General features: G+C 41.6%; 13 protein-coding genes, 2 long non-coding RNA genes and 1 pseudogene across 36 annotated transcripts; 11 read left to right on the top strand and 5 right to left on the bottom strand.

Annotated features, from left to right (window-relative positions):
• Positions 1-15,077: 15,077 nt before the first annotated feature.
• jag1b (jagged canonical Notch ligand 1b) lies at positions 15,078-42,849 on the top strand. Of its 3 annotated transcripts, XM_051375206.1 has the most exons (26): positions 15,078-15,458; positions 15,737-16,042; positions 22,573-22,624; positions 25,122-25,379; positions 25,874-25,934; positions 28,190-28,320; positions 28,417-28,536; positions 30,193-30,306; positions 30,401-30,514; positions 30,606-30,719; positions 31,179-31,225; positions 31,805-31,978; positions 32,420-32,570; positions 33,527-33,691; positions 33,812-33,925; positions 34,071-34,184; positions 34,322-34,435; positions 34,896-35,012; positions 35,745-35,772; positions 36,333-36,418; positions 37,027-37,140; positions 37,238-37,347; positions 38,924-39,163; positions 39,785-39,916; positions 40,178-40,319; positions 40,940-42,849. In XM_051375206.1, exons 1-26 carry the CDS (start codon positions 15,402-15,404, stop codon positions 41,413-41,415), a joined length of 3,651 nt encoding a protein of 1,216 aa, XP_051231166.1. In that variant the 5' UTR covers positions 15,078-15,401; the 3' UTR covers positions 41,416-42,849. The 3 variants fall into 3 exon arrangements, with proteins under 3 accessions (XP_051231166.1, XP_051231184.1, XP_051231175.1); XM_051375224.1 differs by lacking the exons at positions 15,078-15,458; positions 15,737-16,042 and adding an exon at positions 16,749-16,879; XM_051375215.1 differs by lacking the exons at positions 15,078-15,458; positions 15,737-16,042 and adding an exon at positions 21,845-21,886.
• On the bottom strand, positions 41,637-76,428 carry slx4ip (SLX4 interacting protein). Of its 6 annotated transcripts, XM_051375257.1 has the most exons (9): positions 76,292-76,428; positions 75,728-75,865; positions 75,143-75,184; positions 68,282-68,371; positions 67,865-67,991; positions 55,896-55,973; positions 53,822-53,910; positions 45,334-45,440; positions 41,637-45,238 (listed from the first exon to the last, which is right to left on the bottom strand). In XM_051375257.1, the coding sequence occupies exons 3-9, from the start codon at positions 75,167-75,169 to the stop codon at positions 44,449-44,451; spliced, it is 1,308 nt and encodes a 435-aa protein (XP_051231217.1). In that variant the 5' UTR covers positions 75,170-75,184; positions 75,728-75,865; positions 76,292-76,428; the 3' UTR covers positions 41,637-44,448. The 6 variants fall into 6 exon arrangements, with proteins under 6 accessions (XP_051231217.1, XP_051231224.1, XP_051231208.1 ...); XM_051375264.1 differs by lacking the exon at positions 76,292-76,428 and having other exon boundaries at positions 75,709-75,976; XM_051375248.1 differs by lacking the exon at positions 76,292-76,428 and having other exon boundaries at positions 75,728-75,976.
• Positions 76,382-79,317, top strand: mkks (MKKS centrosomal shuttling protein). Its single transcript, XM_051375236.1, has 4 exons — positions 76,382-77,366; positions 77,622-77,803; positions 78,032-78,142; positions 78,238-79,317. Exons 1-4 carry the CDS (start codon positions 76,382-76,384, stop codon positions 78,664-78,666), a joined length of 1,707 nt encoding a protein of 568 aa, XP_051231196.1. The 3' UTR covers positions 78,667-79,317.
• srd5a2b (steroid-5-alpha-reductase, alpha polypeptide 2b) lies at positions 78,154-83,872 on the bottom strand. Of its 2 annotated transcripts, none has more exons than XM_051375299.1 (5): positions 81,166-83,872; positions 80,193-80,356; positions 79,995-80,096; positions 79,762-79,912; positions 78,154-79,639 (listed from the first exon to the last, which is right to left on the bottom strand). In XM_051375299.1, exons 1-5 carry the CDS (start codon positions 81,654-81,656, stop codon positions 79,573-79,575), a joined length of 975 nt encoding a protein of 324 aa, XP_051231259.1. In that variant the 5' UTR covers positions 81,657-83,872; the 3' UTR covers positions 78,154-79,572. The 2 variants fall into 2 exon arrangements, with proteins under 2 accessions (XP_051231259.1, XP_051231268.1); XM_051375308.1 differs by having other exon boundaries at positions 80,193-80,329.
• Positions 83,873-83,964: 92 nt separating this feature from the next.
• Positions 83,965-92,006, bottom strand: memo1 (mediator of cell motility 1). The gene is made up of 9 exons (XM_051375321.1): positions 91,479-92,006; positions 89,940-90,021; positions 89,769-89,837; positions 89,486-89,598; positions 88,970-89,081; positions 87,904-88,046; positions 87,678-87,754; positions 87,080-87,184; positions 83,965-86,567 (listed from the first exon to the last, which is right to left on the bottom strand). Exons 1-9 carry the CDS (start codon positions 91,537-91,539, stop codon positions 86,436-86,438), a joined length of 894 nt encoding a protein of 297 aa, XP_051231281.1. The 5' UTR covers positions 91,540-92,006; the 3' UTR covers positions 83,965-86,435.
• Positions 92,007-95,106: 3,100 nt separating this feature from the next.
• On the top strand, positions 95,107-100,570 carry LOC127379656 (spastin). Its single transcript, XM_051429551.1, has 16 exons — positions 95,107-95,431; positions 95,533-95,619; positions 95,718-95,801; positions 95,888-96,051; positions 96,302-96,435; positions 96,528-96,621; positions 97,050-97,124; positions 97,260-97,331; positions 97,441-97,516; positions 97,604-97,695; positions 97,825-97,904; positions 97,996-98,038; positions 98,169-98,248; positions 98,336-98,406; positions 98,503-98,543; positions 99,733-100,570. Exons 1-16 carry the CDS (start codon positions 95,326-95,328, stop codon positions 99,856-99,858), a joined length of 1,425 nt encoding a protein of 474 aa, XP_051285511.1. The 5' UTR covers positions 95,107-95,325; the 3' UTR covers positions 99,859-100,570.
• Positions 100,571-114,783: 14,213 nt separating this feature from the next.
• LOC127379662 (opsin-5-like) lies at positions 114,784-120,712 on the top strand. Its single transcript, XM_051429565.1, has 6 exons — positions 114,784-114,999; positions 116,147-116,352; positions 118,487-118,586; positions 119,526-119,630; positions 119,723-119,946; positions 120,119-120,712. The coding sequence occupies exons 1-6, from the start codon at positions 114,861-114,863 to the stop codon at positions 120,587-120,589; spliced, it is 1,245 nt and encodes a 414-aa protein (XP_051285525.1). The 5' UTR covers positions 114,784-114,860; the 3' UTR covers positions 120,590-120,712.
• Positions 120,713-121,629: 917 nt separating this feature from the next.
• vit (vitrin) lies at positions 121,630-142,678 on the top strand. 3 transcript variants are annotated; one of them, XM_051429524.1, is made up of 23 exons: positions 121,630-122,139; positions 127,171-127,261; positions 127,489-127,554; positions 128,151-128,307; positions 128,403-128,536; positions 128,620-128,697; positions 129,991-130,188; positions 130,837-130,881; positions 131,282-131,320; positions 131,418-131,468; positions 132,016-132,078; positions 132,656-132,718; positions 134,865-134,939; positions 135,699-135,764; positions 136,197-136,259; positions 137,511-137,573; positions 137,816-137,863; positions 138,370-138,435; positions 138,750-138,897; positions 138,987-139,090; positions 139,930-140,156; positions 140,272-140,785; positions 141,044-142,678. In XM_051429524.1, exons 2-23 carry the CDS (start codon positions 127,228-127,230, stop codon positions 141,220-141,222), a joined length of 2,481 nt encoding a protein of 826 aa, XP_051285484.1. In that variant the 5' UTR covers positions 121,630-122,139; positions 127,171-127,227; the 3' UTR covers positions 141,223-142,678. The 3 variants fall into 3 exon arrangements, with proteins under 3 accessions (XP_051285484.1, XP_051285492.1, XP_051285499.1); XM_051429532.1 differs by lacking the exon at positions 136,197-136,259; XM_051429539.1 differs by lacking the exons at positions 130,837-130,881; positions 131,282-131,320; positions 131,418-131,468 and having other exon boundaries at positions 121,632-122,139.
• A 467-nt stretch (positions 142,679-143,145) lies between these two features.
• On the bottom strand, positions 143,146-171,058 carry LOC127379634 (striatin). Of its 2 annotated transcripts, XM_051429498.1 has the most exons (17): positions 170,711-171,057; positions 158,512-158,615; positions 155,841-155,914; positions 153,528-153,606; positions 152,549-152,719; positions 151,800-151,935; positions 151,525-151,687; positions 150,467-150,577; positions 149,017-149,160; positions 148,782-148,915; positions 148,143-148,318; positions 147,511-147,558; positions 147,299-147,420; positions 147,047-147,214; positions 146,811-146,951; positions 145,763-145,951; positions 143,146-144,736 (listed from the first exon to the last, which is right to left on the bottom strand). In XM_051429498.1, exons 1-17 carry the CDS (start codon positions 170,921-170,923, stop codon positions 144,567-144,569), a joined length of 2,343 nt encoding a protein of 780 aa, XP_051285458.1. In that variant the 5' UTR covers positions 170,924-171,057; the 3' UTR covers positions 143,146-144,566. The 2 variants fall into 2 exon arrangements, with proteins under 2 accessions (XP_051285458.1, XP_051285468.1); XM_051429508.1 differs by lacking the exon at positions 150,467-150,577 and having other exon boundaries at positions 170,711-171,058.
• A 222-nt stretch (positions 171,059-171,280) lies between these two features.
• On the bottom strand, positions 171,281-190,399 carry heatr5b (HEAT repeat containing 5B). 3 transcript variants are annotated; one of them, XM_051429465.1, is made up of 36 exons: positions 190,291-190,399; positions 189,654-189,818; positions 189,362-189,573; positions 188,594-188,702; positions 188,291-188,440; positions 187,695-187,866; positions 187,454-187,611; positions 187,069-187,363; positions 185,311-185,466; positions 184,746-184,996; positions 184,497-184,608; positions 184,240-184,392; positions 184,048-184,147; positions 183,760-183,869; positions 183,510-183,673; positions 183,191-183,366; positions 182,515-182,620; positions 181,914-182,104; positions 181,498-181,657; positions 181,067-181,256; positions 180,679-180,848; positions 180,431-180,575; positions 180,153-180,332; positions 179,783-180,031; positions 178,818-178,999; positions 178,632-178,700; positions 177,511-177,690; positions 177,170-177,410; positions 176,470-176,706; positions 176,055-176,182; positions 174,968-175,112; positions 174,516-174,788; positions 174,021-174,245; positions 173,749-173,900; positions 173,383-173,596; positions 171,281-172,563 (listed from the first exon to the last, which is right to left on the bottom strand). In XM_051429465.1, the coding sequence occupies exons 2-36, from the start codon at positions 189,777-189,779 to the stop codon at positions 172,256-172,258; spliced, it is 6,189 nt and encodes a 2,062-aa protein (XP_051285425.1). In that variant the 5' UTR covers positions 189,780-189,818; positions 190,291-190,399; the 3' UTR covers positions 171,281-172,255. The 3 variants fall into 3 exon arrangements, with proteins under 3 accessions (XP_051285425.1, XP_051285443.1, XP_051285435.1); XM_051429483.1 differs by having other exon boundaries at positions 187,114-187,363; XM_051429475.1 differs by having other exon boundaries at positions 190,256-190,345.
• Positions 189,853-192,728, top strand: gpatch11 (G patch domain containing 11). Of its 3 annotated transcripts, none has more exons than XM_051429594.1 (8): positions 189,853-189,974; positions 190,974-191,200; positions 191,296-191,337; positions 191,447-191,567; positions 191,682-191,772; positions 191,967-192,098; positions 192,262-192,343; positions 192,424-192,728. In XM_051429594.1, the coding sequence occupies exons 2-8, from the start codon at positions 190,999-191,001 to the stop codon at positions 192,477-192,479; spliced, it is 726 nt and encodes a 241-aa protein (XP_051285554.1). In that variant the 5' UTR covers positions 189,853-189,974; positions 190,974-190,998; the 3' UTR covers positions 192,480-192,728. The 3 variants fall into 3 exon arrangements, with proteins under 3 accessions (XP_051285554.1, XP_051285536.1, XP_051285546.1); XM_051429576.1 differs by lacking the exon at positions 189,853-189,974 and adding an exon at positions 190,548-190,712; XM_051429586.1 differs by lacking the exon at positions 189,853-189,974 and adding an exon at positions 190,557-190,712 and having other exon boundaries at positions 190,979-191,200.
• A 769-nt stretch (positions 192,729-193,497) lies between these two features.
• On the top strand, positions 193,498-202,665 carry eif2ak2 (eukaryotic translation initiation factor 2-alpha kinase 2). 2 transcript variants are annotated; one of them, XM_051429278.1, is made up of 19 exons: positions 193,498-193,777; positions 194,705-194,831; positions 194,953-195,107; positions 195,193-195,316; positions 195,458-195,528; positions 195,613-195,762; positions 195,865-196,000; positions 196,939-197,000; positions 197,090-197,180; positions 197,879-197,910; positions 197,991-198,042; positions 198,159-198,208; positions 198,632-198,751; positions 198,876-199,004; positions 199,103-199,319; positions 199,407-199,547; positions 200,626-200,727; positions 200,986-201,048; positions 201,292-202,665. In XM_051429278.1, exons 1-19 carry the CDS (start codon positions 193,677-193,679, stop codon positions 201,427-201,429), a joined length of 2,061 nt encoding a protein of 686 aa, XP_051285238.1. In that variant the 5' UTR covers positions 193,498-193,676; the 3' UTR covers positions 201,430-202,665. The 2 variants fall into 2 exon arrangements, with proteins under 2 accessions (XP_051285238.1, XP_051285227.1); XM_051429267.1 differs by having other exon boundaries at positions 198,132-198,208.
• A 426-nt stretch (positions 202,666-203,091) lies between these two features.
• LOC127379479 (uncharacterized) lies at positions 203,092-226,401 on the top strand. Its single transcript, XM_051429121.1, has 35 exons — positions 203,092-203,308; positions 212,268-212,406; positions 212,817-212,965; positions 213,043-213,166; positions 213,252-213,319; positions 213,411-213,557; positions 213,702-213,834; positions 214,281-214,348; positions 214,440-214,530; positions 214,642-214,685; positions 214,780-214,858; positions 215,126-215,184; positions 215,317-215,436; positions 215,539-215,691; positions 215,772-215,982; positions 216,180-216,305; positions 216,578-216,676; positions 216,983-217,045; positions 217,220-217,350; positions 219,800-219,904; positions 220,651-220,780; positions 221,359-221,501; positions 221,582-221,681; positions 222,559-222,617; positions 222,712-222,802; positions 223,225-223,256; positions 223,361-223,403; positions 223,506-223,582; positions 223,705-223,824; positions 223,942-224,070; positions 224,149-224,365; positions 224,452-224,595; positions 225,011-225,112; positions 225,241-225,303; positions 225,511-226,401. Exons 1-35 carry the CDS (start codon positions 203,193-203,195, stop codon positions 225,637-225,639), a joined length of 3,804 nt encoding a protein of 1,267 aa, XP_051285081.1. The 5' UTR covers positions 203,092-203,192; the 3' UTR covers positions 225,640-226,401.
• LOC127379545 (eukaryotic translation initiation factor 2-alpha kinase 3-like) lies at positions 204,646-210,526 on the top strand (annotated as a pseudogene).
• Positions 226,402-261,446: 35,045 nt separating the features above from the next.
• Positions 261,447-264,161, top strand: LOC127379522 (uncharacterized). Of its 6 annotated transcripts, none has more exons than XR_007888325.1 (4): positions 261,447-261,768; positions 262,347-262,468; positions 262,955-263,525; positions 263,769-264,161. It is a non-coding gene; the product is annotated as an uncharacterized LOC127379522 (long non-coding RNA). The 6 variants fall into 6 exon arrangements; XR_007888324.1 differs by having other exon boundaries at positions 262,338-262,468; XR_007888330.1 differs by lacking the exon at positions 262,347-262,468 and having other exon boundaries at positions 261,457-261,768; positions 262,955-263,031; positions 263,381-263,525.
• Positions 264,162-265,065: 904 nt separating this feature from the next.
• Positions 265,066-272,548, top strand: LOC127379542 (uncharacterized). The gene is made up of 3 exons (XR_007888332.1): positions 265,066-265,478; positions 269,169-269,348; positions 272,082-272,548. It is a non-coding gene; the product is annotated as an uncharacterized LOC127379542 (long non-coding RNA).
• The last annotated feature ends 12,751 nt before the right edge of the window (positions 272,549-285,299 follow it).

The following is a 285,299-nucleotide window of genomic DNA, read 5'->3' as shown; positions in this document are numbered from 1 at the left end:
GCACATTCTGTGAGTCTGGAAAGTCAGTCCACAAAAATGTGTATGGCCCTTTACTACAGTTACACTAACTGTGTAGCTGTTTTTCAGTTGTTGTTTTTTTAAAATGTAATGTACAAAATTATTGACAGTGAAAGTACTTTTTACTTGTAGGAAACACAGTGATAAGCCAGACTGCTTAGTAAGACGTCAGCAGATCCTTATCATTATTATCATTAGCTCTAACACTCCCCCCTTTCCACCCCGTCACACCACTTATCTTGATAAGCTGTCAACCTGGAATAAGCATTCATTGTGAGGTTGAGATGAAGAAATGTCAATCTTTGCTGTTAGGGTTAACCCTTTTTGCTTCATACTGCTTTTCACATGTGTTATTGTGCTATGATTTCTCAACTCTGCAGCCACTAGCCTCAATAGCCACAAACCAGCTGACTGCTGGTCACCACACCTATAGGAAACACGCCCACAGGACATGGTTTATGCCTCAAAATATTTAAAATATTATCCACATCCATGTGTTGGGTAAACAAATATTTTTCTGGCCAAAGAAATGCATCAATTTATGTTAAACATTCAGAGGCTTTTGCAACCAAATTGCCAAAGAGCGTCACTAGCTTAGTAACTCTGGTGTCACAAACCATGGGAGTGAAAGTCTTACAGCTCTGCGGATCTTTTCTTTTTCTCTTTTGCAAGATTTGGTAAAATGCAAATTTTTCTTCTCACAAATGCGACTTCACTTCAATTTACTTTTCTGTAATATGCAAACTTTTTATCCTCACAACCTGACTGCCATTTCCACAAAATTTAAAATGCTCATAAAACAAGTGGAAACTCATTCAATTTTATAGCCAACAAGGGAGTTAGAAATGTACACGCAGAGTCACAGCACGTTAATGTCAAGTCTGTCTCCTAAAAAATATGTTCACAATCAACTAATTTGCATTGCCATTTAATGGGAAATATAATGCTGTGACTACATGTTTTATTGTCAAAACAGATTCTTAACGGTATAGGAATGTTACACTTCCTGCAGCCAAACAATGAACATAAATCAAAAGGCAAATACATGTCTTCTCATACATATTTGGCATGGGCTTGATGATGTATTGTAAGTCCTGTTTATTTGTTAATTTATAACTACTTTAGACTTAAAAAAAAAAAAAAAACATATATACGTTCCAGCTGTAAGACTAGTATATGAATGGCTTGACACAGTGGAAGGATGTAGGCCAGCTGTGGTTCTGATCGAGCCGTTCACTTGTGTGGGTCCAGACAGATCAGTGTGAGGGAGGGTTTGCTGCTGTGAGGCTACTCCACCTAATCCCAGGCTGCATTACTCAACCAGTCCAGTCAAACAGCACACAGACACGGGGACTTCCCCTTCCCTCCAAAGACGTAGAGGAATACTGTATTGCCTCATGCACCACTGAGGTAATATCATTACTTCAACCAAATGCTGCAAAGTCTAACCTGAATATCATCTTAAGTGTCCAAACCTCATTGTGTGACAGTGTATGCAAAGGTTCAAGGATATTTTAAAGCAATAACATTTCCATAATTCTTGGATTATTTTTGCATCTAAATACATCTCACAGTGCTAGATGTAAAGCAAGGTTTTCTCTGGTTGTAACATTAGCCTGCTGAGAGTTCTCCAACAGGGAGCATTACCTTGACTCCTGCCAAGACTATCGAACAATGCTCTTAGTCATTTTCATGTTTTTCTCTGATAGATACCAATCACACTTTCTTTAGGGGAAATCCATCACATGGGTGTGCAGCAGCTCCATGAGGTATTGTCTCTTGCACGCAACTCTAAAATTACTGCTATCCACTGTTATTGGCACTCTTTCAACACCTTCAGGGTGTTGAAGGGTGTCATTTCTAAAAGGCCAAGAACACTGTGGGTAACAATGTTAATTTCTGTTGGAACATGGCTCATAAAATCCACCACCTCTCATCATATGCAGTTCACAGGGGCATAATTGTATGTAAGTGTGGTTCTCTTACTCTATTTTTAGGATTAAATGATGTGAAGAAGCAGATGAGAAGTTACAGTTTGAACAGAATTTGATATACAGTCCCTTCAATTAAGAAATGTGACACTTTCGGATCAGATGTTTCTGTATGTAATAAAGACACAGGCAGGTTCATTCCTCTTCAGTAGCATGAGGGAGAAGAGTCTGTGTAAAAAGTACAAACTGGATCTGCACTGACATATTTCCCTCGATAGATAAATATGAACTTGAAGCAAAGCGTTGGGTCTATCTCTGAAAACAAACAGGGCCATATATTTCACTTGGAATAACAGAGATCAGCTGTATCAACACTGATCCTCCTACTGCAGCCAGCCACCTCAAGTGAGAAACCATTGAGTCTGAGAACCGTCCTCAGAGTGCATTTGAGCAGACATGAGGCAAAGCCATTGTCATTCAGCTGAGAGGGATATTGAACTAATCTGGATTTGATACCAAGGATATCTGGTTTAATTACCAATTTCAACAACTGTCAACTCAAAAAATGTTCAGACAAAACAAAAACACCAAATCTACAAACAGACACAGCTGAACAGCACTTTATGACTGTTATGATTCGATGGCAGTATTATGTTAGCGAGGTCTGCCTAACTTTTCTCTCACAAATAATCTGACTGCTGTTTGCACTGGCACAGCTGTTTGCGTTGCCTTTGTTCAGCTGTCTGTGTGCTCCCTCCCTTTTCCCAGTTTGATAACATAATACTTTGAGTATGTTTCTAAAGGGTAATAAAATGAGAAGGAGCCGCTATCTGCTCTTTGATTGAGCAACACCAGATTTAAACACATCCCATGAACCTGGAACATTCTACCATCCAATGTTTTCTCTCTCTCATACATCCTGAGGACCTGGAGCGTGCAGCAAAGTTGAAAGGCTCAGGGAATTATTTTCTTTTTATGGCAAAACTCACCCTCAAAGAGATTCAGATTTGTTGAGCTTTTGATGTTGAACATTTGTCATTTAATAACAGTGAATAGGCTGCAACCATGTCAAAGAGCTACAGTCTAAAAATGTTACAATTCTAATCAGTGATGTCTTCAAGAAACACCTTAAAGATTGTGTAAAAAGTATTTGTTTGTATATCAAATAGATTTTGTTGTAACCATAATGCCGCCCAGATATTTTTTATCAACATAATAAGTAAGCATTTATATTGAACATATGTGCAAGTTGTTCCAACACAAAACTGACCGACCAACAGTCAACCTTTGCCTAATCTTAAGATCTTCATTGTTTTTCCAACCGGGCCACAATCTATTCCTAACCTTAAACAAGTAGTTTATTAACCTCAAACCTAACTTAAACGCTAACTGTAGTGGTGACAGATCATAAAACGGTAATATAAATCATTTTTGTGATGATCAAATGCATTTTGGAAGACGTTGTATAAGTGTCTGCATGGCTTTTTACCACAGTTACACTTACAGGGTAGCTGTTTTTTGTGTACTTTTGCCACCTTAAAAAAAAAATTAATGCACAAAAACCATTGGTGGCACCAAAAAAAATTCTGTATTAAACACAATGATCTTTTGAGACTACTTAGAATAGAATATATACTTTAACGTCGCCATAGGGAAAATAGTTTTTAACAAAACTTAGTATAATAATTATGGAACTTTTCACTGTGAGTCAGCAAGAAACTTATCGTTAGTATTAATACGTCTACCCCTTCCCCCTCCAACTCCAACACACCACTTATCTTGATAAGCTGTCAACTTTGAATCAGCATCAAGCATGAGGCTGAAGTATAAAGACATGCTAATCTTTGCTTTTTTTCCCCTTCATACTGCTTCCTGTATTTGTTGTATGATTTCCCAACTCTGTGGCCACTAGCCTCAATAGCCACAACCCAGCTGACTGCAGGTCACCACACCTCTAAGAAACACACCCACAGGACATGGTTTATGCCTCAAAATATTGAAAATATTATCCACAACCGTATGTTGGGTAAACAAATATTTCACTGCCCAAAAGAATGCATCAACTATACTGTTAAATATTCAGAAGGAGTTGCAACAAAATTGCAGAAGAGCATTAGTAGCTTTCCTCTAACTCTGGTACACCATGACTTTCCACTTGTCTATGTGTTACTTTCACAGAATAAGTCATGTCATCTTGTCAATTGTGACCTGTTTTGTAATTAAGTCTGTAGAACTAAAATGTTCATATTAAGCCTGCTAAACATGTTTCATTTGTGTTCCCTACAACATGTGGGACACCGGACTCCAACCAAACGCTTATCAGTGACATACTTTGTGCCACTTCCTTTTATTCTCCCATTAATTCTGTGCGGTATAAGAACACCATACTCCCTAGATTAAAAAACAAAACAAAAAACATTGCCAGTGCATCCAAGTTTCCTCCAAAACATATTTGGCAGAGCAATTTGTTGTATACAAACTTATTTCGCAGGAGATGGGGCTGCTTTTGCAAGTGCTTTACTGACAGTGAGCGGGAGAGATGGAGCTGATACTCAAAAAAGGATTTTTATTTCATAGAAGGTCAAAGAATTGTGACCCAGTAGATCCACCTTTGACCTCACAAAATCATTGTCATTGTCAAGACTGTCTGGTCTTCAGCATGCCATCAGTGAATCTGCTACAACATTTGTTGATTGATGATAGTGGACTCTATATTAGAGTCTGTCTTGTTTGTAGCTTTGGGAGTGAGCTGTTAACATACACATATCTAGACTAAATAAAGAAAAAGTGGCACAAATACTCAAACTTTGGGAGCTGTAACCTTCATACAAGTATGACCACGTGCTTAGTCACAGGCCTGCTGGCTATAGTCTGGGGGGGACTCTGTGTTTTGTTTCAATCATCAAAGCTATTGGGTTTAGGGTCTCCTCTCTCTGCCGATCACTCAGCAACACTCATGGCCACTCGGACCCTGAAATTTTACTCCTGGCTGCTGAGAGGAGCGGGCGGTGGGGCTGAAGAAACGTCTCCCTGGCCTTGCTCTGCGCTGCCGGGGGTCACTCTGCCATTCTTCTGTTACACAAAAGACTTCTTCAAGTGCTTGTGTGACAATGGCCTTTAGATCATTGGAGCGTAATGATTGCTGGTTAACGTGAATGCACTCCGTATTAATTGAGCCAGAATTAATATGAAGTTTTTTGCGTTTTTTATGAGTTGGCAAGGAAACTTGTTAGTAGCGTCCAGTAAGCATGACTAAATGTTCATGCTGTCCTTCATTAATTAATTTTTTTGCATAGCAGACATTATTGTGGTGGACGATAGTTAAGACTGGACAGGACTGGTCCCAGACTGGGACTCATTCAGAGCCTGTTAATGAGCCCAACCTCTCACTTTCAACCCTTAGAGCTAACATAATGTCACTCGCAAGCTCCTCATAATGAATGTGCACAAACCACATGTCCACAATAGCAGTGAAGCATGATTTCACAAGACAAGCCTTTAAGTTAGCACAAAGGATTGTCAGAAGTGCTGACACAAAAGATCTCCCTTTTTTCTCCTTGATTTACATAAAGCATAATGCACCGAGGGAGATGAGACATTCATGCATTTGCACACCACATGAGAACGCGTTCAGGAACCTGATTAGGTCGGAATGAAAAATATTAACAAATAAAAATAATTAAAACAAGGTCTGGAGTCTATGGTTTCCAGACTGTTTTTGTTTAGCCATCATCATAAACAGAGTTAGCTGTGTCTGTCAGTGAATTAAAAAAACACTGGGCCCCTTCTGCTGTGCCGACCTCGATTCACAGATCCTATGAGACTTGCCAGCGGTTCGCTCTCTTTCAGCGCGAGTCGACTCAGCAGTGACAGACGGGCACCCTCGTGTCAAAACACTGTCTGCTGCTGCCAGCCTATAGCCGGCCCCAGACAGCATGCAGCAAGGCACAGTTATGCTGTCATCCTCAACATCACTAGCATATTTATGTATACAGCACTGTGCATGATAACATATGCAATATATTAAAAGAGCAATATATCTCATCATTGTAGGGCAACAAAGCAGCCAAGCCTAGTCGACAGTCATACATTTATTCTGATAAATGGCTTCTGAAGCTCCTCCACACATTATCCTCCCTCTGATCTACAGCCCTCATCTTTTAGCTCCTCTTTCCAAACCTACTTTCACTTAAGAGTTGAATCTGTTCATTTTAAAATTCATCATTCTATTATGTCACGTTTTGTTTGCTTTGTTGACGATTATCTTTGCTCATCAATATATTTTTTTCTGTCCTGTTTGCTGCTGATTGGAACACTTTGCTTTGGTGCTTTGGTCTATTTAGTGTGGAGTAACCACAAGAGGACAAAACCAGGCAGAGATGCCAGTTTGATGCAAACTGACACCTCTTCAAAGGGCTGTGAGTCTGCCAACCATGCAGAAGTATCATCTTTCTGACCTGAGTTCAAAAGGCAAGACTCGCTCTCACTGAAGCTGATTGGATGTTTAGTTTAACAGTGCTATATGAAGAAATAGCAACATATTTCAGATTGTTAGACATGCTGAAGCATCTATACTAGGCTTTAACGCAATATAAATTTATAGGTGCAGGATACCGGTACCTGAATACAGCCAAATAAATACAACTTTTTTCCTGGGTGTCTATTTTATTCCCACCTCAACCACTGGAATGCTCTGAGGTACAGGAATAAGGAAATTATGAGCCTGAACATTCCCATTTCTCGCTTTTCATGAGGTCTTGGATCCAGCACTGTTCTGCCTTCATGTGATGTAGGAAACAAAATTCTTCAGCCAACATGTTCAGCTGCAGAAACACAGAAGATTTCTTGAGGATAAAGAAGCTGGTTTAATTTTTTTTATCTTGACGAAATTTGAGTTTCCTCTAAGCTTCCTCTAAAATTTCCAGGAAACATTTTGAAAGAGGAACTGGGAACAACATAGTCGTGTATTTTTTTTGGTGCAGATTATTTTTACACAGCACGTGCAAACAATGTATGGATGTGCATGATTAGCTTAAACAGTGAATGTTTACCAAGTTATATTTGAACAAATGCCTTTTGAGTTGAACTTGTGTATAATTAAATAGCTAAAACCCTTGACTCAAGTGAGAGCTATATCAGCCAACAACACCAACAACAACAAGAAAGCAACTGTAGTCATGTATACTCTAGATAGTCTAACCAGATAGTTATTTGTTATTTTCTCCTACATCAACAAAACAAGCAGCCTTCAGACTGCAACCCAATGAGCCAAACTGTAGTATTACACATTACAGTATGTTGTCTGTATGACACCCACGCATGCATTGCCTACATGCTATTTGTCATCATGCTGTGTGGAAAATATTGCTCCTACTGACAGCTTTATGATTACTTCACACAGCATTTTGAGAGTCATGGCCAAGAAAAAAAAAGAGATGGCAATAAAACCCTCCTGTTGCCTATTAAGCCATAGTGAAATTTAACCATACTGAGGTTTACCATTGATCGTGTGTCATGGCTCCTATTGTACAGACTGAACAGAAGCATGACATTTTCTTTGTCTTTACAAACTGTCTGAAAAATATGTAATTTGTCTACAATACAGGATATGGTAACGACATATAAAGTTCAAGTCTGTCAGCTCAAGTCAAAAAAATTAACAGTCAGATGTTGGTATTGCAGCTTCCCAAAACTTGGACTAGGCTGCACATTATTCAGTTTGTTTAATAGCTCACTCCTGTCTGCTGACACAGTTTAAAATAAAGTGAACAAGTGTTTCGTCATTGGTCTGTTTATCCTGTTTGTATATTAAAACCAGATTATAATTAAATGAATAGTTGTATCAATACATTGGAAAACTATGGGCTGTATCCTGAAAAGTAGGAACACAAATACGCACACTGAGCTGGAGATTAGATGACTGCTCCAACAGAGCATTAGTTAATCTAGTTCAAAGCAGTTACAATCAATATGTTATACTAACAATGGGTCCCATGACTACTACGAAAAGGTGAGCTTAGCATCTTTCAGCTCATTGTTTAATAGCATCAATTTTCTGATGGAAGACAATGTTGACACCTCATGCCACCGATCCAGCAGGTTAAGAGCTTTTGAAGACCAAAAACAGAGCTGAAAGGAGATAAAATGCTGAACTTACATTAATCAGGTCAACCTAAACAAAACTTTAAATAAATGCTATAACATTGCTCTATAATGGCTAATGAAAATAGTTGTTTGCTAAAACTGTAGTACTCATTGCTCCTTTCCGCTATTCCTATGTGGCCAAAAAATCAGTTTAAAGGAATGTCTCAACATTTTTGAACTGGTTAATACTCTTATTCTCATTCCTTTGTTCAATAAAAAGCTACAGCTAGCAGTCAATTAGTTAGAAAAAGACTAGAAACAGGGGTGAACACTTAGCCTGGCGCCATCCAAATGTAAGAAAGTACGTCTAGTATCTCTAATGCTTCATATTTAGCATACATACATGAGAGTGGTATTTTCTCATCCAACTCCCTCTTAGAAGACACATTTCCCAAAATCTCAAACTGTTTCTTTAAAGTTATGATGTTTCATTATAGAAAAGTGGAGACAAAGGAAACCGAGGATCCAACACATACAGAAACAATCAACTCTGTTCTACCATTACACTTGTACATGCTGATTTACATCACTAGCAGCACATTCACAATGGGAATGAAAGTAGGCTCATTAGTTTAACATTAACAGGTAGTTGACAAGCTCCAGTGAAGTGGACCCGTCCAATATTCAGCTTTGCCATGTGTCTTGTAAGTGAACTGTTCCCACATATTTCCATGTTCTCTGTGACTGCTCCACTTCTCCTGCATCGCGGTCAGACACACGTCTATAAACAAACTGAATATTGTCCTTCCCTTGTTAGTTGACACTGTATAATCTAATTGTCAGTATATTGACTGACTAAATGTCTGCATTGGGTCTAAGCCAAACACTAAACATGACAAGAGTTGAGTTTATTGTCATATAGAATTAACAGAGCACACTTGAACTGTATTTTAATTAATGTGTGAGGAAAAGTGTAAAGTAAACATTCTGACAGGCTTCTTCTATTAAATTTAAATCTCATATTGTTCATATTTTTGCTTTCTAACACCACATACTGCTTTTTAATGTCATATCACAGACCTGAAATAACACTGTGGCTTTCAATCTGCAAACTTACAAAAACAACATCAATTCAAGCCGCCTCACTCACGAGGGAGAAGATTGAACATGAAAACATATATCAGCTCGCGAATGCCTGTTCTATCTCAAGACTCATTCCTGGTGTGTGATCACACATTTTCTACAAGTGTGTGTGTGTGTGTGTGTGTGTGTGTGTGTGTGTGTGTGTGTGTGTGTGTGTGTGTGGGAGAGCCGGTGGATTTTGTTTACTTTAGAGGAAAGTGAAATGCCGGGGTCGCCTGTATTAAAACTGACAGGTCCATTTGGAAGCAATCATCAAATGTGTCATGGAAAAACCGCTATGTCATGGTGCAAGGGACGTTATGACTTTGCCAGCATCAATATTTTCCTTCAAGGCTGGCAATGGATGTCGTTTTGACTGGGCTTATGTACATCAGGTTGCTCTCAACAAGTCCACAGGTTGTTTTTTCTGAGAGTTTGCAATAAGATGAATAATTGTCTCCCTTTCTTTCCTCTGACACACCTCCGTGATCCAAAGTGTAACGTGATCAACAAACAGAGACAAAAGAGGGGAAGACTTTTATCAGTGTCACCTCCAGATAGGAAGTTCAGGTAATTAGCCGCACTCACCTCGAGCGAGGGCCAATATCCTGTTTGAAGAGAGCACTGTTCTGACTCACTGATCCTGAGGGCAACACACACAGGCCCTCCCAACTTTGGGAGACCACCTTGGATGGTGTGACGGGCAGAGGATCTAATCTTCCTGCCTGAATAGTTTGCATCCTCCCACCTGAGACATTGTCACGTTGATCAATGATTTCAGCCGCAAACATTCCTCGGCATTCCAGCTTATTCTCAAACAGCCTTTGTCCACTGCAGGGACAAATCTAATCAAACGCAGGTTTGACTCTCCACAGCGAAGCAACTGTGCTATGACATATTACGCACTCACACACAAGTCGCTTAATCACATGATCACAAGGGTCAGCTGAACAGTATGAGCCCTGGTATTGTTAGCCAGGTGGAAATGCTATGCTGGTGAGTAGTTAGGTTACTAGCCTAAGCAGGGATAATCTGATTTGTTTCACTGACTGCAGCCCCCTCCCCTGAGAGGATCAAACACCTCCCTGGCCATTAAGGATGTACCAGGACACACACACACAGGCTGATGATCCATTCACAGGTTCCTAACCTGACACATGTGTGCTCGCACGGAGTGCTGATCCAGTCGACTCTTATGACGCTGTTGATGTGCACGCTCAAAAGTAAACCACTGTAGTTCCCCGGTGTCACTGACATACACCACTTTGAGGGGGGAAAAAAATGAAAGAAAGACAACTTGAATAAACATGACATAAATGAGTCACCCACAGCAATTAAGCACAGTTTGAACCAATGAAAATCAAAACCCATGCTCTCAGCCTAACCCTCTATAATCCAATTTTTACTTAACCTCCACATAGCAGCTGGACTCCCAGTGCACTAACCACATTGAGGTACTTACCACTGATACATCAAAACAACATCACCTCACAGAACGGGCTCTCGAATAAACGTTGAAAATAACAAAGTGGCCACCTTTAACAGTGGAAAATAATATTTATCCGAGTGCCGATTGCTGATACCATCTGTAACACGTTCTGTAAAAGCGGCTCCCATAAACACACCATGTAAACACTGTGATACTTTTAAATGGGCCAAACATTGAACGACAGAGACATCCTCCCCCTTCAGTTTGTAGTGGTCTGATCTCCTGCTCAATGTGCTTCTTCACGTCGTACATTTTCCACTCGCTTGCACACAGACTAACTGTACTATGTCGATTCACTGTATTTCTTTATGCTTGCACTTCTCGGGCTTTCCAACCATGATACTCTGACTATATATTTAGTTCATCATAGAATTTAGCTGTTCATTGTCATAACACCAAAACACTATATAGATGATTTAAACATTACTAGGCCATGTCATGCATTCACTGTAAACCTGAAGTGATTTTATGTTCTTTTATTCACTTTGTTACAGAGAGTGGCAAATGACACAAGGTTGGAGTTTTAACTGGAAACAGCTTTATTAGATCACAAAATATACTCTTTATCTGCTCTGCATTACTGCAGTGGTGAAACAAACACTCAGATCAGTAAAAGTACCAATACTGCTTTGTAAAGTAAAAGTTGTAATGGAGTATTAGTATAAGTATAAGTTCCCATCCACTTAAAAATGTGTTTTCTTCTTGTTCCTATAGTTGTATGTTTGGGCTTCACTGTGTAAAATGATGAATGTGCAGAGTTTGACATTAGAAAGATGTTTTTCCATTAATCTGCTGAAAGTGGAAAGTTTCTCTGTGCCCAATGAAAATCAGATTTTAAGGACAAGCATGATTTGTGACATCACCAATTTGCAACTTATATAAGTGTGATGTAGAAACATGAAGCCACCAGTGCACATACACCGAGAATGGATGTTACAGTGAACTAGGACGCATCTTGTGTCTTGTGATATAATCTAAGTTTGCATATTCATAGATCTGGGATTTTGTTAATGAGGTAGAAGGAGTGGATGTATTTTTAATGCGGAAATGATACTTTTATGTAGAAAAAACGTATGGTTGGTGTCATAAATTAGATTACTAATATACTGATGCATCAATAGTAGTATTTTACTGTCTGGTCATGGTGGAGCTAGTTTTATCTGCTTTTTATACAATTAGGTAGTTTAGTCCACGTAGTTCCCTCCAGGCTTGTTTTATGACATTAAAAATTAACAAGATTCTTTGAATTACATCAACATTTTTGGCCTCTTTGAAAAATCCAGAATCTCCTATTTCACTGAAAAGTCCATTCTCAGTGTATGTGTACTGGAGGTTTCAGGTTTTTGCATACTGGAGCATCTAAATTAGTTGTGATGTCAAAAAATCATCACATTATGTTCACGTGTTAAACTCAGATTTAAGGTGAACACAGAGAAACGTTGGCCCTAGATAATAGAGTAATGTAAAAACAGCTCTCTAGTGTTAAACTCGGCACATACCTCACTGTGCACACTGAAGAACAAACATCCAGATGAAGCAACAATAAAAAAAAAAAAAGAAGAGAGGGACTTTAAAATGGCTCCACATTGTCTTCATTTTCAACAATCTCTACCGGAAGCAGAAACATGTATGAGAACACAAGTAGCCCCGGCTGACCGATCACAGCTCTTCCCAGACAATAATGACATTAAAGTAAATGGGATACAATTTAAATAAGAGGGTTGGCAGTTGTAAATCTTTTTAAGAGTGCACCACAGATTTTAGTAAAGGTAGGGGGGGAAGGGAATGCTCACTAAGCACCTAATCCACCACATTCTTGTTAGGGGTCCGAGTCTGAATTCAGGCAGGCTTCAATGCCATGCACTGCGATAGGAGGGGTAGCAAAAGGCTGAGGTAATTGGATTGGAATACGGCATTGAGTGTCAGACAACAAAAGATATCCATCTCTCTCATGGCTGTTCAGCTCTTTTGTTGCTGGCTGGAATTTATTTGGTCATTCACTCTACTCTTCCGAGCCCAGCGAGGACAGAAGAACAGGGGCAGGCCACCAGGACTGGCTCAGTCTGGTGGTCTCGGTGGAGTCACAGCGCCTGTGCTGCCGCTGTGTGAGGATGTGTGAACCACGGATCCCCCAAAGCCCAGGGGTCATTTGTGTGATCATTACCATAATCACATTAAGGCTGCAGGAGATTAGCACCATGGCCTCAGAGGAGAAACCCTGTCTGTGCTCCATGACGACTACAGACCACGCTTATAAGGAACAGTGAACACGCAGCTTGGATACCTATTAGATAAATGATATAATGGGGTAGACTGACAGTCAAGTGGAAGAGATAGATAAAGTTTGTCCTTTCTGTAAAATGTAGTTTTAAAAACTATATACAGAGGATATCTACATTAAAAATGCCACTTTTGTGTACATTTTGTGTAAATTTGTAAAAACAGATAGAAACACTTTGGTTGATAAGATATATATATGAATACTAGACATTTTCTCTAAAAAAAAACAGGCTATCAAAATCTATCTGTCTTCTGACCAATAGTTTAGCAGGATTATATTATATGTCTCAGTATGTGTTCAGTACCACCACCACTACTCACTCCCACCTCTGTCCCCATCCCAAACACAAGCATCACCTCTGGGCAGGTCATGGGGGCACTGCAGACGAACATCCCCCCCCTCAAACCATCTATAATCTCTAGACTCAATTTTGGCTTTTGCCTTAAGGGCAAAAAAAAAATCCCCCTGGGGTTAAAAACTTCTCCAATTAACCCTAATTACCCTGAGAGAGTATTTCAGTGAGGCCTGTAACCTGAGATGTCTATCAGTTTAGTGACTGAGGCGGGCAAGGAGGAAGCCGTACCTTTCATCTTGAAGTTCAACCACAGGAAACGTGACAGCTGAATATTGACAGCAGTGATTCAAGATGGTGGAAATAACACTTAGAAGCTTCCCTCTTTAAATATAATACCTCACTACACCTACTATCACTAATAAACAAGTTATTTCAAGACAAATACACATAGGGCTTTCCCTGCAGAAGCTACCGGACACATCTTTGTGTCACTGAGGCATCTAAACTAAAGATAAGATAAGCTGTTTGCTCTGCTGCTTCAGTGAAAACACTGAAGTAGACCTTGGTTACGCGTACATTTTCTGAAAAGAATAGTGAGAAAATGCATGACCTGTCGGCTTATCAGGTACAAACGCATACGGGAGAGTGTGACACTCATAAACGGCTATAAAGTGTAATGGTGAAACATTACATAGTTACTGATTGATACGGCCCTCTCTATGCAATGCCGCAGTTCCCAACTGTGTTTCCCTGATTGCGACCCATTGACTGACCTGTGTAATTGGTCCTCACAAATCACTAACCACGGGGGCAGAGGGGGTTCCCATCCTCTCAAATGAATGTTTCTGTGTGTGTGGCTATATATGTGTGTGTGTGTGTGTGTGTGTAGTCACTGATCCAGTTCACAGATTACCTTCTTGCAGAGGTGTACAGCCGGCCGCAATTGCCCTAAGACACCAAAAGGATTCTAGGGAAATAATATCTTTAGCAATCTGTCACCCTATTTTGTCTGTGTTAAGCTAGAAATCTGGTCAGGAGGGGTTTTATTCCATCCTGGCATAAACTAGAGGTCGATTGTTTGAAACACCCTTAGATTGCAAGTCATTTAAAACGTGTGACATTCCTCTAAGGCAGGCGTAAAAAACCTGCAGGTCTGCCACTCTGGGGCACTGTTGTGTGCACTCCTCATGTTGTTAGCGTTCCACATTCATGGTTTATTCAAATTCCAGATATTAAAGTATTCTTGCTTCAACACGGTTGAAAATGTGCAGAAATTGAGCATTGTTCTACGATGTAATTCAATGCTTTTCATCCAAGGCTTGCATTACACGAGGAAAGATGTCTGACATACCGAGCATTCAACAAAAAATGCCCTTGACTCAACTACTGGCCTTGATGCTCATTCTGCAATCCAGATGATTTAGTGAGTTATCTAATGGACCAAAAGTAGAGGAGAGAGAAAAAAAATTGCTAAACTCAGTTTACCCACCTTTTAGGCAGACATAAATCTTTATGGGGTAAAATAATAGTATAAACTGTGGTGAGTATGGTGTGCAGCTAATGCAGGATGTAAGAAGATATGGAGAGGCATAACTTGATGCTTGTCTGAAAATATAATGAATTTATGTTTAGGGTTTGTGGTTGTGATGACTTACGATTATCAATATGACTACAGGTCATAGATTATTCCCACTTTTATTTTCCACCAAATCCCTGCCAAGGAGTCCTTGCAAGCAATCTGGAGTCATTATCCTCATAATGTGAAAGAGGGGCGGGCTCACTGTTCCCTGCTCATGAATATGGAGGCTCGGGGCTCTGCAGACACTCCCTCTCTGTTGAACTTGTGTAGCCAGCTCCAGCTCGGGCCAGCAGTCAGTCAGTCAGTCAGTCAGTCAGCAGTGGGCTCGGCTGCCGCATGGCCACTGTGTGAAGAAAAAAAAACAAAAAAAAAACTTTATGCTACACAACAAGTGGAAACTGTCGGATAAAGGAAGAAGAGCAGAGTCTCGGAGAGGTTGAGGGGACATACGAGGAAGAGGTCTTCTATGAATCGGGAACCTGTGCTCCGCTGATCAGAGTGTTGTTTCCCCACTCGTGCATGTTTAAACCAGAGGAGAGCTCTGGTGCCGTGTGTCGGCCAGACGACTAGTAACAAACGAGTGGCAACAGCAGTCCGGAGGCATGATTTTGAGACGGGGCTCAGTCGTTGCTGCCTTTTTACTCTGCTTTCTCGCGAAGGTGAGTTGTGTGGAGGACTTTAGAGGTGGTTGGTGGGGGGGAAACCAGCGGGGGAAGGGTCACTCAGTTCAGCTGTTTGGATGCACTTTGATTGCATGTGCGCGCCGCTATGCTAACATTACATGTAACAATGCCTCATGCACAAATGTGTCGCCTGCTTGCACAAGTGCAGATAATGTACAGCAAAACGTTTAGTACTGCAAACTTTTTTTTTTTTCTCCCCCGTATAAAAAGGAGGTTAAAGTTTTCCATTGCATTCACTGTTCTGTCTCCAACAGGTGTCAGAGGGATCAGGACAATTCGAGTTGCAAATCTTATCGATGCACAATGTGAACGGAGAGCTGCTGAACGGCATGTGTTGTGATGGCACACGGAACACGGCGGATAGAAAGTGCACACGGGACGAGTGCGATACTTTTTTTAAAGTTTGCCTGAAGGAATACCAGTCGAGAGTTTCTGCTGCAGGGCCCTGCAGCTTCGGAATGGGATCTACGCCTGTCCTCGGAGGGAATACCTTTTCTTTCAAGAGCTCTGTCAGGAATGACAAATCCAGGATAGTTTTGCCCTTCAGTTTTGCCTGGCCGGTGAGTTGGAGACTTAAAAAAAAAAACTTCTGTGTTTCCCCCGACGCGCTCCTTCAAAAGAAAAAGAGAGAGAGAGAGTGTGTGTGTTTGCAGGGCAATTGTGTGCAATTACTGTCCGTCAGTCAATCACACTCCACAAAAAGTGGATAGAAAGCACAACAAACAAAGAACGAGTTTCTCTTTTGGTTGTTACCTCTCTGTGAATGATCCTTTTGAGGAAGGGACCCCCCTGGTCTCCTCATTATCTGCGCCAATTAACCAGGTGCAGGTATTTTTTTTTTCTCTCCATCAGGTCCAGACCTGTCTATTCTGTCTAAATAGTGTTTAAACTACTTGTTAGATAATCCATAAAACCTCAGTGTTCAGTGGCAAATCACAAAAAGTGTTTTAAAATGAAATATTTTCAGGAGAAAGATCCATTTTAGTTTATTTTCCCCCCTTTTTAAAACTGAATTATCTACTAATAAATCAGTTGGAGCGTTTTTATGAAGCATTCTTAAAATGTTCCTAATAAATATTTTTCCCTTGAAATGAAAAGTTTTTTTTGTGAGCTGCATTCTCCCCACATTCCCCCCCTGCAGCTGCTCATGTTGCACAGTTACAGAGTGAAAACCCACTTTCTGGTTTCCTCAAGTGTCAGCTCTTCTTCGTAGAGTAAATAAATGGGCCTGACAGGCCTGTGGGAGTGTTGTAGCTCTGTGAGAGATATGATTTGCCATGCTGGAGCACATTTCGGTGTAGTGAAAAAAAGCAGGACTGTGCACAGACTGACTGGCCCCACAGCTTGGCCCGCAAACTCCTCTACTGTGCCTGATGGGTGAAAGGCACAGTCCGCTGGTATGTGTGTGTCCAATTACATCAAGGCTATTTTTACCTCAATCCTGATGGAAGTTCTTGTTGTAATTTCAAGCATTGTGCACAGTGGTGGCCTCAAACAGTCTGAATAAGTGAAAGAACTGGAAGATCAGGGCACGATTTCCCTCATTTTTTTTAATGCGTGTTACTTCTGGGGCAGAACAGATCACTTAAGATTTGTGTTTTTCCTATGTTCAAATAGCCAGTAAAACAATGCTCTCAGCAGGGTAGCATGCAATTTGATATGGTCTGTATTTTTTATTTGCTCTCCACTTAGACACTGGCGCCTCACACCTTTTTTTTTTTTTTTTTTAAAAAGACAAAGGTTTCTGTTTATGTTCACACTATGGCAGCACTAAGTTGGCAGTAATGCTCGGAGCCAGATTAGTTTCATCTTACTGGTTGAAATCACTCCTACTTGAAAACAGCACTTGTTGACATTGAAATGTAAACCTGGTGCCATTTCAAGTTTGAGGACTCGGTTACCTTTTTACTCCTTTTTTATTTTCTGACATTCTGATAAAATGAATACTAAATGGCCTACATGTTCCTAGACCTAATGGGGGATATTTTTTTTGTCATTCTTGATGAGATTCATTGAAATACCAAAGCTAGGAGATTGTATTGCCAGTGAAACTTGTAGAAAATGAAGCAATGTTTCAGTTAATTCATTTTAATGCAACTGTATTGTAGGAAACTGGAGTTTGGAGCAGCCAGGTTGAGATTTGGGAAAGAACGGAGCCGTTTGTTAGATTTTCTCATCCTTCACTTCAAGTGCTTTACTTCAGTGCACATTAACAATCGTCAGGTTAGGTATGATATCACTCTTTGTCCTTTTCATCAGTTGATTGGCTGTTGTGGACAGATGGCAGTGTGGTGCAATTGGGTTGTTGGGTACTCCGAGTTCATGAAGGTTTTTTTTTTTTGGCCCCCCCTTCATCCTCTCTTGTGAGCTGCATGAAGTTGGCCTCTTGTCCAGGCCAAGGGCTTTGTTTAAGTCACGCTCGGTTGGACCCCAGGCATTTCATCGCTTTAACCTTGCCACCCACAGTAACTGCTGCACTTAATGAGGCTACACACATGTGCTTCGATCAGGTAGGGTGAGAGCCAGGCGTCCAGCTGAATGCCGTCGGCCGGACATCTTTAATGTTCGCACATCGCTGTTTTAGAGCCCTGCGTGGATTCACCAATGTCTGCTTCGTGCTTTTATTCCACAGAGAAGTGAGGGCCCTCACAGTGTATCAAGCGGGGACAATGGTGTGCCCTCAGTGACTACAGTGAGGATTACAGAGCATAATAGAGGCAGTGCAGCTGTAATGCCAGTGCAGGGCAAGCAACAGGAAGCAGTTGTAGTAGACTCAGCAGTGATGAAGTTGGCTCTCAGGCAAACTGTGGCCACCTCAGCATATTTGCCCGTGTTACACCTATACAAGGAAAGAAGACTTTTTTTGATTGGATCAGTCTTCTAGAGGTTAGATTGAGCTTGTAGAAGAACCTATCTGCTCACTTGTAAACTATTTTCTTTCCTGAGTAATCCTATTGATCTGGCATCCTTAATTCTGCTCAAATCTTATTTAATTATGCCCATATTTAATATCATACGTCTCCTCCGTCTTTCACTTAACTCAATTGTGGCATGTCCTCTCAGACCTAGGACATGTTGGCATCACTGATTGATTTGTTGACAAGTCTGCGCTGTCTGAGAACAGGGATCAGGTGAGCTGCAGAACAATAGTCGGCTCAGCCTTGAGGGTAAGCTCTGCCGGCAGCTGTTGGAGTAATGACATGTTTGTTTTATATAGTCTGCTCTGATGTGGCAGTTAAGTGCAAATTACTCAAGTGAAAAGAGGGAAAAGAAATGTGTTCTCTTTTTTTTCTTCTTTCTCTGTACCTCTACGCTTAACAAAGGCTTTTTTTTCAGTGTGCTTGCAGAGTCGTGTCAGTGTGACGTCACATAATGGTTTTGCCGTTTATCAGAGCTGTATGAAAGCATGAGTTGCACAGAAAATGCATTTAATTTGGATCACCTGTGCCTTGTTTTTGTTCCCTCTGACGGTTAGTGACCCCTCTAAAAAGGCAATTGACTGGATATTTGCTTAGTTAAATGCTTGATGTGACTTTCCTTTCTGGTTCTGGGTTCATGTTTTGATCTTGTTTGCCTTGCGAGAGATCCAAAATCTGTTTGCCGTGGCTCTTGTTTTAGTTGGCAAAAGGTGAAATTCTTTTGTCTGGGTGAGGTTCTGTTGTATCCTCGGGCTGACGTACCTTTACAGTATATTTAATAAGCTGCTGATAGTACAACAGTCTTTCTCCAGCTCTTGTTGTGATGAAAATCTCTCGGCAAACTCCTTCCTTCCCAGTATCAGCGCAGTCAGTGGCTCTGAGGGCGATTGTGAGAGTTGTCTTTTCATGACTGAGTCTGGGTTTTATGGCAAAACAGGGTGTGTTACTTAGCAGTTCCAATCATTGGTAAGATCTCAGTTTGATACGATTGAAGTGATTGACTCAGGAAAACTGATACAGAAGGTCAACATCCCTTTGACTGGACTGTTGACATTTCCTCTGTGCCGAGTGTAGGCCTAGACCAGCCTAATCTGTGGGGCCTTGCCTTTATTTAGACCTCTGGCTTATTCCGTGAGATACCTTGTAATGGTGCATCAGATGGCTCCATTTTCAGTTGAGAGCAGGATGAGGTGTGTGTGTGTGTGTGTGTGTGTGTGTGTGTGTGTGTGTGTGTGTGTGTGTGTGTGTGTGTGTGTGTGTGTGTGTGTGTGTGTGTGTGTGTGTGTGTGTGTGTGTGTGTGTGTGTGTGTGTGTGTGTGTGTGTGTGTGTGTGTGTGTGTGTGTGTGTGTGTTGGGAAAATTCCCCTACTGAGGATTCAGTAGTGTTCTTTGGCAAGTCATTGTGATTCGAACTGGAATGATCTTTATCGCTTATGTTGCTTGTCTGTTGGACAGTGTCTGCTCTTGGCCAGGAAAGATAAGAAGACATATGGCCACACTTATTGCACTTGGACGTGCGTGTGTGTGTGTGTGTGTGTGCGCCCGCGTGCATGTTTTGTAGTTCAAAGAGAAGTTGTGAGTCAGCTGGGAGCCTGGGAAAAGTGAACCTGGCAGTGGCAGACGGTTCCAAGCTGATAACTGCTGGGGAGTTATGGAGTGTTAGTGAATGAGGAGTCAGTCAGTATCTCACTTTCTGGAAGCAGTTATTTGGTCTGGAACTAAACAACCCAATAATGGCGAGGCTACTTGTTAGATCAAGCCACTGTGACATTGTTGTTGGATTATACAAAGCTTGTAGATTTCCAGCTGTAGTTTGCTCGCCGTAAACTCGCTCAAACCGTCAGACGAGTAGGTGAATAGTAAACATGATCTAAATTTTAATTAAATTACGTTTTTATGGTGTGGGGTTGGGCCTTAATCATGTTTATGTGGTACAAATATGTGATCAGTCTGCTGTGGTGACGCTGATCACAGTGCTGCAATAGCTTCCATGTTGAGGCAAGTCCAAATCGTGCAAGATATGGGTGTGTTGTCATGTTCTCATAGATCTGCCTGTAAGGGAATCATCATTAGACTTTATTCTGCTTGACAGCAGTCTACAAATTAAGTAAGTTTATTTTTTTTCCCCCTCCATCAGTCCTGGACAAAAAGTCCAAAAGTTTTGTTGTCTAGCAGGTGAACCCGGATTGTTGTTTTCAATTGGCAGGGCTCCAATGTTGCTCCTCCTGTAACTGCCTATAAAATCATAATGTTCAAAAATGTCAAGTGCGTTTTGAGAGGTCGTTGAAGGGTGACTGTTATTTTAAGTTTTTTTTTTTTCTCTCTCCATTTGCAGCTTCTCATATTAGTCACAATCACGTCAATTTAATGTTGCAATGATGACTAATAAAAAATTTCAAGGGACCGGTAATCTATGCAGTTCATGTGTGTTCGGTGACGTTGCATGTGAGTTCCTGTTCTTAGATGAGCTTCCCACGTTGACTGCACTGTGTAATATATGTGGGATGCGTTCTGTGTCAAGTGATTTCAGCCAATCGTGAGTCAGAATGTACTGTATGGCCTGGGTTGCTGATGAGCCCTGCATTTCGGAGAATAGCTGCCCTGATTGCAGCGAAACACTGGCACAGGATGAGACAAATGTCTCCTGAAAAGATGGAAATTTGAACGGCTGACAAAACAAGGTGAAGCCATGAAAAAAGGCTTCAGGAGTGAGTCATACCCTTTTCCTTTCTCTGGAAAGTGAACAGGGGGTTTCCTTCAAGCAGGTTTGTTTACCATGAAGTCACCGCAGTAAAGAGGGCCACAGTGGCAATGCAGGATTTCTGAAATGCCTACGAGCAGCGCTTCTAGGGGGCAAGCATGTGTGTGAATATAACAAGTAGGTGTTTCTAGTGGATGCTCGGGCACTGTAAGTGGATTACACTTTCTCACAATCGCATACTTTCTCTCAGTCTGTTGTGCGCGCTCGCTGACACATTGTTCGTTCCCCCATGACTGTGGCACAGGGTAGAGTGAATGTGTAAGCTGATATTGGTGTGAGCGCTACCGACCCTGAATCAGACAAAGCGTTTTCGGGACTGCTGAAATCAAGACAGGCCCTCCAGAGTGTAGCGCTCATTCAGTCACTCTCTGTCTCTCCTTCCATAGATTTTTTTTCTTTTTTTTTTTTGCCTTTCTGCCTCACCATCCGTCAAATATACCTCCTTTTTTTGTAATTTTTTTTTTTTTCTTCCTTTGTTGACTTAAGCACTTCAGTTTGGATTGTTCACAGCATTCATTGCACATGACACCAGAGGTTTATGAATTAGCATAACATTGAAAATCCCACATACATTTGCAAAACACAACTTGAGTGTGTGCTTTCTCAGAACATTGGATCCTTCACTGACTTCTTTCTCCTCATTTTTATAAACCTGTGGAAAAACTTTTTGTAAAGAGAGTGAGATTACCGGGGCTGAGATGAAGACATATTTTAGGCATCGCAGGGTGAGGTATCCTTTTCTATGTCCTATTTTATTTTTTTATTTGTTCTTTTATCATGGCCATTACTCGAGTCTGTCCAGTGCAGCCCTGCTATAGCTGGCTGGTTTTTGGTGCATCAGACACCCTCCTGCTGGGTGGGTGTCCAGCTAGACCAGAGCCAACTGCCCATGTGTGTGTCAAACTAATCGTTGAGACGCAGAGACCTCTGCACCGCCGCGAGCGTATCCTCTCTTAATCAGACCAATGGGACCATTGTTATAAGTTAACAGTGAGCAGCTTCTGTACTGGGCCTCGTTGTGAGCTAACTCAATGAGAGGGAGATGAAACTTCATTGGCAAGGCTGATGAGGTCGTGGGAAACCAGAAAGTTGCTTTTTTCAAGTTTTATTTTTAAGCTTAAAGTATTAAAATTGATTGGAAAATATGATCATTTTGTTTATATAAACTATGCGATACTTGCTAAAGTGGAAACATGTGAGCGAACCCTGGTACAAGTTAGTTTGCATGGTAACTAACAAACAAAAGGATGTCAACCGTGCTGTGCTTCTCTGCACAGAAGCAATTTTACGAAGTATTTATTATTATATTGATAATGGTTTATGATAATAGTTTGATAGTATGATTTATGAAACAGTGATTGAACCAACTCTTGGCTAACGCTCCTTTTTATCTCTGTCTTGTCTTCCTCAGAGGTCCTACACTTTGATAGTGGAAGCCATGGACTTCAACAATGAGACCAGTGGTGAGTATTTGTCCTTGTCTGGCATCTCCATCTTGTGTTCTGCTGTCTTTTTCTCTCCCCCCCCCCTCACGGCAACGTCTGGGAGGAGTCGTGTTGAAGGTCAGAAAAGGAAGTTTATTCTTCCTGAACTCTCTGCCCTCTTCCACATGGTCCACTGGGTGTGCGTGTGTGTCTGTGCTAAGAAAGTGTGTTGACAGGTGCCTGTTAGGCGGGAGAGCTGTTCAGGGAAGCGAGGGGGAATAAGAAGAAGAAGAAGAAGTTGGGACAGGGCAGATGGGAGGGGGGTGGATGGGTGCAGACAGAGAGAAGGAAGTGTGGCGAGGTAGAGGAGGGGAGAAGTACAGAGGGGCCACGCTGCCCCCCTATGAAAATGTTTTCATTTGGCCGATGACTGATGGCAGGTGCTGCCAGCAAGGGTCGGGGTCACACTGTCTCACTGTCACTGAGGCGTGAAACACAGAGTTCATCCGGCCGCTCAGCCCAGCGCCGCGATCAGCCTGCGGTGACAATGCGGGGGGCCGAGGCCTCTGAGCTATGCCGTCCCGTAGGTTAAAGTTACCTCTGGCACAGGTGGACTGCAGACCGAGCTCTGAGCATGTGCAGTGGAAGACTTTTGAGTGAACAACTCGAACACTGTGGGTGTTCTTCCCATGAACGTGGGAAGAACGCTGCAGTAATGTGCTGAATCTAAATTCTGGTTGCCAGGATTTGTTTCTGTCATTAACTGTGCTTATATTCCTGCTGGTTGGCGGTCATATTGGCGACAGCATGGTGATTCCAGCTGAGGGGGAGGGTCTTATCCCATGCTTGTTTATGCAGGTCTGTTCGAGGTCAACAAGGTTTCGGTCTTTTCTGCTGTATTTGCCGCTCCCCAGAGAGCTATTAGGGCATTGGTGTGAAAAGCCCCCTGAATGTACATAGTCAATGCTGGTTAAGCCCCTCTGAGCTCCACCGGGCTAGCTCACAGCTCTGATAGCTTCATACGTTGTGTCTAGCCTAACTGATATTTAAATGCCAACTGACTCCTAATCAAGATTAAAAGCTTGAATTTAGTTTTATATTTATGTAAATTTGCAAGCACTATTATTTTTGATGTTTAAAAAAAAAAAGATTTTATCAACGTTTGAGAAAAGCTGTCAGTTTTTACAGCTTAAAAGTTTAGATTTTCTCTATATAAGATGAATTTGATACTTACTCTATACTCTATAAAGCTTGGCTGATTTATGTTTAGCTTCGAGCCAGGCAGCAGGTAGTAAGCATGTGCTACTCCTGACACTGCAGGCCAGTAGTCGGTAGAGAAATGCCACACAGCTGAGCGCTGGATTCCAGACCACTGCGAAATATTACCGGGCACTGTGATTTCAGTTCGCCCCCCAGACCCCCCTATACACACCACGGCGCAGTAAATAAATGACAGCAGGCCGTCCCCCACTGCATTGCATTGCATCACACTACACAGAGGAGCGATTCACCCAGCGGTCAGCCACCTCTGCTCATGTGAGTGCAGTAAATAACAGCTGTGACATATTTTTCATTCTCTCCCAGGTGGAAGATTTAGATATCAAGTAGCGAGTGCTTCATGTGCGAGTGAGTGAGTGGTGTTAATGCGCAGGCCTCCTTGTATGTATGTGTACAGTGTAGTGTCTGGAGATGGGGGGCTGAGCATGTTTACTCAGTTTGAATATTTGCTCTGTGTGTGTGACGCTCAACATCGCCCATGGTTCCTAGGTCAGTCCTTGCCCGTTTGACAGAGCCATGACCTCTTCATGTTTGACATGAAAATAAGCGCGTATCTGGGTCTATGTCTGTGTGTTTAAGTCTCTAAATATTGCACAATCACAACACAGGCTGGGCCTTTGCTCCCGAGCCTAAGTATACTTGTAAGTGTGTGAAAACCAGTTGACTCAAGACTTTTTCGACTGCTGTTAGTACAAGAATGTATATTAAAAAAAAAGTAAAAAAGCCTGGAAAAAAAAGTGCTGATGGCACACTGGCAGGTTTCCCAGCAGTGACTGTGGCATCGGTGTCCTCACACTGTAATTTATGGCGGCTGTGGTTCTGTCCTCGCTTGAGCAGATGCAGAGGGCAGCATCTGAGACCAGTAATATCCTCAAGCTGTAAACCTGAGAATCAGAAACCAACCAGGGAGAGTTGGACAGGGAGCGTGAGAAAAAAAGTAGTTAAGAGTGCTCATTACAGGCAGCCTTTTCCTTTTTTCTGCATTTCCTCCTTGTACTTTTCTTCCTCTCCAGCACACATAGTTGCTTTAATTACATATAATCTGCTATCTGAGAGATCTTCTACAATTTGTGTCAGAATTTTTTGGGGCATTTTTGGGTTCCCACTGTATGATCGCGGAGAACATTGCAAGCCCCAAATGTGTAAAGTAGGATCCTGCATTCCACTTTTCTCTTCCTGGCTCAAACATTTGATGAACATAAAATTTTCAACAAGAATTTTGTAGTTTATGTTGATGGTGTCCAAATTGACATTTTAGGTGCGGATGGGAAGTTGATAGAGAAGGCCTCTCATTCTGGCATGATCAACCCCAGCCTGCATTGGCAGAAGCTGACTCACAACGGCCCTGTGGCCCAGTTTGAGTACCAGATCCGGGTCAGCTGTGATGAGCACTACTATGGCTTCGGCTGCAACAAGTTTTGTCGGCCCAGGGATGAGTTCTTCGGGCATTACACATGCGACTACAATGGAAACAAGACCTGTCTGGAAGGCTGGTCCGGACCTGACTGCAACACAGGTAAGGCGTGCTGACATCACTTCGAAATGGGAAATACTGATCAAGACAGCAGCTCGAGACAGCCGGATTAGTATTTATGACTATGAATGAGTCTTCTAAAGCTAGCAGCCAGACTGTAATCTGTGATTCATGCTGATACACTGTCTGTTGCGTGGTTCACATTGAATGGAGGACTTTGTTTCTGAACTCTCAAAGCATTTTTCTCTTCCTTTTCCATTCAAATAAAGCTTTTCATTGCCTGTATGGCTAGAAATAAAGTTTTATCCCCAGGAAATCAGCCTGGGCAGTAGTCAGTTTCTTATTAAATATTTTACTGTGTTATATGGCATGGCAAGCTTGATTGTTTGTCGACAGCAGTGTTTATTCTCGCAGGCAGAAATGTCATAGAGGGTAGTAATTATATAATTTATTGCTATAATTAAAATGGGCCAAAACAAATTTAGCTAAGTTTGATTGTAGTTACCAGGCAGTGATTCTTCTTCTTCCCCTTGTAGCTATATGTCGACAAGGCTGCAGCACTGAACATGGATCATGTAAGGAGCCAGGAGAATGCAAGTAAGTGACTTGGGCTGCTCTGTGTGATTTATTACTCTGTTATCAATGGTTTTATTGGATTTTACTGTGTAAAATGTCAAACATGGTTTGTTCAAGTGTCTTTACTTATTATGGAGGCTGGTGCCAGAAGCATGTGGTGTGGATCATTCAGATATGTAGGGATTGTGTCCAAGCACCAGTTCTGTCATGGCATGGATCTTTCCCTGCACATGCCTGGTGTTCTGGCCAAGAGACTATCAGTACCCGGGCTTTAGCAGAGAGGCAGACTGAGCTGCAAATCTCTCGTGGAGCTTGGGACCAGAGCTGCCAGTCTGCGAAAAACGAGAGGCTCAACTGCCAAGACTCCATGTTGGAAGTGTAGTCTATGCGTTTTCCCTCTAATGACGCGAGCGTTATCAGTCGAATCATGTGTACCATTCGGATGAGCTTTAAAGTGTAGTGTTTGTGTAGCTAATGGCTTCCTAATGCTGTTTATGCACACAGCCAGAGGAAAAGCCAGGCACAGATGGATATCAGAGCTGGGGCATTGTGTGCAATAACAGTTGTATCTCGTCGTCATCCTGGAGGAGGCCCTGTACTGCCCGACTCTTCCCACAGCTCAGGCATTGGTTGCTTTCTTAGTTGTCTGATTTGGCTGTAAATCAAGCACAGGGACGATCAGGTTTGTTCATTTTGTGCCGCAGCTTTGTTGTTTTTCCCAAGCTCTTGACATCATCAGGTTTCTTGTAAGTGCTTGTGTGGCCACTGGCAGAACAAGAGGTTGAATTGCTTTAGTCTCTGTACAGGTGTGGCTATATTTAAAGCTCTGGGTTTAAGTTGTTTTATATCCACTCTGCCAAAAAACTCTCCCAGCAAGCTCTACTGCTGTTGTAGTCAGTGAGTAGTTTCCCATCATTTAGCTGTTGCAGAGTGTTAAACAACAGTAGTACATTGGCTGCAGGCTAGGGAAGCCTCCTTGTCACAAACTTTGTGTCAGCACAGCCGCGGCTAATGGCGCTCCGTGGGATTTTCTTTCAGCTGTGGAGTTTTTAATGATACCCTCGGCTTTCATTGTTACCAACAGAGTAATAACAGTGCACCTGTGGACCAAGATTCGCACAGTAGAAAATTCGGTCTGTTTTCATGTTGAGGGTTAAAATCTGTGTGTATCAGCATTGCTACACAATGTAATGTCACATTCCCCAGTAATTTGGCTGTGTAATAACTGTAAATGATTTGGGATCCCGCTGGGGAATCCTGCTCTGCTTCTCATGGAGAGGATTAGCACACTTTTAAGAATAGCCTCTTTAATCACAGACTGAGGTTTACTTAACCACCGCGTTTATTTTTATAGTCCGTCCGTTTCTTGGGGCTAATCAGCGCGCCGCTCCCCCAGAGGGACACTGTGTTTCCTGTCGCTAGGCTCCACAACAGCAACTGTAATCGCCACCTCACCACCTTTTTAAAGAGCGGACTTATCAGTCAGGCTGAATTGCCGTCTTAATTATGGAGCCCAGAAAGAAAAAGGGCAGCACTATCAGTGTAATTATGGACCTGGACATTTCAGTGGTCAGCAAGCTGTGTTCCCCTCCTCAGCCTTGGGGCACGAGCCTGACTCCTGACTCATGGGAACCAGGATGAGCAGCAGTGTAACAGCCGAGAGGAGGGCTGAACACTCCTCTCTGCAAAGGATGTCACTACTGCCAAGCCACAGGCACAGTGTTGTTAAAGGGAGCGTCTGGCCGCATGCTAATGTTAGCTGTGCTAAAGGTCCCATTGGAACTGTAATTTAGTGTTTTGTTTTTTTCTGTTTGGTAAAATGCTAAATACTCCTCTGTTTCCCTGCCCCCAAGTATTGTTTAAAAGCTGTTGCATAAACACCCTGCTACTTAAGATTCATTTGTGGTCTTTTAAGACGCAGCCTGGTTGTGAGGGCAAGAATACTGCCTCTTTGTTTGTTTCATTTGTGCAGCTCCATGCTGTCTATGCTAAAGTTTAGTTCATTAAGTTCAGATTATCGCTCCATTGCTTGTGAAGGAATTTGGAATAAACAGAAGATTAAGATATTAGCATTTTTAGATACCACAAGGATTATCTGACTGTGATTTTATTTTTCTATTTTTTTTTATTTTCCTGAATGTTCTGCATGTGTTGCTGTGGCGTGTGTGTGTGTGTGTGTGTGTGTGGGGGGGGGGGGGTATTTGGGTGTATTTGGGCTGATTTTCATCTTGTGTCCCACTTCTGAGGCTGATAGCATGGCTCTGTGTGTCTTGCAGGTGTCTGTATGGCTGGCAGGGCCAGTACTGTGACAAGTGCATCCCCCACCCTGGCTGTGTACATGGCACCTGTGGAGAGCCCTGGCAGTGCCTGTGTGACACCAACTGGGGCGGCCATCTTTGCGATAAAGGTTCATTCCCTTCTCTAATTTCAGTTGCAGACGCTGTAGGCGTGGCCCGTGTTGTGTGAAAATAAACTAAAGCTGTGTGAAACACTCCTTTCCCAGATCTGAACTACTGTGGCACCCATCAGCCATGCCTGAACGGAGGGACATGCATCAACACAGGACCTGACAAGTACCAGTGTACATGCGCAGAGGGCTACTCTGGTGCCAACTGTGAGAGAGGTGAGTTACTGGCAGCAAGCTTTGATTTTACAAATAAAGTTTACTTGTCATGAGTGTTTAACTAACAACGTGACCGTACCCTGATGGTGTCTTCAGGGTAGCTTGGTTTGAGCTTGAAACTTTCAGTTTTTACTGGAAAGCCTGCATGAACTGGGGTAGTGGTGTTTGAAAGATGTGGGCATTAAGCAGGTGTGGAGGATCTGATAAGTCAAGTTGCATTATGGGAAATGTCAGAACCAGTCGAGTTTGACTATCTAGAGAATATCTTTGATTTTTACCGTTCCTTGTTTGATCTGTCTCTTGAATGTCCCTCAACTTTGTGAAAGTACAGTACTGAATTACTGGACTTCCCCTTTAACTGACTGAAGGAAATGGTGTTCTAGCTAAATAATATTTTTAACGATTTCCAGAACTTCCATTTGTATTTTCATTTATTTTATTTATGAGACGATCTACATTTGTAACCTAAAATTATTATTAATTGAGATTTGATCTCATGGGGTCTCAAACTCATGCTTGCAATTATAATAAGTGGGAAGGGTCTGGACTTGTTGAGCTAACAGACAAAAGGTCAGAGGTGCCTCAAGTTTGTAATCAGAGGAGGTGGTAACTCGGCAATAATCTGTTTCCACTCCAGTGTGAGTGGCCCCCAAGTCAGGTAATCCACCAGTTTGATCTTCAGGGGCCGGTCATCCCTCCACTCCTCAGGCACTTGAGACAGATGGGTGTGGTGCTAAGGTTCAGCTGCTGCGAGCACTTACCATGGAGATGATGGTTTTTTCCTCATTAAATCTGAGCCTTGCGGGGTGCTGACAGCTTAACTGCAGAGATGTCAGGAAACTGTGCCCTTCGTAACAGGAGGTCCTCAGACCAGGGGATACGTCAGGCTATTGTAACACAGAGGCCCCAGGGTGCATCCTCTCCCCTCCTTCCTCCCCACGGCATACCAAGAGCCGTCCACTGATCACCTCCAACCGCCTAGTTATTCCCTGAGTGAATCATTCATTTTTGATTCATTTGGGACCCACTCATCCTTAACTTGTCCATAAAGGAGAAACTCCGGGGCGGTCGCTCCCCCTCTCCCGCGCGCCCTCCCGCCAGTCTCTCATCTTCTGCCGCTTCTCAGAAGAAGAATGGCGGGGAGTCAGAGGGAAGTCACGGTGCGTTGGGCAGGTCAACTTAGCATGAAAGATGATTTCCTGGTGGTGTGGTCTGCCAGGCGGGTAATGAGAGTGAGATTGGGGGGGGTTTGAACAGGTTTTTGGGGCAGGGGAGGGTGATGGGTGATGGGTAAGGGAAGGAGTTGACCCCTGGGTGTGTTTTTTACTGACAGAGAGGTCCTTGGCAGAGGAGTGAGGTTTTCTAGGGATTAGAGTTAGAAGCTGAAATGCATCTTTGCATCTGATTTGTTTGCTTGTGAATAGTAGGACCAGTGTAGACTACATGATTTGATTTGATGATTTTCATGGCAGCTCACAGAAAAACATCAGTTTATCAGCCAAAAACGGTAAAGTTGGTCCAACATGGTACATTTTGCTAATTTAATCACAACATAAGTGTCATAAATTGACAAAAGGGTGGAATTTTCCTCTTTTTAAAATGACTCAAAAGGGTGTGTGTGTGACCTGTTTTCAAAAATGTTCTTTCTCATTCTAGCGGAACATGCCTGTCTGTCCAATCCATGCTCTAATGGAGGGAGCTGTTCAGAAACCAGTCAAGGCTACGAATGTCAGTGTGCGCCAGGCTGGAGCGGCCCCTCCTGCACTATCAGTAAGATTGCACACAGCCAGCACCCATGAAATGTCAGTACCCTCATAGGAAAATAAAGCATGTTGAATAACCACATTTGACTTCTCCTGCTTAGATGTTGACGACTGCTCTCCAAACCCCTGCAATCACGGAGGTACCTGCCAAGATATGGTTAATGGTTACAAGTGTCACTGTCCTTCCCAGTGGACAGGGAAGACATGTCTGATTGGTGAGCCAGCCAGCCTCTTTTCCTCTTTCTACCACTTCATGCCTGTCAACTGCACATGCAAATGCCACTAACCCCTTCTTTCCCTCTCTAGATGCCAACGAATGCGATAGCAAGCCTTGTGTCAATGCCAACTCATGCCGCAACTTGATTGGTGGATACTTCTGCGAGTGTGTGCCTGGTTGGACGGGGCAGAACTGCGACATCAGTGAGTAGAAGGCTGTCAGCTGCAGCTGTGGAATGGGACACCTGTCCCGCTTCCGCCTCCTTTATTTCTCTCTTTCCCTCTCTTCATTCAGTACAGGCTGAACTGAACTGTATTATGAAGACACAAAGTAATAGTTGGACAAGTGCAGCATTTTCCTGCAGTGTAAATGAATCTGCTGTATCATTATTAGCCCTGTGTGTGGCCAAGGTTGTGGTGATTAGAAGTGGCTCAAAACAATCCCAGGACTAGTTTCACTTGGCAGCAGATGAGATTGCTCAATACTCCGTGCTGCACTGATTCTGCAGCCACATTATCCAACTCTTGCACAGCGCTCTCTAGCTCCGGCAATGTTTTTAAAGGCCCCTAGCATGGGAAACATAAAGCACAGACTTGTTTTCAAAGACAGACTGTTTAGTCAAGCTGTTCAGAATTAATCCTCAGATTTGTTTTCCTGTGCAGATATAAACGACTGCAAGGACCAGTGCCAGAATGGGGGAACTTGCAAGGTACGTGTTGGTTCAAAAACCATCTAACTCTATCTGGTATCGCTGCTATGTTTGCCAGCTTGTTTGTTTGTTTTATTGTGTCTTTTTGCCGAAGCCCGAGACATTTACAGCGGTTATATAAATAGCTGCTGTAAACTGTTCTCCCCAAACCGACAGTGGAATTGTTGTGGAATTCCTCTCTGAAATCAAATCTGAGGGGAGTGGGTTCAGAGGGGCTTCTAAGGGAGGGACACACAAGTTTCTTGACCACACTAGATTGAATTACAATAAACATTATTGTGTTGAGCCCATGCCAGGAAAATGTGTTGAAATAATTGCGGAGCTGTGATAATGTTCCTCCAAACTTGTCGCGGCACTCCCCCTCACTCAGCCTCGCTGTTCGTTCTGTTCTCTGGTTTGACAGTTATTGTTTGGACCCCACCCTGTCAAAGCACTTAATCAAATTTGTGGCTTCATGAGGGTTAACCCTGGTCTCTCTCTCTCTCTCTCTCTCTCTCTCTCTCTCTCTCTCTCTCTCTCTCTCTCTCTCTCTCTCTCTCTCTCTCTCTCTCTCTCTCTCTCTCTCTCTCTCTCTCTCAGGACTTGGTAAACGGCTATCGCTGCATGTGCCCCCCTGGCTTCGCCGGCGAGCATTGCGAAAGGGACATCGACGAGTGTGCGAGCTCGCCGTGCCTGAATGACGGGCGCTGTCAGGATGAAGTGAACGGCTTCCAGTGCCTGTGTCTGGCGGGCTTTTCAGGAAATCTCTGCCAGGTAAGACACAGCTCCCACCACTGTCCCAAACACAGTTAACACATGCATGCATCCTCCCTGCTATCATTTAGCATCTTAAGCCCTTGCCCACCCCAGCCCCCTTTCTGCCCGCATTGCTGTATCTTCGGGTTCGTTGTAAAGTTTTCCTGCCCCACCCTCTTAAATGGCTGTTGTTCCACAGTCCTCCTTTTTTAAAAGGGAGTGCTTTGTTGAAGCTGCTCCTGGCTACAGCGGGATACATTCCTCAGTGCTGAAGCCCAGACTCAGAGGACGGCTCCTATGTCTCTGCCTTGTTTTTCCCCTTCCTCCAAGTGCTGTGCGTGTGTTGTTTCCTGGCACAGCCTGTAGGGAGGATGCTGTGGGTTTTGCTCTGTTTAGTGTAGCAGAAACTATGTCAGCTATCAGGTTCACCGCTCTCTTTTCAATACCTTTCTGCCCTAGCTGGATATCGATTACTGCTCTCCCAACCCATGTCAGAATGGAGCGCCCTGCTTCAACCTGGCCACAGACTACTACTGCGCTTGCCCAGAGGACTACGAGGGCAAGAACTGCTCTCACCTCAAAGACCACTGTCGCACCACCACATGTAAAGGTACGTCGTCTCCTGCCTGCAATACCGACAGCTTTTCGCTCTTTGTCTTTTTCCAGAACGTTTCTGTAAGGTGATCTGCGTAGCGTGCTGTAGTAAAATGCTGAATAAGGCCAGGTCTTCACTATTTGCCTCGACACTTTGCCCACATTTTTCCCATGAGGGCAATGCCTATATTTTAGTTTTGTGCACTGAAGTTTCTTGGCCAAGGTGAGCAGTTTCTTTTGAGTGTAGCTCCCTTGATGAATGCCCCCCTCCATCTCCTCAGCAAAGCTTTTCCAGTGATTCTCCCCTCCTCTGAGTTCCTTGAAAATCTGGCAAAAGGCTGATAGCACTGTGTGTGTTCTTGGTAATGACTTGGTGGGCTACCTCTTCTTTTTCCCCCTCAATGAATGTGCACATTTTTCTATGTGTGTGTGTGTGTGTGTGTGTGTAATTGAGTGAGTGGACCAACCACGGAGTCCGATACCAGACGGTGAGATTCTTTTTGCTCTTGGCAAGAATTAAGTGATTACAGGGGAGCAAATTCACCCTGCTCTCCTAACCTGATCAGACAGGGGGAAAGGAAGGGATTTCAGTGCAGAGTGAAAAAGATCACTCTGAATTGCTTATGAAAGCACAACAGCTTATCGCTGTTTCTTCTATCATTCAGTCTTTTTTAATGTGACACTTTTTTTTTTTCTCAGGGGAGGGGAATTTTTTTTACCAACTTGTTGACATTTTTATCTCTTAAAAGCCTATTCCCTTACAGTTCTCTTTCTTAATCTCTTCTTCTCTTTCTATTCCCTCTGTCACTTATTGGCTCTCTTCCTCCTTTTTTTTTTTTTAAAAAAAACAAGTCTGACTAGACAGAGATAAACAAAATGTCCTCCTTATCATGATTGATTTGGAACAAGTGTTTGTTTTGAAACAAGGCTTGATCAGATATTTCACTGTTTAATTGTCTCTCCTCTTCGCAGTGATTGACAGCTGCACTGTCGCTGTGGCGTCCAACAGCACTCCAGGAGGGGAGCGCTACATTTCATCGAATGTGTGTGGACCTCACGGCCGCTGCCGGAGCCAGGCCGGGGGCCAGTTCAGCTGCGAGTGCCAGGAGGGCTTCAGAGGCACCTACTGCCATGAGAGTAAGACCAGATTCCACACACAGAATACAAGGCACAGCTAATCATGATCAGACTGGGTTCTGTAAATAACGATTCTCAATCTCGCATCTTTGTTGTCTTTCACTTTTCTTTAAATTTCAGACATCAATGACTGTGAGAGTAACCCATGCCGCAATGGAGGCACCTGCATCGACAAAGTCAGTGTATACCAGTGCATCTGCGGCGACGGTTGGGAGGGCGACCATTGCGAGATCAGTGAGTACAACTGCTTGTCATGTGACCTCAAAACAAACCCACACCTCCCTCGTGCCACTGTTCTATGTATGCTTCAACACAAGTCTGTTTGATGTGTTGGAGATGCCACACATAAATCACACTCTGGTTCCGATGTCTTCTGCAGACATCGATGATTGCAGCACCAGCCCATGTCATAATGGAGGGACATGTCGAGACCTGGTGACTGATTTCTTCTGCGAGTGTAAGAATGGCTGGAAGGGAAAGACTTGCCACTCCCGTAAGAACCCTATTTTTGTTTCTTCCACACCCTTGTAGTCTGTCTGTGCAGGCTCATGGTATGTGTGTGTGTGTTTATTCAGAGTCATGTGATTGTGCAGCTTAAGCAACTCTTAAGATTTTAACTGGTCCCTCCAGGCGAAAGTCAGTGCGATGAAGCCACATGCAACAACGGAGGCACCTGCCATGACGAGGGCGACACGTTCCAGTGCAAGTGTTCCCCAGGGTGGGAGGGTACAACCTGCAACATAGGTGAGTCACAAAGTCACGGCGGTTTGGTTTATATATATATTAGTGTTTCATATTTAAACACATGCGCGTGCACACACGCACGCTGGAGATTTCTTTGTGGGAGATCTCCGTCTTGTCTCAGATATTAATCAGAGCTGTCAGATCCGCAAGGTCCACAAACAGTTTTTATCCTTTCACCCTGTCAACGCTGCCTCCCTTCCCATCTCCCTCCTTGCCCATTTCTCCCTCTCATCTGAGTGCTGACAGATATCCGCTTAAAATCCCCAATTGCACTGACAATACACTTCAAAGTCGTGGAATGCAGATTCCCTCAGAGAAAACGGAAACCCAACTAAAAAAAGCCAAACCAACAGCAGTCTCCTGTGACTGTTTAAGGTTTACGAGTGCTGATTTTACTGATAAAGTAAGAAGAAAAACTTGCTGACAAAACTGCACTTTTCTTTCTTTTTCTCCCTCTCAGCCAAAAACTCAAGTTGTCTCCCGAACCCGTGTGAGAATGGAGGTACCTGTGTGGTGACTGGGGAGTCGTTCACCTGTGTCTGCAAAGAAGGCTGGGAGGGTCCCACGTGCACCCAGAGTAAGTGTTCCTTTAAGAGGAAGGGGGGCGGGGGGTAAAGGTGGACAGTTATTGCTATTAAATGATGATAAACCTCCTGCTACCTTGTGCAGAGGTGAAGTCCTGCATCTGATTAAATCAGACTTTCCCATCCCCTCTTGATCTGTACTTTTTTTTTTTGTAATCTCTTACCTCTCTCCCTGGCTGCTGCCGGCCATGAGAGGAGGAGGAGGAGGGGGAGAGAGAAAGGGGCTCAGGAAAGTGGAGACAGATGTTTCTCCCCCTCTCCACCCTCCTCCTTGTCCAACACACATCCCTCTCTCCCCTCTCGTCGTTGCATTCCTGTCCAAACAGTGACATGTCGGCTTGTTCTACAGCCCTCCTCCATTTCCCTGGCTTCCCTGTACGCATGTACTCCAGAACATAAATTCCCCGACTTTTGGAAGGGAGGGAGAAAAGGCTGGGGTGGGAATCTGGGTGTGGAGGTGTTGTCGGGGTGGGGGGGGAAGCTGGAACTCATTTTAGAGGGTGAGTTCTGACTCAATTGTTTGCTCTGTGTTGTTAATAAGGTAGAGTAATCAAGCTGTGCGGCGTCAACCAGCCCAACACGCCTCTGCACCCGCAAGCTCAGACGTGCTCTTTGCTTGTCATGTGAACTAAACAGTCTAGATGAGAGAGGAAAAAAAAACAACATACTCACTACTTTCTGTCTCTCTCTCCCTCCCCTTTCTCTTTTTTTTTTTTCTCTTTCAGATACCAACGACTGCAGTCCACACCCTTGGTAAGTGAACGCCAAACATTTCCTGTAGATTTGAACAGATGTAAACAGGGTGCTCCTCCTGTATCGTAGTTTCTCACCTGCAGGCGCGCTCTCTCTCTCTCTCTCTCTCTCTCTCTCTCTCTCTCTCTCTCTCTCTCTCTCTCTCTCTCTCTCTCTCTCTCTCTCTCTCTCTCTCTCTCTCTCTCTCTCTCTCTCTCTCTCTCGCTCTCTCTCTCCTTCTCTCCCTCTCGCCGTGTCTCTGCTGAGAACTTGGCATACACCCATCCCTGTCATTCCTGGGACGCAATCAGCTAACCCTCTTTTGTGAACTCCCAGGCGCGACTCTTATTTAACCACACACCACTGGAGCTAACTCCCAAACCCATGCACACTTGTCCAATAATAAGAACAAGTCTGATTGCGTTAATTGCCTATGAGAAATTATTATATGTTGACTGGTGAGAAAATTCCAGCCTGAAATGGTTTGATCGTAAATAAGCGTGGATAGATGTGTGTCTGTAAAACAAGCCTGGGGTTATCCAAGCTGAAGTCTCACCCCTCACTCCCTTTTTTGTCTGCAGCTACAACAGCGGAACCTGCGTCGACGGGGATAACTGGTACCGCTGCGAGTGCGCCCCAGGCTTCGCTGGTCCAGACTGTCGGATCAGTGAGTATTAACCCTGCCTCCCACTCCTCCCTGATCCCTGTTTGAGCCGCAAGTTAGAGCGGGCCCGGGCCGCGGGACCGTCACAGTCGCTCCAAATGGAAGGTCTAGCCGGCCAATTATCTGTGCATTGGGCTGCAGGCCAGGCCGAGCCATTTCGGTGTCACTCCACCAGGCCCTGCTGCTGTCCCTGGGGGAAACCGGCTTAGCAGGCCAACAGCTAATCAGCCATGCTCTCTGACACTGATTACACAGATTGTTTTCCCTCTTAAAGGCTTTCAGATGGCCACATTCTTTCCCATTGCAAACCCTTTGTTCTGCTAAGTCCAGCCTTTAGCTCCTGCATACCTGCTAATGATGCTGCCTTTAATAAAGCTGCATGGGGCAAGAACGTCTAGGGCTGATTTAAAGCATGTTTGCTTGTTTTTTATTAACTGGTATGTATGTGTATGTACTGTTCGAATGACACATGACCTCAGTGAATTTGGGAAGGAATTAGGAATTAGATTTGTGTGCCGACTGCTTAACCTAATATTTGCGTGCTGTCTGGCTGCGCTCTTTATTCCAAAAGGGAGCCATTACTTACCTGTTGCTCTTCTCTTCTGTGACAGATATTAATGAGTGCCAGTCCTCTCCATGTGCCTTTGGCTCCACCTGTGTGGATGAGATAAATGGATATCGCTGCCTTTGTCCACCAGACAGGACTGGTCACCACTGCCAAGAAGGTACGAGTCTTCACAAGATGATAAATGTGGAGGTTATCGACATAACAAACACACCATCTGTGATATATTTCTAATGTTGTGGTTGTATTTAACACAGTGACAAGAAAACCATGCTCTGTTAATGGACACGTCATGCCTGACGGAGTCAAATGGGACGAGGACTGCAACACTTGCCACTGTTCCAATGGGAAAGTTGTGTGCACAAAGGTATGTCTAAACAAACTAACTCTGCTTTATACACTGAAAGTGACGCAAGGTGAAGTATTTACGATGGCTCTGTACAGCTGTGAAGCACATGATGTCATTTTTGGGAGTGGGAAAAGGCCTCCGGAGAACAACTGTGCAATAAATAGTTATAGACTCAAAGGTTCCATGGGTGGGTAAACGACACGGTCTTCAAAGATCTCAGGTAGGGCCATGTTGGACCACAAGAAGACTCCCACACACAGGGCAGAGTTGATTTGGGAGTGTCAAATTCCATATAGATGATGCAGTCTGTTTCGAAAAGAAACACAATGGCACTGTTAGAAACAGGTGTCAGATGCCAATTCAGAATCTCCCGAAGTTACACTGGGTGAAGATGGGTTGATGTACAGTGGAGGCCTGAAGTAGTGCTATCATTATCATGCCCGTCTAACCACCAGGGGAACAATGGTGCCTCACTGATACTGCTCCCCTCGGGTAGAAAATGCATCATGGGGTGAAAATTATCCGGCGTTGTAAGGTGCAGGCTACCATGTTAAACACGGTCTGATATGGGAACACAATTATATGTGGGTTTTACCGTACTTTTGCTGAAGCTCGCGTGTTTCATGCGGATTAAAGAAGCATACCCCCTGACATGCAGTGGAGAGAAATAAATCTATACAGAGCCACTATTATCCTTTACTGGGAAAAACCGGTGTCATTGATTCGATTTTCTAATCTGTTTACAGTCCTGTTTAGGGCTGAATCTTGTGCTACAGGCTGATTTCAGTCAGTACCTTTTTAAAATTGTCCAGACATTTGACGCCTGATTCTGGCATTTTATAATTTCATAATCTTTTTTACTTACTCTTTGATCAGTCAATCATTGTTTTGGATTTAAATGGAAGTTTTGCCAGTTTCAACTTACTTTATGTAGGCTGAGTTCTTGTGTGGCTGCTTGCCTTCAACATTTCAGAACATGTTTGTAGACTTCAAAGTAAGGTTATCAGCAAGAGTACACCCACACTAGTGAGTCTGCGAGAATGTAATTCGGCACAGCAGTGCTTTAAGCAAAATTAACGTGTTCGCATTTTTGCAGGTGTTTTGTCGTAAACAAAAGTATAGGATAAATTGAATCTGTTTATGCTATGAGGCAATTATCATTTTTCTTAAAATTATTTATTTTAATTACTTTTTTTAATATCATGCGATATAGACACAGGAGACTAGGAGTCTATAGCCATGCTAGTGGCTCTAGAGGCTGTACTTGGGTACAAGTCAGCTAATGTGCTCACAATGACATTGCTAACATGCTGATGTTTAGCGGGTTTTTTTCTTTTTCAGCTGAAGCTGGTGGGAATGGAAGGGGGAAAAGTCAGGGGATGCATCCTCTGGGAACTATATATAGGACTGCCTGGACAAAATTTCAATACATTCAGTAGTTTTTTTTAAAAAAATATTTCAGTCCGGACCAAAGCAGTGGACCAAGCGTGGCTTAAAAAGAATAATCAATCATAGTCCTGTTCATATTTGTTTAATTTAAAGAAAGGTCTGACATTATCTCAACAATGAATTCCCCCTGTCATGTTTTCTCCAGATGTGGTGTGGCCCTGCGTCATGCCACCTGGGTGCCAAAGGCCGAGGCAGGTGCCCGTCAGGACAGAGCTGCATCCCCATCAAGGAGGGCCACTGCTTTGTGAAGTCCTGCCTCGGCCTCGGCGAGTGCTGGCGCTCCAACCCTCCCCCACCTCCCACCAAATGCCACCCCAGCTCCAGTTACCAGGACAACAGCTGCGCCAACATCACCTTCACCTTCAACAAGGAGACCATGCCTCGAGTGAGTTACCTAGGATTCAAGGAAGGAGAGATTGAATTAAAGGGTTTTGGGGTCATTTTTCATGCCTCTCCTCTAGCACCACTCTTAAATGAATGGGAGCAGCAAAGTGTGAAAGATCAGGTTTTCAGAAGTGCTCAACCATCCCTCCTGGGCAGAAGGATTTCCAGTCAAAGACTCTTGAACAATTCACTCATGTATTTAAATGTGTTCCAGGAAGGAAAAAAAACGAGGGGATATTTCTCCTTTCTCTCCCTGCTTTTTGTTTACTGCATCCAAGTTTTGGTGCTCTTGAGAATCAGACATCCACGACTTTGCGACTCATGCCAATCCCCTCGACCGCAAAGCAAGATTAATTTCAGGATCATATGGATTTGAGCTAAACAGGACCACTGGCGACTCTGTCACCACACAGGATCATCACTCGCCAGTTCCCTAACAAGCATGACAGCAGATAGTGACAAGCATATGAGCCTGTGGTCTTTAATCTAAATGAGGTGGATCCCAACCAGATAGCATGTTGAACCTACTGCCAATGCAGGCCTAGCTCTTCCTTTTTCTTCTTGATTGCCCTCTATTTTTCCATGTGCATTAACATTTGCCTCATTTCTTCTTCATATCCAGAGCTTGACTGTGGAGGATGTGTGTAAGCAGCTGAGGCGCTTGTACGTTGTGAAGAATTTCTCCTTGGAGCATTCTGTGTCCATAACCTGTGACCCCTCATTCTCAGCCAGCAATGAGATCCACGTCTGCATCGTAAGTACCTCCTCCCACTCCCAGTCTGCCATATGTTTGTCTGCCTCTATTAATGCATACTCAAAGAAAAATCCCCTCTGATTTATAGCCTGCAGCATGCATTCTTAGCAGCATTAAGACGTGTTCTAATGGGATATGTGATGGATTTAGCTGTGGTTGTATTGTGTCATCAGTTGACAGCAAGTAAACACGATCAATGGCAGACAAGGTAGAACTTAAACCAACAGATTTCAAACCTCACTTTCTTCTTCCCACTTGTAGTCTACTGAGGACCACCGCTTGGACCGGAGCCCCATTAAAGAGATCACGGACAGGATAATCGACCTGGTTAGCAAACGCAACGGGAACAATAGCATTATCACCGCCATCGCAGAAGTGCGCGTGCCAAGCCCCAGCAAAACTGGTATGAACTGCCTCCACACTCTTTTTGTTGCCAGTGAAGCTTTCAAGACTTGCACACACTTGCATGTGTAGAAATGGGTGGGAGGATTTTTTTTACATTTTATTTTGGTTTCACTTCTTTTATTTTCTTCAAAAAAAACACAAAGATCTAATGAGAAAGAGCCAGGCCCTGAATGTGACAGCAATTCGAGCATTAAGATGAACGTACATGTGTGAAAAATAATTCTAACCTCCCACATAACTCGGCCCGCCCAGGTCTACCATCTCATGGCAGTTGTAATGGAGCTTAAAAAGAATTTAGGCAGCATTTCGATGGAAAAAGCAGAGCTGCTTGGCTACGTGGCTTTAGATTGGCTTGTACTGTGACAAGTAAGACTCCCACATGTGTCCACCATTCATCAACACAGTGACAGCAGACTGCCGCCACGGCCAAATAGAAGCAGACTCCCCCCCTCCGTTCAGGGCTCAGAGGTCAGGTTGCACTGGCAAAAGCACGCTAATGATTTAGTAACCTTGATGTAGTAGTATAATAAAACCTTTTGTGTATTGTTTAACTGGGACTTTTTTTTCTACATTTGTGGGGTCTCTTTGACCTGTGATTGTCTCCTTTTCTTCCATCAGACTATCTAGTGCCCCTCCTCAGCTCCATCTTCATTGTCATCTGGGTCCTCGTGCTGGTCTCCGTTTTTCTGTGGTGCATGCGCCGCCGGCGGAAACAGAGCAACCACAACGGAACGGCGGCCACCGGCTCCGAGGACAACACAACGAACAACGTGCGGGAGCAGCTTAACCAGATCAAGAACCCTATAGAGAAGCACGTGGGCCTCACGGTGGCCATCAAAGACTACGAAAACAAGAACTCCATCATTGCCAAAATAAGGACAAATCATCCCGAGGGGGATGAGGACGACAAGGAGAGGCACTTACAGAAGGGCCGCTTTGCCAAACAGCCAGCATACACACTGGTGGAGAGGGACGAGAAGACGCCCATCTCCAATCCCAACCCCACATCCAAAAATCCAAATTGGACTAATAAACAGGACAACAGAGACTTGGAGACAGCAAACAGCATAAACAGGATGGACTACATTGTATAGCAGACAGCTGTGTTGCTGTGCAACCAAGCCTTATACCTTCACACCCCGGTGGTGGGTGGAACGGGGGAGCTTTGGCATGTGTAGTTAGTAAACTGTCGTGTCAGTCGTGACCCCACAGTATTTTCAGATATTCCCCGTGTTAATTTAAGTTTTGACAAGCTGGCTTACACTGGCAGTGACAGTTGCTTTGGTTGGCTGGAAACACAAGGCACTGGTATACATTTCACTGTAGAACTAGTTTGCAAAAGTGTCCTCCTCTGCATTTCATTTCCCTTTTTTTTTTTTTTTTTTTAAATTGAGTGGACACATAGAAGGGGCTCCTGATGTAATTGTTGTACAATGACTAAAACTACCCGACGTGTTCAACACTAGAGCTAATTATTTTTAGTACGTGTTTGAATTCTTTCTAGTTCTGTTTGGAGAAAGTGCCTTTTCCGCTTTAGACTTCAGCAACTGTCAAATGAGAAAAAAAAAGATCAACTTTATTATTTATTTTTATTTTGGGGGGGCTGGGGGAGGGGGAGGGAAGGGTTCAATGTCAGCAGTTGCTGCCAATATGAAGAATTTATGTGTCGATTTAGAACATGTAGATATGTACATTTTTTTATTAATCATTGTGTATATTTGATTTATTAACTTAATAATCAAGAGCCTTAAGATATCATTCCTTTTTATTTATATGTTCTGTCTAGTTTGAAGGTTTTGATAGCTGTGGAAGCCTACCATTTCTTTCAATGACTTAATTTTTTTTTTCAACGCATTTTGTAAAAGCCAAATTTCAAAGAAGACAAAGGATAGGCACTTTTTGCCTGAAAGAAAGACTTTTTTCTTTTGTTTTTCCACACATTTGACATTTCATTATTTGTTGCCAGGACCTTGATTGAAGGCAAGTGAGGTTAGGACAACAAATGATCACGGCTGCTGCAAGGAATGGACATGGTGGCAGACATATTGCTTGCCACTAATGGATTAATACTTAAGGGAACAAAAATCCTTCAGCAGCTTCAGTTTAACCCATTGACACATTTCAAAAGGCTGTCAAAATCCACCAACTTGCAAGGCAAGTCACATCAATATGACACGCCAGAATTCCCATCTGCTTTAGTCAGCGTAATATCATAAGCTAGACCATGAGTACTTGAACAGTAGGGGGGCAATGGGAACACTGTAGAATCAGATGAAAACACTGCCTTGCTCGGCAAGAATCTGCTTTGTTTCTGTGCACATTTGTTTCTTTTTAAAAATGAGGCTCTTAAAGACAAACATGTTTTATCTCATTTGTTAACCCTTTGAGATCATGGCAACATTTTGTCCTATTTTTGACTTTGTGTTATGAACTTGAGAATTATGTGTTGATCTGGCAATATATTTTTGAAAGTCATATTTATTAAATATTTTGTATGAAAAGAGAATTAAAGTTGTCTTTGTTCTGGAGAGCGAGTGAGGAGTCTGTCTGTGATGCATCAAGCCAAACATGTCAGAGCATATGAAAGGTTTCTCATGCAGCTGGCGTGGGAACGGCTGCTGGAGAGACATCATAGACTTGAGCAAGGTCTCTGTCCAAATGTGTTTACAGCTAATTACGTTGTAGCAAGCCATCGTCGTATTAAGTCAATCCTGGAGACAAAAATATCCTCACTCCTCATGATCCTCAGACAATGTTGCCCTTGTTGGTCTGGTTTAAGAAGCAGGCTTAACTAAAACCTTTCAAACCAAGCCTGAGAAGCCTAAGTTGTAGAGTTGAGCTGATTTTAAGACTTGCTCCTCTGCAGAATCCTGTTTTGAAAGGATTAAAGCCAAAACAAGAGATTATCAACACCTCTTGAGAGTTACCTTAAACATACTGGGACTTAAAACAGTAAGGTCACTTTCACTAATCCACCATATTGTCTCCGTCTTGATAACAATCAGCTAATACTGACAGAGAATGGGAACGGGGAAGGACTGGTTTACTGGTAACATCAATGTTGTTGGACAGACTTCCACTGTCAAACTGCCATGAGCATCGGCCAGGCTTGACTGTGTGAGCAAAACAATAGCAGAGATCTACATGTTATTTCATGCTGGCTGCTTCCCGAAGTTATCAGCCTATTTGCATTTCCACAAAAATCCCCATTTTTTTTCTTAGGAAAAACAAATTTATTTATATCATAAAATGTCTTTCCAGCTAAAATAAGGCAACATCATGTTATCAAGTGGAACGTCTTGGGCTTTACACGCAGGTATGAGTGACTGTAATTGCCCCATGCTCTCTCTTGGCAAGGGCAGGAGTGACGACAGCAGCTACATTTTAACCTGTGATACTGTAGATGTCCTGCTATTTCCAAAGAAAACCACTAATATTTCAATACTGCCCATACACCCACACATTTTTGGTTCAAATTCAATAATAAAAGCTCCATAATACCCTCAAATTTAAATATACATTTCAGGTGCTTAGCAACTAAGTATTGAGCAAATTGTATATGAATGAAATCTAACTACAACAGTACATTTTTGAGAATGGGGTGATGAAATAAATCTGGAAACAGCAATCAATCACAGCAGAGCTTCAGTGGGGAAACTGGACAGTTTTCAGACACGTAGGAGCCAGTATTTCAGACTGAAAGCCATGACGTACTGCATGGCTCCTGCCTGTCTGAAATCCCCAATCTTTAACACAAAACCAAATCTAAACTCCAATTAAAGGTTTTTGACTTTCATTTGCGAGCCTCTCTTGACCACCACTACTTATGGGTGGAGGCAAAGTCTGTTTCAAGTATTTGACAAAGTGTAACTCAAACACTCATGTATCAATTGCCATAATATGTTTAGCATTTGATCTGTGTGTGTGTGTGTGTGTGTGTGTGTGTGTGTGTGTGTGCGCACTGTATATACAACACATGTGAAAAGAATAGATACTGAAGTAAAATGTGACACTGGTACAAATTCATGACATCTGAGGAGACTGCATGGGGTAAACATGTAGCCTGACACAATATCATCTCTATCTCTGTGGCGTCAGGCATCTTTACTGTAGCTTGTCTCTCCCCCTCAGGACCTCTTCAGTCGTCGTAATCTAGAGGTTCTGGGCACATTTTCACTCCCCTCCTCTTCGAGTGTGGATCTGGAACTAATAGAGGAGCCTGAGGATGCAGGCTTGACAGATAGGCCCCTCAGACTTGCGGCCAGCCTGTTTTGGTTTGTCTGTGCCGTGTTATTGCTTGTGAGGGGGAGCCTCTGGGCCCGTTTCCCTAGAGTAAGCAGCTCTACTTCCAGTGTGGTTTTCTTGCACTCGGAGACTGGGAAAGCCTTGGACTCTGCCTTGGCTTCGACTGGAGGAAGGGGCGGCAGAGGAAGAAGGTCATGCTTGGATGTTTGTGTGGAGCACTCGGTGGAGTGAGTTTGCGTTGTGGCTGGAGGTCTTCCAAGGCACGTCCTCTTGGCCCTCTGTGGGTGAGGGTCTTCCCCTACATCGCTCGACTTGCACCTCTTGCTCTTGCTGTGCTCCTCCTGACTGATTTCATGTTGGCATAAAACTACAGAGGCCCCATTTGGGTGGATGCTGTCTGGAGGGCTACTCTCAGTCTGCTGCTCCAGGGTCAGACCCTGCTTTCGAGTAGTCACAATCTGAACCACAGCTTCATTTGAGGCATTAGTGAAATGCACCTTGTGGTCTGCCTCTGGGAAGGCCTTCTGTCCAGAGCTGGTCGATATTGGGCTTGATTCTGACTCGCCAGCTGTAAGTCCCCGTGTTTGGTTCTTGAGGCAGGCTCTCTGGTCAATCCGCAGCTCCCCCGTACTGGACCCATAGCGGTCTCGCTGGACACGAGCTTGTTTGGCTCTGAAAAAGTTGAAAGGATAAGAGGATATGAACAGATACTCGAGTGTCCTCTCTGACTGGTGGGGTTGGAAAGTTCTGCATTAGATCATACTTACATCTTTTGAAGCACAGTCTTCTTTGTTTTTGTGAGGCTGTTTAAAGGCTCTTGGGTTTCTCCAGCTCTGGAAAAATATTCCGATCTGCTTTGTTCGTTCAGCTCAGTCTAGAGAGGACAAACAGAATCGGTGTAAACAAAAAATATTATTCCTGGCATTCCCTGGAAAGGTTTGGCTCTACAGCAGACTGCTGTCATTATCTGGCTTTGTTGGAAATGAAAAAACATTCACTAGACTGTTGTAAAAATGATCATCTAATGAATACAATTAAAACACAAAATGATCCAATATGATAAACAAATAAACCTTATAGAAATACATCCTTGTCTTATTCTCCTGAATTCCAAATAGTGTTATTGCCTCACTCTTTGAACTATGATACAGTACAAGAAGAATGTTTCTATAATGCCTTTAGAGAAACTTAGTAACCCCAACTGGCACAAAGAATTAGTCCCCCACTTAAAACTGTCCAAACCAACCGCCTCAAAGGCTTCAGAAAATAATCACCGGTTTGTCATAATGTGACGTGTATTCATAGTCTCCTCTAAGGCTTGGAGTGATGCTTGCAGCCGGAGGCAGAATTACTAAACGGCAAAACCATGTTGACAAGTTAAAACAGCGATTAAAGAATGATCAATAATAAGGTGGCAAGGCAGAGGAAAAACACAACCAAGCATGTGGATGGAAAAATGCAAAAATGGGGCGAAGGCATCTCAGAGGACAGAGGATAAGATAAAAATAAGTTAGTGGAAATAGCCTAATGGTTAGACTGTAGAGGCACTTTCACTGGTTTAAATGCAGACAGTCTCTCTTCACTCTCAAGGAAACTGTATGGTTTCATGTATGAGTACTTATTCAAATCTTTACTCTATATGCCACTATACAACTAAGCTTTTGTAAAAAGCACATTCTTAGTTGGCTAAAGTGGTTAACTATGGGTTGAAAGTTCAATACCCACATTCTAAGGGGAACCTCTGAGGCAGAACAAGGAACGGGCCAAAGATTGGATCTCACCAACATGTGCCCTCAACAGGCCACTAATGAAGGTTGTTCACAGGTCTTTTCCTTGGCTGACCTCGAACAGACTCTGGATTTATGAGAGAACAAGAGAAGCTGGTGGTAAATTGAGCAGAACTTAAGGGTTGAGAGCCTGTCAATTTATCATTAATTAATTGCATTGAAAAAGTTGGTGGGAGAATATCAGAGTAGCTCCGGCATGAAGCTCTTAATCTGTATGCTGCTTATTTTGGTTAGAGTAACATGCTGGAAACAAACAAAACTGAGAGTCTACAGTGCTTTGAGCTATGTGCATGCTAATGTGCTCACAATGTTTAGCAGGCAACGCCCCTATCTAGAGCCAGTGTTTGGTTTATCCTTTCTGGGCTACTGTAGAAACATGGCAGTACAACACGGTGTACTCCATGAAAGGCAATCCGCGGCGTCTGTAGGTTAAAACGGCGCATTGTAAGGTAACGAAAACACGATTCCTTTATTCCGGTGATGAAAACATTGTTCAGTAGCAGATCTACCATTCAGTACCTACACATTGGTATTCAATGTAGGCTAATTAGGCTGTCACTGGCCTGAGATCAGCGGGGAAGCTTCTCTGCTGATGGTGTTAGTCAGGGGTTCATAAAAGTAATTAGGATTCATCCTTTTGCCACCACAAATGCCTGTACCAAATCTCATGGCAATCCATCTAATAGATAATAGATATTTCAGCCTGCACCAAAGTGGTTGTCCAATTGACTTACTGACAGACTGACATTGACATCCATAGAACCACGCAGCTAACATGGTAAAAAAAAAACATAGATTATTGCACTGGGAAAATATACCCAGACAGAAGCTAAATTTGTTTGAGGTTGTGGCCACTATGTTTATTTAATATCAGCCATTTTCAGATCATTACTATTCCATAAACTGGTTGGTAAAATGATCAATGTGCACTCTGAGACGGGGAAAGCCAGTGTGGTGAGCTCTGGCATCCACTACTTGCTCTGAACACAGAGAAAAAATCATTAATGTCCTCTCCCACATGCCATGATACCAGTGACAACGTATGACCCGACACACAAGGGGGAAGGAGTAATTGTCCCAAGCTGCAAGGGCAAGCTGGGGCATTGTGGCTTTGCACTGGGTGTTGAGACCTAGCAACTGCGCTATGGTCTGTGGTGTGGTGGACGGAATAAAGAGGCCAGACGGAGGGAGGGGAGTGAATAAGGAGGCTGGGCAACAGGGAAGTAGGCGGAGATGACAAGAAACAAGGGACAAGATACTACAGAATGAATACAAGAAAGGGAGAGCGTTTAGAGGGGAGGGCAACAAAAGAAGAGGCACCCCCCAGAGTAATATCGGCTGACCTCAACAGTCTCTCCAGCATGCCCACAAACACAAGAATCCTCACACAGGAAGTTCTCCACAGGCTGCCCTTTGTGTAGAGATGGAGTCATATTAGAGTGTGGGCAGAGGTTCAGTCTTTACTCTCTCTCATATCCAGAGCTACGACTAGCCTTGGATTTGGATTTGAGACAGTGACACATACAAACTTGCATTTGCCTACGCACTCACACACCCACCCCAACAACAACAATTCTGAGAAAGATGTGGGTGCCATCATTTGCATTGTAATGCCTTGATATGTATTCTCAACTGTTTAATATGAATAAGTGCCGTTTGAAAATGAACTTGAAAGAAAAATCAACAAGAAGCCAATGTGAGGTTCTCTGGGAAAGTTTAGTGCCTTTCTGTTCCTGTCGGCAAGACTTCAAAAGAGCGACAGAGAGAAGAGTGAAAGAACAGAGTGATGGAAAGGAAGAAGCATGAAGAGAGGAAGAGATTGGATATACATAGCAAGTAGAAGCAGAAAGACAGAAAAGTCAGACAGAGAAAAAGATGGTGCATGAATTATTATCACCAGGGGTCCAGGGGTTGGACATTCTGTATATAGCAACTAGAGAAGAAAGTAGAGGGATAAAAGATGGAGAGGGGGAGATAAAGAGAGAAAGAGAGAGCGTGAGATGGTGCATGAACAACATAAGAATTATCACAAGCTATGTGGATAAAACAGTAAGTATTGTGTGGGAACTGAGGTGGCCTAATCTTGTACGGAATGATGCAAACTCTCAATAGCTGGAGAGTGTCCCATGAAACAGGAGGGAGGGACGGTGGTAAATAAGAAATTTCTACCCGCCGCCGCCGCCGCCACCACCACCACCTCTCCCTCTGCAACAAGGATTTAACCCCCCCGCCGCCAACCAGTCTGTTCGCCCCCACACAAAGCTGCAAAACACTTCTCGTGATGCAACACGTAGAGTAGACCAACAGTGCCCTCCCCGGCCCCGGAGCCTCCAAAACAACATGGCTCCACCACGGGAGCTGCAACACGACAGCACATCTGGATGTCAGATTACAGAGATAAGCCTGGCAAAAGGGCAAGGAGAGCAGAGAGTATGAATCATTTGATTTAAAAGGATACTAGTACAGATTCTCATAGCTGGCCCCAACTCTGGATGACTCCTGGAAACAACTTCAAAAAGATAACCAACGACAGGCTCCATAAAATACAGGGAAAGAACAGTTTCTCCTCTGCCATATAAGATAAGGTAGAAACACAGATAGTAAGATTATGTTGGATCTTTTAATGCAGCTGCACTTGAAAGCAATACACTGATACGACCAAATAGCGCACGAGAAGTCTAAAATACTCCACGGCTACACAGGATGATAAAACCTCTATTGGTAGCCGAAGACATTCCTCATTTAGTATGCGCTATGTTGACATACAGTAGACGTTTGCTCTACATAATCTACATAAATGTCATGGTCATTCATCTGTACAATACAATAACAATTTTCCTGGGTAAAAACATTCAGGAACCAAGAATAACAGGCTTTTTTGCATCTTGATGACCGTGCATTTTTTTCAGTTTATCCAATGGGTTTTGCAAGGATTTTTAAAGAGGTTAGAGACCTTTCTCAACCCATAATAGAGGCATTGCAAACTTCAGTTGAAGTGAAAATTACCAGAAAAAAACCCCAAGATGACAAGCCAGAAAACAGGCGAGCATGGAAAGCTCCGATCAACCATCAACTCATATTTGCTTGTGATCTGCCACAGTCAAAGGCAGATTGTTTGTTCTTGGATTACTATGTCTATGTACCTCACCTAACACACACAAAACCAGTGAGATGTCATCCCTATAAAGCAAGTTACTCACTCATCTGTCACAAAATAATTATTCATACCACTTGAAATGCTTGAATCCCTGAAAGTATTCGAGTTATAAAAATGGAATTATTCTTTCCACTCAAAAGCCTTTGAACAGCTTTGTGATGGTACAACTAAGTATACACAATCCTTAAACTGGCACCAAGGAACAACAACACTATTTAACTGTCAGGGCAGAAATACCTCCTGCAGAGATGTTCGTGAAACTAACTAACAAATTCCACCCCCCCTCCCTCTACCCACCCTGCTCCCACAGAGGAAACATGCCCTGTTTGTCTAAGCTCACCACATCTTCCCTGCAACAAAGTCAACAAACATGCTTGGGCACATACTTTTCTAAAATAGAGGACAGTTCTTATCCCTGAACAATGGCAAAGGTTTTTGGATCCACCCATGTGTAAGGATTAAGACAAGCTGTTAACAGTTTGGACTTTGTGTAAATCAATGAAAGCAGCTTAACACGGGATGAAATGAAGGGACACGATCATGTACTAGAAGTCATATAGTCATATATTTGGCCTTGGTGGAGAGGAGATCAGCAGACACTGGACGCTTGGGAAAGCACTGCTGCTAGCTGTTGCGAGCTGTGAAGAACAGAGGCGCGCTGAGGTCATGAGTAAACACACAGGCTCGTCCAGAGCTCTGAAGAGGGGGGGGGACTGGAAACACATCTGCTCTGCCTTTGATCCAAACTTCTGCGGCCCAGCACGCCACTCACCTCAGCTGCCCACTCTGTGTCTGACTACAAAACAACGGCCACAATCCTAAACACTAGCTCTTCCTTCCCATGCTGCCCTCCTCACTGTTGGTGCTGACTCACAATAGGAGCGATTTTTTTTTATTATGAGGGACTTGAATCTTCAAATGTCAAGGGAAAAAAATAACATTGTCTAAGAGATGCCTTTTGTTTGTTTCCCACGGTCTCATGCAAACGTTTCGATGGCCCTACCTTTGCAGAGCAACAGTCAGTTCTAGGTTTCTGGGTTGTAACAGGCAGAGTAGACCAGGTATCAGGTATATCAGATATTCGTCTCTCTATAGATCAAATATCAGTAAGTTAATGTCCTCCTCACATGTGGCAGATTAATTTTACTCAGCCACTTAAGACGTGACATTCATGACAGTAAAGGTGTCAGTATGCTCAAACCAAAGCACTCCTCCATTTGTTTCCAATGACAAAATCAGGGATTGAATCCAACAATTTCTGTAACCTTCTGAAAACTTCAGTGTGTGGAGGAGAGAAACTAAACTTATCTTTTAATTGTTTACACACTATTTCTTTCACTTTTTCGTGTGTACAACCTCGTATACATAATGAATGCCTTGAAAAAACTGAGAACCATGCCAGGCTTTTTACCCTGATTTTGAGTGTGGCTATTTGGCACAGCTGTAAACACTTTTGCCTTTCGACCTGGTTGGACGGCATAATACACAGAATGGTTTGTTTCGAACACTATTTCAAGCTTTAGTCGCATGCCACCATACCGGTGTATAGCCGAAACAACTGCTGTAACTGCTGTTTCGTACTAATGCAATAGAATATTTGAGAAATATCTATTTTAACACTTAAATACTTTGAGTATTTTATGGTATTTATAGATTTTTTTTAAATATTATGTAAAATAAAACAATATTTTCTTTTGAAACGGAAGCAGTTTTAAAGTTGTTAGCATATCTTTTTTATTTTTAAGTTCTGTTGCAGCTTGCACAATAAAAATTGTTTACATTCTGACTCCTTTATATAATGTACCATTTTGTGGTGCCTATGACATGATAACATTAAAATGTTTTTATATTCCCTGTACTCCTGACAGTAGAATAAGCCAATATAAACCTATAAAGGCTTAGTCATGCAAAAAATAAATACATAAGTACCGTGAAACTGCCAGAATGTAAAAAAATGCCATGCTACAAATCTTTGGTCATACTGCCCACCACTAGGGGTTAAAGAGTTACCAAGTTCCATATTCACTGGCTTATTTGCTGCTAGATGCTCCAATACGTTGACCAGCTAGTCACTAAATTAGTCTGCTGTTGGTGTGGGGCAGGTAGTGTACAGTGGGTTTTGTTGGACATTGCGCTGATGAGAGCTATAAGACTGAACCAAAACAGTGAAGCTGTGGCTGTAAAACCAAAACAACGTGCTGAAAGACACCTCACAGACCAACACTTTAAGATAAGGGAAACTGTAGAGTTGGCTGACAATTCTCGGTGGGTTTGTCACTATGAGCAATGCCTTTCACATCACACATAGTCATTTAATTTATTGTTGATTATCACAAAGATTATTACAACAATTTTAATTGAATGTTTATGTTAGCAATAATGTGGTAAATCAGCACTAAACATCTACAAACCATAGCCTGAGTACCAAAAATCAACAATAATTGGTATCCTAGCTCCTTCTACACTACTGGAAATGACTAAATCTCACCATCTCCTCTTCTAACTGAACCACAGCTGAAAATATGACTAATAAAAGCACACAGTATACAGGAGACATACAGCATGATCAAGTGTGGGAGAGAGATGTTGGCTTTCACAGGACAAAAGGCCAACCATGATGTCACCTTAGTTCCCTCACAACATAACCCCCTGACCTTATGAGAAGTGCTAATTTGATGAGTCTACATTTCCACTGCGGTTTAGGATTTTTGTTCAAGAAGTCACACAAACCGAATCCTAACAACAAAACCGAAACCTCCCTATATACAGGGAAACGTGGCATTTTTTTGGGACTAGCCGGGTAGTGCTGTCAAGAGTTGTGGGATAAAAGACCCCTTCATAAACATATGAGCAACTTTGACATAGAACTCCAAAGACCCCATTATTTTTAGACAGCAACATTATTATGCCTTACCTCAGTTGTGACTCACGGCATAAACTTTTTCATTTCGATTTTCGACTTTTCTTGGCAACATTTTCTTGAAAAGACTCTGACGAATTAGAACAGAGCGAGGGAGGTAAACAAATAATTGTTTTTGTCATGTGAAAAACTTTAGCCTTGCTGTCTGGTATCTTTCCCTTACAAACCACGTTCGAGGTTGAGCTAGTGAGAGCTCCACCACAAGACTCCCACCCTCCAATTCCCTCTGCTTGTACTGTATGAGCCCAGAGAACCACATCCTGAGAAGAGGAACGCAATCGACAGCAATGCCTCCTTGAACTGGAAAATTGGTTACACAATCTGAACTTTTCACTGACGACTGTGTTGCTCCACTAAAAATATTACAATCACTGCTTTCATTGGAAGCCAAACTGTGGAGAGTGCAGAGACGATTCAAAGGGAAACAATAGCAAAAAGCCCATAGAAAAACAGCAGGCCACTGATCATGGGATGTGATGGGAGAGATGTCTGTCCTTGATGTGAGTGCCAAGGTGAGAGGCTCCACCACCATTTCCCAGAATACTCTGGGGAGTTTGGGATCAAATGAGCACTGACCAAAGGATAGTTGTCTGTAATATGAATGGACAAAAAAGAACTACAGTAGTAGGTCTTATGACATGGGGAAGAATACAACATAATATACCCAGCATGGACTCTTACAGGGGAATACCCACTAAACACTACTTTATCTGAGTCCAATCAATCAAGGCACATGATATTTAACTGCAGACAATGACATTAACTAAATTCTCCCTCAAAAAGCCAAACAATGTAGGAGTAACAGAATGACAAAGAGTGTTGTTTAGTTCTCTTAAACTATTAATGTCATGCTGTATAATAGAGAATATGATATACTAAGTGTATACTAAGTGTTAGACAACATTTTCTGTCAGTATCAACATTGACTGCAGTGCCACAGTGAGCTTGGATAAACCCTGCCCGATTTTCCCAAACAGATCTTCAGTGGGAAAAAATTCTAGAAGTATCTAGACTTTCTCAAGAGCTAAAATAAACAAAATTAGTTTTGGCTATATTTTTGACTACTCATTAAGGCTGAGGTTTACAAAAATGCAATATTTGAGTTTGTGAATTGGTAGAATGTGGGAGCAGGAACGTTTTGAAGAAGAGGTGACTGTGCAGCTTTGGACCCCACCTCACTCAACCCAACCCCCTGCCATCCTCTCTTTCCCCCTTCACTTGGTCGCTGAAAATCCCTGGCAGGTTCCCTCACATAAAGAGGGATCAGCTGCATATATACATAAAGTGAGAGCACAATTTGGCAACACATCCCTATAATAACACACAGACCCATGCAGGACTTTTTGCCAGGCGACTGGAAGAGGAAATAGAGGAGTATAAACAGCACTCACCGCGGCCAGGCTCGGGTTTCCATGGTGTGCTGAGGCATCCTCTGGACAGCTCACACACACAACATAGCGTTCAGGAAACACACGCAAATCTGGAGGCAGGGAAAGAAACAACACAGACCATGCTAGTTAATAACGTGGGCTCACCTCTAATTATGAGTCAAAGTCAGACAGAGGGAATTGTGGTGGAGGTTTGAATTTACATCTACAAACACCAAGTATTTACTATCCCTCAGACCAAGGAGAAAATGGCAGTTTACAGATAATTGCTGAGCTTTATGAGCCGCGTAAGCAGCATGAAATATTAGAAAATTTTATGTTAACAATGGCCCCTGGGAGTAATATGACTGTTTCATCAGCTTCAAAGGCAAAGACCATTTACAAAAACAATACTATTGCATGTATTCTATCATGACAATAAATCCAACAGGCCTCAACACATCACCTCAACTGGACACATTGGCCTGTTAAATAGACTCCTTATGTAAAGAACTTGCAAAGTCCAAAATTTTAACTCATGAAGGTGCACATAATGAAAATTACTCATACAGTAGAAATTACTTGATGAATAAGTAACTGAACAGTGGCGTTGGCAAAATATTACAATAGTCTTCATCTTACAGTATTGATCCACGCAGCCTACCACCTCTGGTTCAAAGGTTTTACAGTAGTGTTGAATTAAGTCCGTATAAAAGCTCATATTCCTCCTCAGTGGCCATTTTTAAAAACATTGGTTATGCTTCAGTTGTGTGGATTTGTGGTTTATAAACACAGCCAATGGACACACTTTTGTTAAGCAAGCACAGAATTGGCATGTATGGCAATGTACTTGCATTAATGTACGTATATCTTGTGTGGAGTATGTAACGAGGATGACTATGTCTGTGGGCGGGTTTGGATGTTGATTGATAGCTCAAAAACTACTTGCCAGATTACCATGAAATTTGCTGTTGAAATTCTTGGCCTTTAAAGATAAATTCTCAGGCTACAACCAGGCCAAAACTTTCATTTGTACACTTAAAGAGACATAAAAATCTAACATGAAGGTTGCAATGAAATTACCTGAGCAAATTCATGCTTTCCAGAGTATGACCACTTTGGATTTTGGATACTCCACAAGCTTTACTTTTGAGCCACCCCAGCCAAGTCAAAATTGAGAGTTTAAACAAATTATATCTCATAATCTAACAAAGAGGGATTACCATGAAATTTGCTGAGAACATTTATCCACCGCATGCAATAAACCCCTTAACTTTAATGACCTCGTGGTTCAGGACAGCTCAGGACAAACTTTACAGTTTTCTCCCCAATGATAAGAACCAGAATAGAAAACAATGTTGTTTATTCATTTCAGTTTTGTGTTGTGGAGTAAAATCTAAATTAGAAAATACCACTGCATTATGATTGACTAATTATACTAACAAAGTCTCAATTACGGCCTCACTTTGGTCTTACTAATAAAACTTAAAACTTGCCATTTTGCAGTGTATAACTAGCCAATCAGAATAAAGACTTTTAACCATCTGTTTTATAGATAATTTAAATTTTTACATGACCTAACCAGTATTTACAGCTAACTCAGTGGACCGAATTATACAACCTTTGACCCCAGCAGACTGGGTCTAATTTGATGTGTAACGGACCTGCTGAGAGAAGCCGTCATTTCAGTCTGCAGCAGGTCAGTGCTGCCTTAACATCCGAGCCCCTAGGGAGCAGATATTAACTTTACTGACAGGAAGAGAGCCATGTTGGTCCCATGAAAAGGTGGCCAAGGGTCACAGGCACTAGATGGGCCATGGAGATAGATTCTCACTGCCCTCCATAGACAGCCCTCCAACCTTTCTCTCTCCCACTCTCAGTAGCCTCTCAAGGGAACCACTTAATGGCTGCCTGTTCTCAACAACACCCAGAGCAGGTAGGGACAGGACATAAAAACAAGTGAGGGGGAGAAAAATCAACATGCAGACCACAGATGACTTGCTCCTTCTGTGGGAAATTTGTCTGAGTATGAGTTATTGAGATGTCTATTTCCGATTCATTTAACTGGGAATTGATTCATTGAATGTAGGTTACATACCTCCGTAGAGCTTCTTGGCAATACATCTGAGGTTGACATGACGCTTTAGAAAATTGGCAACTAGGTTGAAGCTTTTCCCTAAAAAAAAAAACAGAAAAACATTTAAGATTAAAAAAGAGCAGAAAGACACCTAAGCAAAGATTTTGTACATCTGACCCCATTTCCAGGCCTCTAGTGCCACTAGTGGGCAACTTTTGGATGGAGCTTTCTGGATGATGTGTGCTACCATTGTTGACATTCCCTGAAATACTCATAACCTTTATTCAATTTAACGTCATGTCACAAAACAACCACTGTTGGCAATCAAATCATATTTCTGGCTTGCAAATGTTATTCAGACAGTGAGATAAAGTGGTTAATCTAAGCACAAACTTTTTTGATCCAATATATAAAGCCCTTTATGAGATAAGTGGCACTACTCCCATGACACTGCAGACGCAGTCTAGGCTCCTGAATACAGGACTACAAATCAAACTTGTGAGAATACAGCAGCTCTACTCCCGTAACACACAAAACAATGTCCATTCTTATACATTACTCTACTGTTAAGCTCTCTATGGCTCTATATTCTTAGATACCATCAATTTCCGAACCTTAATCATATACTCTGTCTAAAGGGCCAGCCCACTCATTCATGGAGTGAGAAACTATTCGGTTTTAATTTAACTGGCCTCCCAGTTTGGCACAAGCGGAGAAACCATGGCTCGGGCCTCAGCTCTATTTTTCATGGAATGTTTGTCATGGTATGTAAGATGTGCTGGGCAGAAACAGTGGCCTGTTGCCTAATCTGGCAGGAATTTGTTGACTTAAAGCAAGGCTCTGGCTAACACGCTACCCAGTTGTTCTTTGTAAACAGAACAACAATGCTGGGAAGTTGACAGAGCCTTTTGGTACTGTCTTGGTGCCCTTGTCCTCTTCTTGATACAATGACAGTAAAACTATACCCGGCTTGACTTTACCACCACCTCTCTATTGGTGTTCTCATATTGCGGTTGTCGTGTGAAAACCTCATTAACTGCTAACTGTGGGGATTTTCGTATTTTAACTTCAATTAAAGGATTACATGTCTTCCACAGTTTGAGAAAATCCTGACCTCTTGCACTCAAGGCTCTTGCAGCACTCCCTGGATAATGTCAAATATGCACTGTCATCAAGCTAAAAATGAGGCTGTCTTTATCTAGGAAAAGCTGACATTTGGAAGTGCAGAGCTTTTCACCCGTCGGCAACAACACAATCGCAGTCATTCATCATTAAAACTTGTGCAAGTCTCCCCGAAAAGTTGACCTACACCTAGGACAAAAATGTTGTGTTATCACGAACATACAACACACAGAGCACACAGCATGTCAACAGCATTGGCCCACACACAAGTAAGAGGGGGCCTTTGTGAACGTCCCCCTTTCTCTGTTAGGTGATGTCATCTCAGCAACAACTCAAACCATCTAATTATCGTCTTCAAAAAGAAGCACTCTTCTTTGGATAATGACATGCAATTACAGAGATAGTTTGCCACAAAACTGCCACAGGTACACGCTTAGGTCGACTTGCAGTGATTAATGGCACCACCTCTGCTTTCTTTTTCTCTGTGCTTGTGACAAAGTTGGCGACCAGAGTCACTACATCAGTTCAAAAATATACAAAACATATCCGTAAATGAAGGAAGGAATACAATTAATGAGACAGTCAATCAAATCTCTTTCAAACAAAACAAGCTCAATCTGTCAGCCAAGAATAAATCAAAATGAAACTAAAGTGAGAAATCACCAGGTTATTAAGGCTTTTAAAATATGGATACTTGTTTGTTACTATGGTAACAAGCAATTGCAATCAATATTTTTCTAAAGATAACAGGGTAAAACCGTTACCTAGATGACAGGCTAAAACACAGTTTAGTATCTATGGGTATCTCCAAAAGCTCTTAAGCAGAAGTTTAGCCTACAGCAAAATGTACATGTTAGATCAACGTTAAACAGCTTAGTCAAGATTTGAGAAAATATATTAAAATCTCTCACAGAGCAAAAACTAATCTCTAATCTGCACATAATACAAAGGAGATTTATCAGGAATAAACATTCATTTTGTGTGAGAATTGGCATGAAATGACAATACTTGTTTGTGCACTTACTATGCATCAGTTTGTGAGAGTTTATACGATTATCGGATAGAGCCTTATTTACATTTTAGTTTCAGAATTAAGTTATTTGTGTTCCCAAATTCCAGAATATTAACAATAAGTAAATCTATATTTAATGCTATGATTTATTGTGGTGGTATTTCCCAAGATACTTCAGGGTAGTTCATTCTCATATGAAAGAAGCTCATCTTACCACCTTTTCTTCAGTCAGTGGTTAACTCATTATTTATCATTCTAGTCATCTAATCAGGGACTGACACCAACTCACAGCATTTGTGTAGCTCTGGGGATATAAAACCGGTAGGGTTCCAGGAGCTTGAGATTGGGAAGCCCTGTCCTGCAGCATGGTAGCCAATAGATATATATATAACAGCTTTAGGTAAATGATAAATAGGGATTTATAGGGATCATTTTACATCTTGTTTTGTCAACCAAGGGCTCAGGTAACTCTATAATAAAACCCAGTCTGTAAGTATAACAATGACCAATTTTGTACTGTATTGGCTCTTTACCACATCACATTGGATTTGCAAAAAAAAATCAAGAGTTAAAAAAGAGTAAATAGTTAAAGTCCATGTTTAATTCACAATGTAGTATTGGTAAACTGTTTTATCCATAATCCAATTAAACAAATAGACATAAACTTACAAGTAAAATGTTCACATCAGCTTGGCAACTTCCCTATTGGTGTTCTTCCAGGCTTCTAATGAAGCCATGGGTAGTTTTTGGTTTCTTCGAGGGCTTTTGGGGCTTAAGTCTAATCTTCAACAAGTGAAACACGTGTTGGATTGAGGTCAGGCGATTGACATGGCCACTCAGAACAACAACAAAAATGTGTCAAATTCTCCATCTGCCGATAACATCTTACTCCCACTTATAAACAACTAAGCTGTCAATAATACATTTGTATGAATGCACTTTGCTTAATCTATCCATCTAAAAAACTAAGTGAAACAAATATTCTACTCAAGGGAGAAATACATAGCTAACAACATGACTCACTGATGTTGTGAGCTATGTACTACCACTTCTTTCTATGTAAACTTTTAGTAGTATTTTTGATTGTTCGGCACCATTCAAACATTCAAAATGAAGTTTAAATAGATTACAACTTTTTGAACCAGGAGACACAAGATTTATGAGTGTGTAAGCTATTGGAGAACCACCCTCACTGAATTGTCTTTAGAGTTGGGGTCCTTGGAAGTCTGTTCCTTTAATACCTCGTGTACATAAAGTATATAACACTTGATACGCCAACAAGCTTTAAAATGGAGTACTTCATTAATCCCAAAGGGAAATTGCATTAACACACTGTATGGTATGTTGAGCATGTTTATAGTTCACAATAGCAACATTCCTTTATTGGAAAAAATCTGATATTCTGTTTTCTTTAAATAGCAAAGCAGTGATCATCCAGGCAGGAATGCAGATCTGGATCTCTGTTTTGTTTGTTCTGCCCATTCTGGGACCATAAGGGACCAGAAAGCAAGTATCTTTCATTGCACATTCATGTCTTTATATGTTTTGAGAAGCTTTGATTTAGTTTGTTATACTCTTTAGCCTCATGTCTAGCTCTACAACTATTCCCATTGCTTTCCCTGGTGGGTTGAGCTTGCCAATTCCCAGGACAAGTTTGACAGGGACGTCTGGACACAAAGTTGGGAACCAGTGCAACGCCATAGCCTGAGACATCAGCTGTTGCTCCAACTTTATAACGTCCTGCACAGCGCAGAGTTGCTCTTGGCCCTCTGCCCGGGTTCTCTCGTGCTAAGCTTACATTCATGTTTCTCTCTCACAAACAGTTTGCTAGTGCCTCCTTTGGGAATGAGTGGCTCCTTTCTGTGGCAACTGTGGCCCACAGTGGTGCAATACCAGAATCTGAAGAACAGAGACTTTAAAGGGTTTTATTCGTACTTCCTTTAAGAGAAGATGGTCTTGCTTAATTGTTTTGAAACCCAATGCACAACAATATTATGACAGGTCAAATCAAACAGTAAACAAGCCAGCACGCCATGTTTTCAGAAATGTGGTAGATAATATTGTAACCGCTTGTATGGAGAGTCTTCTACCATCTTGTAACATACCGCAGGACAACTGCAGAAAAAAAAAAACAGACTCCACAAGGCTAGTGCCAAGGCTACAATACTGTACTTTTGAGACACACACACACACACATGCACACACACACATGCACACAGACACATGCACACAGACATCCCTGCAGCTTTCACCGCTTCCTGGGAAAACAATGAGAGGAAAGAAAAGTCAACAAACCAAAAGGCATCCAGAGTGACTAGGACTGTAAAATGGAACAGACAGGGGTGAGAGGCATTCAGACCAGGGTTAAAGGTAAGCCCCCATGGAACAGACTTCATTAACTTCAGTCATATCCTGAGGAGATCATTAAAACAGCCATAGAAAACATAGCCCACTTCTTCGCACCATCCGCATTCCTGGCAGCCCATGCTGTTGTGACTCCTGCAGGAATCCATAAGAATTTCTGCTCTGCTATGAAGGCTTTTATGAAGTTCCTAGCAGGTCCTGGACAAGCATTCGGCTAACCACAGTGGGTCCAGAGCCTTTAACAGGAATAGTTCAATGAGTGTACACTCTCAGTGAATTTACTCTGAGCTTTCTGCTCAGGTTACCCAATGTCTTTAAGGTAATCTAAAAGAAAAAACCAGGTTTCCATAATCGTAAGCAAAACTTGCAGATGTGCATGACACATTAGGAAAGTATCAGCATGGTGAAGTGGCAACAGAAGGAAGGACTGATGTAAGATGCTAACTTTTAGCTATGCATCCTTGTTTTCAAAATAGTTCAATCCAAAGCGTGACTAAAATTAAAATGCAAATAAATAAGAAATGAATAAGGCGGTTTCCATGGATGAATGGAAGATTGTGCTAAAAATTCAGGCTCATGTGCAAAATAAGGAAAGAATTAGTGGCCTGTCAGTCAGTTAGTGCAAATGTTTCCACCATAAATGAAAAAAGCTCTTCAGGCTGCAGTATTATATATCATTAATACACTTAAATTATGCCAACACTGCTTCAAAAACATGGCACTGAGAAGGAGAAGAATCTGATTACCCACCAGCTGCATGTAAACGTAGGTTTTACAGTAACCTGGTTATTGCAGTGCATGTAAAGGCATTCTCAGATTTCCTGCTGTAACCTGATTTCTCTCATTAACCATGTTTCTAGTGTGCATGTAAATGTGGTGACTGCATGTCAGGAGAACTGTAATTCCCACGCAAACCCTTTATGAACAGGAGTTGAATCAGAAGGACAGTCAGACATCAGTGCCTGAGAATCCTGCTCTTTTGACATCTCTGCTTTGATGTGGACCCCCTCCCTCTGTCCTCAAGTGTGGGTGGAGAGTTGGGGCTTAGAAGGAGAGAGAGGGGTGGAGTGGTGAAGGATGAGAGAGCATGAGGAAGTTACCCATATGTAAGTGGGGGCTTTCCTGGAAGGACATCACTCTCTGTGTGTAACTGTAACTACGGCCGTAGCAGAGCACTGTGCCTTATCATCCTGCACAACGTCCACCTGAAACAATATTTGCACATGAGTGTTCAATTTAACATTTGGGTGACCCCTTCATCGCAGTTACAAAATACGCCGCAGCATGGTAGCTCAGGCCAACCCATAATGCAGCATGTGACTAAAGTGGTGGGGAGCATTTTGGAGCACACAACAATTATCGAGGGAAAAAAATCGAGTTCTCAGAAACATAATCTGATGAGAGAAATGCAGTCACAATACAAAATGTCATATTTAATCATCATTATATCTTAATTAGCCCAAGAGGCCACAAATCTCTCAAAGTGCTGCCACTGTTTATATTAAAAGAGCATTCAGAATGAGGAGGATGCAAACTGCTTATTTTGCATTAAGCCTCTTTGGATTAATGTTGTTCAGAGCAGTTTGTGGACTTGAGTTATGCACTGTGCTGCCCTTTTAAAACTCAGAGCACGGTCATTGGAAGCAGGCTGTCTCTGCTTACTAGGTCCTCTGCAAATCTGCTAGCCTGTGTTTAAAAATCCCAATAGATGACCCACGGAACCCATCGATCTAGGTTTTGCTACCAGTGACTAATGATAATAAGCAAGTAAGGTTGTGACAAAAAGACGGAAATTCTTTATTGAACTGATAGAAGTTTTTATGTTAAAAAGATCTACAATTAAACTGTTGCTGCTGTTATGGCCTTTCCTGACAACACAGGGCAAATTTGGCACACAGCACTAGAATGACATCTGTCCACAGGAAAAACCACAGAGCTCATAAGAGCACATGACACAGGCCCACTTCTTTAAAAGTGAAGCAAAGAGCAGAGGAAAACAACGACATCCACTAAAACGTTTCAGTAATTCCTAAAACAAGGCATTCTGGTCAGGCTGAACACTTAGCATGAGTTCAAGAGAGTGTGTGCCATCTCCCAGACCAGATTGTGGTAAAGGGGAACAGTCACATGAATGTGATCCGTGCTCAGGCTCAGGCTCAGGCCCTAATTATATGGGAAAAGAGTGTGGTGTGACAGCTATGGCGGGGATTGCGGTTGTGTCCTAAGAGACTGCAGCTGACCCTGCGGAGAAGGAGAAGAAGAGAAAGTGCGAAAACATAAAGAGATGACATGAGGAGAGCAGAGAGGACCAGACATGGAGGGCACAGGAGAGGAGAGGAGAGGAGAGGAGAGGAGACAAAGAAAAAGAATGAAAGTGTGTATGTATATGTTTAAGAATAGGGAGAGGGGGGTTGACAGTGGAGTCAGACTGTCCTATGTGTTGCTGTTGAGTAATGCTGGGGGCTTACAGGAAGGATTTAAAGAGCCACAGCAACACCACAAAGCACCAGGGGGAAGGGGGTTGCCCAGCAGGAGCCAGTGGAAGGAGGGTGAGGGGGGAGAGGGGGAGGCTGGAGTGGCTACTCTGATCAGGATCCATTTCCAGCCTGGGCCTTGGAATTCCTTTGTTCCTGTCACAGGTCTCCGTTTCCCCCTCGCCTTAATCCCAGCCTGCCTCACGCCCAGCAACACAGAGCAGGGCAGGTAACTCTGCCACAGGCATGCCTCTCTATTTACAGACCAGTCCCCACATAACAGCCACTCACATAAATAGTAATAACTGTGGTAGCCCTGAGTAGAACCAAGGTGGGTTAATACAGGTTGTCTAGTTGGCACTACAAACGTACTAACCGTGTCTTCAGGAAAGTGCTGTGAACTGTCACAGTAGGAGGCTGAAAGGCTGACATGTATTCATTCTCCTTAAAATGGACTTCCAGCACACAATGGCTATATTTGTGCACTTTGTACACAGAAAGTCACATTTTGACAGAATCGTTTTTCCAAATTTGATAAACTGTTATAGCCTGGGTCTGTGGGCCTTCAAAGAGCCTGTGAGGCCAAACAAAGCTAAACCCATGACAGGGCAGTGCAAAAATTAACCATCTCCCTTTCTGTCTTGAAACATCCTCCGCATTCTTCATCGGGAGGGAGATGGTCATTCGTAAACACATTCTCCAACAGTAAAGCTATCCAGCAACACTTGTGCTTTTCCCGCAATGGCTGTGGCCAGGCTGCCTTAAGCCCCCTTCATAGGGCTGCCAAGAGGAGTCAGTGGTACACTGTGCAGCACTCGCAAAGCCCTCTCCCACGGCTATTAGTGACCATTCATCTGGGGAGCCTGGGAAAATGCCTCTCCAGCCTGCCGTGGCCATGGGGAAACGGGCTGGCAGGTGTTCCCTCCCCCTAAGCCCTGGCACCTGTGCAGGGAGAGGAAGAAGGAACCAGCTCTGCCATGGGCTAAAACGGACTCTGGGTACCACTGTGCCAAGGCTCCTCCAACTCCTCTGACTGGTAGAAAGACTCTGAAACGAACCAGGCTAAACAATACCAGAGCTCTGCCTCAGATAGAGAGATCAATGTGGTTGTATCAATACTAATAGCAGGCGTAAGACATCTGGCAATGTGCTTTGGCAGTTTGAAATGGCATGTTAACTAAATCCGTGTAAAATGGGCCTTCTCCGTTTACACTCACAAATACATACACCATTATGGACTACAACATCAATATCCCCTTGAGGTAAAACAATACTAAACGACCAAGAGCAAAAGAAAAATCAAGATAACACACAATCAGCAGTGTAAGTAAACACAATCTAATCTGAAGAAAAAAAGTAGAAGTGTATTAGTAATGTCTGGCAAACAACCTCTTGGGCAGTCTGTACAGCATGTTGTGCCGTCAAAGGCCAAGTCTGAAATGAACAGATCTTCAGTCTAGTTGGGACTGACCAATGTTCAGCATGTTTACAATCATTGGTTTTGTTATTTTTCTGACTGCTGATAAAACAAATTACTGTAAAAACTTTGGATCTGAGGCAACTCTCTCTGTCTGTATTCACCACCCTGTAGTCTCAGTGTCCCACCTACAGCACTATCTAATTGGTTGTCATGTGCAACAGTAGAGGAAATATGTTTTTAAAGATGAAGTGGAAAAGTGTGCAAAAGCATTGAATAAACATATGTTTAAAGAACTCAGATTTCTCACTTAAGTAAAAGTAGCAACCACAGTGTAAAAATACTTAAAAGTAAAAGTCCTGCATTAAAAATCTTACTTAAATAAAAGTAGAAAGCATTCACATCAAAATATAATCAAAGTACCAAAATGGCCCAAAGTGCAAAGTAACTAGTAACTAAAGTTATCAAATCAAGTAAAAAAGTCAAAAATGTGCCTCTGAGATGTAGTGGAGTAGAAGTATAAAGTACTGTAAACACTTTAATATAGTTAAAGTAACTAGAAACTGACATATTTAGTACCTGAGTAAATGTACTTAGAATAACCAGTGGTGGAGTATAAGTCTAAGCCTAAAGATTTTCATGTTTACTGCAAATATATATCAGTTTCCTTGATTACTAATAATTGATATCTGTATCGGCTCAGAAAAAAACATATCGGTCGATTCCTACTTTCTCGGCCTGTTTTCTGCAAAGCAGTGGCATCTTCATGACAAATGTGACACTCTTGCTGTCACAGAGCATAACCACCAGCTCCCTTACTCAAATATCGTATCAAATGACAAAAATGTATTCCTCAAAGCACAGAGAACCTATTATCCACTCATTTTCGATCTGTAATTACTCTGAGAAATGTGGGTGTGTTCAACACGGTCTACCAGGGAGAATGCAAGAGGCCTCTCCCAAGCTCCCCTTCCCTGGGCTTCTAAACGTCTAGCATGTCCATTCTCCTTGTCCAGAGCCAAGATGTTTGGTGGGAAAAGTTCCCTCTGTTCATCTCTCTAAAAACATAAATAAATCACATCACTATGAGCTAATCATGAAGTCTCAAGTAGCCTGGGTAAAAAAAAAAGGAAAATGAGGTGGGGGCTGGGGGTTGACAGTTGGACCTCTGCAGCTGAGATTGGAAGAAATGGCTTGGATTTATGTTGGCAGAAGAGATGGGATAAGCCTCTCTCTGACATATTCACTGGGTGCTATAAACACACACACACACACACACACACACACACACACACACACACACACACACACACACACAACACAGCATACATACATAAAATTACAATAACCCATAGAGATAACTCAGACACAAACACTTGCACTGAAGGACCTTGGAATGTAAAAAGCTGTTGATGGCTCATTTGAAGTGCCAACAGCTGAGGCTGTTACGCTGTTCTTACTGCTGTCTGTTGGCGGAAGCCCCTGTGATTTCACACTGGCACCAGCTCAAACACCAAGACCCACAATCCCCCTCCCATACCATCCCACACATAGCCCCACACTCCAACCGCCTATTCTTGGCCCAGACATCAGTGTTACCCCCCCGCCTGACACCTTTCTCTATAGGCAACAACATGCACGTGTTCCAGCACATACACATGTCTCACACCAGGATATCCAGCTTAATTCTGCTCTCAAATAACATAATGCTGCACACACACACACACAGATGTAAATAGGTCTTCTGCTGAAACAGATACACGCAACAAAAAAAAAAAAAAAAAACTGCTTCCATTCACTGCTACGGACAGTCAGAAAGTCCTGTGAGGATTAGCAGGTTAGCATTTGACCTGCATGCAGAATAGACGACCCCTGTACTTAATACCCACCCTGAGGTTTGCTGGGCTTCTCTCCCTAAGCCTATAGTCTGTCCTCCCCTTTTTATGGCTCCTGCCTGCCTGCTTACTTCTCACAGTCACAGTCTCCACCTTTACTGCTCTGCCGCCTCCCTCACATGGGACAATGAAAAGACCAAGAATGTCATTACACTCACTTAAGACCTTTAATAGGACTAGAGCACATGAACTGTGTAGGCCTGTTTTAGGCGTTATACCTTTTCATGTTCTGAAAGGGGAAAATTCTCCGATATGGTACGGAGTCATGTTCCACTGGTTACATTCTTTTTGGCAAAGCTGCAAGGAGCTTAATCATTTTTACATGCATATTTCACTGCTGAAATACTGATAGTCCCCTTGTTCACACAGTGGAGCGAATGTGTGCGCGAAAGTGTGTGTGTGTGTGTGTGTAGAGCCTCAGTCTGTGATCTCCATCGTTAGAGTTGTCTGTCTCTCCTCAGTCTGTCATAGGCAATATGAGACAGGCTTTTCAGTAACTTTACACTGTCAACCTGTTCACACGTAGCCCAAAGGGAGGATATACCTCTCCTACACACTGTCGCTCCTTCTGATTCTCATTGGTTCTGACGTGTATGAGCGCCTGTGTGCATGCATGTGAGCGTGCATGTCTGCTTATGAAGACTGTATGTTTTATGAAGAAAATTACACATTTTGAATGCATGTGTGTATGAAAACAATGCACACATGGACACGCAGTTTTAGTGGATAAGAAGACTTAAATGGAGTGGCGTGAGAGGCAGAGCTGCAGCCACAGAAGAAACTTTATGGGGCCGACTGCCCTGTAATCCCACTCTCACAGTCAGGCCTGCCCTGCTGAGTGAGCCCAGCTTAACTGCCCTTAACTGCTACCTGTGACAAACCTGTCTGCCTTACAACATGCAGCAGGGGTTCTTCTGCAGCTAAGCTTACAGTGCTTTAAAGGCATGTGTGTGGGTGGCTGGAGGAATGTACTCACATTTGATAAATAGGGATGTATGGAAGTGGAGCATCATTTATTGATTTTTCTCTCTGTGTATGTGGTTGTATGTGGATATGTGTCAACTGCTTTTGGTTAGCTAAAAGTACAGATAAACACAGGTGTGTCAACACTACATTAAACAGAAGTGTAACAAACATTAGCCATTTTAATGGACTTACGTTTTGTGCCAAGTAAAACAGTGCAACACAATATAAAAACTCCTATCAGTGCTTGACTTCAGGTCACACCCTGGGCGTAGAGAGCCACCGTGTCCCAACTAGTTATGTTGTCTTTCCTCCCACACTCGCCTCAAAAAGGTAGCCATGGAATACTTTTTAGACTCTTTTGTAACTTGGTTCCCATCCTCATCAGAGCTCAGTGGTCCACCTCCATGCACACAGCCATATCCAAGCGGATAAATAATGGTTTTGAGTTCATTGCCAAAGTAAACCATTTTACTTATTCAAGAGTTGATGACAGACATACCTTAGACAAGGAAAGGGAAAATGTAGATGACTACATTCCAGAGGAATGAGCAACAGTGAAATCTAAACAAAATAAATACATATCACTTATACTCATTACCAAATAACAATTTCAACTAATGCTCCAAGTAAACACATGATAAACCCAATAATGAATCACAAAGCAATAAATTACATCATAGTAAATACTGGACTATTTGGCTCTAGTGCAGTGTAATGAGAGTCACTAGATGGTGTGTTACCTTTCACAAAAAAGGCTGAAGCAGGTGCCAGCTCCTTCTTCTGTTTGGGCTGTCTTTTAACATGGAGGGACTCTGTGTACTGCTTAACCCTCTGGTCCACAGCATCTCGAACCAGGGCTGTAACTTCCTACAAACAGTATGCAGATATTTTAGTACAGCAACACGCTGTTGAACGGCTGAGAGGGCTCAAGTTTTTGATGATCAAGTAAAAGGCCAGGAAGGCAACTCCACAAGAGGCTAGGTGGAGGGATGAGAACAGTTTTGTAACAATGAAAACCCCTAAGAAGAATAGACAGAAGGCTCAAAGTCATTTCAGATTCCACGCTGCTGTCTTTTGAAAAGGCCCCAAGCAGAACAGAAGCCATATATTCACTCACACACTTTTTCACACCCACGCCCTTCTCCCTGTGTCTGTACCTCGATGTGGTCCGTAGTAAACCAGCTGGCGTCCTCTTGGCTGCCCAGGGGCAGAACGTGGAGATCCACCAGCACAGCAAAGTTCCCACACTGTAACACAAAGAGGAAGGACAGCCACAGGTTGCTGAGGGGCATTGAACTCACAGACAACAAAGGAAATCAGAGTGTGGGTGATTGACAGCGAGACAAACCACGACGACCCCCTGTGTCCTCAAACATCACCCCAGGCCTCTCACAGCAGTCCTCCTCCCTCCTGTTTCTCTGTCTAGCCATCTCTTTACCAATCTCTTTACAAAAAGGTATGGCCCTGTCTGTCTCCTCAAGTTTCTCTTATCTCAGCATAAAAACTATTTTCTCCTTCAATAAACTTTGCAATGCAGTTACTGCCTCAGGTCACAATAGGCTGCATAGGAAAGTCTAAATATGTACCACATAAATGAGGATTATCCTACTTTGTATCAGAGTGGTGATAAAACTCTGCAGATCTACCCTAAAGCGCTACATGTTTCTGCACTTCTGCACTATAACTTTTGAGTGCTATAGAAAGCTGAGTAGAGGGCTGCAGAGTAGATTCCTAAAGCACTACGTCATTGTGTCAATGACAATAAGCTACAAGGGACAGGGAGGCCAAAAATGCCGCGGCTGGTTAAGTTGCTGTTACATCTTTCTCAGGCTAGCCTGATTATGGTTTACACATGAGTGCAAAAGCTGCCCACTGCAGAGAGCAAATGGATGTGGGTCTCGTGTGAACTTCGCCTCTCCATGGACAAGGAAGTAATGGATGGACTGAGACCACCCACAACATGACACAGAGGAGCAACAAGTACTGCCCTAAAACCCAGAGTGATAATGCAGCAAAAAGCATTGAACTGAGTGGGGTAAGAATAACACATAAAGACAAAACCAGGCACAGATTTCAGGCTCACTGTGTAGAACTGGAAAAGAGTGCATACAAACAGAAGAAGTTATTCATTTAGTAACTGGGAATACTTGTGCAGACTAAAATCTTTGTTTTGAGCCAGGCTTGTCTCCCTGGGCTGAAGTATTGCAGACAGAATGACTAAATTCTACAACCCAGACTTGAGGGATGTTCGTACGGCCTCGCTCTCAGGACGACGCGAGAGAAATTAGCAGGGTGTGCAGGGGAAGGCCCCCGCTACTTAGGTCCTAATTCTAGACACAAGCCTACACTTCCCAACTCCAAACTCTCTCCAGTTGTGTCTTCCTCTTGTTTAAAAAGGAGGTAGTTCCTTCATCAAAAAAAGGAGGTTGAGAGAGTTTTATTCACCGTCAAAGTTGGGCCCGGGAACCTTTCATCAAGTGACATTAAAAGGCTGAATGCTGTCTTTAAGCAAATCGAGCTGCAAAAAATTCTCCTTTTCCCCCATGAGAGCATTTTCCTTTCTCATTGTTTTTGTGCAAATAATAAGTACAGTGAGACTGCTTCCTTATTTTTACTTGCAGATCAACTGGAGTAGAGGGCGCCACCATATGACTAATCAGTGAAGGTTGTAATCACTTTCAGTCATAGCTTGCACTGTTCTTCTGCGGGACATGTCAAGTCCTAAATCCCGAATGTGTGCCAGCTTGTACCTAAGAATGTCTGTGTTGCCAAATCAAATGGGAAATAAATGTTATTTTAAGTCTCTTATAAAGGCAACACATTAATCTTTGATCCACTGACTCATCACTCCATATCCTGAAAGATGTGAGAACACCACATAAAAGTCCAAGCATCGAGATGTGATAACCACAAATAGAAAATTCTCTGTGCAGAAATATGAACAAAAGTTGTTATACAAAAACATGCTTTCACAAAGAAAAGAATGCCATGGACCAGAACAGAGCCCCCCTTGTATGCAAGCTCCTCATGTATAAAATGTGTGCACGTTGCCTGTCAGTATCAACTCATCCCTACAGATCAGTATTCTCTCCATCCTCTGCCCTTTGTCTCACAGCGGTCCACGGATGACTGGTGGCCTCAGCTGACTGCCTCCAACAATTACCAGTGTGTGGGAAAGCCTAGCAACAGAGGGTCAGACCTTGTCAATCAAATACCAGGGACGGACTAGTGGATGAGCCCCACAGTGGTTTCTTGGGGCTGTGCTTGACACACGCTGGATGGGTTTTGGTATCCTGACTTTAGTGTCTGACTTTTGAGAGATGACAGTTGGGTAGAGGAACTATGTTACACATATAAATCCTGTGAAACTTAAAATGTTTTTTGTTTTTGTTTTTGTTTTGTCAACCTGCATGTGTGTAAATGCTGACGGGGACCACAAGATCAATCTTCTAAGGTACCTGATGTAAAATTACACGAGCTAATGCAAGCTCTAAAGAGTGACTTGATCAATATCCTGGAACAAACAGAGCAGTATAGGGAGTGCGGTCCTTATGGAGAGAGACAGCAGGATGAATCCACTAAAGTGGTTTTCTGAGATTCTGATTGAGTCTGTGTTTTGGGCTGAAAGCCAGACATCTAGCCAGCCTTAGACTAGCCTTTTATCACATTAGAGCAGCAGACAAGACTCAACTAGGAACTGGACATTAACGATAAACACTGGTCTGCCCCTTACACAAAAACAGCATGTGATTCCCTGGGTTTCTCAGAAATTGGGGGATTTTGTCAGGAATGCAAACTAATGCAATCACACTAATAAGAAAACAATTAATTTGCCTAGAGAAACTGGCGGCTTGTTGGAGGCAAAGTTCCTGCTGAAGTGTCAATCTTTGAATGGAGGCTGTGCTGTGTCTAGGAGCTAGGGGAGTTTTTACAAAGGGCATTTGTGTTGAGTGTGGCAGATAAGACAAAAAAGCAGTAGAATCTAATTTTACACAAAGGCTCTGACTACAATCACATCATGTGGTCTAAATTTGTCAACTCCCAGCACAAAGAGTGACCTGTGGATCTCTGAGCTGAACTCTGTCATGAACTATGACCTCCACGTATCCCCCCTTAAAACCCAGCTATGGCCCCTCTTCGGTAAGATCTCTGCAAGCGGCCTAATACTTTGTGGATGCAGTAATACAGACCACAAAAACCTTGTCTTAAGCCAGATAAGCCGAAAGTACCTGAAATCCTTTATGCCCAAAAAAAACAAAAAACAAGATGAACAAATTCAAAACAGTCCTCTCAGCAATACACATATAGCATTCTTTATAACACCATCTCTACAGGATCCTAAGCAGGACCCTACAGGATTTAATTAACCTGATATTCATTTATCAAATTCATGAGCTATCCTATTTTGTGTACTTTGCTTTGACACATTTAAGGCAATACTCTGAGCAACTGTCGCTGTTGTTGAAAAAGAAAGGTTTGATAAAGGGCCAAGTTCTAGAGGAAGTTACTCTTTTCATACATACTAAAGTGGGCCAGTACGGCTTTGTTCTCTGTCTTGCACAGGCTTTTTAGAGTTATGAACAGAGGCTGAAGGCTGAATGAGAGGCGGCAAGGAGCGCTACTTAATACCAAATCCTTTATTGTGCCATCTTTTGTGTGCTGTCACACAGTGAATGAATGGGACCGAGTCTTCCTGCAGGCTAAGCTCAACTTCTCTATCCTAATTCTCCGCACTGCCAATCTGATATCCATGACCTGCAGGGGAAAAAAGGGTTAACAAAGACAAAAACATTAGAAACATTTGAGACCGAAGCTGCTTTACATAGTCCACAGCACAACATGAGAAAATTCCTTCATATTTTCTGTCTGTAAATAAACAAATCCTGATTCAGACCCACTGACAGCTCCTTTCCCTTTCTAGTGTTCAGGGCTCTGGTCTATATCACTCTCAGTTCCCAAAACACTCTCTACCTTCCCTTATCTCTCTCCCAGACCCAGCTCTCCATCCTCCCGCCTGTGTTGGCACGGGGCCCAAACTCTTGGAGCAGCTTCACCCGCCTCCCCACCTCGCTGCCCTTTGCCATTGCTATCGCGCCGTATAAGAACCAGACCTTCTCGGACTGCACTTAGCTTAGAGGCTAACACTAACCAGCCACAGATGTTTACATTGGGAGTGAAGGGGCAGCAGATGCGGTCTCACTCAATAAAACTTGCATCTCTCCCACTCTCCCTTTGTGTCTCTCTTTTCCTGACTTTCTCTCTCTTTCTGCAAGTCTGCAAAGAACCCAGGGGAGCTCTTTAGATCTGTGGGTGTGACAACCTTGCTCTCAGACTTTATTTGCCTTATTTCCAGCTCTTTCTGTGCTGTGAGTCACCTGGGTTTCCCCTTAAAAAAAAAAAAAAAAAAAAAGAAAAGACAATACTCTCTTCCAATTTTTCAAACTGCCAGATACTGAGCGGCGAAGTGAAGCTTGAGACGTGATTATTATTGAGGCGAATGTTATTTACAGATAGTGCGCGGAAGAGTTTTGTGTGCAAAGCTCCCTTCATTCAGGTGAATGTTAGCACACCTGAGTCCTCTTTATTTGATGATAAAAAGAGACACAACCCAAGAGTGGAATTCCAGCAGCAAGAACAGACAGGAATATCTCCAGGTAACACTCAGCAAACAAAACTCAGGCAGACACATCCTTGAGAAATTGGTAGATGGAGAGAAATAGCAGGCGGAGCAGTGCTCGACCTCATTAGGAAATGTGAATTATGTACGGCAATGTAGGGCAGTGCTGAGATGAAAGCACTTTTTTTTTTTTTTTTACCCATGTCACCTTCTCTTGTGAAAGATTCCCTAAGTTGGAAAGTGTCAAAATGTTTCTAATCAGACCGCAATGATTTTGTACAGAGGCATGATGTGTGGTCTGATATGAGCTCATCTACACAGTGACAACAACACTAAACAGCACATAAACCTCTGACATTAAACTGCTCTGTGATACCTCAATCTTTTATTCTCAAAAAACTCTGTCTCAACCCACTACATTAGATGGTTAGAAAGTCAGCAGTGCATATTGCTAATAGAAGGCAGATTGCAGAGCTCCGCAGTGGTAATGTCCTGGCAGACAGCAAGCGCTTCAGTGGATCAGTGTTTTAGCCTGCAGGCCCTTTTCGGGAGGTCTGAGAAGTGGCAGGTCACTATATAGTCTAAGCCTATTTAAGAAGGAGCATACCAGCACCTCCTGCAGTTCCACAGACCAGGGAGGGGGCTGCTTTGAAAACATCTTAGGAGAAAGAATCATAAAACACACTGCTGAACAGCCTACTAAACATGGCATGTTGAATCCAAGAACATAACTCATAATTGCTTCAATAATCCTTTGCACTCTGCGCAAGCTGGCAAACAGAATTTGCAACATGCCCTTTATGAAAACAATGTCTCTGTTTGGGTAATTGTTCTTTAATATTCTGAGAAGTTAATCAATTCATTAAAAAACATGGTGGTAACGGTGTTTGTTTTGCGAAAGAGGAGCCCTGGGTAGCGCCTTGAATGCTATTGTTTGGACTGATCCCTTCTAACATACTTGTTTGTGGGTAGTCGGTTAAGCATGGTAGAGGCAGTGTGCATTTTCTCAGGCAGAGTAATACAACAGGATCATTATGTGCCCAGTGGGAAGGAACCTTCCATGAACCTCCAGGGTTTTACTCTCCCACAACCAGCTGAGGGGGGTGATGGGGTAGCCTGTACGCAGGCATGCATATGAAACAAATAAAGGGAGTGAATGCAATATCTGGTCAACTAGGCACACATGGCATTACGGAGGATGTGAGAGATCAGCGCAAATGTCTGCAGCCCTCGTCCAAAACTCTCAATAAATGAAACATCAACAAAAGAGAGACCAGTGGCTTTTCTTGCACTTAACAAAAACATCTGATGTGCATTATTCCTGACAGAGCATCAGACTGAGGATGAACAGCTTGGCTCTTTGGTAGAATGAGTTTCCTCTGCTCTGTATGGCTGTGTCCATTAACAAAAGGCTCTCGGGGAGGCAGTCAGTTGAGATTTGCAAAAGGTGACCAGAAACTCTGAATAACGAGTTCTAAGGAATGAATAACAACATCAGAATGTGGAGGCGAGAGAGCTCAAACGTGTATCTGTACTTCCCCCTAGTGGCCAAAGAATTTGTTCTTGAGAAGTACAAAACAATGGCTATAGCGAAGCCAACAGGGAGGATGTTGAAACAGAATATTAATAGTGTAAATGTTGCATAGTAAGCAAGCATATATTCCTGTTTGCATATTTTCCACACTGAACAGCTTTCCAGTGGTTTAACATAGACCATAATAACTCAAGCCTCTTGCTGGAAGTAGTGTCTGTAGCAGTTCTACTGTTTGGCAATAACACAAACATAGTTGTTTACCATGAACGCTGACAAAAGCTGAAAAGCTGTAACCGAATGCAGATTTGTTTTATTCTTTAGTATCTCGTGTGCATTTTACGTGAGGAAACATTTTTAAAGTAATTATGGGGATTTGTGGTCACCCAAAAGCTCATTTGCTTAGAAACAAGAGATTTTCCAACATATGTGCACGTTCACAAGATACTAAACTTAACCTAACCTTTTACTTGTTTACATGTGTTCTTGCCAAACTGGACACACAAAACTTTATAATAAACAGGTTATAAGCTCTAACCTACCAGTCACATGGGCACAGCATTGAATAAAGTTTGCTGAGGAAGGTCTGGAGCAGATATCATTCAAAAACAAAAACTTGGAAGGTCATAAATAACTTGAACAAAACACTTTAAAACAGACACATATACATGTTGAAATAAACACAACAATTAATATTATATGTTCTTCTTGAAAAAGATTGACTTTTATATGCAGTTTGAGTTTGTTCCCAGCGTTCAATAGTTGTGGAGTAAACATTAAACGTTTTAATATAACACAAATACTGCTAATAATGCTAGATTATTTGAATGCAGCGCTGTCTGTATACTGTATCATTTATTTCTCACTTACCTTAATGACAAATTTGATTGGAGCCATCTCTGTGAGTTTCACCTGAAACAAGTGTAAAGTCCTGGATTAAAAACAAAACTCCCCAATGACCATACACCGTAGATAACATGTGATATTAAGTTTACTAAGATAATAACACTAGCTGTCTTATCTCATACTATTATTTATATCACTCTTATTCACCTACCTCATGTACATAAAGAAACCTGCACGTTAAATATTCATGCCAACATCCTTTACACTAATTGTCTCCAAATGTTATTGTTTATTGTTTGTTTGTATACACGTATAACTACATATTGAACTTGTTGTTCTGTTTAGGCTTTAGGATTATGAAGTGTTTGTGGTAATCTTACACTATCACTTGGTAAATCTGTTTTTAGTGACACAATATCGATTTCTTTTAGCTCCAGTATTGGTGGTTCATCAGACACCGGTTCGATTAACCTAACAACAGCTTATTGATTAACCGTAAATCAACAACAACAACACGACGTGAGGCCGCCGTTAGCAGATACACAGAGCACAGACACACTTTGTTGTGTAAAGGACACCGAGAGACTCACAACAGATTATTTTTCGTACCGCCAAAAGTGTTCGTCGAAAAACGGGCGAGGGATGACGTCACAGGCAGTTTGTAGTCCCAACCGCTGCGAGGAAGCGAGCACGAGCCGGAGTTTGTTGTTCAGAGGCTACAGACACAGAGTGACACCGACTGGCCGTCTGTGTTGTAAACAACAACAACAACAACAACAACAACAAAATAATCAATAAATAATGTGATTGTCGGTCGTGAACAGCAGCGATTAAAGACTAGCGAGAGAAAGCGACCGTTTATCTGAAAGGACCACACTAGGACCTAACGCTGTGGCCGCTACCATGGAAACGAGTCGTTATTACTCTCGAGCTTATAACGTTGTCCAGTTGAATGTAAACGTTATTTTTTAATCACACAAAACCCATTATAATGTGACATAAACACAGTTTGCTTTGCTCTAGCATTGTATATTTCAAGAGCATACCAAGAATTTGTTAATTTTCTGTCAGGCACTGCTATCCGAGCCTAACTTTGCCTCACATACAGTCTTAAATAGACGCCATAGTCGCTTTTAACTCGTCTTATTATCGCCAATCTAAAAGTAAACTCACTGTGTAACGTTATGCCGAGCGACTAGTGTAACTTTAGGTTGTCGACAGTGCTTCTACGGTGAACCTGCAGTGCTGTCAGAAGCTTAAATCATGTCTCGTCTCGTCAAGAAATCCCCGTCTCTTTGCACGGATCTCCCCCTGGACAACACTGATATTCGGAACAAGCTTCATTTGCTTTGGCAGCTGCTGAGATCTTGCTTTGGTCCGACTGGCAGACTGAAACAAGTTCACAACAACATTGGAGGACACGTTGTCACCACCTCCACCTCCTCAGTTCTCCTTCCAGCCATTTCCTCCTCACAGCCTTTCATCAATCTGATAAAAACCTCCATCCTCAACCACGTTTCTCGCTTCAGCGACTGCGGTTTGTTTGCTGCCATCCTCTGTTTGTCTCTTATTGAGCGAGCGAAGCGGTCTGGCCTCAGGGGAAGCGTGGCCATCAGTGTGAACAAGCACCTGCTGGGTCTCTGCACTGGTTACCTGCAGGGAGAAGACTGTGGTTGTAAAGTGAAGCTGGACTTCTGCAGCAGCCTGAGCTTGATCAAACTATCTCGCAGTATTATCTCCAGCAAACCAGCATGTGTGCTGACAGAGGCGGAGGCTGTTCACATCAGCAAGTTGGCTGTACAGGCTTTCTTGCTGACTGTTCCCTGTAACAGCCCAGGTATAGTCAGACTTGGTAAAATAGTGACTGTCTCTGTTGAAGGCCACTCTGTGCTCAACTCTGCAGTGTTTCCAGGTTTACTGGTGGACATGCCTGATGTCTTTGGGCTCAACAAGGTAGAGAACTTGCATTCAAATCCCCTGCGCGTGGTGCTGTTCAGTGCCTCTCTTGCTGGAGACCTTTCTGAGCTTGGAGACGGGATCATTGAGGTGCACCCAGGTGTAGACACAGACGCGCAGATCCTGGATCAACTCCTGGAGCTCGGGAAACGGGTGGTTGCAGAGGAGGTGAAGCTCTTTGTATGCCAGAAGGTCATACACCCAGTCCTACAGCAATACCTGAGGAGGCATGGGATCATAGTGATAGAGAGGCTGGGAATCAATGTCATGGAGCCACTTACTCAGCTGACAGGTATAGGCGTCTAAATGGCTGTTATTTTATATTAATATCATATGGATAAACTGTGTCAAGATCCCAAAGTTTCCATATATATTAAAGTATTGTATCCAACCGTGAAGATACTTAGATATATTAGGGGTCAGGGTAATTTAATGTGTGTAAGTATGTTTTTTGGAGCTCGTCTGCATTCTTCTTTATGTGAAATTGTGCATATTTGTAGTGTCCGAGGTACATTTTGTACTGATTTCTGTCCACTTTAATAAACAGGTGCTCAGCCAGTGGCCACATTACATACCACAATCCCAGCCAAGGCCTATGGGAAGGTGAGGGATGTCGATATTAGGCAGTTTGGATCCAAGACAATGCTGCATTTACACCCTCCTGGGGAGTCTGCGATCTGTACGATGATCCTCTGCCACAGGAACGAGACAATGTTAAGTGAGCTGAAGGTGAGATGAAGTGGGGTGTGTTGGAACTGTAGACATTTGATTAATAATATATGGCCCCATAAAGCCCAATTGGTAGAGCGGTGCACTAACACAACCAGGGGAAGAGATTCAGTTCTTCTAGAGCACTTTTGATACAACCATCCATCAACTTGCATCGGATATTTTTTTTAAAAAAGCATAGAAATGGCACATCAGCTTGGAAGTAACTGATTTCCCGTCTTGTTAAAGGTGGTGTGCCAGAAGACGGAGCATGTGTTGAGGCTCACCCTGAGGGAACCGTCCGCCTTACTTGGAGGTGGGTGTACTGAGACCCACTTAGCTGCTTACGTCAGACACAAGGTGAGATACAGTTTAAAACCAGTCCAGATTTATTGATTCCACATATATTCACAGCAATCTCATTACAACATGTATTGATTGTGCCATATTTTTAGAGCATGAATGAAGTCACAGAGACGGCCTCTGCACTGGGGTGCACACAGACAGAGTACTTTCTTGGCGTGGAAGGATTCTGCCGCTCTCTGGAGTCTGTGGCCGCGGCGCTGGAGCACGACGGTGGGAATTGTTTAATCGACCTGACTCATGCTCACCACTGGACTCTCCCTGCAGATGTCATAACAGAACACATGGAGGATAGCTTGGGCCTCTGTGGCTGTGGAGTAATGCAAAGTAGCCCAAACAAGAAGTGGACTTATCTAAGCACTAAATACCCCCAGTTCTCACCTGCACCCCTGTCGAGAGACACTACTGTGCAGCCACGTGTGCTTGACTCCTTCACAGCTAAACTCAATGCTTTACAAGTCGCTGTAGAAACTGCTAATCTTGCACTGGATGTGCGATATGTAATTCAAGATACGAACTAGCAGAATAGGCATTTTATCCAGTGGGGTACTCTGAATTTTCATAATAAATGTAATATTCACTTCAGACACTAGATGTTAGCATTGCCTTGAGTGAAAATCGGACAGTCAGTGTGAATGTATTGCCTCTATCCTGTTGTTGTTGTTGTCATGTGATTTACCTCTTTGGTAAGTCGTTGATTTATTGTCCTGCTTGTCAGTAATATTACAAACAAATACTGATTGTTTTTCTTTCTTTTTTTAACCTTTTTGTGAATTTTCCACACAATAACACACAATTTCTAAAGGAGCTTTAAATGATGTTTGCAACAGTTTACAAATTCAGCGACCTAAAAGAATTTCTAATGAAGTTATCAAACAAAGCCTCACCCTTTTTTTTTTTTAATTACTTTGTGTTCTATCCAAAATGTTACTTGTCTAAACCTGCTGATTGGTAAGAAACTACCTGACTGATCTATGCAAATACAAACAGCAGACAATCAAATATTCCACTGTAATGACTTATTTTTCACAATGTTTTATGTTAGACAGTGTCTGATAAAATCTGGACCAAGTTACATTCAGTGTAATGAGATGTGTTATTTGTTATATATACTGTGTTGCAGGTTGTATATTTAGTATTTGCATAAAAATAAACTAATTCTTGTCAACAAATCTCTTCTGTGTGCACAAAGTTATTCTATCAGTGTCTTTTTCCAAGTTTCTACTATAGCACTTTGTATAGAAAGAGCTGAACAATCAACAATATGTACAGAACTATATGACTGCAAGCAAAACCAAAACAGATTCTTGTGCAGTAAAATGAATGTCGTTTAAAAATACAGTAATAGGAGTGCACATTCCTGTGCTCCTCTTCTGCTGTTGGTTCATTGTCTGCCCTCAGAAGATGACAGCCAGGTGTTTTTCCTCTCAGAAGATGAATGGAATCAAAGCCTTTCGCAGCCTGGGATAGTCTTTGAATTTCTCCCGGTAGAACCTGCAACAGAGGAGCAGAAGGATAACATCTGTCACTCAGAAATGGAAATCTCATTAATAATGTAGGTAAATTCATTCATTCTGTGTCAGGACTGCTTTGCTTTTCATTAATGTCTCAGGCACCTGTGATGGTAATAGGCTCTTGGTCCAATAAAACACAGGCTATACACAGCAAACGCGAGCGCTGGAAAGGACCAGGTGGCTACAGCATAGCCAGACCACTCCACTATCTCCCCTAAGTAGTTGGCAGCAGACACATATTCAAACAGACCGCCTGCAGGAGATTAAGGAGACCACGGGTCACTACGAGCACAGAGTCAATGAGAAGTTATTCAAGTTTGATTTTTGTTTCTTACCTTTAGGGATCTTGTAAATTACTTCCCCCTGTTTCCTCAAGTTACGTAGAATATAGTCACTATGTATATTGATGGCCATTCCGACAAAAAACAGCAGTAAACCTAAACGAAAAGCAATTAAAATGTATGAGACATATAAAATGATAGAATTTCATTTCATTAAAAAACCTTAAAGCACAAAATAAATATATCTCCTACCAGTTATATAGCGATAATCAGCTGACCATTCATCATCAAACTGGGCACAGTGCAGCAGGTAGTGGCCCTGCAGGAAGCCATTCAGAGAGCAGAAGAAACCTGCTGCCCCCATCACACCCAGTGGGAAAGGCTTCCCTCTTGTCAGTAGTGAATAGACAAATGTCCTATGATTGGTGAAGCAATAATAGATACAGCAGGTGGGAAAAGGGAGGAGGATAATAATGCATTTTATCCACACTAGTACGTGCAAATTACATGTTTTTTTCACATGGAGAGATTTTGTAGAAATGATTTAGCGTTTAAGTGCAGGCACACACAAAAAAGGTACCATTAAGCCCTATTCTTCATGGGAGGTTACCAATGCATTCCTCACAGTGTTTTAGCCTTCAGATTAAAGCAGCAGGAAATCTAATTTACAAAGCTCATTTTTCTGAAAATGTGTATTTTGGCTCTTGCTTTTACTTAAAAAGTGGCTGCACAGTGTACATCTATCTACGCTAAAAAATGATGCTAGAAAATACAATAATGCCATATTTTTGTCGTTTTCTGTCAGGAAGTACAAAATGTTAGAAGGCAATCATTACTGCTGTATATTAAGAACAGGAGCTTTAACTAAAAAATGCATTCAGTTTGTCCTTTTCCACTGGCGGATCAGTGCCATAATAAACCAAAGAAAAATGTGTCTTCTATAATGAATAAATGAATTCATAGAGTACCCATATATTACAAGTATACCTTTAATGTTCATACACAAACAGGCTAAGTAAATACTAGGCAAACATAACAAAATACATATAAGATATAATACTTTAGGTATAAGACTATATAAAAGAAAACCTCTAACAAAATACACAAGGAGAAACTATAAACCTCATCCAACCAGAGTAAATAACAAATTAAATGAGTAAAATCTATCCTGCTGACAGGTTCATCTTGTAGTTTCTTGCATTTCGAATGAATGGGGGGATTTTACCTTTGAAAGTAGTGCATGCAGAAGGTCCCAAGCAGCAGGTACTTCCCCATACTGGAGGGTTTGTGGGAGGTGAGCATTAAAAGTAGGGGAATCACGAGAGCTGGCATCTCCTGAAAGAACCAGGCTAGTCTGGCTGGGACCGTCTGAACCGGAGGAGAGAGTCTCATGTGGCGCCCATAGGAGGACTGCGTCTTCTTGTGTTGGACCAAATACCCCAGTCCTGCCAGGATCATCCCACAGCTGAGACAGTTAACCAAATCCCCATAGCAGTGCATCTCGCAGGTCTCTGCCTCAGGGTCGGCGAGTGTTGCAGTGATCTTTTCCTGCTTATAAACTAATGTTAAGCCTCTGTGTGAATGTAAATTGATGTAAACAGCCTCTCTGACTCCTCCCAAAGCAAAGAGGAGGAGAGAGAGAGAGAGAGAGAGAGAGAGAGAGAGAGAGAGAGAGAGAGAGAGAGAGAGGAGGTGTGTCAGTCTGCTGTGAAACATGAGAGTGCTCCCTTTTTTCAGTGTGGTATAAACATTGCTGGAGGTCAGTATGGATCATAATTGTCCTCTCCACCATGGAATGTACGTGCTGATGTTCAAAAGCTGAATTTCCCAAAGCTATAATAGGAGTGAACAGAATTACATGGAATATTATAATCACCATGAACGCAGTTGCTTGCTTGCTTGCTTGTGAAACCTCCTCTGCCTGTCCACACACAGCAACATCCACATCCACCTCAAACGATGTAGTTCTGTTTAAACTTGCAACATTTGACTTAGGTGTGTGAGTAAATGTGCAATGTAACTTTAAGCTGTATAATGCTGCGTAATGTAGCTTTTTCAGTCCTACTCCTCACCAACAACTGGGTAGAATAAGGGCCGAGAGAACTTGCTAAGACTCGCCATGACTTCACAAGAAAGTCCAGATGCAGCCACAAATTCTGTTTACATTTTTACCATAAATGTGTCTGTAGTTTCAGGAATTATAACCTCATCATCATATCAGTGCTATATATTATCAGTAGAGGTTTATTACAGTATTCTCAGTTAAACTTCCTTGTTTTTGGTTTTACATGTCTAACCATTTCGGAGGATGTGGTACTGTTTAATTATATTGTGTTTAAGGAAATTAATATGATCATAAACTTTAAGCCTAATGATCTCAGTCTAAGATAGGAAAAGGAGTACTTCTATAGATCAACAGTAACCTGTTCTTCCTGATCTTAGCACCGACTGGCCTTAATCACTTATTGAAAACATTACACAACTGAATATTGCTGGATGAGAAAATTTGGAGAATATACTCAAGATTCTGTATTTTGTAGACTGTTTATGCATAAAATGAAAACTGAACTAGTGCTGTGTTTGACATACATTCATCCAACAAGTCTCCAACATATTCCGTTAACTAAGATATTTGTCGTTAACTTCAGCTGAGGACGCTTGGAAAGGCGCCAGCTTGTGGTCAGCCTTGTTGTATAGCCTCAAGCATGTTTTCCTGGCATCTGAATCCATAAATCAAGTGGCAGATGCGGTAGACATATTTTCTTAACAAAGTCAATAATCCTGTTTGTAATTAGAAGTCAGTGGTTAGAACAAAGAAAAAGTGAGGAGTTGGAAATAAAGTAGGTCAAACTCACTTCCCAGTTTATTAAGTACCCACAGCTAAAACTAAGAAAAATAAATCCTATCTTCCTGTAGATAATAATGTGTTTGAGAGGAATGAAATGTATGGTCATTTTGGAGGATGTGGTACTGTTAAACTGTATTATCTTACACTGACAGATGTTTCTTTTATTTTGTCCACCCCATCAATATCAGTGAGAGTAGGTTAAATAACAAAAACACCCATTGCAATCATGAAGGTCAGATTTACTGCAGGGTCTTATATTAGACTGCATTTGTTTTAGTTCTGTGAACCTAATGAACTAGTAACTGACTGTGTATGCGTAGAATATACAATAGACCTTTTTCACAGCAGCCATTTTGACGTGAAATAGTAGGGTAAAAAGGTGTTACCAATGACACTAATAAAGGTTTTTCCATTTGGGTCAAACAAGAGGCACAGTGCTGCTGTTGTGGCTCACTGGAAGGACTCTGCTACACTAAATGGAACAGGACCTTAATTAGTATCATTCGTAACACCTGTTTTTACCCTAAAATGGCCGCTGTGAAAAAGGTCCATTACTATCTGGACAGTTTTTAGTTCCTGACATGAAGGAACAGTGTGTTCATTTTACTATATTCCTCCAACCACCTGGCTCCCTCTGCTGGTGACATTTCTTACAGCGTTCACATAAATGTTAGTGTCATCTGCTGCAGTGCTAAAAGTAAAAACAGAAGTAGGGCTGCACGATACAGAAATAACAAAAGTCATATTGCAATTATTTTGAAAGATATTGTGATATAATTCATAATAAGGGAATAATCAAAATTTTAATTTTCACTGAAAGAAAACCTTAAAATTATGATTTGTTAGGATTTACACCAAAAGAACATGTTTTCTTACATCTGGAGGATAAGATTTGTAGGCCAGGACATCTCTGCAGAACTACACTACTTCATTATAATGATTTTTTGACACATATTTACCCTTTTCAAAAAAATTCCAGCTTCTACAACTTGGATATTTCACTTGGCCATACTGAGATTTAGATAATTCGATTAATTGTGCAGCCCTAATTAAAAGAGACTAATTCATCGCAAACTGTGAAAGAATAAACAACACATTCATGTGCATACACATATTTAAGTCAATAGATTTCTGTGTGATTGTAAATACTTGAAGAACAAGACACCAGAGCAGACATGCTTTTGCAGTATATTTTACTTGTTTTGAAACATGAATCCACGGCTTTATCTGAAGAGCCTTTTGGGATGCTTTGTCAGTGGAACCTGAGATAAAAATAACTCCATTTAGGGAGTAGTTAAGTAGTATATTTTAGGTTTGTGATGTGTAAGTTCCTATTCTCTAAGCAAGAAAAAAAATAATACAAAAACAATTTCTAAAAAGACAAACAAACATCCATAAACAGAAAATGAACAGTGTTGAGGTTCAGCCTTTTACTCTCTACAGGAATGAGGTGACGTGGAGCAAACAGAACACCACTCCCTGCTGGAGAAAGGGTTAACAGTTGGTGCCATTTTAGACCAACAGATGAGGGGGTACAGGTCACACACTCCAGGAGTGTTAGGTGAGCTGGAGACACTGTCGGGCACGAGGCAAAGGGAAGGGTAACGTGGGAAAACAAAAATTTAAAAAGTACACATTCTAAAATAAGACTAAAAGTGAGAATACGCAGTAAATGTATATGTGCAACAGTGATAAAAAGGCACAATAGCACAGTGTGTCATGCTCTACTAGTTTCCCTTAAATTAACGTCAGTCTGTGCCCACTTGGTTCAACCAGACATTGTAGCTTAATGCTAAGTGCGACGCCTCTTATGGTGCTGAGAGGGATGTTAAAGGACTGCATCATTTAAGTGGGAATACTTGACTCCAGCAACAAAAGTCAGTCAGTGATATTAAAATATCAAACGACAGGACAGCAGACATTGTGTGCTGCCTATATCATATTGTCTTTAAAAGCCTATACTGCCACTATGAATCATCAGGTTTTGTATGCAGTTGGGTAATCTATGGAGGAGTATTTCAGGCAGCCGGACTACATTACACTACAAACATTCTTTTTTTGTGTGTTAATAATTTTCAACCTCATGCAAATATTCATATATTTTTATTTTTTTATTTTTTTTAAACAGAATCAGATCCAGTAAATCCAAAATACAGCAAGGATCATCTGTCATTTTTATGGGTAGATTCTTAAACCTTTCAGCAAAGCATTATGACTCCAGCCATCTATTCTATTGTCAATATTTAGCAAACCTTGCCTAATTTATACCCCTTCTGCCTCAGGAGTAATTCTGAAGGGGGTTCTCATACACTGAGAAGCAACAAAACTGAAACGCAAACCTTTAAATAAGGGGGAAAGAATTAAATCTTCCCAATAACGTTTGGCATTCTTAAATCAAAAATGTAAATTATTACCTAGAGAATGGCTATAATAACCTATATTTAACCAGACCATCTAGGCCTCTACAACTTTGCCACTTTTTTCAGGCCTAAGAAAAAGCTTTGCTGCTCTTACAGAACTGAACGTGTAACTAAAGACAAACAAGTCTTGCTCGGGTCTCAATCCAATAACTACAGATTCAAGGTGGCAGTGTAAACAAAGACTAGAAGTGTCAGTGTTGGAGTAATTTACACAATATCCAGCTTTGATTACATTGCTGTAGTAGTAGTCTGGCTCTTGCAAAACAGATCTATAATGCTACAGGAACATAATTGAAATCTGGGAGCAGTGTTGCGCACACTAATGTGTTGGGCGACCCATGTTGATGGCTTTAGAGCATAACTGACAACACCGCTTTTGTTCAACTCTATATACTACTTGAGTAAATAATCACATCTAATAAAACTATTTTTAAAAAAAGGGAGAAATAAAAAGGAATAAAATATGAATAAAACATAATATTTAATAAACTGAGTAATAAAGTTTTTGGTTTTGTACAGTAGGGGGTTAGTGAACTTTGTTGGGTGCAGCCCTTTGTTAGCAACTACAACATATGTTGAGCAATGGTATTCATTACCTATGACACGGTTTTCAAAGTTTAAGTCGCATGTAGCTTGAAGCAGTCAGTCAAAACACTCATTTCATTTTCATCTCGCAACATTTCAATATTCGCATATTAAGATCTGCAGTTTTATTTTCATTCCTTTTTCTGCTGCAAATTACATGAGCACAGATCTCCAAGTCCAAACGTGAAGATTGCATCATTACAACTCAAATCCATCGGTTTGTCAGTAAAACAAAGAGAGACTAAGAGGACAACTACAGTCCTTGCAAAAACCCAAATAAGATTCCCCCCTCCCAACGCTTAATCCAAGCCAAACTAATACACACTCTTCCCACCTATCTCCTCTGATCATCTGCTCCTACATAATCTCAAAAACTGCACTTCAAACTAAATGTTTCAACCAAAAGCTCTGAGACCCACTTCAAACTGAGAGGAGGGTGGAGAAAGGCGGAGGAGAGCTGAGAGAGAGAGAGAGACAGAGAAAGAAGACTGTATTGGCTTCGAGTGTCTAGGTCCTTCCTGCAAATAGTGGGCGTAACTGGGGGGGGTGGTAGGGTGAGAGGGAGGGTGTCTGGGTCAGGTTATGGCGATAGATAGTAAGGGCAGGGTGACGGCGCTGCAGTGGCCCCTGCGAAAGTCGACCTCAATGAACGATGAGCGCCCCAGCAGCGTAACTCACGGAGCTGTCCTGCCAGTTCCTGCACTCACTCGACTGGGCGTAGTTCAGGAAAGAGAAGTTCATTTCTAAACCAGACTTCCTCAGCTCAGCCACAGCCTGCAACAAAGCAACACCAGTAACAACCACTTAGTCACGATTCACACCATGAACCACACACAAAGAGTGTCCATTCTCATGAAAGGAGGTGTATTATACAACTAACAATTGAGTTTTTTTTTACTATTCTACATTGCCAATTGACTGTTCACTACACCCCTCCTCCGGACAGTGATTGTCCAATCATAGCTAAGCAACTGTAACTACACATAGGCCTATCAGGCTTTGATATCACCACGTGCTGAAGCAGTGTGCATGAGGATGCAGTAAGAACGACACATGTATAAAGAGTTTGGAGGGTGGTGTTTTAATTGAGCCTTTACAAAAACACACACACAAAAAAAAAAACAGTCTGCTTTAATGCATGCTACAATCATACACAAATCTTCTCATAGAGGTTACTGACAAAAAGTAACTAATTGGGCCAGAGCTTAGCGATCAGTGAATTGACCGCCCATCAACGTATCTACATACCGACACAGACGGTGAGGCTCTTCTTCTGTGGTACTTACATTTAGCAGCACTCCAATCGGGTGACGCCCACAGATGGTGTTGCGGTACTTCTTCAAGTAGTTGGTGAAAGACATGGGATCCAGCTGTTCTATAATGCCCATCCCCTTCACAGAGAAAAATGGGTCAGAAAACTCCTCGCCTTTACAAGACATTGATTTTTATGGGTAGCATTTTCAACCTGCTTTTCTGTGCCATAATCGTTTGATTCTTATATCATGTTTCAAAGCTTGATTTATACTCAATTGTTATGTGATCTCTAGAAAAGTTTTATTTCCTTAAAATACCAATAATAGCTGCATGTTCAAGAAAACACAGCTTCCTTATCACAAGAAAACAAACTTCATGGTCACGAGAAAAACAAGAATCTCTATCCTCTATGCCCTTCTATATTTTACCCTCCTGAAGCGGTATATTGTAACAGAATACATTATAGTATTGTATAATAGTCACATTAAGAGCACATAACATATTCAAAACGCATTATATGAGTATAAAAAATGGGTCTGGCTCATTGTGACACAAACGTCTATTTAATGTGTACTTCATTACCATAACAGCTGTGCATGCAGCTGATAATCAAAATATCTCAGTGGTTACCATTTTATCAAGATGCTCGATAGACCTGTAGATCTCCCCTTGAGATTCATCATAGTATGTGTAGCGGAACCGCTGACCTTCAAAAGAGAGACGGACATCAGTACAAAGCTGGATACGGTCATGTCACGGTTATGACATTTAGGCCGAATTGTCCTCAGATCACAAAACTATTCTATTAACGGCAGAATCATCTCACAGAATGGGTTTTTTATTTTTCGGTACCTACCCCAGTGGCAGAAGTCAGATGAGATAATGAAAAGGTTGGAAGGGTCTGCCAGGTACTTGCTGAGCAGCTTCCCATATTCCTGTTCCTTAGACTCACTCAGGGCACCAACAAGCACAGGGACGATGCTAAACTCGTCTTTGTGGCTGCAACATCAGATTATTGAATGAACACACTTGAGTAAAATAACAGCAGCTCACTGCCACAGTGGAAATAACTTCTGCATTAATACTTTTTTATTTTTAGCATCTATCAGTGAACACTAACGAGAAACGCCTATTGCATGATAAGCCGACACTGGTGAGTTGCACCTTTATACCCTATAACAACACCACAGGCTTTAGTTAGACTAGTATGGAGGATATGCGTTGAGCTAATATGCTCAGTTCACTTCATACTACCTGATCCCTGCTTTTCTGAACCAAGAATACGCCTTTAACTCCTGCCAACCGAACAGAAGGCTGTATCAATTATGCATATCTCACTTTCCATGTGTGCCTGCACCAATGTCATTCCGGTTTACAGCGTATAGACATTTTGTTAATGAAAAGAATGTACAGAAGTAAACAAACTTGTTTTGTCAGTAATAGTTAAAGCTTCCCTGTGTTTTCTGACATCTAGTAGTGACACTGAGCGTTTTTTTCTATCAGTGTGTCCCTGTTTTGTTTCTTTTGTGCATTGTGCAGGAAGACATGATACACATTCCTGCCAATGGTGACACTATATCACTCATCTACAGATGGCAGTAATTTGCCAAAATGTGCTGCAATGTGCCAGCGAAGACGAGAAAAAACACAAGCAAGTAAACACTGACTACTGACTACTACTAATAAAAGTAGTTAAACATACTTATATAAGACAGAATAAGTATTTTATGAGGAAGGCAGTATATTCAACACATTTGTTAGAGAGCGAGGATACACACAATGCGTTTTGGGGCCTAACACTAAAATTAAACTCTTGTCTGTTTAGAAGAAAACGCCACAGAGGCCCTTTAAGAAAAAGCTTCATTCTGAAGTGTGTGATGTCAAGTCTTTATCTTAACGACTGTCACTCCTGTGTGCATTACCTCTCCATGGCTTTAGCAGTGTAAGGCAAGTGCATTTCAATACTGTGCTCATCTTCATCTGTCTGCAGACTCATCCGCTCAAACAACCCAGTTTTCCAGAGGTCAGCATATACTGTAAGAACAGAGGTGAGTTTCACTTTGATTTCTGCATGTTATCATGATCTTGTTTACTTTTGGGGCTGCACACTCATTTAAATTGGGAGCCCGATAAGTGTGTAGCTGAGCAAAACCTCATCATGGAGAAAGCCTTTATCGTAAGAGTCAGGGAACTGTCTTTTCCCTGGAGGATGACTAAAAGTGTATCAGCTCCCAAGACTGCTTGAGGTTGACTATAACACATTTTTTATTTCCTTAAGTGCAATGATCAAGAATGACTCATTTGGTTTTTGGCATGAAACATGCACTACATTCTACACATACTGGATCTAAACTGTACTACCTCACATAAACCTTAAAATACCAAAAGCACAAAACACACACAGACAAAAAAAAAAATTAGATATTGATGATGAATACCCTTCTGGTCGATTCTCAGGTCATAGAGAGGTGTTCTATAAACTTCTGCAGGTGACAGGGCACAGCGGGAGAGGGGCACATGGTGTGAAGGTCCCAGGATGAACACCCTACGACTGAAGGGCAACAGAACATCATCTCACTCACTCCCCTCACAAAAAGGCGCACGACCAGCACAATACTCAACTATCTAAACCAACATCTGTTCACTCTGTGTGGGGGAAATTGAAGATAAGAAACAGTCACACAAAGCATTTTCTTGAATAGAGAAAACTGATGGACTCACGTAACAGAGGGATCAACCTGCTTGTAGGCATGTGCTGCACAAGCACCACAGTAGGTATATCCAGCATGTCTGCAAACAAAGACAAAAGTCAGATTAGAATAAGACGGCACCACAGACACCTTTTGACATGTCCAGGTTGTATTTGTCTTCCATTTGTCAACGTGTGCTTACGGCGCTATGATGGCTCTAGCAGGTCTGATCGTGGACTGTGCTTTGGACAGCCAGTCATCTAGCTGTGCGTTCAGCTGGGATCCTGAAAAGATAAAATAAAAACAAAGAAAACTTAACAATTTGAAACATAATTATATATTTCAGATCACTAGATTACAAGAGAAAGAATGACACAGCAGGCCAGCGCTGACAAATAACACTAAAAACATGAATTGTCTGAGGAGGATCTGATAAAGCTACAAGCGCAGACCAATGAAATCAAGGTTATTTTTGATATCAACGTGTCACTGTAATAATCCCAAAGGTGTGAATGCAAGTGTGGCAACAGTGGATAATTTAGCATTTTGAGTAAGTGTTATTTTTTGTGTGAGAAATGGAAATAAACTAGAGCGAGCTTTAATATGTCCACACCATATTCTATACAGATAATAACCAAATCTCTGCTGACAGTGTTATTACCCATCTGTGATGAGATGGACCGTATAGTTAAAACAATCTTTCTGGTCCAGATTAAACCTTTAAAATAGACTCTGTCTGTCACTGCCTGTATGTACAAACCAATGTTAGTCTTCACCAGAGCTGCTTAACCCTGTGTCAACATCAAACAAACACAGCTCACTAACTTGTATAATTAAAATGTGCATGAAAAAAAAACAAAACAACCTAAAACAGGATAATTAGTTCAGTAAAAACGAAGGACATCGGGTTCAATGCAGATTAACGTTAGCTCAGCCTTCAGCTGTAGCTTATGTCTGTGTGTTATTATTGCTTATATGCAACAATAAACATCGGTAGTGTTTAACTATTATATATGCTCTGTCGGTTATTACCAAGAATGCAGTATTGTCAACTAAAATGGGATAAAAACAAGCAGACTTTGCGGGTTTTAATAAGAAGAAACGAGCAGCTAGCTGGTGAAATGGGGGAAGGGGTGCAACATGAACCTTCAATTTTCAGCCCTGCCCTACCCAGTCCTTTGTTTCATGGCAGGGAGTATTTCTGCACTTCACTCAAGCGAGTCGGTGGTGGGGGGGGGATCAGAGACCAACCAGACCACAACAATACTGGCAGTTTGAGTTAAAACAGTTGCTGGCAGACTGTTGTGGAAAATGTCAAATGTAGCCAGACAGCATTGTAGGCCAGGAAGTTCTGCGATATTAGCCAAGTTAGCGAGTGTTTTGTTGATGGCTGGTCCAAATTAACGCTCATCAGCAGCTGTCAGTTTTGCTCTGAAACATTCCCACCGACCATCGGTTGGAGTAAGTGCTGAATAAGCTCAAAACCAACCATGCACCAAATGGGATACCAGAGCCGAGGGAGTCGATACCAAAAGCTAAATGAGAGCTAGCTGACTTTTCATCAGCTGGATTAGCGTTACAACCCGAAAACGTTAGCTATGATTCTAGACAGCTCCTGAATAGTCAAGATACTAACAAATATATATAAAATAAAACCCATTAAAACACGCTGTCTTGTGGGGGAAAAAAACAAACAAACAAAACAACAGCAGCCAGGTAGCGGACGGTGCTCTGTTGTTACCCGAAGCAGAGTACCAGCTCCCGGCGTGACTTGCTTCTCTGCACACCACTCGGTTCGACATCTTGGTTCCCAAGCCGCCTATCTTGGTTTGCTTAGCTCTTGTCAGGCGACAAAATAAAAATAATAATTAAAAAAAAAAAATGTAGACAACAAACGCCTGGCTCGTTAAGTTGGTTGTAAAAAAACAAACAAAAAAAGACAAAGGGGGGGCAGCTCGACGGGGAGAGACAGCTGAGCTAACAGGCTAACGAGCTCCGGTGCTCCGTCAGCCGGCCGTTGGTGTTGTTACCGGTTGATAAGTGAGCCGGAGACGGTTAACGTCAGTTTGTTCACACAAGAAGTCGGGGCGGTGTTATCGAGAGAGAGAGATTAAGAAAAAATAAAGGCACAAAATCTCTACACTTGTGCCAAGATTTTAAAAAATAAAAAACACCAGCAGAGGAGCAATAAGCGAGAGACGGGAGTTTAGTCACAGTCGTTGATCGGGGAGGATTATCGTTGGTCTTCTGTTGGCGAGCCCGATGAGCGACGTCTCTGGAGCGGGTGTCAGAGTGACGTCGGCGCGTTTTGATTGGTCGCTCGATTGAACCGCGCCATGTGATTGGTGGATAAAATCGAGGTGGGCGTGGTCGTTGCTGGGATGAGTGTTTGATTATGAAATTGCACTGCCCCGTCAGGTGAGCGGGTACAGTGTGGCAATAGAAGGCTAAAAGTGAGGATAAGAGAAAAGTGGTGTTTGCTATTACCTTAAAAGGATAAGAAATTATTTATTTATTCTCATATAGGCTATATAAATGTAAGAAAACCAAACCCATGTTTTCTGTATTTAAAAAAAGATCTTGTGCACAGTCTTTAAAGACTGTTGAAAGATGCAAAGTTTTTCCTCATTATTGATCCCAGGGCTGTGTATTGGCAAGAATCTGGCGATACACATCACAATACAGAGGTTATGATTCAATATATTGTGATACTGTTATCAGAATCAGAATCACTTTTATTGGTAAGGTATGTGGACACAGATGAGGAATTTGATGGGTTTTTACGTTGCTCTCAATGTACATACACAAAAAAGCATAACCAAGATTTAAAGAAATAATACAGATAAATAACTATGTACAGATATATAAGCATAAACAACAACAATAACATATGTAGACAGGAAGACAACAAGCAAGGCGATTGCATATTGTGATATTGTTTTAAAAGATTCGTCCTAGTATAAAGAATATACCATCATATGTAATCTTTACTTTCTTTTCCAGGCAACCAGAATAGTGGGATCTGTATTGATCACAGTCTTTGTAACATCCAGCACCACAGCCCTCAGTTTATATTTAGACCACTGCTGTTTAGCGGTTGGGGGTCTAATCAATAGAATATCACAAAACAAAATATCATGAGACAACATTTTTAAACATTTTCTTACACCAATAGTTGATCCTGTGTCCTGTAAATTGAGATATAACATGTTAGATCAAATGTCCATTTTGTAGGATTTGTTGTTAGTTTTATATAGAAAGTTAGTGAATGTCCTTTACAGTCTTGAGAAAAGAATCCTCTTTTCTCTCTCATTTGAAGACAAAAGTTATTAAAATAACCTCAAAGGTTACCTACAGTATACAGGTTGCCATGAACATCTGGGAAAAAAATTATATATGTAATAATAATATATAAACTTCTCCTTTCCTCCCCTAATAGCAATATTCAGACGGGAGTAAGACCATAGCAATATTAGCAATAAATACAATATAAAATATGTAGCAATATTTCTGACTCCATTTAATACTATCACTAATAACTATCAGTTCATTCATGCTGATTTCTGCATCCATGGTACTTTCCTCATTATCTTTTTTAATATACACATCCATATTTTCATTTAAAATCATCCAAATGATCACCGCTCTGCACACTGGTAAACTTCTTTCCCAATAAATGTGCCTTTTCCTTCTCTGTTATTGCTCCATCATCCTCTAATATTGACATTTCAGTAAATACTTTCCCCCCCGACTCATTTTCTTCAGCATTGACCATAACTCTCCTATCGAAGAACGATAACTCCTCCATGCATTTCATTTATTATTCTTAATTACTCTTCAAGCTTGAGCCTTTTTCTTCTGATAATTAATTCGATTCTCTTGGTTCAAAATTTTCCTCGACATTCTCCGTGCACTATTTCGTTCTTTAATAGTTTCTGTACTGTTGTCCTTTTCCCTCCTACTGACTTGAATGCTTTGCTATTCAGTGCTGCATTTAGTATTAAATGTGAAACTTCAGATGGACATTCCTCTCTCTTACAGACAGGGTTCATATGGTGGGGGACTTTAAAACTATTTCTGATCATATTGAAAAATAAAAGTGCCAGAAGTGACCAGAATTGTTTATAAAATTGGGTATCCATCTGAACCTGGGGACTTGTTGTTGTGCATGAGTTGCAGAGCCTTCTTCAGTTCATCGTCTGGGTTATCTCTAGTTTTAGAAGGGAGGAATTCCTCAGAAAAGTTTCAGCCTCTGTAGATGTTGTGTCATAGTCAGGGGTGTATGGTTTTGAATAGTAATGTCTGAATGTGTCATTTATTGCAGTGTGGTTATGGATGGTGTTTCTGGAGACATCTTCTGTTGATGTGACGCTTGATTTTTGTTTGTTGTTTTAGTTGGTTTGCCAGAGGTTTACCAGTTTTATTACCAAATTCAAAATGTGCACCAAAGAGAGGTTTTATTAAATCTCCTGAGAACCTGATGGTACTTGTGGGCCTTATCCAGCAAGACAAACGGGAAAAGAAGTAGTAGTATTCATTAACTTTGACATTGACTGAGTGCCTTTGATACAGTCTCTCGTGAGGAGGTCCTCGAAAGGAAATTAACTGATGTTCTGGTCAGAAGACTCATCGCAGACTCCTATGTTGGTTGCTACCAGTGCAAGTGAGATAGAAAAGATTGAGTTCAAAGAAGGTGATCCAATACAAATTTAATCCATAGTAATACAGGCAATTTGGATATTGTCAGAAATGGATTCAGCATCCTCAATAACACCCGAAACCCCTCCAATATTGTCAAAATCAGCTAAACAGTTTCTAAAATACTTTGTCGATATAACTCACTTCTTAAAACATATCTTTTTTTTAAAAAGGCTTTTATTTATTCTAGCTCACTGTTTAATACTGCTCATATTTAATTAGCGTTATTGTTTTATCATATAGTAGCTATAGGTATTTTATTCTTTTATTTGTATATTTCAGCTGCTGTGCAATATGTTTTAGCTGTTTTAATGTTAGTATTTATTTTTTATTGATAGGGGTATTTTATTCTTTCTTTAGAATCACAATATGATTTTATTTGTTGCCTAGTGCCTCCTGAAATGTTTTAATCCTGATTCCGGCACTTTGTAGCTTTGTTTTGAAGAGTGCAGTATAAATAAAACGCATTATTATGCTAATGTTTGCAAAAATATGACCATTGTCCAACATATGCAAGTTAGCACCCGACCGTTTCTAGATGCTGTGGACCCAAAACTGTACATTTCTAACATAAAACCTTTGTAGCGCTCAACACTCTCTCGGTGTGATTCTGTTAAATTCCGCCAGAGGGCAGCAGTGCGCCTCGCAGCGTGCAGTCTGCCGGAAATAGATCCGAAGAAGAAGAGAGCGGAAGCAGAAGCGAGCGATGGAGCTGTTTTGTGTTTTGACGCCTGCACAATAATTGTTAACACATGTAAAGCAAAATGGTAGTTTTATAAACCTCAAGACTTTGAATATTAACCCGATTATAAATGCGAATTGACCGCGTCCTCCTCAATAAGTGGCTAACTCCGAGCTAACAGCTGAGAACAACAAGGAAAGCGTGAAAAATGAACGCAAGCAGAAGCAAAGACAACGGAGAAGTTATTAAAAACTACCACAAGCAGGCGTTTGAATACATCTCGAAGGCATTAAGGATTGATGAAGACGACACGGGTTTGTTTTATTGATTTTTACAGTTTGTTGTTGTTGTTGTTTACAGATGTTTGTGGGACACACCCTGTTGTAAACAACCCCTCCTCTCTGTGTGTTGACAGGAGAAAAGGAGCAGGCTGTGATGTGGTACAAGAAGGGGATTGCTGAGCTTGAAAGGGGGATAGCTGTGGAGTTAACAGGGCAAGCAGGTAATAATGCAAACATCAAGATATCCACGGGGTGCAGGCTTGTGTTGACATGCTTTAACCTCCACGTTGTTGTTGTTGTTGTTGTTGTTGATTCACAGGAGAGCAATATGACAGAGCGAAGAGACTTCAGGATAAAATGGTCAACAATCTCACCATGGCGAGAGATAGGCTTTCCCTGTTAGGTGAGTGAGGCATCGTGGTTTGTCTGGAGCATAAAGGTGGTGTCCAGTATGATGCGGCAGGTCAGTGCTGTTCTTGTGTGTTGCAGAGAAAACACTGGCGTCTAAGAGGAGGAGTAACCCCGAGAAGACCTCAAATCATCTTCCACAACCAAAGTCTGTCCCTAAAAGCCAGCCTGCGGTGCGAGCGGTGTCCACCAACGTCCGGCCCTCCACTGCTGTCAGACCCCCGCCTAAACCCAGTGATCCAAAGGTGATTGTGTGATTAAACAAAAAAAATAAACTGAATTGTGATTATTTTTGATAGAACAAAATGTGTTCTTACATCTGTAGATGAAGATTTATAAGCCAGGGAATCTCTGCTTTATTATAATGCTGTTACACGTTTTACCTTCCTGCTTCTGCAGTTTGGGTCTTGCACTTGGTCATGTTGTGATTTTGATATTGTTTTGATTAATTGTGCGGCCTGTAAATGCTTGCTGGATATCTTTGTCCCTGCCAAGGTGACCCCACGGATGGGAAAAGCTCAAAATGGAAAACCTTCAGCTGTGAAACAACCCCCAAAGAGGGATATGAAGAATTTCAAGAATGTGGACAGCAAACTGGCCAATTTGATTATAAATGAAATTGTTGACAGGTATTTAAAAGCAATATCACACATCGCCTGTACATTTTTCTGTGAGTGGATTGCTATGCTGTAGTTAAAGTTTCTTTCTGCGTTCACTGCAGTGGAGCGTCAGTATCCTTTGAAGACGTTGCGGGACAAGAACTGGCCAAGCAAGCGCTCCAAGAGATTGTCATCCTCCCTGCCTTAAGACCAGAGGTGATCACTTACAGTTTGTCTCTGATTGTTATATTTCGGCTGCACCAGAGTTGGCATTTAAAAGACATGTGTGTAGGATTTAGTGGCGTCTAGAGGTGTAGTTGCTGATTGCAAAACACCCTCACCGTATCCTCCCGTTACAAGCATGTAGGAGAAACAACGATGGCTGCGAAAATTGCGATAAAAGACCCTATCTAGAGCCAGTGTTTCCGTAGAAGAGGACCCGCTTCCTCTGTAGATAAAAACAGCTTATTCTAAGGAAAAGAAAAACACAACCATTTTTATTTTCAGGTGATTATACACTAATAAAAACATACCTATGAACATTATATTCCATTTCTCCCAACTCAGACTGAATTAAATAATTGGCATGAGTGTTGGGGGAGAGCTGCCTTAGCTTTAATGACTTTTCACATTTTGTCCCTCAGCTCTTTACTGGCCTGAGGGCTCCGGCACGTGGCTTGCTTTTATTTGGCCCGCCTGGAAATGGGAAAACCATGCTGGTAAGTTAAGAGTTCTTTCTAACACAGCAAAGCAATTCATTCAGATCAGACTGTGCTTTATGATTTGCATAGAGCTGATGATAGTCTGGCTTCAGTATAATCAGTTGAATCACAGCTGTTACTTCCTCTCAAAAGGCCAAAGCAGTCGCAGCCGAGTCAAATGCCACATTCTTCAACATCAGCGCTGCCAGTTTGACCTCAAAATATGTGAGAAAACACTTAAAGTTATCTTTTTTTTTCTGTAGTAGCTCTCCACAGTTCAGTAAATTTAGTGTATTTTTTTTTTTTTTAACCTTTCCTATCTTCACCATGGCAGGTAGGAGAGGGCGAAAAGCTTGTACGAGCACTGTTTGCAGTCGCCAGAGAATTACAGCCCTCTGTCATCTTTATCGGTTTGTATTTCTCGATTTGTGGACTAAATGTGACCAACACCAACCTTTATCCCTTCTTAAATAGTTTTTAATTACTCCTATTTTCAGATGAAGTTGACAGCCTGCTCTGTGAAAGGAGGGAGGGAGAACATGATGCCTCTCGTCGATTAAAAACCGAGTTCCTCATTGAGTTTGACGGGGTAAGAGCAGCAGCAGCTGTCGCTCTACGGCCTCTGAAATGTGATCATGAACCAGCTTCAGACTGTTGAAGTCACTGTTATCTCAGAGAGTGCTGGTGTTATTTTCACAACGGTGCTTCTTTGTTACAGGTGCAGTCCGGCGGAGATGACAGGGTGCTTGTAATGGGAGCCACCAACAGGCCTCAGGAGCTCGATGACGCAGCACTGAGGTCTCTGATTCTTCTCCACGTGCTGCACAATTATCATTTATTTCCTCTTTTAACAAGCTAATGCAGTTTTTTCTCTTGTGTTAATCCACAGGCGCTTCGCAAAAAGGGTTTATGTGGCTTTGCCGGATGATGAGGTATTTACGGTGGAACCAGTATCACAGTTCATTACTATGATCACTGATCTTTGTTAGCTTTGAAATGTGAATGGTGCAACATTTTTTTTAAGTTCCCTGAGTTATAGGATGTAACTCTCTCTCCCTCCAGACAAGATTCACGCTGCTGAAAAAGCTTTTGGAAAAACAAGGGAGTCCACTGAGCAAAAATGAGCTCTCTTCTCTTGCCAAGTGAGTTTCATATTCACATACCATACTGCCTTTACTGCATTAGTTTTGTGTTTACCTGCATTAATTCCTGGATATGTAACTTGATAGAAAAACTGCAGGATATTCAGGAAGTGATCTCACGTCGTTAGCCAAAGATGCTGCGCTCGGGCCGATCAGAGGTAAGACATCTTCATCACGTTATTGTATAGTTCATGTGTATTTTAGCCTCCGTGATGAGCTAAATCGGCTTCTTGTCCATGTGATCATCCTCTCAGAGTTGGGCCCAGACGAAGTCCGAAGAATGGCTGCTAGTGAGGTAATGCTGTTAAAGTACTCACAATACTACATATACGCTACATTCTTAAAATGTAAGAACCTATAGACCTATATATATATATATATATATAAGAGAGAGAGTATAAGAGTATACAAGTCTACAAACGGCAGCTCAGAAGAGGACAAGCATTACAGCTAGATCAGTTAAAAAGTAACAACCCACAAGAATTTTGGAAAGAAATAAACAAATTTGGGCCCCAAGAAATGAAAGAAAATCCCAGTGAACATTAGATTAGTAACGGTGATACTGGAGGAAAGACTTATGTTCATGAAATGATATTCCACCAGGTTTTGTTGATGGGCACTTAAATTATATTTGTGCTAAAAAAAAAAGAGTCTGAGATGATTATGAATACACCAGGTTGTAGCCCAAATACATTTATGAAACAAGGTATTACTGTAGAAGAAGTTAAAAGAGCTGTAGAAAGTTGAAGAAGGCATCTGCTATAGAAGGGATCCCAAATGAAGCTATTAAACCTGTCCCAAAATCATCAATCAATCAATCAATCTTTATTTATATAGCACAGTTCATACAGTTTAGTGCTTTACAGACGATTGACAAGATGACATTTGTTTTAAAACCTTCCAGAATTTTGAGTAAGAGCTAGAAACCAAGTTCAGGTAGTAATCAGATTTATCTTTTCTCACAAGGGTTGTGCATTTAGTCCTAATCTGTCTGAAACCGTCCAAGTGAGATGCCTCCATAGTGCGTCTAGCGAGAGTCTTTGTTTCTCGCCCTGTATAAGGTGGAAAGTTCAGGGGACAACCATGGACTAGATCTATTTTTCCGTCTAACCTTTTTTAAAGGAGCACGTGTATTATTACAGAAAGGAACGTTTCTGGAAAGAAATCTAAAACTAATTCAACATCTGGAATTCCACATGTAAGGTATGATGAGAGTGATCATTGCCCTATTGCGTGTAGGGAAAGACGAAGAGATCATCTCAAATCATGGTTAAGATGCATATGTCGATGTATATGTAGGTGTAGGTGTGTACATTTAACAATTTATATTAGATTAAATCTGGTCTCTTGAAGCCCATGCACGTTTGGACACAATTGAACACATGACACAATAATTAAATATCATTCATTCATATATTTCCTCTGTGCCCTTTAAACTACCATTATCTAACATTATTTCACTGCTCTTTTGTTTGTATTCACAGATGCGTAACATCAAGATGAAAGACTTTGAGGACTCCCTGAAGCGCATTAAGCCCAGTGTTAGCCCAACGACTCTTACTCTGTATACCAAATGGAACAAAGATTTTGGCGACACAACAGCTTTTTGAACCTCAAGGTTAATTTTCACTTAAAATAAAGTAAAATAAACAAAATAAACTAACTTCTTCTGTTTTAATCTACGGGTACAAGATGTCATTAACACGAATGAGCTTAAAAATCTGGAACAAACCCTTTTGTAGGTTGGCAAAGCAATAATGTATAAATATTATGACATTTGGAAATATTGGTTTGTATTTCCTGTTTTATGGGAATGCCTTGCTAGAAGGATTTGTATTTGTGTTTACTTTATTATTGCACTCCTTCCTACTTAAAATTTCATTATTTATTCTTAAGAATGTCCTTAAAAATGACAAGTGATCTTTCGTTTGCCTCAAGGGGGCAGCACGTTTCTGTAAACCCTGATTTACACTGATTTTGATGATTTTGCACATCTATTCTTTCCCTCATTTATTGACATGTTGATGGTATTGATCACCAAGTGCTGTACTTGTACACATGCAAGAGTGATGATAATTGGGAGATTTACCAAATCCGGTGCTTTTGTATCATAAAGGTTTTTCCATTTGGTCTTGCAGTTTGTTGAAACAAATGTTTGTATTGTTTTTAAAAGTTGGACACCCTGATGAATTGTTGTGTCGGCCAACTCTTTTCCTTTATTTTGAAGAGTTATGAGTTTAGTTTGAAAAGTATTTCACTGAGCGGAACTGTAATAGCTTCCCACTTTCCTCATGTATCAATAAATACATTCATTAAAGCCTCTCCATCTTTTCTTTTTTCTTTTTCTTCAAAGTCAGGTTCTAACTACAGTATCACACACACACACACAGATGAGTGCTTTTTTAAACCCTTTAAATCTTAACCTTAAATCCTTAAATCTTTTCCCCACCAGAGCAAACATCTCACATAACTTACCTTTGAGATAATATTAAGCTAGTAATTAAAATTCTCAAAGCTCAATAGATTATGAAATGAGAGTGTTTTTTTGTTTTTTTTATCAAGAACTTTTATGGCTTTCTTGAAAAGTGATTGATTTAAGTGTCCAATTAGTCCAATTAGTAAAACTCAGAGTGTAAAAACATCCTGGAAGCATTAATTGTCAAAAATGGCCTGACTTGCTTAAGATTTGCACATTAAAAAAAAATGTTTTTCACGTGACTTTTAAAGGTTTTGAGGTATCCCTGAAAAGAAACAAGGTTCTGAAGGTGTGTGTTATGATTTTTCCTACAGAAAAACAGTACAACATGTTCAAGAAAGTTCTCACTTTAAACTTACATCAGAGACAGACGTGGGAGTACCTAAGTCTCAGCCAGTGAAGCGTCTACATGCTTCACATTTGTAGGTAGATGGTGCTGCTGTTCTGTTTTCACCTGTTGCACAAACTCCCTTCTGTGGCTCAAACTGCACCTAGAATGAGCCGATATTTAGCCTGCAACCACAGATGTGAGGAATGCCGTAAATTGCTATTAATGAAAATAAAATCTATGTTCTGCTGTGATATATTGGATAAAATTTGCAGTTTTGGGTGTGTGTTAACACTTGTAGGAGCCTTGGTGTGTTCATACACATATATGTAGGTGCTTCAGAGTCATAGCGTTAATATGTAAAGTCACGTTATACAGCTCTGTGGTCAAGACCCAATAACCAGCCACCGTCTAATAACAAGGCTGGAGATTCAGCTGCAATAGGGGTCTCCAGCTGTCGGGGCATGTCTGATTCAAGCTCAGTAAATGCTTGTGGTCAGTCTTTATTTCAGTGCACACCAAACTCTTCCACTGAAAAACTTAAATCCCACCTCTCTCCCAAAGGCCCTTCCTATGGTCAGCTGGTGGTGTTGCCTGTGGTTTCTGTGGCCCCCGGCAGCTGCATCATCTGTTCCTGCAGATGTTTACAGACTCTGCAAATGCAAACATTTTCTTGCAATTAATTAAGGCCGTCATGAGAAGTTATCACGAGAAGAAGTTTTAAAAAAAGAGCTCAGCATGCAAAACACTGACTCGCAGAGCTGCAACCACACCTCTGACTACTTTCCCTCAGGGGAGAGATGTTGAATGGTGTGTGTTTTAGGACTTGTCATGGCTGAAGAGCTTCTTTCATGATACCAGACAGGAATGGAGAGTGTTAGGGGTTAGGGCTTAGTCATCACCTTTTTCCTCTGTTTACTCTTCACTGAGAGCATCCTACACAGTAAACAAATGGTCTGTATGACGGACTGGCTGCAAGAGCATTTAGTCATGTTATTTTCACACCTTTCAATCTAACATGTTGGAATAAAAAATGATTGCCTAAAGGTGATAGTATTGCCTAATCGCTTCATATCAACATTCTTACAAGTAATTACTTTTAAAAGAACCTGTAATTACTGTAGAGAGCAATTATCATATGTACACGATATGCTTTAAATTTCCACGCTGACAGAAGACAGAGCATTATTGAGGTGGTTTAAACTTTGTAGATGATTGACAGCTTCCCTTTTTGGTTGCGTGTCAGAGGCCTGCACCTCCACAGTGGCTCATTGATGCTTTGACTACTACATCCACTCCAGGGAAAACAGAATAGGTGATCATTTGATACCTCCAGTGAAATAGCCCACCCTGTAGAGAGTAGAATAATAGTCAACACAGTGAGGACCTCTGACTGACTGAGCAAACAGTCTGTGAGTGTTTCTTCAAGTGGCCCATTATGAAAACAGTATGTGGATGGGAGGGTTTTGTTATAGTGAGTGCAAGTGTTTCACTTTAACTCTGCTGGATTGAGTTTTTGGAGGTATTAATCTTACCTGACATAATTTGTCAATTGTCCTGCCTTACAGTAGCATGTTAGATGCTAAAAGACTGAGAGACAGTACACTGCCTGTGTGCAGCACCACGCTGGAGAGTGGCTGTGAGCTTCACTATTTTTCAAGAAAAGCCTGATTGTGAATTGTTGAGCTGGTGGGAAGGGATTTCCTTGAAAATTTAGGATTTGGCCCTTTTATCACCCTCAGTTTAAAGATGTGTTCAGGGCTTACACAGTGGAAAGCCTTCAGGGCTGAGTGTGTCCACTTTCAGCACTGGCTGCTACTGTTCCACTGGCCTGCACACCCAATACATAACTTCATTTACCCTGGGAGTGTTATCTTTCTCTCTCGGGGGAGGCTACAAGCCAAGTCTAATCTTGTATCCAATGGCAACATCTGTCTTTTATGAGCAAATTTATTTTTCTTGCTCACTGTTTATGTATGGTGTGTGTATCGGTGGGTGTGGAAGAGCTGAAAAAATGCGGTGTCGGTTTATAGATATGTATGCATATGTCAATATGAGCATGTTTAGGCCAACCCTGCCTTAGCTCAGAGCAATGAGGAAAACTGGGTTATGTGTGGAGTTTAGACTTTAATATGTTTAAAGTAATATTTCAACATTTTGGAATACACTTTCTTGCAAAGAGTTATGTCTGTACAGTCTATATGAAGCTACCGCCAGCACCAGGTTAGCTTAGTTTATCATAAAGACTGTAAACGAGGAGCTAGATTGGCTCTGTCCAAAAGAATGGCCTATACCAACACTTCTCAAGTTCACAAATGAACACATTAGCCTACATCTCATTTGTTTAACCCATCGACATTTACAATGATGGACGACAGCTCTTCAGAGGTGAAGGCAAAACATCTCATTCACGCCCTGGTGGGTGACTGTACTACGGGTCATAAAGCCTCTTGCCTTCATGTTAGCAGATGGGACAAACTAAATAATCTACGTACAGTACGCGTCAAATAAATTTTTCCCAAATGTGGTTTCTATATATATTCATTTGTGTATTTGTTGTTTGTTTATTTGTTTGTTTTTTATCTCGATGGTCAAATATAACCTCTTCGGAATAGTTTCAATGAGGTAACATGAATAACAATTGTGTATTGCCATCCATTTTCAGTTCAATAAAGACACAATGTCAGTAAAATAAAACTAGGCTATGTGCTTTTGGCTTTCAGGAACCCTGAGGAGAGTTTGTTTTGCTGCCTGATTTGTATTCGTGGAAAGAGCTGACAGTAACCATCTGACTGTATGTCTCTTGAATTTCCACTCTTGCGGAGTGATAGGTCTGTGGTAAGGTCCGTAATAGCTAGTCTTACAACCTCACTATCTAATTTGGGAAGCCAACACCTTTTTATAAGGTGTAGAAGGGAATGAGTTTGTGGATAAGCAACATTTTAAAAAATGTTGTAGCATGTAAGTAGATGATTGATCAGCAGAATGAAGGGATTATTTTAAGCCACTGGGGGATTTTGGATAAGTGTTTTTGAAAAAAAACGTTACTTAGAGTGAATTTATCCATGCTCATGTATTTTCTCACTCACTGCAGCCTGCAGCCACAAAGCTGTAAAAGACCGAGGTGGACGGAGGGGAGTGAACTCATGCCCGCACATGACCTGCAAAGCCATTAATCTCAGTAACCTCTGTGAGGTGATCAGAAGCCAAACCCTTCCCTCTAACTTTATGGAAACTATGCAGATGTATTAGACTTGATATTAGTCAGTGCAGCTTGTCAACACATCTCTAAAAATTGTTTTCAGTCTCACATCTGGTTCCCTTTCTAAACAAAACATCACATAAAAGCTAAATAAGGCTGTATTCAATGGAGAAGAATAGCGTGGATAAATATCCTCCCCAGATGATGCTCAGGATACATATCGGCATTGGACTGAGGTGGACATGTCGAGACGTGGGTTTGACACAGGGAGGGGCGGGGAGACGATGCTGAGGGGAAGGGTGCACTGTCAAGGTAAGCTGCAGGCGGCCCCGCGGTGCATTCCTTCAGCTCGTGTGCAGCCAAAACATTTGATGAAAAGTGAAAGTGCAGTGAGGACTGAGCATTTTCATGAGAATAATGCTCTGTCTGTCTGTCACTCTGCTTTTTTCACTCCCCTTGTCCTCCCCTTTTTATCTCTTGCCCTTCCCTCGGGTCATTCATGTGAGGACAGGAGTGATTGTTCAGCTCCACTTCTGAACCCGGTCAGGTTCAGCAATTAGACAACCAAAGCATTCTCACCTCACTCTACTACACTACTACTTGCTAGTAACCTTGCTCTCAGAGTTCAAATGCTTTTTTAAAAGTTGATCTGATGATGTTCATATGATATATCACGTTATAGGTGGTAGGTAGTAAAATATTTTCACTTTAATTGACAGTGATAATGAACTTCAGCTGCACTTTTAGTGAATTCACACAGTCCTTAATTATCACCTTTTTTATAGCTACGTCCACGTAAAGATCCAGTGTGTAATCACCTGAATATAAACTATAGAATAAATATAAAAATATAGAAACTTTATGTTTTTGTTACCTTAGAATGAGGTTATATTGTGTCATTGGTCAATCATTCACTCCCTGTTTACTATACAGATGTGATGCAAAATGGTGATAATGACGATAAAATGTCAGAATAAATCTCGGTTTACTGCTCACAGTTGAGTAAACTATTGAGTGTCCACTATAAAGGAAGTAGTGAATGAGTGAACCAAAAGGGTGAATTTTGACACAGCCAGTCTACAGCCATGCTTGCAGCCCCATGAGGCTGCACTTTAGCACAGTGGTGCCTTAAGTGCCACTTGATCACCGTCTTTGTTTATTAGCATGCTAACATTACCTAATTAGTACTAAACACAAAGCTCAGCTGTGGCTGATGGGAATGTCATTATCGTTGTAGGTATTTGCTCATAATTTGCTCCGGGCCGCTGGTGCTAAGGAGGTAGATCGACTTGTCCATTAACCCCTGGTTTGGTGGTTTGACCCTATGACCTCCTGTCCATTTGTCCTTGAGCCAGACACTGAACCCAGAATTTCTCCTCATGGGAAGGCCAACGCCTTGTGTGGCAGCCCCCGCCACCACTGGTGTGTGTGAAAGAGTGACTGAGAGGCAATGTTGTTTATAAATGCAGTCCATTTAGCATTGAGCTAATTTAAACTTTGACCTTATAATGACGCTAACTGAAAAGTCAGAAGACCATCAAAATATATATATTTTTTTTAATTTATTCTTTATAGGGACCTTGAACACCTTAAATACATTTCATGGCAATCTATTTAGTTGTCAGCCTCATGATGACACAGAGACGAAGAGGAAAATCAAGGGATTCAGCAAGTCAGTAAGAATTATCCACAGGAGACCATTAATGTCCGCTTAATTTCATATTAATCCATTCAGTAGTTGTTGAGATATTTCAGTCAGGACCACAGTGGTGGACAAACCAACCAATAATATTGCCTTGCACAGCCTGAATTGTCTCATATGAATCGAGAACAACTATACATCAGCAAATGACTTTTTCTTCTCGATCTTAAGCATCTTGCTAATGGCTTTCTAAGTCTTTAAAATCAGGATCACAAAGTACACACAGCTGCTCTTATCCAAACACCCTTTTGTATGTGAGGTGGAATGGGTATGTGCAAAGATTAAAGCAATTAAATGTCGGCCTTTTGAATATGATTTGCTTTGGCAGGTATTGAGAGAGTGAAGCAAAACATACATTCCTGCCTTGGCATCGGCAATAGAACCGAAAAAGACTGAAGCAGTTTGCAGAGTCACAGGTTTTGCGGTTCTGAACATGTTGGTAAGCCTCCTTCTGCGATTTGTACAAAACATGCAAAGGATGTGTAATACAACCTCAGTGTAATACAACAAATGTTAAGAGCAAGAACCATCTCTACAGAAGCTCAAAGTTTTTTACATTGTACGTTCCCTCAGGATAGAAGCCACTTTTAATGCGATCACCAGGAGAGGTCATGTGTACCTGTTTATCGTGATTCAACATGTGTGTTCTTAAGCGTTTGATGTCCTGGACACTAATGTGTATTAGTATCCAGGACATCAAGATCTATCAAAGATGCCCTGCTGAAATAATCCTACAGAGAGGTTTAGTTTCATAAGGATGTTTAAAAGCAGACTGTCTTGGCCACACGCCCAGGAACAGGCCTGGAGCTCTTTCATCTCTCTCTGTCCAACAGCATCTCACGGTGTCTCACAACACCACCGACAACGCAACACACACACATCACAGATTTTGTGGTATTTGGTAGATCTTTACTTTGTGGTACACCGTGTCACTTTGTGGCATCCATAACTTTTTCATCCAAACATGTTTAAATTTATGGCTACATTGGTTTGTGGAAGGAAGGACTCATGGCTCCCATGAGAGAAAGTCTCACAGCTGGATCAGGCTCTGTTGTTTAAGCCTGGGCCCTGAAGCTGGACCTGTTGTCTAGGAAGCACTTGGTCAAGGAGCAGACCTTGACCTCTGTCACATGACCTGTTAAACAGAGGACTCCTTATCCGCAGTATCAGATCATGAGGTGTCTGCTGGGGGAGGGGACAAGGAATGGGGTCACTCTGAGAGATGTTGTTTTGCAAATCTATCACATTATATTTCACAGTGATTCTCTGAAAGAAGTGATCTTTAAAACACGGAAAACATGGACTTATTGAGTCAAGAAGCAAACTGAACTTTACATATGTACATTACACGTCAGTGAGGATAAATGTATGAGGGCTGAGTCACCAGAAACTGCATGTGGAAGCTACATTTAAACAGATATTGATGTCCTCACATGGAACAGGAAGAAAACCTGAGCTATAATGACTGCAGTGATTATTAGATGTCTTAGATGGTGATTTTTATATATCATAGGGTAGCAAAGCATCAAGGGTTATAAAGTTTAATGGGCACCGCTGCAGCATCCTGTGTAAATCACTGTATAATTAAAGTAAAGTGTGAATTAACCTCTGCAATGTGCCCATGCTGCTGTTGATAACTGGCATCATACTGTATAGCCAAGCCTGGCAGCCACAGAGCTCGTTACCACAGTAAGAAGTGTATTTAAAATGTTTCAAAAAGCATCAATAAGCATTAGTGAGGGAGCACTTGTGTCATATGTAGCAGTTTTTTGTGATTATGAGGAACACTGACTTTGTCCCTCACTATCATTTTTCTACTTTTACTAACTATTAAGGCCATTAAAAGTAAAAATATTATATAAAACTGAAAGTTATACATCACTCATGAAAGGGTTTTATCCGTAATATGTGTAAAATGTTTTTAATAAAGAGTTGCTTTCAGCTGCTTTCAACAAAAACACTCAAAAACTCACGGTACCCTGCGTGCTAGGCACCATACAGCAGAGAGAACAGCGTCTAGCTGGTGAATGTAGTGCAGCCTTGAGTCAGATTTTTGCCTCAGGAATTGGTAGAGACCAAAAACAGAGCTAAAAGAGAGTGAATATGGGACTTATATTCATCAGGTGGACAGAAACAGGACTCCAAATAAATGACAATGTTTCTCCGTAACAGTTGGATGTGCAAATAAGCAACTTTCTGCTAACAAGTTTGCCATATCAGCTTTAAGGCCCCCGAGTGGCCAGAATAATCTGTTATTGTAGGTTTAACAAACTGCTGCAACTTCTTGGCTTCTATTTGCATCCAAATTGTAGTCATTAGCGTGCTACTAACTCTCTAAAATGTGTCATGCTGGTAGAGAGGAAGAGATTAACTGTGATCAGATTAATACCTGGGCTGATGTAATACCAGGAGGTATTATTTATGGGACATATGCCACTGCGATCCTCAAAGGATGAGGGGAAATTGTATCCTTCATCACTCTCCTTTCATCACTCAGATTTATGATGGCTCCGATTTTTATGTGGCGTTATCTTACTGGTTAATGAGACAGCTAAATTTTAACTGGATTTCAAAATAGATTGCAACAAGGAACTGTTAGAGAGATTTTATCAGAGCAGAATCTATTCGATCTGTTGGCTCATCTGTTCTATCAGAGACAGACACTGTTAACATATAATACCATGTGGCTGGTATTTTAAGTGGAAGTCCAGATCTTGCCAGGTGTTCTACAGCTGGGTGTTGAACGCTTAAGTGAGTCACTATACGAACTGTCTGGTATGTTGTCCAGGTGGTCAGGAGAGCGCTTCCTTTTAAGTCAGACCTTGCTCTGGAAGATTATCGTCTGAATATTTCTGCACAGATCATCATTAACCAGTACATACTCTGCTTAAAATGAAAAGGGATAACAACAAGAACAAACAAAGCACATCATTTGCATAGCTGCTTACGAAATATATGCATGTTTAGACACATTTTTCATGTCTAATCCTTTTTTTTTGAACATTCTGTATAATTGTACCTCACAGTGCACAGTTGCAACCATTCATCACATCTAAAAAGTTTGTTTTTTTGCACATCCTGTGTTCCTGCTGTGAATTTTGAATTCAGATTAGGCTCCATATGTCCCTTTTGTTGTGATTCTTTTTTCATTGTTGTCACTGCTTTGTATTTTTCTAGTCTCTATCTCTATAGTTGTCACTTCAGTGACCTATTTTCTCCACAGGCATCAGTGTTTACTTTGTGTAATCAATAAACACAAATTAAAATGTATTGGTTTTTCCATGATGCGACACATTGGCCTCACAGTTAGCATGTTCTGATTTGTACTTATTTCTAGAGTCCTAAAACATGTAAATAATATAGACTGAATACTTTAAAATAACTGGGAAACACTTTGGGAATTACAATTAGTGGCATCTCTTAAGTTATCGTGTTTTATGTTTTTAATCTCTTTTTAATAATATCTCAGATTGCTGGTGTGCTTTTGGTTGTATCTGTCTACCTCATACATTAACTTTAATCTTATTCTTTATTGCTGCTATTTTTTGTTTGTATGTAAAGCACTTTGTAAACTTTTTTGTTTTTCAAAAAATGCAGCACAAATCATGAGTATGATTCAGGCGGTCTGGCGCATTCACATTTCTACAATCTACATCCTCTAAACATTTAGAACTGCATCTGAAATTCAGTAATTGATAGCCAGAAGCTTTAAAGGGGCCTTAAAGGGGCCACATACACCCAGCAGTCAGCAGGTCAGCTTAAAGGCAATTCTGTTTCTTCTTAATTAGGTTCAAACAGGCATGTGTCATGGGTCATCAATTGTAGCAAGAGTGTCATCTTTAAAGATGACATGTTTTTGCCGAGACAGAGCATAATGGTGCAACTCACTAACCTCCTGTCACACGCGGGTCAACTCACCGACCCCGATGGGGCTTCAGGACAGCTGAGAACATCTATGTTGTTAACGGGGTCACGCTTTTTTAGGGAGATTTGAAATGCTTGTTTGATGCAACTTTCATCCTGACTGACAGTTTCAAGCTTGTTTACACCTTTCCGCCATAGTCAGAGGCACCCATGTGTTACAACTTATCAGGCTGGGGGACAGCTGGGCTTCCCTGAAGATGTCCATAGAGATCTGCAGGTTGTTTGTCAGTTTTTTGGGTTCCTGCAGCTGGAGCTCCTCAAAAGGAGCTAGGTCACTAATCTCATAAATCCCCAAAAGGCCAGAGGAGAGTATCCAAGGTCCGGTGTCAGAGTACTTAACTTTCACTCAGACCACGGAGAGTTAAACGTACTCTCTCCACTGTGCCAAGCAGGGCTATGGGGCTGCCAGCTACATCAGGTAAGATTCAATGGAAGCAGAGGTAACAGTCTGTCAGACGAACAGTTTGCCAGGCAGAAAGGTGTCAATTAATGATCCTAGGAAATCTCTGAAGCTATTAGTGTCTCTTTTGGAAAAGATCCATGTTTTCTGCATCTGATTGTCCCCATATCCCAACAGGATGTTTGGTTTTATTTGCGGATTTACATTTCCGCATCCACATTTTGGGCAAAATATCCCCTCATGTCAAAACTGATGTGCAGACCCCTTCGGAAATGGCGTGTATTCAACCCTAAATAAGACCTACTTACATAAGTTACCTGCTTAAACAAACAGACTCTGGAGGAGAAATTGCAAACTGGACCCAGTGCCCAAATAAATGTTTGCATGTGGTTAAGGGCCAAAGATCTTGAGCCACAAAACCAATCCACATCGCTCGTTAGGCTCGACACAGAGCCTGTGTTCACTCTCTTTTCAATGCATACTGAACCATTCATCTATTCTTTTCCTAAGGGGTTTATTATGGGGTATTATGTAAAAAGTATTTTAAGAAAACAGTGCAACACCTTTCTCCTGAATATAATAGTTCCAGATAAGACCAATAATACAAAGTGTTCTTTTCCTGTGTTCAAGTTCAACAGGACAACAAAACAAAAGCTCTGTAACACCATGCACTTGTTTTTAAGAAATTATATTTTAAGTTGTAACTTCTGCTGCTGCAGGCTGGCCATGTCAGGGCAGAGAACTGTTTTGGTGCAGTAGGGAAGAGGAAAAACAGTCCGGTCTTTGTACCTGTGGTAAAGCTACTGCATGAACTGTGGGTTTCACTGAGGAATTTCAGAAACATTTCACTTACAAGGAGTATTTTACAAATCTCAGAGATGTACCATGAATCTCTGGAGTGGTGATTCATTAATATCCATGTATCTTTCAAATTATATCAGTAGACCTGATAACTTAAAGGAATGTCGACCTTCTTGTAAACTTTTTGGTGCAACATCATACATGCGTACAGTAGTATTAAAGTATCATCAAGCTTACACTGTAACATGAAAAGTTGTGCCTACCTCTGTGAACCGATATTACTCCTAAGAGATCAAAACCCTTTGAGAAGGGTGTAAACATGCTGTGGGTAGGCAGAAGTGGTTTATAGGGTTTTGTTACTGGACCTATGCCACCTTCACCTGTAAGCCAGCTGGATGTTGCTTTGAATTAGTCGCTCTGTTTCTGAAAAGAAGCAAAAAGTTTCTATATTTAAATTAATTTAAAATATTTAGTTTACATCAAATTTGTAGTACAGTGCAGTGTATACGCAGGTTTATTTTTCAGTCAGCAATGAGTATACCCACTTCTTAATCCCCTCGGACGCACATCATTCAGTAGTGTTCTGCCAGCTGAATGTTTTTCCCTTAGATGGCAAAGGCATGGCATTTTCATGAGTGGATGCAGTAAGGAATAAGCAATCAAAATGTATAATTTGATAGCTTTTTTTAATTTAGCTGTCTCCCCCATTTGTGGGCCAGTATTGATTGTAAAATCTGCACCTCCTCTGTGTCAGATGTTAATTTAATAATGATCCTTATTCCCTGAAGTCAAGCAGGAGAAAGTAAGTGACAATGTGCAAATACTGGCCCATTTTGGGGTAAATATGCAAGAGTAGTCTTAGAGTAGTAGAGCTGATTTTATAGGATTATGTTAATAAGTGCTAGTGTTGGCAATATATAAAAAAGGCTAGATTTTGATGAACCTCTTTAAATTTTGTCACAGACTTCCTCTTGACGACTGTGGGGCATGTTGGTCGAAATCTTGTGTCTTTAAATAGCTGTGAACTAAAAGGAAATATAGAAAAATATATACTGCTGTGAAGGACATACTTTACCAATATCATGCACAGATTGACCCAAAAAATGACAGGCAAGCCATTTACCTCCATACTGTGTGTGGAGCCTTCATACAAGCAGTCCCTGTGTCTCCCATTTAGTGACAGGGAGAGAGAAAGTGTGTGGACCTTTTTAAGCAGATCCTGTATTGGTCTCTTGACCTGGTCTATGTCCTCTGTGAAGAGAGGCTTTGTTGCCCTCAGACAGCTCATAGCCTTTAACACACACCTTCATAATAGTATCTGTGTCTGTGATTTTCCATTTGGAAAATTGTGAGCTTTTAACCTCACATCCCAGGCTTCGCTCTGCACAGAGAGAGAGAGAGAGTAATCATCATAAGCCTAATGATACAGTGGCCCACTGTGGCTGCACTGTGATCGCCAAGCTTCACACACACGTGCCAAAGCATACAGGCGAGAATTAAGCTTAATCTTGATGTCTTCCTGTAACGTGCAAACACCTGAGCATTGTACAGTGTGCAGTGCATGTCACTGCTTTGTGCTTAGCTTAGCAAGCCTCATGTGTAAAAAAACTATAAGGGTTCATTTTTGACAGAACCCTTCTTCACACACTTGTCTCATGTCTGCTGTTGAAATGTGCAGATCTTTCGTTGTCCTTAGCACCTGCTGAATGCAAGTTCTGACTTGACCTTTAACCTGTGTGCTTAGCAGCAGTGTAATCTCAGTAGCAGCTGTTCTCAGCAATGACAGCACAACAAGCACTGCTCGCTTTCTGTCAGTCTAAGCTCCTCACTTTCACTGTAAGAGGATGGAATTCCTAACCACTGTAGGTGTGAAGATCATTCATGAAAATGGCTTCAGTAGCATCTGGGACCTTAACATCTGGCACCATTGGCTGTGAGTGGCTACGTTGTGCTGTGAGGTTTCTTTGCGATGTCTACCACAACCATTATCACATTATCCACTCTAACCAGAATACTCTTACCACAGAGGCATCAGAGAACCTCCCTGTCTCTCTGGGCTGCATACACAGGCATCACTGCAGAGCTGAAGCTGTGTTGTGTGGCGTCTCTGGGTGAAGGCGGGGGTGAGCGGTGATGACTGGGTTCAGTGTTTTCTGCTGGACGGGTGACAGTTGGGGTCAGAGGTTCACTTTCCCCTCAACTCCGTCACTCTCTCCGGGCTGGCTTTCAGAGGCTCAAAGAAAGGGTTTGATGAGGAGGACTCGGAAGCACCGAGGCATCTGGCAGCGGCCCTTGCCTCCACATCCTGAGGGCCAGCAGAGCTGCTCTGTGGCGGCCAGAGAAGGGAAACAAGGTGCACACTGTGATCTAAACACAGACTGAGGGGGGCGGTTCAGGTTACCCCTTCGGTAGGTGTTTGCCACAGAGACGCTCACTGTGAAGAGGAGAAGGGTGGAGGAGGGGAGATGTGGTGCAATTGTGAGTTTACACGGAACAAAAGGATTTGAATCAACAAAATTGGACCAACATGTGTGAGTGAAATCCCCAAACTCTCTTCTAATAAACTGTAAATCATATAGAAGGGTTACACACACTCCTAAAAGTGTCAGATGCTCTCACACTGACATCCGAGTTCAGTGAATTTGTCAGCATACACATTAGCTCACACTAACTTAATTATACTTAATATGATACTTCTGCCCTCAGTGTACGTTTAGATGAACGTACTCTATATTTTAGCGAAGTGCCGTCACACTGGCAGGACTAAAGTCATCACCTGCATGACCATTTATAAGTGGAAGTGATTAGTGAAAACTAGAACATGTCTCTGGAGAGGAGGTCCTGGTTCATAGTTATTGGTGCAGGACTTATGTGCAAAGTACAAAGGGATTTCTTTTTTTTTTTTATTGATTAGGATGATGTAAATTGTTGCCAGACCTTATACAGTACAGCTAGTTCACCTTCAGGGTTACACACTCTCTCCATAATCAGACAATACAAAGTGACAAGATGGTTTCCCATGTTGGTCTATAGGGCCTCTATTTGAAAAAATAGTATTGGTGAGGTCTGCAATAGACATTTTTTATGAATACACTTATTGGCTTTCTTGCTGAGAGTTAGATGAGACGATTGATACCTCTTTCGTGTCTGTGCAGTAAGTATGAAGCGATTTATTTGGAAATATAGTTTTTAGTTTACTTTAAGATCCTCAGAATGTTACAAATGCTTTTGGCTGAAAGTTGGACACGCTGCATAACTTTACTCCTCAATGTCTCTTTGGAAAAGCTCAACATTCGACTTCCAAACTGGCCGCTAAACAGGATTGCATTCACATAAAATATTCTTGGAAAACCGCAGCAGGGAAATAAGAAATATCGAGGAGGCAGTTTATAATTTCATACATGTTCAGCACTGGCGTAGGTTTTGAGTGGACTTGCGGCCTTGAGGTGTATTTGTGTGAGATGAATCTTAGGACTAAAAACAACCCCCTCCAAAAATTACTTCCATTTGTGGACTAGCTAAACAGACATTTCCCTGTTGGCAAGGATTTCCACCCAAAATCTCTATCTGATTAGTTGTTGAGAAATAGATAGGATTACTAGTGCATTCATTTGGACAGTGAGTGGTGAGGTATTAGTGACTGTGTCTAAGCTGGATTTAAGATGAACTGACTGGTCATCCCTACTGGTGTAACACAGTAGTGTCTACTGAAAGTAGGCGAGAGCAGAGCTACTGTAGAAGACAGCAAGGATTCATGCCTTGGCATCGAAACACAGGCCATGGAAATAACGCTGAAGGCTTTTCCTATGAAGGTTGTGAATATTCCATGGAGGAATAATAACCTCAGTATTCTGCATACAGACCCTCCTCTCTCCGAACAAGGAGAGACCATCATTGGAGTCTACCTGTTAGTGTTAGGTAAGTCAACCATCATATATGGGAAGATAAAACTTCATTTTGCACGCTGTGTATGCTTTGAAATATTGTACAAGAGTGTGGCAACTTTTAGCAGCAATGGGTGAATTCACATTGAGATTGTCCATGTCAAAAACATTATCCATTGTGCGTTATACTACTGAGAACCACCCTAGATTAACGTCTATACGAACCACTGACAAATGCAGTATTTTTCTGACTTCCATAACTGCAGTAAAGATGCACGATGATTATTGGGGAAATTTATATCATCATGTTTTATTCTAATAATTAAATTATAGCCAATAAATTGTCAGCTGGTAATAATACTAATTTATTTAGAATTCTTGTATAACAGGCTTTATGAAAACCAAAGTATGGTTGCAAAGTTTTTTTTAGGTACTTTTCTAAAAAAAAAATCAAAAGAGTCAGAACTTGATGTTAACAATGATGAAATAGTCTCATCTTTGCTCACAACATCTCAGCCTTTTTGCTCTCGAGTGTGTATAAAATACAGGTTATGAACTTCTTAGTCGGTTACCCACTGGCCACAGGAAGCAGGTGATTATCGGTTATCTTACCGGCTGGGAGAGAATCGTGCATCTCTACTCTGTAATGCAACAAATACACCCAGAATATACCCCTTCCAGAGATTGTGTTGTCCTTTAAATGTCTCAGGCCAAACCCCAGAAAGAAAGAGTCTCACATTATTTAATTGTCAACAACAAAAGCAACTGTTGTTCCTCGTGTTTCCAAAGGCCAGTCCAGCGCTGACTCAGACAGCTTTGCATTGGTGGCACGATTTGTCTGCTGGGCCGCATCAACTAATGCAATCGAGGGGTTTTGTGTAACACAGAGACTGAGTTATAAGAAGACAAGGGATTCTCTTGGCTTCTTGCCACTGTTACCTAACCACAGAGAAAAAATATTTAACTCTGAACTTCAACTGAACTCACCTATACTCACCTACATCATATACTGTATTCTGCTATACTTAACTCTACTACACTCTATTTTAATCTTTTCTACTCTACTCTGCTCCACTCTTCTGCACAACATGCTACTCTACTGTGTTCTATATAATATAATATAATCAGTGTTTGTATACTGAATATATTACTGAATATAATGTATGTTTGTCTCTCTGTAGGATGGCTGTCCTGGTTTGGAAACAGTTTAGTGTTGTTTGTCCTGTACAGACAACGGGCCTCGCTTCAGCCAACAGACTTCCTCACTTTAAATCTCGCCATCTCGGATGCCAGCATCTCTATATTTGGTTACTCCAGAGGGATCCTAGAAATATTCAATATCTTCAAGGATGATGGGTATTTGATCAACTGGATATGGACCTGCCAGGTAAAAGCTACACCAAGACAATATTTTGATTTAAAGAGAGAGAAAGAGTTGCATTAAAGTCAGTTGTTTGCTTATTTATAATATTGTATATATCCTATCACATTTTCCCACCAAATCTTAAATTGTGATACAATTTTCAGCATTAACAGTTGACCAACTTTTGAACAGGAACATTGGTTTGAAATGGCTTCAAAGTGATGACTGTGCAGAGTTGGAAAAAAAACACAGCATCTGCTCTCTTGGGCCAATCCCAATTAATGAAGTACATTAAAGGAATCTATTGAAGTCTTACAGTAAAGTGAGTATGCGTGTGAGTATGTGTGAGTATGTGTGAGTATGTGTGAGTATGTGTGTGTGTGTGTGTGTGTGTGTGTGTGTGTGTGTGTGTGTGTGTGTGTGTGTGTATGTGTGTGTGTGCAAGGGATTATGCGAGTAGCCATGTGGGCTGGAGGTTAAATCTGTAATAAGATTACCACTGTGGAGGCCTTTAAATGGGGGAAACTCTTTGAGCAGCATGGCACCTGTCAACAACCAAACAGGAAACAAATGAGACCAGCAGGAAGAAAATTTGTTGCACAAATAAGCCACATGCTTTTTATGCTGCTGAAGTTATTGACACCGAATTAAAAGATGAGATGTTGGGTATAATTTCCAAGACGTGCTGTTCATTTCAATGTTTTTCTCCCCCTGCAGCCTCAGCTTGAAATGAAATAGTTGTCATACTTTAGCTTGGAATTCATCCAGAGTATTTTTCTTGCTTAAGGCTAGCTGTGGTAGAAACCGTGATATACGTGATGCAGAGAGTGAACGAAAACAAGCTGGTTTAACCAGAGGCTCAGAGGTGTAAACCCCAAAATCTGAGCAGGAGAGACCTTGTAAACAGAGGTCTACTGCTGTTAGGCTTCAGTGCAACCACTGAGATGATCTCATCACTCAGACATCTAATCTCAGGTTTTCAGGTGAAGGAAAAATATTTGGATAGCAGTACGCCCCTCTCATTTTCACCTTCCCTTAAGTGAAGTGGTCGCAGAGAGGGAGTGTCAGAAGTAAACAAGGGAAAAGTAAGAAGTGACAGAAATAGAGGAGGGAAGGAACAGGAAGGTGAAGGAGACAGGCATGTGAGAAGCATTAGCAGATTACTGCATGGAGCATGATGGGACATGAACAGTTGCAAGCTGGGCCAGATCCCTGTGTTTTGCACCCTATGGGACAGGATATTATTGAATATGATAGAGCCTTATGGAGCTCTTTGATGTTGCAAAGGGGAATACAGAGAAAGCAGTGCACAAGGTTTACAAAAAAAAAAAAATACTTGATCTATGATCCAAAATTCACATAATCTTATCTTTTGAACCCAGACAGAGGCAGAGGTGAAACATGCTGTGAGATGAGCTGGGAGGATCAAATAACATCATTTCAAGAAGGAGAAATTTTAATGCACCTGGTGTTAAATTCTTACAAAGACGGAAAATGGACAACAGACCAGTGCTGAATTAAAATCCTACTGGTCTGAGGGTCAGTAATTGGCCGAATGTGAGGGTGAAAAAACGTGATGACTGACAGTAATAGGATTAGGACTAAGAAAGATCAGCAAAGTAATCAGTGAGAGACCTTAACTTATCCATGTCACCTGGAAATGGCACAGCAGGGAACTGGGTGTCGCACAGTTGGAGCCAGACTGAAACACAGTAGCATAATTCCCTTTAACAAGAGCTGTGATTAAACGATCATCTTCCCAAACAATGGACTGGATGCTAAAAAGCTTCATGGGTTAATTCATTTGGCAGTCATTTAAATTTTTCTCCACCAGACTTTGGTGGAAATCAAGATAGGTCTCTTAACAGATATTATAAAAGTTTCAGTTTTAATTTCCCAATGCTGACCCTGCACATTAAAAAGCCTGCAGCCCACATCAGAGGAAATGCCCTAGGTCTGGAGCATATTGGCGAAAAAGGGCAGGAAGAGCTTTTAAGCTGTAACGTCTCTATCTGATAAAGTCTAAAGCAAAACAAACTTAACAGACAAAGGTCTGGAACAATTAGACAGGCAATGGATCTATATCCTGAGGCTTCAGTAAAACATTTTAAAGATACGACGTCGTGATTCACCAACCCCTCGCTTTGTTTTCTCCCAGGTAGATGGTTTCTTCACCTTGCTCTTCGGTCTTGCAAGCATCAACACCTTGACCGTCATCAGCATCACCAGATACATCAAGGGATGCCATCCAAACAAAGGTAAGATCCAACCTCCTCGAGTTCATGTGGTAGAACATCAGGAAAGCTTCAGGCAAGCGTCTCTGCCTGCCTCACATTCCAGCAGTTCTTATCTGACAGAAAAGTTTGTTTTTCAGAGCTAATGAAACCTTATTACCAACTTCAGCTGTGGAAATTACCACCACAGCAATTTCATTTTCATTTTGCCAACATGTCATTAAGTTAATTTGAGGTGACATTGTCTATTTTAGGGTGTAACTGATGCTGAAGAATGTCTTAATTATATGGAAATTAGGTGGAGCCTATGTTGTCAGGATGGGGTGAAAGTTTTTTTTGTTTGTGGTTGTTCATAAAACACCAGCAATATAAACCTGTGTGTGGAGTTTACGCTGGTGGTTGAACTATGAACATCGATGGTACATGTGGGATATCATCAACTGTATTTTGTGCCAGAGTACAGACGGCTAAAGGCACAGATTTTAGTTTGACTTTAGTTCCAAATTAAATTAATTTAGGCCAGCAAATAAGGTAATTCAGCCCAAGAAAAATTAGTAACCCATAGCAACAGTAGGACTGTACGTTGCCAATCCTCTCTCACAAACTCTACTGCACTTATCGTACGGTATATTGACACAAGGCTGCTCAGAAATAGAGCAAGCGATTGATTTTCTTTTTCCCCTGAGTACAAAGCTATGTGTACTTTGTCAACAGAGGTTCTTTTCTGTTGCAGATGTTTGCAAAGGCTGTTAATATAAGAAAAGACCTTATTGTTCTGTAAATGTCACAATCTTCACATTCATTACAAGTCAAGAATGCTGCATCCTAACTTGCCTCTCACTTTTTCTGTCCCGTTTGCCAAAGTCAGAACATTTAACCTTTTTTTCAAGATGCAATCTTTTCCACAACTTGGGTGTATTATGTTGTATTCATGTTCTGTTTCCTTGTTGGGTGTTTTTGCAGCTTACTGTATCAACATTAACACCATTGCCGTATCACTCATCAGCATTTGGACTGGAGCGACGTTCTGGTCGGTCGCTCCACTGCTCGGCTGGGGCAGCTACACAGGTCTGTTCTCACACACTAAACTGACAGAAGAAATTAATATAAGACTTTAATTTAAAAGCCTCGATCTTACCTCTGTGTCTTATGCTCCTTAGATCGAGGTTATGGCACCTGTGAGGTGGACTGGTCGAAAGCCAATTACTCAACCATACACAAGTCCTACATCATCTCCATCCTCATCTTCTGCTTTTTCATCCCTGTGATGATCATGCTCTTCTCCTACGTCTCCATTATCAACACAGTGAAAAGCACAAATGCCATGTCAGCTGATAGCTTCGTCACCGCCCGCCAAAGGAAGGTGGAGAGAGATGTCACAAGGGTAGGCAAATAGGGGGAAAAAATATCAAGTTTATTTCTTTATGGCAAGTTTTTATTGGAAAGACTTAATTGTAGCTGTAGATTAAAGCTCTACTCAAAAGTACCCCGTCTGCAATAAATCTCCTCTCACGTTATTCCAGTCCTGACAATTGTTCCCTCATGTTCCTCTCTAGATTTCCATTGTGATCTGCACAGCTTTCATCATGGCCTGGTCACCATATGCAGTGGTGTCTATGTGGTCAGCCTGGGGCTTTCATGTGCCAAGCACAACCAGCATCATCACCCGTCTCTTTGCCAAGTCCGCCAGCTTCTACAACCCGATCATCTACTTCGGCATGAGCTCCAAGTTTCGCAAGGACATTTCTGTGCTGCTGCCTTGCACACGAGAGCGTAGGGAAGTGGTGCGCCTGCAACAATTTAAAAACATCAAACCCAAGGCTGAGGCCCCGCCCCCACCGGCATCACTTCCTGTCCAGAAGCTGGAGGCAAAATACGCCGCAGGAGGGCTGAACCCATCCAATCCTGACAGCGACTCAGGGGTCAACAGCCCTCCTCAGACTCCTCCATGTGACACACAGGAGCTCTTCCACATTAACCTGCCCTCCCACATTGAAACATCAGAGTACTGGTGTGACAGACTCTAAAGAACTTATTTGAATGGTTGAATTACAAGGGGAGATTAAGAGTATTTTTGTATTTTTTGGTCTTACCCATGTTAATAAACTGCATGTGTGACTCATGTTAATAAATTGTTTTCTGAATCTCAAGTGGGATTTCACACCTGTTCATTTCCAGCTCTTACAACACATAGCGCCGAGCAATCCATAGCTGATTTGCCTTAATCTTGTCAGAAGACGATATAATGTGTAGTCAGTAATGTAGCAAGACGAGAGATGCACAATAACATCTGGAAACACTAAACTGTCCTCAACTCAACTGAAGCGTGTGATGGCACAAACATTCTGCCATTTCCCCCTGATGCCCCCGAGGGCACTCAGGCCATCAGATCTCCCATATATGCCACATTTCCTGAGATATGCAAGACCATCTGTATATATAAATGTGTCATTTAACACCTCCATTCATTCAAGGAAGCATGGTGGCTCTATTTTTACAGAAAACTCTTCAACTGGTCCATGGGTGTGGTGAATTAGGACAGCTTTTTTCTGTTGACAAGCTTTCAAACTAATGGCACTGTTGAAAGAGAAATGAGCAACTCTGGAATACCACCTGATATTTTTTTTCCTAGCAACATCAATGGGCAATTATCTACCTCAGCCATGAAAGTTTAATCTTTAAAAAAAAAAGTGCCCAAGGTGGTTTCTGCATTTCTGCAAAGACCATAATCACACGCACAATGAGCTCTTTTACAGCAGCCCTTAAGACCTCTAAATCAAAATGGCAATCAGCTTCAGCGTAACCATCCGTATAGTGCATAATGGCAGCAGCTTGTGTGCCAATCTGCATAAACCAACAGGCTCTCCCTGTTAGTTGAGGCTGACATATGTCTGTGTGTGTGTTAGAGGGGGGGCTGTGGGGGAGCACATGTACTGTAGACCACAACAGCAGACGCACAGACCACAAAGTGACTGTGGATGTGACTTGAAGTGTCCCAAACAGGTGTTGTTTGGTTTATTTGTTGGAGGAGGAGTGATGGCTGTGGTGAGAGTTTACACAGAGTGGTTGTTTTATTTCTCAGTCAGACAATGGGATGAGTGAGTTCATTGCTCTGTTTTCCTCACTCACATAACAGAAAAGATGCAGCTTGAAGTGCCAGTGTAAAGCAAAATCCTCTCCTTGGGCATGTAAAAGCTATGAATATATGTGTTGGCTTCTTCTGTCCTAGAAAAACAAAAGAAACAAAAGGATACTTAACTCTGCTATGTTGCTGGGTGCCAGGTCTCTGCATCCTCTCCTGATGGCCCCGGGTTACTGATCTTCTTCTGCCTGGGTGAAGAGCTGGGCGCCTGAAGTGGGACGGGCAAAGAGGGGAAACTCTGGCCCCGTCCCGTTCTCCACTTTTAATGAGCGCTCCGATCATGCAGGAGTAAAAGTCCAGGTGGAACAGTTCAGCGCTTGCACACACGCCCGCTGGTCTGAATTTGCTTTTTCAATGAAAGAGTAAGGATTCGGGAAAAAACTGCACAGGGAATTACTTTTTTCTAACGCCTGGAGGATTATTTTACCTTCTCAGGTAAGTTCACCTTCATTGCTCTACGGAGATGCGGATTTTGAACATATAACTACAATTCAGCTCCACATATGAACTGGCGAAGTTTGCTGCTGCGTGGCGTCAATGAGTTATCCACTTTTTAAATGATGCGTAATTGCGCGTAATAGCTGTCCATTGAGTCTAAGTGAATTGGAGCACTTTTGGTCATCAGGTCTGTGGGGAATCTTAACACTACACGAAGTTTTGGCGTTTTTACAAACTTTTTTATTAACTTTTTTCTTTTGCAATTTATATCGTGGATGTCTGTATATTTCAGTTGATTTGACAGGCTGCCCAGATTATCGTACCACTGCTTAAATTCAATGTTTGTTTTACTTTCTGTTTGTTATTTTAAAATATATTTTGTCTAGTAAACACTCCTTTCCTCTCTCCCGAAGCGAGTTTTCTAGCTGAATGAATTCAGCCATGATCATTCATACTATAGCCTGTGGAAACTGAGCTATTATTTTTGTTATTTTTTTCCTATCAGGCTTGCCTAAGCCTTTATTTTGAAATGACTCATTTTGACAGTATGATAATAAGCAAATCTGAGTGGTGAATTCTTCAGCTTTAGGTTTTATTTCTTGTACACTGTGTTTGACATTTATTTGTGTATTCTTTCTGACATTTCTGTATGGTTTGAAGGAGTCTGATTAAGCACAGGTGGTCTCTACACAATATGTCCAGCAGCAGACTGCAGGCTCTGGCTTGCACTGAAGCTGGTGCCAAGAATTAAAGTAATTCAGCCAGCTCTGTGCTTGATAAACAAACACTGTCCTAGCAGCAGCAGCCCAAAAGGCTACAGAAATGACCTTGTAGAGACATGTTGGCTTCCCTGTGTGTCTGATCTCTCCAATGGTTCTTTAGTTTGCTTGTTGCTACAACACTTGGTACATCTAACATGCTTACAGTATATTTCTGACACCTGTGAATGCTGGGATTTAACCCTCCTTCCCTGGCACTGGGTGTGTGTAAATACTGTCTAACGTTAGGCATGTCATCACTCAGGAACTCTCTGAAACCGAGTTCAAGACTGGCCATGATACTCAACCAAGCCTCAGTCCCATGTAGTGCGTACCCTCCCTGCATTTACACCAGTCACCTCAGACAAGGAATGTGGTTGCTGCAGAAATGGAGGAAGAATTGAAATACAGTCCTGCTGTTTTAGCATCAAGCTGTATGACCCAAAAGTTCATCATTACAGAATCCTTTTAGGGTGTAAAAATGTGAAATAATTACATTTTCAGTGTCTTATCAGTGCTTATCAACAACTTCCGTCAAACACCTCTAAGACTGTGGTGCACCAGTTACAGGTGTGTGTGGTCTGCTCATGTTTTGAGAACCCATTGTGTGCTGGCCTTTGAAATAGACACAGCCAGCTACTGTACATCCTGTTTGCATTATAGCCATTGTATACCTGTGACACTCCTGCCAGGTGTGATGCTCACACTACATTATCAGATTGCTGGTGTTTGCCTGCAGGAGCTGAAAATGTTAATTTTGCTGCGGCCTTGCGCGAAACAGCTTGGCCCTGTGTAATCTCGGTTAAGGTTTTGTGCATGTAATCCACATTGTAGTGAGAATGTTATCCCGAATTGAATTGCGCTTTAATTCCTCAAACTATGTGACCTGTCTGAGCTGCTGGGTTTTAAAGTGACTGAGGCCGTTGCACAAAACCTTTTATCTTTTGCAGCGGCTGTGAAAATCACTTTGCTTACTTTTTTTTGTACTCTTTTCTCAAAGTTAATTGTCAGTTTGGTTGATTTGTGTCCCCACCCAGCAGAAATGAGACACACGGTTTGGGGAAAAATAAAGAATGATGGCTGAAGCTGAGCTATAGGAACAACCTGTGCCTTATCTAAAGTTTAACCCAGGTGTATGTAAGATATACAATACCTACACAGCAGGTAACCGTCCTTGTTTGTGATTTATGGTGGTGGTAAGTGGTGAGTCTGAAAGCCCTCACATACCGCGTCTCAAAAGCTATCTGAGCATGTGAAAAGTTATCCTAGATCTCGGCCTCTGTTTGTTTATTTTTTATCATTTAGTTGAATGTGAAATGAGAGAAAGAGAAAGAGAGGGACAGAGAGAGAGAGTTTGTGTTTCTTCAGGATCTATTATCTACTGTACAGGAAACTCCCAAAGTGTTTGTCAAAGGATATCATTTGCCCTGTGTTTCATTGCTTGAAGAAGGAGGCATTTAGAGGCTCTCACTGAGAACACCAACTAGGACGTCTTAAATTATTGTCATTTTATTTTTACACATTTCATTTTCTCCTACAGTGATGTCACCTTTTAAAGAACTCAGGAACAGTCGTCGAATGAACGGTGGTGTTTGTATGATATGATAGTAGCTCTACTGTACATTGGGGAACATGGTGTTCACGGTATATATTTCCTTGAGGTGTATGACAGATGATTTTTGTAGCCTGCCTTATCCAGTGAAGCGCGCTGACTCACCTCTCATATGCTGCAGGTCCGTCTCCTGTACTGTAGATGTACATATCTGTCCCAGCTTGTTCCCAGCCTCAGCTTTCTTCCCCCGCAAGGACAAATTGTAGTCCTGACTGCGCAGCAGTCATCTACCTGCCTGTCAAAGCACAACACTGTGGAAAAATCATGTCAGTGCTCATGAATGTCAGATAAAAATGTAGAGCTGCATTAGGGAAAGTCCTGTCACTGCCAACTGCAACTATATTCCTTGTTACCATAACATGATATGTTATTATTGCGGTGTGTATTCCCTCTAAAAATACCATCATTAGGTGGGAAATCATGGACTCCAGTGCAGTAGAAGGACTTCATGCCCACTTTATAGAAGAAGCTGCAATAGAGAGCTGAGCATGGAAATGACTTATTGCAGTAACTTTTACATTTTTGAACTCCAACACCTCAAAAATCCTAAAAAGTTAAATCATTACACTGTACACGTATTTTTAACAGCCTGATGCTTTTAAGGACAGGATGCTATTCTTAATGACGCAGCTGGTGATTAATTCTTGAGTTTTAAACAGCAAACAGCCAACCTGGCTCAGTCCAAAAGTAAAAAAAATCTGCCTACCAGCACCTGTTGAAGCTGGTAGGAAAAAGTTTGTTTAATCTCAACAAAGTACAAATGTGAAAAGAAAACATGTAATGGTATTATTACAGGGTTTATTTGGCAAACTCTGTCTTGGCTAGGTGCAGTGAATTCCTGGGGTCTTGTCATCACTGTGAGGTTGCCAGGCAACCTGTGGAGGCTGCCTTAAGTCACTGCACCCGGCCAACAGGTAGTCCTCCATATAACTTGCCTTAAAACCACAACGTTTTACACTTTGGTTTTTGTATGAGTCAAACAAACAAAAGTAGACAGAGTCAGGCTAGCTGTTTTCATGTTGTCAGTCTTTGTGCTAAGCTACGTTAAACAGTTGTTAGCTGTAACTTACAGAGACTCTCATTAAGAAATCAAATAGGTGTATTTTACAAAATGAGTACTATTCCTTTAAAGGTTCAGTGTGTAACATTTAGGAGGATCTATTGGCAGGAATGTAATATAATATTAATAGGTATGTTTTCATTAGTGTAAAATCACCTGAATATAAGAACTGATGTGTTTTGTTACCTTAGAATGAGCTGTTTATATGTACAGAGGTAAAGGGTCCTCTTTTACAGAGTCTGACATGTTTCTACTTTCCTGCCCGCTTTGTGCTCTATTGAGTGATAAAATCATTCTATTTGATGATTAAATTATGGGTGTATAACCCTTCACTCCAGCTGTTCATTGGGGATAAAAGCACATTAAAACCAGTGATTTCTTATTTTTTAAACGTTTATTTCTTCTGGTTTTACTGAGAGCAGTGTTTTTCACATTAACACACATTCACACCTAACCAGTTAAAGTCCTTGCTCAAGTGCAGCTCAGCAATTGTACTGAGGTAGGGACTCTGCCCACACACATTTATCCTCCTGAGATCCAACCAGCGATCCTTTGCGTCTGAACTGCATCATATCTGACCCTGCCTCAGAGGTCGCTGTACAATCACATGATCAGATTGAACCTGCTGGTGTGTGGCGGCAGTGACAGATGTGCCGCCACCCTTGTGGGAGGTACAGCATTCCTCTGTTAACAGGGAGGCCTCAGTCATCACCTCCGCAGCAAGGAGCTCCATCCCACCGGCTCGCTGCAGTGCCAGGTCTAGGGTAGGGTTAGCTCAGGCTTCGCTGTAGTAGTTATCAGCAGCGCTATCATTACTTCAACAGACCTGCAGTGTCTGGAATGATGTCTTGGCGACCCACTTCTGTTCTTGTTAACACAGGCTTCGTCTTTGATTTAAGTCTTTGATTAATGGGTATAACTTTTATATCTGAATGACAGACACAGAAAGACATTTTCTGTGTGTACTGTAAACAGACTGTATTTCAAACTGGGATCCAGCTTGATGTGGTTATTGGTGTCAAACAAAGAAGCCATCTGATTGAATGCAGTTCCCCATTCCTTATGCATTAAATTACGTCTGTGTGTGCTCTCTAATTGAGTCTGACTCCATACATAGAGGGAGGACTGGCACATACAGTTTGGTCTCAGAGTCCAGATGTTCGCTGTGGACTTTCTGATACTTTCAGCGTTTTGTAACCCAACTAAGTGGAACAAGAAACACTGACCTTCGCTGAAATACAATCCTTAATTGATCTGACTGATTTAGAAGCAGGCACGACAACATGAGTTACAATAAATGTTTTTCAAGTTGTTTAATCAACCACACTGGCTTTACGAATGCTGGATGAGTCATTCGGCTCTGTGTGAAGTTAAAGTCCACAGTCTGTCTGCTATTTATCCAAAAATCTCTGGAAAGTGTATCTCAGTGGCACAAGTTTACTCTGCCTTGTTTCCAGCTGACGCTTCACCACATCGTCACACTCAGAAATGTTGACCAAAGTGTCCAAAGTTACTTTCAGCGGGTAAGCAGGAAGCAGGAAATTGGTTTCAGAGGACAACAGTGAAATTCTGCTGCTTTTCCTCTCTCTCCCTCTAAGGTTGGGAGGTTATACAAGGACATCTGGCTGACCTGCTGAACCAGCACACCACCCATCATGATCAGAGTATCACTCTCTGCCATCTGCCTCGGTGAGCAACCTGTCTGTCTCTCCGCAGGAGTACGCTGGTTTTAAATATATCATCCTTGACGACAGTGTTTCATATGTCCAAATCTCCTTCAGAATCACATTTTTGTACATTCACACCATCAAACAGCCGCATCCTCTGTCACAGAGGTCTTGTGTGTACAGTAAACACGCTGATGATTATGTTACTTTGTCTGCTATTATGTGAAACTCCCTCTGCCTCACCCGCAGCGCTCCTCCTGTCCTGTGCTTGCTGGGCCAAGCCTAACGGATCAAAGAACAAGAAACCAAAGCAAGGTACACATCATCAACAAGCAAGCCTGTAATCTCCGACAGTCCCACTGTTATAGTCTCCACTGGCTCTCTCCACTGCAGTCGCTTTTAATTCACTGATTCAAAAAAGTGTTGAATCAAACCTTTATCTTATGATGTAAAAAATGCACTGAATTAATCCTAGTCAGCATTGATTTAAATGTGATTTTTGTTTACATACAACCATTGCTTCAACAGCATTTCCCTGCTTCTACATGTTGTACTAATACAATAACAATTATTGTCATTATCTTTTTCTTGATCACTCAATTAAGCATTTGGTCCATAAAAAGCCAGTGAATGTGAAAAAGGCCAGACATGATATCCTGCAGCCCAAAGTATCCGACCAACACTCCAAAACTTAAACATATTCAGTTAATTATTACATGATACTAAGAAAGCAACAAATACTAAAATTTGAGAAGCTTGACATTTTGCTTAAAATCAATGATCAATTGTATTGTTTCCGCTCTAATTGCAATGCTGTCAGTTGTCATGTATAAACTAACCTCAACATCTACAAACACCTGTCTAAAATCCTGCCTTGAACCATCTTGCTCTTCTTCTTCTTCCCTCTACAGTTGTTCCTGACATAGAGTGCGATGTCAGAGCAGGAAAGATCAATCTCCCAGAGTTCATAGTCAAATGTCCTGCCCACTGTAAGGAGACAAAGCAGCAAGTCTACGGGACGGGCGTGTTCGCCTCCATCTCCAGCATCTGCAACGCAGCTATTCACAGGTTAACAGTGATTAATGTGAAATAAAGCTCACAGGAGACGTCTGTATGTCAGGTTATTAACAGTTATATCTGATTTAAAAAATGTGTGTCCACAGTGGCATCATCACCAACACAGGAGGAAAGGTGATAGTGAGGAAGATGGCCGGCCAGAACATCTACAAAGGCAGCAATTCAAACGGAGTGCGCTCTCTGTCTCTACCGAAGTGGAGGGAGTCGTTCGTTGTCTCAGGTATTAATGATGAAGAGAATAGTGTTTTATACAGTTCTTTAGGATTTACACTACAACCAATAGCTGGCTCTGTTGTGTTTCAGTGGGGAAGCCCAAGAAAGGAGTGATCTACCCCTCTACGCTGGACTACGTTCCTTCAAGACCAACCTACGTGAAAACAAGTGAGAGTTATTTTTACACACATTTTTTTATTACATTTAGTTGACTGACAGACGCTCAGTGTTTCACAATGATATGAGTAAGCAAAGATTTGGTGACAGACAGAAATTTGATGTGTATTAAATCGACTTGACAAACTCAAATGATTTGCAGCTTCACTTGGAATTTAACACCAGTGACTCGTGACTTCACTTGGACTTGAGCCTTTTGGCTTGAAAATACCTCCCCCCTAAACCAAAGATTAAAAATATGTTATTTTAAAAAGTGTTCCACCAATCAATTCATACTTATTCCTCCATAAAGAAGGTAAGTTTAGGACTATATTAAAGAACCTATTGACTGTTATCTTTTTATTTCATTTGGACGTACAACATGCAACAACGTACAATATTACTTTAAGGGAAAAATAGAGAAACTTGCAGATGATATTTCAATATGACATGAGTTAAATACAATAAAAAGGAAGAAACATACAAAAATAATTCTGTTGTGGTACTGTAAATGCTATGGAAGTGCAATGTCAAAACTACGCACATGTTTTAACAAACTTGTTTTAAGAAATAAATTGATGATTTCATATGCTCTTTCCAGCAGTACCCTGTCTACCATTGTCTTCCCCTGAATAGAGAATATTAATTTGACTCAGAGGGTTTAATCTAAGCCAGACCGTACAGAAATAGTAATCAAACAGACATAGTAGTATACGCTTGTTAAGAAATGTATTGGATCGGTAGACTGTATCGGTTGATATTCAAAGTTCAGATATCAGAATCATATCGGGAAGGAAAAATGACAAGGGAACATCAAACTGAGGGAAATTTAGTTAAAAAGTTAAAGGTTGTTAGACTATAATAGAATAAAAGTATTATAGTATTAGTACTATAATATAATGTTTAGGCTATATATAACCGTTACTTCAACAGCATTTCATTCACTATATATTAGCATAAAGGTCAGGCTTTCGCAGTGAAATATAGTCATTGAAATGCTGCTGAAACAAAGGTTAAATGTAACCCATTATCTAAAAGCTTTTACTTTCCAAACAATTTAAGTTTTAGTTTTAACCCAAATCTTTCAGCCTACAAATCACCAGATCGGTGTGTATTTTGGACAAAAAGTGTCCTGCGTTTGACTCTGGCATGTTGAACTTCGCTCAGGTTGAATGAGGGGTCTGAGTGCCGCAGTCTGCCTAAGAATGTCAAGAATGCATTACTACACAGCAGTTACTGTAGACGTTCTTCCTCCCCGACCATCCGTCTTGTACACGACCGCCTTCATCTGTCGTCTCCCTTCAGGTCAAAAGGAGGCCAAATCCCCTGCGGTCACCACAGTGATGCCTCCGACAACAGCACCTGAACCCACCACTACTACAACACCTGAACCCACCACCACCACCACAATGGCTCCCACCACCACCACCACCACCCCTACACCTCCACCACCACCCACTACCACCAAGGCTCGAGCTGCTGTCCATAAAGTCAGGGATGCAGGTGATTTAAACAAACACTTAAATCATTTTTGCATACATACATGTACAAAAAGTTTATTCTTTCTTCTACGTCAATGGATCCATGTATGTTATGTGGAGGATTGTGTATTTACTTGGATGCAGGATGCTGTTAATGATCCAATAATACCGATCCACACAGAAGATCCACTGCAGCCAGTGTGCCGCCTAGCTGTTAGTCTCACTAACAACATTAGCAGCTTGTAACTAGAAATGCTGTTTGCCAGAACAAGCTTTCATTTGTGTGAAACTGAGTGATGAAGACGAACGATTGCAGCTGGTAATTACAAGTCACAACTGCAATTCTGACAAATTACAGCTGGTCTGTGATGAAGTTACAGTGCTGTTCAGTGGCTTGACTGACTCAACTGTACACTTGATCACCAGACCGTTCATCACTCTTATTAAATGAAAACATTATCAGACGGTAATCGCCGTGAGTCATCTGCCCTGTTTTGGAGAGAAATGCAGCTACAGTGAGCAGACAATGCTGCAGTATCTTAAGGTATGTGTGTACATGAGATGGGCCGTGTGCCAGACGACCTTCCCACCGTTTCTCTCTCTTTCATTTACTGTAACTTTATCTCTCCCCTCTCTATATTGGCACCCCATTTGTCTTTCTTCTATCTAGGCAGCAGTCACCCATACCTTGCCTCTGTGGCAGCTGCAAGTTCAAGTAAGCAAACCGAGGTCAACACTGTTGTTTTTTTGGTGGCATGGGGGGTACGGTGGTGTCGCTTTACACTGGGACGTGCAGGAACATGAGTTTATGTCAAGCATGGGGTCTTTGCTTCACATCAGTCCTCTGGGAATAGTGTGCACCAGGATTCATTATGTATTCTGTATTAAAGTTGGTGCTGTTTACAAAGCAAGTTTGTCCTCATCAACGGCACAACTTGAAAATTAATTTGTGAAATCAGTAGAGTTCACTTGTTTTAAGGCAAACACACTTAAAACAGTAAGGCCATAACCTGGGTTATTGGTTTATACTAAATCCAAAAACTACGTTGAATGAATTTGAATTTACATTACACTTGTTTTGTGCCCACACTCTGTTATTCTCAACACTGGTATAGGACAGTCACAGAATGGTCAAGGGAAGAGTCTCGGCCAAGGTACGTCAATACTCTCACTGATTCTGCAGCTCTTGGAAAGTCCTTTACACCACATATAACAATTCAAGTTTAACTAAACCATGGCATCTCTTCAAAGTATTCAGAGGAAGTGCCTATCCGAATAGATTCCCACAACGTGCCAGTGCAGGTAAACCGAGCTATAATCCTCCAGATGTGTCTGTGTTCATTTCATTCTTTTGTTTTATAGAGATTGTCTCAACATTTTATTTTTTCTCTTTCTTTCTTTCTTTCTTTCTTTCTTTCTTTCTTTCTTTCTTTCTTTCTTTCTTTCTTTTGTGCTGATACATCAAGTCTGCATGGTATCTCTGCTCCGCACAGCTGCTTTCAAAGACTTTTTTACTAGTCTTCTGAGACACAGCCAGACCAGATTGTTCTGCTCAACTTCTGTTCTGTTATCTTTCAAGGAAAATACCACTGTAGTAGCAAGCATTTCTAACCTTTTTTTCTTTAATATAACGTAATGTTTCCTCAAGAATGACTCTGTAACAAGAGTCTACAGCCATGCTAGAGGGCTGTGAGGCTGCATTTGGGCATAGCGGTGCTTTGAGCTAATTGCAATGTTTACACACTATACCATAGAATATTAACCAGTACCCATTTATCTGCCAGTGCAGATAAAAAAGATAAATATTATTTCATGTTGTCTCACATTTGTCTCCCAATCTTGGTCCCAGGTCTGCGCAGACCAGAGGCAGGGTCGGTTATCAGGAGACCGCCATCCTCTCCAGTTGGCCCAGGTCAGCCTCATCACACACACACACACACACACACACACACACACACACACACACACACACACACACACACACACACACAAAATCAGAGTAACAAACAGGTAGACATGGTGGGATTGACAGGGAATGCTGTTCAAGGACATCAGGGGGGACAGAAGTCTTAACAAGAATCCAGGAGACGTAGACCGCTGTAAGTCTGACCCTCATATCCACACCCATAAGCCCCTGTGATCTTCACCCAGGGGTCAACACTAATCCACTCCATCAAGCATCTCAGCTAACATTCCTTTCACGATAACCGCTGTTCTCTGTCATCAGGCACGTCCTCTTATTCGTGTTTTCATTCTCTGAGATGAAAAGAGGCAAATGTAGCCAAGTTAAGGCCTGTAAATACGCCCAGCATATATCCTTTTGTTTTTGATATCATGCTGCGGAGAAAATGCCTTCAACTGCACTCAAAGAAAAAACAGCTGGGCTGCATTTGTGGATGAAGCCCCAGACCTGAAGCTCTCTTCTGCCCCCCTTTCTCCCTTCTTTTCCTTTCTTATTCTATCTGCCTGTTTCTCATTGCTACAAACAGCTTTTAACAGGGTTCAACCGGCCCCACCCGAGCGGACTCCAACCATGAGCCAGTCCAACCCTGGTAAGTATCTCCAGACCCTGAGTGGGAGTCCTCAAACTTCACTAGCAGACACACTCGGTGATGTAGAGAAGTAGACAGGTCTGATCAAACAGGGGGAAACGAGAGCAGTAAAACCCTGGTTGAAATGTTTTATAAAGCTGCACTAATGTTTACCCTCTGAGGGATGCTGTGGTTCAATGCCCGGCCAGGCCTCTATAAACGGTGGGCAGAATTACGACTTTCACTGAACCCTGCATTAAAAAATGAGAAGCGAGTATGTCTATATGCCTCAAAGATGAACGATGATATGATATCAGTGTCCTGAATTCATCTTGTGCCATATCTCCACTATTCTGAGATATCAGCGAACCCTCAACCTCTCTCTTTTAGATAAGACCACGATGAGAAACGCGCTCTGTCAGTACCATAATAACATCTTATGACAGATCCCATCTGGTCTGGCCTTTTCCCCTCCCCTTGTAAATGCTTGCAGAGAGGGAGAAAGAGATGAGAGCAGCAGCAGCAGCAGCAGCAAGTGGCCCGTTGCTGCTCCCAGAGAGACCCAGTCCACAGCGCTGCAGGATCTGGGTCCACTCTGCAGCCTGTCAAGAATAGAAAGCTTGACCAGCCATTCAAACCATGCTAGGTTTGGCTCACTGAGTAATGCGCTTCTGTTTTTGCTCCTGTGGAATGCTAAACCATGAATCCCTAAACTTAGACATCCATTTAAATGATGGTTGATTGTATGATATGATTTCTAAAATGCAGTGCGAGCTGTTTCAAGCTAGTACATAATTTATCTGTTTTTTGCTGAGACTCAAGTGTGTAAAGTATCGGATCAGCGCAGAGAGCGGCTGTTCAGAGGGATAATAACGTGATAGTTATTGATCCCCTTAGGGAAATTCTTTATGCTTGAGGTTAGATGTCAGAGGTCAGGATCAACTACACAGCCCGACCCCTGGAGCCGGTAGTGGTGGTGGATGCTTGCTGACGCTGGCGTTTTGAACTCTGATTTATGAGTTGAAAGGTTTTCTCCGCTGTCACTTTGCCACCCGGATGCCCCAAACAGATGTTCGAATTTATTGCTCAGCTTTCTGGAAATGTTACGATCCAGTTTAGCCTGACATATGCCCACTTGACAACCACAAAGGTTCATGGAAAACCTCTGTAAAATATGTCAAAATTCAGTTCGTTGGGCCGCTGTGTTGGTGTTAAAATGTAATAAAATCTGTTTTGTGACTTTCGGAGGAATTGCATATTATCAGCGCTTCTGAAAGTTTTACAGATTGAGCTACAGCCAAAGGTCACTATTCTCGGTGCTGCTCTGACCTTCTGGCCGTAGTGATCACTGAAGTGGCTATGATCAGGAGAGTTAAACTCAATTCTTTTAAAGCACCTGTTTCATCAGAAAAAACAACACCACTGTCTGCAGTATAGCACTGGGCCTTTGACCAGCAGCAGATTAAGCTAATCTCTGCCTCCTACTATCTACACTGTCCCTGGTTTGACACCAACTTTAGAATAATACTCCCACGCTTCGCTGGGCCGCTGGCTGGGCTCTCCCAGCCCGTCCCGGTCAACAAAGGCCTTGCTCCCTGGCTGCCACTGGATGGGAACCTCAGAGCCCAGGCTGTGTGTTTGTGTAAGCTACCCATCCACCGCAGGGAGGGGTTAACTGAAGTGTGTTGTCATGGCTCAGTCAGTTTGGACAGATGCAATGCACTGTTATGGTTTTGCTCAGCTGTTTGGGCTTCTAGTGTTCAATCACATTTCGATTAACCTTGTGCCATGCAAGAATCCGGCCGATTTAACTGCCAGATGTTTGTTTTTGCCACGTCTTAAGTTACAACGTTGAGTCCGCGTGAATTGTGATGCCAAGAGCGGCAGGTAGAAAACAGAAAAATGAGAAACACATTTTCTCAGAGAGTTGGGCTTCCTCTGTCTGTCTACCCTGCAGGTAGACAGAGCGAGGAAGAGCTTCACTAAAACAACCTTTAGTCGCTCAGTCACTGTCTGTCTGAGTGACTACGGTATGTTTGGTGTCTGACTCAAGGCTGAACATCTTGTGCATACCCCACTAATAACGTGGCAGGTTTAGTGGAGGTCACAAGTATGCTCCTTCTTGGTGCTTGTGCTGAACACGGCTTTCTAATCTTTCCCTGCACAGCTTTTCCCAGAAGGGATTGGGCCCCCCCTTCCTTTCCTCGTCCTGATTGGTTCCCAGGAGCTCGACGACCAGCAGGTACCAACAACAGAACAGATCAGCCTTCTTTAGCAATTCATAAACATATTCTAAGTTAAATATAAATGATTTCTTTAAGATTCAAACTGAGGTGCAATATGTGATAAAATGTTTTCTGTTAAGGTACTTAATGTCCATTTTTCATTGAATATTTAATTTATTCCTCCATTGCCGAATATATAGCCTTAGAAATATAGTGCATTTTTAGAATTCTCACTTACTGTATAGAAGAAACCGTTTTCAAAGGGCTTGTTTCATCTCACAACCTATGAAACAGGTGATCAACAGGTGATCAATAAAAGTGAAGTGGAAAAAACCTACTTTGAAAGTTTTGCAATGAAGGTTTTTTCAGGTTGCAAATAAAAGACATTCAAGACTCTGTGAGACTGTACCTATACACAGCGGTGTATGGATGGATGTATTAAGAGAGATTACCTGTAATCATAGACTAATGATGATACAATAGTGAACGTAGCCCGGAAGCCATTGGCTTAATCTGAAAAATGAAGCCAATGGCTGAAAACCTGCATTCTTTCTAATATATGTATCTATATTTATACACTCTATGCTTGTAATACATCCATGGCTCACAATGCCAATGCTAACATGCAGGTATAATGTTAACGTTTACCATCTTTACCATATTACCATGCTAACATTAGTTAATTAGCACTGAATACAAAGTGCAGTAGAGGCTGATGGGAATGCCATTAGTTTAAGTAGTTGCTGATGCCTCCGCCTTCTCTGCTGTATATTCAGATGTTAGTTATGCAGCTCCAGACTCTGGATACACGTGGACTGAAACGGACGCACCTGAGATTTCAGGTAAGTTAACCTCCCTCGAAGGCAACACAACATGACAGTTTGGTGTGCACTGCCCCCAGGTTACCACACCTTGTATCTATCTACCGGTATGTTGCATGTGCAAACGCAGCATGCTCGTGTGAGTGATACAGTTAGGTATCTGCTGACCATGTATGTGTTGAAATGTGTCTCTCAAGACGTTGTGTTTACATGCCATCTGCCTGCCATATGAGAGATTCCTGTGAAGTGTGGAAAAGAAGAGCATAGGGCAGGTTTATTGTTTGTGCATGTGAGAGACACTGTGAGGTGATTATTCTGCACAAAGCCGTTGTTTTCACTGGTCTGCGATTGGTTGGGAAGGATATGTGGCCAATCACAACCATGGAAATGTGTGCTTTTCCCTCTGAAGTTCATTTTGGGAATACTAATTGGTTTCACAACATCCTCCTCTAGCTCGGGATCACAGGCCTGATATCTCAGAATATGAGCGCTGGTTTTATAACTTTGGACCATACAGTAAGTGTTTTACTATTCTATTCATTGGGAACTAACAAGTCTTGGGGTTTAGGTTTTATATTGCCATGTGTATGGATTGGGATTCTGTAGACGTTTTCTCTCAGGGACACAACACTTGACACAACTTCCTAGACATGACCACACTCACATGTTCCCATTTTACTTCAGTACTACTTCTATTACTAATAATGATAATACAATGAAATGTATCAAACAGTTGGGCCATGACACTAAAAGGAACAGTTTGACAATGTGGGAAATATGTGCTTTCTTGCCCAGAAACATCATGTAGGTCTTTTAAACATGAAGCTACAACCAGTAGCCATTTATATTTGCGCAAAGACTGCGTCCAAATGTTACAAATTCAGCCTACTTATTGTTTCTTTATTTCAGTTTTTGTACAATTTTAACAAAAGAGATCAGCTATTAGATCTTTGTGAGCATTACACGATTGGCTGCGTAGTGAAAGCACATTAGCAGAGCAGCGTCTACATAGGATGCGTTCAGGCACTGCATTGACTGTAGGTCATTTTTAGGTCAATTTGGCAGCACTTAGAGTCCAACACACAATCAGTGTAGAAGAAAATACAGTAAAAAATGTAAAAATAATAAAATAACGCCAGTGAAACACAAGCCTTTGCGCAGCGTAGCTGTATTGATAAGTCTAATGACTGACAAACGTGCTGAAACACTTTAGATGTGCTGGTAGGTGGATTTTGTTAACTTCCGACAGAGCCAACCTAACTGTTTCCCCTTGATTCTAGTCTTTATGCTAAGCTACGCTAATCATCCCTGTGATCCCTTAACACACAGATCCAAGATTGGTATCAATCTTCTCCATGAAACTCTCGGCAAGAAAGCGAAGAAGCATATTTCCTAAAATGTGGAACTATTCCTTTTAGTGCTTTGAAAGGAAAACACATATGATTTGTTTTTAGTCACTGCCTTCGCACAAAAAAAATTACAAACCAGACACAAAATGGCAGTCAGGAGCCCTGACTTTCAGATTACAGGCCATGAGTCCATCTGTTTGATGACACCGAGCCACCAAATCTAAGTTGAAGGGACTTGGTTTTGGAAAAGCGAGTGGCTGAGCCATTTCCAGCGTGCACCACAGGAGTACCACCACACACCCAACCCACTGAAACACGGAGCTGGTGGGAGCGGGCTGTAATGTCATGGTGTGTTCACATCAATTTCAAATGTGTCGTGTGTGTCACAGTCTGTCATCACTGATGTCTTTACTTTTAGTGCCTCGCTCTACTGATTCAGATGGCATCCGTAAAGTGCCATTGGACGCAACCCATACTAGAGGTGAGAAGTGGTTACCATGGCTACAAACACCTGTTTGTATCCAGTGAGGCATCGGCTCAGACTATTGCTATTCAGCAGGTGCTGCTTTAGCTTTCTAATAATGAGTAGAGCTGATTCCGTAAGCAAAGGAACCTAGAAACCTCTTTATGTCTGGCTATAATAATGGGAGATGTTAATTAGTTATTTGCTGCTTTGTGGTAGAAATGTGCTAATGCTGAGCTTGTATGATATCATCTATGCAGTGGAGCCTGTGGATGCCTGGAAGCCCGAAGCAAACCTTTATGAATCAGGTGAGATAGCTTCTGCTACTCCTTTTTCTGCCCCCCTCCAAACAAGTCGCTTTGCCAGTAAGTCCTCAGTTCTGACTGTAAGTACAAACCAAACCGAGGCTATCCGAGGAAAAGCATCTGGGTTTCTGCTCAGCCTGTAATTGTAGGGATTTGGAGTCAAATGGTATGGTTGCTTGAGGATAAAATCAGTTCCTGTTTGGCATAGTTTTTGCCACAACATATACTGGCTAAGGTTTGGGATTTCTGGAAAGTGGACAGCTGCAAATGCGCCGTGTTCAGTGGAAATTTTACCAAACTTTGAGGTTGCTTCTGTAAAGTTTGACCCGTTCTCTTGTTTCTAGTAAGAAAATAGAACATTATTAACATATTATGAATATAGGATGGGATTTTCTATAACACAAAAAGTCCAGTGAAATTTATGAAAAGTCTTCTCTATAGTATAAAACCTAAAGAGTAGTTTTCAGCAGACTTTTGCTTTAAAGACTTGTGTGTTTCTTGATTTTCAGGCTTCAACGTGAGAGAGCAAGAACCTTCACCCAGAGCACCTGAGCCTGTGTCACAGGGAGACCCAAGTAAGCCCTTCATACTTTTTTATTTAATTATTACATCTTGCAAATGATCTGTTCTTAGTGCAAGAATCCACCAACCCAAAGTATCTTTCTATCTTTATTGGCTCTGATTGGTTGTTTTCGTTCAGGCCCGGTCCATTCTTGTAAATGCCATTAGGACCACTAAGATCACCATGTACTGCTTTTAGAATGTAGTGAAAGTTTCAGCAAATATGACAAAAGTTATTTTTATAAAAGTTACCAACTGCAGCTTTAATTGCTAAAAAATGTTTTTTATTGAATATGCTGTAACCTTGTGGCGTGTCCTGTTTTTGCAGATTGTAAGGTGGACATGGTCTTCCTGATGGATGGGAGCTGGAGCATTGGGAAGAGGCGCTTCAAGATCCAGAAGGACTTCCTGTCTGAAGTGGCTCAGACCATTAACGTGGGTGTGGCTGGACCCATGATGGGCATCATCCAATACGGGTAACCTCACTGTTCCTGTTGTTTTACTCTGCACCATTTTTAGACGAAAAAAACAAACATATTGTGGTTGCTTGTTGTTTTGTCTGAAGGGACGACCCTGTGACAGAGATCAGTCTGAAATCTTACTCCAACTCCAAAGAGGTGAAGTCAGCCGTAGATAAGATTGTGCAGAAGGGAGGCCTCTCCAATGTGGGTGAGTGACCCGCTGTCAGCTGCCAGATACAGTAAATGCCTACAAACACAAGTGTGAAAGTGAAAGGGCTGCAATTATCGCATGGTTTACTACCCAGGCACATTTTCACGAGCAAGGATGGAATTAAATCTAAATTTGCTACGAGACACTGTTAGCTAAATTACAGTCCTCCTTCTGTAAGCCGTGTTTTTCCTCTGCTCTGACCGAAAAGCATTGGGTTTTACCAGCCCGTGGGGGTCCGCTTTCAGAGGGCAAGTGCTGTTTTTCTGCTTTGGTTGGTGCGTCAGCATGCATCCACTGCCACATGTGTCTTTATGACTTGCTAAATTTTGCATTCACATACAAATACCGATGTTTGTGTTTGCCCAGAAGTGCCCTCTAATCATACAACAGTGTGAGTGGTAAAGGCTTCTATAGTCCCCAACAGAGCCTCTCCTGTTCTGCCTTCAAGACCACCAACAAGAATATGACTATTTATATGATGATATACAGTTAAAGCAATGCATTTCATACAGAGATAAGTGTTCAAAATACTGTGCAAAGTTTTTATTTGGCATACAGTAGTTTCTTTAGAAGGTCAGTTAAGACATACAACTCAGTCCACTGAATGCACGAACAGTAATGAGCACTTTTAAATTTGTTTCATGTGTCTTTTGTTTCACTTTTTCTGGACTTTAGTCTACAGTCAATGTGTATTTTTATTCACTTGTTGTGTAACAATTCCTCCATCCATGTGTGTTTTCCCAAAAGCATTCCTGCATTTCAACCACAGACTTGTATATAAAGTGGCTGTAGCATCATTATAACTGTCTCCCTGCTGCCCCCTGGTGCACTGACAGGAAAGGCCCTCACCTACATCAACAAATTGTACTTCAGCGATGCCAATGGAAACCGAGGAGGAGCTCCCAACGTTGCTGTGGTGCTGGTGGACGGCTGGCCCACAGACAAGGTGGAGGAGGCGTCTCGGCTCGCTCGGGAGTCCGGAATCAACATATTCTTCGTCACCATCGAGGGCCCCGATGATAACGAGAAACAAAACCTGGTTGAGGCCAACTTTGTTGACAAGGTGGAGTATAGACTTTTTTTCCACAGTGCCAATTTTGACAGGAAATAGTAGGGTAAGGTTTATTGTGTCACTGAAACATACCAATTTGAAACAAAATATGTCCTTCATCCCACAGGCTGTGTGTCGGACCAACGGCTTCTACTCCCTGCCTGTGACCAGCTGGTTTGCCCTGAGGAAGGCCGTCCAACCCCTGGTGAAGAGAGTGTGTGACACAGATCGCCTGATGTGCAGCAAAACCTGCCTCAATGCCAACGACATCGCCTTCGTCATCGACGGCTCCAGCAGCGTGGGAACTGGCAACTTCCGCACGGTGCTGCAGTTTGTGGCCAACGTCACGCGGGAATTTGAAATCTCTGATACGGACACACGGGTCGGAGCTGTGCAGTACACCTACGAGCAGAGGCTGGAGTTTGCCTTCGGCCAGTACAACCACAAGGCCGAGCTGCTGAATGCCATCAAACGCATCAACTACTGGAGCGGCGGGACCAGCACCGGGGCTGCCATCACCTACGCTGCAGAGCAGCTATTCAGCAAATCTAAACCCAACAAACGCAAGATCATGATTGTGATTACAGATGGGCGCTCCTATGATGACGTCAGGGCACCTGCACTGGCTGTCCAGCGCCAAGGTTAGAGGTCAACTACAACAGAATCTAAAAAATAAGGAGATTTTATGTAGATAAGATCAGGTCAAGCACTGATTATGCATGAAAAAAAATCCTAAAAACTAGATTTTTAAAGTTAGGAAAAAGGTTTTGACCCAGAATCAACAATATAATTATACATAAACCTGTGTCCTCTGGTGTGTGTCAGTCCACAGCGAGGTGTCATGTGGTGTGTTTGATGTGACAAACACGTGTAATCTGTTGTCTCTTCCTTTGATCTAGGTGTGATCGCCTACTCCATCGGCATCGCCTGGGCAGCCCAGGATGAGCTGGAGTACATCGCCACAGACCCCGACAAAGAGCACTCTTTCTTCGTTGACGAGTTCGACAACCTCTACAAATTTGTACCCAAGATTATTAACAACATCTGCCAGGAGTTCAACTCCCAGCCCAGAAACTGAGAACGGACGGGTGGAGGGGAGGTGTATAGGGAGGGACATCTTAATCCTGGGCTGTCTTAACAGAACACTGATTGTAAATTTACTCACTCTGTTGCCCAGATGGTGGCGCTGGATTGGCTGCAGCGCCCCATATTTGAACAGGGAGGGGTTTTGAGTTAAGGTGAGGATTGTGGGTTTGGACAAAACAAATCTTAAAGTGAATCCCAAATATACAAATGGTGCTAACGGTAAAGGGTTTGCATACACAGCGACATCTCATGTGTATTGTGGAGCCAGTTGTTTTCTGTTGGTGCCATAAAGAGAACAGAGTATCCCTCCTCCCATCATTTAATAATGGCATTAATAAGTCACCTTTTATGAAGGGTTTTTATTAATGTTAATAAATCATTTATTAATGCTTTATAGATAAGTTATAGGCTAATAATAAGAGCAACATTTGGGTTGCCAGATTGTGAAATATCCCCCTAGATTGTGTAAATCCTCCTCTGGTATGAAACATTATTTGTCTTTTTAGGTTTTTTTTACGTTATCATGCAAACCTCTCAAATTCACCATTAGACCTCCGGCCATCTGGAGAAGAGCTGCAGAACATCTGGACCCACATTCACTTTTTAACAACCTTTTAGTGTTTATTAACTGCAGTTTTGATGGAATTAATTTGTAACTACAAGCTTCATCAACTACAAGCTTCATCATCAATGAAGTGACAAACTAGAGGGGCCAAAGGGAATTTTCACAACTTGGCAACCCAGCAGTTGTTCTTCAATAAAGCATTAGTAAAGTATTTATTAACATCAGTAAAGCCCCTTAAGTGCAACTCAAAGCTCGTTTATAAAGGCTGCCTTATTAGGAAGTGGTACTAAAATGATTAACAAACATAAAGCTACCTTACTGGGATATGGTGCTTGCAGAGAAATGTAGATTTAAAGCATGCCTAGCACTTCCTCTTATGGCTTAACATACTTCATAAACTTAATATGGTGCTTTTTATACAATTCTCTGTAAAGAGGATATACTTTCTTAGAATTGGTGCATTTTGATCTTCTTAATAGGAGAGATTTGATAGTAGGGACATTGTTAAAGTTCCTCTCAAAGACTACGGTGCTGATATTGAGGGGTAGTTGAAATGAGGCTTATGTGCAACCAACATGTGGACGTGAAAAGGTAAATCAACAAAGGAGTGGAGGAAAAGAGGAGCTTGTATATCTTGGTATAGAGTGACAGCAGATTCATCTCGTTCACTCTTGTTTTCTAATAGTGTGGTTGCTTCTAACACTGCAGGCGTTTCTGTTTTGTTGAAAGAGTATTTATGATTTTCTCCCCGTTATGTCCTGTTTGTACATATGCATATTAAAAGCCTTTCGCTATTAATGTTCAGATAATTGATCAATATTTTTTTTTTTTTTTGCAATTTTTAATAAAATAAAGAAAATGAACGAATGAATGAGAACTTAAATCGGCTGATTTCTCCTTAATATTTGTGGATCCAATTGCTGCAATTTGTTTTAGAATCATGCTCAATCGAATCTGAACACACACACAGATATTATACATACATATTTTTAGACTCAATGTGACGAAGATATCATTATCTCCGATGTCCTTCGGGAATAACTGTCCATAAATAGTAATCACAGGAAAAAAAGACGCCTCTAATAACTCCAGAACTTGCCTGAAAATCATCATGTTTTGAAGTTTTCTTTACTACCACAGTAATCCAGTGATAGCTGTCTGTACACCCAAGGGTACTTCACAAACAGGAACTCCTAATAGCCAATTCGGCACATCTTTAATGGTGGGGATTTGCCAAAATGTAAACAAGTAAAGGCTGAAAAAAAAAATGGGCTTAAGTTGTAGCCAACTGAATCCATGGTTTCTGTGATTTGCAGACAAGTTTACCAAATGACCAACATCAGAGCCCAGTTAACATTTTACAGCAGTTTTTATTTTGAACATATTTTCATATACAAACCAGTGACTGAGAAAATGGCTCATTTGAAGCTGTACTCTACATGTACAACATCTTGATTGATTTGTTTTTTCACCCAGGATTACAGTTTCCAGTGAACTGGAATTTGCAGGACATTTCTTTTCCCTCAGTGTTGGATGGTTAACTCATTATTTCAAACAGTCCTACAGTACTGCACTAATTTCCTGCTAAACACTGGACTACTGTAAATATCTGGACATGATACATCACATTGTAGTCGAGCATGTCCACACAATTGGGGAAAACTACATACAGTACAAGCCATTCAATTCAAACAAGAGCAAACTGGCCAAAATCAATTAGTTATTCCTAAGATGGACATCTAGAACCAAGTTTGAACTGTTATTATATAACCAAGATGGTTTACTTTGGACACTTATGTTTGCAATCTTATTTCTGAAGTGTACAATAACTTGAATCTAACGGACAGGCATTATATTTAATGTTCTGTATCACTCTACCAGCTTTGCCCTGAAATGCACAAAATTGATTCCCCAACCACACTTATCAAAAAGGAGCACTCAAACTCACGCTGCACAGTAACTTTTAAGACTGAATATATATTTTGTTTATTATAAGCATTTGTAATTTTACATCCAATGTTAAAATCGACAACATTGTGACAACCAGCTTTGTTTCTCCGTCGTCCCGTCCCTCCCTGTTCCCCCAAAAAACAAGCTTGTTAAAATAACATTTTTCAAGACCTTTTTAAAGCAAAGGCACATTTGTCAATACGTGTTTTAAAAAGGAAAAATAAAGGCAGGCCAGCAAGCAGTCTGGGAAGCAGAGAAGAAGAAGTGAGAGGCTTCCACAACAGCTCCAGCGAGCCTTCAGTACCCCACATTTCTGGAACAACACAACACAAAACCTGACTTGGATTAAAGGGCCCAGACCCGGTTCGTTTGAGGGGGAAGGTCCAGGGCCAGAGGGATTTGGGATGAGCGCGAAGTAACAGGGCAGAAGACCGGCTTGAAACCTCATTTCTCCACTCCACACTCTTTAACACTTGTCCTGAGCCTCCTAGCTACGGAGGTTGAGTTTTAGTCTGTCTGGGGGGGTGAGGGGTGGGGGACGCTGTGGCCGGTCACACCCAGGCCTGCCTGGATGGTAGACGGGGGACTAGAGAGCAGTTCTCCTCCTGACTGCCTTCCCTGCCGACCCTTTCTATGGAGAGTCATGGCCCGTTTGAGGCTAGCGGCTACATAGTCTACCAGTCCGACATGAAACCAGAGGGCTGTGAGAGGTGGGACTGGACCCATGCCTGAAGGTCCTTCCCCTCCCGTGTCTCTATTGGTCCCTGATCATGGGAGGCTGAGTCAGAGAGCGGGGCTGCAGGGAGAGACGCAGCTCCACGTCATACGAACACTTTGGCGAGAGCGTCTGCCCCGGCACTGGCGATGTAGCACTTAGACGGATGAAACGCCACATCGTGGATCGACTCCTCAAATTTCTTTCTGTGGGCCGTGAACTCCTGGATGCAGGTTTTACTCTCCAGGTTCCACAGACGGATAGAGCAGTCGTGACCTGCAGAGGAGACGACGAGTTACAAGTGGTACAAAAGGGAACAATCCTTTAAAAAAAGTAACTCATCCAAAAGACGTCCGCATGAACCGGTTTCTCCTAGAACAAAGACCTTCATTTGTGGAACATATGGTGTCAATTAGTCATCCTACTTTTACACACCTGCTGCAAAGACACTATAACTATAACTGAACACATATTGTACTTTCACATATGGGATACTTAATTCTTCAATTAAGATTATGAAAAATGTATATTTTCTGATAAGTTTCGAGTCACAGTGGTCGGGGGAAAAAAAGCCCTCACCACATCAAGAAAACAATTACAATGATACACAGTCATTGTTGAGTAAAGATTTCACATGTCCACCTACACAGTGCACTGACTCACAGTTACCGCCAGATTGCGTCTGAGGCAAACAATCAATCAATGAACTAATGCAGTGTATCTCAAACTTTTTACTCCACGTACTACCTTAGAAAATATTAAGCTCTCCGAGAACTACCATTATGACAGAGAGTTAAAATAAAGCGGCGTAGGCTGTATGGACAGTTCACACAGGTGGCAGGTTGACTCTCGAACCGGTTCAAGAACTAGAGCTAATGTGGAGGAAAAGGGGTTTGCAGTGTTTTTGAATCATTCATTTTACCTCTACTTATTAGCTTTCCCTCACAGTTTATCTTGTGACTAATCATGAATGTATCATATCATATGTTTCATGTTGTTATATTCATGAGTGTGACTATGTAGCAGGCTGGTATTGAATGAAAATATTACAGAAAAACTACTTTAAATTACATTTCAGTGATCTTATGTATTTTATTAACCAAACTTTTGAAGTATTATATGTTTTTAAATTAACTTGTTTCATTAAAAGAAAAGGAAAAAAAAATTTTTTATTCCACTAGTACCACTAGAGGCAGCTCACGTACTACTACCATATTTTGAGAACCATTGAACTAACCTATAAAAGGGGAAACAGTTCATGTTAGACTTTGCACAAGAAGGCACTGGTTAAGAGCTACTTACTGCCTGACATGAGATAAAGTCCATTAGGGTCTACGGCTAAGCTTGTGACAGCATCCAGGTGAGCCACCATGGAGTGAATCAGCTTCCCGCTGTTGTTGTCGAAGAACTTAATGTGTCTGTCCTCCTCCGCAGTAATGGTGATGGGAAGAGTCGGGTGGCTGAGGACCTTGTTGATCTGACAGGGAGTGCCTGGTTAAAAACAGACAAGCACACAGCAGGAGAGGAAAGTCAGACCAATTGAAATAGCCTAGTAGCTTAACTTTTTAAGCAACACCTGACCTGAGTCAGTTTGTACTGGATGGAGACTGTGAGGAGCACTTGCTGGTAAACAACTAAGTAAGACTGGATATTAAACAACAGGTTTGTTCGAGACGAACTGCACTCAGGATCTACAGGAAGTCACAGAAATGTTCACATCCTGTTAGATCATCTTAAAGCTAGTTTTCAGACCATGTTTGGATACATAAATAAACTTTTTTATTATTATTATTATTATACACAAGATTATGTTTGTTAAACCTCCAATGCACAGCATGAGAGATGAAACAGCTACAATCTAGAGTTAAATATTAAAGTAATAATTCGGAAAACGTGGTGTTTGTGGTGAGCCAGCTCTTTGATCAGGTGACAGCCAGGCGTTTCCCTTCATGCCCTGGGTCTTGCAGTCAGTGAAGTGAAGACTGCGGCGCCTGGCTCTATAAACTGTGGTCGCCTTGATCTCGTGAGGTTATTGTCGCCCACGTGTTCATGACGTCAGCGCAAGTTGGCATCATGTCGGACACAAATTTAACCAGCATGCATTGTGCGCGATTCTGTGCATGCCTGGCTCATCTCCATTATTATTGTTTAGTGTAGTATCATTACACTAATGATTTACTTTCCTACAGCTGCCACTAGATGTTACTCTTGAGCCATATTTTCTGATACAACGACTCTACTTTAACATAATTATCAACTTCAACAAGTGTTGTACTGGAATGTGTTTTATAATTAAATCAGTGGAGAATTTTACTGATCAGAGGACTAAATGGTGCTTTTCAGTTCCTACCCGGCTCCAAATTGGACTCCAGATTGAGGACCAGCTGGCGGGTCTCCATGTTGAAGAGGCCAATCTGCCCATTCGTGAAGGATGTGACCAGGTGGGCCGGTTCACTGCACACCAGGTCTACTGAGGAGGGAACTCCGAACTCTTGGAACACAGAAAGACAGATGTTTATGTTATTTTACCTATTTAGTTAAAGCAAATACTCATTCTCAGTCATGCTACGAGCTTGAAGTCAGTACTTTTGTCTTCGTTGAACACTGCGAGGGCGGGGGAGATTGTGTTAGCGTCCCACAGTCTCACGGTCCCATCTGCAGAGCAGGAGAGGAGGCGCTGGTGTGCGCTGCTGTACACCAAACCCCAAACTGAGTCAGTGTGTCCACACAACGCTCCGCGCAGCATCGATGGGTCTGCCACAGAAAACACAAGTCAGTTACACCATGATCTGATCAGGCAGTCCTCAGATTCAAACAAAAAACGCATGGCGCTGTTACCGTATGAGTCGTAGGGGTCGATGTTGGGATTGGGGGTGTTCCAGCACTGTATAGTCCCGTCAACCCCTCCGCTGAAACACTGCTCCCCTGTACTGCTCATCACCACACTCAGCACAGCCCCCCTGTGGTTCAAATAACCATGAATTATCAGAACTTCTTGTCTACCAAACCAACACTAAAACATACATTTTATTAATGTGCAGTGTTTTTACCTGTGGGCCCTGAAAGTGTAGATCGGTTCCACATCTAAAGATGCACTCCTGAGGAAAAACAATGAGTTCAACAATGAGTCGTACAATAAACAGCAAACTTAAAATGTGTTGATGATTGGTGTTAAATTGTACAATGTCATACATTGATGTACGATTTGCTGCTATAGTTGCATACACTGTTTAATATCCCATATAAACTCCAAAGTGACTTCAGCCTCTAAAAATAAACACATCACATTACTACAGACTGTGTGTGGGCTGCAGAGCTGTGACGTGACATAATGAGTCTTGTGGAGCAGAGGGTTGTCAGGTCTTTGTCACATGGGGGCAGTTTCCTGTTACTGAATTGTGTGACAGTGCAGGAACAAAGACAAGACATCCTCCTTATGGGACTGTAATCTACAACCAAGCTTTTCTCTCTTATGATGCTCACTCTGCTGCCTCAGGTACAAAGACACTGAGCCAAACACACTGCTGTTAGAGTATTAGTGTCTCTAACAGAGAAGATAAGAGAGGAACTGACAGCTAATCAATACAACAATCTAAAGCTGTTCATTTTTCAATGAGAAATTTGTCTGGGTTGTACTGGAAAGTGTTTTGGATGTATTCAACTTGCGTGAGGACATTCTTACTTTTTGACAGGAGCGGTCTTCTGCAGGTTCCACATCTTGAGCGTGTGGTCCTCTGAAGCAGTGACGAGGACAGGCTCCACAGGGTGGAAGGTCAGAGCTCGAATCCCATCAAAATGACTCCGCAGAGTGAATTTGGGGTTCCATGTTTTCCTCATGGCGTCCTTATTGTTGCCAATCTGAAGAGAGGACATCTAGATCAGAACTCAATATCCATTCAACATTGTTAGCAGCTTTATTACACATAAGTGTAGTGAAGCAGCTTGGTGGATACAAATGGAGTTAAAAGTGAGATTAAAAAGCCCAAATGGTTGTGTAATTTGGGGTGCTGTCACTTAATGCCAGTTCTTTTTTTTATTTTATTTTTTGTACTTATTTTCCGTTAAAAGCCTGCTAATATCCTACATCTTCCAATTCTAAACTTTCAAAGCAGCATCCCTGACAGTCTATAAAAATAGCAGCTTGAGACGCAAATGGCAAGTTTTAGGCATTAATGTGACTTGGTAAATTTGCTGCGGATTAGAGGAAGAAGGTGGGATGGCCGTGTTTCATACGGCTCAAATGATAACATGAACTGAAATAGTTTCCCCTGGAGAAATGGAGCCATGGCTCCTAAAACCCATTCTGGTTCTTCAAACTCACATCGTATGCCAGACTGTCAGCCTCGTTGGCCACGGTGAGCCCGGCAAGCTCCCCCAGGCCCAGCTCGCTCTCCATGGCCTCGTCTGTGCCCATAATAAACGCCTTCCCTGAGGTCGGCGGAAAGGTCAGGTCAACTGGGGAAGGAACGAATAAATAAATACACAACTACCGTCCACACAGGGATGAGGTGAATTTACAGCAGTCTAACTTTGTTGTTGTGATTTTGCTCGGGCACCTTCATCTGTTCGGTTCCCCTCGTGCTCGTTTAACCGGACCGCGTTGGGCCGGGACTGGGGGGTGGATGGAGGCTGCATGTGGGACAAATCCTCTGCATCTCTCAGATTAGCCAGCATGTCCTGCAGCTTGGACCGGTTTGGCCCTGTTTAACGAGTCAGGTCAACAATGTTACCAAACGGACATTCAGTGACCGAGAGCGGAAACAAACTATGAAAACAATAAAATTGTGAGTACAAGCTGAAAAAGAAATATGGAAGGAAGTCAGCACTGAAAGGGAAGAAAATAAATTAATAAATTATGCAAAAGAAGAGAAAATGAAGGAAAGTCAGCACCAGAGTCCTTGTTAGATTAACTGAAGAGGTAGAAAAGGTGTTGAGGCACATTTATCTTTAATTGCGGGCTGTGTGGAGACATACAGTTGGAGTTTGTGGGATCTCAGCCCAAACACAATAGTTTAGTAAACCAATAATGGATGTTTATTTTTTTGATTTGAAGAATTTTAACACACAAAACCCATTACCCTGTAAGAAATACAGTAAACCAAAAGGCACAACTGCCTGAAAGAATCCATTACAGAAAGAAATCCCTCACAGATCTCCTGATGAACTTCTCCACACACCCACAGAAGTGATAATGTACCAACACAGCGTGAAGAATGAAAATAGAAAGCCAAGTGTAAGTGCAAAGTGGTGATGCAATCAAATGAAGAAGTAAGTGAGACGAACGGAGTTGTTGATCTCATGATTACATTTTTTTTTTTTTTTTTAAAAACAAAAAAGCAGCAATGCAGAGCTTGGGTCACACAAATGTAAAATCTAAGAGCTCTCAGCCACTGAATGAGGTGACATCTGAAGTGGGCTGTTATTCTGAGAGCAGTAGTATTCAGCTGAGTCACTGAAAAGGCTTTTAATTGCTATCAAATTACCACAGCAGCAAAATTACTTATTACTGTAGTATCAACATGGCTGACAGATGAGGATGAAGATGGTGATAATTATATCATTATGACTGGAGAAGATACTTATGTAGGAAACAGATGACGGGGGAGACTAGTGCTAGCCCAGATGGGATAAAGACAGACGTGTCATCGTGACTAACTGTCACATTACTCTGATAATTGGCACGCTGGACAAGATGATGATGTGAATATAAATTAAAACATTTTAAACGGGGACACAAAAACATGCACCAAGCAATCCAAGAAAGGTGACAGATTTTGTATTTACAAGAAGACAAGAGAGGAGACACTCGGTATGAAATGACAGACAAAAGGACAGAACAGTGCCAAGTAGAAGGCATAATAAGGAGCAGCTAAAGAAGATGAGAAAAAACCGCAAAGATGTTTTGTTTTTGATTTGAGTTTTTTTTTTTTTTTGGTTGAACTCAGGAAAGTCAGGCTCTACAGAGAGAGGAGTAGGAGGGAGGCAGCAACGCCTGACAGGACTTACTCTTCACCCCCTTTTTCCCCTTGCGTTCCTTTTTGTACTGCTCCTTGAGTTTGTTTATCATGCCCGGGTCCACATCCCAGGCCTCGGGAATGAGAGCTTGCTCGTCCTTCTCTACACAGGGGGAACAAAACCAGACCGAGAGGCTGTTGAGGAACTGCCCTGGTCGAGGCCCGAGAGGCCTGGCAGTGTGGGTAAGGTGCACAGACCTCTCTCGGACTCGTGCTACCCTGGAGGTTTCTCAAGCCTCCGGGGGAGCAGTAGGCCTTCAGGACCTGAGATGAGCATCGTTTCTTTAAAAGTAGGCCACTACCATCTCAGTGAAATTAGACTGAGTGGCATCTCGTTTGATCTTTTAATGGTTTTCTATTGGAGAAGTGAGTGTGGTGGGAGGGAAATTAATGCCATGTGGGGAATTCTTTCATTCGAACATTTGGATTCTGAGTCACGACAAATCTAATCATAAAATCCACAGCGTGAAATCTTTGCCATAATCAAATTATTGTATGACTCAAACCCAGGTTCAAATACAAAGAAACACCTCAGCGTGACATCAAGCCAATTTTTTCTGGCTTTGGTCTAAGGACGTGTGAGACTCAAAGGGAATCGGGTTGATTTGACGACACACAGGAGTGGAAGAGACATTGTGCTCACAGGCTGGCTATGGGAACACACAGTGGAAGAGATCACAAACTATGGGTTAAACAGAGAAACTCCAAACATCATGATTTATGACCACAGCATGATATATGAATGACGAGTACTCAATGAACAGTCATCAAACTATGTCAAGTCAAATTTAGGAACAGAAACAGGAAGATTATTAAAGCATTAAATAATTAGATTAGATTTATTATATTAGATAAATTAAATTAGGTACTTTCATTGCCTCTGAAACTTTATTAAATCTGTAGATAAAAATGAAACAAGCTCATCATTGTGCAAGAGAAAATGAACAAACCTTTTCATAATGTAGGTACTGTAACTGTATCTGTGGTGTCTAGATGGCACTTTTCATCCTATTCCAGCTCTGCTCTGTTCTCAATTGATCCATGACTCACCCCAGTCTGTGCCGTCCCCGTTGCCTCTGGACTCCGGTGAGGTGTCCATCTCGTCAGGGCTGGACAGGAAGTCAAAGCCCTTCAGCGCCTCCTCTGTGTCAGGGTCCTCACTAGTATCCATACTGGCTGGCGACAACGACGATGTGGGCTTCTTCCTCAGGATCTGAGTAAAAAAAAACAAACATATTGAGGGTTATTAATAGTACAGTTATTAATAGTACAGAGACAACTTCTATTTAACTTTGTGCGAGTGCAGAAGGTGAGGACAGGTTTACCGTCCTGGATTCCACATTAGTCCTGTCCCTCCCCTCGCTATCCTCTTCATCATCTTCATCACTGAACTCAGCTGCGGCATTCTCAATGAACTTGAAGGCCTCCAGTACGGCGCTACTTTCTGAGAGCTCAGCTTTCCTGTTGAGGAACAAAGATGTACGCATTAACACGCAGCTGCATTAACAATATGGAACGGTTATTAAAATGCTCACATTTTCATGTTGTGTGTGCGCTTTTTGAAATTCCTTCATCAAATCAACATATATTAGCATTAAAAAATGTTGATGTGTTACTTTTTAAGGCCACTTAACACTGATTTTGTAATTGTCCCAGAGAAAAGATCATAATCACGAAAGAAAATGTGGCTTTTTTTTAACACAACCCTGAATGTGTCAGAAATTTAAATCCCACTGTGTGACACTCAGAATATGAATATGAGGTTAAATGATGTAGAAAACACCGGAGAGCTAACGTGATTCTACTTCCAAAAATCATATTTACCCCAAAATCTCACTTTGTTACATTTGCATTTCCAAAACTGCCAAAGATTGCTTATTGTTTTGCTACATTTTCAACATTAGAGCGGCACAGATTACACTAGATGCATCTGTTTTTTTACTTTCATACAGACATTCACTGCACAATCTGACATCATCTCAAAACAGATACTGCTCAGACCCATCTCACAGAGTAAAGCTATACAATAATGTTATTTCTCAGTCTATAGATCCCTTTAGAGGAGCATACTTACCCTCTGGTGCCCATGCCCTTTGCTGAGGTGTCTGTCCCATTGACCAAAGGCTCAGTACTGGTCCGTTCACCTGTCCTCGCGCCTCCATCCCCAGCTAGCCCTAGCAGCGCTCGGACCCGCTGAGACTTCACATCCAAGATGGTGTCTGTGTAGCCCACCTCCTGTAGGTACCTGGAACATGGTAAATCAACTTAAACCTGGTTGCATTTAGCAATGTAAATTAGTCTTTCAAAATGCTGCAAAGGACCTTTAAATTAAGTTTTCTTTACAAATACAAGGGACAGTAAGTCCATTCACTACAAAGACTTCAATGTGATCCGTGATGACGAAGAGTTGAGTACTTGTTACTGTCAAAAGTGACAGGTCCTCTGGCAGTCTAATTGTGTGTATTAGATCTGCTGAGGCAAGATGAGCTACTCATCAAACATTACACCTACCCTGTAGAGATGCAGAAGAAGCTCGAGCAGTTTGAGCGCGCGACTGACTGAAAGGGAGGGGTGTCTTAGCACATTATTGATCTGTCCCTTGACACAAAGTCAAGAGTAAATTGGCTGCCTTATCAGCCGGCATGTTGGGGCAGATGATGTGTGAGGCTGCCTGATGGCGTCTGGGATAAAGGCCGGAGCCTGGTTTATTTACACAGACCAACTAGATAGTAGGATGATACGATAACCAAACGTTCCTGAGCCAGCTGGGTACACCAGAGGGGCAAACAAAACAACACACAGAGCAGGTAATGACTGCTGCTGCCCATGTGAGGGAGCTCTTTCCCACAGTTTTTTTTGGGGCCGTAGCACTTCTGGCACAGTAGCGTACTTCATAAAAGCTGGTAGTCTGACAAAAGTGATAATACTATTGGACAGAAATGCAACAAGGGGCCAGTGAACATCCTGGTACTTTGATACAGTTAATTTTAGAGCAGTAATTTTATTTTCTGGGTTGAAGACTGTCACAGAAGGATTCAAGCATGTACACTTACTGTCTGAGGAGCTGACGGCCTTGTTTCCAGGACAGCTGATTGTTGAGCGATCCAGAAGACTCGTTCTCGTTGGTCTCATCTGGAGGAGAGGAGATGGACACAAATTAGAACGTTATGGACAGCACGGCCTCGGACATTATTTCCACTCTGTAAACACGACCAGAACATTCCTGCATCACAGCATCCTGGCAACTACACACATCCAGCACTTAACTGCTTTCAGTAAGTCAGCAGTGGGTTAGAGTTAAATAAAACAGGGTATTGTTTCTCTTTAAAAGGGTGCCAGTGAAATAACATTTATTGTAAAGAGTGCCCAAGAGTATTATCAGTATTAACACTCCAGCCCTATCACCTTTTACTGTAGTTCATGGTTGGATTTTGACCAAAGTTATTACTTGGCAACATGTGCAACTTAAATAACAAACCTCAATGCAAATATTTACATCCCAGTAGGTAATTATTGCCTTAATAAAGCTGTGTACACAGCAGCTCTGGCAGCGGAAACAGAGAAGAGATTCAAAACTCATTAGCGACGGCTTGTTCTTGATGCTAAAACAAGACATTTGATATTTAATGACGCATTCCGACACCTTTAAAATGGCTGGTCTCTGCTCCAACCATGTCCCATGACATACTAGAAAGAGCAACGACGTGTGTCTGTGCCTGCAGCATCCAGAACACACGCTCTTTATGACTGTCTACGGCTCTGAAAAAAACAAACAATGATGAGATTCAAAGCTCACTTTGATACTCAACAACGTCAGCAACCAGCTCGGGAGTCAGCTGGGAATTTTGTATGGAGCAGAGAGACGTGTTAATAAGATTTAGATTGGGTCGAGTGCGAGTGTGTGCGTGTGTGTGTGTGTGTGTGTGTGTGTGTGTGTGTGTGTGTCGAAGGGTTGATTTGGTGGGGCAGACAGACGAGGGTGCCTCAAAAAGTGGGTCATGCCTAATTCAAGAGGGCGAGGAGGAGCGGGCAGGTGCGCCACCATACGAGCAACACCTCCCACTCTTCATCTCCCCCTTTTCCATCCCCTCCACCTAACACCTCTCCCCTTCACCTCCCCCTCCCCTCCCCTCATTCATCAACACTTCAAGGGCTCGGCTGCTTTGAACAGCGCTCATGAATAGAGATGAGGAGAGAGGAGAGGAAATGTCGCAATCTGACTTAATGATGGCAGAGGACCTGAACATGAGAGGATAATTAAACTACAATAATATAACGAGAAACAGTGCACTGATGGATGAGTGATACCACAGTAAAACAAAGCACTGTGATAGATCGGGTGAACACTTAAAAGTGAGAGCAACATTTTGGATAAAGTAGTTTAAGCTTCATTTATGGAAGCTGTGTGCATTTTTCTTATTCCACTCTAGTGGAATTTAGCCATGCAGAGAGTTTGGCTTTAGATATCTGATGAAGAGGACTTGAAAAAAAAACTCAGTCACTTGATAAAACAATCTCACCACAACATCCATTTAGTAGCTGTCTTGGAGCTTTTCGATTGTATCACACAATCTTCATCTGCAGGTGGAGCTGCCATTGAATAAATGCTCAAAATTTCCAATATTTCTAAGCTTCTCTTAAGGAATAATTTCATTTACATTTCTCAAAGCATTAAAGATTTACATTCATGGCTGCAACTAACAATTATCTTTGTTAAAGATTAACCTGCAGATTAATTGTTGGGTTTGTAATTGTCAGAAAATGGTTCAAAATGCTTATCGCAATTTCATACAGTTGAAGGATTAAATCTGATTCAAATTGAAATTGAAAAATGCAAAAGAGATTCAGTTTACTATAACGTAAGAAAAAGAAAAGCTGCAATCTTTCACAATTGAGAGGCTGAAAGTGGGTCATGTTTGGCATGTTTGCTTGAAAAATGAGTTAAGCCATTCCTTATCTGGACATCAACTAATCAATTATTCGACTCAAGTATTTTAGGTCTAATTAAACTTTAGCATTAAATAATATCTCTTTTCAGAAACAATGTCTCTGTTATTCTGGATAGTTTAACTATCTGCATGGCTGTGTGACTCGATGCCACTAGAGGAGAGAGAAAGTTTTTTTTTTGTCATTTTAGTGAACCAAGCCTTCATATTCTTCATCAAAAGTGGAAGTATAATCGTCCCGGACTTTTCCCAACATCCCAACAACAGAACTCATTCAGCATTTGGGAAAGGACACTGAGAAAGAAAGCTATCGAGGCAAACAAGATTCAACATGAATGCAGCCTACACACTCGCAACAGTCCTGTCACTTGAGGTATGTGAACTCAACACTCACTGTGATTTAGTATAAAGAGGACTTACCAGAGTCGTAGCTCGGAGGCTTCATATCACCTTGATTTAACTCTGTCCCATATTTTAACTTGTGGTACTTTGCTCTGGAAGTGAAGAGAGAAGAAAAAAAAGAGACAGACAAATAAGCAAAACGGGGCTGATCAAAAAGGTCTAAGAAGAAGCTATTTCAAAAAAACTCATTATGCATGGCATCTGCATAAGCTTTGAAAGTCGTCCCAACAGCAACTTGCTCCACTTCTCACAAACACGTTAGCTTCTTAGACAGATTGACTTGTATGTGCGTCTTTTTTTTAAAATTTAAGATAGTGATAAGTATCATGATAAACAGGGCGGCAACTACTATAACAATCATTTTCATTGCTTTGTTCTGTGATATTCAGATATTACATTTACTATCATAGGAGACCAAGATAAGACTGATCACATAGGATTGTAAAATTGAACGTGTATAAATCAGACTCGTTGCTCACAAACAAAATACTGAATTACTTAATGCTAGTTTGGCATTATAATTTGCTTGGAATGATCAATTTAGACTGAAAATGTGTAAAACAATAATATAAAACATACACATGTGACCACAACAGATTTCTATTGAAGGTGATTCACAAAAAAAAAATGCATTAACAAACTGATATAGTTATATATACATATATGTGTGGCTTTCATCTATTTGCAATAGTGAGATGCAGTTTCATCCAGTGACTGCACACAAATCCATATCAGAGGTGAAGAGTCAATACGAGGAGAGCTTTCACACCGCCCCCACCACCCCACTCCATCTGTGATCCAGAGGAAGCAACCCCCATCAAAATCAAATTCATTTTAAATTGGGTACATCCTACATTCAGAAAGCCATTTCTGATATTGCTTTCAGATACCCTCGCAGACATGACCTGTTGCTTAGCAACATGGGAAAGTGGTAGTAATCCTGGGCTAAGTGTTGCTCCTGAGGCAGAGTATGCGCTGATGTCACTGGAGAAAAGTAGATAAATATACACTACAAACAGCCAGATGACGATTCCATGCTTAAGAAACCTAATGATGATGCTCCTCAGAGAGCACGGGCAGGTAAAATGTATCTAACCTCTGAGCTGACTGGAGGAATGACAGAGCACTAACCTATTACGACACCTGTCTAACTCCGTCGTGTTAAGGCTCCCGTTAGGCTAGACAATCTCCCAGCTCAAATGATAATACCTACAGCCCATCCCAGTTTTCTATTCTTAACCTTTACTTGTCCTTTTCTGCTTTACAGAGCTCATGTTTTGCTGTGCATTCATAGAATTCCTCACATTCCCAGCTCGTAGCTGTCTAACACAACCAGACTCTCTTACTGTCGGCCACAGAGCAGCTGAGTTCTTCCTCTGTGGTTAATGTTGAGGGAGGAGACAGTGACAGTTGCCTGACTACAAGGTGACAGCATTAAATCACACCTGCAAAGGAGTGGTCAAAATGTTAGCTACATATAATAATTTGATTAATGTTCGAAGGATAATTCTGGTATATTATAACTTAAGTACGACGGGGAAAGAACCACAAGCTGTCAGATGATCAGAAAGGCTGTTAGCAAGGAAACCATAAAATTTATAGGTAAAACTGACAGGGAAAGCACCTGAAATGTCTGATAATCCCTCATTACACAGGAAAACTGTGTGCACCTACAACTACTTTAAGTTTTACAGTTCGCCTTCTGCTTCAGTTATGAATACATTTGGGTAATCATGTCGGGCCGTCTGGCTGCTCTTGCTTTCAGAAATTACCTCGGTGAATATGCATTAATAAAAACCGAACTTGTAATTAAACTGTAATCATTCTTTAAATTCACTGACCCAGAGCTATGCTGATGGAAAAACCCGTCATACATTCTTTACATGCATCCAAAATAAATGAGAACTATCTGTTGACTTTTTGTAGGGGGCTACTGCTGCTTGAATGACTTGCTCAATGGCTTAAAGTCACATTAATAGAGACGTGTTGAAGTCACCACTGTATCTCTGTTCCAGGGTGCAGCCAAGCGTCGACGAGGAAAAAAAATGCAAAGTGTATCACCACCGCTACCACAGGGACCTTCTGTTTGCCGGTGATGGGCTAATGCACATGACAATGAGAACAAAGTCTTCTTGTTTACTCGAGAAAGACCGCTGCAACGGTGAGTTCGTCTTAGGTGGAGAGATAATTCCTGTCTCCTCTTTCCCCGTCCTTCTACTGAGGACGGTGCAGAGTCATCAGCATCCGACAGGAAACAAAGCCTTCATGCAAACACATGCTCTTGTCCAGAGACATCACACCAGCTGGACTCGGGGGAATCTCTCTGGCACTCTCACTCTGTTGCTTCTTCTGCTGACACCAGCTGAGACATCAGACTGGTACGCATAGAATATAAACAGGAGGAAGCTGGGAATTCTTTTAAAACGCCAGCAGCCCATTTACACATTATCAAACATGCTGAGAGCTCCACTCTTGAGTGCGCTAGCTCTGTGCAGGTGCAGCGGACGCTGATTTGTTGGCCAGTGAGAAACTCACACCGCCATGTTCTCCTTTTCTGTATTTCTCAGTGGCAAGAATTTATTTTTAGGAACGTACAAAACATGGAAACACTGCAGTTGTTCCAGACTAGCTGAGGTATTTGTGTATGTTGTGGGTGGGCTGAAGCAGCAGTGGGAGGTAAGGCACTCACCTCTCTTGCTTCAGCGCGTACTCCAGCATTTTGATCCTCCTCACAAGGTCTTTCTTCAAGTTCTCCTGACCTTTCCTCTCCCCCTGCAGGAAGGCGATTTGGGCCTGAAAACACAAAAATAGGATTGTCAGGTCATTTCAAAAAGTAGGAAGAGATTTAAAGTAGCTGCTTTTATAAATAGAGTCAATGTTTCCGCTGTTTTGTCATGTTAGATATGAGCTAGTTAGCAACAAAGACCTGACTTCAAAGACAACCTTCATGAGACAACATCTGAGAACAACTACTTCTGTCAAGACTAAAATAGGATGTCAAATCAATATGCGTGGGATGATGGATAATAAAGAGCCAATCTGTACTATTCTATTTTAATATAACCTACTCGCTCTCCCACACACAAAAGCGCCCCACTCCCCCTAAAATCTCTTCCCTCTGCAAACCACTGTCTCTCTTCAGTAACAGGCAGCAGCTGTTGACGCACAGTCTGAGTCAGCATCGCATTACATTGCACACATGCGAGCGCGCACATGCTCACTTGTAAAGAGAGTGCTAGCTCACAGTGAAGGATACAGTACATGAGCTGCGGCAGATGCATCCAATAGAGCAGATCACACACCGAGCAAAGAGGTCTCTATCTTAGAGAACGATTGTAATCGTCGTATATGCCAGTCAAGTCGTATTCGCCCTTACAAATGTGAAAAAAGTCAAACACTGATGAAATCATACTGTGATACTCAGTCTAAAGGGCATCTAAGCTAGGCTAGTTCGCTTTCAGCAGGATTCCTTTGTCTGGTGTTACAATCAGGGGTGGGAATCTTCTGGCAACTTCGCAATTTGATTCAGATTTTTGGTGTTGAGATTTGATTCAGACCAAATTCTAGATTCAAAACAATCCTTGAGTCAATAAAAAGAAACTGAGGAACTTTAATTTGGATTTGCTCTAGTGCCAAACCATCGACTCTGGTCCTCTACCCACTGAGCTGCAAATGAAACATAGCTGACAGTTAAGCTACAGAAACTGGTCTTGATGAAGGGACATTATCTGACAGAAACAAAACTAGACACCTTGTATATGATTAGCCTGAGTATGGTCAGTGGGAGCGTCTATAATGTTGGACATATATATGCTCATATGCAATTTTCTGTAGCAATCCCAGTAATATTTGTTCTTAGGGTGTACTGAATTACAATGTCATGAAGTCACGTGACATGGTTTGAGGTCCATTTGAGTCAAACAATTTTGAAATGAAATGCAGTTACAAAAACAATACATTATTCATATCTTCAGATGTTCAAATTTGAAAGAGAACTTATTATAATTATAACTCTTCTAATTGCTCTTTCATTTCTCATTTAATTTCAGTTTCTGTCAGCAGGATGTCTCTGACTCACTGCATATTGTTTTGTCAGACTGATTGTTATTTGGGGTACTTTAACTGTGCGCTCTCCATCATGCCTCTCGCTGCACGGAGGGCTGTTTTCTCTCTGACTCTGCTCTCTGCTGGACCGTTACAGTGCGTAACCATCGTCTCCGCTTCTCACAGCAGGAGGTTTTATGTTGTTTTTCAGGTTGTGTTTGTGGGTACCGATAGTCATGGTAGGAGAAGCCTATACGAAACAGACCGTTAGTTACGTACCTTAACTCCAGATTCTACAAGTACAGAAACAACCCTCTAAGCTGTTAATGCTTTTTGGCTTTATAGGGCCGTGTTGATATAAATGTCTCTTAATTCTGAATAAATTTGGTGGGTGCTAAAGAAAAATCACGTAATAATTAACTAGTTAGTTATGAATGATCTATTTTCACAAGCGTTGGGCAATAAACATGAAATATGTTCCCCTTAAAGCTTTATGTTTCCCTTTAGAGTGTCTTGCATCCCTATGAAGTTGCCTTTCACCACATACAATCTGAGGAGCAGAGAGAAACCAAACCCAATCACAACATAACCTGTCCTCACAGTCCGTCCTGTATTTTAGGGGTTACAGCGGGGTGAAGCCTGCCAAACGACTCTAGACGCTGCTCAAGTCTCTAAAGGCTTCATTGTTTACAGAAGAGAGGATAAGCATGCTGTTGTTTCCATTTCAGCACTTCATTGAAATTACACTCCAACTCCATCTCAGTTGTTGAATATCACCAGCAAGACAGTGAGCACAAGAGGTGCATTTAAGGGCCACTTTGTAGTTTAGATGACAGAATAGTTAGAGTGAAATGTTTCAATCTTATTCTGGATTAACACAAATGGCAAACTAACATCTGAAATGGAGTAAACCATTACCAAAAGAAGAGATAGAGGTAGATCCACTGTTAACAAGGTTAGAGAAAAGCACCACGAGCCAAACTGCTCCTGTCTAACTTCAAAAAGCATATTCCAGTTTTATCTTGGGGATGATTCAAATTCTAAAACATCTTAAAAGGAATTAATATTGACTTGATTCCCTGCGTTTCACTCTACATGCAGAGGATGGTGCGAGTTTGAGTGGGCTGGATCACAGTTTCACACGGATACCAAGTAGCGCTACTGCTGCCTGCAACAATGAGTCATGACAGCACTTCAATCTGCCTCGTATTAATACCCGCATTTCTTAGCATCCACAGCTCTCCGCAGAGGAACTCATAACAACCTGCCCGCTAGAGCTCCGGTGCCCTCAGGATTTAGGGTAATGCTTCTCAGTTTGACGGTGTAAACAGCACAGAGTTTAGTTGGCAACCGTCACATGCTAGCCGTCTGCACAGATGCCAACAATTGATGCTATTACGTCTACACAGTCTTAGATTCCTTATCCCTCCTCTATCCTCAGCTGGATCTATACTAATGCATTCAGGTTTGACAACAATGTTAACAACGCTTAGTATGCATCTGACTTTCCACATCCTTGAGCCAATATCACTGAGCATTAAAAACAGAAAAAGCCACAACGAGAAGAAAAGTAGCTCCAAAAAAGGTTAAACTTCACAAAAAAAAGGCTTTTGGTGCATTTATAAGCTTGGTGACAGTGAAGCTTGGCAGATAATGACAAGTGAAGAAAACACACAGCTCCAGAGGAGTGGGTAAGGCATTCATTTTTTTACCTGATGAAAAATATTGATTTGTCCCAGTAGGTGGATTGAAAAGGTTTTCGGATATGACAGGAGGAAAATAAGTTGTTTAGATGACAACGACTGAACACGTTGCTTACATTTAATAAAGCAGGGATCACTTTGTGTCTTTGGAGGATGGGAGAGGAGGCGCATAAAAAAATAGGGGGGGCACAAAGAAGGCATTAGGAAAATATTGCATATGGAAAATTATTACTGTTTGGATTGGGCCAGACTGTGTGGCTCCCAAAATAACTCACTCTGGCTAAAGTGGCTCCAATCCAAATATCAATGAGGACCACTGCCTTGGGGCATTGAAAGTGTATCACATGCAACTGCGCTGCAGAACCTCCAAATACCTCATCATTAGGCTAATTGCAGAGCTATTTTCCATTAAACCTCTCTTGATGTCCAGCTGAACGCGGTCGATCTCTCCGGCTCAGATGTTAAAAATGCTGAGCAGAAAGGCAAAAAAAAACCTCCAATAAATTACCAATAAAATAGTGTCACAATTTCTTCAACAGAGAAAACAACAACTGGAGCTAAAAGCATGGCCACACAAGAACAGCTTGGTAGGTTGTTAATGTTACCTCACATATCAAAAGCAGAGAGACTCATTTTTCACTGTGGATGAAACTGTACATCTGCGCTGATTGATAGAGCGAGCGAGCATTCACTTCCTTATCCAAATGAAGCGCTGGCCCAGGGACCCCTGGCGTCCTACGGTGCCAGAGATAGAGAAGAGTGCGGCTCTGTGAATCTCTGGCTCGCCATCTCTCCTCCATCAAACATTAACCTTGGGAGGAATGCAATGAGTCAACTCAGGCCATAAAGAGACACAGGAAGCATTTAATTCCCGGCCTCACACTGCCTGCATTATTGGGCTGCTGGATAAGGGCTCCTTAGTCTGTCTGAGTAAGAGACATGTAGCATGGGGCATCCATCTAGAGCGCAGGGCTTTTCAGAGACAGGAAAAGGAGGCAGAGGAGATAGCTAGGGTGAAAAATAAACACCGACCACTCGCTAAATTCTGGCAAGCTACGGTATGAAAGTTGGTCACAATACTTTCTGCTTTGGCGTGTCGTCAAACTTAGTTTCAGTGTCGATTTTTACTCTAAATTAAATTAGTAAAACAAGGAAAAATGGATGGACAGCAGCTTCCAGTACTACTAAATCACAATTTGAGACACACTTGAAGACAGAATGGCACAAACAAACAGATATTTAAAAAGATTTTAGTTCAGCTCTTTTCACTTATTGCAAGTTTTAAAAAGAGATAATACTTTATGTCTCTTTTCAGTGCAAATAAGTCTAATTTGGTTGTTGCTGTACTAGTTTAAATCTGAGCAGGAAAACAGTTTTATTTCTTCATTTCTAGTCATCTAACTACCATGAGATTTAACCACACATTGTTTTCAGTGGATTACGGACAATAGGACATAAAAGAAAACAATTCCATCAAATTTTATATATTCTTTTCAACTTTTCAGTCAACGAATGTGGGATGACTACAAACAAAATCCTCACCATTTATAATTAGATGAGACTTTAAAGTCTAAGATTTGTGAATTCCAGACATGTTTTCTCCCAGACTTGTTCTGCGTCATCACCAAAGACATCTACAGCACAATGAGGCCATTTAATCTAGACAGAGTGAACACTGTGAAAAATCCAGAACATCTGAGCTGCAACACTGAGCTCACTCCATTTGTAAAAAAAAACAAAAACAAAAATAAATCACTGGATACTCATACAACCTCAAGGCTTACTCACAAACAAAATGGTCACACATGCTTGTCCTTTAGGCCGTGCGGTCAGAGCCGAAGAAGGCAAAACGGGGCTGGTGTAAATCCCACATTTACAATGCAAACAAGCTTTCTTTCAGCGAACACCGGGTTTACTCTCACAGTTACCGCAAACCAATGAGCACCGTGATGGCCGACCTGATGACGAGCCAAGTACATTCCACACATGCCATTACACTAGTAGCAAGAGAGAGAAAAGGCAGCAAAACAACTGAAGCAAGACAGAGGTGCTGGGGTGGGGACGACTGTAACGTGGCTACAGCAGAGCGTTTTCTGTTTGTCCGCCGGAGAACGTCGCCACAGATCAACTCCACTTCGAGGACAAAAGGTTAAATGTTGAATATTTATAGTCTAAATAAAATTCATATTACCACTGATAGATTTATGTACTCATCAATATAAAGATTTACTCATAAAATTAGTATTAGACACTCCCAATGCAAATGTATGCTTTTCCTTAACTGTCCTATAGACTATCTCTTAATAGATTTTTTTAAACCACACAGAATTGAATTTGTTTCATTGTCATGTCGGCCAAAGCATGAAAATATGATGGAAAACCAATAGGGACAATGATGATATCGCTAAGAGTTATTTATTATAATATACAGTGACACGTTTTTCAATAAAATGGATGGATGGATTAACCAATGAGAAATTATTAAAAGTAGTGACAGTACTTCTTATAGGTCTGGTGGTGCGGACAGAAGTCTTGAAGAGCCTCCTGCAGCACAATCATCTGTCAAAACAATCCTACTTTAGGTTAATAGGTGTGTAACGTCTCCAAACTGCCCACAATCAGATACAACAATATGACATAACTAAAATCACTGCCTATGGGAGAAAAGAGGAAATTTTTCAAGCTTTAAATTTTAAAAGGTCCAGTGTGTAACATTTAGGAGGATCTATTGGCAGAAAAGGAATATAATATTCAAATTAATTTTTTCAATCACCTGAAAATAAGAATAATTATGTTTGTTACCTTAGAATGAGATATTTTAATCGGAGGCCGCCATGAACCGCCCTGTTTCTATAGTTTCTTCTACACGTTTGGAAGACTGAGCTGTATTCAAATGTTTGCAATTTGCAACTTCATCTCTAGATGCTACTGAATCCTACACAGTGGTCATTTAATACCTTCTATGGCCTCTTCTGAGGAACTCCAATGCAATGCTTTTAAGACCTTTCAAGACCTGCAGATACCCTGGATGTAGATTGTTTTTTGGCAAACGCAGCAAATAAAAACACCCGACAAAGCAGTTCATGAATCACAAAATCCAATACTGCCATAAAGCAGGCCCTGCTCAATGATTTGTAACTTTGTCCACAATGGTCTCATACATCCAGGAATATTAAAAAGGGGCAGCAATCACGGTATAAATGGTAGGACACGGTAGGCAAATTAACACTGTCTCACAAAAAAACATAATTCCAGTTTAGGTGGATTATCTTTTACCTTCCTGAATGGCCTCCAGTTTCACATCTCAAGTCTTTGCACTAAAAAACGGTTATCTTTCCACAGCCACATTTTTGTCTCGGAGAGCATCTGTAAGAAGGCTACATACTGACTGCATGTACACATATTACACAATCATCAGACTGACTGTCCGGTGTGGGTATCAAACAAACTGCTTAGCTTAATCCACTGCTCCATTTTGCTCCTCCTGTGCCACAGAAGCAGTGAGTTACATTGTGAAATGCTGAGGACCTGTGATCATGTCTCGAGCTCACTCCTTCAAATGCAGACACACTGCACATCGATTCACCCTGCTCATGTCCACAGGCACAGATTCAGGACTGCTCTGAGGGTCAGGGTGAGACACTGACTGCTCAAACTGGGATTTATTAAAGATTTCTTCACAGTTATCTGGAATGAGCCAAGCTGTGCCTTTCACCTCTTGTACAATACCCAGAAAACAATAATAAAAAAAAAACTCCTTATTTTGCCAGAGAGTCAAAAAATATACCTCCTCTTATCTCCTAAATCTTTACAGAGAAACAGTTGTTTTCATCTCGTCACGAGTTTCCATTCCAGCTTCATTTTACACTTTGCCGTCACACAGCTCATGTCAAGGTGACACTGCAGTGCTACTTCACAGGGGGTGCAAACAAAGGCAGCATGTTGGGCATCTCGGGGATGAGGGTGCTGCATCCCATGTTGCTGCATTAATATTACATAAGGTACATGGAGCACATGCACACACTCACACATACTGTATGCAGGCAAAGAGCTAAATTTTTTAACATCAGCAGTTTCTCTCTGACAAATAGGTCGTGTGACTGTAAGGTGTGGTCCAGGCAGAACCATGGTGAAAACAACATTTACAACAGCTTTACAATCTAGAGAGTAAAGATACACTGCAGAGCCAAGAAGATTTGAAATGGGAGAAAATAATTTCACAAAGACTCTGACTTTCATTTCTGGCACAATGTGATCACTTGCCCAGCTGCTAGCCAGCATCAGAAACAAAGTAAAAACCCAATAAAAGGCAGCCACAGCTGAACTGGAGAATGACGAATGACTGGCACCTTAACCCTTGGGCTTCACCAATCCTGAAAGGTGGGTTAATAACATTTTAATACTCATTTTCTTTAACCTAATATCTCCTCATTGTCTGCTAGCTTTCAGCCGGTGGTTGTACACAGACTCATCACTGTAAACGGGAAACGAACAAAGCGGATTGGGCGGAGAGACACAACACTAACTTGTTATTCCAGCTGGAACTGTGTGTCAGATAATGTTAAATTACTTTCTAGTTTGCCAATATGCTGTTGTTGTGATGTTGGCTATAGTAACAGAGTGACGTTCGCTGTTTGGAGGTGGTGTGCTGGCTCTGGGAAAGCAGCAGCAACTTAAGCGAAAGTTTGCAAACCCGCAGCATAACTAACATTAGTTAGAGTACTTGCTGTGTTGTTGTTCGCTCTACATTAGTATTCATGGCCACTGCAGCAAGGACCTTAGTACATTGGGTGCCTGCTCTACCAGGTGAGCCCCCAGGGCCCCCCTTTAATATCCTTTTTCTATAATGTAAAGGAGGTGCAGAAGAAAATTATTTAACTTAACGTGAGTTTTTTGTGATTCTGTGATTGTGATTTCAGCTTTTCTAAATAAAGGTCCCCAGCAGTATCCAGTTATCACCTGTTAAAATACATGTCAATGTAAAAAAATAAATAAAACAATTAATAAAAATGGACACGGCATGTATACAGAACAACAATACCATTTTCCCCATTTGACCTGGTGAGTACCACCAATTTACTACTGACAGACTGGCGACCTCAGATTTATTGTAAAACTGGGGGAAGCATGCAATTCTGTGGCACCACCAGGCAGCTGCCCCGCACTCCCACGTAGACAGATGAAGGCTGTAAGTGTGAATGGAGAAACGGGAAGGGAATTAACAGGCTGACAAGGCGGCTTTACAGCGTAGAGAAAGGCTCTGGTGTGTGTCCAACAGGGACAGTAGAGCAAAGCTCAGAGGACCGGGCTTCAGTTAATAAACAAGGGTCCCTTCAGGCTCCTTCTAAACTACTCACTATTATCTGTAATTATCTGTGAATATTTGATACACACTGCATTGACTGTCTTTGTGGTGCTTCTACTGAAACCTGTGATAGAGGATGGAGACTTGTCTTTGTGGTCTACATCCTGGTTAGAGACGATGTGAGCAGCACTGGCTTCTATGTGAAATGGTATCAACATTTGTAGAGCCTAAAGTTTCTACATTAATGTAACAACGTTGAGAAAACGGTACACATTCTTGGTGAGGAAGCATGTACTTTTTTTTGTACTTTCCCACTCCGAGGCACACACTGAGAGGGCAAACAAAAATAACTGCAGCTTGGGGGTGGACGCTGTTTCGACTGAGGAATGACGGTGACACCCATTTCTGAACGCCATGGTATATGCATGTATATGTTAGTTCTTGGTTCGGTCCTTAATGCCGCATCATTGAGCTAAATATGCCTCAGGCTTTGCCATTAGTAAAAGCAAACATAAGATCACAGTAATAACTCTTCTAACTGAGGCAGGCTAATTCTAGGCTGCTGCAGTTTGCTGCGGTCTTCTCCGACATGGAGATAAGTAATCAAATAACATGAGCCACACAATAATCTTGCTCATGTTGAAAAGCTTTTCTTTTAGAAATACAAGAGACGCTTCTATCCAGTGAAGATAAGTGGGTCCACGTTTCAGTCTGCACCCACACAGAGCCACCTTACACCCTGAGTCACCTTCAACCTTCTCCTGGTGTCAAATTATGGCTGCTGACAGATACTTCTGGCAAGGAGATACCCTATGGAGCAGGGATTTCCCCATAACTGGAGGGTTGATGAAGCACACTGGAGCACTGCCTGGCCTGTACAGGGCGTAACTCGACTCAACCTCAGTCATCAGGGCTGGAAAATATCTGTGCCTATCAGTACAGCAGAATGATATTTTTTTTTATTTACTTCATTCATCAAATGAAGTCGAAACAATGAACTCTCCATTGTATTACATCATACATCTCTGTAGGTGTGTGAAGCAAACACTCACTTTGATAATCAATGTGTAGGATTTAGTGGCATCTAGCAGTAAAGTTTAAACTGCAACTAACTGAACGCTGCTTTTCTTTGTAAATAGTTGGTGAGACAAAACATATGGAAGACATTTGGAAATTGTCATCTAACATTTTATAGATTAAAGGATAAATCAATTAATTGTCACTTCTATTACTCAGATAACATACCGACTAGAGTTGTATTACTATCTAAGCAAATCAGCTTGATTGAGTCAATCAATTGATTATCAATGACCCCCTCAACTGGAGTTTAATCATGAATGACAGCAGTGTGTGCATTACGCAGAGAAGCAGCAGCAGGACAAGTTGGGCATGTACAGTACGGTTTCTGTGCTGCTCCAGAAGAGAGGAGTGGCTGAGCATGACCTAACAGGCTGGCTGGACGACATTCCTACAAGCCCTGGGGTTTGCCTTCCTCTCAGACAGCAACACAAGACACAGCCTCAACAGTCTTCTATTCAATGTCTATACAACCAACAACAAAACAAATCCAGGGAGGAGAGTATTCACTGAGTTGTGAAATCGCTTTATGTACATTCTCAACGGGCTTTGGTCTGAAACTATGTACGTAACCTTCTTAAAACATGCAAGAGATAACATGTCAGTTTTGATTCTGTGATTAAAGCATCAAGTGTGTGGACATGATGATGAACACTTTGTGCAGTATGTTGCATAAGGATGAGCATACAGATGCTGCAAGGCACCTTCCATTAAGGCTCTGTGCCCACTTTAACTTTTCATTATTCATACACGTCTATTTACGTTCATTTAAATGACTGTCTATCTTTTATTCTTCACTCTTCTGAAAGTGAATCTACCAATACCTTCTATGGCTGGAAGTACTGTATATGTTTGCAATATACATACACACACACACACACACACACAAACACACACACACACCCCTCAAGGACACAACAAGGTTACATCCCATGTGGATTTTCAAAGCTTTTCAATACTTGAGTGAGTCATCATTATTGCTCCGGTATAGTGCAGCACTGGCAGAGAGAAGATATTAAAACAGGAGTAAATGGCCACAGCTGGCAAAACAGAGAATTCAATCTTCAAACATCAGACCAGGTACTGCGCCACGGTGATTAGAGTGCAATTATGAGTAAGCCGTAAATGTAAATTATGTACAAACCATCAACCAGCCTCACTTTTGGGGTTAGGTGCAACAAAAACAAGAACTCAAATTGAGCGCGCACTGTGTTTGCCGCCACAAACAAACCACCCAGTAAGACGTTTAGCAACCTCACTGTGCTTTGCCGCAGTTGCTGCTGCTTGGCTGATAAGCTTGCTTCATGACAGCAGACAGGAAGCTTAATACTCAGGGCCAGATGAGTCAAAACCCTACTACGCTGAGCAGGGTATACGTCACCGATCTAAAAACAATGCAGTGTCTCCCTGTCGTCTCTTTGTTAGCTGAGATCAGTCTGTCGATGGAGCTGCCGGCTGTCGAACCCTAAAAAGTCTGTGTTGGTTCTTGTCTGTGATCCAGCAACTATTCACCCCACAACTGGGTCAAAATGATGGAAAGAAAAGAACATTTCGATCCAGATTTTTAGGGCAAGTTAAACAGTAATAAGCTGTAACAATGCCTACTCAAATCCTGGATAATTAAATGGTCTGGCACAAAGTAATTTTTCCTTCTGTAGATATTTTAAGTGGGATTAATCAATCATGCAGGCTGGGGATAATAATTCATATCTCAAATTAAAATTAGTTAAATCATTAACACACAAGTGATAGGGCATTACTCCTGCCAGCCAACTTACTCACCTGTAAATATGCAATAAGGTGACATTATATAGCACTTTATTCTCCCATACGGTCTGCAGCATACAGTTAATACTAAATAATACTTGATGGAGAGAAAGTTACAATTCCAGTTAAACTAGAAACCACAACAAAACAAGGATTTCAGAGTGAACTTGGGCATTTGCAAGAGATTAACTTCTACTTTAAACTAAACATTAAGCAGTCCCAGTTTGAGTCTGGTTTCTCTTTTGGAAAAATCTGGTTCACAGGAGGAAAATCTTTTTGCCTTCATGCCTCTTACAGATGGCATCATGCAAGGGTCAGATATGCTATATATATATAAAAAAAAAGTGGACCAATTAAAAGCACTGTGACCTTTTCCCTTCCCAAGACAGACACGATAACATTTTTGATTTTCCCTTAGGAGTGGCAGTGACATGGCAGCTTGCTTATGATAATATCCATAAACAAGACATACTGACAGTCTTAAGAGCTGTCTGTGAGCACTGACAGCTCCCGTGAGATCAAAACTACTCAACGAAACAACTATATTTTACTCCAAGTCATTTTTTTAATGGGTTTAGAAATAATAAAAAAAAAAAAAAAAGCAGTAGAAATCGAGGCGGGGTGTAAGTAGGCAGGTACCCGCTACTACACAATAACTACTTTGCTAGTAAATCTAGCCACCAGTTAGTGGTTTTATCAGAGGTAATTACCTATAAATCTACTCCAAAGTTTGTCTTCCAACTCTTAAAGCCAGCCAGAAAGTTAAAGCCACAGTAAAGAGCTCGCAAACAGCCGTCGTGCCGTCGGCTCAGCGGCGGCGCTGCAGCTCCTTTAGCTCCCTGAGCTAATGCTAACAAGCTAGCCCCGGTAAGCAGAACAATCAAACGCACAAAACTCAACGCGAGTTACCGGAAAGAAGCCCCGGTGTGCCCCGGTAGTGCCACCGACGTGTTGGTCGTGTGTGCTAAAAAAAATGTGACGGGTTTAGTCACCTGTAATTCGGCCCGCTCCACCTCCCATTGTGCTCTCTCTACTTCGAAACGGGCCCATTCGTGCTGCAGGAAGTGAAGGATCCCCGGGATACTGTACTGCGCCCGGGCCGCCTCCCCAGCGTCGCCATCGGGCAGCGGTCCTTTCCCCCCGCCGGGCAAAACTGAGTTGTTGTTGTTGTTGAAGAAGACGCCGGGCCCCGCCTGTTCGTCCATGGCCGGGCTCGGTGCAGAGCTGTGTGGCCGATTGGAGGTGCTTGATATCAGCGGAAGGGCAAATAAAAAAAAAAACAAACCCCACCGACTGCGCTCGCTCTGCTCGGCTCGAGGGAATGAACTCACTTTCTGACAGCTAGCTGTCATTGAGTGACGTCGGCAGCGACGGCCACGCCCACAGCGTGTGAGCTGGGAGCGCTCGATTCGCTCGCCGAGACTCCCCGGAGGAGACAAAACGCTCCTTGTTTGTTTGTTTTTTTTTACTCCTCCAGAGTTGTTTATTCTGTTGATGCTGATGCTGTATGAGTATTTATTCCTCGAGCAGGGGGGGTGGAGTAAATACAGGCAACAGCGCAGTGAGATTAAATCAACTTTATTCACATTTTAAGGAAATGAGGGTGGAATTATAACATAGGGCCTTTTCAATAACTCTGCTACTTTATGATGGTGGTTGATGCTCACCTATTCATGTAGCTATTACAGATATGGATCAAACATCAATCTGTATGATATGCAGCACATACATTAGTTTGTGTACTTGTTCGTTAGTGTCCCTCCGTGTTATCAGCAGACCAATTAACTCTGTGAGAATTACAATTACTGCATGAAAACAAACTGCAAGCATGATTCAATTAATTTTCAAATCTAATCTAATTCTGGGCTCAAAATAGTGATTAAAAATTATTAAATTCTCAGGGTTGTTTAAGATCATGTAGTAGGAATGGTTATAACATAAAACAAGAAACATTTAAAAGTAAGGATGAAAATAAAAATAACACCTATCAGTAACAATCAGCAGACCCTAAGGCCATATAATACACCAGCTCCACTAAACAAACATGCATGATTGGAATCTAAAGGAATAAAATAACCGCCATGTTCATCGTGATACAAAAATCACTGAAAAATGGCACAATATAAACATCAACGTCTGGAGAGGGAGAGATGACGACCAGACAAAAAGGACAAAATAAGGAGAAAAAAAACAACCTACTGAAAAACAGAAATGTAAATTGTATCCCTTTATAAATGTGCATCAAGTCCGGAAATGATACATTCACACAATCAAAATGTCCTACAGATTTTAAAGTGAGCTTTTTTTTTTTTTTTTAAAGAGAACATTCAAAGGCTTTTTAATGATATTTACATAATCGTCTTGTTGACTTCAAGATGAGTTCTCATCCATCAAAAGAGAACATGTAGAATAAATAAATACACTTAAGAAAATGTAGTTAATACAGACATGACATGTGGTACTCTGTTGACAGAAAACAACAAAAAAGACAACATTAAATTAGGCTGCGAGAGTGTACAGTGCATTTTTTGGAGAGTTCAGAAGAAGCTCGTTTTGAGTTTGATGGTTGGTGCAGCTTGCACAGTCGGCTGAGCTTGCCTGGCTGCGGCTTTGGCTCTGCTGCTGGCCTGGTTGGCCCGTATAGCAGATTCCAGACGGATTTTAAGCTCAGGTGCCGCACCAATTACTATCTTGAAGGCAGCTGGATAGAGGGGACCGATCCGCATTAAGTTCTGAAGGGCAAAATCATGCAGGCCTTTGGAGACTTGGGGTGCAGAGGAGATGGCGTTTTCATCCAAAAGGTAGGAGACGAGAGTTGGTACAAGAAGAGCCAGCAACTGCACCCCTTTAAAAGCACATTAAAACAACGAGGTATTAGAAAATACAGCAAAACTAAATAGAAAAAGGGGCTAGAAGAGCGTAAATGGCCACAAATCCAACCCAATTCTCCTGGACTAGATATACGAGGCAGTGGCAATAACGAAGCAACCCAGATTCAGTATCTCCAAAATATCTGTAAGACTATACACAAAAAGTTAATTGAGGACTGATAGGTGTTAAATGTTGGATGAATTATTTATTTGTATGTGTCAGATTTAAGAAGTACACTGACGTTTGTATTGGAGTGAAATGACAAACTGTTGATACCGTGTGGCTGAACTCAACTATTAATGGGTCATAAAATGTAAGATGAGTGCACAGCTCTGACAGGAAAGACAGGAGGAATGACTCGTAAGTTCCATAATATGTACAATTAAAGGAGCAATGATTAATCAATTAGTTGATCAAATTAGATTGTTTGACTGATTCTTCAAGCAACCACTTACCCCCACCGCTTAATATAAACAAACATTAACTCAATCCACTTTTTTTGTAGCTCATCTTGTGTAGGAATGCAGTGCAGTTTGCTTTACAAGGGAAATAGAAACTACAAGTATAAATGGAGAAACTAATGTAGCATATTTCTGAATCAATAGTAAAATTGACAGTAAACTAGTGCAGGGATTCTAAATTTAGCATGTAATGCTTTATTGCTCTGATCTTTGATAGGAAACATCCAAAGGCACTGAGATAAATACTTTACGAGACCTACTTTAATGGAGCTAAACACTTTAATGGAACAAATACGGTACTTTAGTGGTCCATTAGGCAGAGCCACACTTACGGTTCTGCTCTTCACCCATGCCGACCAGATTCTCCAGGACCCTGATGCCCTCCTGCACAGCCTGCAGCTCTGCGGCTGTCCCTGGCCGACTGCGCTCCACTGCCTTCAGCTTCTCCACCATGAGTGGAGCCAGAGCGTGGATGTACGGAGTAGACAGGGCACGGCTGGAGTGCTGAAACACTGACAACAGCAGCTGGTAACACCGTGCCTGAACCTGTGGCAAAAAGATTTAAGATGTTTTTTTTTTTTTTTTAAACTTGGGCACACACATCTGGAAAGTCTAATACACCTTTTGATCGGGCATTCAAACTTTGTCCAGATTGAGATTCTCATACTTCAGATATGTCTGTACACATAGGTGCTTACCCAGGGATCACTAGAGTTGAGGGCATTTCGGAAGCGGTCCATGCAGCCCTTCTGCAGGACGGTGACTCCAACCAGTTCATTGCTGGCAGACAGCAGGAAGAGTGTGATTGCTGTCAACATACTGACCTCATCCATGTCAGGCCTGGACTCATCTATAGAGATACACAAACAAGAATGCACGCTGGCAATTAATAATTATGTCATATTTCTTTCTTGCTCCCCTCCACAGAGAAGCCTAGAAGTCTAGATCAAACCTGTGTGTGTTTGCTTACCTGGCTGTGAGTGCTCGAGTACAGAAGCCAGGCTGCTCCTCACGAGGCCGGTCCACTGTGTCTGCATGCTCTCCACCCGGGCCAGTGGGGAGGTAATGATGGTCTTGATGCCCTGCAGGGCAGCCGACACGGGCAGAGGCACCGAGTTGTCAGCAGTCTTAACTGCAGTTTCCCTCAGCACCCCCGTGATAAGGAAGAGCGCTGTAGGTAGGATGGTCATGCTTCCTGTACAGGCAAAAAGAAACTGTGTGAACACCACACTGCTATGCTCATAATATTCATATTTACTCTTAATCTCACGCAAATGCATATAGCATCGTTAGCATACACAAACTTGAACAATACAGGCCAAGCAGGCTATAATAGTTCTAAATAAAACATCCAAGTTGGAACAGAGACTTGCGGTCTTTGTGTACTGTGGTTATACAAATTTGCTTTTGTCTGTTTTGCTATTTTGCATACTGTGTGTGTGTTGTAGTTTGCCTCGGGCCTCACCAGCAGGGGAGCAGAGCGAGGGCAGTTCTGCCAGAATGGAAACTGTGTTCGCCACCAGGCGTGCACTTTCTTCGGGTAGTCGCTGAGGCCTGAGTGGCACATGGCTGGGTGACTCCTTCACACGTGTATTAAGCTGCGGCAAGTGGCGGACCAGGATGAACACGAGCAGCTCCATGGCGGCAAACACCAGAGACTTGCCAGGGACGAGCTCCCCTTTGTCTCCTCCTTCCCCTAGGCAGGGCTGGGAGTCTTTCTCGCCTTCTTCCTCTTTGCCTAAGCAGAATATAAGTGACCTAGATCACTCAAACTGCCACATAATTGAAACGCCTTTACTACGAATATGAAACTTGACATGAACAGATGACGCAAAACAGCATTGTTAGTTTACTGTTGAAGTATAAAGTGCTGTAATGTAAACAAGGCCGAGCCTGTAGGATGTGTTAGTTCCTGACCCTTGCTGGTCCTCTGTCGCTGCAGATGGTCCTGTGCAGCCCTGATGGTCTCCTGTACGACAGCAGTGACTTGGAGCTGTACAGCAGGAGGATCCCGGGTCAGCAGCAGTCTGTGGAGCACGTTCAGGAGCTCCACTGCCAACAGCTACAACAGAAATAACATTTACAGTCATGCCAATTTATAATCATAATGCCTGACACATTATACTCATCTGCTCTGGCTCATTGCCAACAGGTCCACAAGCGGTTGTTTTATCTGAGTGGTAAATGGGCAAATTTTTACTCTTTCTCAAAATTAAGTTTCAAGTCTTCAAGTCTGTATCTTAACAGAAATTCGAGTCCCACGTACACAAACATAGCATGTGGCTCTTGCCTGTGACATGAGATTGTAATGACAGTGGCAGCAGCAGAGAGACACATGCTGTGTCCCAATTTAAGGGGCCGGATCCTCTGAAGTCCACACTTGCGTCATAGGGCCGGCAAAGATCTGTCCCATTTTAAAACACTCCCCCAAATGCAGCCGAGAAAAAACAACCTTCTTTTTTCTGAATTTGTAGGATACAATCTATGTATCCTTTGAAGCTCTCAGTGTCCCTTTATTCATTGTGTAGCGGTCAGTTGGTTAATGGAGCATTGGAGCAATGCTTATCACCTCGTAAAGTCAGTAAATATCACATGACCCTGTTGAGCTTACCAGATATTTGCACTATGGTGGTGATCAGTCACTGGTAAATGTATCACTTGAACTAGACCAATGAAATAACCATTACAAGAGGCCATGAATGAAATCCACTGTTCCTTATTTGATACCTTATGAAAGTATTCCATCAATAAAGATGCAGTGCTTGAATTTCTGTTAACATATGGCAGTAATGCTGTTTTTTCATTACAAGTTAAAGAGCTTTAAAAACACAAATAAGCAAATCCAAATTCCTTAAAAGCAGAAACACATTTCAGCATAGAGTTTTAATATTATTATATGTATTTCATTTTCAATGTAATACTGTGTAATTCAGTACACATAAATAAAATTCTAGGATGGTGATACAGAATATTACATTTGTAATTTCTGCACTTGTGTCTTTACCTGGTCCTCAGCAATATGGATCTTTGCACATGGAGATGCTAGCAGAGTGAACAGGGCCTGCAGGCAGGACATCACATGTTCAATGGGCTCCTCAGGCCGGGGGAAGCAAAGAAACTCTATACTGACACCTGAGAGACAGAACACAGAAATGCACTTAGGGTGTGTTCATGCTATTCTCTTTTTCTATCCACCACCCTTTCACTGTGTGCAGTTGAGAGACAGATCCATGGCTGTGAGGCAAACAAAAAGCAGCTGCTATGAAAAAGTGTTCCACTCTGCTTCTTTTAAGACAATCGTTGATTTGTGAAGAAGAATACACATAATACCAAAAAACAGGTTCTCACTGAGGTGTTCATGAGGAAGAAAAATGCAGGAATACTATATACTGTACTACAAATGATGCATTTTTCTTTACCCAACATCAGGTGCATCCTGTCTTCCACTGACTCCTCGAAGGTCTTTGTGGTGAAGGAGGCTCCTTGAGGGAGAGCAGGAGCCTTAGAGGGAGCTGAGGGGACCTCCTCTTTCTCTTCACCAGCTCCAAACCCAGTGCTGCTCAGCCACAGGGCCACAGCATGCAGGACGGGTGCCCACGAACCTCGATAGTGGAGCCTTGCTGTGTCTATAGTCTCTGGAGTATAAAACGCTCCACCTGAACACAGAGAGACAATAATAATAATACATTTAAAAAATCAATATTATTATATTATTTTAAAATGTGGTTTGAATTGTTTACAAATGCAACATATTAACACAAATAGACTCACATACATTAAAATATATGCTCCTAAATTGTTTATTTGAACTATTCATTACATTTCCCTCATTGGTAAAGTGCCCAAAGATGTCCAACAATGTGCTGGAACACCTTATTCTTCAAAACAGCCATTTGACAGTAATCCAGGACATGTTTTTGTTGATGATTTTATCAAAAACTGTCAAAATCAACCAGCGCAAAGAACTAAAAAACTAGAGATTGAAGTGGACTAAATATCCAATGTAATATTAGAACCACTGCAAGTCTACATTGTTATGTACACGTGTCCATACATGTGAAGAGATTTGATCCGGACTTAATCAAATTAAACAGGGAGAAACAAGAATCTGTCTTGTACCATCGGGGGGCAGCTGACTGGAAAACTCAGCAGGCAGAGTGAGCAGAGCGTAGTCTCGTAACATGGCCAGCCACAGGCGGCTCAGCGAGGGAAGCTCTGGCTGCACCAGAGTGATGAGGCTGTCAGGCGGAAGCACGCCTGCACCAAGATCATCGTCATCATCGTCATCATCTGCACTTCGGACAGGTTTGGCAGGCTTAGACTCAGCCTCTTTCTTGATCTTCATCGACACAACATACACCTGAGAAAGAAAGCCAGTGTGTATAGTCAGCTTTATTAAGTAGATAATGTGTAACATAACTAACATATGACGGTACTCTCATGAGGGTCTGCAGTCTCACCTCAGCCCAAGCCTTTAGCACAGCCAGTTTCTCCATCGTGGTGGCGCTCTCACTGTACAGCTGACTGGATGAGCCCTTCCCAGCCTGCACCTTGTCCAGCGACGACACAAGCAGGTTGTGGACTCGCCGCAGGTCATTGAGGTCACTGACTACGCCACTACCAATCCATGTACTACACACCTGTAGTCACACAGAGGGGGGTCGAGGTAATAAATGGTAAAACTAATTGAACATTTACAGCACCCACGACCCTTCAGCTGTAACTTCTCTTACGACACTTGAGAAAAAATAAAAAATCTACATTACATAACAGAGCACTCAAGGTTGATTAGCCATTAAAGAGAGTGGGGGTGTCAAAGTGTCAAACAGTTTATTAATAAGTAGGACCGACATGTTAGGGCTGTACAAGTGGAGCAGACATTTATAAGATTACATCATTCTGAGGAGAACTGCTATTAAGAGTGTCAGGCAGCCAAGGGCAGGAGTTTGAAAATGCTTTCTTTAAGGAGACTTACAAAGGTGTTATGATGCAAATGTACTTAGCGAGATGACTGGCTACTTGTTTGATTATTTAAACTATAGTCAAATGCTGCTGTATGTTATTTCATGTGACCCTGCAGTTCCACAGGTTTGTACTGAAGGCTCCTTGAATTATATATAGTTGCTATTGTCACCTTGAGGGTACAAGGTATCAGAGACTAAGTTAATCATTAAATTTAAGAAAGAGAAACTCTAATGTCAAGCTTTCAGCCCTCAGAAAGAACAGAAATAGTCTCAGTGGGCAAAAACCCTGAGCCAGTAACATGGGGGAATGTCAAAGAGAAAAGGATTTTTTAAGAATACTGCTGACAGGCATGTTTGTTATTTTCCACTGTCAGTCAAGTCAAAGAGCATTAAGGCAGAAAATGTGACACTGCTGGGTTCTAAGGGTATGAGGACTCACTGTGCAGTGGTAATTAACTGCTATTGCAGTAGCATTGCTACAAAAAGCCTCTAACATCATCCAAATATATAAATGTATGTAAATGCTGTTCAGAAAAATGGATGTTACAGTACAAACAGCTATGTACTGATAGTATCTCTGCGTCTGTAAATGTTCGTAAACAAGCAGCGTGTCTTACCTGGCATGCCTTAGCTGTTATGTCAGACGGTGTATCGGGTGAAAATGCAGGTCTGAGAGCAGCTCCGACCTAAATGCATACATGATCAGTACAAAGTTCAATTCCTCAATTTGTGTCACATTTATTGTGTCACTCTTCATTTTGGACTTTTGCAGCATAATGGAATTTGATGTGTTTTGGACTTACATTGGCCTGGTATTGTTCCAGGATAACGTGCCCTGGGAACTCTGGCTCTGGTACGGATGCAAACTTTTTAATGATGTCCTCCAGTGCCTGCAGGCCAGCCATCCTCAGCTGGTTGCTGTGGTCTGTAGCCGCCATGAAGGCCATACGGATGAGGTCAGACAAATGAAGCACCAACTGATCTCCTGGATGGATAGAAATAGATGGAAAAACAAGGAGGAGGAACAGAAACGCAAGAATATAAAAACCAGAAAGTGGAATTTGTAACATATTTCTCATTCATTTCGACATTTGCCAGTCATTGCTTAATATGTGACTTAATCATCCTTTGATGATGGGCTCTACGTCAGCAAGACGGTACAATTGTTGCTTCCTCCGAGGTCTTTATTTGCTTTGTTAACGCCTTCCTCTTAGTGACAATGAATTGAGGATTAAATACATAACAAATCAGAATATAAAGTTTCAGTGTGCTTGTAGATACTCAAAAGAAATCGGCCTTGAAGCTGAGATTTAAGGAGTTTTAGCTGAAGTGCACCTTTTAAGGGATAAGTCGGATACGCCAACATGCAGACCAACCATCCACTCAATTCCAGTCACTAAATTTGGCTTAGCTGTTCCAAAGTAGCAAAATCACTACACTGTGCTATTACTGTCTAGCTTCTCTATCTGTCACAGAGGAAAAAAATCCCTCCCACCTTTGCTTACTCATCTCTAGATCTCTAGTTTTGTTCCATCTTTACATTAAAGCACATGAATGAGCTTTTTTCAGCAGCTGACACTTGAACTGCCTGGAGGTTGCAAAAAGTTATATAAACCAAAAACAAACTAAAATTGACATGTAATTTTCCAGCAACCACAACAGCCTGTGACAAACAAACACACAAGAGATAACAGGTGGCATAAATCAATCAGAAAAACCTTGAGGTGAACTCTGAGCTACTCTGCTCTGGCAGCAATGTGAATGGTACCTTTGAGGTTCTTGGCCTGTGCAGAGCGGGCAGCTGCTAGGTCAAAGTGCGCTTTGTCATTCTCGCACAGCAGGATGATGCGGCACAAGCAGTCTGCTGCAAATACCCGTGTCACCCAGCGCGGCGCCACAGAGGGCTTGGACTTGTCATCTTCGCCCAGGCCTGTGAACATGGTGTCATCGTCCATCTCGTCCTTTTTCTCAGAGTCTTCCTCATCTTTTACCTCGAATACAACGGCTCCCCCTACATCTGAACGAGGCAGACACATTCATGATACAATGGTTTAAAAGAGAAGATTTAGATTTATTCCATTCTTTGTTTGTGCAAAAAAAAGGGTAATTTGTCAAATTTAGTTGTTTTGTAGATTTACCCGTAGTTGCTGCCAAGACATCTTTGCAGAGTTTCAGCCAATGAGAAAGCTTTTCCACAGCAAGCGACGACAGCATGTGTCCCAGTGTGTCATGGATATCAGAACACAGCTTCCTGTCCGTCTCCCGATCCAACATACCAAACAGAACGCCCTCCAGACCGGTCTCTGTGATGTTCAGCTCTAAACCAGGGACAATGTCAACACAGTAAGGGTCTTACTGAGGTATACTGACTGATCAGAATTCTCTCATCAGGTTCACAATTTGTATTTGTACTCACTTATTGTACTGTCTTTGCTGTCTCCTGCTCTCTTCGCCAGGCTCATGGCATACTCACAGACCTCTGCAGCCTCTCTCTGAGCAAGCTGCCTCAGGCAGGCCACAGCAGCACGTCGCAACAACAGGTGAGAGCTGCACAGGTGCACCTGCATCCCATAGTACAGTAAGAAATGATTATTACAATTAGGATAAACTCTAAAGATAAACTCTAACAACTGTACATGTAGTCTGAAATTCATTATGTCTTACACATAGACAGGGCACCAGGCTGGACAGGTTGACATGGCGTGGAGCAAACATGTGCAGCTGCTGCAAGCATGAGATGGCAGCTGCCTGCACAAGAGAGTCAGAGTGGTCCTGCATTATGGCACAACCAACCAGGCATGATGAGCGGATGGTGGAGATAGTGGCTCCATTTCCTAGAAAACCCAATGAGACTGATTAGGAAGAGTGACAAAAACAAACAGCATTTTTAGCAGTAAGAGGATATAGAGTCGCTGTAGTGGGTTAGAATTGCTTAATCTGCCATCTGCTGGGCAGAAAAGGGTATTCACATTCACACAGCTTTTAAAGAAATGAAAGTCAGAGAGTCACAGTAACACAAGGAGGTTTCTAATTGTGTTTAAGCCACAGTTACCCTGTAATTCTGGTCCCACAGTTGTGATGAGAGCTCCCAGACAGCGGCCCAAACACTGGTGCACCTCTGTGTGGGACGGGGGCACGGTGAGGAGTAGGGTGAGTACCAGGGACAGTGTAGGCTCCACGTAGCCTCTGTACATGGGACCACTAGAATCCACAATCAGAGCCAGAGAGTGTAGAGCCCATGTCTGATAAAAAATGGATGGAGAATATCTGAATTAGTAATGTGAAAAGCACAAATGATGAAACAAAGCTTGCCATTTTTTAATTTAAACTACAAGAAAAAAACTACAAGAAAACAAAATTATAATCCAGTTTATTTGGAAAAAACAACTGAAAAAAAGATAGCTGGAGTCTATCTTTCTCTTCTATTCTCATTCAACTATGAGTGAATTTTAAAATCTATTCCTCCTGAGTAATGCACTGTACCTGGACTTCATGAGAGGACCCATCCTGGGCCAGAGCCAATAAGATGCTAACGCTGGTCTTTAAGTGCTGGCCTGAGCCAATTCCTCCAACGTATCGATGCAGACAGCCAAGAGCCAGTGAATGGCCTGTCCTTGATACTACATCACGGGCCGACTTGAGTCTGGAAATAAAGCAGGAAGAGAGACATGTATCACCTGATTAAAGCCAAAGATAGAACTGTAAGATTCAGTTCAAGATACATTATGAGGACAATCTGAAACCTTTATCTTCTTAAAAAAATCTTTGACCTACAAAATTGTTCTGAAACTGATTATAATGTTGGTGTGTGTGGACCGAGTCTCCCTTGAGCTTAACTGGAGAAATAATAGAATAACATGGAACTAAATTTAAAATAAAAAATAGTAACAAAAGCTTACTTGTCAAAGCTGGTTTGTGCCATTCTGGCGATGAAGGTAGCCTCTCCCACCACCTGAGCCATCCTGCCCAGGGCCTCTCCAGCGGCACAGCGCAGGATGGGGTTGGGATTGTCCAACGCTCCCATCACCAGGGCCAGGGCCGACTTACGTACCTCCTCAGGACCCAGAGTACTCTTGTTCTCAGCCAAACCCTTCAGTCAGGGAGGAAAGAGGAGATACAAAATTCCTCATTATATACAGTTGTATATATCTGATATATATACCTCTAGTGAGGTACAAAAAGTGTTTGCGAGCTGTGATATCTGTCGGGGGGGGCGGGGGGTTACTAAGCACTGACAGTTTAGGGTGCCCACTCCACATGCACATTCCATCATGATGTTCTTATTTTTGTTCAATTTATGAAATAAAACAATGCATGAACGTTTGCTGTGAATATTGTGTTTTATGTTCCATACCCTCAAGAGGCTGTGTTTACATCTTGTCAATGAAAAAAATCACCCAAATGTGTTATTTGTCAAGGGGTGGTCAAACCTTTGCATACAACTGCACATTATCTGGGTAATGAAACATGATATTCCTGATATAAAGCACATTTGCTCACCTTGAGGGCACTAAGCACTGCAGTAAAGATGTTCAGTTGGACTGCCTGCTGCCGAACTCCTTTAGCCTGCTTTATACACTCTGCAAAGTGATCTAGCATCTGCAGCCTGCATAATATACAAAGTCGGGTAAAATTTATTACAAAACAGCATGCCACAAAGAGCTCTGCAACAGTGAATATAAACACATAATAAACGAGAAGAGAAGGTTTTTCAATGGTTGATGCCGATGCTGATATTTAGGGACCAAGGCGACCGATGGCCGATATCAAAACAAATAAAAGTCATGTATTTTTCCATGCACATTACAATCTAATATATATGGTTACCTCAGACAGTAGCATGTTGTTTAGGTAGAATTCTTATTAATATAATTAGAAAATACATTTGTTTATACTATAGATGTATGTGACTGGTATTTAAGCGATGTCATTCAATTGCATTATTATGCATAATAACATAATATAAATATAATGCTAGCCAGTAACAGTTTTAGATCAGATTTGCTGTCATATAGGATGAAAGAAACATGTTAACATTTAGAAAAGAGGATGGTGACTAGGAAGAGGAAATTAAGGCAAACAGCAGGATGCATAAGAGTTATAGTACAGGGCTGGTAACTTTTTCACCACCTTCCCAAAACCACAAAAATCCCAAAGCAACAACTAAACTTCTCACCTGTGTTTGAAGGAGACGTGAGGGAAAACCACACCGAATAGGGCCACTGAAGCATCGATGACCGACACACCCAAAGGGAGAGGTCCTGGGATGGCCTCGCCGATGGGGACACGCAGGTAGATGGAGGAGGGATCGTGTTCCAGAGCTCCGCTGCCAGACGCACTGTTGGGCTGCAGCTGTTTAGGGACGACCACATAGTAGTATCAATGTTCATCAAGACAAGAGATAATGAGGATCCAAACACACATCTCCATTTAGCCTTTTAATATATAGTAGAACTATATTTCGGCTTTGTCATATTATTGATTATTTTAATCACCTGATCCTCTATGGACTTGTGGTCAGTCTCTTGTAGCCAGGAACCCATGAGCACACTGTCGTCATAGTGACAGAGAGAGCGCAGCAAGGAGGTGGTAGTGTTGGCCGAGTTGTCGGTCAAAGTGAACTCTGCCACCAGTTCCCTTAGGAGGGCGTTGAAGCTGCCTACACGAGAAGATTACCGTTTTTAAAACGCCTTCTATGAACAATCATAATTTATGTATAAAAAAATGCGGAAGTGGCTGTGTTACCTTCATAGGTCTTGGGAGGCAATAGAGCCAAGATGTCGTACAACCTGAGCCTCACCATCGCTGCACTTGCTTTCAGGTGAGCACCATGGACCTTAATGATGGCAGGGACACTGAAAAAAGAAGAAAACGTTGCAGTCATTAGATATATAATCTGAAAATAACGAAAGAAATGCAAGAAATAGTCGTCACACATGACAAAATTAACACTGTGTGTGTACCTAAAACTCCCACTACAACTGCATCTTTATATTGTCAACAGACAACCATTCTTAAAAGCATCACACTCACTGAGACATCATGGTCATGGCACATTCAATGGGAGTCATCAGTCTACGGATCACGTCTTCTGTAAGCAGCTCCGGACAGTGGGCCACAAAGCTACGCATAGCTTCAAAGGAAAGGAACAAGAGTGTTGGTCAGAATTGTGTCTGCTAACCTTACAGAACATATCCAGATATACAGGGAGATGTGTATCTTTACCACACAGTGCTCCAGCTCGGCCCTCCAGGGTAACCTGCCAGGAGAAGGAGTCTCCCCTGGCCTTCTCAGCCTCCAGCTCCTTCTGGGAGCGAGGAAACACGTTCCTCCACAGCAGCAGCATCTTGGGAAGGTGATAGCGCACAAGGGAGGGACCTGGGCACAAAAGCAATGTGGTGGCAATGTTGTCAGTGTGAGGGAGACAGTGTTGTTGACTAATCAAAGCCAAGAGACAGGAGAGAGATGTCTCGGAGACTAACCCAGAGTCATGAGGGCACCCAGCAGCAGCCATCCAGCCTGTGTGCGCTGCAGGGACAGTCGACTATTCTGAGCAGCTGTACGCAGGAGGTCTTCAGCTATGCTCACCACCAACTACAAGGCAAGAACACAGACAATTCAATCTTTGAATCCATTTAGAGCAATTTGTGAGGCGGGTACAGAAGGTCAAGCCCTCAAACAGTTACACAAGTGAACGAACCAGTAAGCGATTACATTCTGAGGCTACACACCTTGCCCTTGGAGTGGGGGATACCCAGTGGACACTGGTGTACGCCTCCCAGCAGGGCAGCCATGGCAAAGCTGTAACCGCTCACAGCCTCAGGGGAACTCTTCAGGTTGTTGATTCTCTCTGCACAGCGGTCCAGCAATGGGGTCAACTGATAGGGCAGCGCCACGGCAACACAGCGCAAGCACCAAGCAGCCGCCAAACGGGCTGCCATGCTTGGGTGCAGCAGCACTGAGGTCACAGTTTCAAGGAGTCCTGCAGAAGAGGACATGGAATATGTTTTAGGTTGTGAGTGAATCATTACTTTTGGCTGGAAACAATTGCATACAAAGTGAGTATTTCAGTCAGTAAAAGAAGTGGATGTAAGATTTATATAGCTCTTAGCAGCTAATATATATGTCAAATGTTAAAATACATTACTAAAGTTACAGAAGGTGATGACCAATATTGACTAAGTAAGTGAATTTTCCCTCCAGCTAGGAGTATTATCATCTATGTAAACTCAGCTTGTATTAATAGAAACTTTAGAGCATTAAATCTAATGTTCCATTTAATATTTTGTGTCTCACCTATAGAAGGCTCCTGGATGAGTGGTGAAGCTGTGGCACTCAAGCTCTGAACCAGACTGCCCAGCTCTTTCAGGGCACACACCATAACATGCTGACTGGCAGAGACATCAGCTGCCCCAGCCTTGTTTTCTCCACTGATGTCATTCACAACTGCCTCTGTAAAAGAAAATGCATGGCAGGGACAAAGGAACGAACAAGAAGGGTTTGTCAGTATGCAAAAAATGTTCAAGTTGAACACAATCAAAAATCCTTAAAAGTATTTTAATGTGTTACTAATTCAGAATGTAGACAGCATTAATGGATAATGTGACCTGCACTGAATTGCAACGCAGATCAAAATATTTCTCAAAAACAAGGCACTTTGTGTCAGATTTACAAAGTTAATTGTTTTTATTAATTAATTATTAATCCTCTGACACGTTACATAAAAATGCACTGTAAAAACCTGGATGGTCACATTAGTCCATGTATTGCTGTCACACATCTTCAAACTGCAAAGGTTTGCAACTTTGGCACTAGAATCCCTCAAAATACTGAGGAACACTGTGCTGCTATGTGCCACAAACACAGAGATCTGAGGATTTGTTTCAGACAAAAAGGTACAATATGGGAAACAATGGTTACAGTTGCATTAAAGGATGAATGTGACAAAGAGAAAGACTTTATCTGAATTCAAGTTAATTGCTGATAAATCCACCTAATGGTCATTTATCAAGAAGTTAAATCCTCAGAGCTCTAAATAGGCAACAGTCCAGACAGATCATACCGAAGGAAAAAGTCAATTAAATGACTTTAGGAAGAGATTTAAAGCTGCTTCTTGAACTGTGGCAGTCATGTTGTTCCACACAAGAAAGGATGCTGGGAACCGACTGTAGAATACACATATACAAAGAGATCCCAGATCCATCATGGCTCCAGGAAACAATTTCCAAGTTACTTTTAGCATAATTTTTTTTTTTTTTTAGTCTAATTTCAAGAAGTCTCACAGATGCAACTGGTTGGAAAAGCTACAAGCAGCAAGTATAGTGAAGAGCCCAGGACCATGTCTTAAGAGACACCGACAATCAACATGTTTTTCAAATTCTGTTTTAACATCGATATGAACAAAAGACTGTATGTTTTGACATATTTTACATCAGTTTAAAGGTTGCAAAGCAAATCAGAGTAAGAATCATCCTTTGTGAATGAGATAAAGGTGATTATAAAAAATGATTGATGTGTTGTAAAGCAGAACAAAATGAAAATTTGGAAAAACTGAAATCAATCAAACTAAATGATGAATATTATGTCTTGTTGCTGTGGGGGGAAATGGCTTGTTCCTACTGTGTCAGTGAATTTAGTGGCACATGCAGTTTTTCTGCTGGTGTAAGCCAGATGTCAACAGTCAGAAAAGAGTTATCTGCTCTTTTGGGATTATAACGCAACAACAGAATGTGAATTCACAGGCAAACAGGCAACGGAGGATCTGCGATAATGCAAGCATGAGTAACTCAAATGCTGAGCCGGGAATGGATAATGTTACTGACATTATTCTGCTTGTGGTTAAAAAGAAACGTAAAGAAAGAGGAGAGTGAACCGAAAGAAGCAAAAAGGCCGAAAGCAAGAGGAAAAGCCGAAATAGGGAAAGCCATCTCCGCACACAACAACAGACAGAAAAGAAAAAACATCTCCATATGCAACACAAGCGCAAACCATGCAAGAATTTTAGAAACTGAATGAAGGGTGAATTAAAAGTGATAATAATGGATGAGTACTTACTCTGTAATGCTCTGAACCGTGATATTTCCCCCCCATCCTCCTTACCCACAGCCCTCATTTGCTTGCTGATGGCTTGGCAGATTTCTTTGCCGGCTGCAATTTGTGCTTTCTCTCCAAGTAAGCCCCCCAAGGTGGCGCGTAGCATGAAGGAGACACAGCGGCGTGAGTACACAGCCTCAACGTGTGTCTGCGTGGCCCGTGGGTGAGACACTAGGTCCAAAACGTGGGACAGGAATGTGGCAAAGTTGCGCTCCAGCCACTGACCACCAAGTGTAGTCACAAACACAACATAGGCCTGAGGAAGATGGAAGAAAGACCACGAGTTAAGTGGTTGGATCAGACAACGCGGGCTCATATTCTTGTTATGTTTGAGAATTCACCTCACCTGTGTGACCCCCACCCGAACCTCCCTACTGACAGAGCCTCCCCCCTTCAACATCTCTCCTCCGCTCTTCAGGAAGCCAGATCCACCACGCAGAAAGCCTGTGGCCATTAGCTCCAGCACCTCCTCCAGAGTGGCCCGCTTCACGTTCTGACGCATCACTGAGGAAAAACCGCATTGGGACCATGAAGACGACACGACAAGTAGTCGAACATAAACTATACAAATCAACTCTTTAACCTACCAGCTGCTTGTTTGGGCATCAGGGCAGTGGCCATCACTGTCCCCAGCAGTTTGGCCACTGCCACCCGAACACCATAGTTAGATCCTTCCAAGGCTTTGAAACACAAAGTGGCCACGTTCTCCAGTTCTGTGGTCCACATGAATACGGCCTCATTCTGCAGCTCCAGCAGGCACTGATCAGGCAAGACGAATAAAGAATAAAGAGTCCTGTTAGTAAAATCTACATTATGCATGTGCAGGAAACGTGCTTTTTTTTTTATTATAGACCTACCATTGACACAAACATATAGACGCTTAATTGTTGCAATACACTGGCCACACAACTTGCACCATATATAGTACAACTGTCATGATTTCAAAACAGGAAATCATGTTTCACAATAGGGAGGAGATTTGAGTTCAGTACACATGAATGACATAGCAAAAATGCGTGAACATTATTATGTAGTGTCAGTTCTAAGAATCCTCCACTAGTGCAAGGAACCATCACAAACATTCAGCAGGATGAAACATAATAAGAATGTTTCCTTTAGTTTTACCACATCTACAAAAACTAACTTCAGTCACAGCTCCATTAGGCATTTTTCTGAGACCAACCTTTGCTACCGCACAGCGTACAGCCATGGACCTGTCTGTGAGTAGAGAGCGGGCATTCTTGTAGATATCTCTGTGACATGAAGCTGCAGCTCCACCCAGTCCACTGAGCACCTTCTGCAGGCTGAGAAGAATCTCTCCTCTGCCTTGTGACTAGATCAACAAAGTAAAAGTTAAAGCAGAAAGATTAAAATAAATGTCTGTTTCTGAAGATCAAATCTCTTTAGTTATCCATTACTGATCCGTTATATACCAATATACCTATAGACATTGCATTTCCCAACTGTGCACTCTTAAAAGTCATACCTCTGCACTCTTTAATGCCTTCAAAAGATTATTAATGGTGTCCGGAAAGGAGCTTCCCAGCATCCTGCCCATCTTCTCATAAAAAGCTCCAACACAGGCCACTGCAGCACTGCAAGAAAAGAGATTGTATGCATGAAAAAGAAAGTCTACATTATAGTGTGTTAAACAATGCAATGGTCAGATAATAACTTGAAAGTGGGACATCTCTTGAAACTGAATAAGTGTGGGTTTCTTTTTATTCCAGATATTCTAACATGTATAACTTAAATCTACTCTTGAGAACATTTAGGCTGTTTTTTTTATTTCATTTTATTGGTGATAATAGCATAATAAGAGTCCCTCAAAGCTCCAAACACATTATTATTTAAACTGTAACACTGGAGTAAGAGTAGCACAGTGGCTCAGGGGTTAGCAAGGTCTTCAGCCCTGTACCCCACATCCCCTCTCAGTCCACCAGAATCTGGACAGAAATAAGCAGGTATGAAAGAACGATGGATAAGACCCTAAAGTCTGCAGCTTCAATAACTGTTAGATTCTCGTAACACCAGCAAGAAACACAGCATAATATCTGCTCTTGTACACTTAATCCCTGCTTTTAATGAAATGTCACTCTGCAGATTAACATTTGGCTTAACTGCTAATACCTCTGACAGCGGGCCTACGGTATATGCCTGAACTACTGAGAGCACGGCTTAAGCTTATATCTTAATGCAAATGTGTCAAGCAGAATATGTATGTACGCTGTGCTGTGATTAAACGGTATCTTACAGTTTTGTTGGCAAGTACGCAGGTGTGTCATCCTTGCTTTTGATGATCTCATTGCATTTATCCAGAGTCTGAAAAACAGTGAAGGTGTCGCCGATGCTGTAAAGGGTAGCGAGGTTTTTGGCCAGCAGTTTTCTCGTCGGCGGTCCAGGGGCGCTGCTGATCAGCCCCGTCAGCTGCTCCACAAGCTTCTTCTGCTTCTCCTTCACGTCCACCTGCCATTCAAACACACAACGCAGTCACAAACTGCTCTACAAACAAAAAAAAACAACAATGCCAGAATCTGAGTACTCACCCTATTCGCTGCCACAAGCACTTTGTCCAGGAAGCGGAGCCATTCGAAGATGAAGACGGGCCTCTTTGCTTCGGTGATCTGGGCCAAGGCATCTTCATTGAGCAGCAGACTGTGAGCCAGCTCCATGGCGAGGACCTTGTAACACAGTGCTGTACACCCTCACCTCTGCAATGATATAGTAGGGGGGTGTGCCTTATCAGTACATGTCTACATTTGTTTTCTTCAACCCAATCAGACTGTCACACAGAAAGCAGTACACCAGCAGTGGAGTCACTACAGCTGTGGAGACATTTATCTGTCCTTGCAATGACTCTTTAACAGGTTTGTGCAACAGATACAAGTAATTATGAAGTTATAGCTGCTTTGCACGCTTTTAAAATAAGTGTGGGTAAAAAGCAGCAAGCTAAAATGCCAAAGCTGGGTAGCGTTAACACTCTTCTGTCCTGTGTTGACAGCTGTCTGCCTCCAGCTGGTTAGCAACCGAAGCTAGCCAACGTTGGTTCCTACGCGGAAGAAGCTAAACTGCGGCTACACGAGCTGTTAGCTGTCTGTCGACTTCTTTTAAAACATAAAGCTGTTTAAAACAACAACACTTCACTCACCTGTGTGTTGTATTTAAGCATATTGTTCATCCTACCTGTGTTTCGACAACCCAGGGGTGAATGACGACGAGTATCGGTGGTGTCGCAGTGAAGTTAGCCCGGTGTGAAACGTAGGCAATAACGTCCAGGCAATACTGCTTTAACAAAAAATACTTAAATAATGTTCACATTATCTTCATCCTTTTTCACTCAAGTTATCTCTGTGCACGTAAAGTAAAATACCTTCTCTTGAATTATCTATCAAAAGCGCCGGAACTGTATACTCATTCTGTAGCTTGTAGCTACTCGGAATATAAATGCGAACGAACCAAACATCAACGAAGCCAATACAAACCGAACAACCGGATAATTATTTTTAGCGCAGTCGCTTTTATTTTATCCGTTTTTCTCTATTTTACGCGGTCGTAATGTCTGATGAAGAGGAGGACTACATGTCTGACGCATTCCTCAATAAAATGTGAGCGTTTTGTGTTTCTGCTCTTTACAGATTGTCACATTATTAACTAATAAAGCAGCTTATTACTCTTTGTTTCAGTCCTCTAAGATTAAACTTAATGTCAGTTGTGACTATATTCTATATAATTGTATTTAATGTGTATTTTCTTCTCTGTCCTGTTGTGTTTCCGCCAGTGTGGGATCAATAAATCCTATCTTATATTATCTTATTTGTCTAAATCACCCAGTAAGCTTTTTTGTCTTTGCTCTTCTCTCTTGTCAGACCAGATGTGAAGCCAGGTGTCAGCATGGTGAGGCGGGTGAAGGAGGCAATGAAGAAGGAGACACAGCAGAAGGAGACGAACATCAAGAACCGTCAGAAGACCTTCAAGGAGCAGGAGAAGGAGAGCAGAGAGGTTGCTTTACAAAGCTCCATTAGCAATGAGAACAAGGGATTCGCACTTCTGCAGAAAATGGGTTACAAAGCTGGTCAAGGCCTCGGGAAGCAGGGTAAATATCATCATTACTGAATTATTATTATTTTTTTAAATCTGTTTTGCATTTGTTGTGTGTGTTTAAAATGTTCATCTCTGTTACCTCTCCAGGAGCAGGGAGGGTTGATCCAATTCCTCTAAGTATCAAAACCGGTAGGCAATGCGTTGGTGAAGTTTTAAAGTGCATTTGAACAACGAGAGCGGTCCAACTGATGTGTTACAGTCTTCATGTACCTTTTTTTTTCTTTGTATGTGAAACCAGACAGAGGAGGCATTGGAATGGAAGAGGTGAAGAAAAGAAAAGCTGAGGAGGAACTCGAACATTATCGGCAGAAAGTGCGAGCCAAACAACAGAACGAGACCAAATCTCTGGAGGATTTCAGGTGAAGTTTATGAGATGCACTCTGCCGCTTAACACCGTCCTTCCTCCTGTGGTGCAGTTGTTTCGTAGTCTGTGTGTGCAACCTCGTTTTTTTTTTTTTTTTTCATTATTTCAGGTCAAGAGTGAGGACGGAGAGAGAAGAGCGAAAGATTGAAGGAGATCTCAGGAGGAGTCAGCGAGCCTGTGAGCAGCTCGACAGTCAGAAGGTTGGAGGAATTAGGGTTACAGCGACAGTACATCACAGTGCTAATGCTGTTTATTTTATTTATCTCTGTTCAGTTTTTCTTCAGTGGGAATAAATACGAATGTGCCAGGAAAAGTTACACCCACTTGTTTTCAGTAAAGAAGCAGCACTTGTGGTTTTCTGCGTGTGAATCCTTTGCCTGAATCGTCTTTTCAGGGCATCACTGTCCCCAGGGAAGACTGGTACTGGCCTAAAGAGGAGACTGATGACGAGGAAGATGAAGACGACGATAAGGAGGAGGAGGAGGAGGAGGAGGAGAAGGAAGAAGAGGAGATAGTGGAATTAACTGTTAGTATTTAGTTTACCTTGTTTATTTGGTGATATAATGTGTGTGTAATCTCAATATATGAACCAAAATCAGTGTTGTCAAGTGAATGTGTGGTTATATGTCATCAAAAACTTTTAATCCAGAGTAAAATTAAAGAGTTTGATGTGTGCTTCTCTGTTACAGTCCTTTGACAAACTGCACATTATTACGTCCTATCTGAGAGGACACCATTTCTACTGCATATGGTGTGGGACCACCTATAATGGTAAGAGTGATGACAACATGGGGGTAGTTTTATTGCTTTTATCGCCTTTGCTTAAATACATATTTTTTCCTTTTTCACAGATGAAGAGGACTTGTGCTCGAACTGTCCCGGCGATACAGCAGCAGACCACGAATGAACTTTATTAAGTTTATTAAGTGTTTGAACCTGTTTATTAATTTATCATCCCATTTGAATCCGCTGTCCACCTCTGGCAGGACTTCACTGTTTGTCGGTGGAGGTCTTGGATTTTTCTTTGTATTTAGAAATCCTGCGGGAAATGTTTGGATACCTTGTTAATGTTTATATTTTGAAAAGATGTACTAAGATTTTTGAGACATGTTTCAAGAGCATACATGTGTTTTTATTAAATGTTTCAAGAATTAAACCTTTTTGTTTTCTATATTGTTTTATTTTAGGTACTTATAATATAATAAATTACTACTTGACAAGATGTAGGAGGTTGTTTTACTTCCTAAATCTGATATTGCCATTTATTTTACGTGTGCTCTTAATTTATATGGCTCTTAAAATTATGCCATTATTATTATATATATTATTATCATTATTATGTTATTTGATAGCCTAATATTGCTGTTTGACATAACTTAATACATAAAATACATTAAAAAAAAGACTGTCCGAAGGCATTTATTTGTCTGACTGGGAAAGTGGGAACAAAACTGTATCTCTAATCTCTTTAACCAAATAACACACATTTAATTAGTTAGATTACTTTATTTCAATTTTAAGTTATATGTTAACTTCTTTTAATAATAAATTAATTATGTATTATATTTCACAATAATTCACTGAGCCTGCCCTGAAATCGCCTCCCATTTGCTGGACACAATTAAAGTTTCCTCAACTGTTTGGTTTTTTTTTTAGTTGCCAAAACAACTCCACTTCCCATGAGCCTTAGCTGTTCGCGTGGTTCTAAAGCTTTCTGGGAGCTGTAGTCCTTGAACGCAAAAAAATAAATAAAATAAAATAAACAGTTTGGTGAGAGGAAGAACAGGTAGACGTAAACTACAAACATGTCAAGCAGACAATAAAACAAACAAAAAAAATAAACAAATTTGTAGTTAAAATGTAAATAAAACGTTATCAAACAAACGACTCTAACGAGAGGTGCCATGTTGTGTGACGTTTACCGGGAAAACGAAACTTACTACGGGGCGAGGGTTGAACCGAAAGTCGGCTCAGACGTTACGGAGACATGGGAGCAGAGTTTAGGTGAAAGCGGAAAAAAAAAAATATGTAATCGTCTTATTATTATTTTCTTTTTTAATGCAATTTGAGTCGACATCGCTGTTACTGTTGGGGTAATTTTATAATGGAAAACTACGTAGCCAAACTAAACGAGTATGCGCAGAAAAGACGCTCGTTGCTGACATTTGAGGAGGTCGGATCTGTTGGCCCTGACCACATTAAAACGTGAGTTGAATCAATTCTCTGGTGGGATTTACTACCTGCAAAGTCTGTGCAGGATTTGGGGATATCTTGGGAGTAGTTGAATTGTATTTTCCCTATTTTGTTTATAGGATAGTATTCTATATGTCGCTTTAGGGCCATTAAGCGCCCCCTCAGGTGGCACTTTCCACTAAACCAACACACTTTAATCAGCTGTAATCATATGATTTACACGTTGTATACCTTAAGAAGCTTTGTAAGTATTTGCTGTTTTCTGCTCTTGTGGAAATGTGAAAAATAGTGAAGAATATAGCATGTTATGAATGTAACACCACTTAAGAAATGGCTGTAGTAGTGGCCTAAGATGTTGAACCTCAATATTATTTGGGTTTTGATTGATCTGTGTCTGTAGCATCAAGTTTGATATTGAAAAAGAATTGTTTTGGAATCAATTCCCACATCGGGAATCATGTTGACACCAGTAAATAAAGGTTTCAAATGATAACCAGCTGTTAGGGCTGCACGATATGGTAAAAAGGAAATCACATTGCAGTTGTTTTTGCAGATATTATGATTGCGATATGATAAACAATGAATGGGAATTATAATTTCTTGATCACATTTTTGATTTTCACTGAAAAATCTTGATGATATGAAATTTTTTGGGGTCTGTAGTAACAAACAAACCTGTTTTCTTACATCTTGAGTACAAGATTTGTAGGCCTTTGCAGCACTTCATTGTTTATGACACATTTTACCTTCATCAAAACACTACAGCTTCTGCCATTTGGATATTGCACTCGGCCATATTGCAATTTCGATAATATCTCGATTAATTGTGCAGCTCTTGTTCAAATGTAATAAAATAAATGATTATATAAGGGCAGTCCAACACAGTTTACATATGAGGGGATCCAGGACTATGTCACGTTAATAACTTCACCTTCTCAGATTTACCCTACGAGCGGTCGTGAACGGTAAGACGTATCCTGATGGCGTGGGGAAAAACAAGAAGGAAGCCAGACAGAAAGCAGCTGAAAATGCCCTGAGAAGCTTATTGGAGGACCGAATAGATTCTGTAAGACTATTATACAACTTTATTGATTTACTGCACGTGTGAATTTCTGTATTCCATAGCAATGCAAGGCCTATTTAACGGCACACAACATCTTGACGTATATTTGTTTTCATTCTGACAGACAGAAAATGCAGCAGAAAGTTCTCCTGCACCGGTTCATCAGACAGGCATCATTCAAACCAACTATATATGCTGGCTCAATGAATATGGTCAGAGGAACAGGGTGACTATAAGAGCTGTTGAGTCAACAAAACTGGGACCAAATAATGTTACTATGTAAGCCTCCACACTGCATCCTAATTCATTTGTAGTTGTTTGCTCACCTTAAATGCATTAAATAAAGTTTTTGTTTTGCTGTTAGATGCTGCAGCTTTGTGGTTGGTGATAAGGAGTATCCGACTGCCACTGGGAAAACAAAGAGAGAAGCTAAGGAAGAGGCAGCCAAGCTTGTATATCATGAGATATGTGGGAGTAAGACTACAGAGGTAAGTAGTAATACACACCAGTTTCTAATGGTTTAATTCAAGAAAAGTGCAGAGGGAAGGAAATAATGAATTGAAGTCATTAATGTTCAATAGATTTTTCAAATGTTCAACAAGCCACACTTCATGTTTTCTTTTTCCAAGACTGTAGAGGAGAAAAACATCCTATCAAGTCAACCAGAGAAGGAACTGACTCTAAATGTGTCAATCATCTGGTGAGCACAAACCTGTGGCAACACATTATTTCTGTTTGGTTAACAAAGATTTTAATTAGAATCTGATTTGTCTTTGTGTTACAGTGATAAGACAAAGAGTTTGAGTGTAACTAAAGTGGACGAAGGTTTTACGGAGACAAATTTCTGTGGAATCATTAACAACTACTGTCAGAAAAGAAAGCTCTTGCATGATTACGTCTTAGAGAAAAGATGCGGTCCACCACATAACCCTCAGTGAGTATGACCTGAATAGACACTACAGACACTGTATCAAAGCTCTTGATAGATATTAGAGATAAATCTTCACACAATGATTTTTTCTCCCTGCCTACACAGGTTTTTCTACAAATTAGTGATCGACAATAAGGAATACTCTGTGGGAGAGGGCAAGAATGCCAAGGATGCCAAACAGAAAGCAGCTCAGCTGGCCTGTGCTGCACTTAAAGAAGAAAGGTCAGACTGGGACAGTAAGGTAATTCATATTTTATATTGTTTTGATATGATAAAATGTGTTTTTTTAGTAGGCCACCTTGTAGATTGTTAACAGGCCAATTGCATATATTTCCTGAGCGTTTTACTGAAAGGATAACTTTGGTATATTTCAACCAGGACCTTATTTTCTCATGTCGTAACCAGAGCCGCAGTCTCACTCGATACTGGACCAAATTCAAAACTTGTTGTTCCCATTAGTCACTTTGACACAAAAACGCAGGAAAATCCAGGTTGAAAAAGTTGCCCTCAGAAAGTAACCGTCCGTTTTCTACAAAACCAAAGACACCACAGCTTCCCTCGGTTTAAAATTCCTTTCTATAAAACATGTAACCACCATGTCCAATCAGCAAATTCAGCATAATCGTTGAAATCTGGTAAAGGGACAACACTTCAAGCTTTAACAACAGGATTTAAATCAGTTCTCTACCCACGCTGCATACCTCACCATGGTTGTGTATGCAAACACATTTACAATTCGGTGATTGATCATATGACATTTAGGGTGTATTATAGATACTTGGGTAAAGCGAAATAGATTTAAACCTTCCACTCTATTCTTAAGTTGCATGTCACTGACCAATTTTTCCACGGTGCTGCAAGATTTGTAAAATTCCATTATTTTATTGTGTTCTTTAATAAAAATACAATATGAAACATGAAAAAGGGGGGATTTACATTAACTGCACTTTTAATATTATATTTTCAAATGTATCAGAATAAATAGGTAATGAATATCATAGCTAAAATTGGTGAGTCTTCAATAAAAACTGAGGCGACAGTGGTAGGGGAGGTTCTTTTCAACATCTATGGTTTTAAATGTCACAACATGAAAATAGTAAAAGATCCGATTAATGTCAATCAATAACTACATAACATGGTACTGTGTGTAACAGCCGAACACTTCCTTTGTGGTTTCAGCTGTCAGGGTCAGGAGTGTCCGATGATAGTGCGGCCAGGCTGTCCACACCACCAAGCACACTGTAAGTCACAGAGCAGTACAACAGATTGTTTGTTTGTTTGTTTGTTTGTTGTTGAGAATATTCTACTAATGTGTCTCGTATTCTCCAAGGGAGTCCGGTGACACAAAATCAAAAAGCATGCCAACGACTTCAAATGACTCAGTTGTTTTCACCAACTCATCGAATCCTCCCAAAGATCAGGTCTGTTAAGTTAATCTGATACTGTTGAGTTTGTAATGCTCAGTCTATTGCAGGAGTTATATTGAGTTTATTTTATTACCTTTCAGGTGAAGCCAGTTTACTTAACTGAGTTAAAAAGTGAGTTAATACATCACTGTGAGGTTTTTTAGAAAGTCCTGAGGGTCACTAATGTATTCAGTGAGAGTGAACAAGTAAGCAATGCTATTACCAAGAGGGTGTCAAACGTCCACTTAAACTCATTAATGAACTGATTCACATTTGGTGGTCAGAGGTCAAAGTGACACAAGCAGTTTTTGGCCATATTTTAAGAACTGATGACCATATTTCACAATTGGTCGGACATTAAATTGGTGACACTTTTGAGTCGAAGGCCAAAGGTCAGGGTGACCTCAAAATAACCTTGACAAACGCGTTTTTTGGCCATAATTGAAGAATTGATGAAGTTATTATGACAAAATCATCATCTGAATCACATGACAAACAACTTAGTCGTGATTAGCCAAAAAATACACTTTATACCTTTTTATTAAAACCTTTCCAATTATTCACTACTCTTATTTTACGAGTCTGGGCAGACATGGATGTAAACTGCCAGCTGGCACTGAACTCTGAGCTCTTTAGTTTACTGAGAAGTACAGGAGGACTTTAATTATGCTTGAATGTAATTGGCTATATTTTCTAATTTCCTCATTACAAAGGTTCAAAGTCCTGATGTGAAGCCCAGAATAAGGTAAGCCACCTTTTGAGGCCCACTGTAAAGCTACAGTACATAATACTAAGATTTCACCTGATGTCATTTCTTCTTGTCAGAATTGCAGCAAATTTCCAAAATGCCCTCAGAAACAAGGACGACAAAAGTAAAGTAAGAAGATATTAATCATGATATTTTATCTTGTTGGATTTTGTTTAACATTTTAATCTCTATATCATGACTTCATTTTATTCATTGAGGATATAATAACCAATTTCAATGGAAAGAATACAGGAAATAACCAGAATGAGAAAACGTCCACACCATTAAACTCAAGGTATGGAAAATTAAAACACTGATTTACAATATAAGCATGATTTTTATCACTGCTGTGGCTTTAAAGGTCTAGTGTGTAGGATATAGAGGCATCTAGCGGTGTAGTTGCAGATCACTCTAGAGCCAATGTTTGGTTTGTCCCTTCTAGGCTACTGTAAAAGCATGGCAGTTCAACATGACGGACTCCAAGGAAAGCATCTCGCGGCGTCTGTAGATATAAACAGCTCATTCTAAGGAAAGAAAAACACATCAATTCCTATATTCAGGAGATTATACATGAATGGAAACATAGTTAACTATATCATATTCCATTTCTGCCAATAGATGCTCCTAAATGTTACACGCTGGACTTTTAAGTTTATCTATTAATGTACAATCAATCAAGACATTTTTGTATTCTAAAATACTCTTTTAATCCCAACAGGTTTGCATCAGAATATGACTCCATTATGTGCCTAGGCAACGGAGCCTTTGGTGTTGTTTTCAAGGCAAAACAAAAACTGCTGCAGAAGTATTTTGCCATAAAGATCGTCCGCTGCAAAGAGTAAGTCAAGTATGAATGCTGTCTCACTTAGTTTCCTTTTTTAAATGAGCACTGTATAGTTTTTGAAGAAAAAAAGTTGAACGTTTCTTCAACTGAGCCATGTTCTTGTTCTCCTTTTGATTAGAAAAGCTCTACGAGAGGTGGGCGCGTTATCAGATCTCCATCACTCTAACATTGTTCGATACTACACGTGTTGGTTGGAGGATTCAGAATACCAATCAAACAAAGCAGCTGACAGTAGCAGCTCTTCACAGTAAGTCCCATCCACTTAAAAAATCCTTACTCAACTGTACTTTTTTACTAAACATGAGGGCATGTCATGTCACAGCTTTAATGCTCCTACTTTTCTAGGTCAACCGGTGATTCACAGGTGAAGTACCTCTATATTCAGATGGAGCTGTGTGATACCAAAACACTCAGAGTTTGGATAGACGAGAAGAATATTCAGAACGTGAAGAAATCTCTGCGAGACTCCAAGAGAAGAGAAGAAAGTCTAACTATTGTTAAGCAAATAGTCAGTGGAGTCGAGTACATTCACTCCATGAAGCTCATCCACAGAGACCTGAAGGTGTGACAGACAGAGTGAATTAAATCGTAATATTACACCACATCAGTTCTTAATTCCCACGTTTGTTAATTTCTTTCCCACCGATAGCCTGCCAACATCATGTTCGGGCAAGATAGGGAAGTGAAGATTGGAGACTTTGGTCTGGTCACTGCTGAGAACAATGACGATGAGAACCTCATCGAGAGAACATACTACAAAGGAACCCCATCTTACATGGCTCCTGAACAGGTGAGAGGCCCTACACTGAAATCAACTTTATATTCTCCTGTAATATTAAATATTGGTTGTCAAAGGGAGAACTTTGATTCTCTGGCCCAAAACTGCTGGCGTGGTTGGCTCAGGTCGGGATTCAACAGAATGAGATTTTTAAAATATATACAAACAAACTGTTTAACACTATCACCGCCAAAACGTTTGGGTGTTTTTGATATTTTCTGAAATCCAGAAGGTATTAAAATAAAACATTTCTACCTGTACATAGTTGCTATATATATATCATTATCCACACATTCAGTGGACCGCAGTGTGACCTCAGAGCAGCGTGCACAGTGGAAGGAATGAAACAGACTTATATATGTTACAGAAATATTTTACTGGAGTCAAGTATCGATATATTAACCCCATAGGCTTTGTTTTTTAGTCAGGTGACTGAACGATGACCGCACAGGCTGCTCACCTAACCAGCCAGGTGTGTGTTCTTTGTCGGACGGGTGCAGGCTGTGGTTTTATGCAATTCTGCCCACTGTCCTTTGTCCCTGTAACTTTAAGTTGTTCTTTGGAGTTTACTGGAAATTATGGACCCATTTTACAAAGTTTAGCAAGTTGGGAGTGCGTTTTAAAAAACAGACTTTATGATATATTTTACTGCGGTCGACCACAACAATGCTTATTATCCCAAAGCACAACAAAACAGAGACAGTATGATCAATTCATCAAACACCTCTTTAACAAACAGAACATAAACTTGCAGAAATGTGACGTTTTTGGCCAAACTGTTGTTTTTACGACGTCTCTCTCTGCAGATTTTAACAGAGAATCGTTTATAAATGTAAAAAATATTTAGTGCTCTGATAGTGCATAGATATGTTCTTATGTGAGTGTGTTTTTGTAGAGTAGAAAAAAGAGAAAGTATCCATTGCTTCCATGGTTCTGACTCACACAGAATATTTTTGGGCTCAGAGTCAGGCCTGATTTTTTGGACCCAATCAAGGCTCTAATTAAAGGTAACCTGTGGAGATTTTAACAACTACTTGGACTGTAGCGCCAAAGTGCCTTTTGTTAACATTGTGTTCTTGTTTTCTAACAGAAAAGCGGGAAAATATATGACCGGAAAGTGGACATATTTGCTTTGGGGTTGATATATTTTGAACTCCTTTGGAACCTCTCTACTGGCCAAGAAAAGAAAGCAGTGAGCTAGATACTTTACAAAATCATTTTAATGTATTAAATGTTTGCTAGTAATGATCTTTGCTTTACAGATGTCAATTGTTTTTTCTATCTAAGTGTCCCAGTAAGTCATGAGCAATCAGCATCAGCAATTAAATGGAATTCGGCCATCATTACCTATTTATACCTGTGCTTTTCCCACTATGACATGTAAAAAGTATCAATTTGTATCATGCTAATTATGTCTTCTTCCTCCCTTTTATTATTGCATGAATTTTAGATTTGGGAAGATGTCAGAAACAGGAAACCTCCTCAAGGATTCTCATACAATTTTTGTCACGAGGTACACCAGCATTCTTTCTTTTACTTTACACATGGTTTTGAGGGTATGAGGAGTGAAAAAACAGGGGCGTGTCGATGTCTGTGTATAAAAATGTGAAATATCAAGCAGGATAGATGAGTCAAATGTTTGGGGAAAAGATTGACTTTGTTACATTGCCCAAGTAAAGTCAGTTTGAGTGGAGACACTGGCAGCATTTATTGATATTATGAAGAACACAAGATCTGTTTGTGTTTTTTGTTGCAGAACCAAATTATAAAGTCGATGCTGTGTGAGAACCCAGAGGACCGACCTGAAGCAAGTAAACTAAAGATGGATTTGGAAGAGTACACTCGCACACTTTTAATGCATAAAGATATGTGTCGCGACAGTAAGACTGTCTGATTATTACCAAGACTGCACAATGAATCTAACTATTATCGTAAACGCAGTATGACCAAGTGCAGTGTGTGACAAACAGCATGATAATGAAGTACTGTGGTGCTGCAGAGATGCCCTGGCCAACAAATCTTGTTCTCCAGATCTAGAAAAACTTGTTTGTCTGGCACACACACCCCAAACAGATGTCACCTGATGATCTTAATAGTTTCTTTCAATTTATGTGCAGTTGCAATATCTATCAAAGTAACCGGCAAAAGGATCAGTTATCACTAGCTCTGCCGATTATTACATGCTCAAGGAGAGCAACATGAACAGAAAAGAAATTTGTTTAACCAGATTTTAGATTTATTAAGCAAATAGGAAGAAAATAAAGAAGAAACGTTTTAGAGTTTGCTGCCTAGAGACACTGGCTAACACCCACTCAAATACTGCAGAAGGTATAATGAATATTTTTGAATTAACAGGCTGTTTAGTTTGGCGTCCTTGTGGGGCGTCCTTCTTACGGGGGAAGGTGTTATGACCAAAGTAGTTTTTTGTTTACTTGGCTCTTTGTTTGTAGTTTCATGAAGCTCCCAATCAACTAACTCCTGCTATCCAATCAGTTGTACCTGATCCACCCTCACTCTCTTTCTGTCAGCCGGAGTCCTTGCACGCCACTTTGTTTGTTCTTCATTTCCCTTTTTATTTACTCAATAAATCTAAATCTGATTTTCTTTTTTCATGTTGCTTCGTAAAACAGCGATTATGTGAGCAGACGGTGATCATTTTGCAGCACGTGACTATTTATCCAGCATTATATTCCATAATATTCGTATCTTGAAATGTTCGATTGCGAACAGGATTGTCACGTTTAATAACTGATGAGCTGATGTGACAAAATGTATAATTATGCACAATTTAATTTAAAAGGAACATAACCTTGTGCATTTATGCAACATTATTCACTTTTAACAAATGATCTTGTCCTGTGTAATTTAGTTGTCAACTGGTACTGAAATAATGTATTCTAAACTGAAAATGGTTAAATGTGTTTAAAGAGATGTCACTTTACACCCGGTGTCTTGTGATGAATAAGCTGAATGGAAAAATAAAAACATTTGTAACTAGGGTGTAATAGTCATTCATCTTCTGTAAAGTTTGTATATGTGCTGTTGTGTTTTGTACAATTTGTGAATTTTAGTGGGTGCTGGAAGATGTGGAGCTTTGTTTTTACATTAAAATGAGTCGGCACAGGAAAAACGCCTTTGAGTTACCATTATTTACATTTTACTTTATTGCAATGGGCTGGAGACAATAAACTGTTCTGTTCCCAGGAGCCTATACAATTACTGTACTGTCTACTGCAATCACAATCACAACGTTGATGGTTCATTTGAGAACAATACATCAAGGTGTGGTATATTGGGTTCTGATTCATATGAGTTTGAAAGGAAATTTAGAAAATATATATAAGGTTAAGAGCTGATATCTCTTTGATTTGGAGGGCCCATCCCTACACAGCTTGGTGCCCTGTGGTTACAGCAGTGGGATCACACTCCTGCTGAGTCCTGAGACCATCACTGAAACCTGACTCATCCCATACAGGAGGTGTAGTTTTATATTTGTGCCACCGCCCTGAGAAGTTTGTGCACACCACGTGATGTTACGGAAATTACGTCTCTGGAAATCGAAATTTATGTGAATGAAGTACAGAGAATACGGATATGCGCATCACTTTTAAGAGAGAAAAAAGCGAGATGGGAAAATAGATCAGAGATTTGTCATTTATGATGGAAACTAACACTACAAACTACGTGGCTGAACTAAACGAGTACGCACAGAGAACCCGCTCTGCGCTTTACTATGAGGACCGTGGCTCTGTTCGCCCTGACCATGATAAGACGTGAGTTGGATGCATTTCTGTCACTGGTGTATTTTACATAGCTTTTTTTTTTTTTTTTACATTCTGAAAAAGTCCTGGTGCACTGAAACTGAAGTGCTTAATAGGTTAGAGGTAATTCCCTAGGATGGGTGATGATGGCAGTAATGGCAAGGGTGGTGGTAGTGATTGTTCAATATTAAACCCATAGAAATAATCAATACGTTTTAGGAGGAGGCCTTTATTAAAAATCTAAAATAACTTATGCGTCAGAGACAACAAACTGAATATAGAATAGAGATTTGAGAATGCCCATAAGGACTTGTTATTACTTTTTACCCACTGGACAAAATGCTACTTTTTTTAGGTACAAAGTCCTTCGATTGCAGCAGTTAACATGCCTGAGAGTGACCTGCTTGCTGGCTCTGGATCAGTTATTCTCTTAATACCTCATAATCGTACACAGTGTGAGTACTGTGTTACAGTTTCAGCCTATGAATGTGTCTGTGGATATCCTGCTGGAGTCCCACAGTATGACAGGCTGTAGTACTGTACAGATTTAATTTAATGAACCTGAACTGCACCAAAATCATTAACTTTCTTTTTATAATAAAGATTTGACAATTGCTCTACAGATTCACCCAGAGGGCAGTCCTAAATGGTAAAGTCTATCCTGATGGTGTGGGGAAGAACAAGAAGGAAGCCAAGTTTAATGCAGCTAAAAATGCCCTGAAATGCTTGTTGGAGAATGAACCACAAGACTCAGTAAGATTATGTTCCTGCTGTGTTTCATTAGACCGAGTTAGATTGTTGGTTTAAAAAAGTCCAGTCATACTTTAGGCATATCTTTTTGTAGGGTGTCATATTCATCATGCATCATTTCAAAATGGTACCTTTTTTATTTTCAAGACTGCAGGTGAGAGTTACGGTCATACATCAGCCCAGCAAAGCGAGGAACTGAGTGTTTCTGATATCTGGTAAGTAAATCCCAACGGCAATGCACTGTTTAATTCTTCATCAGTGTGACGTGCTACTTGTTATTTACAGTGATAGGATAAGAAGCGTCAGCGTGAACTCGCAGGTTTACAGAGATCAACAGAAACAAACAGACACAAATTACATAGGAATTGTCAACCAATACTGCCAGAAAACAAAGCGCCTCCATAAATTTGTTGAAGAGAGGAGATGCGGTCCAGCTCATAAGCCTCAGTGAGTATGAACTTTAACCTCTGTATCCTGAATAAACACTACAGACACTGTATGTAGTATGTTAGCTCTTGATTCATATTTAGTTGTAAACAATATTAAAAATGTTAATATAATAATCTAAACTGTTTCTTCCTTTTCAAAACACGACACAGATTTTTCTACAAATTAGTGATCGACAACCCGGTGGGTGAGGGTCAGACTGCCAAAGAAGCCAAACAAAATGCAGCTCGGTTGGCCTGGTCTGCTCTTCAGGAGCAGTCAGACCGGGACAGCAAGGTATTTCATATTTTCTATGATGACACGCAGCAACGGGCCGCAGGTCAGATTCTAACCCTGGGCAGCTGCAGCAAAGACTCGGCCTCGGTACATGGGTTGCCAGCTCTACCAACTGAGCTATCCAGGCGCCCTCATATTTTCTACTTTATATCATCTATTAGACACTCAGACACCAACGCAGTCTAATACAACAGTCCTACTCTCACTGATATAAGTGGGGTGGACAAAATAGTAGAAACACCTGTATAACACAGTGCAGTTCAACAGCTCTGCAAACTACAGCCTCCAGAATGATCATACAGTTGAATCAACACCTCTCTATAACAGTTTAAACAAAAGTTAAATAGTATAACCTGCATGAAAGTATGATTTATGGCAGGGCTGTTGAATTAGACTTGATTGAAAGATTGGAAAGTTTGAAAAGTGTCTTTAGATAACTTCTGTTATAACAAAAATTGAATTGAACTGAATATGGATACACTTGGTGACTGCATCAGAGTTAGCAATTAAATGACAGGAATAGCTGAGGAGCTCAAATGATCAAAGGGAAGAAAGCGAGAATGTCATGTAGGGCACCAGGGAAGTTTATAAAGTGGGGCTGGGAAGGCCCATGCCACTGAAGATGATTATTATGTCCCATAACAGACGTGGTGGTATGGGGTGTCCATGATTGGTCACACCAGGAGGCGCTTCCCATAGTGAGATACCGAACGAAGGTTTGAAAGAGAACTGATAGTTAAAAGAAAAATCCATCCTCTGATATTCTGCTTACTCTGTGTGAGGAGACAGCGACAGAGTAGTAGTAGTGTAAAAGCAAGAAATTTCTGCGAATGCTATACCACTCCAAAAGACAATATACTACGTAGCTCTTTTGGTGTGTCGGACACATTTTATGTCCTAGTTCAAAGAGTATACAACTTCATAATCAGAGCAGTGTTCAGATTTGTAATCCATTTTATTCTTTTATTCTCTAAGTCTGCCGTCAAATACAAGAACATGGGAAATTGTCAGAATGAGACATCGACCCCTTCGAGGTATGAAAAAGCAAAACAAACAAATCATTTGGAATATAGCTTGTGTGTCTTATACTGACATATCTGAAACCTCTCTCCCAATAATTTATGTTCAATAAAGAAGACAGAAGAAGTTCTGTGTTTTTGACCTTTTTGCCTAAATAATTGTGTTAATTTCAACAGGTTTACGTCCGACTTTGATCCCCTGAAGCGTCTTGGCAAGGGAGGATTTGGTTGTGTTTACAAAGCACAACAGAAAGTGCTGAAAAAGGATTACGCTGTAAAGATTGTCCCCTTTGAAGAGTAAGTATGCAGTAGTAAGTAAGGGTAAGTAGTAAGTGTGCATTGTAGTGTGTGCAGTATTTGTCCAAGTACTTACTGATTCATTTTATTTTTCCCTTTTGTGTCAGGAAATCTCTCAGAGAGGTGAGGACATTATCAGAACTCCTTCACCCTAATATTGTTAGATACTACACATTTTGGATGGAGGATTCAAAATACCAAGATACCAACAATTTACCAAGAGGAGGGGACATTTCAGCTGACAGTTACACCTCATCCCAGTAAGTCCCATACGCTCTTAACTTTTTATTTCAAGTTAAAGGTGAGTAATTAAATAATTTTTATCTCCTTACTTTTCTAGGTCTACAGATAATTCATCATCGTCCTCTAAGTACCTCTACATTCAGATGGAGTTATGTGACACCAAAACTCTCAAAGCGTGGATTGATGAGAAGAACACTCAGTCTCTGGCAGACTCCAAGAGGAGAGAAGAAAGCCTAGGCATTGCTCAACAAATAGTTAGTGGAGTCGCATATATTCACTCCAAGAAGCACATCCACAGGGACCTTAAGGTAAGACCAGATACTACAGAGGGTGGTTGAGGCAAAGCAGGAAGAGAAGTTGAATGTATTAAACTTCAGGTATATGGGCATTTGATATTTCTTCTGGTTAACTCCGATGAGGCCTCGCCAGCACCCTGCGACAGATCCTCACACAAGCCAGTAGTGAAGCCTGTCAGAGAATGAAGTGTCTTGAGCAGTATATTGTTCTGCTGCTCACTGGTACAGCACCACATACTAGTTGTTCCCTTCTCCACCATTTACTAATTAACACATGAGTCATTCTGGTTATTAAGTATTGGGCTAGATCTTGACCTCACCAAGCTTCAAGAGGTGGCGGAAATGTGCTGCTGCTCTCCAGCTGCTTTAAGTGCGGTGTGTAGTTTAGTACAGCTTAGACTTTTTTCCTTGTTACCAAAATAATTTTTCAGTCATTTATGTGCAGCGGAGTATTGATGAGGAGACAGCTGATAGGGCCAGGCAAAACAATCTAAAGTAAGAATGGAGATGGACGGGTATATATACTACTGATTAGGGAAATGGGAAGCAATGGGTTATAGTAGTGCGAGAAGAGGACTTAAGTACACTACATTAGATTTACCAAAAGAAAAAGAAAAAGAACAAATGCCTCCTTAGAATAATGTCACATAATCGTTTTGTACCTAGAAATGATCAACTAGATAAACACAAGGCTGTTGGTCAATAGACCAATTCATCTGCCCAACATAAGCCACATGCTAACTGTTCAAGTTCACTGGTTCATGCGTTACTGCCCATCATGTAATGGGCTACATGTTTATTTGTTAAATTCTGTTTTTGTTATCAATGGTAAGCCTGACAACATCCTGTTTGGACTGGATGGAGCAGTGAAGATCGGGGACTTCGGTCTGGTCACCAGAGATGATGATGATGATGAGGATGACTTAGCTTTGATGGAGAGAACAGAGGACATAGGAACCACAACTTACATGGCTCCTGAACAGGTGAGATGGTCTATACTGACAATAACTTTTAGTTCTTCTTTATTACATTGGTAATAAATGTTCTTATCATAGGCTTGATTAGGGAGACTGCTCCTGGATTTCCTGAAGCCCAGCCTTACTTGTCTGAGCTGTAAGAATAAGAAACATTAGCATCAAATATGTTACAACATTTATGCCATCAGACCATTATTTTACAACTTAACTGACAATTTAAACACCAAAAACTGAGATGAAAGCTGAAGCTCCATTAAACACATGAGCATAACTAGTTAATCTATCATAACGATGAATGAAAGGATAAGATCTGGCAGCTTTTGTCAGTTCTGTTTTTTTCTGTCACAGAACAAGGAGAACTACGACCGAAAAGTGGACATATTTGCTCTGGGGTTGATATACTTTGAACTTCTTTGGAAAGTCTCTTCTCTCCACGAAAGAGGAGTCGTGAGTCTTTTATAAACTGAACCTAACATTGTGTGTAATTATTAACGTGACACAGAACTTGCCACGACAGTGTTACCATATTAGGCCTATGTCTATTACAAATAAGAAACCAGCAGTATGGTACATAGTAAAAGCAATGCACTGTAGATATAATGGAACTTGTTTTATTTTTCTTGTAATAATTATTTGATATTCAACAGAGCAGCATTTGATTTAATATTAAACTCTAGGCTAACTAACAAATTCTTTCATCCTATTTTCCTTTATGAATACCAGGTTTTGAGAGAAGCCAAAAGTCAGAAGTTCCCTGAAGAGTTTTCACTGACGTTTCCCCAAGAGGTAGATTGTCATATTCTTATTATCCTAACTGATAAACTTTTCCCTCAGGATGCCAGTTAGTCATTATGGAGGTCAACAGAGTAGCAGGGAGCCTAACATACAGGTATTTGCACTGTTACAATAGCTCTCCGAGGCCTGTAAATATACAGGTAGCTGTTACAACATGCTGGGAGTTACTGCCTATCACAGCTTATCCTGTACCCATGGGTAAGCTGCAGGGTCGTCTATCTGGAACCACCATTCCTCAACATTTCACTCCCTTAATCCTGGAACGTCTCCTGCCACCTCCTGCAGCTGGTGTGTGGTGAAGGTGTTCTTTCCCCAACCATCGACCTTTCTTCTCAGCCCCCTCTGCCAGTTCTTTCTTTGTCTTCTTCAGCCTTCCTCCTGTCACTCTTGCGGCCCTCAGCAGGTGTGCGGTTGACAGCCCCACAAAGCGTTGGCATCAGACTTCCCCTGGGTAGATTTAGGGTGGTCAAGCAGCACAGTATGCTTTTGTTATGCTTTGGGTTAGGGTTGGTTGGTTAGGGAGGATTGTGACCATATTTCTGGTCAGTCACTGAATTGGTGACATGGTAATTCTAGGTGTTTTTGCAGATTACTTTGTAAAGGCGTACAACAGGATAATGTTTTCATCTCAGCACCTGCTTGTAATTATCACCTGTACTCTCCCTCTTTTTGCCTTCTGTTAACTGGCGACTTTCAGTTAACGTTGCTGAAAGTCGCCAGTTACCAGGGTCACTTTTTCCACCGAAACACTGGTGAGCTGCAGGACACAAATACAGCTGGAGGAATTGGGATGATTAGTGCACCATTCTGCGTTTTGTCTATTACAAGACTTCTGGTGTTTCCATTCGGGGATTTTTCCAGTGTCTCTGCTTTCTGACTTTTTTAATTGGGTCGTATTTTAATCCTGCACTGCGTTTTAAACAGAACTTCTGCTGTGTCAAGTCTCTTCAGCCTTTCTGGGATGCTTTTCTCTCTTAAAAACAACAAATACTGAACATGACATAATGATGTGACATCGCAGGCAACCTGCCGCCTGCTATCCCCTGCGGTTGCCTTATCAATACCACTGTATTTCATTACTGGTTATCGCAACAGCCATAAGTATGACAGCATGTATTATTGTTGGTAAAGAGACCTCAATAACAGTTCTTTTTGTTGTTTTTTTGCAGAACAAACTCATTAAGTTAATGCTGTGTGAGAATCCAGAAGACCGACCTGAAGCAAGCACACTGAAAGCAGAGCTGGAAACGTGGACTTAGATATTCAATGCACATACATAGGAGCATATGTAAATACATAGCTATAGCAAAGGATGGCAGTTTGAGGTTTTCTGTTTTACTCAAGGACACTTTAGCAATGCAATTAATGGACAACTTAAAGGGGGAACCTGATATCATGAGTTTTATAATCAGGGAATGAAACATGAAATCTAAATATATTTTAAATATAGTTTAAAAAGCTAATTTTCACATAATCCATTAGCTTTTGTTCTAAATAATAATGTGCCATGTGATTTCTGTGTCCACGGTTGACATTTTATTCTCTGCTGTCAAATGTATTTAAAGTGATGTCACGCTACAGTCTTTGTTTTGTATTGCATATATTAATAATGGTTATCTGGGGTAGAATGGCCAAGATAAAATAAGATGAGATGTTTCTTTATTGATCCTCCGTAGGAGAAATTCAAATTTGACACAGCAGCACCGGGGAATGTAGGACAAAAAGTACAGAAGTGTAAAAGTACAATAAAAAATTACATAGATAAGAAATAATAAGAACATTATGAAATATTATAGAAAAGACTATAATGAAAAATATATACACTATATGCAATATGCAGTACGACTAAACTATTCACATACGTGCATATATAGAGCTGAGTAGTGACAGCTGTAAGGCTGAGGGAGCAGCACTGAACTGCTGGAGAGGGACCGAACTCACAGCGCTCTTTACCCCACATACAACTGTTGTTTTCAAATGATCTTGTCCTGGTTAATTTAATTGTCAATTGGTTTTTAAATAATGTATTCTAAACTGAAAATGGTTAAATGTGTTTAAAGAGATGTCACTTTACAGTCTGTGTTTTGTAATGAATAAGCTGAATGGAAAAATAAAAACATTGTTAACAAGGGTGTAATAGTCATTCATCTTCTGTAATGTTTGTATATGTGCTGTTGTGTTTTGTACAATTTTTGAATTTTAGTGGGTGCTGGAAGATGTGGAGCTTTGGTTTTACATTAAAATGGGTCGGCACAGGAAAAACGCCTTTGAGTTACAATTATTTACATTTTACTTTATTGCAATGGGCTGGAGACAATAAACCAGGTATCGTCTAATCATCTGTTTTGTTGTAAATTCTCTCTTCCAGCTGTGAAACTGGTCTGTAGGCTGCTACCTGAATTTGCTTAATGAAAAGCAAGTGCAAGTTTGCACTGTTTGACTGTAAAAGTAATCTTATACATTTTCCTTCTTACTTGTCTTTATTTGCATATTTGGTGTTGAGGTAATCCAAAAGTAATGGACAGTTACGTTACTTTAATGTGATACTAGGATGAAGTTAGTGACTACATTTTTAACAAGTAATTAGTAATTGTATCAGATTATATTTTTAAAGTAACCCTCCCAACCCCTGTGTGTACAAGGTGCCCCTTTTATCAATTTTGCCCCGACCCTGAAACATTGTGTGCGCACCACTGGACAGATATATACCACAATAATAACTGTAGTCAGTGATAATGAACAACACATTTCTGATATTCAGCAGTCGTTTACAGTAAGTAAATAAATACAGTAAATTAATTGGTGCCCAGTTTCATTTTTAAATCTTCCTACAAAATAAAAACCACGTGACTTTCCGTGAATGACGTTCATCTGCGGAAATAGAAACTTAAAGGTTTCTGAAATCAGCTGAATCGAAACAGAGCGCAGATAAACGCAGGACAAGGAACAGAGTGAAGACGTGAAGGGAAAAGAGAAAAGATTTTTGCATTTATGATGGAAACTGGAAACCACGTAGCGAGATTAAACGAGTATGCACAGAAAAGACGCTCTGTACTGTGCTATGAGGACCTCGGCTCTGTTGGACCTGCACATAATAGAATGTGAGTTTAATCCATTTCTCTTACCTGTGGATTTTACATACCTTTGTATTGATATATATGTATCCTGCCACAGTCGTGCCCCTTCAAACTGGGAGTACTTTTAGGTAAGAGTGTTAATTATTAATAGGGTGGTGGGTCAATACCAAGGTGAATACCTACAGAAAAACACAGCAGGTATATGAGAGTAAGGACCTGTCACACCTTTCTATTCACAGCAGGGAGAGATCTTTCTCAGGTAAGCTGTTTTTCAGAGATAGGTGAATGGGTGGAGCACGACAAGGCAAGGCCATACTGATTTTTTGAAAGAACTGAAAGTGAGTTGATAAAGTCCTTTAATTGCAGCAGATAACATGGCTGAGATGACCTGCTTGCTGTCTTAGGATCAGCTATGCTCTTTGGTTTGTAAAATCTTTACTTGTAAAGTCAGTTGTGGTCAGGTAAATGTGATAGGAGATGTATAAAGTTTACAGGAGATGTATAAAGTTTACAGGAGATGTATAAAGTTGACATGAGTAAATACAAATACCTCAAAATGTATGTATGTAATAAATGTTACATTTTCACCCTCATGATGTAATCACAACTGAACCAATCTTTACTGTGTGGATATCCTGCTGGAGTCCCACAGTAAGACAGAGTGGATGATTATTGCCTCCTAGAGGCTGAATGTGGTAGTGTACAGATTCATTTAATTCAATGAACCCCAGCCACATTATTTCCCATCAACTTTCCTGTAACGTTACAATAAAAATGTGATTATTGCTCTACAGATTCACCCAGAGGGCAGTCCTAGATGGTAAAGTCTACCCTGACGGTGTGGGGAAGACCAAGAAGGAAGCCAAGCAAAGTGCAGCTAAAAATGCCCTGAAATGCTTGTTGGAGAACGGACATCAGGACCCATCGGACTCAGTAAGATTATAGTTCCTCTTTGCTTCACTAGAGGTTACTGGATCGACCCCCTGTGGGTTTACAAGACACTAAAAATTCAGTTGCAGTCATCAAACATTTCATTTCATTACAAAATTACAGATTATAGATTTGTTTTTTGTGGTGGTGGTAGAGTGACAGGAAAGGGCGTAGAAAGAGGGCATGACATGCAGCAAAGGGCCACAGGTCAGAGTTAAACAGGCCGTTGCAACAGGGGCTCAGCCTTGGTGCAATGGGTGCCAGCTCTACCAGGTGAGCTACCAGGACTCCCCATACAGCTCGTTCTTAAACAAAATATTCAGCTTTTTCTCATTTGGACACAATAGGTTTGCTACAAAAAACTTTCCTTTCCTCTGTCTCTCTTTAATGTTTATTTGTTATTATCTTGACAGACAAAAAATGCAGCAAAAGCTCCCGCTGCACCAGTTCATCAGACAAGTACCAGTGACATCAACTACATATGCTGGCTCAATGAATATGGTCAGAAGAACAGGGTGTCTATAAAGGCTGTGGAGTCTCTGGGAGCAAATAATGTTACTCCGTAAGTCTCCAGACTCTTAGCTATTTTGTCACAATTTTAAAAATGCATAAAATTAATTAAAGTTTTTGTGCTATTAGATGCTGCAGCTTCGTGGTTGGTGGTAAGGAGTATCCAGTGGTCACTGGGGAAACAAAGAGGGAAGCTAAGGAGGAAGCAGCCAAACTTGTATATGATGTGATACATGGCAGTAAAATGGCAAAGGTGAATAATATACAACAGTTTCTTATGCTTAAAAACGCATTGTGTCGTGCCACAGCTTAAAATTTTACTTTTTTTTATTTTCAAGACTGCAGATGAGAAGTCCATCCATGCATCAAATAAAGAAAAGGAGGAATTCAATCTTTCTGATATCAGGTGAGTAAATCTTAACAGTTATTAATATAAGTTAATTTTCATGGGGTTATTTGTTTCATTTTCATGTTGAAATGTTACTTGTTTCTTTCAGTAATAAGACAAGAAGCCTCAGTGTGAGCTCCGACAACAGCTTTACAGAGACAAATTACATAGGAATTGTCAACCACTACTGCCAGAAAACAAGCAGCTCCCATAAATTTATTGAAGAGAGGAGATACGGTCCATCTCATAACCTTCAGTGAGTATGAACCTGAACCTCTGTGACCTGAATAAACACTACAGACACTCTATGCTAACTCTTGATTGATGTTCAGTAATAAACTATATTAAACCGTTTACCTAATGATCTGAAGTATTTCCTCCTTTTTAAAACCCAACACAGATTTTTCTACAAGTTAGTGATAAACAATAAGGACTACCCAGTGGGTGAGGGTCAGAGCATCAAGGAAGCCAAACAAAACGCAGCTCGGTTGGCCTGGTCTGCTCTTCAGGAGCAGTCAGACTGGGACAGCAAGGTATTTCATATGTTCTACTTTAAATCATCTAATAGGCAGTCAGTTTTCACTAGTTTATTAGATACTGCTAGCAAAAGTAATGCAGTCTAATACAGTAGTCCTGCCACAATCCCACCAAACTGTCAAAGGAACATCAATAACAATCAGAATAGGAGCAATATGTTTAGTCTAACCCAAAGAAGAAGTAGGCAAAGACTGTGTGGGGGACGTTAATGGTACTTGTGTGGCAGAGTGAGACCTCTTACTGTCTCCGTCTCTCAACTTCGGTGTGTTCTTTGAGAAAAAGTGAGCCCGTCTCTGTCTCTGTGAAGTTCAGTCCCTGTTCCTCATACTAACAGGTAGCAGCCGATCTCAACCCCAGCTACTTTTGAATTCCACTCAGGTGAAATTTTACATTCAATAATTATGTCTAACATTGTGTCAAACACATTCTCTGTGCATTTTAGGTGTCCTTCAGATCAACAGTGTCCGAAGATGGTGCACCACCTGTGCTTTCAGCACGATCACCTACACTGTGAGACACTTATTGAGATCAATAGGAGAACAGACCGTGGAGTTAAATACTGAGAAAGCTGTACTCATGTCTCTCATTGTATTCCCTCTAGGGAGTCCCATGAATCATCATCACAAAGCATGTCAGCGAGCACAGGTAGCTCAATAATATTCGCAGATACATCAAACCCCTCCCAGGCTCAGGTAAATTAAATAATTAAATTTAGATAATAATGTTTATTGTTTATAATATTTGAAATTATTTTATTTTATTTGGAACACTGTAAGAATTAACCACTTTTTTTTAAATTGTAGATGTCCTTCAGGTCCACTGCATCTGAAGATGATGCACAATCCAGGTTGTCAGCTTCACCGTTCATTGACTCGTATAGTATTTAAACATATTGTACAGTTTGATAATGAAAATGCTTAACTCTTGTTATGTTCTCCTAGGGAGTCTCATTCATTGTCACAGAGCGCGCCAACTAGCTCAGGCGTATTCACTGATTCATCAAACTCTTCCAGTGATCAGGTCTGCACTTTTTTACCACAATTTAAAATCTGTGATAGTTAAAAAAAACAAAAAAACAAATGTTTTCTTATCTTCTGCTTAGAAAGAGAGAGCGCAACAGAACAGTAGTAGTCTTATAAGAGAAAACGTCTCTATTGAGGGGAGTCGCTCCAAAACAATGTACTGTTTGGCTGTTTTGATGTAGCAGATGACACCTTGTATGTGCACGTTGTTAAAGAGGATACAACTACAACGATTTTAATCTATTTTATTCTTTTATTCTCTAAGTCTGCTGCCCAAAACAATAATATGGGAAATGTTAAGAATGAGACACCGGCCCAGTCAAGGTATGAAAACGATATTCATTTGAAATGTGTGTTTTTTGCTGATATGGTCTTAAATCTCTTTCCCAGTAATTTATTTACAATCAAGAAGACATTTCTGTTTTTGCCTTTTTGTCTAAATGTTAATTTCAACAGGTTTACGTCAGACTTTGATCCCCTGAAGCGTCTTGGCAATGGAGCATTTGGTGTTGTTTACAAAGTACGTCAGAAACTGCTGAAAAAGGATTACGCTGTAAAGATTGTCCTCTGTGAAGAGTAAGTATGCAGTAGTAAGTAAGTGTAAGTAGTAAGTGTGCATTGTAGTGTGTGCCAGTGCTTTGTGTACTGATTCATTTTCTTGTTCTCCTTTTCTGTCAGGAATTGTCTTCGAGAGGTGGGGACATTATCAGAACTCCTTCACCCTAATATTGTTAGATACTACACATTTTGGATGGAGGATTCAAAATACCAAGATACCAAGAATTTACCAAGAAGAGGGGACATTTCAGCTGACAGTTACACCTCATCCCAGTAAGTCCCATACGCTCTTAACTTTTTATTACAAGTTATAGGTGAGTAATTAAATTATTTTTCTCGTCTTAATTTTCTAGGTCTACAGATAATTCATCATCGTCCTCTAAGTACCTCTACATTCAGATGGAGTTATGTGACACCAAAACACTCAGAGTGTGGATTGATGAGAAGAACACTCAGCCTCTGGCAGACTCCAAGAGGAGAGAAGAAAGCCTAGACATTGCCCAACAAATAGTTAGTGGAGTCGAATACATTCACTCCAAGAAGCACATCCACAGGGACCTTAAGGTGAGCATTTGATATGTCCTCCGGTTTATACTGTCAGCAACCTGAGACGAATCTTTGATCATTGATGTAATCATGCTGACCGTTTAGATTTGATGCTGGTGTCGGGTACACAGATACCCTTTTTTAAATCTTTTTCATAAGTGAGGAGCTACATTTATTTATTTATTTCAATTTCTGTTTTTGTTTTCAATGATAAGCCTGCCAACATCCTGTTTGGACTGGATGGAGCGGTGAAGATCGGAGACTTCGGTCTGGTCACCAGAGATAATGATGACGAGAGAACAGTGAACAGAGGAACCCCACTTTACATGGCTCCTGAACAAGTGAGATATTGTCAATATCTTTTAATTCTGTATGTTATTGTGGTAACAAATATGTTCTTTTAATGGCCATAATTATGGATTTCCTGAAGCTCAGGCTCACCTGCTATGTAACATTATTTCAAAACTCAATCGTTGATCTAAGCAGTAAAAATGGAGCAGAAAGCTAAAACTTAATTTACCACATGAGCATAACTAGTTAATCTATCATGACAATGAATGAAAGGATAACATTAGGCAGCTTTTGTCAATACTGTGTTCATTTTCTATCACAGAACAAGGAGAACTACGACCGAAAAGTGGACATTTTTCCTCTGGGGTTGATATACCTGGAACTCCTTTGGAAAGTTTCTACTGTCCACGAAAGAGTAGATGTGAGTCTTTCATAAACTGAACCTAACATTGTGTGTTATTATTTAAGTCTGACAAAGACTCGCCACAACAGTGTTACCATTTTATGTAGACCTGTGTCTATTATACAGTAAGAAACTAGCTAGCATACACCAGTAGTTCTTTTCAGTATTCTATATACCAAAATAAATGTAGATGCAGATACTGTAGGATGGAACTTTTTTATGTCTTGTTTTAGTTGTTTTGTACATATTTGCAAGCATAATTTGAATTATTAGTACATTAACTAACATGTTTTTATCATTCTTTTATCATTGCATGAACACCAGTTTTTGCATAAAGCCAGATGTCAGAGGTTCCCCAAAGAATTTTCACTGACCTTTGCCAAGGAGGTATATTACTATATTCTATTTATCCTAACTGATCACATGAAACAGTATTTCCCACAGTGTGCCAGTGCATATGTTGGAAATACTGTGGAGTGGAGCTTCAGCAACATTATGACAGCATTTATTCCTGTTGGTATAAAGACTCAGTAGCAGTTTTTTGTTGTTTTTTCGTCTCAGGAGAAAATCATTAAGTCAATGCTGAGTGAGAAGCCAGAAGACCGACCTGAAGCGAGCGAACTGAAAGCAGAGCTGGAAAAGTGGGCTCAGATGTTCAACACACAGAAAATGTGTCAGGAGAATGTAACTATGTAATTATCACAAGGAACTGTGATAAGTAGTGAGAGCGTATGAGAATCTGTTTGTTCTGATGCCTGTGGTGTGATGAAATGATCTGATATACTGTTATTAACATACTGTACTTATAGCGCTTTAACCTGAGGTCCATCGAAGCTCTTCACAAGGCCTCACACACCTGTGGCACTGGATGGTGTATGTTTTGCTCGAGGACATACAATTTATGAACAGTTTATAAATGTTACCTAATATTATGTGTTTTTATAATGAAAAAGGGAAAAGGGAATGAAACATGAAATCAAATTGTATTGTGATTTTAAAAAGCAGCCTTTGTTCTAAATAATCTTGAGCGGTAAAATCTGTGAACAGATTTATTTTTTATTCTATGCTGGAAACGGTTAAATGTATTTAAAGTTATGTCACATTACAGCCTTTATTGTGTACTGAATACGTTAATTATGCTTATCTGGGGTAGAAGGGTTATCTACATGCTAAATGTGAAAACGTGCTTGACAGCAACATATGACGTTAATGTAAATCTGATGGTTATGTATGTAACTGTAGTTACTTACTGTAACTAGATAAACAGATGAAGAATATGTATTTGGTGCTGTCATACAATGTGGATTAACATCAAGATTGTTTTTGTTTTTTCTTAAGTTGAATTAAACTTAGCTTTTTACCCAGCTGCCTCATGTTGCTTTCAGTTGAAAATTCGCCTTTATTTTGTACTGACTATGTTAATAATGGTTATCTGGGGGGGAGTGATCATCATGTTAAATGTAAATATACACACAAACATATAATATACTGTACATGCAGACAGTATTATAGCCATTCATAATTTGACTTTTTCTGTTTGGATTGATGAATTTAAACCATGTGAGAGGCTGTTACATTAGGATCCTTGTGCAATATTTATAATAGTATTTCTGTCCAAACCAATTTATGTATGTAATGCATTTGTAATTGAGGCACGAAAATTGAGGCGATAATGTGAAACTGTTGATTGTATCTGAACTTTATTTTGTTCTGCTCTTGTTCTGTTATGCTGTCTGAAGACAAATGTACTTTCCCCCCTATTATAACACAAATCAGAGATTCTGTCTGAAGATAAACAACTTTTTTTCTCCCAATCTTCTTGTAATATTAATCAGATGGTTATGTATGTAACCGTAGTTTTCTGAGCGACGAAGACTGACTGTAAACAGATACACAGATGAACAATATATTTGATACTGTGGATTACCTTTCTGATTTTTTTTTCCTAAATTGAATTAAACTCTGCTTGGCTTTTTACCCAGCTGCCTTATGTTTCCCTTGCTTTTAGTTAAAAATCTGCCTTATAGCTAACACTGGCTCATTTACAGCGATAGTGATCAGTGTCCCAGAAGAAATAAACAAATTTTCAAAAGTTCCAGTGTGTAATATTTAGGAGGATCTACTGGCAGAAATCAAATATAATGTTCAAACCTTTTTGTTTTCATTAGTGTAAAATCAACTGTATATAGGAATTGTGTTTTTATTACACTGCCATGTTTCTACAATAGCCCAGAATGGAATAGATAGGGTCTTTCAGGTTTTTCATGAGTTTTGCGGCCACATTAGATTCTCCTATACACTTCACAGCCCGTTCTCATTCCCAAGGTCATCAAATACAGACGCGAGTAGTGTTCAGCTAACTGCAATCTGCAACTTCAACAATAGATGCCACTAAATCCTACACGACCGGATATTTGAGTGAGGTCGGGGCTTGCAGGGACGAGTGGAAAAATGAGGGAATGTAGTAAGGCTAAAAGATACAGGATAAGATCGTAATATAAAGTTTGTATATTTATTTATTTTTCATACTCAGAATCACTTTATTGGCCAGGTATGTGCACACATACAAGGAATTTTACTCTGGTTTTACCTCAATCTCAATGTACAAACAAACTCTAATAGCATAAATAAGCAGAACAAGTAAAACAAAATAGACATTTATATGTGCAGTTATATATATATATATAAAAAACAATAACATTTGTAGTGCAAAGGATGCTGAAATAAATATTTTATGGTTAAGGTTTCTTAATGCACATAATCTAGGTGGATATGACTATATATATGATTTGTTTTTGTATGTTTGTGTTGTTGATTATAACATATTTATTTAATAGAATATAATATTAAGTATGTAAAACCCTAATAGTACACACTCCGGTAGAGTAGGCGGCGGTATGCACCTTTACAAGTTGGTTTTCGATCCGCCATTAAAATCAGAAAAGAAGAAACATTTCCAGAACATACTGATGATTACTGGGTAATAAAAAATAAAAAGTGGAGGTGGAGCTTGTGCTTTCATTGGTCCGGTGACAATGTGCACGAAATTTAAATCTTTGTGGATGCGGAAACTGCTGCTGCGTTAGAAGTAGAGCATGTCTATAGTTAGAAATAGTTAGAATTAGAATAAATTGAATTATAATTCAAGATGCATATGAACCGTAAACCCAACGAGTGTCCAGGAACAACCCGACCAGAGAGGAAACATGAGGAAGTTTGCTCCGAGGGACCTGGACTCAAGAAAAGGTGATCTGTGACTAAATAACTAGTGAAGTGAATTATGTAGCTCTTTGCGCAACAAAATAACACTGGAAAACGGGGCGACACGTCTATTAAGGCAAATCTGTTCTTTCTGCACAGTTTAATTCTTAGCAGTTTATTTACTGAGGGAGTTACCCTGTGCAGGTTTGAGACATAGAAAGGAGGTTGGCGGTGACAGCAGCTCCTCCATGTTGTTTAAAGTACTTTAAAGTGGAGGAGATGAGGAAACAACTCTCTTTTTGAACGCCTGGGAGGAAGTTGACCGTGTATGTAAAATGCAATTTTTCATGCTACATTCACGTGCAGTCAAACAAAACCGGATGTCGCCGGATTTTTTTTCCACTGAAGGATCATATTTCCGTCCACCATTTGCATGAAGTTCAACCCCGGACACTGGGGGACTTTTAATAAGTGAATCAGCAGTTTTACATTTTTTTAGGGGGGGCTGCACAATTAATCAAAGTATTATTTCAAGTCTAGTTAAAGTAAAATCTTAAATCTGGAGAACAAGATTTGTCAGTTTATTTACAGCATTGAATAAAATAACCTCAACAAATGCTTGAAGATGCTTCAGGGTTAATGAAAGTGTGAGACTATGTGGGATCCCCTAAAAGAGATAATAATACTCCTGTTTTTTAAAAAAAAATGTAATACCTGGGTACAGCCATTAGTACACGTTTCATTAAACACTGTTCACACTGTCTCCAATCATGTTTGCTTTCTATCATCAGAAGCCCCTTTATGCCCCTGAGAAATGTTCAAGGCTTTCCCATTGGTGTGGGGAAGAATACAGACTCAAAGCACAGTGCAGCTAAAAATGCCCCGAAGGGATTGAAGGAGAACGAAAATCCGGGATCAGTGGTAAGATTCATCTTTTTTTAAGCTGGTGTACTGAGCCCACCAAAGGGCCACAATGGAAGTTTCTTTTTCTGAACTACTTTTGCATTCCCTCGCAAATATGCATTTATTACTCGTTCCTCCACCGAGCTCTGACAGTAAACAGCCACTGACTGTGAGCGCAGCTGCTCTGCCTGGCTGTGACTGTGGATGCGGTTAATGCTCGGACCATGGCTGCATTTGTGGTTGGACATGGACATGTCTACGGAAACTTTACCGTGTCTCTTTCCTGCGCCTGCTAACATTTGGTGCATGCCCCATAAGTCCTTATTGCAGCGGCCTGGGTTTGATTCCAGCTTGCAGCACTTTGCTGCATGTTTTCCCCCTCTTTCTGCCCAGTTTCCTGTCTTCTATCAAATAAAAACATAAAAAGCCCCCAAAAATGACTATAATCATAATAACCAACCAAAGCCTGTCTGTGGATCAGAAAGAATGCAAGGTAAAGCATAGTTAGAAAATAGTTTTAGAAAAGAAAATTCCCACCATCACCTTTTGGGGGCTCCAATGGCAGTGGTGGTAAATATTTGTGCTTTTCTTGACAGACGGAAATTGCTGCAGAAATTGCTACTGCACCAGTTCAGCAGCAAAGTGTGACCAAACCAGTGAACGTAAGCAAGCTCAATGAAAACGTGCAAGAGAACAGGACTTTGGGGCCAGCGAGCCTGGGACCAAATAATTCTTCCTCGTAAGTCAGCACACTGCATCTAAATGAATCTGGTTGTTTGGTTGGCATTTTTTAATCATCTGATTAAAATTATATCATAGCATCGTGGTTGGTGATCAGGAGCCAGCTGCAAAGAAGGAAACTAAGGAGGAAGCAGCCAGGCCTGTATATCATGATGAATTGGGCAGTGAAGCTACAGAGGTAAGTAGTAACATATTTTAGGCACTAAAGTACTCATCGTTAAGGTTGGAAATTGTATTGTATGATCGTGGAGGCTTTTACAAAATAAAAGAGCATTTAAACATAGTTTAAAAAATTCAGCATTCACTTAAACTGTCCCGTCCCCAGCAGAACTCAGTGTTGGGTTAGTCAAAAAATTTATCTCATTACTCTTTTAATTTTGGTTCAAATCAAAGTAATGGAATATTTCCAGCTGCTGAATTTAAGTTCTTTCCTCCAAACTAATTTCCTCCACAATTACAAAAAGGAATCCAGTGATGTGATTGGCTTGTTGGATTTCAAATACTAGGGGTGCGCAACAAAAATACTTTTTTGGTGGAGTAACTGTAATATTATTACTAAAATGTATTAGTAATTAGTTACACTACTGGTTACTGGGAAAAGTAATATTATTGCTAGTAATGAGTTACTGCCTAACACCTACAGTCTCGATAAATGGGCTAAACAAAAAATTAGCAGTAATCAAACTATGTTTTCTAATAGTTTTGAACTTTATGAACTTTATGAACTTGTTTGGATGATTAATGACACACTCAACTTTGATATCATTTATACATTTTTACTATTTCAAGCCACTTCCGGAGGCTTTAACCTATCCTTTTAGGAATGACACTTGATCCTTGATATTTAAGAACATCCAGACTGGAAAAGGAATTATTTTTAATATTTAGTTTAATGTCAAGTATGGGTTTAATATGTCACTTTAGTGAACCTTTTTATTTTTAAAGCCCTTTCTATAAAAGGTCCAAACATAGTTTGTATTCTTTCTTTCTTTTTCCTGAAACGCTGGACCAAATGAAAGTTACTATGAAAGATGATACTAATTTTTGTGTTTAAGCTGTTCTCCGGCTTAGCTGTGTCTGATGATGTTGCACCAACCTGGAAGTCTACATCACGGTGAGGCTCTGACTGGGGGTAGAATACAATGGTACAGCTTGATATGGGACAGTTTTTGACAATTTTACTTATTCCTTTCATTGTATTCCACAAGGGATTCCCCTGATTCCAAATCAAAAAGCCTGGCAACAACTTCAAGTGACTCAGTCGTTTTCACCAACTCATCAAACTCTGTCAAGGATCAGGTGTGTTATTGCCTTTGTTAGCCTAAATTCAGCCCTCCAGTGCTCTATTGAGAACAAGACAAGTCCAAGGCAGGGTCCAGAAAAGGTAAAGGTCCCTGTCTAAATTGGCTCAAGTCCTGTCAAATAACAGGATGTTAGCAAACTGTTTCTTTCCTGTGGGTCTGGGGGGAGTACTGGGAACCCTGAATCTGTAACTCTGAGGGGCTCGCACCAGAATCTGATGGCTACATTTGATGTTTCACACTAATAAATTATTTTATTTTATAATAAAGGTATGATATCATGTCATTCTGGTCATCTATGCACACGATAATTGTATCTTTTGGTCATTTTTATTAATGAATTAAGACATGAATACAGTTTTAAAAACATGCCAAAGGATTTGATATTTGATATTTTCTCTATTACTTCGAAATACAAAGGATCAGAATCCTGTTGTGAATCCCAAAAGCAGGTAAGTCACCTTCAGACCCGCTTTTGACAAAATATTGTCACAAAATGATTATATGAATATATATGAATGATTATTGCGGATAATAATATTTCTTGTCTTGTAAGCAATGCATCAAATGTCCAAAAAGCCCGTCGAAACAATAATGAGGTACATTGAGCCTTTTAGATTTCAATCACTTTATCCCTTTATTTTCATTCTCGTTTTTTTTGTACAATATCAGCTCTGTATCATTTATTTTGTTTATTTAAGGATGTAATGAGTCCTGGAAAAATGAACACAGGAAACAGTCCCAGTGAGAAGACATCAATCCAATTAGAAATATCGAGGTATGGAAAATTATCCATAAACATTAAATTGCAGTACATGTATTTTATAGGGTGTTTAGTTTGTGCATTGGTCTGTTTTAACAATTAATATACAGTAACAGACATTTCTTTTCTTTCAACAGGTTTAAATCGGAATTTGACTGCAAAGAGCCTTTGGGCAAAGGAGCCTTTGGTTGTGTTTTCAAGGCAAAAGAAAAACTGACGGAGAAGAATTTTGCTATAAAGATTGTCCTCTATAAAAAGTTAAACATTTAATGATACACTTTTAATATTAATTTCATAGTATAATATATTAGTTACAGATGCAGCACAAAACAAGTTCAAAATTTCAACTGAGCAATTTTTATCCTTTGGATCAGAAAATCTCTACAGGAGGTAAAGGCGTTGACAGATCTCCATCACCCTAACATTGTTCGATACTACACGTGTTGGTTGGAGGATTCAGGATACCAATGGGACGATGCAGCTGACAGTTGGAGCTCTTCACAGTAAGTCCTATGCTCCTACGTAAATCCTTACTTATTCAATCTACTGATTTTTTTATTTTTCTCTTCTTACTTTTCTAGGTCTTCTGTCGACAGTTTATCTGCAAGATACCTTTATATTCAGATGGAGCTGTGTGACAGCAAAACACTTAAAGATTGGATAGATGAGAAGAATACTCAGAGAGTGACGAAATCTCTCAGAGACTTGAGAAGAGAAGAAAGTCTAATTATTATTATTCAAATAGTCAGTGGAGTCGAGTATATTCACTCCATGAAGCTCATCCACAGAGACCTGAAGGTGAGACAAAGAGAATAAAATAATTTATTACGTCACTTCAGTCATGAAGCTTCATATTTGCTTGTTTATTTCTTACCCATCATTAGCCGGCCAACATCATGTTTGGGAAAGATAGGAATGTGAAGATTGGAGACTTTGGTCTGGTCACTGATGAGAACGACGCCGATCCTGAGAAAAAAATGAAGAGAACAGTCGGCAAAGGAACCCCATTTTACATGGCTCCTGAACAGGTGAGATGCTCTTTACTGACTCTGAACTTTAGATTCTTCTGTGTTATTAAAAATTGGTCATTAAAGGCACCATATGAATATTTTAACCGATTGTGGGATTTCATTTTAGGTGCCTCACAGCCCTGAACAGGGCATTTTCGTGATAAATGTCTTCTTCACCAAAGAATAACAAAACAAAAAAAACCTACCTTAAAACTTCAATTAAAAGCAGGAACCCAATTACATGCAGGTTAACTTTACTAGCCTGGTGTGGCTACATGTTTTGACAATTAGACACCCAGTCTGGATTAGACAAGATACAAGTAATATTCATACTGGTTTAAACAATTCTTTAAAGTTATGTTATAGTCAGTTTTGCACATTTTAGGTCAGATTTAATGTAATTTCATGTGTCTGATGTCTTCTTTTACAACAGAAGGACGAGACCACTTATGATCGAAAAGTTGATATATTTGCTGTGGGGCTGATAAACGTCGAACTTCTTTGCAACTTTCGCACTGTCCATGAAAGGCACGAGGTGAGGTTAAGGTTATGTTCAAGGTTCCAGATATTGTTGTCAGATATCTTTTAAAATGATGATCAGGAGAGTTGTTTACAGGCCAGTTAACCGTTCTTTCTACTTTTTAATCACTGCATCATTTCCAGCTTTGGGACGACATCAGGAGACAGAAATTTCCCCAAGGGTTTTCAGACCATTTTCCAGAAGAGGTAAATCATTTTGTACATTTTTATCAATTTACTTGCAGTATGTTTACATGCTCTTAAATAACCAGGTTACTCAGAGAAACTGGGTTACACACATGCGGGCACTCCCGTAGCGTACCACATATCAAGGTCACAGTTCAAAAGATAAAGCAAAATGCCAATCATTTCTTAATGCAATATAGATCTCAATAGCTTTTTTTTATGTTTCAGTGCATCATACTGTGTCCAATGCTGTGTGAGAAACCAGACAACCGACCTGAAGCAAGTAAGGTCAAGAAAGACCTGGAAGAGTACACTCGCAGAAACAAAAATGAGCGCCGTGGCAGCCAATCTGTTTGATTATCAGTTGAAGTCAATGACATCTGTTTTATGATTTATCCTATGCATGTAGATGATCGGTTTTAACCTCTGAAAATTATCTCCAGAGTCTATTAAATATTTGTGCATCATTTACATGCAACATTTTACAAATGCAAATCATGTATTTCTGTGATTTTAGATTATACTGCAGGGCGTTCAGGAGCTATGCATTTTTAAATATAATTTTATATTTTACTGTCTTTTGATTTGATGATTGATTTTATCTTAATCTTAAAACTGTTCTTAATTTAAGCCAGGCATCACAGTCTGTCTGATTTGACATGAGGACTGTCACCACATGGACATGTCTACAAATATTTGACAGGCTTAGTTTAGGGGTTTCTCCAGCAGAAGTCCCCTCTTTTTTGAATTTCTTTTTGGCTGGAAACTTGTAGGAAAGGGGGAGAGAGAAGGGATGGTATTCAGCAAAGGGACACAGGTTGGAAAAGGAAGTTGGGTGCTCTACCAGGGTGCCCCAGAAATCCTTTCTTTTCCTAGTATAAGAAATGATGTGCTATATTTTAAAAGATTATCCAAGTCATTGATCGTTCTAGTGAATTATTTTTCTGACCAACAGTCGATATACACGCTGCCCCTAAATTCTTCTGTTGGCTCAACTTGTTGCTTTGTTCTGCTTTTAATTGTGTCAACTTAACTTCAGGTCCAGTGTGGGTGATGTGAATTATCTCATAGGATCTCAGCCAAGTTATGTGAAACAAAATAAAAATGATTTGCCACTTAGATTGGTCTGTCTGTTTGTATTTTTGATTTATTTGTAGTTTTTTCATGCAAATGCAAAAATTCTTTAATTTCTTTTGGGCTATTGATGTAATTTGGTCACATGACATTTAAAGTATGAACAAATAATAATATACTTTAACAATAAAGCTACAGTCATGGGTCAAAGTTATTTGCAAGATTTATTTTAGAGTATGTATGTAACCCCCTATAAGTATGTTCAGAGGAATACTGGGCAGATAGAAGTTTTAAGCCGTGTAACCGATATGTTCTCACATTACAGCAGTAATGTACTATGTCAATGTTTTCACCAAATCTGTGTCAAACATGGTAGTATGTTATGTTAAAAAACAAGAAGTTTTTATAAGATAAGATATAATGTATTTCTTTATTTATCCCCCTTAGGAGAAATTCAGGTTAACACAGCAGCAATAGGGCAAAGTAGTGCAAAAACAGAACAAAGAATATCACAATAAAAATATTACTAATATTATTAATATTAGAAGATACAAAACTATAAATTAAAGTATATACACTATGCATTGTTCAAGTAGGACAAAATATAAGCAGAAAATTAAACTTAAAAAAACGTAAAAAACTAAAAAACAAACTACTAAAGTGGAAATTAAATATAAATAGTGCAAAAGGCTTATGCGTTGTAGGTAGGAGTTTTAAACCAGTCTTTGTCTGCGGGGGTTGGAGGCACTGGGTGCTGATGGCTGATTCCTGTCGCACCATCCAATGAAGTTCTCAATCAGGTCTCTGTACTCCTCCTCCCTATCATCTGAGATACAGCCGACAATGGAGGAGTCATCAGAGAACTTCTGTAGCTGGCACGCTCCAGAGTTGAAGCAGAAGTCAGAGGTGTGGAGGATGAACAGGAACGGTCACAGTACAGTTCCTTGGGGTGTACCAGTGTTGCTTGTTACCACATCTGACCAGCAGCTGTGCAGTCTGACATACTGTGGTCTGTCAGTGAGGTGGTCTGTGATCCAGGCCACGAGGTCCTGATCCACCTGCATCACAGAGAGCTTTTCTGCCAGCCGGAGAGGCTGGATGGTGTCGAAGGCACTGGAAAAGTCAAAGAACATGATCCTCACCGTGGTCTGTGACTTCTCCAGGTGGGTGTAAGCTCTGTGAAGCAGGTAGATGATGGCATCATCCACGCCGATGTCGGCCTGAGGTGCTGCAGACCCAGTCTCTCAAAGGTCTTCATAACATGTGACGTTCAGGCTACAGGCCTAAAGTCTTTGAGATCGCTGGATCTTGAAATGTGCTACCACATGCTTGTTATCGGTACATGTGCAAAACTTGGCTCTTTTGAAGCTACATTACTGGAGATTTTCCCATGATCAAGATGTCCATATAACTTAGAACTGAACGCACCATATGAGGGCAGATTACTGTTTGATGACTGTTTTCATGAATGTCACATTATGAGAGAAACAAGAAATGGAGGCAATATAACAATTAGAACAGAACATACTGTGTTATGTGTTTTTGGAGTTTTGATTACCATTTCTCAAACATTTTAAAGAAATTATCCAAAACTAAAACTGAAACTAAACTAAGGCTCAGTTTGGGAGTTCACACACTGACCTGATTGTTGTTGTGTTATGTGACCTGTAGGGGGAGCTGTGGCTCTGTAGCTCAGGCTGTTCAGAGTGTGGCTGCAGCCTCCAGGCCTCCCCAGCCTGTGGGTGAGAGAGGTTTATTCACAGTGAGAGGGCCAAAACGAGGGAGCTGTGTGACATTTAATCATGCCTCCGGCGCATGCTTGATGATTAGCATCTCTGTGGAAAACAACACGAACAAGTGCCAAATGCAGAATCCCACACAATCACCTGGCTCTGGTGCACACGGTCACATAGGCCCCCGGTAATCAGCACAAATCAGCTCCTGCGGCTCAGTATGTTAACTCAACAATCACACTGCAAAGCTAAAATTCGCTTAGTGCCTGTGGATGGAGGCCAAACTGTAGGTGGATCGATTGCCTTCAGGTAGATTGAATAACTTGGTGGTAGCTTCTGTCTTACCAGTTATGGAGAGAATACAGAACATTTTGAACCTTGAAAACATAAAATAATTAAAAACCTGCATTGATTGATTTTTTTTGGGGGCCATCTGTAGATATAAACAATTCATTTTATGGTAACAAAAACATAACAATTACTATATTCAGGTGATTATACACCAATAAAACCATACCTATGAATATTATATTCCATTTCTGCCAATAGATCCTCCTAAATGTTACACACTGGACCTTTAACAAAGTGTGGGCTCCTTGCCCAGCTAACTTAGCTAGCAAGCAATTCAACATCCATTGAAGCTAATAATATAATGCTCTGTGATTGCCTTTATGCATCTTAAAATGTTCTATTATCTGCAGTAATTTTTTTGTCTCTATGATGCATTGATGGTATTAAAGGAGGAGCCTCTAAATAACCAGGAATAATGCTTTAAATAAACAGAGTAAAATATGGAAATGTTGTATATGTACAGTAACTGATGCGTACTGTAAAGCGTTTCTCTTAATATAAAGCGCCACTGCATAACCTGTGAGTGTTGCACTCCATGGTGCGTTTGATTAAACAAGAAGAAAAGTGGGCGTTCTTGTACCCGACGTGCCAATCATAACAGTGGGTGTTCCTGTAGAGCCTAGGACAGACTGCAGTCAGACTTTTAGATAGCGTGCCCAGTTTTGTTGCCATATTTATGTGACTGTCAAAATGAAATAGATTATGATTAAATATAATTCCTCAGTAATTACCAACCGTTTGCCCGCTGATGTTTTTTATTTTTTTATTTGAAGATGTCACTTAGATATCAACTGCATGAGAAAACTTTCAATCATCCTTCCCTTGACATTTACGCCACCAAAACAATGCACTCTCTCATTTTAGCAGTATCTAAGATAAGAAAGCTGGTATGTTTCCAATCTTCCACAGCTGTCGCGCTTGTGCGAGCAGGGTTATTGGATGTATTGAGGTCACTTCCTCTGAGAGCAGTGTGGGCACTGAAGCAGCGCTCTAGTCAGTGGCCTGGACCGTGTAGCCAGGGGTAAAATAGACTCACCAGTCAGAAGCGGAGTGTCTCCCCAAAGTCCCATGGGTCAGAGCAAACGATTACTCTGTGCGCAGCCTCGTTGCAGAAACAGCAACCAGAGTTTGTTCTGCTCTGTGTGTTTTAAGAATCAGCCTTGCTGCAAAGACAAAACTATCTCCCACCAGCAGACATCAAAATCAAAACGACAGTTTGAGGATCCACGTGAGTTGTCAGATAGTGTCGTCATCTTCCCTGCCTGTACATATATTTCAGAAGTTTCTCTTGTTAAGTTAGCCCACTTAACCTCTGGTGAACTCCAGTTAACTGGAGCATGACCACGTGCTGTGCCTCACCGGAGGCCCCGCTTGGCTTTTACACTAAACTTTCCACCTCTCCAGAACTACATCCTGCCACTGTCCACTCCACTTAAGGAACACTGCCAGTTCTTTTCAAAAGGCCATACAAGTGATTTCGCACGTTTTAACCTACTTTAATACAACTCGTGGAAATTTCTACATCAGTTTCAGATTTTATCATCTGTTTCTCTTTTCCAGGCAGCCTTTAATTCCATTAATTTTCATACACTGTAAAAGATCTTTAGAAGACTCCTGTAACTTGCTTGAATTGTGTAACTTCCATTATAATTGTGTGGTGATGCAGTTTCAGTCTGTACCGTTTTATCTCACAAAGATAATATGACTTTGAACAATTGTAAAACTGCTCTAATCAATATTAGATACTATTACTATAAGACCAGTGTTTAGGATTTAGTGACATCTAGCGTTGTAGTTTTAGATTGCAACTTCCTCGCTTCATCCTCCTCTTCTAGGCGCGAGCAGAAACTACGGTGGCAATAAAATGTGTGGACAACGTGAAAGCCTTTATCTAATTTCTTGTCATAATGGTGGTACTTGGAGAGCCTGATATTTACTGAGGTGGTATGCGGTGTATCAAAAGTTGCAAAAAATAAACTGCATACCCTCTAACTTGCAAAATAACATTTATTTACAATTTTTTGGTACTCAACTAGAGGTCTACGTTGCACATAAATGTTATATTGCACATTATTATGGGTTTAATTTAGCAACTTTGGATCCACTCCTGTCTCATCATGAAATAGATAGATTTTTTTTTCTTGTCTGTGCTATGTGGTATAAAAAGTTTGAGAAACACTGCCCTAGACATTATACTGAATATAGGACAAAAAGTTCTGCTGTCACTTTTCCTTTCAAGCCATTACAGTCAAGTCCGACCTGTGTATCTGAGCTCCCTTTTTAAAGAAAAACACCTTGTGTTCACTCACATCCGCCTGATTCAGCTCCAGTCAGCAGAGGAGATCAGATCCTCTTCACAACACCTACAGTACATCCTCCCCCAAGCTCTTGTACTCTGGTTACATAAAACTCATTTCATGTGAGAACTCCCAACTGGTCTACATTAAATGCGCTGTAAATCAGAGACAACAGACTTGGCAAACTTTGCTCCACACCAGCCAAATATTCGCTGATACATTACAATATTCATTCTCACTTCTTATATTTACTCCTCAAAAGCACCACCCCGCCGTCTCCTGAGAGTAGGCCTCTCCGATAGAAGAAATAATATTTTCACATCACAGGATTTCTTTGGTTAGCTGTTGTTGTTTTTCACTGCTGACAGTGGCAGCGGCTGCCATTCTGTCTTTTCTTGTTAACACTCCTTTCCTGGTTTGTCTTGTCAATTGTATTGATGTAAACAAATTTTCCCTTTTCTGCTTTGAGGCATGTTTACTGTAACATATCTTAAGTTTGATCTCTGAGTTAATTCTTTATAAAAACTAGGGAAGATGCACCACTTCATGCAAGAAAATATCACTTGACTCAAGAGATAAAATCTCACTCAAAAACAAGAGAAACATTAAAAGAAATTATCTATGATTTTATCTATCTATCTATCTATCTATCTATCTATCTATCTATCTATCTATCTATCTATCTATCTATCTATCTATCTATCGATATCTATTCTACAGTAGCCCAGAACGGACAAACCAAACACTGGTACTGGAAAGGGAATCTGCAACTACACCACTACATGCCACTAAATCCTTCACACTGGACCTTTAAGTTCCCCAGGACTTGTTCCATAAAGAAATATTCTGTTAAGTTTCACAATTAAAAGTTTTTGCAACAAATTTCTGGTGGTGTTTATATATAAAGTGGATCTTACTGCGTTGGTGTGTTTTGTTGTATTGGCACATGTGGGTAAAAGCGTGGTACGTGTCTGAGTGTGTGTGCAGTTTTCTTGGCTTGCTCCGTGTGGCAGCTGAAGGAGCTGTCAGAACAACTTGACTTACGCTGCCTTGTGTCACTTTGTGTGGGCTGGTAATTTACTACAAATGATATTGCATTCTCTCTGTTGACAGCCTGCCAACGCTGTCAATTGGCGAAGCCAGGAAAGTCGTTTGTCAACTTCTTGGCCCCTCAAATCCCTGACCGCCACACCTCGCAGCTTTAAAGGTCAAGGGCATTACGCCAGACTCACCTGGTAAATCTTTAATAAGTCAAAGAGTCAGCCTTATCTGGAGTTAAGCAGTTCATATCAGAGCAGCAGGGTAGGCAGCAGTGTGTCAGGAGGATTCTCTGAAAGCTTCTGCAGCCAGTTATTCCCCTGTTTCCTCCTACAAAAATGACACCTTCTGACAGCCCAGATGTTGTGCCAATTTTGTGCCCACAGGAAAGACGTGTGTGAGGTGATGCAATCATGGTGTTAGTGTGGATTTCTCAGGAGGAATATGGAGAGGAAAAAAGGAAACAAAACAAAAAAGGTTGCGCTTAAACGGGTACCACGGTGCTCTGTGAAGAGATATAAACGGCACGCTTGGTGTCAGAGTTTGTGTCTTTATCTGTGACAGGTGTTAAAGCTGAAGGTTACAATATGTACCCACTGCAACCACCCACATTAATGTTGTTTACTGCTAGACGGATCCCTTCAAATCAAGGACGGAGACATCTGAACGCCCTCCTCATCGCTGTCATAAATATATCATAACCGTGGTAAATACTAGGTGAAAGGGCAGTTCTCTAAAAGTCTGTGAAGAAACCATGTTATTTGATTTTAAATGAATCAGAAGGAGGTGTCTACTTCTACACCTGCACCTGCAGACTGAAACTATGAGATACGATTCATGCTCCATGTGCTGTTAAAGGCTCTATAGTGAAGTCTTGATAGTCTAGAAATTAGAATATTCAACACTGGCAGAATCAAGCAAGGTGACTTCATTGCGTAATTTAAATGATAAGTGACAGTAAATTCAGGTAGTGTGATGGCAGCGGTGATTAACTGAGCCCAAAGCACTCTGGTTGCAGGGAAATAAGACAGAAAAAGGCAAGCTCATCAAACTGGCAGATGAATTGAAAGATAAAGTGAATCGACAGGAATGAATTACTTTTGTAATGTTTGCGGATTCACGGTTGCCTCTTCCTCTTTGTGTCAGTAGTAATTACACAGGCACCTATGGGAGAGGCAGGGAGGGAGATGAAAGCGCTGTGAAACCAGGACATGAACAAAGCCAGAAACAGAAAGAGGGGGCCAATGCTTGAACACCAAGCCATGACAGACAGCCTTTGGGGCTGTTTTATTCAGCTGCCAGGAGCTTTTTAGGATTCGTTTTATCTGCTCTGCCTTCCCACCCACCCACACGCCCACCCCTCTGGATGGTGCTCCAGATGATTTGTGTCCAGTTTGGCTTCACTCGAGCCAACACAGCCTCTAAAAGCAGACACACTCTGCCTCCTTCTCTGCAATCAGCCCGCCTGTCTTGTATTTGAGAACTGTTAAACCTCTTTTTCTGCCTGAGTGGGTTTGTATGCATTCAAGTGAAAGGTCACTTCAGGTTGTACGTTTCAAAGATGTGTCTGGAGTATATTTTACTACTCACATTTCGATCTTTTTATCTGAATTTAGCTTTTCTTGGAGGGAGTCTCATATAAAATCATTCTGTGAGAGCAGCAAATCATGTCCTGCTTAAACATGTTATCATCGTCCATGGATGAAAGAGACCATGTGGGTCTTTCTCATAAATTCAAACTACAGTAATTGTTTGTTGTAGGTGGAATAAGAGTCTACAGCCACGCTAGAAGCTCTGTTTGATTGCGCTCGAGCTCAATGCGAAAGTCAGCATGCTAACACGATGGTGCTGAGTAGGTATCAGTATGTGTAACTCTCAACTAAGATGAGAAGGAAAATAGGATGTCACACTTGTAGTCTACTTCAATTATCAGTTTCAGAAAAAAGAGAAGTGTTGCATAAACTGTATAATTAAAAATGGACGTAGTCTATCTATAAATTCTATAAGAGCCATTGTTAAGTTCAAAGTGTGGCGGCTCTGGAAGTCCTGACTCCGTGGGCTCACAGCGAATCCAACAATGGGCAAACAAGTGGAGTATGGGTGGAGCTGAGTCCGGGCTTGCCAGCCATGAAGGTTTCCTCTTGGTTGGAAGGCTTTATTGTATTTTTTAATATAGAAATCCCTTACTTCTCAGTATTAGCTAAGATAGTGTTATTTAAAAACCTTGCTGACCCTTTTAGTCGCTGTGCATCTGGTCCATGTATGTCTCACATATGCGAATAGATGTGATGTACATATAAGTCACCATATTATATATCTCATCAGACTGTAGTAGTATTGTAGTATTTAGCCAATACCAACATCAACCGGCTCATGGTGCTAACAAGAAAGTCACCAATCATTAGGATTCAAACACAGATGTCTGCTCGAAAATTTCATGGCAATTCATTTCATGGCTGTTGTTTAGTCTGGAAAAGTGGTAGACGGATTGAGCTGCCAGCATGACTTAAAACACAATATAATTAATTCATTACAAAGGTTGGGGAGTTGTGGTTGATCACAGCTCCACTCATAGACGATGCCGCCCTAGACACCTCTATTGATCTTTATTGGAAAGAAGTCTATTCTGTCTGGTTCCTCCCAAAAAATCAATACCTGTCAAAGTCTAGGAATCCTTTGTGAGATCAAATTCAGGGTGTCAGCAGTTAACAAACAGACAGATAGTCAGTGGTGGGAGAAATACACAAATATTTTATTGTAAAAGTAGCATCTAGTGCACTCTGTTAGAAGTAAAGACCATGCGATACCAAAGTAAAAGTACAAAAATATTTGCGTTAAAATATACTTAAAGTAGCCAACCAAAAGTAAAAGTACACATAATGCAGAGTCAGTCATTTCAGAACAATGTATATGTGTGTACATCACTTTAATGCTGCAGCTGGTAAAGGTGAGGCTAAATGTAACTACTTTACAAACTCTGAGTTCATATTTTTATTTGTTGGTTATATTTTGTGTTATTTATCTGAACCTAAATAAGTAGTAACTAAAGTTATCTAATAAATTTAGTGGAGACAAAGTATAAAGTAGCTGAAAATACCTCAAAATTGTACTTAAGAACAGTACTTGAGTAAATGTTCTCAGTTACTTTCCACTACTGTTGAAATTTAATGTCATTTTGTTCCAGACATTTAAACATTTAATTAAATTTTTTGGATGATGTAATTAATTTTTGGGTGTTTTCCATGCAGCTGGTGCACTGACACACTACAACCACTCCAAACGTTTCTGTTGTATATAAAACTCTCTATATACTGTGTATAACCTGATAAGATGTCCTTTTAAAAGGCCCTGCAGGGATAAACACAGTTGAATCGAATTCAATGCACGCCACATCTGGGCTCTCAGAAATCCTTTTAGTGATGGTTGAGAGTCCCCATTTCTGGCACGTGGCTCCTGTGTTCTTCATCAGACCCAAATTTGTGGCATTACACTCAGAGAGCCGTCTCGTAAATGGATTTCTTGTTGTGTGTGAAGCCTCATAGGGGAATCGGTGCACCATGTGGCCATCTGTCTTCGTACTTGCAGCCCCCTGAGCCACTTTCCCAGAAATCAACACCCTGTGGTCTGAGTCACCCTCGCCATCCTGTCGTCTGCATTTATTTATTTTTTTTACCATCAAGGTCTGTAAGCACTATCAAGTGTTTTTTCCTCATGAGCGCATGCTGTGCTCTCTCATTACAGGCATGTCATTCATCCTCCAGAGAACATTACAGATAATGCCGTCCCTAAGAGCTTTTTCCCTGCTGTACATTATCGCCACTAAAGGACACAGCAACATGAGTGGGAAATGTATGCACTTTCTTTCATTTCTGGCAGATGCTCTAATCAATGGTAGCCTATTTATTCCTGATATGACATCCATTTCTTTATATTTCAAGGAGCAGTACATCTGTGTCTTATTTTAGCACTTTAGCTGTGTCCTCTTTATGACAGCGCTGTGCATGATACAATCTTAAGGCTCTTGAGGTGTGGGTGGCAGACATACAGTAGGTGGCTGAGGTTGCGGAAAGCTACTGTTCCTCTCCTTTAGGCAGTGGTGCACTGAAGCCTTTCACTTATTTGTATTGATTTAAAGGGCCAGTGTGTAGGATTTAATGGTATTTAGCGGTGAACACTGCTGGCGTCGGTCTCAGAAATTAAAAACGTGACAGGCCCTGTCTCCAGCCAGTGTTTGTTTTGTCTGTTCTGGGCTATGGTAGAAACATGTTTCAACATGGCGGACTTCATAGAAGACGACCTTCAGCACCTGTAGATAAAAACGTCTCATTTTAAGATAACAAAAAAAACATTCCTATATTCAGGTGATTATACGCTAATGAAAATATCCCTATAAATATTATATTACATTTCTGCTAATAATAGATAATAATAGGTATTTTTTTAATTTCAAACATTGTAGGATCTATGCAAAACAGCGATACATAAACTGAATGCACTTTTTGTGCTGATGCAACAAATACATATAAAAATAGATTTCTAAAGGAATAGTTCCGCATTTTGGGAAACTTATTCAGATGAGAAGATTGATGTATAGCATGTATTCAGCTACGCTTTGCATAAAAACTGGAAACAGAGCTAGCTTGGCTCAGCCCAAAGATAAAATCAATCTACTATCACAACTAAAGCGCACTCATCAACACTATCTCATTTATATCTTGTTGTACATACATATACACGTGTATATGTACAAAGTGTACTATAACCTTTATTTTCACATTTATATATCTATATTCTTCGTACAAAACCATCACAAAGTGTAAAAAAAATAGAAACATACCTTTACAAAGATAGAACAAGACGGAGATGGAGTCTTGTTTGGAGGTGGACTTTATCAGATGTTTTCCAGTCATGAATGAATATTAATACTGACATTATGGTATTATCACGCCATCAGTGACTGTCCTTCTTAGCACCTGGCCACGTTTCTCTCCCATCTGCCGGCTGTCTGAGAGCACAATGACTGGTCTCACAAGCCAGTGAAGTCAATGGCCAAATTGGCCAACTCCATTTAGAGCCACAGACCAAGTTGGCCTCCCTGTGGAGTAGCACTTGGATATTTGCTTTGCCCACTGTTCTGCTGCTAATTGTGTGGCAGCAAAGGCCACTCTGGCAAATGAGTCCCTCCATCACACCATTGTGTTTTCCTGTTCTGACAGTGACAGTGCCAGCCAGGCTGGGGGCATGCAAAAGCATATTTGGACAGCATAACCTATGCCACTGTTTTGCTATTTTACTTGGTAATATGTTACTTTGACACATTTAGCATTCAGCACATCTGGTAATTAGAGAAGTGACCAGTTAAGAGCACCATAGTAAACATTACATAAACAATATATTCATTATCGTTTTCAGTCTGTAAAAACCTCTGCATTTGCCCCTGGTTGCTCTAACTTCACAGACACTTTGAGGGCAGTGTGGCCTCCAGGGGGCACTGTTGTATCAGGCTGCATCCCACTGTCAGAACTAAAGGAGGAGAGAAGTGGCATGGCTGTCTACCAACCTATCTGTGTTTGTGTTCTCACTTTGTAAGACAATGGCACTATATTCTTATCCAATCTAACCTCCACCTGGAGAAAGAGACAGATTGCATGGTGCTCTCCCTCCTGCAGCAAATTAAAACCGAATCCCATTATTAAAAAAAAAAGCAGATAACACTCCCACAATTCAATACCACCATTGTATGACCAAAACAGGAAATATAGTACATGTTGACTGCAGGATATATATCGTTTCAGAGTGGAATAATTGAACGGTTCTCACAGAGGAGAGTCCATTAATCGATACCATGCGTGATTCTGAATGATAGCCGCTCTGCTAATAGAACTGACGAGCTCATTTGAATTATGGCTGAATTACTGGAGGAATGTTGATCCCTGCGAGAACAATAGATGATCCCAGTCCAGGGAACATTGCAGTCTTATAAGCATATGTAATTAGTTAGAGGTTACATATGTTGTCTATGTTTTAGAAACAGAGCTAGAAGCTTTCAGATAATGTGCTGCATAATTTCCTTGACCTTGCCCTGACTATTTTATTGCATCGCTCTCCTCAAAACCGTTGATTGGTCTGCCCCTCGCATCTCACCCCCACTCGCTTCACTACCAGTTAAACCCACTCGTTCCTCAGGTATTTGAATATGGATACCATCTTTCACTGTGTTATTGGCCTCCTTCTCCCCTCCCGTCCTTCATTACAAATGATCTCTCAGCACTAATGAGTACATGTCTAAAAATACCCTCCTTGTCCAGAGAGCTGGATGTGTTGTGGTGCGTATTGGGCTTTAACAGATGTTAATGGTTATGGAACATCAGAGTGGTGTAATGAATAGAGGCCAGGCTACTCAGACTTCATTTAGAGAGAATATTTTAAAATTCAACATGCATCCGCACCCACCCACTGAAATTCCGCAGCCATGGATTCAGTTTAGACGCCCCCCCTGCACCCCTTCTGGCTACCTTTTTAACATACCGGTGGTGTTCTCTGTTGCCATGGTAACACCGCGTGACCTTTCCTGGGAGGTCGAGCTCATGTCAGTGTGTTTCTCGAAAGATTTCACTCCAGCTCTCCACCCATTGGGGGTCTTTGCAGTTGGAAAATGTTCTCCGGTTTGACGGATGAGGGAAATGTTCCAACTGGACTCGTCTCAGAGTGAAAGAAAACGTAAGGTGATGGATGGAGCCATCACCACCCTCGTCTAATTAACTGACAGGGTCCCCTCGCTGCCCGCATGAAGCTCCAATGACTCAATTCACAGAGAAATGTGTGGGCATGGCTATATTTGCTTTTGCCAACCTTCTCCACAGGGGAAAAAACAAGCATGCTTGAGATAGATTGGCAGTTCATACTGGAGAGGTGACAAACCCAGGCAAAATTTATAGTATTTATTCAGTAGCTGTGCATGTTGTCATTAGTTTGCATATAACAAATGTTAGAAGCTTAACTTGTTGCTCAACTTGAAATGCTGATTAAACTTTTGTGTTTTTCCTCTCTGTGATTGGCTAGTTAGTTGAGGGTAATGTGAGGTTTTGATTACACATCAAGAAGATGACTGGTTCAGGCTAAGTAGCACAGGAGATGACAGGTTGGGGTTAAGGTTGGGCAGACTTGGAGTCTCGTAACCTTGAGGTTTGTAGGCAACATGTGCTAGATTAACTGTTGTTTGTGAAGAAATAGTTCAAGCACATGAATACAAGTCAACATTTTTACATTTCTCTTTTTTCTTTGTTAAACAAATTAGATTTAAAATGTTAATTTGTGAGATGTAGATGAGATGTGAGGTAAATTTTTAGAGAGAGCCAGGCTAGCTGTTCCTTCATTTCCAGTCTTTAAACTAAACTAGGTTATTCGCTAATCTGATTTCAGACATCAGAATTTTGCACCCAATTTTTTTCTCATGTTCAGTGATTCAGAGACATTCTGGTTTTATGCCTATTGGCAGCTTTGCATTCAAACAGCTGGACAAAGAGTCGAACAATCAGAGCTTTGTAGGCGGAATTAAAAAAGCTGCTATAATCTTACTGCAAAGTTTGCAAGCTACGTGGCAACATCCATAGAAAATACGGACACAAAATGGCAACAAAAAAAGAGTGAAAGAGACAAAATAGTAACTGCTGCCAGCAACAGCCGCGCTGTTTGAATGAAAATTACATGGCGAAGATACTTCATTCACTACTGATTGGTTAGGGCAAAACAAAATCCCACTCACCAAGAAATGGTCGTAAGATAACAACAAGCAATGTCAGGTTTAATGTCAAGTTAATCAAACTAGAAACTAGCTACTTCTGTATTTAACGCACAGTCGTCAAAGTAGTAATGATCTCATCTAACTCCTATCAGAAAGAAAGTGAAGAAGCACAGTTCCCAGAATACGTCTTTATCTTGATGAATCATCAGATTTTTTTCTACACATACCAGAGTCAGTGCCTGCGCCACATTAAGTCTCCACTTCCTTTAATGATCAAAGTGGTAAAAGGTTTTTCCTTTCGGCCCGAGAGAGAAGGCACATGAATAAGAGTGGAACCATCAACCAACACCTGCTGTGGACAAACTAGTCATGCTTTTGTCAGAATCAGGCTCAGCTGATGAGTCTTCAGACTTTTCCACAGGCAGACAGCAATAATGCCACTTTACAATCCTGGACATTACTCAGTGATGAATGATGACTGTGTGGCCACATGGGGAGAAGCTCTCTGGGTGATTTCATCAGGCCTATGAGTTCATTATGACCAGATCAGAAGTGCCAACCCAGCAAAATGTTTGCAGCATGAGAGTCAGCTGTAAGAGGGACCCCACACCCATTCCTCCCTCCGTGAGAAACCGAGGGGAGACGTGGAGAGCAGATCTCCCCCTGTTCCTGCCCAAGGGTTTGAGTCTAATTCAGACAAGATGTTGGATGTTCAACAGCCTCCTTTTCTCATTTGCGGTGCAGATCTAGATGAAAAGGTGGCGAGCGGCAGGAGCAGACCTCTCTGGAGGGGTTTCATTAGATATTACAATCTCAGCTTCCTCCAAGGCCAGGGTCAAAGATGGCTCCTATTTGCACCTTATTTCATGGCCAGGAAGATAATCGACCCACGCAGAGTCCATCTGGTTCACATGGAGGTCTTGTGTAGGAATGGCCTTTTGTAGCACGCAATGCAGCACAGCCTCAACATGAGAGGCAAATAAGGACTGTGAGAAAGGAAACAAAGAGAGATAGAAAGTAACTTCAACCTCAGCATTGTACCCAGATGAAATCAGGAACTCTAAGCTTGGTGGGTTCAGGTTTGCAGACTGCAACATGTGACAATCTCATGAGTTTCCAGGCCCTAGCTATCAGTGAGTCTGTTGTCTTTGTACAGTCTTGCTGAGCGTGATAATGCCAGTGTAACCTCCCCCTCTGTCCTCATGGTCTGCTTTGTGTCCTTCACAGGCGGTAATCAGATACAGTGGACTGATTGTGGAACAAGCGACCCGGGGCAGTCCAGCTGCACAGGAGTACGGTTTCAACCCTTTAATGATGATGTCACCGCTCCCATGTGACAGGGCTCAGTTTCACTGTCAGATCAATTATTCACAGCGTTTAATTGGATCAGCTGAATCCAGATCGCTCGAGGGATCCATTTCCAGTAACAGCAGCTGCAAATAAACCCTGAGCCAGCACACAAGACATAAGGCTCCAGATCAATATCCCCCGACTACAGCACACCTCACTGACTTTATAAAAACTGCCCAAATGACATGCAAGTTTGCGTCAATGGAAGGAAATTATCCATATGTTAGAGTATATACTTCCTTGTTTGGATTAAGGTTTGGCCGTTCCACACTGTAACATGAAAACAGGAGTGGAGGTGATGACCTCAGAGAGCTGGATTAAGGCCAGTCTGTGATGATGCTGCATTCATTAATCACAGTACAGTGGCGTTTGCAGCCTCTTAGTCATCAGATATTCCCCTGGCCTCTGCTCTGCTCCCACCTCCAAGTCATTACAGGCACTCCCAGTCAAAGGTGGCCTTTGTGTGGGGAGGGGTTGTCTGAACCGACCAAGACAGTCCTGCTCCCCCCATAAGAACATGGTTTCGGGATATGGTGTTGAGAGCCTTCCATTCACAAAGCGGGCGTCGAAACACAAGACCTATATCTCTGCGGAAAGGGAGAAAGAGCAGCCCATTCATCTTCAGTCTTTAGGATGGTAATCACACATTCGAAAGGTCTCGGGAAAGTTGCTTTTCCAGTTAAACACAGTGATCTCTGTTTTCACACGAAACCCAGTGTTTATCTTGGCTTTTTACAAATGTTCACCAAGGGTTACCAACCTCACATAACTATTTAAGCTGTTTAGTAATATAATGTAATGCCAGTGAATGGTCATGTTAGTCACTGAAAGCCTATAAATTGCTGATTGAAAAGATTTATAAGGCCCCAGGTACACATGATCGTGAAATGACCCAGAAGGCATGAATACGTCTCTTTCATTCCCTCCATGTATGCAGTCTTATGCCACATATAGCGGTCCTGAGTGTCTTTTGGCAGGTATTCAGACATGTTCTTGGGTAGAAAGGTAGCAAAAATGAGCCTAGCTGTGACTCCATTCATGTCATAATCTTTGACTGGAGAACATTGCCTTCTTTGACTGTCATGCCCTTACCATCAGCTTGCACCTGAGGCATCTACAGAAATAGTCTCAAACGAAGGCTTATTGCACTAAAATGACCTTTAAAACACTGGCGGCACATTTTTTGAAGCAAATCTCATCGTAAGCCTAAAGTATACGTGTCTATAACTTCAACTCTTCGGGGTTAGGTGGTTCAACATCACATCAGCGTGTTCCAAAGGGGGATAAACACGAAATAAAATCAATGGAATTTCTGCATGAATCAGAGCGAGAACAGAGAGTGCTAATCAATTTTTCCATGGATTTAATTCTATTAATTTATATGTGCTGAGAGGTTGAGGGCTTCCTTATACAACCAGTAGCTCCATGGGGGGAATGACCTTGTGACTGTAACCTTTCCTGTGTTTCTCTTCAACCTGAGGGGACATTCTGTGGAGACTCAGCTAATCGGCTTTGTTCACCACTCAACTGCAGCTCTAATAAGCCTATTGATCAGGATGCGCATTGATCCAGTGTTCAGGCTGGAGCCGGGCTGGGTTAGCAGGTTGTGAGGTGAGAATAGATGGGTTTGGATTTGCCATTTAACAATCAGGCTTTTCCTTTTCCTTGGAATTGGTATTTAGGTTTATTTTTAGGGAACAAAGGGTCTTCTATGAGGATTAGCTTAGCTTTAATCTTAGTTAGCTCTGAACAAGGGCTCAATGGGCGGTGTAAATACTGAACATCACAACACGCCACCTTTATAAATTAGGCCTTATATCCGTGTCATTGTACCTGTCTATCTGTGTGCAATAAGGACATCCCAGTGATGAACAGCTCAGTGTATGGCTTTCATATTACTGAACATGCTGTGGATGGTAGGCGTGGGACAGTTTACATATTCAGTGTATGTATATGACGAAAAGGGCATTATGTTACGTCAGCAGAGACGCCTCTGTGGAATTTACTAGCTCTGCAATAATAACGCAGGGTCTGAAATGCTGTGTTTGTCAGGAGACGCTGCTCATTCATGTTATGAAATATATGATTCAATTTTGCGCTTGACTGGCCGCAGTATGTAGCATAATGTTTAGTAAGTCATGTGGGACATTATATATGGAGTGGTGGGCTTGTGCTGGTGTTGCGACATTGCAGTGTGAACATATTCTTGGTTTCATGAGTACATACCCAGAATTCTTAGCTACTATTAGTGGTGTGGCTCTAGTGATGGCTGTCTTTGTTTGTTAGTTTAGTCCACAACTTTAGTCCAGACTGAAATGCTTCAATAACTATGGGATGGATTGCTGATTTTTGGTTCCCAGAGGATGAATCCTACTGACTTTAGTGAATCACAAACTTTTTATCTGCAGCCAGAGGTGGCAGAAGTACACACTCAAGTAAAAGTGAAAAAGTACAGGCTCTGAAATATACTCAAAGTATCAAAGTAAAAGAATTACTCTCTTTGTTTCTTTGAAGGACATTTCCACTAACTATTTCAGTGCAAAGCTAACTGAAGCTTCAAATATGGTCCATTCTCCCTCTCTCATGTTGTGTTGTTACGTCGTTTTCATTATGTTAATGATGCAATGATGCAAATAATAATAATAATCAATAATTCCCCTCAAAGGCAATAAAACTAGAGCAACGAGCCATTTGCACTTTGTTACTTCCCACCATAAGGTCAAAATTTCCACAAACATCTACTGGATGGATTGGCAGAAACTATACAGACACTCCTGGTTCCCAAAATATGAATATTGATTCTGTGACCTTTCATTAGGTTAATAGGTCGCTTTAAATTGTCCGCAGGCGTGAATGTGATTATGAATTGTCCATCTCTATGTGTCATTCACATCCCGACTCTCGCCCAGTGCCGGCTGGGATCAGCGCCAGGATCCCGAGACCCTGCAAAGGATAAGCGGTTACAGATTATGGATGGATGGATGACTTTTTTCCCCGACCATGAGGTTGTGGTTTTGTGTTAAATTTCTCTGCTACTATAGGATGGATTACCATAAAATTTGGTAAAATTTGTTCTTTTCTTACTTTGGTGATACCTTCCATATAGTATCACCATCATATCAAAATTTACAGATATGCCTTAATTTGGTTTGTATTTCAGCAAATGTTAGCAAGATGGTAAACATGGTAGCGATTAAACCTGCTAAATATCATGATAGCATTATCATTGTGAGTTAGCATGCTGACATTTAGCTCAAAACCTAGCCTCAAACAGCCACTAACATGGCTGGAGACTGAGAGAGAGTTGGTGAACTCATGACTACTATTAAACATGACAAAATGTGCTGCCTATTTTTGCCTTACATAAACATTGTCTGTTGTGCCCTGGGCCCTGACTATTTCAAAGCATCCTTCCAAAAAAGGCAGTGGGACTGGGCTGCTGTCAGTGCTGCACCCAAATCCTTGGAGAATCCTCAAAAAAACAGAATGACTCAGAGACTTGGTTGATTAGTCAGGGAAATGAATTTCCTCTGAAAATCACCTCAACTGAGCCACACCTTGTTTACTCACTGTGCTCCCTTCTCCTGACTGCTATTCAGAGGAAAGATAATTGCTGCCTCACATACTGTAACTCGGTCATCATCATACCTCTGATGTTAACAGCACTTCCCCAGACAAAAAAAAAAAAAGCACTTAAGTCTTTCGTAACAAACATGACCTGACAGGAGTAAAGGCTGAGATAAGAGAGCGAGGGGTAGTCAGAGCTGACGTGGGGTTAAATACATTCGAGTTGCAGAAGTGAATTAGGGCAAAAAAAGGGAGCTCAAATGGAACAGACAAGCCTTGGTTCCTCCAGGGCGATTTTGAAACTAGCCTTTACAGTGAAATGATTCTCCATTCTGATGTTTTCATGAAACATTTCTATTTCTGGACTATTCTCCCCTCCCCCCTCCAGCCTCACTAACCAAGAACACAAACATCAGAACATACTCAGCACATTGGACATCACTCCGAGCATTATTGTGGATGGCAGATGTAGTCAGCCAAACATGCAAAAAGTGCACAAGCACTGTCACACATGAACATGCATGCATGCACAAAGTGAAAGTACAAGACACTCTGAATCCATAATTTTATATTTTGTATATGCATCATACATGTGATCACATCCTGGCGCACAGCACAATCCTTTTCCTGGTGTTCACATGAAAGACTGTAATCAGGGTGAGTTGAGTAACATTTGCATTGCGTAATTCTTCTTTGTTTTCTCTGGGACCGATGTGGAAACTGTACTGAACAAAAAGTCATACAACAGCAATGTCTAATTCCCACTCCCATCTCCCACAAAGCACAACAAATCCCACACACACACACACACACACACACACTCTCTCTCTCTCTCTCTCTCTCTTGGCCCTGTGGCAACAAATACTTCATGTTCGCCTTCCCTTACATAGTGAGATCATCAGTCCATGTGTGTATGTGTTGCAAATATTCTCAGCTCCCCCAGCCAAGTCTGCCCTGCCCCCGTCAGACAGCAAAACGCTTGCATGTGTAATTTTTGGCCCGGAGCGTTGACGGACGAAAAGTAACAGTTGGTGTGCATGTGTGCGCTGTCTACTTGTGCCAACATGTTTTCTGTTTCTCTTATTTGTGGATGTGTGTGAGCCTGGAATGCTTTGTGTTTCTGGATAGCGAATCTCTGAGTGCTCTCTAGCCGCCGCCTCTGAGCTGGGTCAGAGGTCACGGCGCATATTGTCCCAATATGGAAACCGCTCTTCCAGCTCTGCAGCACAAAGGCTGGCCACACTGAGCTCTTTGTCACGACTGCCAAAGACCCAAGTCAGGTCAACAACACTGCCTCCGAACTAATTAACAAAGGATTTTTCTTGTGTGTCCCAAATACACACATATAAGCCTCCATTTTCTACACAGAGGTGCAGTAAAAACATACAAAAATACCTCTTAATCTTTCACTCTTTTGTCCGTCTTTTGGAATAGCTTTAGAAATATCTGGCTCAGCTCCAGCTGTTATGAGAGGACAGAGAGGAAGAGATGGAGTTGCTAGGAAGAGGGTGGGGGGTGGGGGTGCATAAAAGGATGAAAATGGAGGGAGAGCCACAGAGGAGGAGGGGTATCTGCTGTAAAATCCTGTTATGCAACCCCTTTTCTGTGGCTGGCGTATTGCATCTGTTAAAAATGGAGGAGAAAAACAGCTTTGCAATTAGCACTTGGTGTCCTGAGGGTCCTGGTCTCCCCCAATCACATCGCTCTGTCCTGCTCTCCCCAGCGTGCGTGTTGCTAAGCAGATGATGTGACTCAGGAACACACACTGCTATTCTTATAGTGTCAGCGTGGAGCAGACACACTGATAGCAATGCTCTGACTCTGCCTGCATGCGCAGTGATGTTTACTGGAACAGACCAGTCTTGCAAATTAAACCAAGCTGGGTTGTTGTTTTCTCTGCCTCGGCTGCTCCCAGAAGTGCTGTGAGAGTGAGATTTGGACGAAGCTTCAAGAACCTTTTTTCTCATATTTTGGGCATGTTCAAGGTTTACAGCAACTTAGGGTGTGGTCTCCATACACAGGGGCTTCCTCTGTGGTGAGTGGGGTGTTTATGGGTCTGGCCCTATTTCCTGACACTCAGATAACGACCACCCACCGAGGCCTCATCACTCCAAATCCGTCAGCAGTTAATGATCCCTGAGGAGGCTCCAACATTCTTATAGTGGAGCAGTGATGTAATTACTCATCATTTATCAAAGTCTCCAGTAACATGATTGCTAAAAAAAATTCATAAACAGTAATATATTACAGCAGAGAAAGTGTTTCCTTTTGCTTGACGCCTTGTTAACATACCATTTTATATACTGTGGTGACTGTTTTCATAAATACCACATGGAAGCATGCATCCCCTCAGGGCATGCAGTTAGGAGGGGCAAAATATGTCAGGTTCAGGCAACCTAGCTCAGGCAAGGCCTTTTATCTTCATTGTTCCACTAATTGTTATAGAGTTCTTTTCAGAGGTTAATCCGAGCTGAAACTAGGCGGGTGTGTAATCAGAGCCTGAAAAGATTGGATGTTGAGGTTGTTAAATTAGGTCAGGCAGCACTAAAATGATGCCTCGCAGAAGCACTCAAGAGAAGGAAAATGCTCTATCTGCTGCTTGTATAAAAGGAAAGAGGACGCAGAGGCTGTATTTCATTGTTCCACATGGCCACGGCTAATGGTCTCCATCCCTAGTGTGAATGGAAGGTATTTGTGCGAGAGTGTGATGCATTATTTAAGAGTAAACACGGTGGAGACAGAGAGGCCCAGCGGTGGTGGGGTAGTATTGATTGTGACAGGCCAGAGGAGACATGCACACCTCTCTTAAGTGTCTGGGGCTTCTCACAATGCCCCCGCAAATCAACTTTTATTGCTCCGGCTTTGGAGTCTCCACAGTCAGCAGCCTATCAGGCAAAGCAGCTTAGCAGAGATAGCCTGCGGCAGTCCCACAGTGGGCCTTAACGCTATCAATCGATCATTCATCACTAGTCCCTAAGAAACAAAAACAAGCAGCCAAAAGACAACCAGGGGAGGGAGGCGGCTGAACTGGACTGTGTCACACAGCTCTTGGCTGGGTGGAAAAACCCTGTCAGGTTTTATTTGGGAACAGTCCACGTCCTGTTCTGCGCAGCACAAATTGAAACATTTGAGGAGAGGGAGAAGAAAAGTAATGAGAAAAACTTTCTGAAAGAGGTCGAATGAAATGTGGCCCCCCGGTGCCCCCCTCTCCTCCCCGCTCCCTCCCTCCTCCAGCCCTCCTGCACATTCCTCTCCCCTCAGCAGATCTGGCATGCCCCACAGGAGGCGGCGGCAGCAGCACAGTAATCTTTTCAAAAGGGCGGATTTGAGCGGCCGCCAGGGCAGCCGGCCAACTATTTCTCATTTGGAGCTGGCCTGGAGATGACCCTCCTGTTGGAGCCCCACTCTCAGGAAAAACAAAAACGCCAGCACCGAGTAAGGGAGCGCCTTGGCAACGCTGGAGAGCCGGGAACAGACTAGCAAAAGGAAAACAGGGAAACCGCAAGCTTGCTCTCAGGAACATCTGCACCGCCTTCCTGTGTAAAAAGAAAAAAAAATTAACTTAATACTGTCTGCATTAGCCCAGGGGACTTAACAAAAACATGGGAGGGCTGTGTTTCATTCTTTTTTCTTTTTTTTTTGGAACTCTACATATCTTTTTTTCCCTTTGTCCATTTCCCTCTCTGTCTAACAATTTCCCGAGCCCATCAACCCCCCCTCATCCTCTCTTCCCTCTTCGCAGCCCTCCAGTGAGCCCTGGCCTCTTGCACTTTCAGTGGAAGCCCACCCTTGGCTTGGGAGGAGCTGGTCTAGGTCCCTGTTATGCTTGCTCAATGATGGATGGACAGGAAAACTAAGAATCCAACTCCAGCATTCCTGCTTTTACAGTGGGGTGAGCGGGTGGAGGGAAAAGCGGGGGAATTCCTGAGTGTCTTTGTAATCACTATATGTTTGACAGCAACTGCAGTGACCTTCATCCAAACTTGCGGTCAACCCCCAGACAAGAGGGCCCAGTAATTATCTGGGTGTTTCTTGCAAAAGTAACCGGGGGAGAAAAAAGCAGCTTCCAGAAAAGTGAAAAAGAAGCACAGGACATGTGGAAATGCTTGGAGCTTAAAGGCTTTGTGAGTCAGACCTAAGACATCAAATTCCACATGCTGGGTTCAGATATCGTGTCTGTATGCAATGTTTACTGCCACACTCAGCCCTTACTTGGCCACTGGGCCAATAAGACGGCCCTGTGGCCAGCTTTAGGGAGGGAGCAGGGGACGACAACAAAGAAAGCCCTTATGTTTTCCCTCTAACCCCCCCCACACACACACAAATACACACCACTCCAAAAAAAAAAAAAAAAAAAGCTCCAGTAAAAACTCATCACACATCTGCCAGATCCGCTGAGGCCTGCCTCCAATTATCCGCCCACCACGCTGGAATCCCAGGAAGGCTCTGTCCGGCAGAGCGTTTGATGTTGCCACGCAACATTTGACAGAGAACAGGGCGGCTTTGAAAATCAGAGTGTAAACTTGCCTGCCAAGTTTGACGTGAAGAAAGAGGGGATGGTGGTGGTGGTGGAGGTAGGGGGAATGGCGTTGGGGGGTAGACAAGGAAAATGCCACTAGATGGAAAGCAGCTGCTGACAGCTGGGAAACATTGCTTTAAATGGGCCCAAATGTGGCGGAGCTCTACCAATCCTCAGCCAAGTGGTCAGCATTTTACCCTGCTGGGGCCTTTTGCTGATGTGTACAGAAGAGCAAGTTGCGAAAAGCACTGCGCCTACTAAAAATTTGAATTTTGAGGTCAAACATTTCAAATAGGCCTGAGCTGTTAATTCTTTGTTTAATGTTTATAAGTACAGCAACTGAAATGCAAGAAATCATTGTAAAAGTGCTGTTGACACACTTCCAAAACAGGATTAATATCACCAATTTTATGCAGTAAGTTTTGTTTTGTGTTGGGCACAGCGTAATGAGCTACACCATTAAATAATTTCTTCTAATAAGGTTTTAGCAATAAGATCCTAATCATTTCTGTTACTGACAGGGAAAGCTGGACCAGCTCCATCTGAATCATCTTTCACACTAATTATGATTTCGGAGCACAATGATGAATGTAAAGTGAAACCACGGCTGAACGCTGTGAACCTCCCAAGGCAAATGAGGTCACTCCAGCTCCAGTTTGTTTGGAGTCTTTCCCCATTACAGTATCAACACGACGATCTGGAAAGGTGACACCTGGGAGGCATGACTGTCATGAGAAGCAGTGGCAGTGCTTCACATAATGACCCGGCCACACCTCCGACACAAAGGAAAACAAGTACAGTAGAGGAGCCGCATTCTTTCCCACGATTACTGGTAGAGTGAGGTAAGGCGAGCCGGATTAGTTACAGCGCAAACAAACGCCATCATGCACACACAATCCCACACCCACCTCAACCTTTCACTGCTGTCAGTTTAAAATGTCATACCTTAAACGTGTCATTCTCAGGATGGAAGAGATCATATGAGATGTTGTTATGAATTTTTAGATATTAAATCATTCCTTAGGGATTTCCAAGGCCAGCAAAACTTGTATAAAGGTCACCAATTAACCTTCAAACTGTAACACAGACACACCCTGACCCCAAGGCTGTTTGTAGAGTAAACAGTGATGATGCCAGATAATGTATGTCTCTCCCTAGCTGACCTGAGTTCCACCAGCTGTAAGCAAATGTGGATTACTCGAGTCAACTCCCCAACGTTCAAACAAGCTCAGCAATATTTCTCTGTTTTGTTTAGTATAATCACCTGCGGTCATGCTCGAAGGTATTTTGGCTGTAACTGACTAGACCTGAATTGAAACGTTTGTGAGCTGTAAGGCTGCATGAGCCTAATCTCGACTGTAGCATGATATGCGCCGATAATAAGCCGAGGTCAGATCACATGCTGTAAGAATATCATTCATGACTTGCACAAAACAGCAACTGGAAACTGAGCGATGACACACACCCACTGTTGTCTCCTGCAGGATAGTGGCAGTAGTGATACATGACGATCCCCTGACTCTTTGTCTCGCTCCATTTAAGCTGCAGATAGTGTTACACACTCTCTTCCGGACCAGAAAAGATCACATTGTCCTCTTTGACGTGCTGGGCCGCATTATCTGTTCAAACAGGTCCAATTCACCATCGCTCACACAGACATGGGCCTGTTCAACAGAGACGGCACGTATAACGCATGCAACATGTGACTCACATGGTGACATGCTGAATACATTAACATGAAGTGTAACACAAGGAAGTGGGCTTGGAAACAGAGGGCCTCTTTTTTTTCCAGAGGCAAGAAGAGCAGTGATGTAGGGCTGCAACTAATGATGATTTTCAGATGAAGAATAGAGTGAAAATGGCTCAAGGAGACATCTTCATATGTGTTGTTTTGTAAGGCCAACAGTTCAAACGCCAAATATATTCAGTTTACAGTGATATTAAACAGAGAAAAGCTGAAAATACTCACATTTAAGCGGCATATTGTTTGAAATCTGTGCTTGAAAAGTGACTCAAATTATGAATTTCTTATCAACATTGTTTCTGATTAATATTCCATTTAGTGACTAATTGATTAATCAACTAATTACTGCAGCTCTATAGTGATGAATCATACTCTTGAGTTTCAGAATTACACATTTTGATGTATTACTTGTTACTTAAAATGAGATAGTGTGCGTTATGGCAGCTTCCCCACCTACATCCTCTCACTGGATACAAAATGGCGGAAGTGATTCGGGCGTCGTGAGGGGCTTTCTCTTAGCTGAAAGAGAAAATAAATAAATAAAGAGGTAAGTAAATCATGTTTGAAAGGATTTACCCAAAGGGCATCAGCTGACTGTCTACAGCTGCTTTTGGCCCCTCGAGTGGTCTCCATGGCAACAGTCCTTCCAAATCTGGCCACTGCCAGCCTCGCTCCATCATAACAACAAATCCCATTGATGCGTCTCTGGAATGCGTTGGCCTGTTTCTAGGGGAAACCTGAGGCCATTTGCGCAGCTGCTCGGCGTTGAGTGAATGTACAGTTTCAGCGTTTCACTCTGCTGAAAGTAAACCACACAGAAAATACAAAGGTGAGCCTCTGACAGTCTTTACTTTGAAAAGCTCCAAAAAAAAAAAAAAAAAAAACTGTCTCTTTAAAGATTTTCCTGTGTCTGCTGCCCTTCAGTCTTCAGCTTTTAAATATTTCTCCTCAGTCATTTACAAAATGTGTAGCTCACTGAGCACAGACATTCAGTGCCCACACATAAATCACCCCCTGCAACATGTTTGAAGATGAAAATGTGTATTTAAGCCGGCACATGTTGTCACTATTGGCTTTTCTAAGGGCTTAAAAGCTATTTAGCACCAATCCAGCTGCATCTCAATCATTTGACACTAAGCTTTTCACTCATTAAGATGTAATTGCTGTTGTCAAGCAACTGGCACATAATTGGTCAAAAATTAATTACTTCTCTGTGTAGAGCAGCCTCTCAATAATAAGTCAATGTGTAGCCTAAATAATGACTGAAGGAGGGCCTTGAAGTCAGACTAGTCGAGGTGAGGAACAAATTGCGGATCTACAAAAGGATGAGTCACACACGAGTGAGAGGAAACGTACGCCAAAGCGATTCAAAGGTGGTTTGTTTGACGGCTGTGGCACGTAGTAATTTCACTGTGTACAATTAATGAAACCTGCTTCAGATCTCTGGGGAGACTGCATTAAACGCTGTGTCTCCTTTTCGGTGTAATCTATGTGACTGCAGCAATATGAGCCTATGGTAAATATGTGTCACTAGGGTTCCCGGTGGGAACGATGAAGTCAATCCTACGTTTAGGAGTTTATTCATGGGGCTTGGCGATGATTCTGCCCGCTTACACGAGAGATAGACAGAGAGGGCCTGATATGGCTGCTCTCAGCCTGCTCTAAAAGCATCTCTGGAAACTTAAGTCGTAATATTGAATTACTCTAATCAACTCCTTCATGCTATTGATCTCGTTTCCCTCGCTGGTTGCTTGAGCAGTGAATGGATGTGCAGAGAACAGTATGGTCTTTGTGTGAAGTCCCCCCCACCCACCCCACTTCCCCCCACTCGACCTCCCTCCATCCGCCGTGGCTAGTAACCCAAGCTTTCGAAGTCACGAGCTCCCCTCCTTCCTCCTCTAAGCAGGTAACAGGACCAGCTGTCGCCATGGTTACAAGCCACAAGCCATAGAGAGAAGGGGAGGCCGGGTTCCAATCACAAGGACAACTCAATCACATCCAGCATCAGCTCGGCTCGGCTGCACGCAGGCAATCTCTTTTCTCTGTGCAACATTTCTGCAACACAAGATTTAATCATCTCGCTGCCGTTCTACTAAACGCCGTATATCAGGGGGAAAGGGAGAAATGCCTGACCGTGGCTCAGAATAGAACGATTAAAAGCCTGTAGTGAAGAGCAAAGCCTCCGCTACCAGTTACTGTGAGTCAGCTGTAGATGCACACAGGCCATCTGGCTGCTCACTCACTAGCGATCCTATCAGCCAAAAAGAGAAAATATGTAAAGGGACGTAATGACATGATGAGTGTGTAGCAGTTTCACAAGATATTGGGTCACCAGTCATTAAGTTTGTTTTTTCACTGATTAATCTGTTTCCCCCACCCCCAATTGCCTCAGCACCATGTGTTTTAATATATATTATATCTGTATAATGCCACTATAACAAAAGAGCTTAAGGGTCTAGTTTGTCAGGTGTGATGAGGTTGTGTTCCCACATCACTTACAGTATTTCCCAGATAAAGGAAGACAAAGGGAAGACACCCGTAGCTCAAGCAGATGCTGCCTCAGTGAAAGGAATAACCTGCAGTCCCATCATTCATGCAGGGTATCGTGGGGCTGGGAAGATCTGTTCATGTGTGTAATCACACAGCTACAGAATACACTGTTATCAATCATCCATTAACTGCTTATGTATCGGCTGTAATTGTTGACAAATAAATCCATAAGCACAAAAATGTAAAATAAATATTCTAAGCTTTAAAATTTCTTTACATTTACTCACAGTTACATTACAGTGTGTTATTAACCATTTACTTAATGTTTATATACTGCTTATAAATGCTAAATAAGGGGTGGTTAAAATAGCTTTTAATTCTAACAAAGGGGATTAAATAAAATGTTACCAACATCTGCAGTACGGATCAATGTTCGCTGCATTAGTCTGTCTGCGCACCCATCCATTCATCTAACCCCAACTCTGTTAGACTGTTGCCATGGCAACTGGGAGAGTGAGCCAGCTTTGAAATGTGATTCCTCCATAAAATTACAATGAATCCTATTCATATGGATTTCTCGTCGCCAACCGCAGCGTGTGCCGAGAATACACATCCCGTCGGTGGAGGTGATCTATATCGAGGGTATAATATAAAAGGTGGGGATGTATGAATTCTTATCAGCTAATTATTATCCAGGTGTTTGTATTTCACTCAGTCACAGCTGGAGCGTCTTCCATCCACCTACAAACCAGCGGACCTCCCCCAGATGTTCCCACCTTAACATTTAAAAACAAAATATCATCATAACAGAAATAGATGAGGCATTATGAAAAATGAATCAACTCAAAGAAGCCGCCCTTCTGCTTATAATTTATTCAACCACACAATTAGCATCGGTTAATTAGCATTGGTAACATACCTCCATCAATCCTAATAACAACAATACAGATTCTCTTTGAAATGCAAAACCACTGGAAATGCTTTGTCCCGAACATGAAAGACATTTAGACAGCAAAATAATAAATACCCCACAATGCTTGTCTCATCAGTATTATCATTATTCTTGTGACTAAGGAGCTCGAGCAGTCTCTTGCCGATGTGTATGAGGGATGGATCACTTCCATTCCCAGCCCACGCTTCCTCATGCATAAATTCTCATTTGTTCCTGCATTAGGGTCATTCTGCAGTAATTGTTTGTTTTACTTCTGATGATTGAATAACAACCTCACGGCGGTGCCATGCTGTGTTTACCACATGTTGCTATGGTTCATGGGCTTCTTTAATTGGATTTTGTTGTTTCCTGGGAAACAAGGTAACCCACTGTATTGCTCAGCAACCTTACCAATTTACCCTGTGTGTGCGTTAAGATGCACGCTGATGGGTTTGTATTTCAGATTCGTCTAGCTGCTCCCAAATATAACTAAATGAGGCACTGGAGTGCAGAAAATCAAAACTCAGAAGGGGGAAATGGAGCTCGATATTTGTGACACTGAGCTCCATGTACAAGGCCGCATCCATGCATTTAAATTTAGCTGTGCAGTGGGTGAATTTCGAGCAAGAGCATGGGGTGAGTGTTTGTGTGCGGGGAGACAGGAGAGTGCTGTGTCCATGTGAACTGATGTGTGAATCATTACGAAGATAACACACAAGCTGTTAGCTTTTTGCTGGCGATGGTCAGGGCAGAGGGAGAAAGCGCTGTGACGAGTGGCATGTAATTACCATGGCTCACTGCCTCGACTCGGCTGGACACTCCCGCAGCCCTCCACATAAACAACTGCAACAAACAGCAACAACAACACTAAAACGTCCTTGAGTTTGTCACTCTGGCTGCAAGCGGTGCTCTATCAGAAGCTTCCAGACTCTTGGTCCACTCGATGCCTGAGTGACTAATCGCTTTAGAGGAGCGGGGACCAGCAAAGCCCAGGGGCAGTTCTGCAGTTCTCGAGTTTGAGGGGGGGGCGAACACAAGGATACTGTGCAGCGTGAGTGACAGAGAGGCTCTGAGAAATGAAGGGTTGGCAGGAGGACGGGGGGAGATGAGTGGGATATGAAAGCGGGGACTGTTGGGGGTGCCAGCAGCATATCAACACCCACCTGACTGCAGGAGGTGATATCTGCCCACGTAGGTGCTCAGTTCCTCCTCATTTTTGCCCCTTTCCAATAGTGTGCAGGTGCCTCGATTTGAAATTGGTGAATTCTTCTGAGGAAAGAACAAGAGTCTGTGCAGTCGTGAATCATGCAGGATGAACGCCATGCAAAATTGATGCCTCTGCCTGCAAACTCCTCAATTATATAAGTTTGCTTGCATGTATGAATCTATTAATGTGTCTGCGGTGCTCTGTTTACAGCTCTATGTTCATGTGTGGATGTCTCACGGCTTCGCACAGCTGGTGTTTTGAGAGATGAAGAGGAGTCTGTCTCTCCCCCTTTATCTGATATAGGAGATGATTGGAATATTAATGGACTACGCAGAGCAGAGCACAAGCAGTGCCCAGGCAGATTTATTCAGCAATCAAGAGGATGTGATGCAGCAAAGAGTGAATGTGAATAAAGTCAGTGTTGTCAGTGATGTTTAAACTAGTAAAACTGGGTTTGGTGTTTTTATTAGAACATCTTTCCAGTGCTTTCACTTAAAGTTTTGAAAGCCGTTTGAGGTGAAGAAGAAATCCCGCTTATTCCCCATAGCTCTAAACCATTTGAAGATTGTTTTGGGCCTCAGTGGAAACACAAAAATACACATAAATATAAAAAAAGTTAATAAGGAACCGTTGAGGTAGGAACAGAAATAGATTCCCTTCAAAGGCCTTGTTTCACCACCTATTCGTTTATCATATGCCACCTTTATCATCTCGTGGCGCCGCATGCTCCTTGCTCCACGCTGTACCAGAGCGGCTGGCCCCGCCGGTATCAATCATCCACCCTCCCACACTCCACTCGTCCCTGTGAACCGGCCCTGCATGAAAACACAGGGACAGGAGCGCTGCTGTCATGACGGGCGAGATTAAATGAAAGGGGGATGAAAGAGTAAAACCATAAAAAGAAAAGACGCGGACAAGCCGGACAAATGACACTACTGACATGGATAGCAGGCTAAAGTACCGCCGCACTGACAGGATTTCATTTGTTTCCTCCAGTTAAACAACATGGTGACTGAACACATTATTTAAATGTCATATAATTGTTTCTACTCGATATGTACACACCTAAACTATAAACCCACAAGTGGTGGATATCCAGCCCACGTGCAGTAAGTCAGTGTGATTGCTCACATACTGTACAAGTCTGAATCAGCTTGCTTCTACAGTGCTTCCAAGAAAATTATTTGTTTGTCTGTTTGTATATATTTGCACATCGTTTATTGTTCCCAACAGGAAAATTAATGAAGGCAATTATGTCACAAGTCCTGCACACAAAGGATTCTTCCTCCTGTGAGTGTGTTTGCCATGGCAACCGTCTCCTCATGCTGCTGCATCATTGCCGGCAAGTGACCACCAGCACCAAGAGCTGCGAAAACACACCAGAGTTAACATATTCAGGCAAATTCGATTTGGGATTTTTAGTAAAATATTTTTCACACTCGTGAGCTCGTGACTGAATCTCAGCCTGTTTTATATTCATGATGCAGACTTTATCAAGTTAACATTTGAAGTGTACAATTTCATAGCACCAATCTATGAAGCAATCAGCTCATATTACTTGACAAGTTCAGCCTCACATTTGACATCAATTAGTGAGCTCTTGTCAGGGGTATTTTTAGAAATGACAGACAGTGACCGCTTCGGAACATTAACAGCTGTGAAATGATACTGAATGGCGGCATTTAACCATAACACAGTATTAAGCTGCAGACAGACAGCCATGTGTCGCCGTGTGTGTGTGTGTGCGGTACAGAGTGAGCCTGCTTCAGAGATGCTAGCCACTGCATTGGTCTTTGCTGGAGCCGGGCCAATGTCATTTCACAGCCCTAAGCCTTGTAAGATAAGATGGGGGACATCAGACCCTGACCAGCTCAAATGAATGGGATGTCACTTCTGCTTAGAACCACAAGCCTTGTCCTCTACACCGGTGAGTGTGTATGTATGTGTGTGTGTGTGTGTGTGTGTAGACTCTAAACAGAGAGGACATATCCAATCCTAAGGAAAGGGTTCCACTGTCCATACCCTGCCTGGTGAGATGTAATAAGACCCCCCCCCCCTCCTCTTCCTTCCTCTGTGCTGGGAGAAAGAGCCAGGACATCTGCTCAATGATAGTTGATTTTTAATCTGGCCAGGGTAATTGCCCTGAAACAATGGTGCTGCCTGGGTCCTGCAGGATTTCTGTGTTGCCTCGGGCAGTCGCAGGAACAGGTGGGTACGCTCTTTTGCCTTCTGAAATTGAGCACTTCTCATTTTAATTTTCCACAAACAGATATTTACACATAAAACAGGTACAATCTGAACTTGGCAGAGACGTAATTAGTCGTGTCTGTGGTGCCAGCACAACCTCAGCCTGGCCACAGATCATCTAAAGGTTACTCTCCTCAGATGAGGTTGAAAGGTTGTTTATTTCAGACTGTGGGCCAGGGGTGTTGCCATGGCAACCTTTCATGGGTCTGGCACTGGCGGGCACTAGGGCGGAGCTTGGCGTCGGCCTGGGAGGCAGCAGGCACACAGGTGCCCCGGCCCGAGCAGCTGCCTCCCCTGTCAGATAAAGAGCGGTTTGTTGTTTTCTCCCTTTTCCCCCCCAACACGCACGTCAATCTCTCTCGCCCTTTTCACTTCTCTGTCTCCTCTCTCTTCTCTTCCCCTTTTTTCTCCTTGGCCTTTGATCAGGGATTGGATTTGCTGGTAGAATGACAGAGGCAGGAAGTGCTCCGAGGCACAGGAGGGGCCGGGGGGGCCCCAGGGCCGGGGCCAGGGCTGTCCACAGTGCTCTCTGTTTCCCTTGGCCTGCGTCATCCCTGGCCTGGCCTGGCCCCGCAGTCACAGAGCCTGGCTTTCAGCCTTGACTCTCATCATGGTCTATCTGTCAGACTGGCCCAGTCACAACAGCCCAGGCCCACTGATCACAGAGTGGGAGGGACGGCTGCAAGTTGAAATCCTGCCTGGATTCAGCCCAGGGCACAATAGCATCATGTATTTATCCACACATCAGAAAGGTGACCTTCTCTGTGTCCTCAGGCTGGATCGTGACCTTTGACCCCTTCCATTCTGTCCAGTAAGATCACAGGATTTCACTTCTCTAATATACTTTCAACTAACTTAAAAGTCAGCAGCTGGCACCTCAAAGACAACAGTAGGGATAAATTAAATACTAACAGGGACGAGAACTCAGAGTACTCATCAACAATTTTAAAGATCTGACTTGAGCTAAAATAATTATTAGCTCAACTGGAGGTCAACATGCACCTTCAGTGTCCCTCTAAAAGATGTTTACTGGGATAAACTGCAGTCAGGAACCTGAAAATTAGCAGCTAATCATCATATGATATTATTTTAAGGTAACTAAAGTGAGCCAGACTACCTGCCCTATTACTGTGGATAAATACTAGCATTTACAATATACTGTAAATTAGGGATTCACTGATATCACCTTTTTATTCAGGCCAAATACAATTACAAGAATTTTTTTTCCTTCAGATGTTCCTCACTTTCTGACTGTAACAAAATAAATGTTTCTAATGTTGTAAAAGCTGCTTAAAATATCTCCAAACTGCTGAAATTGCTTCTCCTCCATCTACCTGCTCAACTAACGGGAGGTCACGTAACGCCATGCAGCCATAAAATGGTATTGGAGTGGTTTTATGATTATGGACCTGATACTGGTGTCAGTGTCAGTGCATCCCTACTGTTATTCCACCTGTACTGTACTGAACAGGAAAAAGATTTACGTCCTCTGTTCCACATTTTATAAAAGGGATAGTTGGACAAACTGGGAATTATTTCCTTTCTTGTTAAGAGTTCGATGAGAAGATTGATTCCACCCTCATGTCTGTGGGTGTAAGTATGGAACTGGACTACTGGGGGAAACAGCTAGCCTGGCTCTCCCTTCAGTGAAAAAATATACCTAGAAACAAGTCTGAAGTTTTCAAATTAACATGCATCTAATTTGTTTAATCTGTACACAGACAGAAATGGAAAAACAACAATTTGTGGTTTTATTTGTGGAAATTATATGCTACAACTACTTATTAGTGTATTTGTGGAGAGAGCCTTTTTTCCCCTTCTTTCCTGACCTTAAGCTTAAGCCAACTGTTTCCTCTGCACTCTGTACTCTGACATTAAAGCGAATAACATTTACTATTGTTTTGGGTTGTAACACCCTTGCTACTGTTTAAAAGTTGTCTCAGGCTACAGAATTTATTAGTAGCGTAATGAAACAAGCTACATGTTTTTGTATAAACAACTACTATTGGCAATTCTCAGAAATGTGCATGTGTGTGTATGAAATGAACTGCTTGTTCAGCTTGTGTACATTACAGTACAAGTGCACAGGGCCACTGACAGCAGAGTCACTGACCTACACAACCTTGACGTTGACGACGAGTGTGGAGCGGCACCCGAGTCGCTTGAAATCTCCTGCGATGCCCTGCCCTCCTTCCACTGTTTACCAGCCAGCTTATCCTGTTTATTTGACTCAATTACAAAACACACTCTGTGACGGATCTGTTTAACGTGGCTCACTGCCAGGGAAAATAGTCGTGTTCCCAGCAATTCTAAGAAACCTAGCATAGTGGTCATGGAGGCCATGATGATGACATGTCAGCGCAAGGCTAACACAGCACGGCCCTTATAGTCACAACTCAGCACAAACTGTAGCCACGACAGTTTGTGCTCACATGTGCTCTCACTAATTCAAGTCAATAAGAGATAATTGGCAGGACGTAAGTGGTGGATTAAGATAAAATGAGCAACCCACAGGACGGTAATGTTTGACCGTACAGCCTCACTTTGTGTAATTTTAAATTCATTTGAGCTTCACAGATTCTGCCAGCAACAGTTTCTCTTGTTTCTCTTCCCGTCCTCTGAGAGAGGGTAAAGTTCAGTTGATCTCCCCTCAAATCACTCCAAATATCTTTGGCACCGCTTCAGAATAAGCATGAAGAATTCCTGCTCCAACCATTGTAAAAATCCAAGGCAGCTGTTTCTTGCTTCTAAGGCTTATCTTCTCCATGTAAAGACATCTCCGGGTTCCCAGCAAACACAATAGCCAGCTGTGGCCAGGTTGAAATAAAAAGCAACAATTTAAGATCACAAAATTCATTTTCTGAGCCCTGAAAAACTCTCTCCGACAGAGCGAAACACTTTAGTTTATACGAACGTAACACTATAACTGTGCAGTAATTTATTTGGCAGCATCCTGAGCTGGCGTGTTTCAGAGAGCCATCTAGCTGCTGAGGGATTACAAGCTGTTCAAAGCCTCTGTAGGTATGTGGGTTTGGACGGCTGATGTTTTTCCACAGCAGTAAATGGTATTGCAGTTAATTCTGTATTTTGGCACCGATCTGCAGCTGGAAAACAACTTCTCGGTGCCAGAAGCTGTTTATTATTGCAGAGAGCTTTTACCCAAAATGGCCATTCAGCTACTGTGGTGTCCATGTTGTTCTGACCTGGTTGCATAGTAACCAAGCAAGAACGTGGCAGACTGGACGATAAACTTGAGCATGAGCACAAGCTCACACATACACTCACACACAATTACAGTGTATATACACGGCAGGTCATATGCATTTGAGAAAGTGTGAAGCACAATAAGAGAGGGGTATAAATTCAAGCATTATCTGACACAGCATTTTTCCAGTGAAGTCATACATGCATGAATATCCCAAGCTGCACATTAAGTAGACCACAGTTATTATCTGCAACTATGCTGCAGTTTTTTTTCCCACCGTGTCGTATTTGGAGCAGCTGAGATTTGCTTTTATTTTTAGACGAATCCTCTGTGCAGGTTATTTTTTAGTAACTAGCATGGTTACTGCCTCCCGATATAGAAACAATTCACCATCAAAGCATGGAAACAGCGAGGTGAAAAACAGCAGGAATGCACACAATAGTGCAGGAAAGTCCCAGGAATGGGTTAACAGTGGACTCTGGCTTTCATTTCCTCTTCTGTTCCATCTGAACAAACAAGGCGGGTGACCTGACAGAGCACAGAGGGGCGGGGTGGGTGGGGTGGAGGAAGAGAGGGGTGTCAGTGGTGGGGGTGGGGGTGCCGTGACTGGAATATAACCAAAGAGAGGGGGGAGGAAGGGGAGGGAGAGGACAAGCAGACCACGTGATGGTGAAAAGCCTGCAGGCTGCTGTGCTGGGAAAGGCAGACAGAGACATCCCCCCATATTGACGCTGCCGTTTCACCACCACAACAACAGTTCTGGGAAATGGCCGCCGTCTGTACTGTAGCAACTATTTACATGGGACTGATTCAGCCTGCTTATCGCTTTCATCATCAGCTACGGTGGCTGGTCTTTTACTCCTCCCATTGATTCCCTCCTCTCTTTCCCTCTTTTTCACGCCCTCTGTCGGGACTTACAAGGCTTTATCTTGCATGAATGAAAGTCCAGGCAGAGAAGTACAGAGGAAAATAATGAAAAATAAGAAAAGGTGAGATAAACACAAAGTGATTTGCTGGGGTAGAAAAAGGGCAGTGGTGCTCAGGGATGATGAAGGAGGGAGAGAGTGCAGTCTGGACTAGAAGCACTGGAGACATGAGTCATGGCAAGCAATCTCCCAGGGGGCTCGTTGGTGCAGTCTATAAATGGAAATAGCAGAAAAACAGTGGCTTCCCTCGCCCACCCAGGACTAGGTTATGCCTTATTAGAATTTGATGGCTTGTGACAGCGGCTGCTTTGTTTAGCCCCAGCCTGAACTTCATTCTCTTCGGTTTTCTTGACCTAGCAAACGCAATGGAAAAAAGTAATTACACATACATACACATACATATAGTGTTTATATAAAGCTTCTCAGTGTCAGAAAGATTGTTCTGGGATGTGAGAATGTGTCATTTAAAACAGGTCACGAGGGGTTTTTTATCTAGAAACTCACTTCGTGGAAGTAGCTGCCTTATTTTTTTTCACAGTAAATGCAACCTATATCTGTTAAAATAAGTTGATGAGTGACATGAACTAGTTAACTTGGCTCCTTGGTTTCCCCTTGGCTACCCTGCTGTGGAGCTGGCCTAGATAAAACATTGCCAGATATCTGGGACAACCTCTGGAAAAAACCAATATCTCGTAAAGTGACCAAGAGGGAAGCATCGCCTCGAAAAATACACAGTGTTCTTAAAGTGGTGGAAAGTAACTAAGTAAGTTTACAATGTACTGCAATATACTACTTTATACCTCTACTCCACTACATGTCACAATACGCAAATACTGTACTTTTATATATATTGACACATATTTAATACTTTAGTTACTTTTAACATTAAGATTTTACTTATAAAATACGCTCAGGAATAAATTCAAGATAAAACCAATGGTTCCCAACCCTTTTTGTTTGTGTCTGACTGAGGCTCTTTTAAAATGTGTTTATTTCCCACCATGGAGACATTTCTTCTCTAAACAGATGGCTTTATTTAAATAATTGTATAATTCTTTAACAGGTAAAATGATCCAATATTTCACAAAAAAAAGTTGAACAAATGAGTAGAAAATCTTTATTACATAACCTTTTTCTTTCTTCCCTCATTATTTTTGTTTTTTTCTTGTCTCTGTAAACCACTTTTTAACTTTGGTCTGAAAAGTGCTATGGAAATTAAGTTTATTATTATGTTATCACGACTCCTCAGATGACCAATTGGAGCCAGAGCCCAAGGCCGAGAACCAGTGGACTAAAGAGAAGCGAGGACAGTAAAGTTCTACTTATGTAATGATGCATTCGAATATAATGTCATATATAATGATATTTAAATGGCTGGGGCTGTTTTCTATATGATAAGGTCTTTAACTTTTGATCCTTTAAGTACATTTTGCTGAATAGACTTGAAATGCATCTATTTGTGGTATTGTAAGTAAAGGATGTAAATACTTCTTCCACCACTGATGAATATTAAAGCTAAGGGGAACGGTTGGCTGCACAAATGTTACATATGTTTTTCTGAGAAAGACCCTAAAGAAAAACGCACTCGCCTGTAACACAGAAGAGCTCTGAAAGGATGCATTAGGACAATATCAGCCCTCTGTGATCACATGCCTTTGTCTCTTCTGTTGAAAAGGTGACTGGCTACGCAACATGCCTGCGTGATTTCGTCAGCGGCTGCATCATATCAACCTGGAGGCGGGCCAGTGGCACTACACCACCTGCTCTACCTCCCTCCCTCCCCTTCACCTCTGAGTGCCATATGCCCACCTGCTTCCATGGTAAGCAGACACACCCTGCCCACCGTTCCTCCCTCCTAGCCTGTAGCTAAAGCGGAGCTAGTCTGCACAGGAGCACAGACGCAGACAGAGCTCCAGCATGCCTAGCCACCATACCAGAGGAGGGAGGGATCTACGTTGCTGTGGGCCTTTTGTTTAGCTGCCACAACTAAAAACTCCCCACCAGGTCGTGTTTGCTCTCCTCTTTTTTTCACCTGTCGTCACACTGTTCTCTTTCATTTGTAGGGTTCATCCTCCAGATCATACCTCGAGGCAGTGAAGACATTATCTCAGTGGAGTACAAGCGAGAGGTAAAGTGACAGAGGTAGTTTTAAGTGCCTTGCTGTGAACACCACCAAAGCCCTCTGGCTGGTTTGTTGTGAGGCACAGTGAAGTTTTTTAGGTTGGACTAATATGAACAGAAGGGGGGTGCAGGTGAGGGGCCGTGGCTCCCCGCTGAAGGCTACCCCTGTGTTTGTTGTTGGTGTTGTTGTTTTAGTCATAATACTTTGTGTTTATCTGGAGATGATGTTGACGTTCCCTTGGTGACTGATATTAGACAGCTCTTCTGTTTCATCAGTGGCTGTTGTAAAAATTTTGGACAGAAAACAAATAAATGTCTGGGACAATTTGCCAGTTCCTTCTGTGTTTGTGTGAATTTTTTCATCCATATTCCTTTTCATGAAAGCATTTAAAAGGCAAACCATCTTGTATATATGGCACTGATATTAGGCCTTTAATGTTAAATATTAGTAGAGCCTTGTTATAAAAAAAAATCTTTCAACATCAGCAGTTATTTAGTCTGAATATATTTCTTGAAAAAAAGCCAAAATGGACAAGTGAAGTGCCAATGCAGCAACTCATTTCTGCAAATAATTGATTTGAGATAACATGAGTTGCTAAAATGTTGTTGTTGTTTTGACAGAATGTTGCACCAAACACAAACACTCAGATATCAACAGCTCTTCACACACACACCAGAACATCTCCTACAATCTAAAAAAAAAAAGGTTTTAACAACAAGGAAAATGTTGTAAATGTACACATTTTGCAGCATATTTTGTCAGATTGCGAACACACCTAATACAATACGACATGTAGTTTGTTTAGTGTATGATGCAACTGACAGCAACCAGGAATAATACAGCAGGACAGCAGTAATAATGTGTTTTTTAGTTTCAGTTTATAAGCTTTATTTGTTTTTTCCTCCAGCTAAACGAGAGTAATGCTGGTTCAGCACGGTGTAAACAGCCCGCAGGGGCTCATTCTTAAACATAGTCCTCCTCCATAAACTGATCTCACCGCGGGGCTTTGGCTTTCCATCGCAGCAGCCCTCTGGTCCGCATGACAACAGGAGGCCTGTTTTTCCCCGCAACATAGCAACACCGCCCTGAGCTAACTCTGACCCTTGACAGTCAAAACATTTTATTGGCTCAGGTGACAGGAGCGTTACACTGAGCAATACAAATAGTCCAGGGGTAGGATGCTGTAGGTGTTAACGCCGGCTTGCTGAACTAACATGATGTCACAGGAAGAGATTTGAATATACAATGTGAGAAGGTACCGCATATTTGCTTCGTTAAATAAAAAAAAATTCCAAAGAGGAATTGTAAACAAAAGAGCTCAGACTGTGTGAGCTCAGGGCCACGGGGAGAGCAGCAGAACCAGACGTTTGAGTCTCATATTTCAAAGCCACGGAGACAGTTCAGGCCTCAGCTGGGCCACATCTACTGTAAGTCTGATTCATCTTGACATCTTTGCAAGGTTAAAGACTTGGGAAAACAAATCTACAGCCCCCTTACACGGGGCGTTATCCAGCCAATCTATAGCTGCAGGAAGATGGAGTTGTTCTTTTTTATTATCGCCACAGGGGTTTGAGTCATTGTGGAACACTTCTGGCCCACTGTGGTGCCGCCGCACCAGCATAAGTCACACAGAGGCAGAAAAAGAAACCAGGTAATTCACCATCATGTCCTTACACCTCCTTCAACAGAGTCTGTTGTTTGTCCTCAAAGACAATGCGCTTGTGTTTATATGCCCTCATACATATCAATTACTTTACGACTTGGGCAGTGTCATCCTCAAGGTGCTTGAAAATTAGGTTTCAATGTCAGCTGAGAGGCACATTCCAGACGAAAATAACGCAGCTTTCACCTCCAGGCTGTTCAGCCTCCCCATCAGCACGCAGTGACTGAAACTGAAACCCTCCCATCTAAATAACACTAAAATCCAGGCTTACACAAGCAACGTATTCCTCTTGCATCAGCAAACGAACTTCTTTCCACATAACAGTTCAGCTGTCAGCAACTATGGTGAGTGTTTATGAGGAAAAAGAAGGAGGGGAAGTGAAACCTCTCTGTGCCTCTTTGTTGCTCGAGCACATGGAGGCTTGAATTCCTGAAAACTCGGACAGCAAAAATGGCGTCACCCTCGCTCTGAGTCAGAGACACAGAGTGTGCCCTGGATGAACTTCCTGTTTCAGTCTGCCACAGATATAGGGTTTCTCCAGCCGAGCCACACACAGGAAGTGAGTCACACTTATTCACCAGTCGTCTGCAGGCTGCAGACTCTTCGAGCCCCAGAGTGACAGGCCGTGGAGGGGGCCAAATTAGCTTCTGAAACTTTAATCTCCTGCAACTCAATTATTTAATATCTGAGCCACCCACTTCAAAGGAATACCTCAGCTCCCTCCTCCCTGGCTGCCTTGATGGAGGCTTTCATTCCCGTCTCCTAAAGGACTCACCCATTTTATATCTCTACCCTGCGGTTTGAATGACGCTCTGCTGAAATCTTACAGTGCTCCCTGAAATCGGAGCTATACTGTGCTAATAAACCACAGTGCATTAAGGGCTGCGGTAGCTGGAGGTGAAATTATAGTATGAAACTTCAGTTTTGTCACTACGTATTCACACATCCTAATTTTGGCTTCCCCGTCCAATTGTAAAACAATCATTTGCAGCTGCAGAGCGTAATCTCTTCAGACTCAAAAAGGCAAGAGGAGGAAGCAATTACTGTGATTTGGAAGGGAGCGTGAACACAAAAACCTAATGGAAATATGCAAAACAAGCTTATGTAATAAATAGCAGATGAATTTTAATGCAGCTAAGAGTGAGAAACCTACATTGGACAAGTGCAATTTGTGAGGCAAAAATCACGTTTTCTGTACTATAATAAATGTCCTCTGAATGTAGACGATGTCCTTGTTTACGGCAATATTCATAATGGAGATGATGTCATCGAAATGAATAGGCAGCAAAGGTAAGGAACAGAAATAACCTTGAGGCAGGGGTCATAAATTATTTTGGAATTGGCCTTGATTTTTGTCTCACCCAGCCACATAACACATTTCCAGACCTGCATAGCTATTGGCTCTGTGGAAAAGTGGATCAGAGAAGTGGAAAGTTAATCCCCAAGACCTTCCCAGCCAGAGACGAGAAGAGGCGGGGGTGGGGGTTGCTGGCAACTGCAAAGAGGCATGGGGGCTTTGTGTCTCTGCGGATTCACACGCAGGCACACATATCCTGCTGCAGTGACACATACAGCCACAAAAATACAGACATACGGGCAGAGATACGAAGCACCTCCTGATACACCGAACAAACTCTGATGACATTTAAATCTCATTTGGTATTTCTGGGAGAATATAGAATATACCTTAGAGGGTAGCCAGGTCTTATTTACATATTTATAGTCCATATTTTTAAGCAGAGTTAGCCGAATACACCTCATTTTAAAGGTTTTTTAGTAAAGTAGTAACTAGTAAAAAGAGAGATAACCCACATAGCATGCATCCTTTACCTGTATGGCAAATAGCATCAATGTTACCCAAGCTACTTTCTTGAAATAAATTATCTGAGAGAAGGCACACTTTCTACAGTGCAATACTTACCATATTGTGCTTGGGTACCCACACATGTTATTTAAATTATGCTACAGGAAGCTTGAAGCAGTTAGCGGGTTACCTAATTGGCTACAGTTTCGCCGTTTGAGAATAATTCAATTAAAACACCTTTTTTTGCGGCGCTTATGCTAAAAGAGCAGAAATGTCTAAATAAAAAAGCGTGCTACCAAACCTGGTTTATCCTAAATAAGGTTTAGTACAGACTGCTTATGGCACTGTAGCTCTACTCTCCACTAGCCAGAAAGGCAAAGAACCTTTCAAAGGAATAGTTTGACATTTTGGGAAATGCGGTTATTTGCTTTTTGCATAAAGTTTGATGAGGAGATTGATAACGCTCTCGATTTGTAGCTGGAGCCCACAGTTAGTTTAACTTGGCATAAAGACTGGAAACAGGGAACAGCTAGCCCTCAGTATTTCTTGGCTAGGCAACAAACAAGACATAACATGTTAATAAGTGAGCTTTAGGGGTGCTGCTAGGTGCATTTTGTTACCTTTGGACAGAACCAGATGTTTACCCGTGTTTCCAGTCTTTATGCTAAGTCATCTAACCGGCTCTTGTTAACGTACAGGCCTCGGGTAACTCCCGAAAGTTCTGTACAAATCTAATATTATATATGTACTTTTTATGGCAAAGGGTTCATTGTTTGGGTGGATAGAGCCCTTGGGTTTATTACTGAACCTTTTTATGAGAGGATTTTTTAAGACTATAGTCTAGCCTAACAACACATAACAACCGTCTTTCAAAATGGTAAACAGGAACAACCATGGCTGCCAGTATCACATCATATCTGGCACCAGCCGCATGGAACAGATGGCTTTCCAGGCAGACTATATTAAATGTACCTAATGAGCCAGAGCATGCATGATCTCATGCTAGCCTACTTCCATTCGTAATCTCCCTATATCATGCACGTGTGTGCGGGTGTAAGCGAGTGGTCCCGCCAGTATGTGTGCACTAATTTGCCGGGTGCATGCATACAAATGCAGATGTGTCTGTGCGGGCGCAGGATGCAGGATATTCTCTGCTCTCTTAAAAGCCTTTTCTAAGTGGAATGACTCTATCAAGGGAACAATGGGTATTCTGAGCCCGGCAATGTGACAAAGGTTCACACTGACACGCTTTCCTAAATTAGGCTGTTCATGCACAGGAGGGAAGTGAGTCCTGCTCCTATTCTTCTCCTCTACTCGAAGGTCATTGTGTAGACAGGAAAGGCTGCACAGACATATGACTTGACATGCTCACTAAAGTAGGTTAAGGGTACTCTACTTGCAAATGTAAAATATGCAGAGGAACACTATTTAAAGCGTGCATCACAGGGAAAATGTGGCACGTTTTAAGCTAAACGATTATTTTATTGTCATGGATGACATCGATCCCTGAGGGGTTTGGATAAATTGAGGTTTATTGTTACAGAGGGATGTATTGTCACGGTCAGACGCTAACAATTAAATTGACAGTTTAGACATTTAGTTGATGGTCTTATTCAGTGATAAGCTAATAATTCCCAGATCACCAACAATACAGGCATCCGAAAGTACGAATCTCTCTGAGGCACAAGCCATCTATCTCTGACAGCTGGAGAAAGAAACCCTCCCACCTCCACTTCACCTCTTAACCTCCAAACATGGAGGGACGTTTAGCATGGGAAAACCAAGACCTCCACTGATGTCATTATGAGATAACCTGCATTACGTCAAACCCTGCCTTAATATAATGCATGTTTTCCCCCTTCACATAAACACAGGCTGCTCATGAAGACATTGCAACATTGAGGCGGGGAGCTGCAGATGTGAACAGAGAGGCCTTTGAAGGAGCAGAATCCGGGCCTCCTCGATTCCACCTCCTCTTCCCTCGCCGGCCCGAACTCCCACCGCACAAGTCTGCTTCCAGGAAACCAGCTGTTGGACTGGGGAGAAGGGAGGAGGTGATATTCTATATCAGGGCTGTGAATCACAGTTCCATGCTCTGTATTTTTCCTATGGTGGTTTTGCTGCCTGGCTGGCTGAACGGCTGGCAGGGTGCACGAGGAGGAATGTGTTGTGGAGCTGGCCCCAGTGCTGAGGGACTGACTGGGAGACTGGGACAAGGGGTTGCTGGGTTATTACGTGGCCCCGGGGGTGCTTATTTAAACCAAAGTCCTGTCTGGACTATTGCACTCAAACACTGTTATTGTACTGCAGCTGCATGAGACACAAAGGCAGAGAGTTGGAAACAGGGAGGAGGAAGAAGAGAGGGAGTCAGAAAAAGAAAGAGAGAGTTATCATGGGAGGTGGAGAAGTGGGAAGAGAGGAGGGAGAGAGGAGGTCTGGACAATGTCATAACTCCTTCCCAGGAAAGAGTACAAACAATCACTAAAAATGAGACAGCCCAGTGGAGCAGAAGAGGGGACAGCACAGGGACAAACCATAATTAGGCATTGGATGACAAAAGTGTTATACAGAGTTAAAACTGGAACTAGAACAAACCCACATTGTAAAAGTATCTGCAAACTGTAGGTGCAGGATGTTGGAGGTAAAAACAAACCCTGCAGGTTTGACTGAGTATGCATATTTAGGTGTGACACACATTTTGAACAGCATCCGGTCTGGAAAGATGTATCACTCAGATGCACAACAAACAGCAAGAGCTAGGCAGTCGTTCTAATGGAAGGAGATGGATCTGTTTTAGAGATGGAAAGTTGCACGTCATGCAAGACTGGGAGCTTGCAAGCATCAGCGAGGGAGTTGAGCCGGGGATTCGTGCGAAGTGAGAGGAAAACTCAAACAGTCTGGACCACGCTGTGGAATGGCGGAAATCCTGGTCTGATTGTGCAGCAGTGTTTGCTTGTGTTCAGACTGTTCCTAGGAAAGGAATGTGTGGCCTACATTCCCTCTCAAGCCCCCGCCTCTGCCTTTCCAACAGCAACACTCACTGTCAGCACGGCAAAGTTTAAGAGGCTGCATAGCAAAAACAATAAAGGACGGAAACATTCGAAGCACATGGTCCTGATTTACTGCCATTTTCCGGGGAGTGACGGGGATGCAGTTTATAAAGAAACACGCGGCCATGAGACAGTGTTTGCTCTGCAGGTTTAAAAGCACCGCTATGCAGTCATTTAAGTCTGACACGGGAGGCAGGAATGGGTTAAGTCTACTGCAGAGACAGAAAAGGGAGAGGAGTGGAGGTATGGGGAGACAGAAGGGGTAGGGGTGGATAAGGAGTGTGTGTGGGGGGGAAGAGGGGGGTCAGCGCTGCATTCAGATGAAATTAAATGGAGGCTAAAGTGCTGACTCATTGCGTTCAGGCCCTTTATTACCTGCTCCGTCACCCAGGCTTTATGGGGTGGGCTGCCAGAAGAAGGCTGGGGGGATGCAGTGGTAGGCAGGCAGGCAGCCCTCATTTACAGGAACCCTTCTGGAGGCAATAACACTGCAGTCAGCCAGCCAGCCAGTCAGTCAGCCCTGCGGCTTACCTGCACTCTGCAAAACTACTCTTTAGGACAACCCCCCAATTCCCCCTCAAAAAACCCCACACACATCCCCCACCTCTCTCATTTTTGGCTAAACAGGAGGAAGCCGGCTTTTGCTGCTAATGAGACATCAAGGGGAGCTGGGGAATCTGGGCTCGCTTTGTACTAGTAGTCTGGTCTGGTAGGCCGGTCTGTCATGCTGTGTGTGTGTGTGTGTGTGTGTGTGTGTGTGTGTGTCTGTGTGTGTATCTGTATGTGTGTGTGTGTGTGTGTGTTTGTGTGAGAGCCTTTGTTTGCTTTTCTGTACTTCCTTGTGATGTAGTAGCACTGTGGTTTTTTGCCACAAGCAACGTGAGAAATAATATGCTGAAAGTGCATTCATCTTGTGCATCTAGAAAAATATTGTGTTTTGTTTTGTTTTTTTTTTTTTTGTTTTTTTAAAGAAAGTTGGCTGCAGCCGAAACTCGAGTGCGTCATCGCTCTCAGCATCTGATCATGTTCTAACACTGTTAGATGTGTAAGCTATCACGGCAGCATAATTTGCATTGCAGCTAGCACTCACCTAGCAGGGTGATAGAGTTGTTAACGGTGTGAAAACAGAGGTGGGGTTTTGACGCGAAGCACATTTTGAGCAATTCATTCTTCTATTCCTCGATACAATATGTGTAAAGTACAACATGTTTTGACTTTCAGTGCTGTTATATCCCTCCAAGAAACTTCAGTGTTACATTTCCTGTTGGAATTTGATATTTGAGGGTCTGTCACGTCTGAAAGTCAGTGTGTGCATGTGTATGATGTATGGCTGCGGCCAGCCTGGAGCACTCACTGGCTGTGGAAAGCGCTTATTGCTGCTGATCAGACGAAATGGACTCCAGCACTGTGTCAGGCTCCAGTTTGTCTCAAATGGTCTGGGCAATCAGAGCATACAGCCAATAAATGGATGCATTCTCTCTGTCCTGGCTCTGCTTCTCCATCTCCCTCATTACTCTCATTACTCTGCAGCTTGTGGGTTATCTAATGCTCTCCCCATGGCTTACGGTTTGGCTGGGGATTAGACTCATTTTTCCAAGGGCATTTTATAAACAACCCTGTGTGCCTCCCGTTCCCGTGGGCTGAGCTGATGTAGCAGCAGAATTTACGACCTCAGAGGCCTTGTGGCCTCACTCCCATTGCAATACATTATTCAAATTCATTCTCTCTCTCACACAGAGCGGAGGGCAATTATTTGAATATCCGCAGGAGTGCAGCTGGAGTGCCACGGCTCATCTTTAACAGCAAAGACGGTGAAATTGCCTCACTCCGGCGGATCAAGGTTGTAGGCAATGAAACACTATAATTTATGACACAGTTTGATATTTCAGTGAAGTCATTGATTCCCTCGTGTCAGACCTTGGCAAGGACGGCTCCAGAATTCACAGAATGTAATTCCAATTCTGCCTCGATGAGGATTTTTTTTTTTACAGCACTAATTGGACACTTGGCTGGCTGCACATGCTGTAAAATGGATTTTCCCCTGAATCAACAGAAACAGCCCTCAGAAATTCAACATCGTGCCGCTGCCCTGCAGATTATTTCCAAGGCTTCTGTGCACAATGTAGCAAACGAGAAGCATAACGTGTGTAAAACATAGAGTGATATCATGTATGCAGCAAGTTATTAAAGCTGTCCCACTTTCAGCAGTGAACAGATGCAGTGTCCTCATTTCTTGTATGGCAAAGCTCTTCTCTATCACACACCTACCTACATCATGATGTAAGTGTTGTTCACACCACAACAACCCATGCGTTTGTACCATTCACAGATTCCATTGCAGCGCCTCAGAGAGACAGACTATAAATCACACTGGATTACACACCTCCTCCTGCATGAGGACTTACTAATACTGTACACACTGATTATGAACAAAGAGGAAGGAGGTGCTACAGTCTCTTACTTCTGAAATTTGGCCTCACCCTCCCAAACCTCATTCCAGTTTTCCTCTCATAGCTTCGGTCAGTTAGAAAAATAAATCATTAATAATCAGCTGTTTCCTCTTTTTTAACCACCTCAACTCTTTTTGCGTGCGTTGAGAAGACAACATCGGCATATTATCACCTCATAAAATCTGTGAATGTGTTTGCAAACAGCATATTTACACATCCAGAAGACACAGAGCAACATTAGCAGTTCAATATTGTTTTTCTGTGTTTTGGTCTTCACTAACTCCTGAGTGAAATATCTCTTCCCTTTATTTTGTGGCTAGACAATCCACTACGTTCACCAGCAGGTCACTAACTTTCTGCTGTTTGGTTCTGGGCAGGTAGTGAACGGAGGTTTTTCTCTGAACCAACCAACCAGCTGCGGCTGAAAACAACACCAGTGAGAGTAAACCAAAACAGGAAAGTTGTGGCTCGTAAAACCAAAATAATGAGCTGAAAGACACTAAAACACTTAGAGCTGAGGGGAACTACAGAGAGTACAACTACATATTACACATAGCCATTGATTTGGATTTGATAAAAAAATATGTATTAGTGTGGCTTTAAAGACAGTTGTGTAGCTTGATGTAAATAGATGATAAATAGATTTTGCAATAAACAATAAAAGGGAAGAATTGTGATTCTCTCACTCCTGACACTGTCTAATTGCGTCTTTATTCTGACCTTTTAATACCACACCTGTCAGAAGTAGTACACATTAAGTTCTAAGGTCAAGTTTAGCACAGGAAGTGATATACTGTCCCGCTGTTGAGTATTTTTTCATTGAGCTATGACATCCCTTTTGTATGTGTGTGTGTGTGTGTGTGTGTCTTTATGCTAGAGGCAGGGATAACATTTCCAGTAGCACATCTGCCTCAGAAAATCTCATGTGGCTGTATCCAGTTCCCGTCACTGATACCATGAAAGCAATCACAGAGATAACAAAACCTCATTCAAACACTAAAAGCAGGACAAGGACAGGTAAGAGCCTGTTCACCATCTCTCCCGTAAGTGCAGTTTTTATACCCCTTTGGGTGTGCCTTTGGTATTCTACTGATGAAAACCACTATGATGCAACTGAGTCTTTATTCATGACAGTACACGGTGGGAGGGTTTAGCTACGAACGCCTGCGGGTTCCTAAATAAATCATCCAAACTCAGTGAAGAGAAAAGCTCCAACAATAAAAGATTTTTCTTCCCCGACGGGTGAGTCACCATTCAAAGGAAAAAGAGGCCCAGATTCTCTGCTGTCGAGAATTCAGGCATCAATTTCACCAGTGTGAAAAGCCAGCTGACAATAGAGCTAATTGATGAGGATTATCCAGCAGAAAAAGAGGAAGCCTTGTGACGTGACTCATCGCGGCCATCTGTGCGAGTGTACTGTATTTTCACAACCATGCCTTCGAGAGCAGAACAACTTCCTCTTTGGCACAAAGCCCCAAACAAACATCACTCTACCCCGACTGGCTCTGCCTCTGCCTGGATAATACTTTCACTTGCACCTGTGCTTTAAACCGCCTTCAGTGTCTGACTAGTTGTTGCTGAGGGAAGGCAAGTACACCCACTGAGTGCGATATATTGAGGGAAATGTGACTCATACCGAGCATCAAAACACTTCCCTCAAAATGCTGAGACCTGAAGTCACACATTAACACACACACACACACACTTTGTGAAATTCCCAGTGAGTCGACTGGCTAATGACATTTCTCCATTACCAGCTAATCCAGACACAAAGGCACGACAGAGAGGGCTCCCAGGAACCTTTTTTTAATTATTAGAAAGTGTCTCGGCCTCGCAATTAAAACTTCACAAGTTTACAATCATCTCACAGCGCTGAGAAGCCCGACATCTTAAATATCAGTGACATATCAGTCAAGAGGGCAGAGCTGAGCGCTGCTTTTACTAGACAGCGTTAATGAAAGTCGGATTGAACACCCTGAGTGTGTGGTCAAGATATGCAGCCTAGCTTAAAACTCAATCACATCTTTGTCTAAGCGAGTTAAGGCTCTTGTTCCGACATGCTTTGTTTTCATGCTTTTTCTTTCTATTTTCATTTTATTTCTTCTTGAGACTGTACATTTGATCTCCATCATGCATTACCACAAACTTGTAACGTCTGTGTCACTGTGGTTAAATCATTTGGCTTATCCGAGTGGCGCGTCTCAGTTTCAGAAACATAAGCTCATCGGGCCATTAGATTTGTGTCTGAATCGAGTGTGCAGTTGCTAAATATGCACTGGCTCAGAGTGAGACATGTAGTGACACAGCTGGCTTTCCTCGCGAGGGGAAATTACAGTTTTCAGAGGGTGATTTTCTGATTCAGTCAAAGCGAAAATACCCTTTAACTTCAAAGTTAGGAAGATGAAATTGAAACACTGGAGGAGGATTTCATGTATCTCAACACTTATAAACAAAAATACACACTTGTATGTCTATCTGAATAAGGGAAAGTGATGAAATGAGAAGCATAAAGCTCCCCCCCACACGCACACACACATACATACACACATCTCCCTTCCCCCCAGCTGCTTCCCTTCTGACTCATGGGGGATTACTTGTCTGATCACTTTGATCTGCTTGCCGGTGCCAAAGCTATTTTCTCCACCCGGCAAGCAGCGTGCAGGCTGCTTTAACCCACAGGCAAGGAGACACACATTCAGGTTAGAGTTTCATCTGCCCACTGACACCCAGACTGCTCCTACTAAACCCACGCTGCACGGCTTACAGCTAAACAGGAGGCGGAGTCAATTCAGAGCCAATTTCAGTTAGGATGGCCAAGAACGGTATCTGGTGATTTCAGGATGTTGCACAACAGTGATGAATAACAGTCACTTCTAACCACAAACAGTTTGCTCCTGATGCAACAGGATCTCCCACACATGATAAGTGCTCTGATATGACAGGAAGGTCAAAAAGCTGACACAGAGTTGCAGTGGAAAATATGGGTTGGATTGCCACTGCCAAACGATTGTAGTGCGAGTGGCATGAATGCAGAGGAGAGGGGGGAAAGTATTCTGACACTTTGACACTTATCTGTTTGAAGAAATGGATAAAATAGTGCAGCAGATGGTGGTGCATGAACCTCTCTTGAAGCATTTCTCTTAGCCTCACAGCCAAGGCACAAAAATTTGATGACACTTTTTTTTATGACACATGAATCCACACGAGGCATGTGAATCATGCCGGCCCTGATGTGCCTGAGAGCTGTCTCCGCTACGCCTCATCTGGTTCACGGTGTTCCTGTCGCTGCCTGCTTTGGAGCCAGGTAAACCGCTCCAGCTGGGAAAGCGAGGGCGAAGCTTTGCTTTGGTTATGTGACTCAGTTTCAGCGAGAAATAATTGTCTTTCGCTTTCTCTTTCTCCATAATTTCTCTCTGCAACCCCCATCAACCGACACCCACCCACCCACCCACCCATCCATCCTCTCTCTCGGAGACTCGGAGGAGCCAGCATTATCAGCGGGTGTCATTTCATGAGAGCCATCATCAAAGGCAGCTGCCTGGTTTCCATGGAAACAGCCCACTTCAGGGGAGGTAGATCGGAGGAGGCATGTGTTAGAATGCTGCGGGTTACTATGGAGACTGGAGCGACAGCTTACATAAGTATTCACTGTGTGCGTCTGTTGCACCAAGGCACATTCCACCATATAATTAATGCTCAGAGTGTTTGCTCGCTGCTGTTGAAAATTACAACAATGTCATTTCAAGTGGCAGGCAGCAGCGCTCGTCGGCCGCGCCGCCGCAGTCAAGGTCAGGCTAATTTCCCCGCCAATTAAACCCAGCTTGTGCATGGAACAGCTGTCAACTGCCATCTCCAAGGTGACACATCAAATTATTCTTTTTTACCATCCAAAAGCCACTCATAAACACTTTACCCATACTCCCAGATGTGGTTCATGTTCGCTTTAGAGACGGCCAAAAAAACCCCTTGAAGACGCCCCTTGTATTCTCACTGAATGCGGAAATAAGATGTGCTCTCTGAAATGTAATGGGAGAACATGAACCATGAAAGGGCTCAGACAGGAAAGGAAATAGGATGCAAAGGTTGATGTCAATGTGTTTTATTGGCCCCCGAGTTATTCTGCCAATAACTAATGGATCCCCTCTGAAGAGAAACACTGTAGTCAAATTGCCTTGAGTGCTTGGACTCCAAATGGAAGTAGACAAATGATGTCCATCTTATCTGAACTGTGCATAATGCATTTTCTCTATCTCTGATTTATGCACTCATCACATCATATATATTCCGCCATTTCCACCGAGCTGCAGCCTTTTAAGTCCTGATTGCAATTAGGTTCTGTATATATGCTTCACTTTCATCTCTGGTGTGTATAGCCAACCAATGTTCTGCTGCAGCTGTGGTGACAGACCAACAAAACAGGAGGCTTATTGGAACAGTGAGGGTTCACAACATGAATAAAAATAGCTCCTTTGTATGAATAATGAAATTAAGCCTTAATTGATCTCATGTGAACAAATATTTATGCTGAATATCTGAAATGTAATGATGTAGGTTTTCTGTAACTTGCCTCGCATGAAATGAAAGATCCTAATTAAGATCAGTTTCAGTTTCTGCTAAGTGTTATCATCATGACGTACTGTATTCGGAAAAGAGTGAGTAGTAGTAATTAAAGCTCTTAGTACTAAATCTCACCTTTTACCCACTTCCTCTGACTCATGTCACCGTGGTCACATGAGCACATGAACACAACCAAGCATTTGCAAATACATGGAAACAGCATCCATGTGATCGCATGCAAAACTGGGAGAAAATCTGCAGGATTTCCATACCTTCCACCCCTGCTTATGTATATGATTTGGCTTAGAAGAAGCTGTGTACACTGCCTTTCCAAAAACTAGGCTGCAGGCTGGTTGAAACCGAAACCATGTGCTGTACACAGTGTACCATGTGGTGCCTTCTCAACTGCTTCTGAGACTGTTGGAAGACAGAGGGGGGTTGAAACACATTGGTTAGGAAACCGCAACATGACATCTTGTACTAATAACACTGTCACACCAGCCAGGCGGGGAAGACTCAGTTATGTGGGGTAATCGTTTGACACATAAATTACTATACAAGGACTTCCTCTTTGCACTGGAAACCATGATAAGTAGTTACTATTAGCTCAATGTTAATAACAAGACATATTTACCTTTTGTGACTGTGGACTGCTTGCATACAGATTGTTATGAGCTTGGTGGTTGGAGGTCATCAAGTGCTGCAGCTTGTTAGTGTCTTTTATCATGACTCCCAGCTGCCATTTTTTTTATCATAACCACATTCAGGACATTTAGTGGACTGAGTTAAAAACAATTTGAACATGTGGACACATTCAATATTATAAGGAAGATTGCTGTTGTATTTGTGGCCTCAGCATAACGCAGTAAAGCATGTCGCAACCTCAGAGCACAGCTTGAACCTAGGTGACTTGAATAACTATCGCATGCGACCATAATACCATGGACAGATGGCAGGAGGGGAATGCCGTCTGACTACGGCAACCCGGAGTGTGACAGGGACACGCTCTTCTAAGTGAGAAGAATGCGTTGTGACACTCCTCCAGGGCACCTTGTGAACAGCGTGACAGTGGCATGAAAGCGTCAACATGCCAGTTTTCGCAGTGCACCCCTCTCTGTGCAGCCCTGCCAAGACTACAGACACTGGAGTTCAACTTCCACACCACAGGAAAAAGACTTGATGTACTTATGCTGCTGAAAGTGCTGCTGCAACATTTTACCAGCAGGATGTGGATTTGTTTTTTAAGTCTGTGTCAGTCTTTAAAAAAAGATGTTTCTGTGAGCAATGGGATGGTAGATAAGCTCATTAGTTGCCTGAGGTTGTTGTTGTTGTCGTTGAGGGCTGTAAATGGCTTTTTATAATTCAATCAACTCCACCTTGGCTCCACAGTGAGTCAACTCTCTGCCCTCCACAAACCGTGTCAGAGCAGCTGTTGCACCAGATCATATTCTGATGTTACGCAAAGACTGCAGCAATAATGTGACACAATGGTATTTCTATGTTGTGCACCAACAAAACAAAGATGACTGTGTTGGGTTGGCCCAAAACCACCCCGCTAGCACAATTCCACAAAGTGTGTTCAGTCACTGGTAGCTTTCCAAGCCCAGCCCTCTGGAGTTCAAGGCTGCTTGTTTTTGCAGAGCGGCAATATTTTGGCAGACACTGACAAACCTGCTCACCTGTAATCAAACCAGAAAGGCCAACACCCTTCTTTCACGTATCAGACCATCAATCGCTGTCTTTGTGTGTCTGTGTGTTTGTCTGTTAGCTACAAAGTATACGGAGAGCGCAAAAAACATTTCCTGCTTTACCCAACAATCAGTCCGGCGTTGGCTATTTTAGGTAAGGAAACAAAATGACCATCAATGTCATTCACAAAATAATGAGACTTGTAATTTCCTTGTCTTTTTCATTCCAAGGGAGTGGCTCACGAAATAGGCTGCATTCTCTCCAGATGAATTATTACCACTCATTCTGATGCCCTGCAGGCGGCCTACACATCATAGAGGCCCATATTTTTTGGCAGCAAACATATTAGAGTTTGAACCCCTGTCATGCCTACTCTGCAACCTTACTGATACCCTGTAACCACCTCCAGTCATAATCAGAATGTCAGACTGGTGCAGCGAGGGTGAATAATTAATGCTGTGTCTTTTGGGTTTGCTTATTTCACTAAGCAAGTTTCTTGCCCTCATCGCCTGCAGCTAAATACTTAGCTTGCCTGGCACTGCATTGCGTTCAGCATCTAAAGGATGCCTTGCTCAGAGAGTTTTTTTTTTTTTTTTTTTTTTTTTTGCCAAACCATCACATAAGATTCGACACAGGAAAAACAAACTTGCACGGAGGGGGAAAGGAAAAAAATCCGGATGAGCTCCTATAGCTATTAAAACAGGAGGAAGACATCAAAGCAGTATTCACGACGTGCGATAACACTTATATCTGCGGGGTTAAATCATGTCATTAGCATGTGAGGTGACAGTTTCTTGTCAGGAGAGCACACAGTTTAGTAGGTGGAGGTGGCTGTGAGGCTAAAGGCTGTTGGCAGAGTCTTCCATGCTGTGACACATGTTTATCCAGGCCACCAGACAGATAGACACCAGATAGCGGCTCGTTGCTGAGAAGAGCGGGGGTGCCCTGTTGTTTCCACGCTGCCAGGAAACTCTGGAGTGTCCTGTGGTCCGTCCCTGTCACAGTGTCCTGCAGTCTATCTCCTTCCACTCTGGAAACAAACACTATTCACACACACACACACACACACACACACACACACACCATCTTGAGTGTCAAGATAAGAAGGGACATTATCCATGAACCTCCCTGATGATGGAAAATGCTACAATTGACCATTCACTAAGCTCTGTCGCCCGTGGTTACTGTTGCCATGTCAAGCTTTCTGTTTGCACACAGCACACATGCAGTTTACGATGAAAACGGGGGCAGTTGGTTAACCACACTCATTTTTCTTGGGGTGTTTTAAAACAATGGGTCTTCAATTTCAGGCAGAGGAAGATAAAAGCAGACTTCCATTTCGCTGGTAGATTTTATCAGATGCTAACCAGCTAATCAAGCTAATTTTAGCTCCATGAGTTGGTTAAAAAACGACTTTCCATACTCGTTTAAAATGATCTTCAAAAAATCTTGGAGGACATTTAGGAGGCTCTATTGGAAGAAATATCTACAGGGGCTGCGGGTCACCTTCTATAGAGTCCGCCATGTTGAACTGCCATGTTCCTACAGCAGCCCAAAAAAAAGACAAACCAAACACTGGCTAATTAAACATTTTTGCGAGTTTTACGGCCACCATAGTTTCTCCTACAGACTTCACAGCCTGTTCTTATTCCCAGGTTGTCAAATACAGACGCGAGTGGTGTTCAAGTTAGTTACAATCTGCCTCTGAATCCTACACATTGGTCCTGGACATGCACTGATTGTGATTAAAGACTGAGGCTAAAGCTTCATGCATCCAAGCATCCTTACCAGCTGACAATACAAGGACCGTTGCACCTGTATTGCAGTGAAGAGCTCGTCAGTACTGGTATCATAACAATGAACAGATCTTTCATTCCCAACATAATCCTGTTTGGCTGCTTAGCTTTCATATTTTCACACATAATGTTTAAGGATGAGGTAGTAGTGTAAACTTCCTCAAATACAGTTAAAAGCAGGACAGAGGTGCTAACAATAGTCTAAACCTTGATAGCCTGCAGGCTTTCACAAAGTAGGTTGTGCTGGTCCTGAATGGTAACCTGTTATCCCACAAACTAATATAATCCATAATTAGGTAGGTAGTAAGCTGAATATGCTAACAATTTCAGCCTATGATAGAGCAGATAGACACTGTTTAATCAGTTCTGTACACTTTCAATCTTCTGTTTTTGGTTTTAGAAAGACAGCAGCACCATGCACACTTCTTCAACATGTGGAGAAGTCTAAAGCTTGACAGGCCTGCTGTGACTAGTTGCCAAACTATTGTACAATCTTTGTTTGTGGAGAACTTCAGCAAAGGGTCAAATGTAAGTGTTTATCTGACTTTTTGACCTTCTGTCTAAAGCTGACATATATCCAGAGAGGATACGTTTCAGAAATCGCCTCCATCTCTGCAGCCAATGTTCCAGAGCAAACGCAATCACAGCTTTCTTTTCCCGCGTCAGATGCTAAAGTTAGCCTCTGTAGCCTTATCTACAAACAGCACCACACCTGACTGTCTTTACCTAGCCCTATCTTCCACCCTACATGATCTACAGCACCTGCTGCCTGTCACAGATAGACTTAGCCCGTACTAAATCCATCCGGGCTGTCCACATTAAGGCAAACACAACACAAAGTTCAGCAGCATTATATGCTGTGGCGGGGAAATCGATGATAAATCTCAGTTTTCATGATGAAAAATGTTCAGGGAAGTACTTACTGCAGAGCAATAATACTGAGGATGCGTTATTGTATTTTCTCTATTGATCCTGCAGATTTATGCACCCACACTTGGATTTGTTGTCTATTGCTGAAAACAAATAAAATGTGTCTGGCATAGTGAGGGAGATATTTACACGAAAGCCTCTTTAGTTCTCAGTGGGTTTGATATTATAGCTCTTAAAATGAAACATAAATTCACACACATCATCATACTGTCACTGTCCATCAGGGAGAGAGATCCACGTGCTTATCTGTGTTTGCCTTACAGTCGCTAGTAAACATGGAAACACGGCCTCAGCATCAATTTGTCAGCTTGTCTGGATGGGTCTTAAAATGGTGTCATTATCACAGCAGGCACAAATCCCCTCCCAGATTGCCTGAGGTTGCACTGCTTAGGCCACCCAGCGGCTTCCAAAGCCATAAACTTATTACAGACATTCAACAGGTTGACATCAGTCAGAGTCAGACGAGCTGTTGCTTGTGCTGACCAGGAATCTGACGCTGTTAGTTTAATCGGTCATAACCCAGTCACAAAAGAGCTCCTGTGCAGTTGCAGTCATATGATCTGAGTGGATGATGCTTTTAGCCTACATGTTGAATAATCAGAATTAGTTTCTGCCGTGTTTTCTGTGGCTTTAGAGAAGTAACTCAAGCTGGTTTAAAGCTGCAACTTAGCACAGAAAAAAAATCATAGTGAAATGTTTTATGGCCTCTGTTGATCTGCTGTCACTGAGATAAGAAAATAGTGCTCAGCTGAATCCTCTACTGGCAACAGAAGATTTATGGCGCCTCAAGCTCTCAAAGGAACTCTGGAAAAATAAAACAAGTGATTGGAAACTAAACAAACTGTGCTTCCTTCTGTAATTTCTCCAATTACATCATCTGCTATGTTGGAGTCAGCTTGGTGTCACACGACTGGTCATCTGTTAGAGATGACGCCTGCTGCAACTTGTTCAAAACAGAAACTGAGTCATCAGGAAAAGCATCCACGCCTAAAACAAATCTGAGTCTGGTTTCTTATCCTGATAACTTGAGAGTGTTGTGTTTATGCTGTATAACCGAGATTGCCTTTAAGGTTACAGCCACTATCAACACCTTGACATTATTTAGCCAACAGAATAATTCACGACGAACCACAATAAATAATAAACCAAATAAAAATCACTGGGAATAAATGCGGCTGCAGTTGAGGCTTACAAAATAAAAGTTTTTGAAAGCACTGCTTTGAAAAAATTTTTTTTTTAAAGTAGAATTCCTCAGCACAGAATTCACCTCATTATGTGTGTTTTTTGACTCACCTTCACAAAGTGTGCCTGCTTTTCTGGAGGGCACTGTTCGGTTCAAGACGAGGGTAGGGGTGGGTAGCTTCGGTGTGTGGGCGGCTGGTTTTGTGTCTGAATGAAACGGCATGGGAGAAGAGTAGAGTGTGGGGGGGGGCGATGAATAACGTGTCAGGCTTTTTAGTTGAGAGACTTCTTGTGTTGATGAATAATTGAGCTGTAGTCAGGCGGAGAGCTGTTTCATGAGCCCCTCTGTCTCCAAGTTAAAATTAGACCCTTCTCTCTATGCAGACAGTCTCTTTGAACTGCTACTGTCTCAGAGCATCACTCAGCTCTCTCTGCAGCCCACTTGGGCCTTTCAGCGCAACATGCCTCAGTAGATATGAAGAGACACATAAACATGGTTGGCGGACAAGGGGAAAATTTAGAGTTATACATGTCAGTGAACAGCGCCATCAACGTGAGGAGGGGAAGTTTGGATTATACTTTGTCGCATCTGAATTTATTTTGATTAAAATGTATCAATAAAAATATGAAAGCAAACGCATTTTTCTTTGCGCTGATTGGGGTGACGTTAATTTGATATTCAAAGCTCCTCTCCGCAGCGGTTTATAATGAAGTTCTGTCCCTCCTCTGTCTACCTGTCATACTAAGATCCCCCAGGCTTTCCTGTCTTCGCCTGGCCTCTGAGTACCAGCAGCCCATCTCAATCTGTCACTCCTGTCAGGCCCACAACGCCACCAAAGAACCCAGAAAGTAGGACACCGAGAACTCATCACACACACACACACACACACACACACACACACACACACACACACACAAATGCTTTATGAAATGTGGTAAAAAAATACACATTTTGCGACAGAGGCCTCAGAGTCCGTCGTTGTAATATCTGCTGTTATCTATGGGCAGCCGGCTCTAAATGGGGCATTCAGTGACTCTTCAAAGCCCCCGTTTCTGCAGGGCAACTCAGGCTGCATTGTTACTGTTTTAATTAGAACTGCTTCTTGCCTGCTCTCTCTGAGATCCACCCAGCCTCAACATCAAAGCGCTGCTCTGAATAATGATGTACCCCTCCATGCCTCAGGTACAGCCTGAATCTGAGAGCCCCCCCACTGCCTCCTCCTCACCTCCCTTCCAACCCTCCCTCCACACCTCTTTGTACCTCTCTGCTTCCCAATTTACTGCTATTTCTCTGCGCGCTGACATAACACTATTTTGTCGTGTTCAGGGCAGCAAGTTGATGGCAAGCTTTCTGTGTTTGCGCTCGATGCGGCTTCACCAGCCTGACGGTTACAACAGCCTCAAAGGACGAGTTCTTTTCATTTGTCCTGTGTGCATGTCCTGTAGTCGATGGTCACAAATAAGTTTTACTCAGATTTAAACATCGCAGCACTCCGCTTTCTAAATGACACGGCAACATCTGCGAAAGGCAAGAGCTAATAGGGTTAAAATTGAAGTACCAGTTGATACAGACAGCCAGAAAATAACAACAGAAAACAGGGGAAAAAACATTTATTTTACAGATACACAGATACTTTGGAGCGTAGGCGTAACATAAAGCCTGTTAATAGGTTTTAATGACAGACCAAGCTCATAATATTGCGTTAGGCCCTTTTTTTAGCTCAATAAATAGATTTGGGAGTATACTGCAAAGGATTCAAGGATTAAGGCAAAGATAAATTAATAAATATAACTGAAGCAATAACACCAAAGCTTAAACATAAGTACATTATTAAAACAAAATCATATGAAGAGGGAAAGAAAACAAACATTTATATGTTGTAAATTAGAGTAGAACCAGGCATAATTCATCACTTTGACTTACAATACGAAATACCACTGTTAAGCACTGAAGTTTATTCAGTTCATTGGAAACAGCAGTTTGATAAAACAATCCCAACTCAAGGTCAACTTATAAGCTTTTTCCCGGAACTTTCATCCTTCTGAAATAGTCTTTTTTGACATTTCCAGAGCCAGCTTTGGCTTAGGCGTAGCAGGAAACAATGGCAGCTCGCCTGCTCACACATACACATCACACGAGAAATAGGCAACACGGTAACAGAATCTTGATTCATATTTGATCATCACTGCCTAGTTTGACTGTAATCTGTGTTTTGTGCATCACACAGGATTGAGAATTATTTATCAATCAGCAGGTAGCTACGTCCTAAATTTACTAAATGAACATCATACTGTGTGAAAGAAGACTTGAAACTAGCGATTGAGACCATTAACTCATGAGGATACTGTTT

Source organism: Dicentrarchus labrax, unplaced genomic scaffold, assembly GCF_905237075.1.
Source record: "Dicentrarchus labrax unplaced genomic scaffold, dlabrax2021, whole genome shotgun sequence".
Taxonomy (NCBI): Eukaryota; Metazoa; Chordata; class Actinopteri; family Moronidae; genus Dicentrarchus; species Dicentrarchus labrax.
The sequence above is the reverse complement of the archived record's forward strand: the minus strand, read 5'-3'. Positions and strand labels throughout refer to the sequence as shown.

Bases quoted from the DNA above. Each gene is read 5' to 3' on its own strand.
- LOC127379634 (XM_051429498.1), bottom strand. From the start codon at position 170,923: ATGGACGAACAGGCGGGGCCCGGCGTCTTCTTCAACAACAACAACAAC. The intron at 152,720-153,527 runs GTAAGTGTACAT...ACCATGTTCCAG, and splicing joins GGCCGTCAGCTCCTCAGACA to GTACCTACAGGAGGTGGGCT. The intron at 147,215-147,298 runs GTAACAGCGCCA...TTTCTGTGGCAG, and splicing joins CGACCCCTACGACTCATACG to ACCCATCGATGCTGCGCGGA.
- jag1b (XM_051375206.1), top strand. From the start codon at position 15,402: ATGATTTTGAGACGGGGCTCAGTCGTTGCTGCCTTTTTACTCTGCTTT. The intron at 33,692-33,811 runs GTAAGACCAGAT...TTTAAATTTCAG, and splicing joins AGGCACCTACTGCCATGAGA to ACATCAATGACTGTGAGAGT. The intron at 35,773-36,332 runs GTAAGTGAACGC...TTTTGTCTGCAG, and splicing joins GACTGCAGTCCACACCCTTG to CTACAACAGCGGAACCTGCG.
- LOC127379656 (XM_051429551.1), top strand. From the start codon at position 95,326: ATGAACGCAAGCAGAAGCAAAGACAACGGAGAAGTTATTAAAAACTAC. The intron at 97,125-97,259 runs GTAAGTTAAGAG...TCCTCTCAAAAG, and splicing joins GAAATGGGAAAACCATGCTG to GCCAAAGCAGTCGCAGCCGA. The intron at 97,332-97,440 runs GTGAGAAAACAC...TCACCATGGCAG, and splicing joins CCAGTTTGACCTCAAAATAT to GTAGGAGAGGGCGAAAAGCT.
- mkks (XM_051375236.1), top strand. From the start codon at position 76,382: ATGTCTCGTCTCGTCAAGAAATCCCCGTCTCTTTGCACGGATCTCCCC. The intron at 77,804-78,031 runs GTGAGATGAAGT...GTCTTGTTAAAG, and splicing joins CAATGTTAAGTGAGCTGAAG to GTGGTGTGCCAGAAGACGGA. The intron at 78,143-78,237 runs GTGAGATACAGT...CCATATTTTTAG, and splicing joins CTGCTTACGTCAGACACAAG to AGCATGAATGAAGTCACAGA.
- gpatch11 (XM_051429576.1), top strand. From the start codon at position 190,663: ATGTCTGATGAAGAGGAGGACTACATGTCTGACGCATTCCTCAATAAA. The intron at 191,201-191,295 runs GTAAATATCATC...TTACCTCTCCAG, and splicing joins TCAAGGCCTCGGGAAGCAGG to GAGCAGGGAGGGTTGATCCA. The intron at 192,099-192,261 runs GTTAGTATTTAG...TCTCTGTTACAG, and splicing joins AGGAGATAGTGGAATTAACT to TCCTTTGACAAACTGCACAT.
- vit (XM_051429524.1), top strand. From the start codon at position 127,228: ATGATCAGAGTATCACTCTCTGCCATCTGCCTCG. The intron at 135,765-136,196 runs GTAAGTTAACCT...ATCCTCCTCTAG, and splicing joins GGACGCACCTGAGATTTCAG to CTCGGGATCACAGGCCTGAT. The intron at 136,260-137,510 runs GTAAGTGTTTTA...CTTTACTTTTAG, and splicing joins TTATAACTTTGGACCATACA to TGCCTCGCTCTACTGATTCA.
- LOC127379662 (XM_051429565.1), top strand. From the start codon at position 114,861: ATGGAAATAACGCTGAAGGCTTTTCCTATGAAGGTTGTGAATATTCCA. The intron at 118,587-119,525 runs GTAAGATCCAAC...GTGTTTTTGCAG, and splicing joins GGGATGCCATCCAAACAAAG to CTTACTGTATCAACATTAAC. The intron at 119,631-119,722 runs GTCTGTTCTCAC...TATGCTCCTTAG, and splicing joins CGGCTGGGGCAGCTACACAG to ATCGAGGTTATGGCACCTGT.
- eif2ak2 (XM_051429267.1), top strand. From the start codon at position 193,677: ATGGAAAACTACGTAGCCAAACTAAACGAGTATGCGCAGAAAAGACGC. The intron at 193,778-194,704 runs GTGAGTTGAATC...TCACCTTCTCAG, and splicing joins GGCCCTGACCACATTAAAAC to ATTTACCCTACGAGCGGTCG. The intron at 199,548-200,625 runs GTGAGAGGCCCT...GTTTTCTAACAG, and splicing joins CTTACATGGCTCCTGAACAG to AAAAGCGGGAAAATATATGA.
- LOC127379479 (XM_051429121.1), top strand. From the start codon at position 203,193: ATGATGGAAACTAACACTACAAACTACGTGGCTGAACTAAACGAGTAC. The intron at 221,682-222,558 runs GTAAGTAGTAAC...TTTGTGTTTAAG, and splicing joins TGGGCAGTGAAGCTACAGAG to CTGTTCTCCGGCTTAGCTGT. The intron at 222,618-222,711 runs GTGAGGCTCTGA...GTATTCCACAAG, and splicing joins ACCTGGAAGTCTACATCACG to GGATTCCCCTGATTCCAAAT.
- slx4ip (XM_051375257.1), bottom strand. From the start codon at position 75,169: ATGGCTCCAATCAAATTTGTCATTAAG. The intron at 68,372-75,142 runs GTAAGTGAGAAA...TTTGTGTTACAG, and splicing joins CAATCAAATTTGTCATTAAG to TGTGGGAACTTTGCTGTGCT. The intron at 45,441-53,821 runs GTGAGTGCTGTT...TGTCCTCTCTAG, and splicing joins GAAACCCGAGCCTGGCCGCG to ACTGAGCTGAACGAACAAAG.
- memo1 (XM_051375321.1), bottom strand. From the start codon at position 91,539: ATGTCGAACCGAGTGGTGTGCAGAGAAGCAAGTCACGCCGGGAGCTGG. The intron at 90,022-91,478 runs GTAACAACAGAG...TTATCTTTTCAG, and splicing joins GAGCTGGTACTCTGCTTCGG to GATCCCAGCTGAACGCACAG. The intron at 88,047-88,969 runs GTAATGCACACA...CTGATGTTGCAG, and splicing joins ACTGCTAAAGCCATGGAGAG to CCACAAAGACGAGTTTAGCA.
- srd5a2b (XM_051375299.1), bottom strand. From the start codon at position 81,656: ATGTTTCACAGCAGACTGACACACCTCCTCTCTCTCTCTCTCTCTCTC. The intron at 80,097-80,192 runs GTAGGAGATATA...CTTTTCGTTTAG, and splicing joins TGATTATCGCTATATAACTG to GTTTACTGCTGTTTTTTGTC. The intron at 79,640-79,761 runs GTGCCTGAGACA...CCTCTGTTGCAG, and splicing joins AGAGCCTATTACCATCACAG to GTTCTACCGGGAGAAATTCA.
- heatr5b (XM_051429465.1), bottom strand. From the start codon at position 189,779: ATGGAGCTGGCTCACAGTCTGCTGCTCAATGAAGATGCCTTGGCCCAG. The intron at 183,870-184,047 runs GTGAGTGTGATG...TTCTTTTTTCAG, and splicing joins GCCATGACCATGATGTCTCA to TGTCCCTGCCATCATTAAGG. The intron at 182,105-182,514 runs GTGAGCAAATGT...CCCTGACTGAAG, and splicing joins CAGTGCTTAGTGCCCTCAAG to GGTTTGGCTGAGAACAAGAG.